Consider the following 288,358-nt stretch of genomic DNA (forward strand, 5'->3'; position numbering starts at 1 on the left):
GGGCATCCCCACATTAGTTCAGATGGAAGCAACTTCCAAGTCTCTATGACCTTCAGAAAAAAAGTTATTCAAGAAAATCTGGATCTCCAATGGGGTTTCATCCCCAACCCTAACCCTAACCCTGGCTGCAACCCTAACCCTAATTGCAACCCTAACCCTAATTTCAGCCCTTACCCTATTCACCTTAGGGTGAATAACTCTGCGCTGCTTGCTCGAAACGGGGTGAAATTTGGCGTGGGTGCGTGGCTGTCTCCCCTTCATCATGTGTGAAATGCCCGACTCTCTACGACTTTCAGAAAAAACGTTATTCAAAAATATCGTGTACCTTTTGGTTGAGATTCGGTGGTTTGACCCCTTCCGGAGGTCGTAGAAGCTCGGGGATGGTACCAATGGATCGGGCATCCCCACATTAGTTCAGATGGAAGCAACTTCCAAGTCTCTATGACCTTCAGAAAAAAAGTTATTCAAGAAAATCTGGATCTCCAATGGGGTTTCATCCCCAACCCTAACCCTAACCCTGGCTGCAACCCTAACCCTAATTGCAACCCTAACCCTAACCCTAACCCTAATTTCAGCCCTTACCCTATTCACCTTAGGGTGAATAACTCTGCGCTGCTTGCTCGAAACGGGGTGAAATTTGGCGTGGGTGCGTGGCTGTCTCCCCTTCATCATGTGTGAAATGCCCGACTCTCTACGACTTTCAGAAAAAACGTTATTCAAAAATATCGTGTACCTTTTGGTTGAGATTCGGTGGTTTGACCCCTTCCGGAGGTCGTAGAAGCTCGGGGATGGTACCAATGGATCGGGCATCCCCACATTAGTTCAGATGGAAGCAACTTCCAAGTCTCTATGACCTTCAGAAAAAAAGTTATTCAAGAAAATCTGGATCTCCAATGGGGTTTCATCCCCAACCCTAACCCTAACCCTGGCTGCAACCCTAACCCTAATTGCAACCCTAACCCTAACCCTAACCCTAATTTCAGCCCTTACCCTATTCACCTTAGGGTGAATAACTCTGCGCTGCTTGCTCGAAACGGGGTGAAATTTGGCGTGGGTGCGTGGCTGTCTCCCCTTCATCATGTGTGAAATGCCCGACTCTCTACGACTTTCAGAAAAAACGTTATTCAAAAATATCGTGTACCTTTTGGTTGAGATTCGGTGGTTTGACCCCTTCTGGAGGTCGTAGAAGCTCGGGGATGGTACCAATGGATCGGGCATCCCCACATTAGTTCAGATGGAAGCAACTTCCAAGTCTCTATGACCTTCAGAAAAAAAGTTATTCAAGAAAATCTGGATCTCCAATGGGGTTTCATCCCCAACCCTAACCCTAACCCTGGCTGCAACCCTAACCCTAATTGCAACCCTAACCCTAATTTCAGCCCTTACCCTATTCACCTTAGGGTGAATAACTCTGCGCTGCTTGCTCGAAACGGGGTGAAATTTGGCGTGGGTGCGTGGCTGTCTCCCCTTCATCATGTGTGAAATGCCCGACTCTCTACGACTTTCAGAAAAAACGTTATTCAAAAATATCGTGTACCTTTTGGTTGAGATTCGGTGGTTTGACCCCTTCCGGAGGTCGTAGAAGCTCGGGGATGGTACCAATGGATCGGGCATCCCCACATTAGTTCAGATGGAAGCAACTTCCAAGTCTCTATGACCTTCAGAAAAAAAGTTATTCAAGAAAATCTGGATCTCCAATGGGGTTTCATCCCCAACCCTAACCCTAACCCTGGCTGCAACCCTAACCCTAATTGCAACCCTAACCCTAACCCTAACCCTAATTTCAGCCCTTACCCTATTCACCTTAGGGTGAATAACTCTGCGCTGCTTGCTCGAAACGGGGTGAAATTTGGCGTGGGTGCGTGGCTGTCTCCCCTTCATCATGTGTGAAATGCCCGACTCTCTACGACTTTCAGAAAAAACGTTATTCAAAAATATCGTGTACCTTTTGGTTGAGATTCGGTGGTTTGACCCCTTCCGGAGGTCGTAGAAGCTCGGGGATGGTACCAATGGATCGGGCATCCCCACATTAGTTCAGATGGAAGCAACTTCCAAGTCTCTATGACCTTCAGAAAAAAAGTTATTCAAGAAAATCTGGATCTCCAATGGGGTTTCATCCCCAACCCTAACCCTAACCCTGGCTGCAACCCTAACCCTAATTGCAACCCTAACCCTAATTTCAGCCCTTACCCTATTCACCTTAGGGTGAATAACTCTGCGCTGCTTGCTCGAAACGGGGTGAAATTTGGCGTGGGTGCGTGGCTGTCTCCCCTTCATCATGTGTGAAATGCCCGACTCTCTACGACTTTCAGAAAAAACGTTATTCAAAAATATCGTGTACCTTTTGGTTGAGATTCGGTGGTTTGACCCCTTCCGGAGGTCGTAGAAGCTCGGGGATGGTACCAATGGATCGGGCATCCCCACATTAGTTCAGATGGAAGCAACTTCCAAGTCTCTATGACCTTCAGAAAAAAAGTTATTCAAGAAAATCTGGATCTCCAATGGGGTTTCATCCCCAACCCTAACCCTAACCCTGGCTGCAACCCTAACCCTAATTGCAACCCTAACCCTAACCCTAACCCTAATTTCAGCCCTTACCCTATTCACCTTAGGGTGAATAACTCTGCGCTGCTTGCTCGAAACGGGGTGAAATTTGGCGTGGGTGCGTGGCTGTCTCCCCTTCATCATGTGTGAAATGCCCGACTCTCTACGACTTTCAGAAAAAACGTTATTCAAAAATATCGTGTACCTTTTGGTTGAGATTCGGTGGTTTGACCCCTTCCGGAGGTCGTAGAAGCTCGGGGATGGTACCAATGGATCGGGCATCCCCACATTAGTTCAGATGGAAGCAACTTCCAAGTCTCTATGACCTTCAGAAAAAAAGTTATTCAAGAAAATCTGGATCTCCAATGGGGTTTCATCCCCAACCCTAACCCTAACCCTGGCTGCAACCCTAACCCTAATTGCAACCCTAACCCTAACCCTAACCCTAATTTCAGCCCTTACCCTATTCACCTTAGGGTGAATAACTCTGCGCTGCTTGCTCGAAACGGGGTGAAATTTGGCGTGGGTGCGTGGCTGTCTCCCCTTCATCATGTGTGAAATGCCCGACTCTCTACGACTTTCAGAAAAAACGTTATTCAAAAATATCGTGTACCTTTTGGTTGAGATTCGGTGGTTTGACCCCTTCCGGAGGTCGTAGAAGCTCGGGGATGGTACCAATGGATCGGGCATCCCCACATTAGTTCAGATGGAAGCAACTTCCAAGTCTCTATGACCTTCAGAAAAAAAGTTATTCAAGAAAATCTGGATCTCCAATGGGGTTTCATCCCCAACCCTAACCCTAACCCTGGCTGCAACCCTAACCCTAATTGCAACCCTAACCCTAACCCTAACCCTAATTTCAGCCCTTACCCTATTCACCTTAGGGTGAATAACTCTGCGCTGCTTGCTCGAAACGGGGTGAAATTTGGCGTGGGTGCGTGGCTGTCTCCCCTTCATCATGTGTGAAATGCCCGACTCTCTACGACTTTCAGAAAAAACGTTATTCAAAAATATCGTGTACCTTTTGGTTGAGATTCGGTGGTTTGACCCCTTCCGGAGGTCGTAGAAGCTCGGGGATGGTACCAATGGATCGGGCATCCCCACATTAGTTCAGATGGAAGCAACTTCCAAGTCTCTATGACCTTCAGAAAAAAAGTTATTCAAGAAAATCTGGATCTCCAATGGGGTTTCATCCCCAACCCTAACCCTAACCCTGGCTGCAACCCTAACCCTAATTGCAACCCTAACCCTAATTTCAGCCCTTACCCTATTCACCTTAGGGTGAATAACTCTGCGCTGCTTGCTCGAAACGGGGTGAAATTTGGCGTGGGTGCGTGGCTGTCTCCCCTTCATCATGTGTGAAATGCCCGACTCTCTACGACTTTCAGAAAAAACGTTATTCAAAAATATCGTGTACCTTTTGGTTGAGATTCGGTGGTTTGACCCCTTCCGGAGGTCGTAGAAGCTCGGGGATGGTACCAATGGATCGGGCATCCCCACATTAGTTCAGATGGAAGCAACTTCCAAGTCTCTATGACCTTCAGAAAAAAAGTTATTCAAGAAAATCTGGATCTCCAATGGGGTTTCATCCCCAACCCTAACCCTAACCCTGGCTGCAACCCTAACCCTAATTGCAACCCTAACCCTAACCCTAACCCTAATTTCAGCCCTTACCCTATTCACCTTAGGGTGAATAACTCTGCGCTGCTTGCTCGAAACGGGGTGAAATTTGGCGTGGGTGCGTGGCTGTCTCCCCTTCATCATGTGTGAAATGCCCGACTCTCTACGACTTTCAGAAAAAACGTTATTCAAAAATATCGTGTACCTTTTGGTTGAGATTCGGTGGTTTGACCCCTTCCGGAGGCCGTAGAAGCTCGGGGATGGTACCAATGGATCGGGCATCCCCACATTAGTTCAGATGGAAGCAACTTCCAAGTCTCTATGACCTTCAGAAAAAAAGTTATTCAAGAAAATCTGGATCTCCAATGGGGTTTCATCCCCAACCCTAACCCTAACCCTGGCTGCAACCCTAACCCTAACCCTAACCCTAACCCTGGCTGCAACCCTAACCCTAACCCTAACCCTAATTTCAGCCCTTACCCTATTCACCTTAGGGTGAATAACTCTGCGCTGCTTGCTCGAAACGGGGTGAAATTTGGCGTGGGTGCGTGGCTGTCTCCCCTTCATCATGTGTGAAATGCCCGACTCTCTACGACTTTCAGAAAAAACGTTATTCAAAAATATCGTGTACCTTTTGGTTGAGATTCGGTGGTTTGACCCCTTCCGGAGGTCGTAGAAGCTCGGGGATGGTACCAATGGATCGGGCATCCCCACATTAGTTCAGATGGAAGCAACTTCCAAGTCTCTATGACCTTCAGAAAAAAAGTTATTCAAGAAAATCTGGATCTCCAATGGGGTTTCATCCCCAACCCTAACCCTAACCCTGGCTGCAACCCTAACCCTAATTGCAACCCTAACCCTAACCCTAACCCTAATTTCAGCCCTTACCCTATTCACCTTAGGGTGAATAACTCTGCGCTGCTTGCTCGAAACGGGGTGAAATTTGGCGTGGGTGCGTGGCTGTCTCCCCTTCATCATGTGTGAAATGCCCGACTCTCTACGACTTTCAGAAAAAACGTTATTCAAAAATATCGTGTACCTTTTGGTTGAGATTCGGTGGTTTGACCCCTTCCGGAGGTCGTAGAAGCTCGGGGATGGTACCAATGGATCGGGCATCCCCACATTAGTTCAGATGGAAGCAACTTCCAAGTCTCTATGACCTTCAGAAAAAAAGTTATTCAAGAAAATCTGGATCTCCAATGGGGTTTCATCCCCAACCCTAACCCTAACCCTGGCTGCAACCCTAACCCTAATTGCAACCCTAACCCTAACCCTAACCCTAATTTCAGCCCTTACCCTATTCACCTTAGGGTGAATAACTCTGCGCTGCTTGCTCGAAACGGGGTGAAATTTGGCGTGGGTGCGTGGCTGTCTCCCCTTCATCATGTGTGAAATGCCCGACTCTCTACGACTTTCAGAAAAAACGTTATTCAAAAATATCGTGTACCTTTTGGTTGAGATTCGGTGGTTTGACCCCTTCCGGAGGTCGTAGAAGCTCGGGGATGGTACCAATGGATCGGGCATCCCCACATTAGTTCAGATGGAAGCAACTTCCAAGTCTCTATGACCTTCAGAAAAAAAGTTATTCAAGAAAATCTGGATCTCCAATGGGGTTTCATCCCCAACCCTAACCCTAACCCTGGCTGCAACCCTAACCCTAATTTCAGCCCTTACCCTATTCACCTTAGGGTGAATAACTCTGCGCTGCTTGCTCGAAACGGGGTGAAATTTGGCGTGGGTGCGTGGCTGTCTCCCCTTCATCATGTGTGAAATGCCCGACTCTCTACGACTTTCAGAAAAAACGTTATTCAAAAATATCGTGTACCTTTTGGTTGAGATTCGGTGGTTTGACCCCTTCCGGAGGTCGTAGAAGCTCGGGGATGGTACCAATGGATCGGGCATCCCCACATTAGTTCAGATGGAAGCAACTTCCAAGTCTCTATGACCTTCAGAAAAAAAGTTATTCAAGAAAATCTGGATCTCCAATGGGGTTTCATCCCCAACCCTAACCCTAACCCTGGCTGCAACCCTAACCCTAATTGCAACCCTAACCCTAACCCTAACCCTAATTTCAGCCCTTACCCTATTCACCTTAGGGTGAATAACTCTGCGCTGCTTGCTCGAAACGGGGTGAAATTTGGCGTGGGTGCGTGGCTGTCTCCCCTTCATCATGTGTGAAATGCCCGACTCTCTACGACTTTCAGAAAAAACGTTATTCAAAAATATCGTGTACCTTTTGGTTGAGATTCGGTGGTTTGACCCCTTCCGGAGGTCGTAGAAGCTCGTGGATGGTACCAATGGATCGGGCATCCCCACATTAGTTCAGATGGAAGCAACTTCCAAGTCTCTATGACCTTCAGAAAAAAAGTTATTCAAGAAAATCTGGATCTCCAATGGGGTTTCATCCCCAACCCTAACCCTAACCCTGGCTGCAACCCTAACCCTAACCCTAACCCTAATTTCAGCCCTTACCCTATTCACCTTAGGGTGAATAACTCTGCGCTGCTTGCTCGAAACGGGGTGAAATTTGGCGTGGGTGCGTGGCTGTCTCCCCTTCATCATGTGTGAAATGCCCGACTCTCTACGACTTTCAGAAAAAACGTTATTCAAAAATATCGTGTACCTTTTGGTTGAGATTCGGTGGTTTGACCCCTTCCGGAGGTCGTAGAAGCTCGGGGATGGTACCAATGGATCGGGCATCCCCACATTAGTTCAGATGGAAGCAACTTCCAAGTCTCTATGACCTTCAGAAAAAAAGTTATTCAAGAAAATCTGGATCTCCAATGGGGTTTCATCCCCAACCCTAACCCTAACCCTGGCTGCAACCCTAACCCTAATTGCAACCCTAACCCTAACCCTAACCCTAATTTCAGCCCTTACCCTATTCACCTTAGGGTGAATAACTCTGCGCTGCTTGCTCGAAACGGGGTGAAATTTGGCGTGGGTGCGTGGCTGTCTCCCCTTCATCATGTGTGAAATGCCCGACTCTCTACGACTTTCAGAAAAAACGTTATTCAAAAATATCGTGTACCTTTTGGTTGAGATTCGGTGGTTTGACCCCTTCCGGAGGTCGTAGAAGCTCGGGGATGGTACCAATGGATCGGGCATCCCCACATTAGTTCAGATGGAAGCAACTTCCAAGTCTCTATGACCTTCAGAAAAAAAGTTATTCAAGAAAATCTGGATCTCCAATGGGGTTTCATCCCCAACCCTAACCCTAACCCTGGCTGCAACCCTAACCCTAATTGCAACCCTAACCCTAACCCTAACCCTAATTTCAGCCCTTACCCTATTCACCTTAGGGTGAATAACTCTGCGCTGCTTGCTCGAAACGGGGTGAAATTTGGCGTGGGTGCGTGGCTGTCTCCCCTTCATCATGTGTGAAATGCCCGACTCTCTACGACTTTCAGAAAAAACGTTATTCAAAAATATCGTGTACCTTTTGGTTGAGATTCGGTGGTTTGACCCCTTCCGGAGGTCGTAGAAGCTCGGGGATGGTACCAATGGATCGGGCATCCCCACATTAGTTCAGATGGAAGCAACTTCCAAGTCTCTATGACCTTCAGAAAAAAAGTTATTCAAGAAAATCTGGATCTCCAATGGGGTTTCATCCCCAACCCTAACCCTAACCCTGGCTGCAACCCTAACCCTAACCCTAACCCTAACCCTGGCTGCAACCCTAACCCTAACCCTAACCCTAATTTCAGCCCTTACCCTATTCACCTTAGGGTGAATAACTCTGCGCTGCTTGCTCGAAACGGGGTGAAATTTGGCGTGGGTGCGTGGCTGTCTCCCCTTCATCATGTGTGAAATGCCCGACTCTCTACGACTTTCAGAAAAAACGTTATTCAAAAATATCGTGTACCTTTTGGTTGAGATTCGGTGGTTTGACCCCTTCCGGAGGTCGTAGAAGCTCGGGGATGGTACCAATGGATCGGGCATCCCCACATTAGTTCAGATGGAAGCAACTTCCAAGTCTCTATGACCTTCAGAAAAAAAGTTATTCAAGAAAATCTGGATCTCCAATGGGGTTTCATCCCCAACCCTAACCCTAACCCTGGCTGCAACCCTAACCCTAATTGCAACCCTAACCCTAACCCTAACCCTAATTTCAGCCCTTACCCTATTCACCTTAGGGTGAATAACTCTGCGCTGCTTGCTCGAAACGGGGTGAAATTTGGCGTGGGTGCGTGGCTGTCTCCCCTTCATCATGTGTGAAATGCCCGACTCTCTACGACTTTCAGAAAAAACGTTATTCAAAAATATCGTGTACCTTTTGGTTGAGATTCGGTGGTTTGACCCCTTCCGGAGGTCGTAGAAGCTCGTGGATGGTACCAATGGATCGGGCATCCCCACATTAGTTCAGATGGAAGCAACTTCCAAGTCTCTATGACCTTCAGAAAAAAAGTTATTCAAGAAAATCTGGATCTCCAATGGGGTTTCATCCCCAACCCTAACCCTAACCCTGGCTGCAACCCTAACCCTAACCCTAACCCTAACCCTGGCTGCAACCCTAACCCTAACCCTAACCCTAATTTCAGCCCTTACCCTATTCACCTTAGGGTGAATAACTCTGCGCTGCTTGCTCGAAACGGGGTGAAATTTGGCGTGGGTGCGTGGCTGTCTCCCCTTCATCATGTGTGAAATGCCCGACTCTCTACGACTTTCAGAAAAAACGTTATTCAAAAATATCGTGTACCTTTTGGTTGAGACTCGGTGGTTTGACCCCTTCCGGAGGTCGTAGAAGCTCGGGGATGGTACCAATGGATCGGGCACCCCCACATTAGTTCAGATGGAAGCAACTTCCAAGTCTCTATGACCTTCAGAAAAAAAGTTATTCAAGAAAATCTGGATCTCCAATGGGGTTTCATCCCCAACCATAACCCTAACCCTGGCTGCTAACCCACTTTTCTGGGTTAAAATCAGGGGAAATTAAACTGAAACAAGTTACTCTCCCGTGTATGAGTCAGCAGATTTGACTTGTAAGGAAATGACATTTTTCTGGAAGCCAGCCACATAGATAAAGTCAATTAATGTGGCAAAATCCAGCCTCCTTACATATTAACTTGTTGATTCTTTCTTGCCTCAGAATAGCACCGTGTGTGAAGCAACCTCACAAAGGACATAACAGATAAAACCAGGCTCCTGTCTTGGCTCTTGCAGGCGATGATGCTATCAGGCCGTCTGCACCCTCTGTATGGGTGAGCCACAGAGATAGGGTGCCCATAGGGAGACGCGGCTCATCAGCACATCACCTGGGACAAAAGGTCAGAGCAGGAGGAAGGGATAACACTGTTGTGTAATCATCAGAGCTAACAGAGATGCCGCCTCGGTCTCGCTCTATCTTCTTTTTATCGGACAGGATTATGGAGATGGTAATGGTTTCAGGGAATGGACGGGGCAGGGATGTTAAAGCCGGCAATCGAGGTTGTCAGCCTCCTCTTTATTTTCACTTTCAGGCTTTTAGGATGTGGAGATTTGAGAAGTGGAGGAACAGAAATAGAAAGGAGGAAAAGTGCCGGAGCTGTGAGAGTGACAGCTTGTGGAAGGATGATTTCTTAAATGATTTCCTTCGTGTTTTAGGAGTTCAGAGTGAAATCACTGAAGGTTACATAACTGTCCAAAATAGTTTGCGATTTTATTTTTGTTGTTATTTTTTTATTTTATTCACTTCTGCCAAGGAGGTTGTTTTCCTCTGCGTTTGTTTGTTGGATTACTCAGAAATTACTCAACTGATTCCCTTGGAATTTTGTGGAGGATTGGAGCATGACCCAGGGAAGAGCCCAACCCATACACCAATAACGCTATTTGTAAATAATGACCATGGAGCAAAATACATACATTTCCCTTGCTTGCTCCTCTCGGCCTCTTGTGGAGAGACTGAGCACTTGAACCTTCGCACGCTGAGTATCGGGAGACCCTTACTTGAATCTGAGACTAGAAACACCGCACTCAACTGAACTCTGAAAAAGACGATAAAGTCTATTGACAGCTGGATTGATTGGTTGATTATTGTTATTGTGCTTCTCGTTATGGTCAATAATCTGTCTGTCAACTCATCTATATGCTTTCTGGGATTGTGTTGTGTCCTAAAGTAAAAATTACATTGACTCGGGGAAACAAAAGCTTTGTCCTCAATGTAATCTTGATTGTTTCTCTCCTGTTCGCTCCGCCGGTCGGGCTCTGAACAAAGCTGTCACTCTGCAATTCAGTCTGAATGCATTCTTTGAATATGCCAACGTGCTCTGAAGCCGCAGTGCGATATTAAAGAAATGATGGATTTAATACGCTGATCGCTGGCAGTTTGACACACTGCTACACACAAGGAGAAAAATGGCATTTTAGGGGAAGGCGTACAATTTGAAGCCAGGTGTGCAGAGGCAGCCATTAAATATCTCATTAAATATCTTAATATGGCCTCGGGCAGAAATCTGCAATGGATCAAGACATTTAGTCCCTTCAGTAACCCTTGAAAATTACAATGTCTTTGCTTTATGGCCCCTACAGTTCAACCCAGAAATAGTCTTTGTGGTATTGTATGGTGAAGCCCATACTATAGATTGAAGCTATTGTTTTGACATTGCTATTTCTGTCTGATTGAACTGAGCCCAGGACCTCTGGCAATTCATAGACCAACATGTGAATATTATCTGCAGCACACGTTATTCTAATAAACGTGTTTAGGTGACATCTCCGAACGGCCGTTGCGGTACAATCTGAAATTTCTCACCATAAAACTATATTTATATTCACTTACATGTCACTGTAGGTATTTATTTCAATAAAATGAATAGAACTGTTTATAAAAGAAACTGTAGTAAAAGCCCTCAGTAGAGCTCTCTATGTACAGCAGCAAAGATCTAATTAATTCACCCTGATAAATTAGATTAAACCGTCATATTAGTCCTTCCACGTTCAGGAGGATTACACAGACCTGCTGTTCTTGGCCGTCCTTCTCTTTATCCACTTCAATGTGACTTTGGCTGATGCTCACTACACTGGCAAGGTTGATGAAACAAGTTTGCTTGAACATACGTCTTTGTTTGGTGTTTTTTTTTTGTTTAATGTACAACTGCGCACTCTCGGAGAGGCTTTTATTTTCTTTCTGTCCAACCTGGAACCAAGGCTTCTTTGCCACATTAGTGTGGGGGTGTTTGTTGTGTTTACGCTCTCGCTGCTGCATGCTGACATGTTTGCTTTTCCTGAGTTACCCTGAAAACACAGCCTCAGGTTGTTATAGCTGCTCTGAGCTGTGTATCCACTTGCATGAATCAATATGTGCGCTTGATTTATCCTCTTGCTTGTAGCCAAATGATTTTATTTTTCACTGTGATTTATTCCTGCTAATTAGCAGAGTCTGGCGTGGAAGTCGTTGCTTTGTTATTGCTGTGTGTTGTGTGCAGCAGCTGTGTGTTGGCTGCTGTTACGAGGACAGACGTTTGAAATAAATATTGTACATTTGCTTCAGTTTTACATTGGATGGCTTCTATAACTAAAAAGTGGAAGCACATTTTAAACTCTGGGTAAAGTGCAGCGGGATCCAATCATAGAATAATTGTATCCATCCTCTTTATGTGCATTGTGCAAATGTTCCCATGATACTGAGGTAAGTGCTGAATAAATACATTAACTATATTCCCCAAGTACCAAATTAAACACATCTTATGCAGTTTAACGATTAACATGATTATATCCTTCTCAAGCCTTCTCACCCCAAAACTGAGACTTTTACAAACAGTGCCGGTTCTTTTAGAGCGACTCTACAACGAAAAAATAGTTCCCAGTGGTGCCATAAACATCGTTAACCACCAGTTACAATTTTTTAATCTTGATGCTGGCTTGTTTTTTTTCCCAGTTTTCACTATGTGCAAACTCTTTGTGTTTTCATGAGACAACCTTACATCCCCCTTGCAGGATTCCCTCCAGGAAATCATTTGGTGTTGGTGGCACGAGCTAACAGATCCTGACATATCTCATTGTTTATGTAGCGACTAAATGACTGTTGAAAAAGACGCCTCGGTCATTGAATATGTTGCCTTAGCAGTGTGTTGTGGCGTCACAGTTTGTTTTCTCTGAAGCGTAATGAGATAAATGTCCCCTGACGTTCGTGTCAGCGGTCTTTATTCCAGACGAGGCGACACCTCTATTAATGCAACAATGGGAAACCCTGCGTCTTAGTGGAGTGAAACATTGTTTTGGATCTGAATCTTAGGAAAGGGAGTCCCTGAAAGTTTAAATGTGACTGTTGTCACTGACACATGCCACCATCTCCCTGCTTTTAGATGTCATTTCACAAAATACCAAACAAACAAGACAAACATCTTCAAATCTTAAAAGCAGACATTTGAAATAGTCCAAAAGTGCAGAACTCCTCTTTCCCACGGTTTAAATAAACCCCCCCCCCCCCAACATCCCTCAAACTCAAACTCTCTGCTGAGCTCGAGCAGTCATTTCAAAAAGTGTTTGTGTTCCTAGATATCAAACCCTACCTCCCGTCCACTCTTGTACATCTGTGCTTCATTACCCCGCATCTCCCCCTAACCTTTAAATGCAGATGTGTTCGCTCCCCTCCTGGCTAGCTGGGTGGTTCTCCTGCTGCCTTAAAGGTTAATAGATTTCCTGCCCCCCTTGTGCAGCGAGGTGCAATACGACGAGAGCCATTCTCATGTTGCATCACATTTGTGTCTGTTTGAGATGGAAAGTGGGTCCTGGATGACGGGGAATTTAATTGTGTCTTTTGAGATTGACCTGTTATTTTTCTGCTTGATCTCTCGTAAACATATTCTACCAACATTTTGACAGCGTTTACACGAAATACTACACTGAAGCAGACACGCTACATTTGCTAAATGTGCAAAATACTGACACATTTGCAGTTGGAAAAAAGTCTTAGAGATTTAAGCCCAGTAGCACCATCCAGCCACTTCAGTCTATTTATCTGTGAGCGCTGCGTTTCATAAATAATAACCTTCAAACTCAGGCCAGCCTGTGTTTTGCTTTGTGGGCAAAATGTTATCTGTGCTAGTTAGTAACCATGAAGAGTCTCCCACTGTTCACACACACGGGCAGGACCACATGAGCGAGAGAGAGAAGAAAGAAGAGAGGTCGAGCTATTGGAAAAGGCACAGCGAGAACCATTGGGCCAAATTGATTTCTCTCAGGGAGACAGCAGTGCTGATGATCATGCATTGAATGTTGTGTTACATAAGCGTCTTGCCACAGCTGAGGGGAATGACAGAAGTAAACAAGGCATAATTGCAAATATAAGCAATTGCTAGTGACAGGGTCGGAGATGTGGGGCCACTGGAAACCAGGGGGGGAAATACTGCGCTGGAACGTCACCAGGAAATCCAATCGTTCTCCACAGTGTGATGGTCTCACATTACTGAGAGCGTGTTAGCCGTGAGATGCAACATGACAAAATCACTTCGTGTCCACAATGCTGGTTCGGCTGCTGACAGTATTTTTTTTATTTAGATGTTAAACATTGTCATGTACAGAATGTGTGGTTTCAGTTTGGACTGGTTTTGGTTCATCTGTTGCTTGAGCTTGAGTTTCTCATCCCATAAATGTGACATTAATCCCTTTTTAAACAAAGATACTGTCAATGGAATGATAAGACAAAAAGAATTAAGTTTGTCGAAATGAAATTAATGAATTAACACAATTTTAAAAAGCTTAAATAATCTGTGTGACCGATTGAAGTTGCCAAAGAGTTTCTTTTCACTATTGTTGCGTCCCACAGCTGTAACAGTGCAACAAACACCGCGTTTCCTCTGTTCATCTTTAATCCAAGTATCAAATGTCTCGTAAGCGTAAATTCAAATTTGCTCTTTTGTATGGAAATTAGATTTTCGCACCATCGTTCTTTGAGCTCGTCGTTCGGCAGAATGAGCACTGCTCTGTGGACGTGTCAACAGCTCTGATGGGAATAATGCATTGCTTATTTAAACGTAGCCAGAATCCCATTCATTAGCACTGGAGCAGCCCTGGTCGTCTCTCTTCGCTGCTTCGCTGATTAGATACTTTCTCAACGTCATGTTCATGAATCTTGAATAACACGTCGAGCTGAGTCTTTTTTGTTGTGTGTTGTCAGGCAGGGAGCATTCAGAGCTCAACGCCTGGCGGCAGACATTGATTTGTAAGAATTACTGGTTTTGTCAGGAGTTCTGTTAAATGCTGTTGTCACTATCTGATGTGCCTTGTCTTGTTTTTGTTGCTATGGTTTTAAAAATGAATAAGTTAATGTCAGGAGAAGTGAACAAGTTGATGCATGTGACAGCACAATGTTAAAGTTTTAATACATTTTACGAACAACCGTGTTTTCATGGTAATATAATTCATAATGGAGCATTGTTTTCATAGCCCATGTTTTTTTGTCCCTAATCCTAAAGCTGCACTCGTCAATATCTTCTATATAAAAATGTAGAATGTGAGCTCCTGCCTGTCCCAACTGTCCACTGAAATCCGTCTTATTCGTTTGGTCAAAGTTCTAAAACTATTGAAGATACATGTTGATTCCAAACTGAATTCCCATTTTCTCTATTACACATTAGTGGAAGCTACAGGTTTCTAGCTACGGGGTTAACACCATGAAGGGACCAGTGGTTCAAAGCTGCAGATGAGCAGGAAAGCCGCAAGTGCTCCTGGATAACAGAAGCCGACTGACTCGTGAGTCAAAATGCAAAACTTTTGAATATGCTTCAGTTTTTTTTCTCACATGTGACTGATTCATTCTTGTGTCGGGAACACTCACATCACTGTTTTCAGACCGTTTGGCTGTGACAAAAGTTGGCAACGGAGACGGGGGGGGGGGGGGGGGGGTGAACCACGTCTCTTCTCTGCTCGTGTTCAAATTGCTCACTGGGCAGACAAGTCCTCACTGTGCCCGTGTGCAGTGTTCTGTGTTTTTGTTTGGTCCTGGAACTGACTGGTTACAACCACAGAACGATTCAATCTAAATCCTTTGCAGACAAGTGTGTTCCGGCACCTCTTCATTTTCATGTCCAGCTTTAAGAAGGTAAAAGTAAAATGTGCCTCCAGGGAATTAAATCAAGTGATCTTCCGGGAAACTAAACTTCATTGTGACTGGTTTTACAGAATCAGAGTGCTGAAGAAACGCACAGTAAACTATCGTTTTCTTGTCCTTATGTGCCTTTCTTTTATTTTTGGAACTGATATTTTGATTTACGCTTCTATTTCCTCGTACGACTGAGTGGGGTCTGGCCTCTGGCTTTATCACTGACCTTTTAAAACCCTTTTGAACATGAGACAGTTTTGGATCTAACATAGTCTGGCCTGAAAACAAAAAACAGTCAGGCCCGTTTCATCAGAGGAAGGGCTGTGCGAGTGCGATGTCCGATTTAATAATTTTCCACTTATATTATCTCTGTTCCTCTTTTCATGTTGGAATAATTCTTATCAGAATCACAAAGCGACAAAAGATTAACTCGGATCCTTTATGATGGTTCGATGTAAGTAAAATAAAAATCAAGCAGGACCTGGAGCATTGGTTGAGTAAAGTCTAAAATCGATCCTTGCAGACTGTGTTCAGAGAGAAGGATCCTGATTTATTCACAAATTCTGAATAACTTGGATAAATGCCTCTATTATTTAGTATAAACATAGATCTTTAATTAAAATGTTCTCCTCACAGCTCCCACAGACTTAAATAATACCAGAGTCACACTGGCTTCATATAATTAGAACTTGACCTTTTTATCGGTTGATAAAAATCGTCCAATATCTTTCACAGACGAATCAGTGTTTGCTGATTAAAAATGCAGAATAAATGTGCATTTGTGTTCATATTTTGTAATAAATCATTTGGTTATTTCTGGTTGTATTTGTGTTTAACTTTTATTCAAAGTTTATGGGTAAACTTGAAAGTTTCAATATCCTTTTATTGCATCTGCCAAAATCCATATCGCTCAGACTCTAATAATAGTACTTGGCTGCGTCCTGTCCCTGGTGAACTCTTTCTGTAGAATCTGAAGTCAGTGTTCGGTGCAATAATCCAATAATAGTTAATGCAATTAGGACTTGAAGGGCAGGACAACGTACCGAAGGACGATCTCTTACTCCACTCATCAAGACTGTCTCAGTTTCAGGTTTCAAACTCTGGGATGTGAAGCGTTTCTCTACCTCCAGGGACGTCTCTGTGGACAAAGTCCTCATGCCCTTTAACCAGATATTACAGAAATATGAAGTATCAAGAAATGACCTTTGTTGCTTCTTTCAGATAAAAGATTTTATCAAGAAAAAATGGTATTTGTCAACCAATTCTATTGTCTCTGGTATTGAAAAGTAAATGTTTTATACTGTGGGAGAAACATCCATCACTGTCTGATATAAAATTATTAGAAATGTGTTCTTTTACTTGTCTGCGGGAGCCGTGACGAACCTCGGAGAGAGAACTCTGTGTTTTTAATACTTCATATACATTAAGAAAGTTTTGTCAAATCTTTCCCGGAGGCTGGGAACTATAAGTGTAATTGTTTATTTTATTATATAATCTTATCAATTATTTTAATGTAAAATCTCAATCTGAAGCTGTTATTTCCCATCAAGTACCATAAAGTTTCAATACTTCTCTAAGCTGGAAGTACTTTAAAACTGTGCCTAAGTGGAGCACTTGAGGCGATGATACTTCCCACCTCTCTCCCTGAGCCAGATGAGGATAAAACTTTATTTCAGTTTTGAGACAAAAGAAAGGTCACGTCCTCCTTTTGTCTCCTGCCAGCTGGACTCTCAGACAAACCACCGCCTGCTGCCAGTACAATTACTGGACGTCCGCTCACTCTCCTTTTTTGTCCTTCCCAAATTCATTACATCCTGCACCTCCCAAACTTTTCATCAGACCTGAGAGCACTTTCTGATTGACACTTGTCGAGCTAATCACGGTGTGTGTGTGCGCGGCTCGCTGCTCTCAGTGCGTCGTTGAAACTGTGGACCCACAGGTAATGCTGCAAACTGCCGTCGCTCACTCTGCCCTTCTACTTCACAAACAGCCACGATATCTCCTCCGTGTATAAATGCTAATGAAGTAGCTTTAGAGATTACTAGTTGCTCTGGAAGTTCAGTTAGCTATTACATTATCGAGGTTAAGGGGGGTAAATGCAAGCGAGCTAAATTATGAGTACATGCGCGGCTTCAGCAGAATCCCGTTAATAGAGGCGGAGCGTACATATCTGTGTTGACACGTCTGAGCTGTATTTGTGTCCTAGAATTTTTCTGCTTGCACACACAAGCAAATTGATTGCAGCAGTGCATGAGCAGTGCACACGAAAAAAAAGAGGAACCTGCAATTAGAGAATCAAAAGAAGATTCACTGATTAAAGGAACAGGAGATAATTCTCGATGTGTGTGTGTGTGTGTGTGTGTGTGTGTGTGTGTGTGTGTCAGACATGAGGAAATGCCGTGCTTGAGCTGAACTTTAAAGGTGTCTGCTGAGCGTCCCTGGAATCAAAGTACAAGGTGTCAAAGTACAGGGAGCTGCTCTTCTTGCAGGATCCAGGGACGAAGGATGTGATGATATTTCCTCGAAAACCCTTGAGAGGAACCGTCCACCTAAACTCATGAGACGCGTACATCACCAACTGCCAGCAAACGTCTCCGAAATTCAAAACTTGACGGCTTAAAAAGTTGTGATGTTCTCACTTCGATGTCATAACACTCTTTATTTCTGACGACTGCAATTGTAAAGCTGTGTCTGATGAAGGTCTGTGGGTGACAGGAGACGGTAAATACAGCTTTCAGCCGTGACAGTTTCTGAAACATCTGGGGAACGAGTCAGAGCCGCTACTGGGGAAAAAAAATCTACAGAAAAATGGTTAAATAAATAAACTAAAAGTTACGGACGGATTATTAATTCTTTCAAAAAACGAACGAGCTGGAACTCTTCAAAGTATCAGAAGATGCTTTTCTTATGAGATGTGTTAGCGGCGCTGACGTATGTGCTGTCTCAATGCTAAGCTGCTATAAAGGGAAAAGCCAAAGGGCGCATCAGCGGCCACCTACAGGCAGCCAACCAACTTACACAGAAAACACGCGGCTGATCCTTTAAAGCATTTCAGAGTGAAAGTGATGCTGACCCTCCGTTCTGCAGCAGAGTTTCCTGCCAAGTCTTGATTCTAGAATTGCTATTTTGTGATGCTGTGGATGGATTCAGGTGAGGGGCGGGGCAGCAGACAGAGGCGGGATGATACATACTCATTCTGACATCTTCTACACGTGTGACGTTGCTTTTTCATCCTGAGATATTGGTTTTCTTTTTGTTATATTCTTTCATTTTCCTGTTCAGATTACCTCATGCTGTCAGTTTGAAAGGAGCATTTCATCACGGCACTGTTGAAAAAGGAGGGCCGGTAACTTTTGAATCTCACAGACCGCCAGAGGATATCAGCGGGAGGCGCGCAGCTTTTCTTTCGACGCAGCAGTCCGGTTTGCTGGAGCAGGGGCGCGCTGTCTAGACAAAGTTTGACCTTTCTGTTGTGACCAGTGTTGTGCTGTATTTCGAGGCCTTTTGCTTGAGTTTGCATAACGTAAACTGACGAGTTACAAAGACGTGACCTTTTTTTTCCCGTTCTCTAACAACATTATACTCAATGATGGCGATACAGCGCAATAATGATCATTTTACGCATCACAAAAAACTGAGTGTGTTCCAAAACCATGCATATTTTAACCTGTTTTCTCAACTTTCAATGAACAGGAGAGTTTGCATGATTAATAATGAATTCCCTCATGATCATTTATGAAGTTGTGCAGAGAGAAGACAAATCTGATGTTATTATCCAGCTGACAACTGATATCCCCCAAAAACAATGATAAAAGCATCATCAGACAGAGCAACCTTTCAAAAACGTTGCCGCTGTGCACGACCCTGTTCGTCAGGTGGGATTTTGGTAAGTTTGTCTGTCTTGCGATGTTAGTGTCAAACGCTTCCAGCGTGGAGTTCGAGAAAGCAGGTTGATCTTTTACGAGCTACAACCCGGCACCACCTGCTGAGTCTCCCTGAGGAGTACACGCTGTTCTTTCGTGCTGATCAACAATACATTTACTGCAGCGTTTCAGTCCCAGGGAGGAAATCACATCGCAGAGGAAAATAACATTGCAAAATTTTAAATACCAGCACGTAAGATTAATTAAAGAGGCTTCGATCATCAGAATTTGTGAACCGCCTCTATATTCTGCAGTAAATCTCTTATCGCTTGTGACTAAACTTCCTGCCTGTTGATTCAGCTCTTCTGTGTTATTGTACTTCTCCAGCCTGTTCCCAGCGGCATGTGATGATTTGACAGGTTTTGACTGATGACCTGCAGCCCGGGCACCGTCGCTTTGGCCTCGTCAAGCTCTGTTGTCTCATGTGGCTTCGAAAACTCTCAAATCAAAGGCCTGATTAGCAGCGGCAGTGTTTGTCGCTCTAATTCAAATCAGAATCTGTTCAGCGTTTTGAGTTTTGATCAAAGATCAGTTTTAATAGTGTTTTAAAATGTGATCTGAGGTAGAAGAAGCAGTGTGTTTCAGTGCTGATCTGGTCTGGTGACTGATTTTCTTTGTACTAAACCTTTTTCTCAGCCCCATCAGTTAATGGTTGGGGAATTTAAGCAAGAAATCTATCCACTTTTGCTATTTTTACAACCTTAGACCTTATATATTTAATATTCTTTGCACAGTTGAGATATAAACCTTTGGTAATGAGTTAAGCAAGATATTTAATGCACCCTTCTTTTTAATAGACACAGAGTACTGTTGATTTTCAGTCCTTTCATATGATGCTCAACCTGGAGGCATTATTTCCCAAGACGTTGAACCATTTCTAAATAATTCATTTTTCTGTAATGGTGTTATTCATTTATTTTGCATTTTCCCTGTTTTTACAGTTAAATGTGCATAAACTCTCCGTGCACTGCACCGCAGACAGCCACACTGTCCCGTGTTTCATGCATTAATGCAGCATTTTCAATTTAAACCACTGGGAGCAATTTCTTTCTTGCATATATGATCGGATAATTTAACCTAACATTCCTGGAATTTATCTTGTTTACTGAGCTGAGAGTCCAAGTGAATATTACATTTACCAAATGATGGTTTATTTATAAACACCAGAGGAAACACAGTGAACGAGGTGATGCAGCATTCTGGTTCTGGAGACATGGTTTTGCAGAGGAGCGTCTGTTTAAGACAAACATATTTTATGCTGTCAAAGCTAATATTAGCTTTATATCCCCGCTAGAAATGATGTAATATTATCACAATGGAAGGCAGGGGTGGTGTTTACTGTACACACGGGCTTATCCCTCAGTCATTCTGAGGGGGCTTATAGCCTGCATGAGATTTATAACAGGGTTACTAAAGCAGGGACACAGGGGGACGCCTACGCTCAACCAGTTGTTTTAATCTGGGGATTTTTTTCAGGAACTAGCATCTGTTTGTTTTCTCACTTACGAGATGAGCAAAACACAAATGCTCCCAAAAGAGCCACAGTCTGAGCGTATATGCATTTACACCGGAGGACGTGTCATGACAGAAGTTATCTCTCCAATACTGTTTAGATGTGTCAGGAGATAAAGCAGTAACCTGTAGATGATTATAAAAACAACTTGAAACCGCTCTGATGATGAATCCACCGTGGTGGATATACTGGAGCATTTAGCAGCCACAGATTTGATAGATACAGATATTGCTGCCCATGTATAACCATCATTTGAAAGAATCAAATAATCTCCACTAACCTGCAAACAGAATGACATCCTTTGTATTTTAAATAGTTTTATATTTATCTATCTGTTAAGGTACAATAATATTAACTTAGTGGTGAATGGGATGAGATGAGCGAAGCCTCAGATTCAACATTGAGATATTGACCAGTGCAGCTTAAAGCTACCACATGTTTTATTTCTCTATTTATTACCGCAGGTACGTTTGTTCTCTTGCTGTTGAGTGTGAGAACTGTTATCAGTTGTTATGGCAGAGGTCAGAGAGAGCGAGTGTTCATCTAGCCCACCTCTTACAGGATGTGCAAATACTTCACTCACCTTCGACTACCTTTTCAAAGTGTAATCAACACACTCACACACCCATGAGGCCGCACACACACACACTCACACTCACACACACTGAAGAGATGAAGTGTCTCTTGTTTGAAGGAGGAGAAATCTTCCAGGACGCAGCAGTAATGTGATCTCCTTCAGTCCCACACACAACGGAGAAGGGTCTCAATATAAACATAATTACATTTATGACAATCACACCACAGCTCATCCGTCAGCAGAGGGGGGGGGGCTGGGTGGTCGTTTTGTTGTCCGTCCACTGAGTGAAGTTGGGATATCACTTCACCCACTTGCAGCGTATTAGGCTCCAGCTAATTGAATGAATTGGACGAGGATTAAAACCACGGCAGGAGTCTACTCTCCGCGCCGCCCACTCACCGGCTCATCTGTAAATGATATCCGTCACACATCTTTCACATTAAAACTTTCATCCTCTTTGATCACACATGAGTGTGTCTCTGCTATTTTTAAATTAGTGCTGTGATTGAGTGAATTTTTCACAGAGCTGTTTTTAGGGCTGACATTAATGTACACCCTACATATCGTTTACAGTCAGGGGCGTTGCAACAGGGTGGGGAGTTTCTGCTGAGAGGGGCACCCCTAAAAAAATGGATTCATTAATTAATTCAGAATTAACATTTGCTTTGTGATCAGGATCTTCAATAACAGCTGATTGGTGCCCTGTGTGTGATTAATGTTCATACTTAACTAAACGGCACCATCACACATCCTTCTGATCCAAATCGATTATTTACACAGCGTGATGTGGGCGGTGCTATGCTGCTGCCGGTGCACTGAACACAAACAAGCAGAAATAGACGAGCATGTGGGAAATAGCAGCCAAAACTGTGTATGTTTGTACCTTTTGAGTTTAGTTCATTACTCAGAGAGACGTGCGGTTTGTTTACCGACCTGTGCTCTCCCTCGAGGTGAGTCTAAAGTTAGAAACATCCATCTTGTTCGCCAAGACACTCTCATTAGACGCCAAATCAAGGACACAAAGTTTCAGTGAAGGCTGCCACTTTTTTGCCTCACAGGAATTTTTGGATTCTGTGTATAATTCATACATTAAATTTCGGGCTCTTCTGCTTCTTTAATTTCAACCGTTACCTTTTCTTCAAGGAGTCCTACAACTTTATTTAAGTGCAACCCTAATTTAAACTTCCATTTCAATGGAAATAGATGATATTCATCACAATGTATCACGGACACATTAAATGGTGACGTGTTACTGGAGCTGAAATCACCATCTGCTCAGTGTTTTTCTGCATAAACATTTTGTTGATATTGTTTTGGATCACAACAGAAAATCAGAGGCTCTTTTAGCCAAAGAGGTCATTTAGTTTGTTTTTTCCACACAGAAAGGTTGCATTACCCATGATCCTTCAAAGCACCTCAATTTGGTCTCTGTCCAGGTTACTGGAGACGCAGCGATAAAAGCTTCAGAGCACAAACGAACGAGGCTTTGAACAGGGCATGTTTGGTTCATGCACAAAATGACGGCGGTTGACAGAGGAATCATTTGTCCGTGTGCTTGTTGATTAAATGCAGTTGGCTTTGCCAGGCTCCGCTAACCCACACGCTGTCAGAGAAAATTGGGTCAATTCAAAAACATCTGCTTTATACTGATATACTAATCTGGGTTGGGGTTTTTTTAAATTGCAGATCAACAGCGTGGAATGATTTCAGGTCAATGCAGCACAGATGAGAGATGCTGGTGATGCTCATGTGCGTTAAGGTGTAGGTGACTGCTGTTCGTCTCTGCCTGCATAATCGGAAAGCGGCGGCAAGCTGTGTCTCTTGCAGCCTGTTGCTAGGTTTCCCCTGCGCTCTACCTGACTGAGGACGGACTCAGCAGATGCTGTTGTTCTCAAAAAACAGACCAAATTAGTTGGTGGCTGTATGAGTTTTGCTCATAAACACGATCTGGTTTCAAAAGAGGGAGAGAGAGAGTGGATAACTCTTCTTAACTGCCTCAGCAACATCACTCAGTTATGAGTGTTCACTGTCAGGAGGCAGCTCATTAAAGGTTCAGTGTGTAGAATTTAGTGGCGAAGAGCTCTCACCTCATCCTCCTCTTCCAAACATGACAGAGAACCTGTGGTAGCTTCAGTCGTCATAAAAACTCAAAAGGGTGTAGTTTGTTCAGTCTGGGCTCATGTAAAAAACATGGCGGCCTCTCTAGAGATAAATATAAGTATAAAGAGCTCATTCAAGGGTGATAAAAAAAATTCTGTGTGTGAAAACATCACTAGGATTATTTTATATTCAATCACTTACATCTTACTGAACCATTCAATCCAGGTTCTGTTTCTACCATAACATTGTTATTTATTCTTCTTTTTGGATTTTGTTGCATATTTATTTATGAGTACATGTTTGCAGCTGCCTCATGTCCCTTCTTACTGTTAAATATTTAATGCTTCAGTTTTTTTCTGACCTAAATATTAAAAAACACAAGCAGGAGTCAGGAAAATGGTTTAAAGGAAATTTGTTGTATAATGTTTGCAGATGCTTGGTGACCTGGCGGTGGGTCGGACCAACCCACAGGACTGGAGACTGGGCTGGACGTTCTGTAGACGACGTAGACGCCTCACCAATGTCGGACGATATTACACCTGCTGTTGTGCCTGTTGCTTCACATCTTCTCTGGTAAGTTATGAAAGTAAAGAGTGAAAGACTCTTTCAGCTGTGGAGGAGAAGCAGAGTCGCCTGCGAGTTTTGCCGACAGTACAGTTGGCGTTTGGTTCTGATGGGGGTTGGCTGATGGTCGATTGGAGGATGGTAAATGTCATCTGCAGACAAACAAACAAACATGTCCTGGATTTACACGGTGAACGAAATGAGAACATCTTTTCCTTGTGTTTTCAGACAGAGCTTATTTCCAAATCTCTTCATCACAGTATTGGATATGTCTCTGACTATATTATGGATTATTGATAAATTTTCATTTACATATTCCCACGTACACCTGTTGTTAGTTGCGTTAAACTTATTTAATTATTTGCTGTTGCAATCCTGGACATGACAACTTAAAAGCTAAACCAAATCCTATTTCACAAGGTCATAATCTATGCCTCCTCCATGTAAGCCGATGGGACATAGACCAAATTTGAAAATAAAAGATGGTTAATGTTATTTTCGGTGGTGCTGATCACATCGATGTTTGTGTTAATGTTCCTGATAATTTGATTGACAGCTGAGACTGACTTTTGCTGTATTTCCAGTGGGAGGAAGTGGAAACGTGTTGTCCTTTAAAAGCAGCTGACAGACGAGAGGAGTGAGTAATCTAATGTTAAATAAAACGGCTCCATGTCTGAATAAAAAAAAAAAAAAGGAACGAAGGGGCAGTGACAAACAGAAAAATCTTGATTGAAAATCACCAAAAGTTTTAAAACATTCCAAACAAAAATCAAATATTCATGTTTCCGATTAGATTCTAATTAATCAGTGTTATAAAAATGGGGTGATTCGTTTTGAATGACGGCTGAGATTGGTTGACTGTGTGTGTTAGTGAGATCATGTCACTACATGATCACCACTGCGTAGACTTGGCTTCATTTCTATACAGTGGTCGCAGCATGTAATGGCTAAAATAAGAAGAAACCAAATGAAAATATTTGATATTCTTTCTTTGACATTTTCAAATAGCACAAAGGTACGTGACTCAAACTGTGGCAGCTGGTATTTAGTGTGCGACAAGGATTTCCTTGAGACTTTTGTGAGTCATGAAGAGACCTGAGCTTTCTGTAAAAGTTGTAGGAGGCTGACGCAAAGCTCCACAAAAGAAATGATGCATAAAATGTCAGGATCAGTGGCAGAGAAAATGGAGGGATAAATTAGGACAGACCTGTTACTCTGTCCCCCTAATAATATAAAAGTGTCAGGGGTCGTGTTTTCGGCTTCTCTGTCAGTTGTAGGAAATAAAAACTAGTTGTTCTGTCTTTGTTCACAATCCGAGGAACCCGCACTGCTTATCACGACGTATCACGCCACCTGAGTGTGCTTTCGAATTTCCTTTTGTTATTTGTCCACCGTGTCTCGGCCCTGCCACGTTGCCACGGATTCACATCACACTGGACTGCAACATTTCAATTGGCTCACCGCAGGGCAGCCGCCACTTTATTATTAGCATCCAAGGAATAATTACGGGGATGTCAGGAGGTTCTCCGTGCCATGATGGACAAAGCTATTTGCAGCGTGTTCCCGTCTTTGTTAGCACAACTTGCACTTAAGAGGCAGAATGGTCGGCGTCTGTGTGACATGCGGGGCTGAATTACTTTTTGCCGCAGCCTAGGAATAGAAATGCGACGCTCCGTGCCTGCAGTCAGTGGTGACGGTTGCTAGTGTCTTGTCACAGTATGTAAATCAGTTGTCACATGAGATTAGCCAAGTAAATCCCACCTGCTCTTTGTGTAACTGCATATAGACTATCTGTAACGCACACTGGGTGAATGCTCCGTGTGCTCAGTCACCAAACAAATCACTCAGTGGTTGAATCTGGAAATCTGATGATAATTATCACAGTGGGATGAGATTGGATGGGTAACGAGAGCACTAAAGATGCTTTGAAGTGAGGTGATGAATACCACTTCAGCGAGCGGGCGTACATTAGGCCATGGATTTGAACCCGTCACTGAGTAGGAGGGTGGTCAGGACCCTCGGGGACCCTGCCACCCAAGCTTTCATCTCATTAATTATCACCCTGTCTGGAGTGTTGCATGAGAAATAAAGAAATTACAAAAGGAACGTGATCTCCTGCATCTCATCAGCAGGAGAGCTGAGTGATGAAATAAAAACCGTCTCGGCGTCTGTTTCCCTCAGCTCTCCCCCTAATGAAGAGAACGCTCGTCCTTTCAACATCGATCTCAGCAAATCCTGCGCGTTTGAGTCTTGTCACCTCGACTGCTCCTCATCCTGCACGGTCACTACGTTTTGTTCTCATGTCCTCAGAACAAATCATCAAAACAGGCTGCGTAGTGCTACTGATCTTTTTATCTAACTTTCAGCAAGAAAGCAAAATATCTGCCTTTATTCATATTATATAAAGCGATTTTAAACTACGTGTTGTCTGCTCGAGGGTTTACGTGTTTGTTCCATTTATCTCGAGGGAGAAGAGGAAAAATAACATCACATAAAACGCTGCAGCAACAGAGAGGAATAAGAGGCGGCTACAAAGAGAGTAAGATGTGGATTTACTGTATGTGTCCCCACGCTTCCTATTCAGGCTCCAGCGTCCACTGAGCCTTTAAGGTTTTATTACACTTTCTACTTGTTCTGACAATAACAGCACAGCGGAGGGTCAAGTGCAGAACGGCCCGCTGCTGCTGTCCTCCAAAGACCTCGTTCCAACAAACCTCATCCAACGACATCGCTCTGGAAATACGACCAAACATTATTTTTATTTTTTTTTTCTGTTGCTCATTGATCGTGAGAGTCTGTAGATGTTTTGTGGTGTGAGATCCCACTGTGAGGTCGTCTACTTGTATAGCTCAACATGTCAGATTTGAATTATGATTTCTATTTGCACAGCTGGATATTCCTCTAACCCACATCCATTTCAGTGCACCGACGGGAGCACTTGACCTCAGCCTGAAGCGTCGCCCTCCAGCTTCTACCAGAACAACTTGACAATACTTCAGCTGTGTCTGTCTAGAGTTGTTTTACACAAAGAAATAAAAAATGACCACAGGGTTTTGTGGGTAATTCCAAGCAGCAAGGTTACCGTGACCACTAAAATTACTTTGCTCAGCGAGTGGATGCTTTGGGTCTTAAAGGGCTAAACACACGGTGTTAATGAGGCTGTTTCAAGTCGAATTTGAATGTCGAGGCAGCATGGAGGCATTTTATGTTGTTCTTCTGTTGACGAAGTGTTCAGTATTTGCTTCAATTGGATTTGGCTGCAACACAAAGTGTTTTGTGGACTCAAACACTTCCCTCACCCCTCCAGAGGCATAACGGTGAGTAGATAATTAGTGAATTTTCATTTTTGGGTGAACTACCCCAAATCTGCAGAGCTTGTGCTTGATTAGCCAAACACTTCACAGAGCCAGAGTGACGGTTGGCTGCACATTTAAACTTCCCTACAAATGATCAGAGGAACACATCAAGCCTCCATCGGTTCTACAGGATTTCATCAACAGTAAGAGCTGCACTCGAAAAATTACAGACGACCGAAAGAGGCTGTAAAAAAACAAAATGAATCACTAATTGCTTTCACTGCTGTGATTGCCATATGATGAGGTGAGCGGGACACGCTCTCCTCAGACTGTGGCTCCGAGGAATACGTCTTGTGAGGGTCATTTGTGAGCTCAGTGTGAGGCCGCCATGTGTTCTGAACACAGATGTATTCACAGAGAGGCAGGGAGGCTGCTGTTAGAGAAGATTAAAGAAGCTGCAGGAAACTCACAACAGATCTATCGTCTGTGTTGAGGAAAGCTGGGAATTCAACAAGAAAATGTCTATAAAAGCCGACAATTTGGAAATACTCTTCATGGTTTTGATCATCTTATATTATTTTAAAATGGAGCCTGAGTGATAAATCTGATATGAGCCTTTCACTGATATATCAATTTATATTTCCGGATATTTGTCATTATAAAACTTTTATTTTACAGAATAAACTATTCATTTATCCTGCACTGCGACTGTGTCTTCTTCAGTCAGGAGGATGAATTCAGGGATGGTGTTATATCATGTCTTCAGCACAGACACTTGTTGCACTTTGAGTTAAAGTCGAGGCTCCTTCATAAGAGACACTGAACTGTTCTCTTAGATCAACAGTACATCTCTAACGCCACCTGCTGGTTCTACTGTCTCAACTATCTCTTCACTATCTCAGAGTCTGAATCTCTCTGACAAACATGTGATTAATAACACACTGGACTGGAAATGAAAAGGATTTGATTTGCTCTCAGTGTGTTGAAATCTAAATACTTTATTATTTGCAAACTACCCTCACTTACGTGTCCCCTCTCAGGTTCCTCTCTTGTTCTTACTGGTGCTCTAAATACTGTGACATGTTGTTTGTACTGTCAGTTCTCAAAGTTGTTTATATCCTCCTGTATTCATCTTGTTCTTCTCTCAGACCCCTGGTGCTGGGTGTGTCTGAAGATTCATTAAAAGTTTGAGACCTGCTATCTAGGTAAAATAGAATGATTTTATAATAATATTATTTACAATTCCAAATTTAAAAAATGTGTAGTATAAAAACTGTAATGTCATATGATATTGCTTATACTACTAAATTACTGGTAGTTTCTGTTAATACTAAATTAAAATAAATAATAGGAAAATCACTGATATTGTGCCATTGTATGAAAGGTGCCATACAAATAACATTTATTATTATTATTATTATTATTATTATCACATTAAACTCAATTATCACTTTTATACATCTCCGGTAAAATAAAGGATGGATTATAAATAATGATGGAGGGGCTGGGTGATGTGGCTAAAAATTATATTGAGGTAAAACTGTTCATATTTAGTATAAGATAATTATAAATTAATGATATATGGAGAAGGGGTGAGGTTTAATTTAGATTAAATCATTAAGTGTTGATATTTTTTTTTTCTCCTCATCACTGTTTGTATAATTTCTCTTTTTCTCTATGTTCAAAAAGATAGATATAAATCTGTGCTCTCTTAAACTAAATGAACAACAAAACAAATCTGAGGCAGATGAGTTATGTGTAAAATATATTATATTTATTGACCTAACTTTACAGGAAGTGGGAGGGGGAAAAAACCTTTTATTTTGAAGCCCACGCGGGACTTCCTGTTGCTTCGCTCTGGCTAACGTTAGCTTGACTTCGCTCGGACGCTTCTGAAGTTTGGATGAAAACTTCGGACTCGGTTTGTTTCAGTGACAAGTTGCTCGTCGACCATGAAGCTGCGTCGGGAACCGCCCGCACCGTCCGCAGCGCAGCTCTCCGGAGGGATCCTCTAACACTTGTGCGAAGAAACAACCCGTGAGTTCCGACGAGTGTCCGTCAAGTCTCCACGGTTAGTTTAACGTTTTGTTCGGCGTCGCTAGCTTAACCGCGCTCCGTTAGCTCCTGATATACAAACTTTATTTGAAGTGTCGCTCACGTGAACGGGTTTTCACAGTTTGCTCGCTGATGTTTAAGTTATTTTATGTTTTATATTTAATTCCCATCGCTGACATCCTCACGTGTTAAAGGTATTTTAATGAAAGGCAAATGAAATGCACTGACTTCGAACCACTCGTTCAAATCAGGTGTAGAGAAAGGATTTCATTTGTCATCGTCCTCAGCTGTTGACGTTTATTATTCTGATTTTAATGCTTAAATTAAAGTTTGTTTAATTAACCAGAGATGTCCCGATATCTTTCTCTCCCTCCCGATATCGATACCCAGCCTCTGCACACTGGCTGATATCGAGTGCCGCATTTAAAAGAAATAACTTGCACAATGTATTTTAACAGATGTTTTCTATTAACTCAGCATGGAAGTGATGAAGACTATGGTTGATGAAAAACTCTAACATACAGAGATTGAACCACAAACAACTTTTTTTTAATTTCATTTTAGAGTCGTGGCTGAAAAAGAGCACAAATCTAATAGACAAGTAAATGGACAATAAGTTTTGCATATAGCTGCATGTTTCTGTTTTACGCGTGGAACTTTCTAGCACGATATCTTGCCTCCACTGCAATTGACTCGTACATTTGCATTTTTTACACAAAGCCCCGCTGTGTACATAAATTTACATACTAGCCGATACCCGACCCTGATATTTTCTGCAGTATCAAAAGTATTTTACTGCTGCAGCGTCATTAAACCAGAGCTGATTTATGTATCATGCGTCCATTAATGTTGAAGCCAAGTAATGAATCATTGTGGTGAACTCCGCTCTGGTTCCCAGCAGCAGTTCCTGCAGAGGAGACAGTAGCAGGCAGCAGTTTGAATCTGCTTCTGGTCCAGAGTCGGCTTCTTTCTTTATCAGTCTCAGACTTGTGCAGCTTTTTGTTTGGAGACTTTCAGGAAAAACCTCCGTCCTGAGGCGCTGCGTGACCTGCTGGGAGCCCTCCACCCTCAGTATGCCTGCTGATGGTGTCTTGACTTCCAGGCACAGCAACAGAAAACAAAGGATTTTATTTCCCTCTCCCGTAATAACCATATTTGTATCCCCCGCCACACTTACACAGCTAATGGTCCGCAGCGCAGGGAATCCATGCTGGTGCACATTTGCTTACACGGCTATATTTAATGTTACAGCGGGAAAATGAGCATAATAAAACACTTAGTAAATAAGTCTAATCTCCTGGTAGTAATCATCTTATTTCCTCAGGCTGCAGGCATGTGTTTGTACCTCAGTCCATTACCAAACTTATCCTGCTGTAATTTCAAAAAGGTTTCTAGCTTTTTAGATTTTATTTTTCCCTTTTCCATCTCGTGCACCTTTTCTTTTTCTTGACATTTAAATTCTTTACATTCTTGGTACAGAACTCCCTTGCTGCTGTATTTTCAGTGAAGGGAGGTGTCACTGTAAAGTCTCATGCTATATCGGGATGTTTACACACTTCTGAATTTAGATTAAAACCGTTTTGTTTGGCAGAAACATAATTAAAGATCACGTTGAGCTATAAATTCCTCCTCAGCTTGAGGAAGGTTGATATCCCAGTGCGCTCTATGATCTGATAAAAGTTAGTGGCTTTTAGAGTTGGATGTTTGGAGCTGTTGGGGTGGACGGTGCTGGGATCACTGGAAAGTGGCAGTTTCGGGCTAAAAGAGGAAGATGTTTTCCCAGAATGTGCCAGGATACGCTTCCTGACAGAGCAAAGCGAAGGTCTTCCTGAGTTTGGGGATTCCTCTGTTTCAAGGCCTGTTTATGCTCTCAGCTCATTCATGTAAAACTCATTTAACTCTACAGTATTTGACTTCTGATGCCTTTTTTTGATTATGACTAAGATTTCATGTGGAAATCTTTATAACAAAAGCAGAAAAGTCTGTTTTTCTTGGCTTCCTCTCGCCCGTTTCCACCAACCTCTTTATTTTCCCCTGCTCCAGTGTGATTTCTCACTGTGATGTAGTCGGAGCCACGTGGAAAAACTGCAATAACTGGGGATCAGTGTGGCAGTGCTGCCATGTGAGTCTGCTGGAGACAAAGACTTGTTTGTGCAGTGTCTCAGTGTGGCCGCTGCTGCTGCTGCTGCTGCAATGATGAAATAAAGCAGCAGTTTAAAGCCAGAGCTGTTGTTTCTGTCAAACAGTCCGACCTCACAGCAGCCCAGACTAAAGGTCCACTCCACCATCTCTCATGGGGATGTGTAAACAAAGGCCGGGTGTTTGACTGGAGGTTGGATTTCACGTGGCACTGACTAGATTCATGTCCATGTTACCTCTAATAAGTGCTTCTGTGAATATCACTTATCACTCATACTAATTGTGTGACTGTGCTACTCTGCTGCTGAATGCTCCTGCTGTTACTACTTTAAGTTCATCTGAAATACACATCTGCATCACAGCTGGATCACGACTGTCTGAGGCACCAGAGAGTGTGTGTGAGTCCGGGTCAAGTAATCCCTCCCTCTTTACTTTTTAAATGCAGTGTCCCTCCCCCTCTGTATCTTTTCCATATCATGTCCTCACCATCTGGTTAAAGTTAAAACAGACTTGCATCATCAGAACAAATGTGTAAATATCACCTCAGATACTTAAGATAAAGGCCATTAATGCCATTTATCACAAGTCTGTTTGAGCGTTCTCCTGTGGGTGAAGTTGTCAGTGAACTTTTCTTCATGTGGTTTTCTATTAGCCTTCAGTGTGTAATTATTAAGATGTTGTTTTGGGGTGAGAAGGTGCTCACTGGTCTTTATTCAACACAGATTTCCATCCATGTCTTTGTAATTCAGAACATTTTCACACGAAAGTAGGCCAAATATTTTCCCAATGTCAAACTTGTTCATGCATCATTTCTCCAAAAAGTAATTTGAAGTTGTACGAGCTTTAGTAAAATGTGCAACTGTTTTAAAGTTAATGGTTAAAGGTCAATCAAGACTAGAAAAGCTCTGTATAAAAACAGACTGTTCATGAATACGTTAGTTCTTATTTCAGGCTTCTGGATGCACAGGGACTTTTTGTTGTTTTCATGTTTGTTTTCTGGGTCAGTGTTGACAATTATTGAAATAGCCTCATGTGTTAGTTTTTGACTGAATGAAGTCCTGGCTGGATTGTGAGTGTGTGAGGGAGGGGGGGGGGTCACAGAGGTCAATGGAGATGTTGGTACCAGGCGTCAGTGTTTGGTTTTTGGGAGAACGAACCTGCTCAGGAATGTGCGTGGCGCTCACTCCTCCACTGTGGCGTCATCAATCATGATTACTCTTCATCACGTGCAGGGAGAGGAGGACCCTCATCTGTGGGCTCCTCTTCTCAGGTTTTACTTTTTAAAGTGATAAGAAGTGCATAATGTCTCTGTCTTACAGTAACTTCACCTGCAGAAAGCCTGCAGGATGGTTGAATGGAGCATAGGATGGTTCACGCTGGTTTTCTTCTCTTCATGCCACTTGTTTTTTTCAGGATTCACACAGAGATAAAAATATTTGGATTCACAACAAAAATAAACAGTTTTGGAGAAGCTGTAGTTTTCTCTCTCTCTGGGTGAAAGCAGCTGAGCAAATACAGCTTTCACCCTGTTGAGAGTGACGGATGGTTTTCCATCATTCTCCGGAAATACCTGCGGAGGAAAACGAATTAGTAGTAAGACGCGCATCCGTGGCTTTCCTCCACCCTCAAACCCATGGGAACTGTAAAATATAATTGGAAAGCGAGTTGTGTTATTGTGATGTTTTCTTGAGCGGAGTCATGTTTTGTCTTGCTTTAAATGACCCGTGTGCACGTGCATGACCGATATTCAGTTCATAATTCATTTGGATATGTTTACAGAGCTTTGCAGGAGCGTGCTTGTTGTTTGGAAAGAAACTTGCTCCTGTTTCTGTGGCATGTGAAGGGGAATTATAGCGATGGAGCACTTAAAGGCCCCTTGTGTTAGCTGCAGACCCCACCCCCCACCATTGGTTTAATTACACTCCTCATGCCCATTTTTTACCCTGCTAGGTGTGACACTGTGACCTCGGGGAGGGAGGAAATTAAGTCTGCAGACCCTGCCCCCCCAGTCTCTGACCATGGGAAGTCTGAACAAGCACAGCCTCTGTTTTTATGTTGTTAGTTCTAGTTTTAGCAGCTCTATCTCCACAAACTCTACACTGTCTTCAACCTCAGCCAATCAGATTCTATTTGAAGCGATAAGTGCTCATTGCAAAGTGAAGGAGAGACATGTGATGAGTGTTTGAAACCAGCGGTCATGTGGAAACCATCCAACTTTGTTGTGGAAGTTTGAGATGCCAATCATGCCGATGCTACGAGCGCCTGAAACCCCTGGGAGAATGGTGCCATTATTCCAGATGGGCGCTCTGCCCACAAGCACCCGTGATTGCTCGGCTGCCGGAAGTTTGGCCTGCTGGGTAAAAAGCCCCGGGGATCACTTTGTTTTTTGTCTCTCAAGCAGCCGGGTTATTGTGACACGAAGTGCAGGGTTAATTTGATGCAGCAGCCGGTGGAAAAAGAAGAATGTGAGCTTGTATCATAACATGATTAGTGATAACACAGTTAAACTTTTTTCACATGGAAATGTGAAAACATACAAGCAGGCTCTGTAGTTTGAAACTAATGCTTGTGTAGGAGCAAATGAATACTGTGAACAATAAAATATAAGAGGGAATAAAGTGACAACTGTTTTCATTAATAACTGATGTCCACATATTCAGTCACGTAAGACAAAGACTCCTCCTTTTCTTTTGCAGATTCATTGAACAGAAGATGATGATGTCTGACGCCAGTGACATGTTGGCAGCTGCCCTGGAGCAGATGGATGGGATCATAGCAGGTAACCACACAGTACACTCTGACTTTAAGACCTGGCCACAGCACTTAAGGTGGGCATGGTATAGACTGTGGGGTCCAGCCACATCTGGAAGTCATTCAGTTGCAAGCTGGGAATTCTGCTTCCAGTGGACAACAACAAAATGTGTCCTTCTCTTTCTCCTTCCTAATGTAATCCTCTTGAATATACACAGAAGTTGAAATAAAGCCGAGATGGTGCTGCTGGATCCGCTCGTCAATGGCTCTTTCGGCTCCAACCATGAGGAAAGAAAGTTTCCATTGTCCCAGCAGTGACGGAAACTAATGATTATTCAAGCTCTGTGAGTTTGGAAGACAAACTCCTGCTTGGGAACTTTTGGCCACATGCTGTATACTTGTGCCGCAGCAGATGAGCAGAGCAGGCTTCAGTTTCAGAGTCCCTACTTTTCCGCCGATGTGTGTAATTATAGCGCTGACCTTTCCAATCGGAGCAAGGCGGCTGATCACATGATCCCCAGTCCCCACTGTTTCCACAGAAACCACAGCCATCATCGAGCCCCACTCCCTCGCTACTGTGTGCAATACCACGATGGTTTGGATATTCATTCACTTAGCTGCTTCTTTGTTACCACTGGACATCTTCGTTACAGCTGATGTTTCAGTCACATGATAAATGGTGCGATTGGAACATTATGCACTCGGGTTCAGTCAACAAGCTACTGCTTCCCAAAATATCAGAAGATGTGTTTTCAGCACATACAGGAGAACATTTAATTGTCTTTATTTAATTATACTGTCATATGATTCCTTATTTGAACATGTGCTCGCCCATTCTGTCTGTGGTTTAGTGCGTCTGTGATAAAGCGGGGGGTGGAGAGAACAAACAAGCACCTAAATATAGTTGTTAGCTGTTATTTTCCTTAAATAGATAAATTCAGCTCAGTGTGTTCAAAGCAAAACATTCAAAGATATTTAGATAGCAAAATGTTGTTGGAGAGTCCAAAGTGCTTCATAAATTAAAATATTTAAGTGGATTAAAAGGAGTAAATATCGAGCAGCTCCAGTGTTCATGGCAGTTTTGTAGAGAGAACCAGGGAGAATATAAACTAGAGTTGAGGTGAGAGAGTAAAACATCATTTTGGTGTTTATATTGTTTTACCGACTCATATTACTATTATTTATTTTGCATTTCTGTGCATCAGTAAATAAAACAAGCTGAGATGTTCATATGTAAACTATTTAGTGTCTGTATCCATGTATAGTTTACTGTGGGAATCAGGCTTGTGCATGTGCATTCAATGAATTTTAAATCAAACCCACATGGACACATGGTTTTATATGTCTGAAAAAATGCATTTGCATATTTCTGACTTAGTTCATACAGTTTCAGTTGTGAACTTTCAGAGTTCCATGTACCTGACCCATGTGTTGAATGACATCCACAGAACATGGAGTAAAGAAAAAAGAAGTAAACGTGCATTTGCACAAATAGTAAAATGTACAGCTTTGTCTCTGTTCCTCCACCACACCCACAGATCAACCAGACCAGCCTTGGTCATAAATTCTTCTTTTAGTCATCGTCTGCCATTTTGTCTGTGAGAACCCAACACATTAGATTTTCATTATGACTTTCATACCACACATGAGACACTTTAATTCCACAACCACGCTTGTTTTAATCACTTTCTTCCATCTCTTCTCTTCACAAGGCTCCAAGGCGATGGATTACTCCAACGGGCTTTTTGACTGCCAGTCGCCCACCTCACCTTTCCTGGGTGGCCTTCGGGTGCTGCATCTTCTTGAGGACCTGCGGGCGGCGCTGGAGCTCATGGACAATGAGGAGCGGGACAACCTGCGATGTCAGATCCCTGATTCCACCGCAGAGGGGTTGGCAGAGTGGCTGCATGGAGGAATGGTAAAAATAAAGGCCTTTTGCTTTCAGTGTTTTTTCTTTGAGCGTGTGGCTGCAGGAAAACTGATACAGCAAAACTACTGTCAAAGAAAATGTCTTTTTTTTTGTTATAGTGTCTCTTTTTCTCTTAAAAAACCCAAAACAAAACCAATACGATTGTAGTTACAGTACTGGATCGATATGAATCTGTAAGAGTAGCACACAGTCCTTGCATACAGATCAATGTTCTCTTGGCCATACACAGATTATTCAAGAATTGATTGGGGATCTGGTCACAAACTGAATGAAGAATATAGTTTACATATACACCCTGTATATGCATTTTTACCTTTACATTTTCAACATCTGGATACTGTGAATCTCATAACGCCTCCTCCGGTTGTGTGAGTCATCAGGTTTCAGTCCACCTCCGCTGTCTCCTGGAAGCTTTTACACTCAAGACTGGATATTTATCAGACCTGGCCAAGACACAAACTGATGCAAAGATTTAAAAATGGTTTCTCTGATTCTTCTTGTCATTTTCCAGGGAGGGAGAAGATCATCATAAATCTTAATAGACAAAGTTGATTTGTGCACAAAGAGTAAAAAAAGGAGAAACTGTTTTATCTGTAGTTCAGCTCTGAGTATAATGATCAGTGACTTCGCACAGTGAAGTTTTTAGACGTCACCTGGTAAAAATTATTCTCTGATCTGCTTTGCATCACTTGGTCTTGTTCCATTGCCCATACAGTGACTCTGTTTATTGTAGGAGTGCTGTTATGACGTGCTGTGTGAGTGATGGAAGTTTCTATAGGAGTCCGGCTGAAAATACTTTCCATCTCCTTAAACTCACGTCGTCTCATAGCAAGGCTCTTGTTTTTCTTCCCTCACGGACTCGTCTCTCCATGTGTGATATTCGAGCGAGCAGTTTGCTTTTGATTCAATTTTCAAATAACTTGCATGTGAGAAAAGTACTGACCCTCACATGCTTTTCTGGAAAAGTCAAATCTGTTGTTTTCTTCGAAACCCTGTGAGTTCATCTTTCACAAAGGTTAGAGGATATAGTTCTACACTATTCTACAAGATCTATGTGGCTCAAGGGTGAAGAGTATTTAGTTTTGGCCTCTTTAGCCAGATTCATATTTCAACATGACAACTAGAGGCTTCTACTCTGCTTTTCTTTCATGAACTCTCTCAAATCAACTTGTACTATTTTCCCATTTCAGGCGAACGGACACGGCTCAGAAACAGTCAACCAAGATCGTCTGTCACGACTGGAGAGTGACAAAGAGTGTCTTATTCTCCAGGTCAACATGTTTGTTCAATAATGACATATATGATAACGTGGACAAAAGATAACACAAATACAGAAATCTCTCATGTGAAAGAAGTAGAATATAAAAAGCTGGTTGATAATCGAACATTCATTGATAAAAGATTTCTCTCACTGTGCAGGTGAGTGTTCTGACAGACCAGGTGGAGGTGCAGGGTGAAAAGATTCGAGACCTTGACTCTTGTCTTGACCATCATCGGGAGAAACTAAATGCTACTGAGGAGCTTCTTCAACAGGTAACGCCTCTACAAAGTCGATATTTCAAATGTGAAATCTAGATGAATGGAAAACTGCAATATCCTAAAGTTTTCCTCTTGCTCTACAGGAGCTGTTGAACCGATCAGCGCTGGAGACCCAGAAGCTGGAGCTGATGACCGAGGTGTCAAGTCTGAAGCTGAAGCTGACGACTGTGGAGCGAGATCACAGGGACCATGAGGTGAAACAGAGCAGAATGGAGAGAAGTTCTCAGTTTGCACCTGCACCTCGAGTCATGTGATGTGTGACTCTGAATCCTGGCGGCCGCCCAGTTATTGTTTTTGAGTCACAAAGGTCCGTCTCACTCGGCTGGAGGACTCGGAGCTGTCATGTGGTGCAGGGTGAACTTCTTCAACGTTTACAAAAGAGGCTTAAACTCCTCGTGTGCCCCGGCAGCTGTTTCCTGCCAGAAATCCCCCCACCCACCCATCCATGCATCTCCCTTCTCCTCCCCCCTCTCTAAAAGGCAGTGGGACTAACAGTTTCCATACATTCTGTCCACCAGCAGGAACATGTATATTTGGAGAATATTATGTGGAATTTCCAGGCAGTAAAAGCTTTAGGGGATTGTTTCTGCAACTGTTTAAGTTTCCATTTAGCCTCCATTATAGAAAGTTTACATTAATCCCATCTAAACTATGCTGATCCATTGTGATTACTGCATTTATTTAAACTTCAGAGCCTAATTGAAAAAAGGAAAACCTAAAAAAATACTACTTCAAAAAAGAACAAGCTGCTGAAACCCATTCACACCCCATAACCATATATCTCTGTGTCCATATGCCATAATTATTACATTCATATACTTTCAGTTAGTCGTGTAAATCAAAAGATATATTGATAATTGTATAATTGACCCAATTTTACAGAAACAGTTTTGACATGTGTGTTTATTTGCATATGGAGCAAGAGAGGGGGGTGTGATCACAAGTGGTCACAGGAGACACACTCAGGACACATTAGTGTGTGAAAAGAGGAATGTCTCTGGACAGATGTTAACACCAGCCTTTGAATTCTCAAAGAAAGAGTGTTTAATGGGTAAAGTACATCTTAATATCAGTACTAATTCCATATAATGTCCAAGTCTTAGAGCTCCCACACTGTAATTGACCATGACACTTCCCATTTAGATTCTTCTCCATGAGCTTCTCAGATTTTCTCCAGTGGGACGTCAGTCTGAAAGAAATGTTTGGGGCCTTTGGCAGGAATTCTCCCCTGTTTAAAAAAAAAAAAAAAAAAAAAAATATTATCACACATCTCCCCCGCACAGTCTCCACAAACCTCCCCGGTGCAGGTTACTCTCCAAGTTAACTGGTTAATGTGAATTCTTTCCTCTTCCTTAGGGCTTGTACCAAGAAGTAACAGACCTGAGGTTCAGGGTGACTGACATGGAGAACGAAAGACTGCTGTGTGAGAAAAAACTCAAAGTTACCAAAGTGAGTGTTTGTAGTTCACAGGTCAGAATTGATTTGTGCCCTTTTTGAAATGCTTCAGTACTTATTTAAAACCTTGTGATTTTTCCCTCCATCGTGACTTTGTTTCTCTGCTCATTTCTCCCTCTTTCCATCCTCCCCCTCTCTCTTCTGTAAATTTAACATCTTCCCGCAACATGCTAACCTGTCAAGCGTCCAAAGTGGAACACTAAGCGGTCCACTGGAGCCGAGGTGAACAAGGTTTAATCTCCTGCTTGTCCTCTTCCTCTCTCTGGCCCTTAAGATCCTCTAAACCTGCTCCTTCCTCCACTGCTGCACTCTGCTTTCCTGACTCTCACCACACACTTGCTGTAAGTGCTTCCACCTGCAGAGGCTCCAGATTTGTACCAGGTTCAAATCTTTTTTTGCGATTAACACCTGTTGAACAATCGGTGTGTTCCTTCAGTTGAGGAGGGAAACTGGTACATCTCCTTGATTCCAGATGAATCTTTTAATCATAAGTTCTATTTGCAGAGACCATTTGTGTTTGTTTTTTGTCTGTCCTGTTTTCCAGTGTGTCCACTGTTCTGCATGCCAACCATTCTCTAGATTAGAAGACTAGAATCTAGATTACAGATGTAGTGAATAGCGTGAGCCTGCACTGAATCTCACCATCACCGAGAGCGCCTGTCGTTTACACTCCTCTGGAGTTGTTGAGCTCCCAAAATGGAGAACTTTGAAAATGCTGCTGACCCAGTTTTAGATGGAAAACTCGGGAGCTGTGTTGTCGTATGAATGGAAAGAACTGAGATGTTTAAAAATGGATGACACAGTCAACCACATTTTAATCAGCCACAACTCAACTACCAAGTGTTGAAGGCAAAACACTTCCTGACACTAACAGAACCATATTGTCTTCGTTCCAAGAAAATAAATAATCTTTCACTTTTTACTATTTCTGTTCTCGTTCATAGTTGTTTCTGTAACTAGGCAACAACTTGCAGAGAAGACAGTCGACTTCCTGTTTTCAGTAACACAAATTGTCACATGATATGTATTTTCAGGTGTGTTAGTACTTTAAAACTAAAATGTGTTTGTGTACATAGCTCACAATTCCCCCATAGTGTATAAACAGAGAACAAGGGGTTAAAATAAATCACTGACCTACTGACTAATTCTCACTAATGTCAGGTCCGAGTGTCATTTCACTGATTATACACATGACATTTACTTCACTACGTCTCTGTCTCTGGAGGAACTTTGAGTTTGAAACGGGTTCAGTGAGTCTGCAGACAGACAGACTCCAGCTCTGCTGGCACAGTGATGCCTGAGCTACGTGCTAACATGCTCACAGTGACAGGACGAACACGCTCATGTTTAGGAGGTTTAATGCTTACCAGGTTCATCAGCTTACTTTAGGGTGTTAGCATGCGATTATGTGCTAATCAGCACGAAACACAAAGTCCAGCTGAGGCTGATGGAAATGGAAGTTTAGCAGAGTCATAAACCAAAATATCAAACATTGAAATGATGGAGATGAAGTTATTGGGGACATGTTTTTCATTATATACTTGGTAATAACTAGGAAATAAAATCTTAAGAAAGAAATAGAGGCCTAATTAAAACTGAAAAACAAGACTTAATTAAGTTTGTCCGTCAGTCAGAGTCTGACTCACAAAGTGTGAGAGTTATATAGCAATGATTTAACATCTGTCGTCTGTCACAGGACGAGCTGCAGCTTCTACAGAAGCAGCTGGAGGAGCGAGAGCTGGAGCTGCGGAGGCTGAGGGACGAGAGCAGACTGAAGGTGGAGGGTCACAGCAGAGCGGAGGGAGGAGACGGAGGTGGGAGTTGTTTTTTATTAATTGTCTGGAAGATTCTTAAACTATTTCATGCAGCTCAACTCTAATATTACACAAGGGTTTATGAGGATTAGAGAAATAGACATTTCACATTCCTAAAACACCAAACCTCCCTCCAGCAGCTTTCCGAAAGCAATAATGGGTTTCTTACGTTCATCCGGAGTCCTCTGTGAATTATTTATTTATTTTACTATCTCGCATCTCACAGATGCTCCAAACTCATTTTTTACCTCAATCCTTGTCAGTGTTTTTGTTTGGAGGCTCCATACAACCACATGACTGTTGTACTTCACCCTCTGCTGACCTTATCTTATCCTCTCTGATGGTGGAGGAATTCCAGTTATTAAAAGCAGAGTCTCGAATCCTGGTCTACGTGTAAACACAAGCTGGACAGTGTGACCTGCTGTCTTTCAGACACACAACGTCAAACATCTAACGTCCTAATAATCTCTTTTCTAGCCGGTGATTAGAAAACTGAGACAGAACAAAATATATAAAATAACAGGCAGGAAAATAAACCTGATACAAGAAGCTGAATAAATAATGAATAATATTAATTGGTGCAGCTTTTAAAGTAAAATCAGAACTTAAAGGTTTAAAAAAAGATGAACTTGATTTGGGTTAAACAAAGTGTTGTGGATGTTTTTAATTGTGCAGCATTTCTCATTAAACGCACAGAATGTCCCTGTTTTTGTTGTGATCATTAAATCAATAGTTTACTGCATTAGTCCAGATAAGAACCTGAGCTTACTTTGAATCCAAACAAACCTTAAACATGTTTTTTTATCATCTTGTGTCCAGATACAGAAATGTTAAAGGTGAGGCGGGTGTTGGAGACGCTCGCGTCAGCCAACGATGAGAAGGTACGGTCATGTAATGTCGTCATAATCACGTGAAGCTGATTTGAGTGAAACGGAACTGACTGTAATGTGTTTATTCACAGGAGAGACGGATCAAAGAGCTGGAGGAGTCGCTTACTAAGTGCAACCAAGTGCAGGAGCTTGAAAAAGGTTAGACTGTGTTAAAATGGGACTCATCATTTAAACATATACTAATTATTACAAGTGCATTTATGTCATTACATCAGTTTTCAACTCCTCTGTTAATTTATCTTTGTGTTCAGATCAAGTGGACAAGTTTTATACAAACAACTTTACTCTTGAGATTTCTGCCCCGAAACAGAAAATAATTTATAATTTAATCGAGGACAAAACTTCAATATTTTGTGATTCCAGCTTTTCTCTTTTTATATTTTCTTGTAAATTGATAATTTGAAAATTTGGCCGTTTATTGGACAAAGCAAGACACTTACAGAAGTTACCTTGGGCTCTGGGAAACTGTTCGCCTCTTTTTGCAGTATTTTAGACGAACGACTTTAATCATTGATTGAAAAAGTAAAGCAGATTATCAGTAACTCTTGTTCGTTGCAGCCTTAGGTTCTCTAGTTATTATGGTACCAACTCACCTCCAAATAAAAACTAACATCAGGAATAAAAACCCTGAGAAAGAACATGTTGTTTTCATGTCCTGCTCGTCTCCAGTAGACGATCTTTGAATCTAATAATGTGAAGAAGATTAATAGTGAGACTAAAACAGTTAGTCGAAGTTTCACTCCACATCCCTGCTGACCGTCCTGTGTGTCCTCTCTCAGAGAAGTTGAAGGAAGATGACTATCACGATATCCCAGATGATCCCTCGGTTCCTGTGTCCATGGAGGTGGATCAGGTCACGCTGGCGTTGGAGGGGGAGGCAGGAAGGAGCTTTGGCGAGGTAAACACAACCTCTGTCAAAACAATTCACACACAGGATGAACCCCAGACTCTCGACTTCCTTTCAGAAAAAAACCAAACAACTCAATCCCAACCTCCCACTCTGAAATTGTTTCTCTGTGGAATCCAGAGCTTCGCTTCAGATTTTTATTTGTTGGGTAAATGTTTTGCTGCCTTGAATATAAAATGTTAAATTAATCTTTTTTTCTGTCGCTGTCTCTCTTCTCAGTCTGTTCCGTGTATCGCGGTGTTGTCTGAGATGAACGAGCTGGACAGAGAACGACAGTTACAGACACCAAGGTAAAACTCACCGGATTTCAAATCTAATAATTGTTACCACATGTTGCTTTATTTGGTCTCATACTAAATAAAATACACTGAAATATCTGCACAAAATGTAAATTGACAGACTTTTCTAAAAGTTTACAGTGGGCCTTGAAAAGTTTTTCACTGAAGAAACAAAACTTTCATTCCTTTTAACTAAACGTTTCAGATTTAATTTATTTATATCTATTTTCTCTTTACTTAAATTTCAGACATCGCACAATACAAATGTTTTACTGGTAGAGAAGATGATCTGTTTTCATCGTGTCAGTTTCTATATAAATATATATTTAGATGAGCTACAGTCTTCATGTGACACAGCCTCGTGTCAGTCTGCTGCGTGTAGGAGACGTCTTAGTTTGTTCTGTCTTTTTCAAATTGAATTCAAAATGTTTATCTGTTGTAAGAATATGCTGGGAAATAAACACAGAAATCAAACTAGAGATCTTCACCACAAGAAGCTTCACATTCTTCAGGTTTCTTAATATTTCATGTCGTCTCTTGATACTTGTAGAGTTTAATGTGATGTTCATTCTCTGGTGATTAAAGATTTCACACGGCAGCAGGTTCAGTGAAGAAAACCTGTGAATCATACAATCTGTGTGAGAGTGGAACAGCTGACGTTCAGCCTCATTCGTTATATTTTGAAGCAGTTGCTGCAGAGTCAGCTACATTTTTTGTAGAAGTTTGTGTTGAATGGTTTCATCAGTTCTTCAGTTTCCAAATCTTTTATTTAATTTAATTTTTTAATTAAACCATGAAGTGGTTTTAATTTGGAGCACCCTTGAACGTGAAGTAAATATTAGTTTTCTTTGGTCTAAGATCCCATCAGCAGAGTGACTGTCTGAAACATAACTGTACTTCTAGTGGGGACGAAAGTTCAGGACTCTTGAATCACGTATTCTCAAAACTTGAAATCTTCTTCTTGTTGTTTCAGCTTGACCGGACCCAGCAGCAGTGACCAGGTAAGACTCCGTCACACGGACATGTTGAGCCTCCAGTCGGAGATCGATCTGATTAAATCAAAGCTCAAACATTCAGACTTATTTTCACTTGACCTTTGAATGTTGAGTGTAATTGATCCACGTGATTCCTGCTGGTTTTACAGACAAATCACAGGAGCAATCACATGTGCTGCACTTAGTCCTGCACTGACACCTAGTGGTTGAATTGAGCAATTAAACTTTTACCTTCCTCTTTTTTTCCTGCTTGAATTTACAAGTTAAATCTTTTGACTTTATCCAACTCGCTTCCCTCCTGTTTTTTTCCTCATAGACGATAAACAAAACAGCAGATGGTTCCCTCTCCCCGAGCAGTGAACAGACATTTGGTTCCAAGAAGAGTCGCTCCTCTTTTGGTCGAGGATTCCTGAAGCTGCGTGGAGGAAAGCAGACGGCCAGCACCTCAAACCTCGGTGAGCTTAAACAAACGGCTCTTTTTAATCCTGCTTTTTTATTATCATCACAGTTTTTTAATTTCAAAATGTTTCATTGTTGATTCTGATGTTTCTTCCATGACTCTGTAACTTGTGAAGATCGCAGCCGGAGTTCCAGTGCCCCCGTGTTAGGTACAGTAGAGCAGAGTGGCCTTGTCGGCCTGCAGCATGGCTGCTCTGGATGATACAGCTGGATGCACCTTACAGACTGACTGACACTGAAATATGATCATTTAAAAGGTCGAATTTCCCAAATTATTATTATTATCCCAAAAAATTAAGTCAATTCCGACACCACGTGAACGCAACACTTTCTGTTCATCAACTCAGGTTCACTCTGTCCTATGATGGATTAAGTAATGTTTCCCAGCCTTTTGTTTTTTCTTGTGAAGAGGTGAAATTATTCCTCATCAAAAGTTGTAAACCACAGCTTTAAAATCATAGTTTTCTAGTTTCTTCTCATCTTAAATCATCCAGTTGTCCCTGATCCATGAAGTTATGAACCATCTGCAATGAAGCCGTTCTGATCGTACCTGTCAGTGAAGTCGTCGACCATCTGTACACGTTGGATCGTAATGACTCGCTGGTTCTTTGCATGTGATGTTCAGGTTCTTAACTCAGTAACTCTGGTTGTAGTGGAGCTCCAGGTGTTGGTGGGAGTCAAATCTTTTACCAGATAAATAAATAATGTTCTAATAATTATTCCTCCAGCTGAGACAGAACGTAAAGGCACAGATCACCTGGACTTGGCCGGCGTTCCTCCACAGAAATCCCACAATGCACCTCCTTCGCCGTCCTCACCAGAAACCAAAAAGAAGTCGAAAGGCTTCATGAAGTTCTTTGGCAGGTAAAACTCGAGTGTTCACAGTAACGTCAGAGGATTATCTTCATATATATCATATTTATACTGCGATACGTATTTTACTCCTGCAGACTGAAGAGGAGTCACTCCACCTCCTTCAACCTCGATGACGCAGCGGAGATGGAGTTCAGGAGGGGAGGAGTCAGAGCCACAGCTGGACCCAGACTCGGGTGGTCACGAGAAGCTAAACACAAGTAGGTGTCGACTAATGATTCATATTAGATTCTCAAAACACTTTGCAGGCGACAACGAGAGTTTATAGTTTAAAGAAACAATGGGATTCTGGGAAACTTTGTAATTTTATTGTTTTTGCCGTCTGGAACAAGATGATTATTAGATCAGGGACTTTTTTAATTTCTGAAAATATAAAGACAGAATTTTTTTTTTCTTTTAAGTTTCTTGATGTTTTGTCACAGTTTGGATCATTAGTTATTCTCATGGATGTTTTCTTTCTTCGTCTCTGTTCAGTGCTGTCGACGTTCCTTTCTCACGCTGGAGTAAAGAGGAAGTTTACGAGTGGCTGCACGAACAAGGACTCGGGTTATATTCTGCTCAGGGTCAGAACTGGATCAAATCAGGACAAACGCTGCTGCAGGCGTCTCAGCACGATGTGGAGAAGGTGAGGAGCCATCGGGGGAGGAGGAGGTGTTTTATTTCGTTTTTGTTCCTATGATTTGGCTCAGAAACGAAATATTATACTGCAATTAGTACAAAGCATATACTGTTTATAAAGATGGACGTCATGACAGGTACAGTTTGTTACAAACATCCTAATTGTAGTTTTACCTTTTCAACCTACCTTTGAAATTTCCAAGCCCAAGTTAAAACCTCCGGAAAGTCCAGTGTTTGAATGTGATGAGGGCAAAGAGAGTCAACACGATGTGTCTGTTCAAAGTTTCCTGTGACTGATGGAGTTTGTCCTCTGATCAGGAGCTGGGCATTAAGCAGCCTCTCCACAGGAAGAAGCTGCAGCTGGCGTTGCAGGCGCTCGGCTCAGATGAGGACGACCTGAAGGGCAAACTGGACCACAACTGGGTGACCAGTCAGTGTCTCATCATCCAGCATCTGTTCTGTCAGCCTCAACTTTGAATTCAGATTCAACACGCTGGTGTTTCTGTGTTTCAGGATGGCTGGATGACATCGGCCTCCCGCAGTACAAGAGTCACTTCGATGAGGCTCGTGTTGATGGACGGATGTTGCACTACATGACAGTGGTGAGCCGACGCCGCCTTTTTAATCCTCGACACGCTGCAAAACGAAAATCATTCAACAGGTCATGTGTCTGCGTGACAACTCTTTGTGTTTGATTGCAGGAGGACTTGTTGTCTCTGAAGGTCGGCAGCGTTCTCCATCACCTCAGCATCAAACGAGCCATTCAGGTCCTCCGCCTCAACTCCTACGAAGCAAACTGCCTCAGGCGACGACCGTGCGATGAGGTGTCACTCACGACAACACGTCACGTTCCCTATTTGAAAATATAATGTAATGTTGTATGTACTTATTTAAAATGGATGTTTTCATTCCCTCGTCTTCGTCCAGAACAACATGACTCCGGCTGAGATCTCCCAGTGGACGAACCACAGAGTGATGGAGTGGCTCCGATCTGTGGATTTGGCCGAGTACGCTCCGAACCTGAGAGGCAGCGGAGTTCACGGAGGACTGATGGTGAGCAGCCCGAGTCACAGCTCCAGATAGTTGAGATAAATTATTTTAATTCATCAAAGTAATTCTGTAAATGGAAAATTGTGGCAACACATTTTAGAAAACAGAACAAAAATAACAGGTAGTTTAAAAAAAAATTAAAAATTTTAAGTTTAACAAAAATTAAAAATCACTTCAAGAGAAAATAGAAAAACTGGGAAAATTTTTTTTTTAAGTTTTTAAAAAATTAAAAAAATCACTTCAGTGACCAAGAGAAAATAGAAAAACTGGGAATTTTTTTTTTTTTTTTTTTTATATTTCTAATATGAAACTTTTCTCAGGGATAATGATTTGTAGATGAGCTTCATCATTGTCCCTGAAGTTTAAACAATTCAACCATCTCAGACGAATCATACGAAACTAACGAGACAGAAAACTTCAGGATTTCGGAAGTCACACTTTACTATGTCGTTTTTTAAGGATTTCGGAACTCATACTGTACTATGTCGTTTTTTCTCGTGATTTTGGAAGTCATACTTTACTATGTTGTTTTTTCAGGCTTTCAAAATCTCAAAAAAACAACATAGTATAGTATGACTTTGAAAATCTCGAAAAGATTTCTGAAATCTCAAAATCTCCAAAAAACGACATAGTTTAGTATGGCTTTCAAAATCTCATAAAAATTACATAGTATAGTATGACTTTCGAAATCTTGAAAAAACGACAGTTTAGTATGGAGTCCGAAATCTCGAAAAAACAACATAGTAAAGTATGAGTTCCGAAATCAGGAAAAAAAAAACGAGATGACTTCCGAAATCCTGAAAAAACGACATAGTTTAGTATGGCTTCCAAAAATATGAAAAAATTACATAGTATAGTATGGAGTCCGAAATCTCAAAAAAACGAAATAGTATAGTATGCAGTCCAAAATCTCATAAAAATTACATAGTATAGTATGACTTTGAAAATCTCGAAAAGATTTCTGAAATCTCGGAATCTCGAGAAAACGACATAGTTTAGTATGTCTTCCAAAATCTCATAAAAACGACATAGTATAGTATGACTTTCGAAATCTTGAAAAAACGACATAGTTTAGTATGGAGTCCGAAATCTCGAAAAAACTACATAGTTTAGTATGGAGTCCGAAATCTCGAAAAAACTACATAGTTTAGTATGGAGTCCAAAATCTCGAAAAAACGACATAGTATAGTATGGCTTTCAAAATCTCATAAAAATTACATAGTATAGTATGGCTTCCAAAATCATGAAAAAACGACATAGTTTAGTATGGAGTCCAAAATCTCGAAAAAACGACATAGTATAGTATGGCTTTCAAAATCTCGAAAAAACGACAGTATAAATCTATTTTGTTGTTTCTGTTTCTAGATTTTATAGTTTCTGGATTGTTGTTTCTAGATTTTGAAGCCCCGATATATATTACTGTCGTTTTTGTTTCTAGATTTTCTGTTTTCTAGATTTTGACATAGTATAGTATGACTTTGAAAATCTCAAAAAAACGACATAGTATAGTATGGCTTTCAAAATCTCATAAAAATTACATAGTATAGTATGACTTCCAAAATCTCGAAAAAACGACATAGTTTAGTATGGAGTCCAAAATCTCGAAAAAACGACATAGTATAGTATGGCTTTCAAAATCTCGAAAAAACGACATAGTTTAGTATGGCTTTCAAAATCTCATAAAAATTACATAGTATAGTATGACTTCCAAAATCTCGAAAAAACGACATAGTATAGTATGACTTCCAAAATCTCTAAAAAACGACATAGTTTAGTATGGAGTCCGAAATCTCAAAAAAACGAAATAGTATAGTATGACTTTCGAAATCTTGAAAAAACGACATAGTGTAGTATGGCTTTCAAAATCTCATAAAAATTACATAGTATAGTATGACTTTCGAAATCTTGAAAAAACGACATAGTTTAGTATGGCTTCCAAAAATATGAAAAAATTACATAGTATAGTATGACTTCCAAAATCTCATAAAAACGACATAGTATAGTATGGAGTCCAAAATCTCATAAAAATTACATAGTATAGTATGGAGTCCGAAATCTCAAAAAAACGAAATAGTATAGTATGACTTTCGAAATCTTGAAAAAACGACATAGTATAGTATGGCTTTCAAAATCTCATAAAAATTACATAGTATAGTATGGAGTCCAAAATCTCGAAAAAACGACATAGTATAGTATGACTTTCGAAATCTTGAAAAAACGACATAGTTTAGTATGGCTTCCAAAAATATGAAAAAATTACATAGTATAGTATGACTTCCAAAATCTCGAAAAAACGGCATAGTATAGTATGACTTCCAAAATCATGAAAAAACGACATAGTTTAGTATGGCTTTCAAAATCTCATAAAAATTACATAGTATAGTATGACTTCCAAAATCTCATAAAAATTACATAGTCTAGTATGGAGTCCGAAATCTCGAAAAAACAACATAGTAAAGTATGAGTTCCGAAATCAGGGGGAAAAAAAACGAGATGACTTCCGAAATCCTGAAAAAACGACAAAGTATGATTTCTGTTTCTAGATTTTGTCGGTTTTTTTTTGTTTCTAGATTTTGTTTCTAGATTTTGAAGCCATGTGGTTTCCGTTTCTAGATTTTGTTGTTTCTGTTTCTAGATTTTATAGTTTCTGGATTGTTGTTTCTAGATTTTGAAGCCCCGATATATATTACTGTCGTTTTTGTTTCTAGATTTTCTGTTTTCTAGATTTTGACATAGTATAGTATGACTTTGAAAATCTCAAAAAAACGACATAGTATAGTATGGCTTTCAAAATCTCATAAAAATTACATAGTATAGTATGACTTCCAAAATCTCGAAAAAACGACATAGTATAGTATGACCTCCAAAATCTCTAAAAAACGACATAGTTTAGTATGGAGTCCGAAATCTCAAAAAAATGAAATAGTATAGTATGACTTTTGAAATCTTGAAAAAACGACATAGTTTGGTATGACTTCCAAAATCTCCAGAAAACGACATAGTATAGTATGGAGTCCAAAATCTCATAAAAATTACATAGTATAGTATGGCTTCCAAAAATATGAAAAAATTACATAGTATAGTATGGAGTCCGAAATCTCAAAAAAACGAAATAGTATAGTATGACTTTCGAAATCTTGAAAAAACGACATAGTTTAGTATGGCTTCCAAAATCTCATAAAAATTACATAGTATAGTATGACTTCCAAAATCTCATAAAAATTACATAGTATAGTATGACTTCCAAAATCTCATAAAAATTACATAGTATAGTATGACTTCCAAAATCTCGAAAAAACGGCATAGTATAGTATGACTTCCAAAATCATGAAAAAACGACATAGTTTAGTATGGCTTTCAAAATCTCATAAAAATTACATAGTATAGTATGACTTTCGAAATCTTGAAAAAACGACATAGTTTAGTATGGCTTCCAAAATCTCCAAAAAACAACATAGTGTAGTATGACTTCCAAAATTTCATAAAAATTACATAGTTTAGTATGGAGTCCGAAATCTCGAAAAAACAACATAGTAAAGTATGAGTTCCGAAATCAGGGAAAAAAAAAACGAGATGACTTCCGAAATCCTGAAAAAACGACAAAGTATGATTTCTGTTTCTAGATTTTGTCGGTTTTTTTTTGTTTCTAGATTTTGTTTCTAGATTTTGAAGCCATGTGGTTTCCGTTTCTAGATTTTGTTGTTTCTGTTTCTAGATTTTATAGTTTCTGGATTGTTGTTTCTAGATTTTGAAGCCCCGATATATATTACTGTCGTTTTTGTTTCTAGATTTTCTGTTTTCTAGATTTTGACATAGTATAGTATGACTTTGAAAATCTCAAAAAAACGACATAGTATAGTATGGCTTTCAAAATCTCATAAAAATTACATAGTATAGTATGACTTCCAAAATCTCGAAAAAACGACATAGTATAGTATGACTTCCAAAATCTCTAAAAAACGACATAGTTTAGTATGGAGTCCGAAATCTCAAAAAAATGAAATAGTATAGTATGACTTTTGAAATCTTGAAAAAACGACATAGTTTAGTATGACTTCCAAAATCTCCAGAAAACGACATAGTATAGTATGGAGTCCAAAATCTCATAAAAATTACATAGTATAGTATGACTTCCAAAATCATGAAAAAACGACATAGTTTAGTATGGAGTCCGAAATCTCGAAAAAACGACATAGTTTAGTATGGCTTCCAAAAATATGAAAAAATTACATAGTATAGTATGACTTCCAAAATCTCATAAAAATTACATAGTATAGTATGACTTCCAAAATCTCATAAAAATTACATAGTATAGTATGACTTCCAAAATCATGAAAAAACGACATAGTTTAGTATGGCTTCCAAAAATATGAAAAAATTACATGGTATAGTATGGCTTTCAAAATCTCATAAAAATTACATAGTATAGTATGGCTTTCAAAATCTCATAAAAATTACATAGTATAGTATGGAGTCCAAAATCTCGAAAAGACAACATAGTAAAGTATGAGTTCCGAAATCAGGAAAAAAAAAACGAGATGACTTCCGAAATCCTGAAAAAACGACAAAGTATGATTTCGGTTTCTAGATTTTGTCGTTTTTTTTTTGTTTCTAGATTTTGTTTCTAGATTTTGAAGCCATGTGGTTTCCGTTTCTAGATTTTGTTGTTTCTGTTTCTAGATTTTATAGTTTCTGGATTGTTGTTTCTAGATTTTGAAGCCCCGATATATATTACTGTCGTTTTTGTTTCTAGATTTTCTGTTTTCTAGATTTTGACATAGTATAGTATGACTTTGAAAATCTCAAAAAAACGACATAGTATAGTATGGCTTTCAAAATCTCATAAAAATTACATAGTATAGTATGACTTCCAAAATCATGAAAAAACGACATAGTTTAGTATGGAGTCCGAAATCTCGAAAAAACGACATAGTTTAGTATGGCTTCCAAAAATATGAAAAAATTACATAGTATAGTATGGAGTCCGAAATCTCAAAAAAACGAAATAGTATAGTATGACTTTTGAAATCTTGAAAAAACGACATAGTTTAGTATGACTTCCAAAATCTCCAGAAAACGACATAGTATAGTATGGAGTCCAAAATCTCATAAAAATTACATAGTATAGTATGACTTTCGAAATCTTGAAAAAACGACATAGTATAGTATGGAGTCCAAAATCTTGAAAAAACGACATAGTTTAGTATGGCTTTCAAAATCTCATAAAAATTACATAGTATAGTATGACTTTCGAAATCTTGAAAAAACGACATAGTTTAGTATGGCTTCCAAAAATATGAAAAAATTACATAGTATAGTATGACTTCCAAAATCTCATAAAAATTACATAGTATAGTATGACTTCCAAAATCTCGAAAAAACGGCATAGTATAGTATGACTTCCAAAATCATGAAAAAACGACATAGTTTAGTATGACTTCCAAAATCTCATAAAAATTACATAGTTTAGTATGGAGTCCGAAATCTCGAAAAAACAACATAGTAAAGTATGAGTTCCGAAATCAGGGAAAAAAAAACGAGATGACTTCCGAAATCCTGAAAAAACGACAAAGTATGATTTCGGTTTCTAGATTTTGTCGTTTTTTTTTTGTTTCTAGATTTTGTTTCTAGATTTTGAAGCCATGTGGTTTCCGTTTCTAGATTTTGTAGTTTCTGTTTCTAGATTTTATAGTTTCTGGATTGTTGTTTCTAGATTTTGAAGCCCCGATATATATTACTGTCGTTTTTGTTTCTAGATTTTCTGTTTTCTAGATTTTGACATAGTATAGTATGACTTTGAAAATCTCGAAAAAACGACATAGTATAGTATGACTTCCAAAATCTCTAAAAAACGACATAGTTTAGTATGGAGTCCGAAATCTCAAAAAAATGAAATAGTATAGTATGACTTTGAAAATCTCGAAAAGATTTCTGAAATCTCGGAATCTCGAGAAAACGACATAGTTTAGTATGGAGTCCAAAATCTCCAGAAAACGACATAGTATAGTATGGAGTCCAAAATCTCATAAAAATGACATAGTATAGTATGACTTTGAAAATCTCGAAAAGATTTCTGAAATCTCGGAATCTCGAGAAAACGACATAGTTTAGTATGGAGTCCAAAATGTCTAAAAAATGACATAGTTTAGTATGGAGTCCAAAATCTCGAAAAAACAACATAGTAAAGTATGAGTTCCGAAATCAGGGGGAAAAAAAACGAGATGACTTCCGAAATCCTGAAAAAACGACAAAGTATGATTTCTGTTTCTAGATTTTGTCGGTTTTTTTTTGTTTCTAGATTTTGTTTCTAGATTTTGAAGCCATGTGGTTTCCGTTTCTAGATTTTGTTGTTTCTGTTTCTAGATTTTATAGTTTCTGGATTGTTGTTTCTAGATTTTGAAGCCCCGATATATATTACTGTCGTTTTTGTTTCTAGATTTTCTGTTTTCTAGATTTTGACATAGTATAGTATGACTTTGAAAACCTCAAAAAAACGACATAGTATAGTATGGCTTTCAAAATCTCATAAAAATTACATAGTATAGTATGACTTCCAAAATCTCTAAAAAACGACATAGTTTAGTATGGAGTCCGAAATCTCAAAAAAATGAAATAGTATAGTATGACTTTTGAAATCTTGAAAAAACGACATAGTTTAGTATGACTTCCAAAATCTCCAGAAAACGACATAGTATAGTATGGAGTCCAAAATCTCATAAAAATTACATAGCATAGTATGACTTCCAAAATCATGAAAAAACGACATAGTTTAGTATGGAGTCCGAAATCTCGAAAAAACGACATAGTTTAGTATGGCTTCCAAAAATATGAAAAAATTACATAGTATAGTATGACTTCCAAAATCTCATAAAAATTACATAGTATAGTATGACTTCCAAAATCTCATAAAAATTACATAGTATAGTATGACTTCCAAAATCATGAAAAAACAACATAGTATAGTATGGCTTTCAAAATCTCATAAAAATTACATAGACTTTCGAAATCTTGAAATCTTGAAAAAACGACATAGTTTAGTATGGCTTCCAAAATCTCGAAAAAACAACATAGTGTAGTATGACTTCCAAAATCTCATAAAAATTACATAGTTTAGTATGGAGTCCGAAATCTCGAAAAAACAACATAGTAAAGTATGAGTTCCGAAATCAGGGAAAAAAAAACGAGATGACTTCCGAAATCCTGAAAAAACGACAAAGTATGATTTCGGTTTCTAGATTTTGTCGTTTTTTTTTTGTTTCTAGATTTTGTTTCTAGATTTTGAAGCCATGTGGTTTCCGTTTCTAGATTTTGTAGTTTCTGTTTCTAGATTTTATAGTTTCTGGATTGTTGTTTCTAGATTTTGAAGCCCCGATATATATTACTGTCGTTTTTGTTTCTAGATTTTCTGTTTTCTAGATTTTGACATAGTATAGTATGACTTTGAAAATCTCGAAAAAACGACATAGTATAGTATGACTTCCAAAATCTCTAAAAAACGACATAGTTTAGTATGGAGTCCGAAATCTCAAAAAAATGAAATAGTATAGTATGACTTTGAAAATCTCGAAAAGATTTCTGAAATCTCGGAATCTCGAGAAAACGACATAGTTTAGTATGGAGTCCAAAATCTCCAGAAAACGACATAGTATAGTATGGAGTCCAAAATCTCATAAAAATGACATAGTATAGTATGACTTTGAAAATCTCGAAAAGATTTCTGAAATCTCGGAATCTCGAGAAAACGACATAGTTTAGTATGGAGTCCAAAATGTCTAAAAAATGACATAGTTTAGTATGGAGTCCAAAATCTCGAAAAAACAACATAGTAAAGTATGAGTTCCGAAATCAGGGGGAAAAAAAACGAGATGACTTCCGAAATCCTGAAAAAACGACAAAGTATGATTTCTGTTTCTAGATTTTGTCGGTTTTTTTTTGTTTCTAGATTTTGTTTCTAGATTTTGAAGCCATGTGGTTTCCGTTTCTAGATTTTGTTGTTTCTGTTTCTAGATTTTATAGTTTCTGGATTGTTGTTTCTAGATTTTGAAGCCCCGATATATATTACTGTCGTTTTTGTTTCTAGATTTTCTGTTTTCTAGATTTTGACATAGTATAGTATGACTTTGAAAACCTCAAAAAAACGACATAGTATAGTATGGCTTTCAAAATCTCATAAAAATTACATAGTATAGTATGACTTCCAAAATCTCTAAAAAACGACATAGTTTAGTATGGAGTCCGAAATCTCAAAAAAATGAAATAGTATAGTATGACTTTTGAAATCTTGAAAAAACGACATAGTTTAGTATGACTTCCAAAATCTCCAGAAAACGACATAGTATAGTATGGAGTCCAAAATCTCATAAAAATTACATAGCATAGTATGACTTCCAAAATCATGAAAAAACGACATAGTTTAGTATGGAGTCCGAAATCTCGAAAAAACGACATAGTTTAGTATGGCTTCCAAAAATATGAAAAAATTACATAGTATAGTATGACTTCCAAAATCTCATAAAAATTACATAGTATAGTATGACTTCCAAAATCTCATAAAAATTACATAGTATAGTATGACTTCCAAAATCATGAAAAAACAACATAGTATAGTATGGCTTTCAAAATCTCATAAAAATTACATAGTATAGTATGGCTTTCAAAATCTCATAAAAATTACATAGTATAGTATGGAGTCCAAAATCTCGAAAAGACAACATAGTAAAGTATGAGTTCCGAAATCAGGAAAAAAAAAACGAGATGACTTCCGAAATCCTGAAAAAACGACAAAGTATGATTTCGGTTTCTAGATTTTGTCGTTTTTTTTTTTGTTTCTAGATTTTGTTTCTAGATTTTGAAGCCATGTGGTTTCCGTTTCTAGATTTTGTTGTTTCTGTTTCTAGATTTTATAGTTTCTGGATTGTTGTTTCTAGATTTTGAAGCCCCGATATATATTACTGTCGTTTTTGTTTCTAGATTTTCTGTTTTCTAGATTTTGACATAGTATAGTATGACTTTGAAAATCTCAAAAAAACGACATAGTATAGTATGGCTTTCAAAATCTCATAAAAATTACATAGTATAGTATGACTTCCAAAATCTCGAAAAAACGACATAGTATAGTATGACTTCCAAAATCTCTAAAAAACGACATAGTATAGTATGGAGTCCGAAATCTCAAAAAAATGAAATAGTATAGTATGGAGTCCAAAATCTCATAAAAATTACATAGTATAGTATGACTTCCAAAATCATGAAAAAACGACATAGTTTAGTATGGAGTCCGAAATCTCGAAAAAACGACATAGTTTAGTATGGCTTCCAAAAATATGAAAAAATTACATAGTATAGTATGGAGTCCGAAATCTCAAAAAAACGAAATAGTATAGTATGACTTTCGAAATCTTGAAAAAACGACATAGTATAGTATGGAGTCCGAAATCTTGAAAAAACGACATAGTTTAGTATGGCTTTCAAAATCTCATAAAAATTACATAGTATAGTATGACTTTCGAAATCTTGAAAAAACGACATAGTTTAGTATGGCTTCCAAAAATATGAAAAAATTACATAGTATAGTATGACTTCCAAAATCTCATAAAAATTACATAGTATAGTATGACTTCCAAAATCATGAAAAAACGACATAGTTTAGTATGGCTTTCAAAATCTCATAAAAATTACATAGACTTTCGAAATCTTGAAATCTTGAAAAAACGACATAGTTTAGTATGGAGTCCGAAATCTCGAAAAAACAACATAGTAAAGTATGAGTTCCGAAATCAGGGGAAAAAAAACGAGATGACTTCCGAAATCCTGAAAAAACGACAAAGTATGATTTCGGTTTCTAGATTTTGTCGTTTTTTTTTTTTGTTTCTAGATTTTGTTTCTAGATTTTGAAGCCATGTGGTTTCCGTTTCTAGATTTTGTAGTTTCTGTTTCTAGATTTTATAGTTTCTGGATTGTTGTTTCTAGATTTTGAAGCCCCGATATATATTACTGTTGTTTTTGTTTCTAGATTTTCTGTTTTCTAGATTTTGACATAGTATAGTATGACTTTGAAAATCTCGAAAAAACGACATAGTATAGTATGACTTCCAAAATCTCTAAAAAACGACATAGTTTAGTATGGAGTCCGAAATCTCAAAAAAATGAAATAGTATAGTATGACTTTTGAAATCTTGAAAAAACGACATAGTTTAGTATGACTTCCAAAATCTCCAGAAAACGACATAGTATAGTATGGAGTCCAAAATCTCATAAAAATTACATAGTATAGTATGACTTCCAAAATCATGAAAAAACGACATAGTTTAGTATGGAGTCCGAAATCTCGAAAAAACGACATAGTTTAGTATGGCTTCCAAAAATATGAAAAAATTACATAGTATAGTATGACTTCCAAAATCTCATAAAAATTACATAGTATAGTATGACTTCCAAAATCTCGAAAAAACGGCATAGTATAGTATGACTTCCAAAATCATGAAAAAACGACATAGTTTAGTATGGCTTCCAAAATCTCCAAAAAACAACATAGTGTAGTATGACTTCCAAAATCTCATAAAAATTACATAGTTTAGTATGGAGTCCAAAATCTCATAAAAATTACATAGTATAGTATGGAGTCCGAAATCTCGAAAAAACAACATAGTAAAGTATGAGTTCCGAAATCAGGAAAAAAAAAACGAGATGACTTCCGAAATCCTGAAAAAACGACAAAGTATGATTTCTGTTTCTAGATTTTGTCGTTTTTTTTTTTTTGTTTCTAGATTTTGTTTCTAGATTTTGAAGCCATGTGGTTTCCGTTTCTAGATTTTGTTGTTTCTGTTTCTAGATTTTATAGTTTCTGGATTGTTGTTTCTAGATTTTGAAGGCCCGATATATATTACTGTCGTTTTTGTTTCTAGATTTTCTGTTTTCTAGATTTTGACATAGTATAGTATGACTTCCAAAATCTCGAAAAAACGGCATAGTTTAGTATGACTTCCAAAATCATGAAAAAACGACATAGTTTAGTATGGCTTTCAAAATCTCATAAAAATTACATAGTATAGTATGACTTTCGAAATCTTGAAAAAACGACAGTTTAGTATGACTTCCAAAATCATGAAAAAACGACATAGTTTAGTATGACTTCCAAAATCATGAAAAAACGACATAGTTTAGTATGGAGTCCAAAATCTCGAAAAAACGACAGTTTAGTATGGAGTCCAAAATCTCGAAAAAACAACATAGTAAAGTATGAGTTCCAAAATCAGGGGAAAAAAAAACGAGATGACTTCCGAAATCCTGAAAAAACGACAAAGTATGATTTCTGTTTCTAGATTTTGTTTCTAGATTTTGAAGCCATGTGGTTTCCGTTTCTAGATTTTGTTGTTTCTAGATTTTATAGTTTCTGGATTGTTGTTTCTAGATTTTGAAGCCCCGATATATATTACTGTCGTGCTTCAAAATCTAGAAACAGAAACTATAAAATCTACAAACAACAATCCAGGAACTACAAAATCTAGAAACAGAAACGACAAAATCTAGAAACAAACATGACACTAATATACTGGGGCTTCAAAATCTAGAAACTAAAATCTAGAAACAGAAACGACAAAATCTAGAAACGGAAATGACAGTAATATAATGGGGCTTCAAAATCTAGAAACAAAATTTAGAAACAAAAAACCCGACAAAATCTAGAAACTAAAATCTAGAAACAGAAACGACAAAATCTAGAAACAGAAACGACAAAATCTAGAAACAAAATCTAGAAACAGAAACGACAAAATCTAGAAACAAAAACGACAGTAATATATATTAGGGCTTCAAAATCTAGAAACAACAATCCGGAAACTATAAAATCTAGAAACAGAAACAACAAAATCTAGAAACGGAAACCACATGGCTTCAAAATCTAGAAACAGAAACTATAAAATCTACAAACAACAATCCAGGAACAAAAACAACAAAATCTAGAAACAAAATCTAGAAACAGAAACGACACTACTATACTAGGGCTTCAAAATCTACAGAATCTACAAAAACAACAAAATCTAGAAACAAAAACGACACTAATATTATGGGGCTTCAAAATCTAGAAACAAAAACAACAAAATCTAGAAACGGAAACGACACTAATATATTGGGGCTTCAAAATCTAGAAACAACAATCCAGAAACTATAAAATCTAGAAACAGAAACGACAAAATCTAGAAACAAAAACGACACTAATATACTGGGGCTTCAAAATCTAGAAACTAAAATCCAGGAACAGAAACAACAAAATCTAGAAACGGAAACCACATGGCTTCAAAATCTAGAAACAGAAACTATAAAATCTACAAACAACAATCCAGGAACAAAAACAACAAAATCTAGAAACAGAAACGACACTAATATATTGGGGCTTCAAAATCTAGAAACAGAAATGGCTTCAAAATCTAGAAACAAAATCTAGAAACAAAAAACCCGACAAAATCTAGAAACTAAAATGTAGAAACAGAAACGACAAAATCTAGAAACAGAAACTATAAAATCTACAAACAACAATCCAGGAACAAAAACAACAAAATCTAGAAACAGAAACGACACTACTATACTAGGGCTTCAAAATCTACAGAATCTACAAAAACAACAAAATCTAGAAACAAAAACGACACTAATATTATGGGGCTTCAAAATCTAGAAACTAAAATCTAGAAACAAAAACAACAAAATCTAGAAACGGAAACGACACTAATATTATGGGGCTTCAAAATCTAGAAACTAAAATCTAGAAACAGAAATGGCTTCAAAATCTAGAAACAGAAACTATAAAATCTACAAACAACAATCCAGGAACAAAAACAACAAAATCTAGAAACAGAAACGACACTAATATATTGGGGCTTCAAAATCTAGAAACAGAAATGGCTTCAAAATCTAGAAACAAAATCTAGAAACAAAAAACCCGACAAAATCTAGAAACTAAAATGTAGAAACAGAAACGACAAAATCTAGAAACAGAAACTATAAAATCTACAAACAACAATCCAGGAACAAAAACAACAAAATCTAGAAACAGAAACGACACTACTATACTAGGGCTTCAAAATCTACAGAATCTACAAAAACAACAAAATCTAGAAACAAAAACGACACTAATATTATGGGGCTTCAAAATCTAGAAACTAAAATCTAGAAACAAAAACAACAAAATCTAGAAACGGAAACGACACTAATATTATGGGGCTTCAAAATCTAGAAACTAAAATCTAGAAACAGAAATGGCTTCAAAATCTAGAAACAGAATCGACAAAATCTAGAAACAAAAACGACACTAATATACTAGGGCTTCAAAATCTACAAACAACAATCCAGGAACAAAAACAACAAAATCTAGAAACTAAAATCTAGAAACAGAAATGGCTTCAAAATCTAGAAACAAAATCTAGAAACTAAAATGTAGAAACAGAAACGACAAAATCTAGAAACAGAAACTATAAAATCTACAAACAACAATCCAGGAACAAAAACAACAAAATCTAGAAACAAAATCTAGAAACAGAAACGACACTACTATACTAGGGCTTCAAAATCTACAGAATCTACAAAAACAACAAAATCTAGAAACAAAAACGACACTAATATTATGGGGCTTCAAAATCTAGAAACAAAAACAACAAAATCTAGAAACGGAAACGACACTAATATTATGGGGCTTCAAAATCTAGAAACTAAAATCTAGAAACAGAAATGGCTTCAAAATCTAGAAACAGAATCGACAAAATCTAGAAACAAAAACGACACTAATATACTAGGGCTTCAAAATCTACAAACAACAATCCAGGAACAAAAACAACAAAATCTAGAAACAGATTAGGGATAATGATTTGTAGATGAGCTTCATCATTGTCCCTGAAGTTTAAACAATTTAACCATCTCAGACGAAACTAACGAGACAGAAAACTTCAGACTGACGATGTTTCCTCTAATGTCTCTGACCTCCAGGTGCTGGAGCCGCGCTTCAACGTGGAAGCTCTCGCTCTCCTGCTCAACATCCCCCCCAACAAAACCCTGCTGAGACGCCACCTGGCCACGCACTTCCACCTGCTCATCGGCTCAGAGGCTCAGCGGCTCAAACAAGACTGTCTGGAAAACCCCGACTACAGCGTCCTCACTGCCACGGCCAAGGTCAAGGTAAAGGCCCAAATCCCCGTCTTTGATCAATAAATGGATTATTGGTTTTTCTGAAACCACACGGACACGTCCCTCTCTCTGTCTGTCTCACTCTCAGCCTCGACGACTGTCATTCGGTGGGTTTGGAACTCTGCGAAGGAAACGTCAGGACGATAACGAGGAGTACGTCTGCCCCATGAACGTCGAAATGCCCAAAAGCAGCAGCTTCCAGACGGGGGTCCGGATCTACGAGGACACCCTCGACCACTTGGAACAGGTAGAGATCAACACTTCTGCTTCTGTCCTCTGTTTGACTTCTCCTTGACACGTCTCTTTGTGCTGTGACAGATGGAAGACTCTGAGGGGACCGTCCGGCAGATCGGAGCGTTTTCTGAGGGAATCAACAATCTGACGGTGAGAGTCTGAGCTGCTGCAGCGTGTTGGCTGAAGACTGATGTACTGACCTGAGGTCTGTGTTTCAGAACATGCTGAAGGGCGACGAGTTCTTCCAGGAAGTGTCCGCCTGTCATCCGGACGTCGACGCAGCAGAGACACTCGACAACATGTGAAGCTTTGGTGGAAAAGAACAATCTGTGCCATCGTCGTCCTCAAACCTCCGAGTTAAAGATCACCTGAGACGTTTCATCTTTACAGTGATGTTCAGTGACAGTCTCTGTGGTCAGTGATATTTATTGAAGCTGTTATAATGCATGAACTTCAAATTCAAGGTTTGCATTAATGTACCTGCATTTATTTGTATTACTCAAGTAGTCGGTGAGATAAACATACTTTCAAATGTTCGTCTCGTTTTTAAGAGATCTCACTCAGTCACAAGTCAAATTCTAATTTTGTGGTACGTTAACTTTTTTAAAGTTAATTCAAAAGGCATCAAACTGTTTAATGTTCAGATTTGTCTTGGCTCTTTTTAAAGAATTTAAGTGTCGGCAGACGCGTTTTAAAATAGTTGTTTCCACCTGTATCATCCATTTAAACAAATCTGAACTCAAACAGTTTGTGGTCGGACTCCACCACAGAAAATGTTTAACGTTGTGAGAAACTTGTGTATTTGCTTTCTCACCAGGAACTAGATTAGAAGATGAAAATCACTCAGCTCTGTGTCTAAAAACAGGAAAAACTGCTGATTCATCACCTAAAGCTCACTTTGAATATTGTTCACTACAAAACGTTCCAGCTCGTGACGTCACTATGATCATTTGTTTTACTTCAGATTGAACAAACAGGATGAATCAATGTTTAGCTTCAGATTTAGCGGATGTGAGTGATATTCATCTTCTAATCAACAAAGATCTTAACATGCGTGATGAAACTGTTCAAAACCAAAGTCTTTGTTTCTGAAATCAACCAAATGTTTTCTTCTGTTTTTCAATTTTTGTTAATAAAAACAAAAAATATATTTTCTGTCTTAACATCATCAATAGAGGAGCTATAATCGGTACTACTTAACATCCCACAATGCATTGTTTTCATCTTTGTTTACAGTCTATGGTACCATGATGCATTGCGGTCGCTCTAAATTAAAGACGTGACCAGAAATATCCTGACGTTTTAGCAAAAACTAAAAAAACTAGTTTGACTCACGTGGGAGAAACATTTGTGTCAGACTTCTGCCTTAAGCCTAGTTAATGCTTCTGCGTCGGTACGCCGTAGCTACGCCGTCGACGCGGACCCCTACGCCGTAGCCTGACGCGCGCCTCCAAAAAATCCTAACTACGCACCACGTTGACGCGGACCTCAAGCGCTGTGATTGGTCCGCTCAGAACTTAAGTTCCGGCAGTTGCGTTTCCGGTCTTTCTTCCTCGTCGTAAAAACCGCCTGCGCTTCAACATTTGCAATATAAGCATTTGTTCTTCAATATTGATGAGCTCCAACAACAAATACAGCTGCTCCACCTCGGTCTCCATTGTTTACTGTTGTTTACTTTACGGAGGAAAAAGCGAGGATTCGGCTAAAACCACACAAACACACAGCTACACCCCCTAGCGGCATGGCGGTGAATTGCAGAGCAACGCGTTCCTTCGACGGCGTAGGTACGGCGTCGACGTGACGCAGATGCATAAACTAGGCTTTAGTCTGCTACATGGAACTCCTCCTACAGCCGCTCAACCTACGAATCACAGTCGAGAGATCGTAATAAAAACATCCAAACATCCATCATTCAAGAGTAACTGGATTTTATGTTGCATATTCAAACACAAGCAGCAAAGACGTCGCATCACTAACATCAACAAGTCGGCCGGAGCCGAATAAACAGCACAAGTAAACAGCAGGAGAAACTCTGCGACGCTGGGAGAACGAACGAATCCGTAGAAATGAAGCACGATTATTTTCAGTGTGCATAAAAAAAGCTTTTGTAAGTTAAGGCACTAAAGCCAGAAAAACCTCCTCTGACACAGAGGCCGCAGCGCGACAGTGGTTCGTTAGCAACAGATTTTAAATCACATCCTCATTTCATCACAAGCTGAAAATATCTCGCTTTGGTTTTCCATCTGAAAATACACGACTCCACATACACATCTTAAATCTGCACTCACATATACATCCTCCCTCTCAGTACACGTCCCCCCCCCCAGGTCTTGGTCCGTGCTGTGATTCTGTTGCATGATATATTTCACGGCATAAATATCGTTTACATAGTGCAAATACCCAACTACACGAGTGCTCAATGCTTTTTGGAGTAGAGATAATTATTTCGAAGTGCCATCGATTTCCAAACCTCGGCGTCTAGAAGGTGAACCTGCGATCTTCGGCGTGGCCGACTTTGTCCAGGTTGGGGTTGCAGGCGAACTGGATCATGGGAGGAGGTCCGCACATGAGAACGAGGGCGTCGTCTCCGGGAGGAGGGAGGTGTTCTCTGACCATGTCCTCGCTGATGAAGCCTTGACTGTACTCCCAGTCTGAAGCAGAGAAAAACACCAGAGCTCAACAGATTCAGAATCAATATTTATCACAATTTACTTTATATCATATTAACGTTAAACTTTCCGTCGATGTCACGTCCAAAATCATTTCAACTCATCGAACAGTGTACACTACTGACACCTACTGGTGAGGAGGGTGATGTACAGTAACCTAACTACTAAAAGTAAGTGATATATAAAATATCTACACCAGACTACACTATGAATTAAATAACATGAAGTAATCAATCACATCACTAGTAATAACTCTGAAAGTGATCCTGCATTAATGTGGCGTTTGATTAACCGGCTGAATAATAAATAATAAAAATAATCTGCTGAGAAATCAATGAAAAAAATAATTAAATTAAACTAATACAACAACTCTTCATTATCAGTAATGATTCAACAGAGAGAGAGAGAGAGAGAGAACAGGTCTTTGTTTCTAAAGTCTCCTGTTCCTCCAGGTTCAGCTATAATTCATGTCCATTAGTACAACATGTGTCGTCAGCACTAATATTAACGATATTAAAAGTGAACTCACTCTCCGGGGCCTTGTCCACAGTGAACCACAGCTTGAATCGATCCGGGTTGTTGACCTGAATCTCCTCCAGCTCCGGCCGCAGCAGGATGTCTTTCTCCGTCTGAGAGGACAGACGAAAAAAAAACCTGGTTTAACTCATCTGCAATCAATAATCAAAACTGCTGCAAACCACCGAAGAAGAACGAAACACTGGACTAAAGGAAGAACTTTACAGTGACGTCCATCAGATGAATTTCCCAATTATTTGATTTATTTAACATTAATAGAAATATCATGACTGTAACATCTGTCCAGAGACTTTAGATCAAATTCTATCCTTTTGTTTTTATTTGAATGTAATAAAATATAGACTCTGGGTTTATTTTATAAATGAACTGTTCGGTATCATGTCGAACAAATTACAGATTTCAAATGATGACCTTATTCTGGATAATGTTTTATTTACACCACGTTGTTTACCTGAGTTATCAGTAAGTTTACACGTCACAGAGCGAAGGTGGATTTTACGTTTAGCAGTAAACTGCTGTGAAAACTCAAACTCATTCGCTGTAGAGACACAGTTTGTAATTTATAATAAATAAGAAATGTAAGAAATGAGAAAACAGCCTCTGACAACATTTGTATCTGAAGCAGGTGGAGACTCATGAAACTCACCTGGTTGGCAAAGAGCAGGTGACACACCGTCTGGTCCTCGGGATCCTTCATCACTGCTGTGATGAGCTGCAGCATCGGAGTGATCCCTGGAAAACAACGGAGGAGAAAAATCAAATAAAGTTCTTTAATGATCACTTAAAGAATAAAATAATGAAAGCCATCATTAGTTGCAGATCTAAAAATAAAAGAGAAAAACTGCCTGTTACTGCTTCTTCTTTTTTACTAAAGTTTCTCTGCAGACATTTTTCAAACTGACAAATTAAAGTTGAATCTTGACGAGTGCTGCTGTTGTTTGGACTCTTGTATAATAAATGATCGTGAGACGTGACGAGTGTTGATGTTGATGATTCAGAACATCAGCTCAACTTCTCCTGGGAGGAGAAACTCTGAAGAGCTCAGACCTCTGACAGTTCCCTTAAAGTCAATGAAGCTGCTCCAGTTTACATAAACCCATAGATATCAGTTCCCCAACTGTGTCTGATCATTTTCATCAAGATCCATTTACTCATTCATTCACTCATTATTCCCTGGGAAATTTATAAAAATGTCAAAAAACTATTTAATGTTTAAAAAAGTGATAAAAACTTAATTGCACCTGCACAATCAAACAAACAACGAGACAGAGTGAAGACGTCTTGTCGGAGCCGGTCAAACTCACCTGTCCCTCCAGCGATCATCCCCACGTGTTTTGCCGTCTTGGTCGCAGCTGGAGACTTTTTATCTGGTTGAATGGCAAAAACTCCTGTAGAGAGAAAAATAAATAAATCACAGCGTCAAAGATTCAAAGTTCAACTTGTATAAAAACATTTTAAAACTGGCCACTCATGATTGATTGATTGATTTGGGCTTCGTGTCGTCACGCTCACCTTTGCCCTTGTAAACAAGCAGCCCGCTCGGTCCCCTGAAGTCGATGGTGTCATTGATCCTGAGGCTCTCCATGTACTGACTCATCTTCCCCCCCTCGGGGAATTTAGGGTGAACATCTTTGAAGTAAATCTGTCGCCGATCAGAGACGATTGTTAAGAAGAGTCAAAGAGCAGCTTTAACTCTAAAGAGAAACAACTCTGATTGAAGATTTACCTTCACCACCAGGTCCACGAAACCTTTGTCGTCATCACTGGACACTGGCGTGTACGGACGGACGACCAGTTTACCGTCAATTTTTGCTGACAGATAAATGTGCTGACCTGGAAAAGATCCCGTCAGAGACTTAATAAAACACAATGACCACGTACATGTTTACATCTAATAAATGACGTGTTTGAATATTTTAAAACTGACAATCGATAAATCATCTAGAGTCTTTGGTTTGATCTCGAATGTGATGACGAGAATATAAATGATAATACGTTCAGATTGATGCTCAGTTACAAACATCACCAGCAACGGCTCTGACAAATTGTGATGTGAATAAAAGATGCTTCTAATTTTTTTTTTTTTTTTTTTTACTTTGTCTTTAAATTTCTCCTATTCTCAGTTCTAATCTAGATTCATAGTTTAGCCTAGAAAAAATTTTTTTTTTAAGAAAGTGAAAACAGCTTTTGTGATTTCTGTTGACATCTTTAAGATCCTGATTTTTAATCAACATTCAGTCTGAAACTCAAACATTTTCAATTTACTGTCATTTAAAACCAAGAACAGAATTCAATCCTTCAATTGAAGAAACAGGAACAAGGAAATGTTTGACAGATGATTAAAGTGGATTCATCTGCTTGTGTCTGACTCATCAGTTTATTTTTACTAAACTGACGGAGCTTCATCTAAACACACACACATCATGTCTGTTTGTATTAAACAGTTAAACATTAAAACCTTTCAGTAATGAATGTGGTTCCTTCTTCTTTCCATGCGTCAAACACAAGTGAAGTAAAATAATAAAACCTTGTTGGACCAACGACGTAAGAATAGAGACAAGTGAAAGGAGTAAATACTAACATACTAATACTAATACTACACTAATCAGATATAAATACATGGAAACGTTACAGCAACAAATGAAAAAGAGAAATAGAAACTCAAAGTAAACAAACACTCTGTAAACAGGATATGAACCATGTGCACATGTAAGAAGCAGAAATAAAAGTATGTTGTATTTGTATTGGTGTGTTTATGTTTGTGTTGTTGTGTTTATGTTTGTGTTGGTGGAGCTCACTGACCGATTGGGAGACCGAGGATGTGCTCAGGTGATGGAAGAGCGAAGCGGAACTTCCTGGTGTCATGGCTGATGATCTGTTCAACACACACACACACACCCACACAGACACACACGTGTTGTCTATCACCATGTAAACACTGTGGACCTCACGTGTGTGTGTGTGGATGTGCAGGATTGTACAGTGTGAGCTCACCTGTTTGTCCAGCAGCCGCAGAGCGTACTTGATGCTCGGGTCCTCCAGGGTGATGGCGGGTTTCCTCTTGGAGAACAGGAGCCTGAAGAGGAGGCTGACGATGCTGTCGATGCCTCCTCGGATCAGCTGGAGGTCAAACAGCGGGGGTCAGACTCAGAGCGGCGGGGCTAACAGGAGCTAACAGCAGCTAGGAGCGGCTAATAACAGCTAACAGTAGATAAGAGCAGCTAACAGCAGATAAGAGCAGCTAACAGCAGCTAACAGTCGATAAGAGCAGCTAACAGCAGCTAACAGTAGCTAACAGTAGCTAACAGTAGCTAACAGTAGCTAGCAGCAGCCACGTGAGGCCTCTGAGGGGCGTAGTCTTACGTCATCAAGTCAACAGAACAAGTGAGTCACGATGATTCTTGACTTCGACACAACTTTCCTCAGCGCTAACTGCAGTTAGCTCCAGTTAGCTCCAGTTAGCTGCAGCTAGCGCGCCACCACACACCGCGTCGCACGAGCCGCGCTTCGAACACTCACCCGGATAATGTAGGAGAACATGTTCGGGCTCTTTGGAAACTCGAGTTCGTTCGAAGACGCGGGAAGAAAAGAAGCTGAAGGTTCGAGTCCCGCGACACACTGCGACTGAGCTGCACGGAAGTGAAGCTAGCTCCGAGAGCCACCAGCGTCCGGTCGGAAGTTTTTTTTTTTTCAAAATAAAACCGTCGGTTGAAAAACACAGTTTAGATTTTCTTTAAAATAACATGTAATATATTTGATACATAATAAAAAGTCTTGATATTTACTGAGTTACTGTTTCACGCATTTCTAAAACAGTTCACCTTTAAGCGAAATAAAAGCAGGTACTTCCGGCATGAAAGCGGCTAACTATAGCTAACTTCCGCAAACACCACGACGCCCTGACGTAGCTTCCTGTGTGGATTCTCAAAATAAAAGCTCCCGGTCAATAAAATAAGAGGATAAATAAAATGAAATACATGAAGATGACTGATGTTTACAGATGTCAGTGATTCTCTGTGCAGGGAAACACGTCACAGACTCGAATTCAGTGGTCACACCGGAGCAGAATCCAAAGAATCCATTGAAATGATTGTTTCATGTTTAAATGCAGATGATTCTCAAAAGCTACAGAACTTCACTGATGATTTATCTAGAGATATTTAATTTGTCACTGATGAGACTGATTTCAAATCTGAATTATTTATTGAGACTATGTAAAGAATAAATACTATCAGACACACACACACACAGTGCGGAGCTGCTGCACGTCCTCTGGGGGGCAGTAGTGACCTTTCTAACACATGATGCTCAGCCAGTTCAAAGTTTAGAGACAAACATCAGTGAAAATGGGATTTGTCATCGAAGTGAAGCATGGAGGCACATTTCTGTTGGATATTAGTGGAGTTAGTTCAGCAGCAGCGACTCACGCCTCTTCTGCAGATCGATACTCCCACTGCAGCGCTGCACGGTGATCAATACACTGTGTTACTATTATTATTATTATAAGACACCATCAGAGACACTGACAGCCTCCTTTTCTGCCTTAATGAAGCTCGGTGCATCGTAAGAATGAAAGTACGACATGATAAGCTTCTGTATCAACAGGAAATAAAACATTTTTATTGATCATTTGTGTATATGAAGTTATATAACAACAGTCAGAAAACTCCACAGAGTGAATCACTACACAAAGTGAAACGAAACTGTAAAACACCTCGTCAAAAATGAAGGTATACACAGCAAATATAACCGTCGGCGGCTCGCAGTCACCGCGAGCGATATGGCAGGAAAAAACACCCCAAACAGTTCTACGAGATCACAGAGAAAAGTTCCACACACAAAATACTCAAGCAGGCAGTTGATATACACGAAGGCAACTAGGATCTTTCTACAGCATCAGATTCTAAGACTTTACACAGCTTTGTTTCTGAAAGGTCAGTGTGGCTTTTTGTCACTGGAGAGAATCTTGAGTTCCTGGTCGCACAGGGAGCTTGATCAGGTTTGTTTTTGGGGGGTTTGATTATGCGTGCGTACTTTGGTAGGAAACCGTAATAAGAGGAGCATTGCGTTGCAGTGCAGTTAATGGCTTTTTGCTTTATGGGGTCTTTTCCCCCGCAGGCCTCCCAATCCGATGGGTTTCTGCGATGCCGCCCATTACTGGATTCCCTGATACATGCAGCCTGTCTGTCACACTCCTGCTGGATTTTCTCTCAGCTCTAATCACATATTTCTGTCAGTATTCCTGCTCACGGTCGTTTTGCCGAGCCTCAAACTTTAATCCATTTCTTTTATTTAGATCTGAAGCTGAACTGGAATTCATGAATCTACGAATGAACACGTGAAATAAAAAGAGTCCCTCGGTGTGTTGGCGAGGGGCTGAGATTAATGCAGCTGTTTTAAAGTAGAGTCGATGGTTCTGGAACACGATCAGACAGGGCGGGGGGGGGGGGGTTATAAAATGAAAATCTAATAGTTGAAAAAATATAAAGAAAATGACTATTTAGTTTTTTTTTTTTACAACAAAAAGTGCAAAGTACATCTAATCTCACGGTTAAAGGAATCTACACCAACACGGTTTGTACTGTACATTCAGATTTTTCATCTCGAATAGAAAAAGTTTGTTTTTTTGAATCAACAAGTAAAACAAAGATCCATGATGGAAAAGGAAACGTTGGCGATGACGTCTGGTGTGTGATCGATAGACATATAGAGATAGAATGAATCTGCGTTTGAATAATCCTATTTATCACTTCATATTGATTCTACATGTTTTCACACGTTTATGTAAATATATATATACACGGCATTTTCGAGGGGATATTTTAAATGTAGCGAGTGGTTTGGTATTAAACTCCCTGAAGCTTCTGATGCTGGAACTGTGTGCAAGAGGAGAAAACAAACCAGCGAGAAAGGGAGGGAACCCTAAACAAGAGGTCGACAGGCGACAAGCTCCGAGCTGTGCGCTGAATCTACGTGTGCTGTGTCCTAACCAAAACATCTCTCTGGACTCCCATCATCCTCTAGGGTTGGAATCTTTCCTTTCCCAGGCAACGCCACCCAAGTTAACACTATGGGATGAACATACAAATATTGCACAGTGCTCAACAAAATGCTGTGTGAAGCGACCCGCTCGGATAAAACATCGTCAAACATCACTCCACCGTGGTTTGTTTTTTGTCTCTCTCTCTCTCTCTCTCTCTCTTTCTGTGTAGAAGGGAAAATGGCATTAAACGCTACGACATCACTACAGAACAAACTGGTTTTTCGCTACCTACTGATAAGTCTACATCTCTAAGCACACACGGCAGTCACAGTGATACACAAAGCAGTCCTCAACAGACTCCTATGGAATGACACGTAGCTTTTTCATAATAGTGCTATCAACTACACAATAACATTGAAAACATTTAGAAAGTCCTCCTGAAGCTATAGCATCGAGTATATGCAAGAGGTTCCTCCGAGATAAGAGACTTCATGGTTTTCATGGAGTAAAACTTATTTCCTTTCCTAATTGGACCCGTAGTAAAGGACATGATGGACTGGTAGCCTACACAGACCATTAACTTGTACGGTTGTTTCTCTTGGTGTAGTCCTGTGCCGACAACAAAACTAGACGGAGGAAACTGCTGCTGGCTGAAACATGATTTGTCATCAGTGCTTTCTTGATTTTTTTTTTTTTTTGACCTCCGCCAAGGTAACGTTTTCTGGAGTTCAGGGACGCTCCCTCAATCGAATCCGGATTCTGTTTGTTGGTCTGTGGTGAAGCTCGTTGCAGATTTTCTTTCTGAAACTGGAAACGTTATTGAGCTGCTGCACAAACAGCTGCTTGTTTATTAGAAGTTTTTTTTAATATTAAACTAAATTGAACCAAATTCAAGTGTGAAACCGATAAGACGAATGTTTCTATGTCACAGACATTTCTGGAACTATAAGACAGATTTCATTTTTCTAGATTCGTGTTAGTTTCTCTAAGAAAGACGGCAGCGATCTTGTTGAAATGAATCAGCCATGTTCAGAGGACTGATATCTGAGTGTGGTTAATTCGGAGCGGCTTGATTGAATTTGAGGAGACTGTTGGACCTTGGCGGAGGTTCAGGCGCTCGACTGAGACTCGTTCAAGTTTAATCGAGCAGGAGGATCTCTGCCCCCCCCGGACACGTGTCCTGAAATAAAACCAGCCGACAATCGCTCCAAAAAAAAAAGGTTTTCTAAAGAAGTCAACAAGCTCGTTCACAGACATCCAGTGCAAAACAGCAGCCACATAAAGGTCAAACTGGCAGTAAAACATGGCTAGCTCTATTGTCACTGTGAGAAGGCAACGCAAAGCAAAGACTGCGATCGAGGGCACCATTGCAGCCGAAGACATTGTTCCCGATAAACCGAAGCTACAACCACCAACAAGTGGGAGTGTGTGCATGAAGGGAGGATCTCCACGCGGGTCACCTCCCTGGAAATGGCAGTGTTTAGAAACTCGCTTCACCTCTGTCAATATTACACTGACCCAAAGTTTAAACGATTTTTTTTTTTCTTCTTCTCCTCTCCTCTGATTGAAGGCAAAGGGGATCGTGTCAGAAGAGCGTCCCCTGGTGTCAGTAGATTTCCCCCCGTCCCAGCCTTTAGTAAAGATTGTAAAAAAAATCATGCAGTTTACTAAAAATAGTCAAGACGCTGAATTGCTCTAAAAAATATTCTTCTTAAAACCGGAGTCACGACTCCCTGTTTGTTTTTGAACTCGGACCCCGGCCTGAATGCAACAAACCTCCAACGACTACAAGGCTGTTTAAAGTAAGCACGTAACAAAATATTGTTAAATTAGCTTAAAGACACGATGGCTACAGCTTGGTGCTTTTTTTTTTTGTTTCTGAAGAAATGAGTCTGGGTTCGGAGGCAGACATTTCAAAAGCCAGTGGAAGTGAACGACGGCCTTGGAAACGAGGACCTACTTCACTTAGAAGGAAACGGGCAAACACGGGGAAACGAAGCGCTAACGGGTTTGTATCGACTCTTGTCTCTGGTAACGGAGCATCAAGCTAAACACAAAGGTCCTCTGATTGAGAAATAAGTAGAAAAAGTCATAAGAAATCATGTGCTTGTATTATTTCCAGCAGCATAATTTGTTTTTCCCACAGAACCATAGCAGTTAATGGCCTTGTATTTTGTGTTTTTATATATTCATCGGTTTCTGTGATGATCCTTCGCTGACGTCGTCCTTTACAACGTGAATATATCCCCACTAGCGTCTTGCAGGTTGGAATTAATTTTTTTTCCTTTTTATATCTGGAATGCAATAAGGTAATAAGGTAGAATTTTTAAATCCTGGGATATATAATATTGGCTTTCCTCTATATCTGCATTTACATAATTTAAAATAGAACATCTTATTAAAAACATCAAGATATACACAGATTAGGAAACGGGTAACAACATACAAACACATAAACTAGAAATCATTTTTGTCTGCATACTTATATATACAACTGTGGTACAATAAATTCTTTCAGTCATGCGCTATCTATACAGATCATATTGCTTAAAAGAAGGGGGCTTTTGGTCAGGGGGCGTTTCAGGGCTCGATGATGGAGAAAAGAAACTGCAGAATGGAACAGAAGAATAGAAACAATAAAATAAAAAAAGAGAAAAGTAGGGACCTGATAGAAAAAGCGGAGGATATGACGTGACAGGAAGTTCCAACAGTTAGGGATCGTTGTGAGATTCAGGGCTGAAAGACAAGGGAGGGGGGGGGGGGGGGGGGGGGGGGGTTACATGGATGGACCCATATATCACTGAGGTATTTACACATACTGGCTAAAGAGTACTACAAGGCAGGTGCTGAAAGGGCCCTGTCTATTTCTTGGTGGAGAGCTGAGCGTCCACCTCCTCCTCGGGCTTCAGCACGTGCCACTGAGCGATGGGTCTCCTGGGGTTGGCCAGCATGTCGGACCAGTGGCGCAGCTCCGTCCCCGAGCTGTTGAGGCCCACGAAGACTTTGCCGATGGCATCGTTCTTGCCGATCTTGTCATAGTCCAGAACGGTTATAACAACTTGGACTTTCTGTGGAGAGAGAGAAGTCCGGGGGATGAACGGAGGGGTTTTTAAAGCAGATGAAAAATGAGCCACTTCACAGGACGAGTACAAATCTGGATTATTAGACATAGAGCAAAGACGTTTCTGTCTTGTGTCTCCTTGCACTTGTTTTTCCGGAGGTCTGCTGTTGCTGAGCTCCTCTAGGTGTTGCTCTTCCTCTCTCTCATGTGCTGCTCACACTCATGACCCAGTTCTCCTGCCGCCTCTCGATAGAACAGAAATGTGAAAACTACATCCTTGATTTCTTTTGTGAGGATTTTTCAACGAAGCGTCTTCTGAGTGCAGAGTCGTTAAATCTGTATTTTTAGAAGCTTAGTAAATAAAACCACTGACTCACAGGTTGTTACAGAGAGTGAAGATGTATGTTTGTGTGTTAAACCATCCGTGATTATCGCTCTACGTAATACACTAATGCTGATTAACAGTACGTGACCCTCCAGACCAGGCCTCCGTTATTTATCAGAGCCGAGTGTGTGTGTGTGTGTGTGTGTGTGTGTGTGTGTGTGTGTGTGTGTGTGTGTGTGTGTGTGTTTGATTACTCGGAGACTGCACGTGTTTATTCAAAGGGACGCAGCGAGGAGGACTGACCTGGGCGTCAGCCTCTCGCTCAGAATATGAATTAGTGCACAAAGAGCCCTGATTAAGTTTCGATCCACCGGCAAACTGAGACGGAGCCACCGCCACCTGCATGAGCACGGAACCACTGTTCTGAGAGCGTGTCTAACACGCCATGTAATGAAATACTGAAGGTTCTCAGACGGCCAGTCGAGGTTAGTTGATTTTTTAAAGGGACAGTTCACCTTCAACTTGCTCTTTGAGAACGAGACTCTTTCATGGGAGATTAACAGAATCTCACTAATCGTCACCGACCAGTCAGAACTGTCCAAACTCTAACCGCTCCCCCGACAATCATCATTACTCCCAATGAATAATTCAAGTTGTCTCGCAGAGGTTCTTCTTTTTCTATGAAGCTAAAACTGTTTTTTAAAGCTTATATAGAACATTTAAATTGCATTTATCTGAAAAATGTGTTAGTAAGATATTTAATGTCCAGAAAAAAAGATCTTCTCATCTCACAAAATACTGAACTATTCTATTTTCTTTTTAATTTTTATATTGAGACCAACACTGGAATAATTTAAAATAAAAAAAATATACTTCAATATAAGATGATAACTGACTTTGGTTCTTTTAAAACAAGGATGTTTGAGTCTCGTGTTATTTTATGTTCTATATCTACGATTATAAAAACACTGTCAGTCGTCTTGGTGAATAAAACATGATATTTAAATAAACAGGTTTTGTCTGGATTGTTTTCTTCATCTGCGAGCGTCAACAACACGGAGAGTCAAGGTTGCATAGTTTGCATGTGGCATTATGGGTAAAAGAAAAAAAAAAGAAAAAACGGTGAGTAAGAGACAGTGGATGAAAACAAATTAATCTAAGTGGTGTCACCGAGTGCTAGCAGCTAATTGTGTGTGCGGAGGAGATTGTGAAATAACAAACCCTCTGTTAGTGTAACGTGATAGACCAATTAAAAGCACTACTTGTAATTCCCACACAATCTCGGAGACAATTAAAATCTTTAGATTAATTACGCAAATAGTCCCAAGGTCAAGTTCAACTTCCGATCCAACGCTCCGCCTCCGCTGATAAAAGCTCTCGTTGAGCGACTGTAAATTTTAGATGAAGAAAGAAAATCTGCAGAGAAATCGATTTACAAACTAAAACTGTATTTATTTTTCTCCTAAACACTCAGAGTGAATGTTGTCAGAGTGTTTTTATTTAAAATCAGATGTAACAGAGCCTCAGTGATGTTAAACAGCTCATTAGCTTCACATTTAAAACCTCCTCAAGTGGCGTCGCTGCAGTTTAACTTGACCTTTAAGTTTTTCTCTTGCATAATAATCTCACTCTCGTGCCTTTCACCCAATCAATGACAAGTTTATGATTCAATCACTGGCTAATAATTATTTAACGATCAACCTGGCTCCCGGTGATGAGATAAGAAATGCAAATTTCCACCAACATGCTGGTGTAAGCTCTAAATAAGAGCTTGATTTGGACGGGGGTTGATTGGGATCAACGCAATTTAAATTGAATCTGAGGCTTGTGGACCCAAACCTGTGATTTGTGAGCTGTGACAGGTTTAATCAATTTGATTTGAATTACTATCCTGCCTGAGGAGATAATGTTGTTCATCACTTCTTCTGTTGTGGCACAGTTTCATTCTTTCTCTAATGTTCTGGAAAAAAAAAAGATTCAAGCTTTACTTCGTCTTTGTCTTGAAACGTCAATACAGGCATCGTATACTTCGCTAAATCATAACGAGCATTGAATTTATTGTAAGACATGCCACAAATAGCCCTGAGCTACATGCTACAGGCAATAACAAGGTGCAGAGAATCACGTCCACCGAGCGATTAGCTTGTCAAACTGTAAAACCCAGGCTGAGTTAAACTGAAGTACCTTTTATTACACTCCTATAATGAAAAGCCTCTAAACTGATTATTTGGTAAATGAGCGCCCGCTCATCGGTTCTTATATGAAGCCGAATGTTGGCAGGATCTGTTCTGATTCTGTTGACGGAGGAAGACGTACCTGGATTTGTTCAAATGGGACCTCAAAGCTAAAGGACTCGTTGTAGTAAGGGTTCAGGGTGTTCTTCTTGATTGTCGTCTTCTTCTTCTTCAGCCTCTTGCCGTTTTGCATCAGGTGGATCTTCACATATGGATCTGCAGAGAACAAACACACAAATCATTCCACACATCTTTCTCTACTTCTTTCACAAAGTTTTACGATTTTCTTAAATCAAAGAGCGGCGGGGTTTAAACAGCGGAGTAATGACGGCCCTGCGTTTTTCAAATCACTCAGTTAACCCCAGCCTCGTTTTCATCTGTCTGAAACCATCTCAAGTACGACCCAAGTGGTCGGCTTCATCCACTCTGTGGCAATCAGGTGGAGTGTGTGTGTGTGTGTGTGTGTCTGAAAACAACAAACCGCCGTCTGTTTCATTTATGACGTGACGCTGCTCCTCATGATTTGTTTACACTCTCAAAATGGTCATCAAAACTAAATTGGACGAGAGGAGAGTTTGGGCTCGGAGAGAACTGACGAGTGGGTCGGCAGTAATCGCCTTTTCAAACTGTGAGAGAAATGTTTTTCAGCTTTGATTGAGCCATTAAAGGGACAAGGTGAGACAGTCAAGTTTCACACAGAGAGAGGTTCTAATGAATCCACAGTACGAGCAGCTGGAGAATGTAAAAAGTTCCAGGGTCATTTTTCAACAGATGAATGGACGGATTCAGTAATTACTGTGATTCAAAGATAAAATGCTCGGCTAATTTATTCCCTTTATTCTCACTAAGTAATATCTACTGCTGCATCATGTTGGTGCTAATTAATTTAGAGAATCTGACAATACATGTCACAGGTGCTCGTTCTCGATTTGTTTGAACACATGGTCAAGTTGTAAATAATATCATAAAGGTCTGATTGATGGAGTGCTGCTACTACATTCTGGACATCCCATGTTATTAATGAATGAATATAAATGGAATAAATAACCAGGGCAAGACCAGAAGGATGAAAAACGTGTGAAGACCCCGTAATGACACAATCCTGAGGAATGGAACGAAAACTAAATGAAAAACACTCTGCGTCGTTCATCATCCAGGACAAAGCAGCGCTTTAGAGACAAATAACCTCAATAATCTCAGAAATGCTAATAAGGTAGGAACTCGCCTGAGGCCGACGATATCCCATCGAAACACTGAGCCTCACAGTTTATCAGAATGAATAATAAGGGTTTTGAATCGGGGCTTCTAATTAGTCGTTGAGACGCCGCTTGCTCTAATAATCTGGATTTATCTCTGGATCCCATACGCATTAAGTGTTTATCATGGTTTTTTAAAAATAAAATAAAAAATCTCAGTCTTAGGTTGGAAGATCGTTGGATTTCGAGCAAAACACTGAACAAGCTTCGCTCCCTAATCTTTCATCGAATTTAGGAGGATGAGGACGTGATTGCAGACCCGTCCAGGGCGTCTGACATGAATATGGAGAGAAAACCACAAAAAACAGAGCGAGATGGAAAAACTGAAGAGTAAGTAAACGGCAGAGACAGAATATAAAAGGTATGGCAGGCTGCTAATGGAGTAGGTGTCCATTATTACTCTCCTGCTGAGAGGAGACGGAGCGCTGGGTTGATAGAAACAGTGAATGAGGACTGTGTGTTGTCACTTAATGAAGAGAATGAATACATCCAATAGTGAACTGAGCTCTTCTTCACCAGCCTTGTGTCAAACAGAAGAGTGAGCCTTTTATTTCCTGTTTCCATCCATCGACTCAGTGTCTCACATTTAAAAAACCGAGAGCTTCAACACTGGGAATGTTGTCGACCGAACTAAAAGTCTCACTCGGAGAAAATCCTCCTGTGTGTCCTGAAGTTCACAGACTAAAGAAAGTCAAACACAGAGATCCTTGAGATTTGTGCACGAACTCTTATAACGACCTCAACATTCTCACATTGTTCGATTTGGCATTTGAAAAACACATTCACAGAAACACTGACAGGTCCTTACTGTTGGAGATGTCTGTTCACACGCAGCCACCGTTCTTATGTCTGTATTATACGTTGCGGCAGATTCACAAATTTATTTTCGAGTGGTTTCTCATTTCTGACTCTGTAATGACAACCGTCCCCGCAGCGTTTCTTGTTCTTTTCATCAGCTTCTTGAAAAAAAAAACATGTCTGCAGTTTAAGTTTTAAACATTTTCTTCTGAAAAGAAAAACTTGTAAAAGAAAACCAGACCAGTATACGTATTTGATTGACACATAAATGACTGGGGGCGGCGGCTGCGTGGCACGAAGTCGATGGTTCGTGTAGGAGACACACAAATAAAGAAGCAGAAATTGTTTGTGTTGCAGTGAAGAGCTAAAATCAGATTTAGTCTGTTCTAACCCAGAGAAGATCCAGGCTCAGCATGAGGATTAACTGGTGCATGAGGAATATGTTGGCTGAGACCACTGGAGTTCAAACTTCCCCCAAAATGAATAAAAACCTGATGCAGTTAATCAAAAATATATAAGTTGTAATATAACTAGTTACAACTGTATCGTACGCTAGTTAAGGTAGCCAGGGAAGTTAAACACACAGATTATTACTTTCCTTTAACATTTACTTTATGGATTTTGGAAGACACAATGCTCCAAACCGTGGTTCCTGTTGTAGTCATGACGACAGAGCAGAGATGGTACAGTCGTTCCTGCCATAATGGAGCTACAGTATGTAAAGTGCAGGTCATGCATCCTCTCATTGGGCCTGAATAAACACGACACATCAGCTGAATGGGAAAACGGGAGATAACTCTTTCTCTGGATAAAAAAGAAAACACCTGTGGCGCCACATCGCTGCAGACGCTCCCTTATCTTCCTGGGCAGCCGATGAGAGTTTGGCGTTATTGAGTTTCGGGCGCTCGACGTACCTCATATCCGGCCCTTCTTTTACCATCTCATCCCAGACGGATGTAATCTCATCCCATGTTACGGATGAATGGCAGCGCTACTGATGGCAGAGCTCTTCCTCACATGTGTGCGCAGCGCAGAGGCTCGTCTTCACTATTCAAAGGGTTAGTCATCCGAGGCCTGGATGGTTTTATGAGGTGATGCACCATCAATCGTCCGTACATTTCTGAGAAGCAGGTTTTTTTTAAGTGTTGTGCTCTGTTATCTGGAGTCAAGCAGAGCTTCTGAGGCAGAATCACTTTACAGTGGTTACTTATAGTTTGCATTTGAACCTGTGGATTAACGCCATCTCTCACTGGGACTAGTTTGGTGAGGACGTCCTGTCACAACTTAAGCTGCAATACTTTTATTACAGAGTCACATTAACACCAAACACAGAGGGAGTGTCTTCCTAAAGTTTCGGTGTGGTGTCTGTGGCAGGGTTAAATATCGCCTGGTTGTCATTTTGGCTTTCCTTGTTTCATTTTGGATTTGTCACGGTGGATGAACCCAGTGGTGACTGTCAGTTCAGTTTTACACACTCAGCTGTGAATCTCACACACACACACACACACACGACTAAGTGTTTACAGTGAAACTCAGACCCACATTAACCGCCTTCACAAAAACACAATGCAAACCATTGTGATTGCGTTGCGCTCTGAGAATCCTAATTATCCGACAGCTTAGAAAATCCCTCTGTTACTCATCCGCTTCTCGTTATCGACATCTTTGGAATTTGCATTTATTAAAGCAAAAAAATTCTGACAAAGTACATTTTGAAATCCTTAATCACTTTCAAATTGCTTTCTTCTCTCAGGCCTGTTCATCATTTCAATGATCCCTCGGGCCTGTTTCTTCACTGCCTGGGAGAAAAAGCCTCCAAGTCCAACCACCCAGAGCAACAAGACAAATAAACCCCGGCGCCGAGAGGGTTGATGGTGAGCTGGAGCACCGGGTCGAGGCAGTGCGGCTTCATTAGCGCCGACGCGGTGCCCGTGTGCTTTGATAACCTCCCCCACTGTGGCCCATTACCTGGGTATGTGCCGCCTCACGGCCCTCTGGGACACCTTGAGCAGTACAAAGAGGGGTGGGACAAAACACTTCTGCCGCCGCCACCGCCTCTATAAACCATTTAGCCTTTCAGACGTTCAGCCTTTGTGTCCGACACACTTTGGAGTCTGACTCACCCTTCACGGGGCAGCGGGCCGAGGATGAAGTAGGAATACTGTAGAATGCACCATTTTAAACAACTATTACACAGAATGAAACGACACATCGAAGAGATTCTCACACAAGGACGAACTCGCCTGCCGCTGCATTTTCAGGCTTTTATAACTTAAACTCTTCTTTCTGCAACAAAGTGGATATTTATTGGAACTTTACATCAGCTATGGAGCCGGCTGAAGAGGAGAGAGGAGCAAGTTGTCTGTAATGAGGCTGGGATTATTTTGAGACGACAGCTAAAGAACATGGTGCATCACCGCGGTTGAACAGCGGCAATTGTGAGACTCACCGAAAGACATTTAAAAAAAAAAAAAAAAATCTTATTTCGATTTCGTCCGTTTTTCTAAGAAGAGCAGTCGGGAGGAAGATTTGGAGGGATGTTTCATGAGGAGCCAATCAAAAGAATTATTTCTGATTATACATTGGTTAATGATAATACCCACATCTTCCTCTGTGAGCCATAATTAGGCACGGTAAACAGGATGACAATAGAGGAGAAGGCTGATCCCAGGCCATCAATTACTTGTCCTCCTCCTTAAGCTCTGGCTGAGCCGCCTTGTGGATGGAGGCTAATTATTGTTATTAGAGACCTGCCCATTATTTCATCCATCTGCTACACGTTTAAGTGTTGCCGCTGTGCTCAGAGCAGAAACGCAGGCGCAACTAACAAACATTTAAATCAAAACTCAAACTGCAATCTAGAGTATATTCTGGTTGTGTGTAATTAGAAAAACATGCACTGTGCTATTACTGTACGCTAATAATTCACCCTGAACCCCACGGATGAACGCACACGGATAAAACATGCTCCAATTAAATGTGACACGGCGCAGGATGTCGAAGTGTCTGACTTCTCCGTACTGTAGCAGAGGAAACTGGCCTTTTTCGGAGGGTTTTTCATTCTGGCTCGTTCGACTGAGAGTCAAAGAAGAAGCAGGAGGGAGGGGGAGGGGGCAGATGATTGTGTGTTTGTCTGTGAGTGTGTCCGATATTTATTTGGGGAGAGTCATTTAATTTCTTTCCTATGAGTGAAAACTGAGAAACTCACTGTGGGTTTGTGTTCGAGTCTATCATGTTTTAAATGAAACATCTCTCCCCCGGTGACTGATGGAGACAGACCGACCCCGTGTTGTGTTGCGTTGCGTTGCGTTGCGTTGTGTGTTCCAGTCGTCAGATTTGTGTCTCTGGGTGTTATATGTACAATACTCTCTTCCTCTTTAACAGGTGGCACGTTCAGTTTCCATGACATCAGACCTTGGAGTGTTGGTGCTACACCAGAACAAGAATAGGTTTCATTCTATTCCTTGTTGGTGCACGCTACAATCATTAATGCATCTCCAACTCAAAACATCAGGCCTGAACGTTTCTTCAGGATCTAAACATCTCACAAATGACCTTTTATCTCGGGTGGATGTAATCGTGCTCTCTGATGTGTTGGGGTTGTTACAGAGCTGTAGGTGAGGAGGCAAAGTACAGTGCATGCATAAAGTGCAGTGCATGTATAATTACAGACAAAGGCCCTGTCAGATTGAAACTCAGTGGGCACGAACACATGCGGAGCCTCATTTCTCCTCACCTGACAAACCTCCCACGTCCATTTTCTTCAGGTTTTTGGCCTCGAGGACGACCACGGTCAGCTTGCCAGCGGTGGGAACGTATCGCAGGGAGAAGCAGATATCGCCCAGCTTCTCTTGCTGTCGGGGAAGCAGAGACGATGCAGAGGTGAGAACAGTTTTTAACAGCACAGATTAAATCCAGTTTTACTGCATCACATATTCCCAGCAGATGCTCACTAAGAGGCTGTAACCTCCCCTCCACAGCACACTGGACACTGCTCAGTCAACCGGATCTGAAGATTTACCTTTTTTTTTTTAGACGTGTTGTTTTTGTGGTTCTGCTCTCGACAAACAGAAAAGACAAAGTGCAGCAGATGAAGTAAAAGGGCACAGTAAGAGGTTTTCTTAAAAAAGGTGAGTCTATAGAAGGTTCTCGAGGATCAAGAGGCGACGCCCCCTGCCCTGATAGGATTTGACAGCTCATTCCACCGTGGAGGAAGCACAAACAAGACCTGTGTGTATTGTTGTTGTTTTGTTTGCAGAGACGGCAACGCAGGATGACGTTCCACGGAGCAAGGAGCAAAAGTTTGAGTGATTGGGTTCCAGAGTACGGGTGCAGAGCCATAAGTCGCTCTGAACGGTCGTGACGTGAATTTGATTCTCGCAGCCGCAGTGGAGGCTGATGAGCAGCGACACATCTGAGTTATTTACTTGTATTAATCTATTTTCATTTATTTGCTTCTTTCATTTCCATATGAATTTTCTTTCTTTGTCACTCATCAGTGGAAAAAGCCGGGAAAGTACTGACTGCAATCACTTCACTGGTTCAGGCAAATCATCATCACAACATTTATTATCACACACATGAGCAGAGAGCTGTTCACATGCTTGTCATATCCAACAGGAGGAGCGGACACACGGTGAGTAACGTCCCCTCAGCTTTGTTGTCTAATATAAATGAATCAATCTTGTTTGAATTCCGGAGGCGTATTGTTCAATATAAATACTTTGTTCTTCAAGTTATCTTGTTTTCAAGTGTCACTTTAGGAGTGCTGTGTGTTTTTTCCGCCACAGCCCCAGTCATTTAATTTCTTCATTTATCATCCCATAGCCCGGCGGGGGGGTTTACGTACAGAACCAGTGACTAAATAGTTTCACTTTGATGACGAGGGCCGGATTTTAATCAAGACAAACACACACTCCCCCGGAGGCCAGAGGGAGTACGCTTAATTATTCCGGTCGAGAGCAGTGAAAAGGTGTTTGGACTGAACTTCCTCTCTCTTTAACAACAGATCTGAGGGGGACGTCACAAAGATATTCACACATTCCTTTAATCCCAGGATTTAAAAAAATTAAATTAAAATAAATCTCATTTGCAAAATCTTCAAACTTGGCTCTTTTCAACTTTTTAAATAGGTGTAATTTTCAGCTAGAGGGTCGGACACTGCTCTGCACACTAATGTAATGTGTTGTCGCCTCTATTCATTCCCATTTACTATTCAACACAGACACACATATATATAGAGCATTTGGATAATAATAATAACACATTTTACATTTTCAGCAGTTACAAAGACGGAAGGAGCATTTCCATGGTCGACCTCGGCACCTTCCCGAGCCCGAGAGAATCGCTCCTTGTGTAAAACCGTCATGTGCGACAGGTGCAACCGAACGTAAAGGAAGTATAGTGATGCCCTTCAGCTGGAACAACACCGCTCAGCGCTGTTATAATTAACCTTTAAATCAAAGCACCATAATGCAAAAAAAAAATACGAGGTTCCCCTGGCAACGTGTGCGATATGCCGTGACATTTACCATGAAAATTGAATCTCCTGAACTGCTGCCTGGAAAGTCACACTCGTGTTAATTGAAGGGGAAGTGTGGACATCTGATTAAGTGACATTTCCAGGAGAGACGGATTACATCAGCCACGGAACCACGTCCGCAGTTCAAGCACAAATGCTTTGCTGAACACGGGGAAACAATCATTGGGATATTCTTCAGACACTAGATTTTAAACCTCCTCATTTCTCCTGTTCGGAGAAGGGATTTTCACGTGTGTGTCCGCCAACTCTTACCTCCTCCTTCTCAGCACTCTGCAGATCCCTCCACTCCTCTGTTATGTGGCTGAAGTCCACCTTATTCATGGGAACCTTGATGTCACCGATGGCATCGTGTTTGGAGAAGCGGTCAAAGTCGTACACCGTCATTATCAAGGTCTTCCCACCGAGCTCCACGTAGGGGACCTGAGGAACATTCCAGAACAGGCGACTTTTAAAGCATTTACAACTTGCGAGTTGATCTGAACCCATTTTTAACAAAGTGTGGAAAAAAAGAATGTGTTGTGTTCCAGAGTCTCACACGTACACGTCAAAGCAGAGTGTCAGCGCCTGTGTTTTTTCTTGACAGGACAAATAAACAAGGTTTCACTTGCTGAATGTTGAAGTGAACAACTGTCGGAAAAGATATACAACAAAAACCAAGAGCTTACAGATGTGCAGACAATGTGTGTGCAATACAAACGAGTGCCTGTAGGTTGCTACTGTCTTCTACAGTGCTTTATGATCTATTTGACTCTAAATGGAACGAGGATTTATTAAATGAACATCATGCTGTTGAAGAAGACTTGAAACTAGAATTTATATATATTATAAATCAATTGAGAAGTAGAATAATCTTCATGACTTCTTTTTGCAACCAGTGGCGTCGCCCTCTGCTGGACACTTCTGCATTAGCTTCACTTTCCCGAACACAGAGTTTATTTTTAAAAAACAGTCTATGGTTTAAACAGCCATAGTTTGTGTTGTTGTTGTACAAGACTACATTTCATCAGGATGTGTTTAAAAAGTTTCCTGACAGTAAAGTATAAATACAGTGGTGTGTATGAAAGTTGTATGAGAGTTGTTAAATTTAAATAATTCGTTAAACAAGAAAAAACGAGAGTGTGGGAGAGATTCAGTGGTTCGTCCCTGACATTATCTCACAAAATCATCTTTTATTCTGGACGGTGTCAGAGCTGCTTAGAATCACCTGTCGCCTGCTGTTTGTCCAAAACGCATCACTCATTTGGAATTAGAACACACACACACACACACACACACACACACACACACACACACACACACACACACACACACACACACACAGAGAGCAGGTATTGAGATGGATATCACATCACATTATATCTAACTTACACCAAACACCTGCAAGCTTCACTGTCAGGTGAAAAACTAAACTTTCCCTGCTGCCGAGCAACAGCCCCGCATCCATTATGGCCGAGGCAAGGCCGGGGTGTAACTGTGCATCTGCCTGTGTTAATCCTGATCACGTTGAGCCTCAGTGTGTGTGTGTGTGTGTGTGTGTGTGTGTGTGTGTGTGTGTAACTGTGAGAGCTATTCTGTCAGGAGCTTGTTAATGTGCCAGCTGGTTGCTGTCTCCACACCTTCCCAACATTCATAGCTGCATGCAAATCAGATTGTCAGTGGAACCAAAAGCTCCTCAGCTGCAGAGAAAAGCGCTTGAAATGCACAAATGTTTCTGAGCATTTAAATGAAATCAAACTTTTGAACATGAGCCGTACCTTGAAGGTGAACTGCTCGTTGAAGACGGGATTGAGCGTCTTCCTGTGGACCTTGGTCTCAAATTTCTTCTTCTTGTCAGGCAGCAGGTAGACCTTCACGTACGGGTCGGACGTGCCACCCATGTCCATCGCAGGCAGCTCTGCCGCCTGGATGATCCCCACCATGAGCTAAGAGAGGACGAGTGAGAGGATGTGATGCGTCAGAATGTCAACGGCTCATCCAGATTATCACAACTTGCACCTTCATCCCACCAACGTCCTCTCAGAGAATCTGAACCTTGGACAAATAAACATTTTTGAATCATTTGAGTTTTACAGTCGCATGTTTTTGTGAGTCATTCTTTCACAAGGAAGAAGCTTCGGGCTCATTTTGGCGCCAATTTTAGAAATGTGTGTCAGCGGAGTCGGTCAGTGGCTGCGGAGTTTGGGCCGGTTCTCTTCACATAAGGCCGATAATTGATAACCACAATGGGGGGCCCGGGAGGCTGATTGACCTGCCAGTCAGAGCCTCTGCTCAAAGACCTCTCCGGAGGCCCCAGCTAGTCACTCAATCAACTTCCTATCAGGTAGCCATCAAGCAGCAATCTGGAGGCTGGCCAGGGCACTGAGCCGTGGAGCCGTACAGCTGTCGGGAGCGGCATCAGTTTACTGTGCGGAGCTTCCAGTGACGCACGAGCGGGAAACAATGACCTCCAGGTGGTAAACAGCATGAGGCAAATAACCACCAATATCAAGCAGGTTAAGATTTATTGTTATGTGTTGAAAGACTCTAAGATACAAGGTGCAGCTGATTTAAAGGGTAAAATAAATAGTTTAATAAGTGGGTAAAGGCTACATCCACTGTTTAGTTTTAAAACATATTTACTTGGTATTACTTTTACCACGTGTGTTCTTTTTATCCACATTCATAAGTAAAGTTTTTTCCTTTGCCATATCTGAGAGGCACGCTGGCTGCAGATTACAGATTTTCACAGGTTGGTGGTGAGATTCCAGTAGAGAAAGGTCTTCATGAGATGATCAAGTGTTACACACGATCAACAGTGAAAGAACCACAGACACACACATGTGCAATCACGAACATATGACAACAGTAAACACACCTCAAGTACATGGAAATTATGGGATGTCGTGGATTTTAGACTTTACTTCTGCCCAGGTTGTGCACAACATTTTCTTACGTTGAAAACACAGAAATATTTTCATCACTTATATAGTTTATCAGGATTAATTCTCCAAAATAGCTTCAGAACTCAGATAATAAAATATGCTCAGTTGTTGTGGCTTTTTTAAATTTAACCTGAACCTAAATGAGACCATGTTTTGCACTGTTTGCGCTGCGAGGCTGGATTTGGATTTGGACTGCGGTAATTCCTCGCTGCATGCTGTCCCTCTGATTTCCAGCCGTCAATCAGCGTGGTCCGAGGCAGACACAGCACGTCAAACCATCTTTACTCACAGACGCACTGATGCTCGAGAACTGATAAAATCAGGATGTGGTTGGAAATGTTGTTTATGAAACCTTTTGCTCCTTCAGCTGACTGAATTTCTCCTGACGCTGTACGTAACTCCACCCGACGGCCACAACACGGAGTAGATTTGTAAAAACTCATTGAAAACAGCTTCCAGCAGATAACACGCCTCAAAGTTAAAGTACATATAAATAACAAACTAGTCTCGCTGTGAGTCTACAGAGCTTTTACTTTATTTTCTCAAATTCAGTGGGAGGAAGTATCTTTATGTACATCTACGTGCTAAACTAAGACGGCACACAAAGTAAACGTTACACCTGCTTAATATCAGCATGTTGACAAACGAATTTAGTAATTTAAGTTCAAATATTTAGTTTTGTCCGTTTCCATTGACGATGATTAAAAATACAGGAGCAGCGATGTTTGAGAAGTTGTTTCCGTCCGTTTGTTTTGGCACCGACAACAAGTACTATTTAAAAACCTGGACAGCTGACTAAACGGCCATCACACCTTTGAGAGCAAAGAACATAAACAGCTGTGGCTGTGTGTTTGCACATCTGTGTGGGTGTTTCTGTTTACTGAAGGACTCGGGCTCTGACACGCTGGTGGGCTGCTGGTTCTAACCCCTTCTCTGTTACTCTTCAGTCCACTGAGCAGCACACTGATCACTGGTGCTTCAGCTCTTTGTCCCAGTGTATCATGGATCTGCTGTGACCACACACACACACACACTTCCAATAATTCTCCTCCAGACTAATATTTACTTTGCGGCTTATTTAAAAAAAAAAAAAGGAACTGTAAGGGGAAAATTCTTAAATAAATAATTAAAAGGAAATATTTTGAAATTCCTCCCCTCATAGTAAGAAAGTTTAAAGTTGACATTCTGACTGGACACAGAGCAACGGTCCTGCCCTTCACCTGCGAACAGAGCAATGAATAGCATACTGAGCAACAGCGCCCTCTGCAGCCAGACCTGGTGACTGAATCTGTTGGAACCCCGTGTCGGAGCGATTGTCAAACATTATCTCTCTAAACCTTTTTGATGCTTTGGCGCTGTGTCCAACAACGGTTGCGAATGTCCAAATCCGACAGTCCCGCTCTCTCTTCAGACAGCTGTTGGACAGGTGTGTGCAGGACGTGTGATAGCAGGTCTGGTTTGAACTTCTCTCGGTCTACATCTGTCATGTTTCTCATGAGACTGAGACCGTCGCCGCCATTTAAACGATTTTCGGCCCTCGCTTTTCATTTTCCACCCAGAAATTCAAGTGCATCCATTTGGAAAAGATATCAACACTTTTGCCTTCACACATGGTCGAACAACACATCAAATGTTGTGCTGTTGTGAATCAGCCCATATTAACACGATCTCGGAGCTAGTGGGCTGGTTCTTGCGGCTGTCCCATTACAGAGGGGACGAGACATCACCATGCGTGAACACTGTCTCACAGCAAGATGTTTGAATCCTGGTTTGGCCTGGATCTCTGCATGTTCTCCCGCACCTCTCGCCCCCCCCCCCCCCAGTGACCCTCTCCTCCATAATCTAAAATTTCAGAACCCAACAGCCCATCGCCAATTAGCCTCCAATATTTATCAGGGCTTCTGCTTTTGATAGTGGATATCCACGCCAAGACTCTGCCGTCCGCTCGTCGTACACTGTTTACAATTCGACTCGTTGTTTTTAAACACTCAAGTTTAATGTTCTACTTTTTATGGCTGTTTTAGATCCGGACGACATTAAGCCTCATCTCTGTTTATTTGTGGGCAAATAAAGTCTGATCATATGTGATTGGCTTCCGGGAGAAAGATAGCGTCCCTCACCAGCTAATAGATTACATGAATCGTGACTGCAAAATGATCCTATAAATAAGACAATAATGGTTTCCATCATGCTCCCTCTCTGAAAGATGCCACTTACTCTGTAATAACATAAAAAGGAAACTACAGCCAAGGCATTAAATCAGTGGCCTGTGCTGGTTTTCTCTCAGCAGCTCTGTGGTCTTCACACTGATTGCACAAACCCCAAAGCCTGAGGATTAAAAAAATATTTCCTGACGGCCACTGCGCCTCTGGACTGTGTGTGTCACCGAGCTGAAAGTGGGTCGGATGAATGACTGCCTCCCCGGGTTTCTACGTCTGCCTGTTGTGAGTTTCTTTAACTGCGGAGTGGCAGCGAGCCGAGCCCAGCGTCTCCGAGGTCACTGTCATAGAGCGTGAAAACTGTCATCCATTCATTACACTTTAGCTCCACTGTGAAGCTTATTACCAGAGTAATCAAGAACCTCATACAGGGACCTGTCACTGCCTCCCAGCACATGACAGATCAACTCTGTGAAATGTAATATTGTCCACATAATATCCATTTCTATTAAACGACTCAATTTCCTTTTCCCCTAAAAGAAATAAGGGTCTAGTTGAACACAAATGGTGTCTGCACCTTTAAATTGTATTTCTATTATTATTGACTGAACCTATATATATATATATATATACACACAAAGTGCTTTGGAAACTGTAAAAGTGACCAGTGGTTGAGCTGCTGCTGATCCATTTCCACTGCAGACAAAAGCCAGATGTTGTGTTAGTGGGTTTTCTGACCAGCAGCTGAGCTCTGATCGCCTGTTTAATCAAATTGTAATGATATTGAACGTGTCATGTGTCTAAATCCAACACTGCACAACACACACGTGAAGCTGATAAGATGGTTCTTGAGATCTGTGAGACACGGACGGAACGATTCCTAGAATTATGATATCGAGTGACCAGGAAAGGAGACGCCTTTTTTGAACTGTGTGTGTGTGTGTGTGTGGAGGGTGTACCTACTGTATGAGTGTGACTCAGTGTTTACAGGAGCATTCAGTTTACTGTCTCAGCTCAGCCTGTCACTTCTGTTTATAATGGTGAGTTAGGTAACCCAGAGAGGGACGGCCTGTGTTCACGCACCGTGTCTATTATCTGTCACACAACATCTGGAGCCAGGAAGCTGATGTTCTTCCTCATTTTGGCTTTTTAACACTCACTCACTGGAAAGAATGAAGCAGATGGATGTCTGCAGGGGCTGTTTTCAATCAGGTTGAAAAGAAAAGACACATATTCAGAGATGGACTGAATCCCCCATAGTGCTCTGAATCTTTAACAAGGCTCAGTGGCCACCGCACAAACTCGACCACCGTGATATCCCTGTGAGATCGCTCTCGAGCTTCAGTGATCACACCGTTCACAGTGGTGGTAATGAAACAAAAGGAGAATGTTGTGCAAAACCTGGGCTGGGTCCTGGTTAATCTCTGGAGGGATGAGAAGTTGGACCACCTCAGAGGTTTCGGGGTGACCATACTTACGGGGAAGGACCTTTCGTCACAACGACACACACTGAGAGAGATTCGGAGAACAGATCCTTACCGTATTCTCCGTGAAATTGTAATCCAGGGAGTATTGTAATTTGCCCAGTTTCTCGTCCTCCTTGGGCGTGGCCTCTTTCTCCGTTTCGGTCAGCCCTGTCTCCGCATCCTCCTCATCCTTCAAGGCCTGAAGGAGACACCCACCAAGAGTCAGTGTCGCCTGTTTGTCGCTGGTGCTAGCACCCAGCCAGCCGTTCCCCGCCCAGGTCCTGCCAGTGGACCTAGTCCTGTAAAAGCTGCCACTTGTTTTATGGTGTGTAAGGGGGGAACGGGGGGGGAAGCAAGCACTAAAACAACATAGCAGTTAACACCAGGACATGCTCTGTGATGCACTAAAGCCCCGGGCCTGGTCCCCTGATGATGCCGTTCTATCAATCTTTGGGTTTTTCTGTCTAAAGGGAGAAAAGATCAAACGATGGCGCCAGAGATGAGAGCAATGGGGCAGGCATTAGAGGAAGAAGAGGGGGAGGAGGAGGAGGGGAGAAAGACAGAGAGGGGGGGGGGGAAGAGAGAGAGAGAGAGATGCTTCTGGAAAAGATCACAGTAAGACAATTCCCTTGATTTTATTTCAGGCAGATCAAGTCTCTGGCAAACTGGGAAGTGTCTGGAGTGGCAGAGAGTGAGAGGTGCGACGTGGCCCTTATCATTAGCCTGGTGCTGAGGTGAGGGTAGCAGGTGTGGGAGGGGGTGGGTGGGGGGGAAGGAGGGGTGGGGGTGGAGGAGTCTGTTAAAGGACCAACATGCGATTGAAGAGGCAAAGACTGGTTCTCAAGGTCAATCATTCAGCTTCAAACGTTGCCTTCCAAGACGTCTCTGTTAGGCATGCAGAGCATTCTCTGTCGTTCAAACCAGTGCTCTCGTGTGATTCCCCATTCCCAAGTCTGGCCACGCCCTCAAACATAACAGTCGCATTGTCATCATAACCCCCGAAAAGCTGTAAGGTTGACCCCCAACGCCGATGGTAGCTAGAAGCATCATGCCAGCGGTGGGTGGGTAGGTGTTGGTAGAGGGGGTTGTAATGTACATCGGGGGCCTGCTCCTATTAGTTTGTCAAGTTGCTCATGTGAAAGCAAAAGGCTGATCAACACTGATTGGTTTTAAAATGTTCCCGCTGAGCCACTTGGTCTCCGCCTTTTGGTTAATTTTGGTTATTAGTTTTTGGTTTTCACGTTTCGGAAAACAGAGAAAAGTGGAGCAAGTGAAATGCTTGCGGTGATTAACGGCCTTGTTTACACTACTGCGGATATTTTCTCCGTTCAAACAACCTTTGTCGTACAAAACGTAAAGAACGGGGGAGATAACGTCTGCGTGAACGATCGGTCAAATACCTGAGAAGATAATCGTGAGCATGCTCAGTGATCTTATTTTTCTTTGGTTGTAGTAACTTCAACACCAAACCAAAATCTTTGCTGATAGTTATTTGTCAACCTTAACCAAAAGCTTTCGTAAGTGCTATGTTTGGTTAAGTTGTGACGAGTGAAATCTGTTTACAGGTCCAAGCGCTGTTGTTTTCAATTGTGGATCTCAGATGTAATTGATTAAATATATACGATGCAAAGTACAGTTTGCATTGCTCGGGTTAGGGTAACGCAATAACTGTTTTAAAAATGTAAATTGATTAATTGAAACGTGAGTCATGTGAGCTCCTGCTCCTGCGAGCGAGGGGCACAAACAAACAGGGAAAAGTCTGTTCAGCAAAATATCCTTGTAGTGTAGACAGGGCAAAATGTATTTATTAAGAGGATTTTATATTTGCTTTATGAAGACGTGCTGCAGGAATCTGTTTCACTGCATGAACTTGTTGAGCCTATTCATCATTCTGCGTTTGTCCACTTGTTTCAAATGTAAAATGAAATATTCAAAAGGCAGGAGACTTCAGCTTGGCACAAAAATCAGTGTGGTTCAACCTTGTCAATGCGCACCCAGTGTTTCTTTCAAACATATATATGTGCATATGCAGGTTGTACACACATATATACAGTAGATATACATGTACTGTGTGCATAGTTACATATATTTGGTTCTACAGGAGTAAGTTGTTGTCAAGAGGCTATAAGAAAACGTCAGAGCAGCAGGCTTAAGAAGATCCAACAGCAATTGGGAACCTACCGCCAGTGACCATCCCGAACAGTCATCAGACACAACACAGATAAGGAGGACATAGAAGGAAGAAACACAAATTAAAACAACCACACACAGGAGTTAACACACCAGAGTCTGGGCACACCAGGAGAAATGACCGCTTTGCCTCGGCAGAGATTAGTGACCGATAAATGAGGTCTTAATTAATTGAAAAACATCTTCTCTGCCGCTGTCTGAATTACCTTGCTGGTTGTTTTCTGTTACGAGAATAAATGAGTTTCAATAAAGTCTCAATTGATGTTTTCTTCTACAACAACTAAGTCAATTAAAATATAAAAACATTGTCAGTGTCTTTTCTTCCGATCCACCTGTGATAACTGAGGTCCTGTGACGTAGTGACGCTCTGCCGCTGACGCATTTGAAGCGTCAGAGTTCGAAACGGTTCAATTAAATTTCCTCCTGTTGGTTTATGGTTTGCTGATGTCATTTCTCTGGGTGGATACCACTTCATTACACGGCAAACGCTCCTCACTCTCTTCAACAAGAGAGCAGGTCCTCATGTGACCCGAAAAGAAAACACTCACAGGAACCAAAAGTAGGAGATAAAAATAAAAAAAAGAAGAGAAACTCTCTCTTCAATCTGAAGCCATTTAAATGACTTCCATTACGTCTCCTGTAATTAGACTTGATTTGTTTTTAATTCAATCAAATATAATAAATCGCACTTTAACTATCTGTTTGGCAGTAATGAATAAATAATATGAACAAAATACATACAGTCAAGAGTCAGCCATCGCACAATAATACATTTCAAAAATCTAATCTGGCACCGTATCACATTAAAATAATTAAAATTATATTAATTCTGAACGGATAAATTAAGATTTTAGCAAAACGTCATGCAAACAGGATTAAACAAAAGAACGTGATTAAATTAGCGAGTACGGGAACGGTTCTTTTTTTCCGTTTTAAGCAACAGTAGTTCAAAGTTGTTACCTCGGTTTTGGCTCCATCCTTCACGTCCATCATGTTGATGGCGTTTTTGCCCTTGTCTTTGCCCTTCTTTTTGTTTTTCTTCTTGAATATCCACTTTTTGCAGATGCAGAAGCAGCACGCTAACACCAGGATGATCGCCACGAAGGCGATGGAGACGATGGCCCATGATGGCACTGGTGACAAAAAAAAAAGGAAAGAGGAAGAAGAGGGATTAGACTTCTGAGAGAAAACCACTGCTGAGAGGAGAAGCAGATTTCAGTGAAATTGGCCAAAGCAGCATTTGAACCAAAGTTGCACAAAAGCAGCGATTATAGAATCTGACAGGTGAGATAAAAGCAGGGAAACGTGCGTGCGGGCAGAGTTGGCATGCCGGACAAGCACCGGAGCCAGAGCCCGGGCCCATCAAGAAGTGGCAGACTTAACGATCGGTGCTGACTGGTGGGACAAGACCCGACTGAACAGCTCCAGCCAATTTAGTGGAAGCAACAGATGTTGGCATTTTCCACTTGCCATTTAAACAAAAGATGCTCAGACAGCTGACACCTTCACGGAAATCATCGGCAGCACGGCGCTCGCCGGGGCCGGGAGCAGCGGTCATTCTGCAGGGCGTGTGTTTGAGAGGTACGACCGTGAAAGTCAAGGATGCAGCGAAAACAAATGGGTTCGGTGAAGTTTGACGTGTTGTGTTCACACGCTCTGAAATTACTGTGTAAAGAAAAAGCTTGGAAATGTTTTCTGTTGAAATTAAAGACTAAAGTTATGGACAAAAACTTTCGTGAAAGGCTGAGCTGCTCAGACTAATCAGAGGTTAAATAAAAACATTTAAAAGTCAGTCAGGAGGACGTTAAAGAGAAGGTACACACAAATAACCATGGAGGAATAAGTGGGTTGTTATCTAACTACATAAGAGACGGCAAAAAGTAATAATAATGAAAAAGACATAATAATCGATCCTTTATTTAACTCAGCAGACGTGAATCTCAGGTTAAACAAACAAACCCATAACATAAAACATAAAAAAATAAAAAAATAAATAAAAAACGCCATCACAAACGGAAAAATATTTCACAGTCCATCTTTGTGGGGTTTTGTTCAGCAGCATTCAGCTGAGGTTCCTTCGCCAGGGTCCAGGGAGGGAGAGAGGAGAAAAATCAATGGTGTGTTGACACGATCAATAAGCACTGTCCTCTGAGGAGAAACCGTGAGTGATGCTCTCAAATAACTTTACGGATCTACAGCTTTGGCCTCGGGGCGGTGCAGCTAATGGAGGTGACTCTGGATGAGCCACGAAAAAACAAGGTGCCAGAGTTGGTGCGGATTTAAACTTTTGACGACATAAAAAGAGACTGAAATCCTCCTGAGGATTTGTAAATCTTAAGATTCTTATTTCTTTTTAAAATACTTTCTTGTGTCTGTATTTAATCATTGATTCATTTAAAATGTCACATTTTCATCCTTTCACAATTTTTTATAACAAATCAGGAAATTCGGGCTAAAGCATAGTGTGACATTGGCCTAATGATCCTTTAGAAACCATGGTGTTAATCTTTTTCCAATGATATGTTTTTCAAGCTGACAAACCACAGCGATAAGCATCACCTCCCTAGAGGATCTGATTTTTTTTTTAATTTCATAAAGAGGCTCAGATGAACAGAAGTCAAAATAAATATACAGTTTAATATAAAGTTTGATTACCTTGAAATGCTTATGTGACTCTACAGTCAATCATCGGAGCTCAGAGCCCCCCGACGGAAAGCGGCTACAGTAGAAATCAATGCATGAACCGGGCCCTTATCTTATTCATCAAGTGCACGTCTTCCAGTGAAAGGCACTCGTGTGTTCCTTAATTAACGGAACCTGAGTCCCAGAAAGCAATAAAAGCCTCCCCTAATTAACTACATTGTGTGAGTGTCTTTTCTCCAGAGAGAAATAGAGCGAGGAAGTGAAAGAAAGAGCGAGAGGGACCCGCACGTCAACTCGCAGCACTTATCACTCGTTCCGCCATGTGACACGGCATGGAAAACGGAATTTCTCTTAATGGGCGGGCTGCGCTTCATGTAATTCACGTGCGCTGCTCCTCAAGGCCCAAATCACTTTTGAGCGCTGTGACAACGAGCAGCCTTCAAAAACTTTACACGATGTAAGAACGACATACCGTGGACTGGTGATACGCCCGTCTTCAATGCTGCAGCTTAATGTTTCACACTGGTCTCTGCAACAGTTTTTTAAAGTTATTTATATAAATAAAACACATTTTTACCCTCCAGTTATTGTCATTAACCCTCTGGACGTGGATAACGGAGCTCAGCGTATTTGAAATCAAAACTTTAATGTTGCTTTGGCCACAGACCCCACAGAATATCATTGCACCACAATGTTTTATATTTTAAAGCTGAACCTGGTGTAAAAGCTTTGTTTGAATCCACTGTGGCTTCAGGTGACGTACAGACGTCCTCTCTAGAGTCACTGTTGTAGAAACATGGAGGCACAACATGGCGTCTGCCTCATTCTTATATATAGAAATAATAACACTACTGAAAACGTAATTATGATTATTATGTTCCATTCCTGCCTCAGATCCTCCTTGATGCTTCACACTGGACCTTTATCTGCACTGACAAACACCATCACAGAGTTTTAAATGACAGATCTTTATTTACTGCAGCGGGCGGAAGAGGAAATTTCATTCTCTGCAAAAGCTGAAATCTGATTTTGGCTCTGATGCACCAGGCTGCCGGGTTTTAGATTCTCAGAAAGGAGCTTATCGGATATCGGTTTTGAGCCGAGGGGGTCAAACAGAAGCAACCTCAGCATATATGGGAAAAAGTCAAAATTCACCGGCTGACGTTTTGTGTCCTTCCAACAAACTCATGACACGTGTGTGAGTCATTCTTACATATGTGTGGTGCTGTCGTCCAGCTCAACACAAATTGTGTCCAACATTTTAAGATGAATTCTAGATTTCATTGCTTTTAAACTGTGATTTATACAGAATGGAGCTCTATGGATGCATTTAAACATGTAGTGTTTTATGTGTGTGTGTGTGTGTGTGTGTGTGCATGTGTGTAATACTGCATCTGGGTTGTATCGACTTCCAGCAGCAGCCCACACTAATCCAATGTGACAGGACTCTGTTGGTCAATTAACCTTGACATTATATCTTGTTATGCCTATGAGAGCAACACTGTGTCTGTGCCCTTTCAGCCCCGTGGCCCATTTAAGCAAACAATATGGTGCAGGGAGCTTCTTCCAACTATGTGTGACAAGGAGTTGTCATAAAGTAATTGAGAGCTAATGACAATGAAAACTTGTGAGTTTCTCTTTTCATGCCAAACAAGCTTTAGTTTAAAATGTCACAGGAACTTTGTTATTTAGTTGGATTGTTAAGAAGCCAGCTTTGCCAGTTTTCTTCTTCCTTCTGTTTCTATCTCTGCGTTTGTGTAAGTGTTTGTTTGTTGGACGAAGCTTCCCGGTCCCATTCATCTGCCACAACAAGATCCTGAGGCTTTACCACCCAAGCAGCACAACCCTGCATTCAACACTTATCACATACGTTTGCTATTTCTAGTCTCTATTCTATAAAATGCAGCTCCATCAAAGCATTTGCAGGAATTCTTTAAGTTTGAAGTGGGGCAACATTAACAGTGCAGGAAATGGATTCGCGACAATTGATGTGGATAAATGCCTGAGACAGAGACACATCGATTGTCCTTTCTGAAGAAAAGTAAAGCAGATAAACTAAAAAACAGACTGAACCTGCTGTCTGTTGAAAAAACAAGAACTGTACCAGTTTTTTTAAGTGTTCTTACTCACAGTTCTTTCCGTTTGAAGAAACTCAAACTTATTACTTTGTGCAAAGACTGATTAAAGAATTTCTTTTGCAGCATTTTAAATGTTAAAGAGTGCATTTGGTTTTTAAATGCGTAAAAAACCTCTGATTAAAAAAAAAGGAAAAAGAAGAGAGCATTATTTATTTCTCTGAAATGTCAACGGCTTGTGTTATTTTGAGTAATGGCTGTCGGAGCCGGCAGTCATGGATCAAACAGCCTCTGTGTTCAGAGGTTAATTGTTATTGGGAAGTAAAGCCTTGGGTGTTTAGAAAACTTACTTAGAAATTCAATGCACTGGTTTCCTTGGAGGCAACCTGCTCAGTGAGAAGTAACAATATGGTTTAGTGCGATTACACCAAATGTGTGTGTGTGTGTGAAAGGCTGAATTATTCACAAATTGATCAGAAGGCTTTGTTTGGTTTCCTGAAGGAATCAAAAACACACTTTGTGCAACAACATTATTACTCGAATCTATCGTTTCTCACTTCCTGCCTCTGGGTTCGGGTATTTTTCTCTACGTCTTTTAACGTTGTTCATATGTTACACAATCTTAGTAAGGAGCTTTTACTGGACTCACTTTGTTTGAGGTGTGTGTTTATGTTAAAATTTAATTTCCAGAGGTCATGAACTGTTCAAAATAAACCTCTCCAAACATATTTTTGAGAGAAACTTCCTTGAAACGTGGTTAGAATACCTAAAATATAAAGGAACACGTTCAATTTGTCGTTTCTCACGCTGGAGAGATTCACCAACAGATGTGGCAGACGCGACAAACCTCCAGATCTTTATGCACAGAAATTCAGAAATAGGTTTGGTTGACGTGACGGCTCCATGCTGACAGCCTGAAACATCAAACTGGGTCATGAGCCTGAAAGAAAAACCTCCTGTAACAGCGGCAGAGTCTGTGACTGTGCAGCTTCTCCTCTATTCCTCTATTTCTTATTACCTGCTACCTGACTTTCTCCAGACGGTATCGATATTCCACAGAGTAAACAAGGCGACGAGCATTCATCATCAGCTTAGCAGCACCAGGGAGTAGACACACGGCTTCTGATTGAAGGGGCCAGGTTGAGAAAACAGTAATTTAAGACTCTGAATAATGGACAGGCTTTTTTTGGGGGATGATCTCACAGAACTTTTCTGCCTGTGAAACACAAAAGAAGACCAATCTAGTCCTCCAGATTACGATGTCATGACTTGGAAGCGATAATGAATCGTCTGCTCTGGCTCTAAAGATTGTGTTGTCAGGCTCTGGGCTGGATGCGGCGGGAATAGCGCTACGTCTCAATGACAGACATTCAGTGTGAAGCCAAAGGGGACGTCAACCTCAGCGTCTCCATACAAACACAATAAAGAAAAGAGTAGATCCTGTTTGTTTATCCACAGCACGCATTCAAGATGGAGATGTATTGCTGTTTTCCATCGAGTCCACATGGATATGAGGCTCACTAGATATCGCCAGAAGCTGTATGAATAAAAAATAGGGCTTTTATTTTAGTAAATATGTTACCTGGTGGAAATAAATCTCCCTCTGTGGAAGACAGAATTTCTCTTCTTACTGCCTTCCTGAGCTATTAGATCTCTGGAAAGCGGGAATATGACGAGTGCTGTCATTTGCTGGAGAAACAGGACTTCTCTCTTCCACAGGAGTCATTTCCTGTTGCAAAAATTACTTCCACATGAGCCTGTGGATATATCTATATTTAGATTTCAGCTGAATGCAAAAAATCTTTGGATCTGCAGGCAGCGCTTTACAGGCACCGCCATATACTAAAATTCTAATGTGGACATGGAAGGATTTGGTGATAAAAAGGCAGAACATGTTGCATTAAACAGAACAGAAGAGACAATTTTGACTAAAAGCATAAGTGAGATAGAAAAACAAGAAATAATAGAAGCTGCCGCACAAATTTTATTCTGCCAAACACTTAAATTATTGTTGCCAGATGTTTGTTTTCCTCGTCGAGTGTTGTTATTACTTCTTTCACAAGATGATTTAGTGAGAAATTTCCATCTGAGTCATTAAATACTTGAATTTGTTTTTACAAGTTTGACTCAGAGGCCACAAAACAAAAGCTGGGATAAGTCATTAGTCTCCTCGATTTTCAGGGACTCTTTGTCAAAATGTCACGTCTGACATACGCAGGTTTTTTGTGCGTCACAGAGTTGAATCATTTCTTTCAGTCACGGTTCCACCAGGATCACGATGAATCCATTGAATGGCTTCTGATGGATTCATTTTCATTGTCCTTCACCAGAAGAAGGATAATTATACAAACCTACTGATAAAAACATTTGTGGTAGTAAACAATGCACTGAAATTAAATTAAAATACTGAATGCACAATTCCCATGGGTGTTTTTTCAAGTGTCTATGTTTTAGGGTTGTTCTTGAAGTTATTCAATTTCAGAGTTTGAAAAATAGAAAAGCTTCAAACATGCTTATCATCTAAAGATGAAATTAGCCTCTGGGGGCGCAGACTGTGGATATCTAGGCCAAGACTTCGTCTCCCGTTCGCCATAAACGGTTCACATTCTGAATAGTTTCTTGGTTTGAGCTTCACAGTTTATTCTTTGAATAAAATGCCAGTGTTGGCAGAAAACACATCATGGATTAAAAGTTTTCTGGGCTTCAAACTAACTGAAACTACTTTCTGTTTCATTATTAATTGTTCTGCCGGTTGAGTCCAGCAAGGTGTCTGACTCTAAGCAGGATTTCTCAAAAACTACTGAACCAAATTTTTTTCTGCAGGGCTACAGCATGACCCAAGGAAGAACCCATTAAATTTTGGTGCAGGTCCAGGCGGAACCAGAAATGTCTTTTCCACTTTCTTTAACGTGGCAAGATAGGACGTTAGCCTTGGCAGAGGTATGCACTCGCCGAGAGCTCTTCTAATTAAGTTTTGGGATTAATTCTCTGCTTTGTCGTCAAAATGTTGGCAAAGTAACGGTGAAACATTTCTGTCACAATTTTCCCAGAACCGAAAATCTTAGTTTTGTCCAACACACAAACCCAAAGATAAAACACCGAACTAGAATAGAAGCTGATGTCTAACTGGCTGAGGAGAAGGTGAAACGCACTTACAGGGGATTTTGTTCAGCTCATTCATGAACTTGTCCTTCAGCTTGGAAAAGGCCTCGTCCTTCTCGCCGGTGTCGGGGCCGGCCATGTTGGTGGTGTTGGAGCCAGCCGTGGAGGAGGAGGCGGTGGTGGCCATGGGCGCCGCCGCCGCCAGCGCTTCCCTTCGACTCTCATTCATCTTGACGATGCTGGGCAGCCAGGCAGATGCTGGACAAGAGGAGAAGAGGGGAAGAGGAGACGGAAGGGGGGGGGGGTGTTAGTTTTTCTGTTTGTTTTTTTTTACTTCCTGTCACAGATGCATGTCAGCGGGCCTCATCATATGACTGAGTTGAGGCAGAGCGTGTGAGCAGCTGCTGGCTCAGCCTGAGTAAACATCAGCTGGGGTCCACAATGAATTGGCCAGTGCACCGAATTCAGAACAAAGCTACTCAGTCATGCTTAAACTCTAGATTAACATCACAGAGCCGAGCTACAATTATTATTCATCACTCCTGTACAACACAGGCAGTAAATCTCTGTGACTGGTTTAATTGAATCTGTGCTTACACAAGTCGACCCAAAGTACAGTAGATAAGAGCAGACAAGATTACAAGTGGACTCTTATCACGCGGAGCTCTTTATATACAGCAGGTGTGTTTACTTTACATACAGGCGCTTTTTGTGAGGGAGGAGAAGGAAACTATCTCTGGTGTTAACCTGGGCTTTGTCTCAATTCACATAATCACACCCTTATGGAAAACGTACAGTGCGCTACGTGCACCCAGTGGATATTCATAAAATGGCCGAAAAGTCAAGTGTAAAATGATTGAACACAAATTGCAGCCACGTTCCGCTGTGTGTACGCGGTCACGTGATCATGACTGTGCAGTGTAATGTACTGTACATCGCAGCAGCAGCCTCAGTCATTTTCATTCACTGTGGGGAGTTGGTTCCACATGAAGGTTCCACTTTATTTCAATGCTGCCTCAGGAGAACAAAAGGAGACACTTACAATATATTACTGTGACACTAACGACTTTATGGATTTATGGTATTATAAGCACCAAGACATAAACTCCATACACATAGCATAAACATGCTCTAAATCACAATTTCAACATATAGGGCTGCAAACTAACGATCGATTTATCACCTGATAAATCATCTCTTAATTCAAAATACTCATCTTAGTTACCAGAAGCTCAAACTGATCAATTCCTTGTATTGAATGACCAACAGCTCAAAACCTTTTTTTTTTTTGAGAAGCAGTAACTGCATTGTGTTTTCATTTATCACTACAGAACTGACAGTTACGTAGACGTTTTACAATCTTGACATATGACAGTCGGGCCACGCCGCAGCGCTCTAACAATTCTGCTGCAGAGAGGAACTATTTATTGTCCACTTTATCCGTGCAGGTTGTAATTTGCTTCTGTCACCATAGCGATACGAGAGGATAATGGCACACTATAGTTGTAGAGCTTTTTTCCACCAGTGCACAGTGAAGGTTGTTGGCCTAATTCTCCTCAATTGTACAACCCAACTCATATTTTCCCATTTATAGTGCTGGTGCTGATACGCTGTTTAAGGTTTGGATGTAATTGAAAAAATCCAAATGCAACCCTGAGAATGGCCTCCGATTATATTCTTAACTGAACCTCAAAGGGATGAGAACTAAATGAGGCGGTGGCTATTCGTTCTAATATAATCTTTAAAAACACAAAAGACCGGAGCTTCAGAGAGCTGAGTTCTGATTCGCGTTTCCTCGAATGCATCGAATTAAGTTTACAAGTGCAGCGAGGCAATGTGTGGAGAAAAGAACCCGTTTCATTCACTCAGGTGATGACGACAATCCGCTTCGCAATCACATCATGGAAGGAAAACGATCGACTGTTAGCAGTTAGCAAGTAGTAACTGCATCCTCTGTACTCTTTGAGATTTCCCCAGCTGATGTGGTAACTCAATCTTCCAGCCACATCACTGTTTCTCTGAAATAGCTTATTGCCACTACCGCTGAGACTCGCGCCACAACCACAATCTGGAATTTCAAAACAAACTTCGTCCAAACAAAACTGATCATCAGAGAGGCTGGTTTCCACTTCAGTGACCTAGATAAGACCTTATCCCAGAGTTTAAGAAACCGAAGTACTCTGTTAGTAACCGGGACACTGGTGCATACATCTGATCACTGATCATCTTTGTCTCGACAGGTTCAACTGTGACACACAGCCGGTAAAATGATGCCCTACTCATACGGCATGGCTCACTACCAATTGGTTCTTTGCAGTGGCAGTACCAGCACGACACCGGCCGAAGTGGACAACTGTACAAACAGCACACGGTCATAAGTATCCCGGATACTTGTATTTATCATGTGAGCTGGGACTGGGTTATGATCATCCCAGATAAGCCTCATGACTGGGATTTCTTTTCTTGTTTATCTAAAGTTTAGTTGGGATTTAAGGTCTAGATTAACTTTGTGTTACAAGAGAAAACAAACTGCTACATTCATACTGAATATACAGTAATTATGGAAATTGTACGTGGAACAAGACAGTATAGTCCACTGTTTTATTTTCTGTGTATTGATCCACATATTCATCAAAGAATTGTTTTTTCTCTGATAGCACATGGGAACTATCTCTGATTCAGCACCACGGACAGCGACCACTTCATCTCTACATCAAACAAACAGTGAATAATAAAAAGTTATAAAACTTATCAGACGTCAAACTTTTAGTGTCACCACCGATAGTATGAACAGAGAACAACATGAGCAACTGGAGTCAGGGCTGCATGTTTCCACACCTAAACATCTTAATACTGTGTCGAACACACATCACACATCAGGATGTGATGTACAACAGAAATCACACGTTCAGACGAGAGGAATAAAGAGCATCAAAGAACCAGAGGCAGTAATATTATTCAAAGTCATTTACAAACACCGACTGGAGAGGAGGCAGGGAGCCACAGATAGAGACGTAATCCCCAAACACATTCAGTGAATCCTCAGTCATGACCGGCAACACAAAAACATGAGCTGAAGTGATTCTACTGAACATTTCCACAACTTTGAAGCACTCACTGTATATATACAGATAAACAGACTCTGCTGTCACTTGGTTTATAGTTTTCTCTCCTGGTTTTCTCTTTTGTGGGAAGCTCACATAATTGAAACTGGTTAAATTACTGCAGGTTCCCAATTATAAGAAAACCGAGGTTTGCAAACAGAAATCACACAGAACGACGAGGAGCGCTTTAATTAGAAAGACGGCAATGACCTTTCTTCCCACCAGTTTAGAGAAGAGTGGCAAAAACAAATTTGATTATCGACATTGAATTTCATTAGAGCATTTTGTTAATTTTATTTTCTATTTCTTTTTCGTAGAGGGGATGTTTAAAACCAAACAATTCTGACGTCAGCAAATGGTGTAAAAATTAAAAAACCTATCCGAACAATGTATGTGGATGTCAGTTCTGCAGGCCAACAGCAGCAGAGCCGCTCGCTGGGACAATTAACAAGAGAGGCCCAACAAATCAGCAGGATGAGCTGATTGGTTGTAAGAAACCAAGCCCCCCCCCCCCCCCCCTCGGTCCAGTGCAGAGGTAGTGACAACATGGAGCTTGAAAGCTTCTCTGTAGTGCCGTGAGCTTTGCCAGGCACTCGTCTGAACACAGCTGGAAGTTCTGAACCGAGAGCCACCCGTCGAGGCTGGACTGGTTGCTTCTCGAATGAAGGGTGAGATGAAGGGGGGGCCTTGTCGAGGGTTCTCGTCAAAAACAGAAAAAGAAGCACCTGGAGACCGGATGTGCGTTTACATCCGTGTCTGTCGAGGCCCTGGACAGGTCACCGTGTATCGTTGGACCAACACACAGAGACAGACAACCATTCAATCTGACACTCACACATACGGTCATACACATCCAATTAACATAAACCCAATCTGCCTTCGGACAGTGGCCAAGGACTCAAGGTGTATGTAAGTACAGACGGACAAACTAAAGTACAGACGGACAACCTGAAAACCAAGGGCCATGGCTCTCGATAGAACTGAGGCATAAAAACAAATACAGCTGTTGCCAGGAGACAGAATCTATCTTTTGACTATATCTGTGTTTGTATGGCCTCTGATGTTATAGATCATTTCCTCTGTTTATGACTTCAGTGTAAGTGCTGCTGCTGATGGTAGCTAGGTTACATAACACCTGTTGATAACAATGGTTCATCGTCTGCACCTTGACAACTGCACTATATTAATAACTGTTCTGTTGTTCTATATGTGATGCCCCGGTTGTGTCCTTGTACTGTTGTGTATGAGCTTTTATATTTTCCGTGGTTTGAAACCCTCGTGTTGACGCTGACCTCAGCAAAGAAAAGAAGCTGTGACTGTTGATTGAATGACTTTAAAACCACTTTATGTTTGTTACCTACTTGCTGTGAAATCACCGCTCTCTCCAGCTGTGGTTTTAACACTTTACTAACACTTCTGTAACAACATCTTCGTCTGACACAAACCTGTCACGTGGCTTTAGCTGCTGCTGCTGAAAAAAAAAAAACTTCTGTAGAGAGAAATAAACTGCACCTTGTGTTAAAAAACTAAAAGTATAATCAAAGCAAGAAAAACATGAGTCATTGAATAATAAAACATCGGGTAAAAAGTGTCAGTGAATCTTCTCCTGCTCTGAACAAAGCAGCTATTGGCTACCTTGGCCCCCTCAACCTCCCCCTTGGTTGCAAAGGACGCCTACGCATGTCCATGTTCGCGCAGCCTCACGTTGGTTTCCCTTTGAGATGCTGCAAGGTTAGTGTGGAGGCTGAGCCATTGAGACGCACGCTTGGCAGTGACAGAGATACTTCAACACAGAAGAGGACTTTTAAGGAGCACAATGATGCTCTGCAGAGTGCATGTGGGAGGCTTCTTCTATAGAAAGAGAATTGATCGTGCGTTCGCTCAATATTTCCAAGTGAGCTTATGTCTGATGTGAGGGACAGAAATGCACACATGATGCTTCACCATGGGCGTGTAAATATATACACAGGAGCGGGATTTGGAAAAGACAGTGGACACAGATTTTTATGTAAATGACACCAATCTGGTGAATCAGAGGTCTTTTAATGTGCAGAATGAGACATGCATCTGGATTCAAAAACGCTCGACGCTTTGATATCAAATAATTTTCCGTCAGTGTGGGTAAAGGCGCTTGCTTCTCAATCTCTGCATAAAATGTCAAATGAAAGACGAGCAAATACGAGCAGAGTGTGTGGAGCACCACCCGTGGAGTCTGTTATGCCTCTCGCATCAGGCCTCACATCACTTGCAAAAATGAAACATTAATTCAGCTCATCTTTGCACCTTAATGAATACTTGCCCATTCAAGCGTACGTTGACGACTTCCATATTATCTCTACTGTCTGCGACGCTTCATGGCACTCAAAGAGCCGGACTCACTCGGATGTGGAGCGTGCTTATTTATGTTTATGGAAAACCCGAGAGCTGTGTTGACCTTTTTTCCCATTACGGAGGCTGTCATCGCCATGTAATCACACTGCGTATCCACTGAGACGCAAAGTTAATATGTGTCCTGTCACCGCTGCGACAGATTTAAAGAATGTTGTTCTTGGACAAAATGGCTGCGATTTCCTTTTACAGCTGCAGCTCGTCCTTTCCCCTCCACTGATGCAGCGTCACATTAAAGCATCTTGTAACCTCTGGGTGATGCGAGTTAAAAGAGCTAAATACAAATGTAGGGGAATAACAATTGATGGAACCTATTCTCAACTTTCTCAGTCATTCCCCACTTCACTCTTTTTTCCACTTTTTCCTCCTTGTTTGCTCCTGCCATCCCTTTGGAGGTGTGCCGCTCAGGTGTAAAACCCCAACCCAATTACAGGGCCGCCAGATGGCCCAGCAGGTCCCCAACCGCAGTGGTTATGCTGGCACACAGCTCCCTCATATCACCTCTATCTTCCTCTAACTGGGTCAGCTCCCTTGCTCTCTACCTCCCTCTGTCCTTCCAGCTATCTCCTCCATCACCCTTTCATGTTTGTTTTTTTCTGAGTTTTCTCCACCAGTGGATTTTTTCCCCAAAGCATCACCGTTTCTTAAGACTGAATAAAGACAGACACGACAGATTTGGGGCTAAAGCTGAGAGAAAGAAGTTCATTCTCCCTTCAGATTTGGACAGTGTGTCTGTATCGTGTGGATTGCTCTGCTCCCCACCAGTTCCAGTTTTGGCCACCCCTCTCTCGCTGTGCGCCTGGTGTCACGTCTCCCGCTGTTTGAGGCGGTGACAAAGCTGCCAAAAATCTGTCCAGCCCCGGAGTAATACTGTCCATTTTGTCAACTAATTCAATACAACCCACAAATCAGAGCAGTGAGGAGCGCAAGACACTCAAACAGCCTTTTGCCAAAATCAACGCCCTCTTGTCATTTCATTGGGTTTCATGACTTCATCATCCAGTGAATCATCAATCAAATCCATTTTATTATCTGCTTATTATCAAAAAATGATTTTGCTGTTGCTACGTCCAAATAGCTCGATACACAGAAGACCCCCCAGTAAAGACAGAGCCTAACCTCTACATGTGCACATCTCTTATCTTGATTAATGCAGTATGTGCATCATGCATAATAGATATGCTTATTATCTTGTAGCCTCAAGCTTATCAAAATTAAGATCACATAAAAACATGTGTTTAAAACCATTTCTTGTAATTACAGCTACTCTTTAATATCCCCATGGGACAAAGATTGTAGATTTTAATGAAGACTTACTAATGGCAATAAAATCAAACAGAAAAGTAGACGGTCACTCAGCAGAGCACATTCCTACGCCAAGGCCCAACAGCCCCCTTTAAATTCAATCAAGCCGCAACGAATTACACAAACACATGGACACAGTTCAAATGCGGTGCCTGCCTAGGTTACTTGTAAATGTCAGAATTCAGCTTCAGTAGAACTGACCCATTCATCCATTGTCCACAACAGGATGGAGCTGGAGTCGATCCCAGCTGACATTGGGGGAGAGACAACTTAAATATGTCATGTTTAATTGTCTAATTGTTTAATAGTCACTATTTAAAGTCTTTCAATTGCTGTGATTTAGAGACGGAGAGAAATTCAAAGGCTACTGTTGAGCTTTTGTCTTTTAAAAACTAGTGGCATAGATGTTAAAGTCAATCAAATGCAGCAGGAGACACACAAACGCTGCCGCAGTGCTGGGATCAATAGTGTGGATCAATGAGGAAGTTCTTTGATTAAACAAGAAAACCCGACGCAGACTCTGATCCAGAGTCTTAAACAAATACACGACACAGAGATACAGTTTTTACAGATTCAGGCTGTAAGTCCCTTTATATAAATGAAATAGTAATGAAGGGATATTATGTAACTGTGACAGTCTTGATCATGTGGTGGTGAGAAGTTGCTCATAGGTTCTTTGCAGGTTTGAATCCCCTAGAAGAAAGTTAGTGATTGCTTCACAGATGTCGAAAACATAATAATCCAACCAAGGACACTTGTTTTGATCTAAAGGGAGCGCTAACAGTCTAATTACAATAAACCAAGCAGAAGAAGAATGAAGTTCATTATAATGAACCAGGGACATATTCACAAGTTTTAAGTGGTTCCATGGTTTATAGAGCATTTCATTATCCAATTATAACGACTCATTTGATTTTTTATTAATTATTTGTACGACGTGGAGAAGAACGACTGCCATTCAGGTCTGGCCTTTGTTTTCAATGCCATCTGGCTAATGGCAGTTTCTCTTTAAGATAATGGTAGCAGGGTTTTTAGCTAATAACACTGGCATGAAATCCTCAATTCTTTTAATACTCTCACAGATATGATGAGAAAGTCATGCCTCAACAGGGTTGTTACCTTCGCCAAGGAGCTGGGTGCTAGTTTAATAAATATTGGAATTGGAATATTCATCATTTTCGCTCCCTTTAGAAACAAACAACAGAAGATAAACAGTTTTTCTCGAGGGCAATTCAACCTGCTTTTAAGACTTTAACCGGAGCATAAGCAAAGAGCTGTCTTACTTTGTGCATATAAATGAAACTAATGAGTCGGATGGGTCATTCTAGTAGAAGAAAACAATTCATGCGTGAAGCCTGAAAGTCCAGATCTGACTGTGCTCCTTCTTTTCTCTCTGTTTCCAGTCTTCAGCCAAACAGCAGCAAACCCATGTCTGTGTCATCGCTGCACGAACAAGAACTCAACGGCAGGAACACGAGTCAAATATCAAACAAATTCAGCCCAATAAATTGAAGCCAACTCCAAAAGCTAAACTGCAAAGCACAGTTGCACTGATGTGTGCAGGTGCAGAGCCCTCGCATCCTGGCTAAACTTCGTTAAAGTGGACGAGTTAGTGAAGTGGCACATTAATTACAGGCTGTCAGTCAAGTATCCGCAGCCATCTGCCACGTACTCATTTGCTGGAGGACAGTATTTCCAGACACTGGTCACACACATCCACACACACGAGGGGGAGGACGTATATATTAAGTCACATAAAAAGGATTGTGAAGCTAGCCTGCAGTGAGCAGAGAAGTGGAGGCCTCGTGGCCACTTCTCCATGTCCAGTGCAGCCTCTTTACTCACCTGAAGCCAATCTCAGGGGGTAATGGAAGTGGAAAAAAAGTTATTAACCCCGCTTTGCAGCAAGGGCAGGACAGCTCCATTAAGCCAGTGCACAAAGATTCCCCCATTTTCAATTACTGCTTGCACAAACTGAGGAAAGTAAGAAAAAGCAGCCTTGTTGTCGGGTAGAGAGATGGACTCAGGGACCCCTGATCCCTGAACTGTCGGTGAATACATTGAGTCTATTTTCATAACAAACATTCTAAGGAGGCAAACCCCCCCCAGGAAAGTGGGGTCGGTCAGGAAGGAGCTAAATGAGAGGGTGGGAGAGAGAGGGAAAAATAAAGTGTTGTGAAACCCAGTGGGGTCTAAGAGAGAGATGCTTGTTGAAAGACCCAAGAAACTTCCTGTCAATTTTATGATTGAGGTAAAAAACAACATAAAACCATGTAAGATATCATCTCAGTGATCCTTAGAGGATCAATCAGTGATGGACAGACGTGGGTGAGAAAACAAAGCCTGCAGCATTGACAGGATTTCTCAAACCGGTTAATATTGGAGCATTTATTTAGTTTGGCCATCAAAGGTCCATTACTCACAAATTACTCACACATGAGCAGCTGGGGGATCTGTAATGGTCCACTGTTTCTCTGCCCCCGCTTCTATTAGACAAACAAAAGATCTCAAACACCAGAGCTGGCCGGCTGACCTTCTCGGTTTTCTTTCACGTTTGACAGATACAGTTTGAAGGAGCTTGAAAAAAAAAAACCACCTCCCACATTTAGCAACCTTTAGCCCGTGGTTGCGTGCTTAGTTGGATGCGAGGCTGCAGGGGACAGCGGGGAGGTGGTTGAGGGCCGAGGCTAATATAGCAGTGCCTGGGGAGTCGTGTCTGTTGGAATCAGTCTGATGTAGGCGGCGAGGCCAGGGGCCAGGGGCCATGGTGCGACTACTGGTAGGTGAGTCATACAGATAAAGGGGGAGGCTATTTGCTCAACCGCCGCCTGCCTCCAGGTTTAGCCGACAGGGACATCTCCCCAACGACCACTGGCTGTGTGACAGGGCTCAGAGAGGGGGGGAGTGACAGGGTTTTAATGGTCAAGGAGTCAGACTGACCCTTGGAGCAGAGCGATAGATTCACTCCGAGGGGTTAAAGACGGGACTGGGTTCACTCTGTTGAAGGGACTGTGCTGATAATCCTCTCTAACAGGACAATCGTTTTAATTTGGTGCAAGTTCTCTAAAGAAGGGGTTCAAAGTTCAGCACCCACATTAAATATGGTAAAACTTCCTGCAGGTTCATTTAGAAAATGAGCAAATAAAACCAATTTGCACGTTCATGCTTTCTTTATTTCGACCTTTTCCTTTTTTTTTTTTTACCACTTTCCATCTATGGTAGGACGGATATAACCACACATGTGTTTTGCCTCAGAGAGCTGCAGCTCAGTGGAGAAGCAGAATAAAACTCATGTCCTGTAGCTTTGATTTTTTTCAGTTTCCATCCTCCAGCTTCTCTTTCTCTTCTTCCCGCCCACTCCTTCATGCCTCCCTCTATAGTACCGGCCTCCCGCAGGGCTCGGCCGCAGATAACGGAACAGACATGGATTATCAAGGCAAATAATCAGCAATATTGCATGCTGGGACTTTGCAAAAGGCTGCTACTTGTTCCAGAATACCAAGAGATGGCTCCAGTAGATGTTTGGATATCTGAGAGCTTGACTTCCATTAACACTTGGGTTTGAAAAAGAGGCTTTAAGGTTGCAGATGACAAAGCAGATGGAGCCACTGCACTTCCTTATACGTCTTTTCTTGCTGTTGGTTTAATCATTCTCTATTTTGCGCCCGCATGTCAAAAAGACACGTCCCCAAAGCTGTTCATGTTGTTCTCGAACAGACGGCGCTTCAAGTGCTCTTTCCAGACACTTGGCGGCTGACCTTTTAATTCTGTGTAGAGTGTGGGGTGTGTGAGGTTTACTGATGATGTTGCCTTGCATTGCCTCAGACAAGGAATAGTTAAGCTACTGACGAAGAGACAAATATCCACCCTGTCATCTGATTTGTGATTCAAATGAGCTAAAAAAAAAAAACTAGTTGCCTTTCAAGTGGTTATTTGCCTCCACTAACCAGTGCAGTTTCAGTCTATTTCAGTTTTTTTTCCAGACCCACTCAAAGTCCAAGTGACAACGTTGATGAATTCACCAAAGGCAGACATGAGATATCTTGAGGGGACACTGTGACCTTCACCTTTGACCAAATTCAATCAGCTAATCTGGGAGTCTATGGGATTTTTGCCAAATTTGATCGGATTCTCTCGAGTTGTTTTAAAGGTAACGTGTTCACGTGGTAAAAATGGTTTTGTGCGTGACAATGATCTTTAAACACCAAAATCAAATCAAAACGTCTTTGAGTCCTTACGACAAAATTTGCACCAAATTCAAGGAAATTCCCTCGTGGCGTTCTTGCGTTATCGTGTTCACAAGATTAGATCATACGGACGAATGGATGAACAGACAACATGAAAACATAATGCCTCCGGCCACTTGCTATCACTCGTACGGAGACATAAGAACTAGATATGTGCTGCCTTATCTGATTTACTACTTGACAATGACGGGTGGACTGTGGGACTTTCAGCCTCTCAGAGACTTTTTGCTAGAGGTGTTGAATTAATTCAGGTGGGGTGTATTTTAGGCCAGAGTGACTCACGGCCTCTCTGAACCACCCCTCTTTCTGTGACACACACACACATACACACACAGCTGACAGGTTTCGATCCCTTTAAAGGTGTCATAATGTGAGAGTGTGATTAGAAGGTGAGGAAACCTCAGAAATAACAGTTCAAGTGTCACCGATCTTTCATTTGAAGCAGACGTGAACAGAACATGGCAGCACAATGAAGGAGAATGAGATGATTAGGATGATTAAGATATGACACTTCAAAAGTTGGCACTGACTTGACTTCTCCTTCCTTCCTGTATCTCCTCATGGTGTCTGCTTCCTCGCACACTATGATGATTTTTTTTTTTGTTCCTTTTGTCCTCGTCCGTCCATTAGAAAGCTTTCCCCCCACTGGGCCTCCTTTCATACGCCCACAGCCGCTCATAACATTTCCACCCACACGCTTGGTTTGAAAAAACATCACGCCCAACTAGCTCAACGAGCGTCTCAAAAGTATAAATGTGATCTTTTTATTCCAAGAGCACAAAGTAAATAATGACACCAAAGGAACCAGCTGAATATCAGGCAAAGACAATTTAACTTTCTTAAGGGAAACTAAGAAGACGTAAAGTAAATGCAGCTATCGTTTCCCATCATATTTGTTATTGAAGTGGAAAGAGCTGTCAGATTGGATCTCACTGGCACTATCATTTAACACAACAGCCTCCCTAAATCATACTCCGCGGTGCCAGGGTGGCTTGAAGAGTGAGACTGAACTCATTGAGTACGGTGGCAGCTTGACAGATAACATTGTGAGGGTGACACTGAAATAAACAGGCATTGTGACCAACAATCTTTCAGCTTATCGTTTGCCATCAGGCGTCTGTGACACCGCATTAGCGTGAGTTTTGATTTCCTCATTTGGGAGAAGCTCCCTCGTTCGCAAGCTCGCCGTTATCGCCGTGACCCCAGGTTGCGAAATGCTCCGGTGTTACCGAGAGACCGAGCTGGAAGAAAGAGAAAAGGGAAGAGACAGATGTGTCTGTCATACATATATTTCTTTCTAATGCTGTGATATATACCTCCTCGAGCTCAGATGAGGCTACAGCACAGGTGTTATTGGATTTTTAGCAACATCTACATACGGTGCACACTTGACAGGCGAACCGGATGCCATCAAATATATTTCTGTTCCTGTGAGCATCAAGTCTGTAGATTAGGATCAGATGCAGCCATATCAAGACAGGCCATGAAATTGGGTTGGAATTGCTCTTGAATAAAACAGTCTGCAGCCATAATAGTGTGATACAGAGATGGAGCCTTGAGATGGATGTTTGACGCCATACAGCGGCTGAAAATGGAGCAATATGCTCGCTGCCTCTTTGCTTACAGATATGCCCCCTGCAGCTGAATTTGACTGTTTCCTCGAAGGAGACAGAAGACGACTTGGAATGATGCCATCCTCTCTTAGATGGAACCAATGATTGTTTACAGAACAGAGCAGGAGCAGATTAAAACCTGTGTCTACTGCACAGACATTTAACACAGGAGTGAATGCTGATCGTCTCCATTCCCACGGCAGACAAGAGCCAGATGTTAGTGGGTGTGTTTACAGGTGGAAAAAAATTGCTTTTAATCCACCTCTTCATCCTTCAGCTCTGCTACAGCCAACATCCTGGTCTTGAGACAGAACCACAACCACGAGGATCACAGTAGTGGCCGCCGAGGCTTCAAACCAAAACATCTGTCGTCGCGGTGCCTTCAGGCGTCGCGGTGCCTTCAGGCGACGACAGACAAGCCCCCTCCACCTCCCACAGCCCACAAGATAATTATCACTGCTGGCTGTGGCCAGGACAGCAGTGCACCATCCCCACCTCCGTGTCCAAGTTACGCCTCTGTGAATTTTGGGTTGTGTGATTAAAATAAATGAGGTCTGTGACGTGTGTGTTATCAGAAATTAAGCAGGCCCATTATTAATTTGGTGAATTTATTTTCATTGTGCAGAAACTGGAGAGGGAGAGTTTTGGCTACACAAACTTGGAGAACTGCTTTAATGACAGAATAATGAGAACCAGACCAATGGGACTTTTGGGGCCGATGCAGATATTGATATTGGGAAGTATGAAATTTCCAAAACCAATATTTTTGGCAGATTATATTGAATATGTATTCGAATAAAATCAATTTTATCAAAGCCAAAAAAATATAATTGAGGCTTGTTATTTCAGAGTTTAACTATAAACCTTCCAAAAGTACTTTCGAGAAAAAAAATAGAAAAAGAAAAAAAAATGTTGGCATCCGGGTTTAGTTTCGCCATCTTGAACAAAGTTGAGAATTTCTGGCTCCGTCAGCTCAGTTACACAACACTTGAGATTATTTCAGCTTTCAGAAAGTGAACTCAAATCTGCATACTTCACTGAGAACTGCATCTGACACACCACCCTGTCACAGCAGATCAGATCCGGTCCCAAACCCCCGCTTGCACATCCAGCTTCACATCACATCTTAATTCCAAGTGGGCTGTGGAAAATCTTCCCCCTATATAAACCTCTCTGTCATGGCTCCTCATGAGTCACTGAGCCTCCTGACTTCTCCCATTTATAGTAGCTGCTCCTTCATCGCTCTCCTTTCTCAACAAGGAACAAGTGTGAATATTCCACATGGATTCAAATCAGACATTTGCTCGTCACATGCAACACAAAAGCATTCGCAGGACGACTGTGACTAAAGCTACGAGATGACGAACAGATGCTGAAAACACTATCAACGGCGCTGTTACTTGATTTTAACAAAAGAGGCAACAAGTATCGGATGTTTTACTGCCACCGGCACAATGTAACGGAGATAAACGGTGCCACAGACCAGAGTGACGAGGCCGCAGGAGCTGGTCTTATTTTAAGGTCACATTACACAGGAGCGACACTGTACGTGTGCCGAGGCTGAAGGGAGGCCCAGGAAATGGCTTGGTCAGTAAAACCTGCCTCTGAGACCAATTAGGAGGCCAATTAATTTCTTCTTATGGAGGAGCGCATGTCAGGGCTTGCCAGCGGAATCCTTTTTTGACATCTGTCCCCAGCAACAACCCGAAATGACGCGTTTCATGTTACGTACTCCTCTTTGAAAGCCGAGCGGCTCAGCTGGACAACATCCCGAAGGAAAAACTCTCTTGAGTCTGTGAATCCACAAGCGTCAGTGCTTGTTTGGTTCCCAACAATATCATGTTCTTAATACGTTTGTTAGAAGCAAATGAAGCGTGAGAAAAAGCAGTCGACTGTCTTAAGCTGTTTACCACACATTCAGCTTCCTCCTGATTTTTCTCGACGTCTTACTAAAAAACGAGATAGTCGGAAATTTTAATTAGCTTTTTGATTAACTAAGCATGAGCGCCATTTGGTAATTGAAATGATGGATTGTGACAGTGAGAGGCAGGATGGGCTGCTGTGACGGTTCTTATTTTTGGTAAACAGCAGGAGGTTTGAGAGGCGGAGCTGGATTGGAGGGATATTCTCCACGTGAGACGTCTCAGCGTAGCGCCAGGTTGGCACGAGCCGAATGCCAGTCAGCCTCCACTCGGGCCCCGTGAAGGATTGTGTCATTCGACTGCGGCCCAATCTGATCAGACAGAGAAGAGGCCGGCGGAGCGGCGTCACGCAGAGCCAAGCTCCTGAGCCCAGCGGAGGTCAAAGCACACAGAAGCAAGCTGTCCAAATCCCCACTGCTGTTCCCCATCTGACGGGACTCGAGGCTGCTGGGAACCGGACTTCTACAAACCTCTCATAAACACAGAGCACGAACGACAAGAACACTTCTTTTATCTTACTCCCTACACACATCAGCAAACACCGTGAATTTAAATTAGTCATTTAATAAAGACAGCAGGATGTTCTTAATAACTACAGTCTATTTCATTATCCCTATAGAGTTTAATGTTATCTAATGTTACCTGATTTTTTATGTTGAACACCCTGAGGTGGGAATAACTGATGAGGCGACTGCAACTGTTTTGAATGTCATTACCTCCGCCAAGGTTTTATGTTCATTCATCTGCAGGATTACACAAAAAAATACTCGCCGGGTTCCCACGAACCATGGTGGATGGAAATACAAGAAACTGCTTAACATTGCAACGTGGGTATTTTCTTATTTCTATTTTCCTTTCTAAGATATTTTCGGAGCATTTCACCTTTTCACGGGGTCGGAACCAAACCTGCGGCTGTTGCAGGATTTAAGCCTCTGTTCTTAATATCCGATTTATTAATTAATTCTTAATTAAATCATTTGTTATTTAGGGGACTCATATCTATGAGTACTGCGCACCATTCTACTTTATCTCATGTTGTATAGGGTCTATATTATTATGTATGGGGAACTGCGTCTGTGCTCCAACCAGAAGGTCACCAGTTCAATCCCAGGCTTCGCCCTCTGCACGCATGGACAAGATACTGAAAACTGCTTTGCCACTGTATGAATGTGTGAAAGGCAATAAACTGTACTGTGAAGCACTTTGAGTGTTCAACACTAGAAAAGCTCAATATAAATACAGACCGTTTACCATGAGTCTGAAGAGAGCAGCGGCTTAAGTAAAGATTAATGAACTGATCCAGTGCACTGCATTACATTACATCAGGGTTTTTAATGCTGCTTCGTAGCAACAAGCAATGAGACCAAGATTTACAGTGATTTTATACGAAGCGCAGTAAAAACTTTGCAGCTGCACTCAAACTTTGCCACAGCGTTATGAAATCTGTGACTGATGAAACAATTACAGGAGCAGAAAGTGCTACGATTCTGTTGAGAAACTAAAACAGTGGAATTGGCTGTGAGATGACACATCAGTGGTTATGAAGAGAGATATTTACAAGCGACTATATCTTTCACATTCCCCCTCCAGGTTCTTCTGATTCATTACACTAGTTTTAGCTGTACTCCTCTAACATTGCCATCAACAACACAGCCTCTGCTCCCACTGCCACGCTCTGAATCCCAGGCTACACTCCTCTTTTGTCCTCCTCTCTGCCTCCTCTCATCGCTCCCACTGTGCAGCTGAGCGGAGCGGTGCTTATTACCTCAGATCACACTGTGATACCCTGCTCCACCAGGGGGACCCAAATACTGTAAGTGCAGGTCGGACCTCTCCGGCTATGAGCCCCTGTGACCTTGGAATGAGCTGCAGCAGCCGGGGAGGGAGTCGGGCATACAAACAGTCTATTACCATCCATAATGTTGGCCCTCTGCTGTGTGCCTATTCAGGAGCCTCATGGCTCTGCCCTCTTCTCTCATTTTATCCTACCAGGGAGGAGGAATCTGTGTCTCTGTGCCGCTGCTATCTGGCCAAAAATGAAGGGACCGGAGTACATGAATAAAAGGGTCTGGTTTGCTCCAGGCAGAGCGGAAATTGATCTATTACTGGGTTCCATTAGAGATCAGTGTGGGAGGGAGTGGCAGGGCCGAGAACTGAGGGTTTTACCCTTTATGTTTTCTGCAGAGGAAGAATATGTTGGAGAAAATATGTGACCGCCGGCGCAATGGAACAAAGGTATGGAGCCAAATCACAGACAATTGTTTGGTGAATCTGAAAACTACATTTTTAATTACAAGTTTAGAGTGTGAACTTAAGTGGAGCAGAAGATTTTTTTCAGTTGGAATTCAACGTGAATAAAAAAGTTTAATTTCATATTTTGATATTTAAGGTTTGAAGATTATTATCTTTACCTTATTATCCATCAACAAATCCAGGAGACGTTTTAGCGTTTGGCTTCATTGGTTTGTTTTATGTGTAACTATAATCTATATAGCCGTGTTATTTCAATGTGTCAGGTACAGAATATTATTTTACAGGATGTAAAATTGGTATCGCACCGAACTCATTATTGGCAGATATCCAATATTAGCAGAGTCAGATCAGACAGACGATGACTCTGAATAAATATGATAATGAGTAAAATACACTGGAATTAAAGTAAGTAAGTAAGTAAGTGAGAGTGTGTGTGTCTGTGTCTGTGTGTGTCAGCACCGTCCTCCGTCAGCCCAACCCTATGACCTTGCCTGATGACATTCTTATAATAGCCTCCTTATTTAGACCTCATAAAGATTCCCACATTTTGTCGTGTCGGACAATGTCCCTTTAATCAGTTTTATCCTTTTACAGCTCAATGGAAACAGCTGGAAAATAAAATGGAGCTTGTACGATTTGCTCAAATTGAATATATGAATTCACTGCTGATGGTACATTCAGCTCTGAGTGGCCGAGATTATAGAGATGAATCACTTCCTATACGGAGAAAGAAACGTGTTGTGCTCTTACAACACAACAATCACAGCTGCAGAATTTCCTCCAGTTTTCGCTTGACTTTTTTTTTTTTTTTTTTTTTTTACACTCTCTCAACCACAACAAAGACATAATTCCTAATCTGAGGCATCAAGCGACCGTTATCTAATTGTGCACATAAGTGGACTGATTTGACTGATTTGTCCTGTTTATCTGCGATATGCGAGCGGTTAAGGTGAAAGCACCAGAATCATTATATGAGAATAAAACTCACTCTTTGAGGTATTCATCTTTGGACAAAAAAAGAGTTTGAGCTGACGTGAAGTAAGCCCGGCCCGACACAAGCTATCTCTCGTAACGCTGAGCACCCTACAATCAGGCAGCATTGTAGTTGGAGTGGGAGCCTCTTCTGTTGATCATTAGTCAAATGGAGATGCAGCGTTGGAGAGAGCGCCGTGTTATTTGCTGTGATTTTCCTTTATTCCACAATCCCGCAGATGACGTGTTATATTATCTTTGCTCCCGTGTTTTTACAATCACGCATCAACAGGTTTGCAACGGACAAAATGTTACTGTTCCTGAGTTATTGTCGTTCCTTCTCTCCAACTCTCTGTCACCTTGAAAAGAAACGAGGAGAGTAAGACTCAACCTCTCAACTTTACATCTGCTAAAATGGCCATTTTCTCCAATGACTGCACGGAGGTAAACAGAATTAATCAAGATCACTGGATTACAGGACGGCTCGAAGCTGGCTCACTGTAGGGAGAGAGAAAGACTGAGAGTCAGCATTAGCTGTGAGCTTAGAGACGCTCAGATAAATGGGTGATTTATAGGAGCCATTAATAATGAGGGGCAGCTCGCATCTCTCATTACACAAGTTGGATTGTTTATCGTGGTAGAGAAGCTGCGGCTCCACTCTTACGTTCGAGGATATTCAATCACAGGAGCCGCTTGATATAAAAGGTCAAACTGATGCAAACAATGAAAATCCAAACAGATCATTTGGAGACAAAATAGAAGCAGCGTTGCATCGTCTCATGTCTCGGTTTAAGACACGCTGCCTCAAAATATCCACCCCCGTGTTTGATCATGTTTATTGTCTGCAGCCATCTGCAGCTGATAACCCTTGACTTGAACAAGCTGTTAGTTATCCCATGAGGCAACGTGGAGAAATATCCGCACTTTCCTGTAAGAATGCAGAGCTGCGGCTGATGCACAGAACAGTTCGGAAAAGATCCACTCAGATGTCAGGACTGATATGTTGATGGCTTTAAATTAGAAGTTAAAGCAGCTTGAGAGGAGATGTCGCTGCTTAAGGCGATGTGACGCTGTGACACAGATTTGGCCACCAGGAAAACCAGCAAACAACAACAGAGAATTCATGACCTTGTGCAAGTGGATCTAACCCTTGAGTCTTTTAGAGGAGGAGGTAAATACGGAAAATCATCAGTTCGAAAAAGGGGAATACCTGACAGGGAAACAGAATCACCAGGTCTGACACTGTTGCTGCCCCCGCTCAGCACCAGCTGGATGTGTTTCTGTGACATTTAAGGGAATTAGGTGGTGTTAGAAAAAAATGACAAGCGCTTTGTCTCTGTTAAAGAGCTTAGCCAAGACACGGAGAACAATTTTATCTAGCCCTCACACAGGCGTTTAAAACACAAAGGAGAATCTTTGCCCGGCTGGTGGCTCTTGAGTGCACCACTTGCTGGGCTGGAAATTTGTGTAAGTCTTGACATGACACTGGAATAAAAAAATAAAAAAGCTAAGAGTAACAAACAGCATGGCCTCGTCTGTTGTTATGACATGAAACTGGGCATCTGCGAAACATCAGAGGTCATGCCCACATTTCTGATTTGATCACATGGCTTTGATATAAGATGATTTTCCATAAATCTCCTTTTAAATGTGCTTGTTTTTTTTCCCCATGTGTGTGTTTGTTCGTGTATGAGGTCACTCTATTCCGACCTTCAGCTGTGGGCGAAGCAAAGAGAAACCAGCTGCCAGACCTACTTTGTCCTCTGTCAGGTGATGACAACCTGCATAAACATCGAGAGAAGAGCGCAGCTCACCTGAGGGGCGAGAGCCAGCGACGATGATCTGACGAGTCACTCAGAGGAGAGCAAGTGAAGCTGGGCGAAATCTGCGATATGACAGGGAAGGGGAAAATATGGGGGAGGTTGTTTTTTTTTTTTTTTAAGAGCTTCATGATGAACTTTTGCTTCCCAAAATGGCAGCCATAGTTGGTGCAAGGGTGAGGAGCTATGGTCAAAACTAAAACCGCTGCAGCTTTTGTAGGCTCTGGTTATCTCCGTCAAGGAGGTTATGTTTTCACCTCGACCTATTTGGAATATTTTTCAGAAGCCTAATCCATTTAATTGTGTGTAGCAGATCTTTTCCCTTCCTCTTCCTCTTCTTGTTCATCACCTTGTGTAGATTTATCTTGCAACCTTCCTGAAAGTCTGTTACTGGATATATGTATTTATACTCCTGACTTTTTTGCTGTAGCGAGTATTTTTCTGGACATAGCAGATTCGAGAAACTGTGCAAAGCAGTGAACTTTATATAAATCAATAGAATCCGCTTCAAAGAGCCAGCCTATTTTTGATGATTGACATAAATAAGATTGGTCTATTAGTCAATCAGTCAAACTATTAAGGTCTGCCATTATGAATCAGGCTTGATGGCTTGTGATTGGACACTAAATGCATATTGGAATCATGACTCCACAGCATCAAGGTCAACGTGAGGCCCACGAGGAGGCTTCACCTGGTATCAATCAGTGTGGACGCTCCGCAGCATCAGACAATCCTGATCACACGGAGCTTCACACATGAATTATTTAACAAGGCAAGTGATAGTGATGTGTAGATTATATAGAGGGACTTCTGATATTCATGTGCATAGCCGAGGACAATGCATCCTGGGTATTCTATCTCGTCGTGTAATTATTTACGTTGATGCTAATTTTCCACAAGGGAGATGATTGTGCAGAGGGCCAATCTCTCCTGCCCCCTTAGAGCTATGACACACACACACACACACACACACACACACACACACACACACACACACACACACATACACCACACACAGACACACACAACAACCCAGAGAGGCAGCGCTGCCCCCTCAGGCATATCTGTGTCAGTACACAGAAAAACTTCATTATAGTGAAACAAATGTGTCCTCAGCAGTAAATGAGCCCCAGTATTAAATTATAAAGAGAGTGACACTGTGACTCCGTCCACCAGAGCTTCTGGATGAGCTTCTTGATGTGCGCTGAAAGCCCACGCAGGCTCTAAAACCTGTTTGGTCTGTAAAATGTGCTTTTGATGGTTTCCCCGAGATACAGCGGGCGGCTCGCGGAGCAGGCCTGGATTTTCTCTGAAGCGTTTTTGCCATGCCTGACATGATCCTGTTTTGAATGGTCCTCCACGGTAATAAGGTCATTTGTCTTGTGCAAAGGAGAGGGGATAGTTGTCATACTCCCCGAGCAGGAGATAAATGTGAAAGGCTGAGACTGTGCCAGTGAAACAAATTTATGCAGTCAAGCCTTTTCTCTCTCAGCTGTAGCCTGAGATAAAAACCTCTGCAATGTCTGGAAATAAAACGGATGCAATTAAAACCTCAGAATTGAATGTGGATATCTATTATTTACTTACTTATTGATCTTCTGGGTAACCATGTACGTTTTGCTGCACAGCTCATGCAAATCGATTATCAAACACAAGTCTGTTTTGTTTATATGTTAGTTTCGATGCTGATTTTTTCACCCGTTGAAGCTGAAATGCTTCTTACTTTGTTTTATACTCGACTTTAGACTCTTTATGGTTTTATTCTCTGTTATTGTGTGTTGTGATACTGTAATCTTGGAGGAAGCTTGCTAAAGAAGCTTTCCTTCAGGATTTATAAAGTCCTATCTTATCTTGTTTTATCTTATATCTTCTAAATCTTCGCGAAACATTTGGGTGCAATAATGAAAACAGTTTTATGTTGAGGTTGTGCCGTAGCCTGCATGTTTACATTGTTAGTTTCCTTGTTTAAAATGGTAAAAAGGTAAATAAATGTCCATCCATCTCAAGGAGATTTGGTTTGGCTTAAAAAGAGAAAACAAAAATGGAAAACAACACAAAGACACAAGTGGCTTCCGGAGCTTCTCCTTCCTCCATCATGCGGTGTGAAAGGCAGGTGAGTCAATTATGCTCTCCTTTTTTTTTTTTTGTCCTCTTAATGCTCTTCCTCCTCTAAAACCAAAGTGCACAGCATGTTTATAAAAAAAAAAAAAAGGATTGTTCACCGCTGCTAATGCCTCCCAAATCATTGTTGTTCTGTAAATGGCTTAGCTCCTCTGCCATGCTGAAGCCTTTGTGGTCTACCTTGCTGCTGCAGTTATGAATAGACTCACCGAGGTCCGACCCTGCAGGCTGGCTCGTCTACAAAGCATTTTCTTCACTCAGCTGTTTATCGTCACGCAGTCAAATTCCTCGCGGCCGCTTCATGTCATAATTTTCTTGGATCACGCAGGAATGAGTGTTTTCGCAGCTATAGTGGGAATCCGATTATCATACAGGGATCACAGTCGTCATGGAAACCGAGGAGGGTGCATGGTGTTAAGCCATCCCTTACACATCCTAGAACATTGGAAATTAGTGTGAAAATTCAGCTCCCTTAAAATAAAGACGTGACAAATTCCGTCTTTCATTACAAGCACGTCCTCGAGCCACAGAGCACATTTGAGTTTTTAGCGTCTGTGTGTGTGGTAGTGACAGAACCTGTGCTTTTTTAGAAATATGACTTTTTTTAAGAGGCTTCTTATTACTGAGGTTCCAATTTAACACAAAGCATAATCACAGGTACACTGACAATGATTCATACGTTCTCTCAGGGTAAACTGAATATATGATTTCCTACAGTTCGAGCGATTGATTAGGACGCTTAATGATATTTATTAACGTAATCTCTAAATCTGTGATTTGTCCTTTATAACGCACCTCCTGTAAACTGTAAACAAATCATGTTGGTATGTTTCTTTATCTCGGTAGTTTTAAATGGAAATGTTACTACTTTACTGAGGGAAGCGCAGCACCCCAGACAATTGGCTTGTTTGTTCTATATAACTGTAAAAATGTTGAAAACATCAACAGAAAGTATAAAATTTGAAAAATATGTTGGTATCATTTAAATTCTCTTGTCTTTCTAGTCGCCTGATGGTTTAAGTAACAGCTCGCCAGACATTTCCTGATCATCTCTTTGTAACAGCTGTTAACACAGACAAGCTGCAGGACAAGTTCCAAACGTCCGGGTACCTTTGGCTCGCTCTCGCCACTAATTTAAACCACATGTTTTATAATGGACAAAATGGGGGGGGGGGGGGGGCTCCAATTGAAGAGATTTTGGCCAAATTAGGAAAAAAATATACACAGCTGCAAACACAGCATGGCAACAATAACGCACACATATGGACACACGCTTTTTTTCTTCCAAAATGAGGCATTTCTGTTTGTTACTCCCTCATCACGGTGATGATCAAGGACGTCGAGGACAGTGACCGAGTGATAAAGACATCTGCAGGGCCGGGTGATTACAGGGATCATTTTGTCTCCTCTGGTACCAAACGCAAAGCAAATTCAAATTGTTTTCAACTGTGAGAAATTGATAAATGTTCCATGATCTAGTTTGAAGTGAACAAAGAAACATTCTGCAGATGAGGTCTGAGGCACTTTGTCATCGTCCTTAATGAAGTCTGGACGCTCTGTGAGGGACGGGTGAGGAGAAGGGGAAACGCAGGTGGAGGGGGGAGTCATCCAGGAAGACGGACACAATGCTGTGTGGAGCAGATAAATGAAGCAGGAGTGTCTTGGCCGCACCAGGAGGGGACGGCCATCTGCGAGTTCATGCTGCACAAAAGCTTATCTTGTTACCTCCCCTCCTGAAGAAGTTACCCACCTCTCCGTCTCTCTCTCTCTCTCTGTTTATCTTCTACCTGTCATGTGTCTTTTTCTTAAATCACATCTCTTTCTCTCTTTCCTTTGCCCTCTGCCTTTCCTCGACAAAACCAGTGTAATAATAATCCTGCGTGGCTGGAAACTTAATTAGAGCCTGTCACAGCTCTAACTCTGGATGGTCGTACTGTTCATTACCTTCTCAAGACATTCCTGCTTCATGAATTGCAATTAAAAGACTTCAGCTTCAGATTTCAAGACTCTGTTGACAGATTTTTTTTTTATTATCACCTGGGTTTGAAAAGAAAATGGACAAAACCATCCATTACTGTTCAGTCGTCCATCAACAGTGAGCAGAACTAGAAACTGGTCGAGGCAATTGACACAGAAGAGCGACTCGTGATGCATTTAGAGGTACAATGACTGTCCAGGTCATTCATCCAGTGCAGTGTGATACTCAGCTTGGGCTCGACCCTGAACCCGCCTGCACAGCGCTGCCTTGAGGCCACAAGCGGCTCCCGACTCAACGACTCACAATGTCCCCGCGCAAACAACAAAAGACATGACTCCGAGCGCTGTCACCACTCATCACGCTGACACAATGGAGGATGCAGCTCAGATGCGGGGTGAGTGGTGGAATACGGTGCTCGCAGATATGATAGTGTGTTTTCTGCTCTGGAACAAACAAACCGGCCTGTGTTGAATGAGATCAATACAGGGATCAATACAGAGGGGCCTGGTGAGGGTTAAGAACCAAGAACCAAATGACCCAACAAAGAGGGTCCTTGACCAGCAGCAGAGACTGACCTGGCCTTGTTTAGGAGATGCTGGTGATAAAGGCAAGTCATAGGAGGACGTAAAGTATCATCTGGTAATTCAACGTAGGCGTGTGATGCTGAGCAGTTCGCTGCCATTTTGAGCAACACGTCTTGTCGAGACAGATGAAGGAATAGCATATGTACATGAGCTGGCGAGCGCCACACTCTGCGCTCTGAGGCTGGATTCCCTACTTAGTGCCAGTCAAGCTTACTAGAGCGTGACGCAGGAGGCTGGATTGATTGATGGACCAAAGGGGAGAAAAGGCAGGTGGGGTAAGACATGCGCAAAACAGAGAAGCCAAGGTTAGACACTGATCTCGTCAGTACGTTCAGGGGGAAGAGAAGTGCCTCAGGGGGGTAATTCACTTCGCTAAAAGCTCTCAAACCTCCAGCAGCCAACACGCCGCTGCTCTCACCCAGATGGAGACAACACGAGAAGAACAATGTGACTGACATCGCGTTTTGTTTCCAATTACAGAACCGATGTTAACGCTCTAATCTCAATCTTTTTTTTCTTGTCAATGTCGACAGTGGATTAATTCATTTCCTGTTACTTCTGACACAAGCATGTTTTCAATTTTAGATTGCACAATACATTTGAATACTGTAACTACATGTAATTCTGGACCCACAAAATAATAATAATAGTACTTGACCTTTTCACCACTGTGCGTATGTCAGCAGAATCATTTTTTCTGACTACTCGATTGTCTAAATTGTTTGAGTTAAATTTTCTGTTAATTTGACAAAACTGTTTCAGGAATAACTGAGGTTGTGAGGGACCGTGAAATAAATTAGCAACACATGGATAAAAGAGGTCATGAGAAAAAGATGCAGTTGAGTGTGGGGATGAACAGAATGGTTGGGTCTTTTAAATGGTACCCTGTGGGATGATGCAAGTAAATGCAAACCTCTGCAGCTGCAAACAGTAACCAACTTATCTAAAGGAGCTTTATCAGGTCATCTCGGGCCCCTGCCCTCGCTCCCTGATGACATCTTCGTCCCGAGGGTAAACCCTGACCACACACTGGTGGTAACAGTAAATTAGCGCAGAGTATTCAGTAAATGTCAGACTTAAGCCACCGTAATCCAGCAGCTCGGTCCCTGAGTGAACTACACTCTCTCTGTGCATCCTGGGTAATTTCTTTCTCCGGGGATTTTTATCATATCAGCAGCCAGAGAGGTTATTTATACTGACAATTATGGGATAGACTGAGACGGAGATCGAGGGCTGGTTTTAGAGCAGAGTGAAGGACTCGATTTATGATTTATATTATTCTAAAAGACTTCATGTTGTTGTAACTTAACTTTTCCATATAAGGAAATAAACCTTAGACGGCTGTTTGGCACCTTATCTCACAAGTCTTCACTTGCAGCTGGGTTTAAGTTTAGAATATTCTTGCACTAACTCAACATTTCTCTCTCCTCAATTCACCCGTCTCTTCACACGCCAAGGCACTGATTGCGTTACACCAGGCTTTTTAAACCTGGCTTTTGTGCGAGTCCTCACCAAACGAATGCAGAGAGAAGTTGCACAGAAGCCTCTCGCATGACCCACTTGCTTCTCTGTTCTCAGCAGGAAATGGAAGGAACTTGAAAAGCTCTGAAATGTATCCGCAATTTTATTTTTTTTTTTGTCCCGATCCCTCGGCCTCACAATCACGAAGACATAAATCACAATTTTGCACATGAATGCGGTGCTGGGTGTGTATTCAAGCCTGTGCGCTGCAACTGTAAGCCCTGCAGGACACATCTGTAATGGGATCCCTTCCTCCCATAGTGGACCTCCTCGATGGGGCAGCTGATAATACACTCCCGAGTGGACATATCCGATCGGTGATTACCCTCCATTTACCGCAGCTCGCTCACCTTCAGAGCATGTCAGAGCATCAGAGGACAGTTTGGAGAAAAAGTCCTGATTTGGAGATAACCTCCTGGCTTCTTTCCTTTCTGTGACAGCCTTTTAACATGATAGAGCCTTTAATTGCAGACCGACTCTGAGGTTACTGGTAGATGGTGACACCCCCCCTCTTTGACCCGGGTAAGGAGAAAAACAGGAAATCTGATCTCACACTTGCAGTATGAAAACATCCTTGCTGCTCCACTGCTCAAATCAACAGTGAGAAATATGGTCCAATATTTTTAACACAATATTTAAACACAAGTTAATTTATCCAATATTAAGTTGTAAAAAATATTCACTCCTTCTGATTTCATTCCTTTTCACACCACCTTATTTTGCTTTCTGTCAAACACAAAACAAGCTTTGTGCTTCAACTACTGAAATCCACTGGGTTGTTGCTATGCAACAATTAAATATGTTTGAGGTGTGCTACTCTGCACTTTCCTTTTACCTTTCAGTAACCTGTGCAGAGAGAAAAGAAACGACCCCCTCGCTCTCTATAAATACAGGTCTCTGGTGGATATGGAGCTTTCTGTGGAGTCAGAGATGCAGTGATAAAAAAGTATTTCTTTACCGTTCAGATCGCAGCATGTATATACGCCGACTCACCCGGCGCAATGACAAGGACGAAGGCAGCGGCGTACTGAGATAGAAAAATATACCCCCCCCCAACATCCCTGTCATCGCCCTCCTCCCTTCATCCCTTTCTTCACAGGAACTCCAACTCACATCACCTCTCTCTTCATGTGCCTCACATCCTGCCGTCAACGCTACTGCCACGAGAAGGAGAGGTGTATTGATGGGGTGTAGAGGAGGAACCGACCACCCTCTGCTGTCGGATCAGAAGGTAAAACCACAGACGTGAACTCTCTCCAGCCTTCGTCTGTTTGACACTAGAAAATTAACTTGAAGTCCATAACCTGCCACATGTGTGTGATCGTCAGCCTTCCTGCCTCTTTCACACTGGGACAGCTCTCAGTTTATTAGTTTCTGGCCTTCACATACACAGCTTACAGAGGAGGACGCCTCAGAGGAGAAAATAAATGACCACACCTTGGGTTTATGGCGTTGGCGAGGAAGAGGAGCAAGGCAGGAGGAAGGGAAGGAAACTGAACGCATGGATGCCTCCCAGTTCACGACAGCGTGGAGGCAAACAAACATCACCGCACACGTGCTCGCCTCCAGAACGGGTTATTAACACACCAGTGGAAAACACTTAACTCATGGCTATTCAATTATGCTAATGCAAACATATACAAATGACCCTGGTTAGTTATTAGCTGTCTTAATTAGGGGACATGTGTATGGTGCTTCAGAGGAGAGAGGGAAAGATTAATGGATGGATAAACAGAAAGAGGGAGGGAAAGAGGAGTGACGGGTGGTTTGCTGTCCAGTGGTGAGATGGACGCCCGAGGGCGAGACTCTGAGCTTTTATTGTTTCTGTCGGAGTACGTGGGCAGGGAGGGGGCTGGAGATCACACTGCACTTGAAGAATATGCTGCGAGGCACAAAATTAATGTCATGCTGAGCCCATGTATGCATATTAGTGTGGACACATGTGTGAGGATAAATGCACGTGCACAAATGGCTTCATCTTTTCTGACTTTTCTCAGTCCAGAGATCAGAGGAGACACAACCAGCGTTCACGTCTGATTTCACACTGCGTTGCCAAACCGATGATTTAAAACACAACTTATTAATTCATGAAACCTGTGAACACGCAGCTCAACATTTTATTGCATCAACAAGTAAATTGAACTTTCAATATAATAAATCTGAATCACATCAGTAAATCCACGAATCAGGATCAATACAACAGATCAACAAAGTGACTCGTATGTCAAAACTATATTTAATTTACTCAACTGAAGACATTTCGTCACTTCACTAAAATGTTATGGAATCTTTCCTGGTTCACGTTCCATCATTCCACCAAAGTACATGGAAATCCATTGAGTAGTTCAACCAACCAGCAAAGAAACATAACCTCCATGACAGAGATGATGAGGTCCAGAACTTTAACATTCTATGCCTGAAAGTGTGAAGTTGACATTAGAGGAATCGTTATCAATCGTTAACAGATCCAGGGACAGGAAGCTATAGGAAGATTTAATGCTCTAGTGAATTGTGAGCACACACTCTTTATAAGCTTTGCCAGTTTTGAAACTGTTGTAATTATTCAGCCAAGCTACCTGGTTAAGCACCAAACACTATTCCCCATGGACTCAACCGACAGTTCATTTGAAAACACAAATAGATTAAGTTGGGTAAACACTGCTGTGCCTCCTGCACCTAGGATGTGAAATCTGTCACTCCCTCCAGCATGAGATCTAATCACCGTATGAGTAATCTTCACAAACAAGGACACGTCCTCCATGTTTCCTCAAAGCTTGAAGCTCGTCTCCGTTTCTGTCAGCCGTCCGTCCACACGAGGTGGTGCTGAAATCTCCCCCCTCCTCTGCACAGGAGCGCTGTCCATGGTTCTGGATCAGCGCCGCATGGCCCGAGCACCACGGCTTCTCTCCCTCCGCAGAGAAAACAAACAACAGGGACTCTGCTGACCGACCGACCGACCGGACGGAGCGGCTTGGACCTCGTCTCAGCCGAGTCTGTCTGGAAGAGTCTCGGTAGGCAGGGGAGCTCCACGCCCTGTTTGCTTCAGAGCTGCCACATGTGACAGCAGCCTCTACAGAGGGATGGGAAGGGGGGGGGGGATTCTGGAAGCCTGGATACATCCTTCAGGTGGATGAAAAACACGGCTGCATGGAATATCGATAATTCTTACTTTTTTCCACATTCTGCTTCGGGTCTGGGTGTTGATTTTTTTGGGGGCGAACACGTTGCGAGTGTGAAAAGAACGGCTGATCCCTGCTCGTGAGAGGTCAGCCCCTCGTCATCCTGTCTTTCTCCCTGGAGTAGAAAAGCCGGCCAATCAGAGTGGACGATGCAATGAGTCACGGAGAGAGTGGACGGCATCCAGTGGACCGAAAGGAGCTGCCTGCTCTGGGCAGCAAAGCTGTAACCTCCATGGATGGAGTGATCCGGCCAGAGCTCGAGTGCACATTAACGAGCAAATAAAAAGCTTTTACAAAAATACAAAAAAGCATTAAACAGATTTGATGATAAAAGTGCATTTCCCCCTCCTCCATTACACTTTCCTGCCCTTCCCTCTCGGTTTTATCAAATTAATGACACAAGTCATTATTCACAAACGTCACCACTCCTTCAGAACTCGCAGAACACCCGCTGTCACACTGCAAGGTTGTGTGAAGGTTAGCATATTGCCTGGATCTGACTCTGGCTGAGCTGTGCTTAAGCTCCATGATGGTGCAGTACAGTACGTGTCAGTCAAAGCGGAGCAGCCGTTAGACAAACAAAAACACGGAGTGAACGGGCCGTGTGAATGAGCGCCAGCGACGTTCATTAACTATTGATGCAGCGGGAGCACTCACAGCTGGATACACACACATGACGGTGCCAGTGGGTGCAGTGTTTCATACAGTGTCCTCAAAGGGAAGGAATAGCTTGAATAAAAGACTCCAGGTTTTACAAGTAAATTCAACGTTGGCTGGAATATGAGCAGCGAGCTCAGATTGTTCAGCTCCAACGTTTGACGTAGAAATCCTGTTTCCGAGAAGAAACCACAAAAGGCAGTGGGTGATGTGAAAAGGGCTTTGGTGGACCTTGTAGGAGAATAAAGGATTTAGAAGGAGAAATGGAATTGAATGGTTTTTTGTGTGACGGCTGTCAAGACCCCTTCAATGTTTGTAAATGAGAGAAAAGAACAGAGAAGCTTTGTTCAGCCTCTGGCCTCACGAGTTCGCCTTTGTTTAGTGGACTGCATGTCACGCATGGAGCGAGGGATGGAACAAGGAAGAGAGATTGACTAGTTCATTTCAGTTGAATCTGGGATAATGAGGACGGAGAGGGAGAGAGGAAGAGATAAGAGATGACAAAGGGGAAATGACAGACAGCAGCGGAGGCAGAGCAGTGATTCGATTAGCGTGTTAACTTCTCATTAAATGACAAACAAAATCGAACTCAGAGTTGCAGGACGCTGCCTTATAGTACACTTGATGCAGCTGCGTGTCTCTGTGCTCGCTCCTGTAGGGGAATCACGACTTCACCGCTGCCACATCGAGCCTGACCCTCGGTGGCAGTGTGCTTATCCCTCCCTGCCTGTCACAGATCCTATCGAGCTGCAAAGACACATCCAGCTACTGGTGAATGCAAACGTGTAAACGTGTCACTCGTATGCTGATTATTGACTTTTGAAAGAAGGAACAAACACGAAGGGAAGAGATAGTTGAGAAAAACTGATCTGTGGTGTGAGTATTAAAACGCCACAGGGCAAAAAGAAACAGTTGTAAAACAAGAAAGTGAGACAGGAAGCTCTTTCCAAATATGAATCTGATCATCTGTATATATTTTTAAGAAATCTCTGTCAGGGTTATTCTGACATCGCCTGACATCTGTCAGCTGCTGTCAAAAGACACGACACATCCTCCTCCTCCTCCTCCTCCTCCTCCTCCTCCTCTTCCTCCATACGAGCTGACTCCTCTCATCAAAAATACAGTACAGTGTCCTTCGAGCCATGTTTGCTGACCACACACACACAGAAACACACACATGTGGACACATCACAAGCAGCATGTTTCCTCCATTTCAACCAGGCGTCAAGTGTATTATTTTCAAAGCAGCAACATAAACGAGAGCTGTCGTGCCATTCCACTAAAACCGTGTTATCACTCGCTCCACGCTGACATCCTCTCAGGGTTTCTCTCTCTCTCTCCCTCTCTCTCTCTCTCTCTTCTTAGGTGTCTTACCTGGTAGCACGCTGGCTTCCCCTGGTCCTCTTCACAATCCCAGGAAAAGCTGGTTTGGACAAGTTGGAGCTTGATGTGACACTTTAAGGAAAGAAAGAAGAACAAAAAAAAACAAAGCTTCAAAAAGCAATGTCCTCCTTTTTTCTTTTTTTCTTTTTACACGACGGCTCAAGAAGCACTCACGATCACACACTCAACAGCTCCGGCAAACTCGCAGCTCGCTGTTCCTTCCCCCCCTTTTCCTCTCTCTCTCTCTCTCTCTCTCTCTCTCTCTCTCTGTCTCTCTCTGTGTCCGTGAAACTCGCCTCCTCTCTTCCCGCCCACCTCCTCCAGCCCCCTCCCCCAACTTATCTCTCCCTCACTTGCTCTTCTTCTGTCAGATGAAACGCACACATCCTCTCCATCTCTCGGCTCACTATATTCTGACATTTCCCCCCCGTCCACTCACACCTTCTGCTCCATGACAACAAACGTCACCCGGAGGTACAGAATCAAACGTGTCTTTCCACACACATCATCAGCCAACGTACTTTTGGTCTACTGTTTATTCATTTCATTTTTAATGAGACAAAGCACCTTGTCAAAGCCTAATAACATAACATGGTGTAAATCCTTGAGTCTCTCCATCTTTCTGTCTCACTCCCACTAACATTGTCCCTCCTCAGGTCCCGCTGGTGCATTTGATGCTCCTCACGTCCCATTCTTCAGCTAGTCAAGGGCATTCCCAGAGTAAATGTATGCTAATGCTCTGCCTGGAGGAGCTGCCTGGCGTCCCCTCGACTCTCAGCGCGACCAGATGTGGCACTCGGCTCTCCCAGGGAGGGGGCAGCAGATGCAAAGGCAAAGGACGACCGGCAGCAAAAATCTGCCGAGCCAATTGAGTCTCGTTTGAGCGCTCGACTGGACACAGTGATGCCCAACAGCCCCTGAGCTGATGGAGGTAAACATGACAGCATAACAAGTCCAACCATCATATGTCAACACATTTTGGTGGTTTAAAAAAAATACTCAGGTAAGAAATCCAACCTTCGGAGAGACTTCGGCTGCTAAGACGAAAACAAAGAGAGAGCTAGAGAAACCCATCGTCCCAAGATCACAGATGGACATTTATTTCACTTGTTATGTCGGTTATTTTCTGGGTGAGTGTTTTTGAAGATGAAAATTATAAAGTATAAATATTTGTGCCGACTCACTAATTCACAGTTTCATTCCAGGATGTTTTTGGTCCATTAGAGTCAATCTCAGGTTAAAAAACAAAGATATAATTAATATTAACTGGAAACTAAAGTAGATTCAATACATGTTATTTATATATGTCCAACTTGTCAGGACGTCTGTATTATGGTGCTGTTCAGTTATTTATCACAGTAAATTATCAAAATCAATACTGCAACAGAGGGGCTTGATAAAGTGCAACTTCTTTTCCATTTCTTTTCATTTTAGTCTGAAAGCTTTTTAGAGTAACTAGTAAATAATATTCTTATTTAAATAAAATCCCTGCTTCTGGCTTTAAGTGTTTTTTTTTTTTTTTAACTTTTAGTCAGTGGCAAAAAAATCATCATTTCAGACATTGACAAAAGAAAAGGCTGCAGCTACATTTTAGAAAGACACAATAAGTGAGTAGAAAGACTCACAAGAACACGTCTGACATGACTCACACCTGCTGGAGGGAATCAAACCTGAGACCAAGTTACAATCCATTCCGTGATGTTGTCTGTAACATTAAAGACTGGTTGTTATTTCAGTCTATAGTGTGTTTGAATCAGAATCTGTGAGTCCATTCTCTGCAGCCCCCCTGCTGAGACGTTTGTCCTCTCTGTTTTTCCAACCACAACCTGCCACACACTGATTTCCTCTTTGGGTCAACTTGCATCCAATCAATCCTTTCCCCAGGAAATCCTTGAATTTACCTTCAAAGTGTTTTCCTTGTTTTGTCGACAGATTAACATTGAGGCGCGCTGGCGTCTCGTACACTCATTTGTGAGCTGCGGGAGAACAGGAAGTCTGCGGCAAACTGTAACCCTGCAGGTAATGCGAATGCGGCCCTGAGCAGATGCTGCATGTGTGCGTCTATGAAGAGATGTGGCGTGTGAATAAAGTGCAGAGGCTGATGAAACACAATGAAACGCGTGGTACTGTTGACAACACACATGTATAAAAGCTAAGAGACGTATACAGACAGGGTGAGTCAAAGCAAACAGGGAGCCTGTGTTAATGATTACCAGCTAACAGCCTGTCTGGACACTGCACAGCTTGCTCCTCTGTACATAAGCTTTGGTTCACTGACTCTGTGTGTTCTGTGTGCATCTTATGTTGTGTGACTGTGTGGGGATCAATGTGATGTGGCCGGTACACATTTGTGCTCCAGCAGTTTCATGGTTCAACCCTAATGAGCGGAGTAAGAAGCGCGGCCGTGCTGTGCGACGCAGGGACGTCCTCTGTGGAGAATATCTGTCGTCTATCCCAACCGAGTCAACTAAACACACACCACAGCACTACAGAGCCAATCTGTTGTCACAGCTAGAGTCTGGAAATGCACACCTCCGACACCTCTGAGCTTATCTTGCTTACAAACGTAAACTGTCTGGAAGATAATAGTTTTTTTGCCAAAACAATTTTTCTGAGAAAGAGAGTAAACACTCCGCTCGTTGGGTTGTTTTGAGATTAATGGTGCTCTGAACAGGAAAAAACGAAGGCAGCTGTGAAATCGCTAATGACTGAACTGGGTCTCTGGGTGCAGATTACTGTCCTCTGTGGACAAGACTGAGCTCTGGCGTCGCAGTGCATATCTTTGTATGTTAAAACTACCAGACTGACATTTAAAGACTGAGGAAAAAAACATTTCAGCTGTGCGACCATCCTATTTTCTGCGGTGGAGAATTCATGTTCTTTTTCTGATAAATGGAAACAGTGATACTGGTGGCAGGTCTTGAATTTGGAATCCATTAAAGCGTCACACTACTGGTACCTCTGCTGTCTTGGAGAATTTCAGAAAAGGGGCCGGCAATTTATTCGCAAATAAAAGGGGAGTGTGGTAGTTTTGCATAGAAACAGCGATGAAGAATGGATCTGAGAAAAAAATAGGAAAAGGGAGTCAAACGTTACCACTAACTAAAAAGATGTCAGTAAATGGTGGAGCTGTTTGATTGACAGGTCACCTCCGAACAGTGCGGTGTTGAAAACCCATAACACTGACAGCCTCACATCAATATGGAGCCAAACTAGAGTAACCACCCTGCAGCCGAATGCCTCCACCGACCAGTGCAGTTTCAAACAACATCATTTTTTAAATTTTTTTGAGATATCGTGTTCACAAGAGTGGGACAGACGGACCACCTGAAAACATGACACTACGGAGGGCACCAATTTAAAACCATAGTTGTGTTAAACAGACTTTTATCTACAAATACACTGTAGCTTGATTAAATAATTAATCAGAGCCATCTCCACCTAAAACTAAAGTTAACCCCTTTTAAATACAGCGTCTACTATAAACAACAAGCACATTAGAGTTTGCCCTTTCTCTTCAACGGCAACTTTCATCATCACTATTTTGAGAAAACGACGGAGGGATATGAACAGGAAAGCTAAAAGAGAAATCCTTTCAAAGCAGGTGTTCTCAGCGGTCAATCTGAGCGGAACAAGAGAGGAAAGAGGAAGCGGAGAGATCACCCGGGTCAAAGAGGAATGAAAAGGACGAAATGGCATTTGGAGGAGAGGTGGAGAAATAAGAAGAGATGGGTGAACAAAAAGGACAATTTCCCAAATGTCAGGAGCATTTGAATGGTCACCCTGTGCACTGCAAACCACGGACGCTTATTCAGAGAGGACGTGAGGCTTTAGAACAGGAAGAGGATTCTCTACCTCATCTATGCAAACTAGTCGTGAATGAGCCGTTCAAGACTCCACTTGAACTGCAGTGCATGTTGATACCACTGCAATGAGAAAGCTTCATCAAATGATCACTTGAAATTCTGCCAAGTTCTGTGTCACATTTTCTGTTGCTTGAAAAATGAGGAAGCAAAGTGTTTATCTTTATCTCGCTGGACTTTGCAAACTGTCAGTAAATAGGAGACGCTGCTTGAAAAAGGCTTTAATTAGCTATAAATATTTCTTTATTTGAGTTTCTTTCACTGGGATTTTTTTCCTCTTTATGTGTTGTTATCTCTTCGATTGTTAACAGCTTCATTACATCACATTTGTTTATGCTTTCGTTCGTCCTGCTGCCAAACAAATTCACCAATATTCGTTATAGATTTGATCGTGTGAGAACCAGGTTTATGATCAATGTTTTCAAAGTTCTTCCTCCACAATATCTGCACAAGGACATCTAAGAGATGGTCAGTATCGAGGATTGAGGGTACACGTTCGGTAAACGACTTTCTGCGTTGTTTCCAGATGTTGATCATGTGATGCAATCATCTAAGATGACCAGGAGACTGGGCCACACCTCTGTCCAAGGCAGAGTACGAGTGCCCTCAAACCTGAGAGCAACAAGAGCTCTAGACGTCCTCGAGAATCCAAACAGCAGCCCTCTTCCGCAAACAACAAAATTCATGAGATGTGAGCAAATGATAGCTGGGATTATTGAAGTGGAGTCTAGAAAAAAAATTGGGTTCTCAGCTTGTGGCTGATAACGTCTGACAACATCGATCCTGTCTTCGTGTGCAGCTCTGATGCAACGTGCACCAGCAGCCACAGAAAAAACACCAACCTCACCAATCTCCACCTACATGGCTGAGCATCGTGCACCGTCATTCACAGAGTCAGCACCTGAGGACATCTGCAACACCCATCTCTCCAGATTAATTACACTCATTTTAAGACATTGGCTAAATCTCACTTTTCGCCCATTAAGGCGTTCAAGTCTATATTGCTCTGACCCGCCCAGAGTGTCCAGAGTTAATTCTCTCGGAGAGAGAGAGCGAGCGAGTACTTCCAAATGGAGGAAAGCAGCCCTAATTACAGCTGATGCTCTCATTTAATCTCTCTCTCTTTCTCTGGTTCTCTCCCACTCGTCTTCTCTCTCTCTCTCTCTCTCTCTCTCCACCGCAGGCAGGAAGCTGCCACGAATCACTAACAGCTTTATCAGCGGATAAGTGGCTGTTCAAATATGGAGCTATTCAGAGAACTCTTTTTCAATACACACAGGTGCTGCTTTCACCACCACCCGGTCCCTCCGCCACTCACATGCGTGCTGCAGATACTGTACTGTACATAAACTCCCACCCACACACGTACACACATGGACGTACAGTACACACACAGTCACACACAGTCACACACAGAACACCTGCTTGGGTCAGACACACTTGCCAATGGCACTGATGTCACACAGATGTTTGGCTGGCGTCTGAGGTCACAGGAGAGGGAGAGGAAAACAGAGGAGCTGCTTGTTTTACCCCAAAATTTAAAATTTAAAACGGCTTACATCTCAGGTTGTTAAGATCTTAAAGGGCCTTATGTTGTGATTCAAAGTGGGAGTTCTTAACAGTCAACTTGAATTAGTTTTATCTTTGTTTTGTTTATCATTATTTTTCTAAGTTCGGTTTTCATGATGCAAATAAGATTTTGTGGAGCGTCGTGGCGGTGCTCTGGTACCGAAGGAGTTCTAATCGACTTGGATCTAATTAGGAGATCTAATCTCAATTGAAATAAGCCAATTTGGAAAAGGACAGTTTACAGTTAGTAATTTCCCCTCAAGTCTTTTTGGAGCATCTCAAAATGAACCAGTAGCATACATCCAAAACAGGTCATCGGATATGTAAAGCACATACAATGTACAGTACATGATACTTAAGTACCACATCGCTGCATGGATGACGTTTATTTATCTGTTCAGTAATTTCATGTAAAGATAAACAGGCCAGCAGAGGGCATGTGGTTGAATCCAGTCGTATTTTGCAGATCCACTGATACAAATTCTCCTTTAACTGCTCTTCTCCTCCTCTCAGTCCAGTCACTGCTGCTCACAGAGGTCACACCCTGTTCATCCCAGCAGTGATAATTACGACTTTCACACGGAGAGATGAGTGGCACCTTTTGACCCCAGAGCAACCTCGGCTCGCACAGATGGGTGAAGCGTACAGAGCAACGTGAGGGGAATCATCGGGGCGGATGACTGGATCCCTTTAGACTTAAAGACAGTATGGAGAGTCCACGCCTCACATTAATCAACCTGTGGAGGAGCATCTTTATGCAGACGGGAGCAGTGTGGGTTTTTGGAAGGGCCCCTGTCTGGGACGGGATTGAGGAGTCAGCACTGTGTTAGAGCGCCCCCCTGCCCGAATCTGTGTACGCGGCTCAGAAGGGGGATTAGTGGGGATTTAGAGGGCAGTAATTACCCTTGCCCATGGAGGGTCTGATAATTAAATTACCTTAGCAACCCCGTCACTGCCCAGCCGCACAAAGCCTCCGAGGTCGGAGAGAGTGACATTTTAGAATACGCGAATTTAGTTTATGTCATCGGAAAACATCTTCTTCTGCAGGTGTTAGCTTCTGAATTTTAAAAAAGGTGTGCACATGCATTATAAATGTCACTTTCAATGTAATAACCTTGTTGTAGAGGGTCACACAGCTTCTTCAGAAAACTTCAACTTCAACTACTGAAGCTGTGAGTTCATGTGTCATAAAATATGATGTGAATTTAACTCGTGATTAGTTATTTATCATCAAATTACTAATGGAAACTACAGTTATCAGAAAAATTATTACATTTGAACATATAACAATGCCTTAAATGACAGAAACCATCTTTGAGAAACATGGAGGAGACAAGGTTTACAACTAACACTGCAGCAGCCACCAGGGGGACAGCCAAATGGCTTGGCTTCACTTTTGGGGGGCTGTCATGTCCATCTTTATAAACGGTCCATGGGTTGAACACACGAGGGAAATGAGCTTCTGTGGACTTTGCACTGAGGAAACTTACTATTTCTATTATGGACAGTTGTGACACAGAGAGTAGATTAGTGGTTCAGTGAGACAAGTGCCGAGTTCAAAGACCAGCAGATTTCGACGGAGAAGAAAAGACAGAGGAGGAAAAAAAAAGTGAAAGAGAGAGATGCGTGGGAGCAGCAGCAGCTCCCACACAGGAAGAAAAGTCCCGATCTACCACTGAACAGCTCTTCAGCTCAAACTGACATACAAACCAACAACAACTCCCATGATGCAATGCAATGTCACTGTCACTGCATGAATATGCTCTGAGTTCCTGTCGGGTAATGTTAACAATAAGAACATGTCCACGACTATTAAGTGTCACCTCCTCTGCTACAAATTCCTCCCAACGCCAGTGACGCTTCGGGTTCGTCAGAATTTTTTATTCTAAATTCAGTAAGGCATTACTCAACTCGCCCGATGTGTCACATTATGCTGCTTCCTTACTCCACGGATCCATAAGCTGCCGCGGCATGATAACATCCCAGAGCCAAACACTGCACAGGCTGCACAAGCAGCCGTGCGAACACAGACGCACACTGACATACATGTGGAGTCCGACACACGTGAGCAGCACAGACACATATTCTACACCAGGAGGGGAAGAAATCACTGAAATAAATCAGTGTGTTATTACCTGCCTGTTAATTTACCACAATTATAGGAGATTAATTGATTTTCTGGATTTAAATGCTGATCACACACACACACATAGACACATACATCATGAAATATTCCTTTAAATCAATCAAGCTTTGTCATGAAGCCGACTCAGCCTTATCTTAACACCCACAGATGTACTGGTGAACCTTATGAACCCTATTTTATATGTTGCGATGTTGTGTGATTAATTGTTTGATTAATTCCTGGTTATATTTCTATTTTAAAATCGAATAAGAAAACACATATATCACATATTTGACTCTGAGAAGCAGGAACGAGCAGGTGCTTGTTGAATTTCTATCAGTCGCTGAATCTACTAAACTCTAGAATAAAGAACGTGCTTTGAAAAATTCCAACTAAATATTCTATCAGTATATTCATGTGGTGGATTTAAACAGGGACATTTTTATGGCTGCTTTGAATAAGGAGAGGACTCGTTTTAATATCTTAGTCCACACTACTTCCTTCAGCTTTATAACGCTTTACCGTAATCTCTCCCTCTCTTGTTCTTTATATTCCGATACTGTAACTGTGTGTCAGTCTGATTCCTGCAGAGTAAAACTGTGTATTTTAAGAAACCTATGAGAAATGAATACAGACAAAGGCTCTTGCGTGGATGCATACTGTGTCCATGTGATTACAGCAGTCATGGGTTAGACTGTACAGTGTGTGGCAGCACAACTGCTCATTAAGAACTGACTCTGTCAAGCAGCAGTGTTTTGGGTTGGTGGGGTGGGGGGGGGGGGCATTCAGCCATGTGTTCCTCAGGTCTGTTGAAGATGATTGATGCCCTTATTGTACGGCAGGCGTAAAAAAATAAAAGAATAAAAAATCCCTAAAACCCAGGGGAGTTTCCTTTTCTTTTTTTGTCTTCCTTCTTTTTTCCCCCTTTTCTTTTCCAATTGCTGCGTTCACTGGAGGGAAACAAAGGGAAGCTGGGAGGAGTGGCAGCTCTCCAGGAGCCAGTCGATCAACAGACATCACATAACCAGGTGCCAATGCCGTCCGCCGCACACCGCAGCCCGCTGGAACATGCAAAGTACATGAGCAGCCGGTGCCACATATCGTCCTCAGCACCTGACGGGTGTGATGCTATCAAATTGGCAGATTAGGCCGCCTCATAGAGCAATAATTACAACCAGAGATCTTAATCTCAACCATGAGAAGGAAAGCAAGAGGAAAGTGGGAGGGCGGGTGTAAATCTCCCAGTCACGTAGGCTCTGTGAAGTCACACCCCACCAACCAGCGATCCCACCCCCCCCCTGTTCCCCACCACCAGAAGTCACCTTGACAGTGCCCTTCACAGCCCTCCATCACCGAGACTGCTTCCATGTGACAGATCAGATCTCACAGTCTCTACACACTCTGCTGCGGTTTGACCCAAACGCACATGCTTCCTCCTTTCAAAACAATCACTGGTCAATAAAACTTGTATAATCAGGGAATTCAAATATATTGTCCTTTCACTTCAATCTAAAAATGGCAAGAACAACAGGAAGCAATCAAGCTACGATTATTGATAATAAATGATTGGATCTCAAAATACGTCCTAATTAAAAAGACACTGGATAATTTGACTCACTACACACATGCTGTACAAACAGAGAAATTCAAGTGTGATTATAATGACAGATGGTTGAAACAGGGCTCGAGCCTGTGTGAGCTACAGGGAAAGATGGGGAGTAAAGATGTAACTGCTTCATTTTAGTTAACGTCAAAGAGTTAGCGGAGTCTAATTCACACTTTATTCTCCGTACCTGTGTTTATCCTCAGGCTAAAAGACAAGCCTGAAGGGGAGTAGGTTGTAGAGAGGCATAACTCTAATGGACACTGGTGAATTGCATTGTTTTAGCACAGAGAACTGAGATCCTGCTCAGGACGACAGAAGTAGGAAGTGGAGAAACACTGTTCCCAGTTCATCTGAGCCTAACGCTCCACACTTAGCCTCCCTCTCTGCCTTCCTCTGTCTTCGTGGATGGCGCTCCGCCACTTTGGATATGTCATGGCCAATAAGGATGAAAAATTGAACTGCTCTCCCCGGGTCCCCAGTTGGCACGACGGCTTCGTCCTCCACCTTCGCACGCCTGGAGGAGGCCCGAGCTCCACGCTCCCAAACAAAATGGGATTTAACAAGGCCAGAATCACTCACAATGCCTCAGTAAATACCCACTGAACCCTGCCTGAACCAGCAGTGGTTGAATATGGACTTCAACATAGGAGTGGGGGAGTGAGAGGATGGCGTCTGCAGGATTGTGGAGGGTTGAATCTGCGATGAAATACAAATGACGAAGCCAGGTTTTGTCAAAACCCATTTGTCAGAGGCCTGAGTAACGTCTCTGCTTTGCCACAGTGGAGAGTTTGATCTAGCTCACTCTTATCTCTCCTAATGCTCCATTTCTAATTTTATTCTCATTTTTTTACGGCAGCTTTCACAGAAATAAACTTAACAGAATGCGTAATGCAGAAATAAAAGCACACAACAACAACAACACAAGCCAGAATTAAACTAAGAAGCACAGGAAACAGATTAAAAAACACCAAGGACATGCAGGAGACAAGAAAAAGATTCTAGAGAAAAAGATTCTCTGCAATTTTCTTTTCTTTTCTTTCCCTGTTGGTCAAAAATGCATTGCTTTTGTTGGCATCTTTTGTGACAACACGAACATTTTTTGTATTTTATCTACATTAATCTTTTACTTATACTTACAAATCTCACATTAATGCAGCCACGTCAACACATTTCCATATAAATATTCATGCGGCTGCGTGTTGACGTGGGAAAACAAAGTCCCTCCTGTATCTTAAGTGTTTAGCATGAGATTCCACATGATTCATTTTGTCTCCCGGTCTGTGCGCTGACAAGTGGACGCACTGCACAGTCGGCTTGTTTTTCTATGAGATATGGTAAAAAATCGATAAGGAACTATTCAGCCGGTGCGTACTTGGACCCATAAGCAATACACTGTCACGGTGTGACAAAAACGCTTCCCAGAAGACAAACCGGTTTTCCATCCACTGCATCTAAACGTCCATAAATTTGCCCTCTGAGCAAAAGTGTCCTCAAGGATTAAAGGAGATATTTTTCTTTGTGAGTTTACAGCCCACTTTAGGTTTGGGTTCCAATAAAATAAGATTTAATTAAATCGCAAGTATGCAAGTATGCAGCTTCAGTAGATCCACACAGAGGAAATACATATTTCCAACATGCTGTTGCATTTTTAGAGAGTAGAAAAGGTCAGGATACGTCATCCTCCTTAATCAAGTCTACCATCAGAAGAAAATATTCTAATTATACATAATCTAATAATCGAGTGCACCCATTTTAATCACTTCGTATTTACCCAGCATGATGTAGGGTGGGAAGAGTCTTTATAGCGAACATGCTCATACTCAAAGGAAAACAATGATATTCCACAGGCACAAATTCATTTTATGGTTCATTAAATTAATGTTCCGTTGAATCTTTGATGAAATATAAAGTGTGAAGGCCAAATAAGCCCTGGTATGAGGAAATCCTGACGTAGAAGCAGTAAAACAGATGTTTGTTGCTCTGTGTCCATCGAGACTCACCTTTTAGTTGACGCCGGCTGCAGTTTCTCTTTAAACGCCACCTCCTCACTCACACTCACTCACTCAGATCTGTGGGAGATGAAAACGTAGAGAAAGACCATGTTTACACAAATGACAGAGAAACAGTTTCCACAGCTCAAACTGGCCATGAGACAAACGAGGGTTTCCTCAGAACCTTCTCAGAATAGAAAACGATGACGCAAAGTGGAAAAGGTAAATAAATGTGTTTTTTTATTTTACACTGAACTGGAGACAAAAACATTTTGCTTGTTATTTGCATTTCATCTTCCTTAATAATATTATATTAGTTGTTAAGTAGATATTAGGAAGTGAAGAGCTCCTCTCTCAATTTTCATGAGAGAGAGAGAGAGAGAGACAGAGAGAGAGAGCAGGCTGTGGTGACAGCGAGCCTCATTACAATCCTCTGCACAAATCAACGACGCGTCATCATTTCAAATGCGCTGCTAAATATGCATGCATAACAAATAGCATGATTGGAACACAGCGAGCATGTCATCGTGATATTAGTCGCTAGCAACTGAGTATTTGCCTTTGTGACTTTCAGCAGCCATCTGCACAAGTTCTTTTGCAAGGCTTCATAGAACACAGCTCCTGTTTCCTGCTGTGTTTTCACATTTGCTCCTCCAATCCTTCTGCTCATCACTTTTTACCACTTCTAACCACAAAGCACTGGGACTCAGGATAACAATGGGTCTTCTGAAATATTGCCCTGTTTGCAGGTATTTGTCCTCCTCTCCTATCATGGTCTTACATCTCCTGCCATGCATTCCACTATTGTTCTCCACAATTCAAAAACCCAAAATGTAGGAAATGACATGCGGCACAGAATATAGCTCAAACACGGTAGATTTCAAAATGAAGGGGTAAATATTTTATTCTTCAAAAAGACAAACAATAGAGGGACAGGCTGGCAGAAAGGACCTTTGTCTGTCACTGAGTGGAACCCCCCCCCCATATCTCAAAGATATTTAGCCTTGTATGAGTCACAGTCTTGGATCATTAAGTTCTCTATCACGTTAAAGGACAATCATGGACAATATAGACCCACTGACCTCGATTCTGCACTGTACCACCATTTATTTCCATGATGTCAAAGGAGACGTATTCTGCTCATATTCAGGTTCATCATTTTAAATTGTGTTATTACTAGAAAAGCTTTGTATCCTTTGTATCTGCTGAACTATTGACGGAGCATTTCAGGAGCTTCAGGAGTTGTATTTTCTGTAGCCTAGCTTTAGGTCATTCCATACAGGAAAGCCAAGCAATAAACTAGTGGGAAGAACGACTCAAAAAGCAAAGTGTGTCTCCTTTAAGCATTTACCTTATTATTACTACGAGTTGTTGTTTACTCTGTTTTTCTCTCTTCATAAAAATAGTATTTGAGATGTACCATCATTCCACCCAGCTTGCTTCTTTCATTTATTCACTGTAAACATTCTAAGAACAGGATCACAGGCTAAGAGGAATGTAAAAAGATCCCTGTTATGGAAACCAAGCAGATGTTGGCCAATTTCTGAGGCTGCAATCATGCAACCACATCCCATTCCCTTCCCCGACCTGGCTCTACACTGACATCACTCGCAGAAATGACATTCATTTCTCTCACGGCAACCGCAGATATGGCAAATGTAACATGCGGCGCAATCTCCATGCTCAACAACCTGTGCAGTAGCTTATGTAACGACGTGTTGAGGAGGCAAGGACACAATCTTCAGATCAGAGAACCAGAGGGGGGGGGGGTTGAAGACACTCGACAGGAGAGATATTACCACAGTAATCTACACTGAGGGGGTGAGCTGTAGAGCACGCTGACCTTGAAGAGTTTAACCTGCCAATCAAAAGAGTGTTTCTCCTCTCTGACAGGCAGCGAGGCAGAAAGCAGAGCCCCAGATATGTCAGCTGGGTCCAGATGTATAAATGATGCGGAGACACAAAGACAATGTGTGCGCCACTTTCCACACCGCAACTCGGCAGTGATCTAGATAGAAAACACACACACCAGAATGTGCTTTGTGTTACGGGTATCTTCACGAGTGATGGCTGAGAATGTATTAGTTCAAAAGAGTAATGTCGTGATCAGAAAAACAGGAAAACTGCAGCTCTCTTATTCATTTCAGTCTGTAGTCTCACTCACCTCTACCCTCAAGGACGATCGTGTATTTGTTGACAGAAAACGTAGAAGACTCAACATTATTGAGGCGTAGTAAACATAGAAAAACATTTTTCCAAAAAGCCTTTGGCAAACCGTGTCTTATTACTACAAAATGCCACTGAATTGCTTAGCAACTGTTTCCCAGCATGCCTCTCAACGGCCATGCTCCACCGTGCGGCACATATACATAAGGAAAATCTCTATGTGCAAAGGTGTCCACCAGGCCGACCATCTGCTCCGAGGAAGACACTTCCCATGGTCAAACAGTGAAGATATTTAAAGCATCATATTCAAAGCGTCCAGAATGTCTCTAGATTCCTTCATTGCTTCACATAACTAACATTTTTCTGCATCTGCATCTTCCGTTATATTTAAATTCTAGAAAAAGCCACTGAACTATTTGAGGTTGAACTTTCAAACTAAAGAGCCGACTGGATTCCGCAGCTGGTGAGATGTTGTGAAATAAGACGTCTGGCACTTCAACGCGCTGCACGCTGTCATTCCATTCCGACTCTTTTTTTTTTTTTTTTTTGATCCCCCTGCTGTCTATTTGCCATATGCAGTCCTTCACCCTTTGTTGTCATCCAGAGGCGTCGATCTGCTGCTGTCCGTAACAACGTTGTATTCAGTATTACACTTGATTCGCTGAAAACATCGAATGACTTCAAACAATAAATGTTAGTGGCGGCGAGACTGACAACAGAAAAGAAAAAGTGTGACACCCAGTGAAGCTGTAGCTGGAGACTTGTGTTTTTATCAATTTTGCAGTTCTGTTTTCTATTCCCACATGACCCCCCCCCCCCTCAATCCACCACCATACTTCATCACACCAAAGAATTTGAATCAAGTCGCGGGTTGAAACATGCTACACCTGAGTAAAACACTGACTCTGCAGCAGCTGTGGAATTGGTGGATGAGTTATTCTGTTTTGACACAACAGAAATACAATGCTCTCTTTCTGCTGCTGACGGCTGCTCACTGTGGGAGTAATTATGAATCCAAGACATCATGTTGAATGGTTAAATAGAGCCTGACTAATATGGATATTTTTGTGGTCAAGGCCAGTACCAATATTTGAGAGTAAAAGCATTAACATAAATAAAACCAAATAAATAGAACTTGAATTAAGACAATAAACACAAATACACATCTTTGCTCCATTCTTAAAAAAAACTCAATTTTTACATTAGCTCATATTGGCAATCATTAACACAGTTACCAATATGTCAATCAATTATAAATACTCAAAAGCATTTAGCAAATTCATAATCATCCTATAAATAGATAACAACCTCATATATAAAGCCCATAGGATAATTGTACATGATACAAATATCATAAATGCAAATCCTCTCTGTTTGAGTTCAGTGCATTCACTTCAGCCTCCCACAGTTTCTTAGATGCAGCTTTGCGAGCCCCCCCCCCCCTTCAGCTTCATGCACATTTGTGTGCACACACGCCAAAGCTGCAGGGCCACTCCTGCCCAGTCTGTTTCTATGAGACATGGAAACAGGGATCACAATATCTCCAGCGTGGGCCTTTATCCCGGTGGCAGTGATGTCCTGCACAGACGCTGCCCTCTGAACAAACAAGATTACCTTGATGAACAGAGGCAGGCTTGTTTACTCCCTGTGTCAAGGTACTTTGGGGGTGACTCACTGTCAGCGAGGGGAGGAAACTTTAGAGATGAGATGCTGTTTGCAGGTATCTGCTGCACTCACAACATGACTCAGATTCTGTAAACCAGCTTCTCAAATAACCACTGCTTCTCAGGTCACAGCAGGGTGACGACCAATTATGACTCCCCGTTTTTCCCCATTTCAGAAAAGTGTATTTAACGTGTACATTGAATTTTTAGTCAGGTCCATGTCCCATCTGCTAACATGGAGGAGACAGCTTAATGACATTCCCAGCAGGCAGCCAGCCACAGATGATTTGCCTTCACTTGTCATGTCGTCCATCTTTACGGACAGTCTGTGATTTGCAGGCGAGTATTTAGCAGCAGGTCGATGAGTGTGAGGTGGATATAAAATAAACTACAGCTCCCATGTTCCTGATAACAAGGAAACATGGCAGAACAACCGTGTTGCTCACTGATGTGATTTTAATAGTATTTAGAAAACGATCAAGTTCTCTTGCACGCAGGAGTAAGCTATGAGGCTGTGGCTACACAGGCAATATGTGTTTACAGCCGAAGGTCACTGATTATCCGTCCTTTTTAATGGAATGTATTTACAGAAGAATAAATATGGAATATACCACACTCATGCGCTGAGGAAAAATAAGTGAGTTTTACCAAGACAACTATGAAGTGTTTAAGTTGTCGACCTTCAACGTGACACAATCAGTGTTTCAGCAGCCAGTACTGCACTGAAAGAAAGGTTTCTTTAAACTCAGAAGCTTGAGTCTGCTGGTGCAACAGTTGTGATGCAATACAAAAACTTTGTTTCTCAAAACCCATGTGGAAGAAACATGCCGCTGTACAAGCCAGTGCTCTGCCAGGCGATGTTTGTTGTGTCACTACAGCTGCGCTACACACTCTATATAAACATTGTTCATGGACTGGACCAGTTTAGGTCACATATGATCATGATGGATGTCGACATATGTCTGGTCTGCTGTGCAATCGCTGGAGGAAGAGAGATAGCTGTGCGCTTGGTTGGCAGACCGCCATTTGAGAGTGGGCTCCATCTTGACTAAGGATGGCTGATCCCTATCTCATTCTCTGTCATTTCCCACACAGGTTTATCCATTTACTGGAGGCCTGTGGTAAAATGACTGTTAGTAATACACGTGCCTGAAGCTTCACACTGAATCCCTGAGGGCATGGAATATATGAGCAGGAAGGCTACATCATAAACAAGAGATTGAACGTGGATATGGTGAACTAAGATTAAAAAAAAAAAGACGAGAACCGCTTCACTCAAGATGTTCAGCCTCTATATATATTCTGCAGGGACACAGAAAAACTCAGCGAGACATGAGGAGATTAAAAACATGCCCCTATAAAACCCACACGAGGACCCACAACAATACAACCACTGCCTTTAGCTCAATGTACAACCCAGAGGTGAAATCATGTCAGTGTGGCTCTTCACATTTAATTTGGATATTACAGTGTACCCAGGTACCAATACAGGTACCTTCTATCTTATATCTTAGTAATATTAGGATTTATTTTATGCTTTTCATCCAAATTGTTCACTTTCTTGTGTACTGTTATTTTTTTCCCTCAATCTAAAGCATTCTTCTTTTTCTACTAACTCCCCGACCTTGATGTTCACCGCGCACGACGTCAGAATAACCTTGTTCTCATACGTTACGATATATGTCAGAATGACTAAGTGATGTCTGACGGATCATGAATTCTCCTGCTCTCAGGTGCGTCGCAGCAGAATGTAAATCATTACGTCTCAGCAGGTGTGTCTGCTCTCTGCGGAGCGCTGCAGTCTATGAACTGTATTCATGTTTATGTGCCGGAGGGCAGGCCAGCTAAACTAGGCCAAAGGGGGGTCGTCTCCATGGTGACAGCAGCCAAAGGACCAGATGCACCTGTGTTCTACCAGCGACATGTTTTTTTCCTGTGGAGGATTACGAGAGAATAAACGGTCAACTCCATTTGCTGATTCATGAAACCTCGCAAAACGTTTTTTAAAAAGATATATTCGGCTGTAATCTTTGAACAGTATTCTGGACAGGGAAAAAAAATACACTTTCCTCAAAGTGTCTGAGTCAGTATTTAAAGTGCCAAATAAAGGTTCATCAATTTGTACTGGAATAGTTGTAATATTCAAAACAAGAATTATGTGTATTACACTGTATATACACGCCCCAGCAGAGTTTTTGAAGTACTTATTGTACAAGAGTTGAAAATAAGAATATCCAGTAGACAGGCTTGAAATTTATGTTTTTCTGAAACACAGCAGAGAACGTAGACGAGATTTTATCATCACAAACTACACTTGTAATCCAAACTCCTCAATTCAATGTCAAATAGTCAGAACTACAATCTTTTCATATCCCGGTGAAGGATTTCTGTAATAAACCCAACAACGTTTTGGTTGAGAAAGTAAAGGTCACACGTGTTTCTGCTCTGTCATGTCTCAAAGCTCATGTTTCATACAGTGGACTGACAAGGAAAGAATATGTTCCAAAAGTTTTTTCTCTTTCTGCTGCCTTTGGATTATTAATGCATTCATCCCGGACGTTCTTTTGAACTTGGGCTACGCACCGCAGCAACAAAATAAGCCTGTGCTGCATTAGCATTATAAGAAAATTGTCTCAGCTGTGATTTTACTGCTCCTCTCCAGCTCGGGCTCTCCAGTAGATGATCAAAGCTGGTCTATGCCTGTAAAAAGCTTGACTCTCAGGGCACAACGGGTTCATTGACTTCAGCTCCTCTCCTCTGCCTTTGAGGGACCAACAGGGCTTTCATTTGCTCCCAGTGCCTCACCGCTATTACCAAGAGTAGATGCCCTGAAAGATGCCTGGAGCTTTTTCATCTTGAAGAGCGAGGGGGGACAGGGTGTGCTTGGATAATGCAAATAATTTCTGTAAATGCTGTTATTTGCAGGATGACTTCGAAAAAGGTATGATTAGCGAGGTTGTGTGAAAATGAAAAACTCAGAGCTCAAAATGCTCGAACCATGTTCCATTTGTGAGGCACGTGTTACTTTGTTCTTCAATTAATTCAGTTTGAGGAGAATTTGTGTCTCGTGACAGGAGCGAAATGTGTTTTTCCATTTTTCATTTTTTGGCTTGGATCTATTTTTTTCTACACTTTTTCATTTTCAAGATAGTTATGGATTAATTAAAGTTCTGCTTCCCCCTGAAGTGCTAATAAATGAGACATGATGATATTTTAGCTTTACTTTGGCAAGAGTCCACAGTTAATCTGTATAACAAAGCAGCTTGTGAGCACAGCATTTATTCTTGGAGGTGTGAAAAACCTGACGTAGTTTTCAGAAATAACAGCACAGTCTTAGGAGGCGTTTTGTTACCTAGCAACCCGACTGCAAACCTACTTTGACGCCGTGCTAATGGTGAGGTAACACATTAACTAAACATAATTTGCAAACGTAGACGCTGCACAAGGGACAGAGGAATATGACAAGAAAAACTTAATCTGCCTCATCCTTTGTAGCAGCGGCTGCGTCGGGTTCAGCTTGTCGCCATCCTTCAAACATGGCAGAGAGGAATTAAAAAATCCTCTGTGAAGTGAGGGGTGGGGGGGGGGGGAAGCGTTGATGAAGCCGGGCAGGCAGAAGGTTCACCGGTGTTTGAACACAACAAACAGACAGCCAGAATTATACTCCCTTGTTCAATTTACAGCCGCGTGTGAGCCAGCGCAGCATTAAACAAGCATCTGGGCGTTTTGGCTCCGGCTGTCGTTAGCTAGGCGGAGATATCCCTTTTCCTTTGCGTGGCTCGGCTCAGAGATGTAACCACATCTGAGACCAGTGTCGCTGTGAAGGAATTTCCCCTGTTGTGATTTAGGACGGCTCAACAACACCATAGAAAGCATTAGCAACTTATTTTACTTAAGTTATCCTTCGTTGTTTGGGTATTATTAGAAATATTAATGCCCTTTAAATCAAAAAGACAATATAGTTTAATATTAGATAATATTGTTTAATGTGCTTTCCAATGCCTCAAATCAGATTCCGCCCTGGATAAGTCAGCGTCACATGACAAGCACAAGTTTTATATAATATTATTTTTGCGTAATATTTTGCTGTTGTGTGCTGACCTACATTTCAAAACGCTAAAGACAAAGCATACACGTTTCAAAATGGTTGTAAATTGGTGATCCATCATTTTGTGACAACAAATCTATGACTCAGACTGACTAATCAATTTTGGTGTTTGTGGCCACAAGCTCTCGAATTCAAAGTCACGAGCTAAACAGGCATCATCAGTGTGACCGAGTTCACCTCTGTGAGATCTAGTTAAATATTTTCCTGCCAGATTAACTTTGTCGAACACACAATTACGCCTCAGTGTGACATTACTGGTTCGGAGGAAGAAGAGACGAGTATGTGCTGCAGCAATGGTGGAAGAACATTAGCAGCCCAGTAGTTGAGGATAAAAACATGTATATAGAGATAAATAAAACTAAAATATCACTTTGACTAATCTCAAAAAGCCCATATCAATATGTCTGTGGTCAGAGATTAAGCTCATTCTCTAATCTGGAATGTCAAACATAAGCTTCTTATTTATTTTGTGTCACCGTTTCCGATTCATTCTCTGCCGCGGCACATTGACGTGATCACAACACAGATTAACAGGTGGAACAAATGCATCCCTGCTGTTTGTTGCTCTGAGAAACAGTCGCGAGTGGGAGAAGTCTGGATAAACTTTCCAAGAAAACTGCAAAAAAAAAACACTTGAGAGCTAAAACTCAGAGGTGTTTCGCTTTGAAGATACGAGAATGTGGCGTGAGTAAAAGTTAATTCAGCTTTACAAATAGTGACATTTCAGCTCAATGCTGTGTTCAGGAAAGGTCCAGTCTCTCTGATGTCCAGTTTTGTACCTCACAGGCAGAAAACATGGAGACCAGACATTTGTAAGTGTCATTTGTGCTCATTCGCTCTGAATGTGCCATCTCTGTTTGTCCTCCAGGCAGCAAGAGCGGCCTTATACTCGTCTTCTAATATTTACCAGGGCATGGCTTAATCCCCAGGAGGGAAAAAACGCACCACCCACACTCCCTGAAGAGGAATTAAACCTATAGGCTGTGTTGGAAATGTATCTCGAGATGTGAAATAAAGACCAGGATTATCTTTAATAGAGCTCTGCAGAGGGTTTCACACTGTATTTATACAGTCAGGTAAACAGGAAACATAAGAGACAACTGTTTCTGAGTAATAGCCTGATAAAACTGCAGCCACCTGTAGTCTGGTTAACACAGGAAGCTGTCTGCTCTTACTTCTGCATGAAAGTAGAGGTTTGCTCCTGCACAGATCAGGGTCAACAAGAGGATCATCATCAAGAAAGGAGATGAACTCTGGGGTCACATGTGCAAAGTGCATTTGATAGTTAAGGTTAAAACAGTAAAAGGTGTCTGTCTAGTTTTGAATCGTCCGTCTGCGCGTACGCCAGACAGTTCCACTTATGCAAGCACAATGTGAGTTATTGTTGAACGCAGCACACGAGCATTGATCAGACGTGGGAAAGAGTTCAAGCAAAGTTCATATGCAAGTTTTCCACTACAAGGCTTCACCTCACACCTTCACACGCCCACATCCTGCCTCTCAGACAGAGTTACGTTTTACCAAACCCCGATGATATTACGCGAAACAAATGTTGCTTAGTATTGACACTGACTCGGTTTGGAAGCGCCTTGGGCTCAGGCATCGTGATGAGTCACCAGAAACTGATCTAAGAGCAGTGTGAGGAAGCTTCCCTGCCCCAGATATTTCACATAGTGGAGGCTCAGATTAAAAAGCAGCCGCCTTGATCCTGTTAATATGATGCCTGCCATCTTTTCTGCCACCTTTGCTGCACAACATGATTCGCCTCTTTCTGCCAGCAATCAGCAGAATGTGCTGGGACTGTGGATGTTTCTATTTTTTTTTTTCTCCTCACCAGCTCTGACACTCAAATCATCAAGTAAGAATGTTAAGATGAAAGTTCAGTGGCTTTGCACACATCGAAAATGCACTGCAGTCACTTCACTTTACGGTGAGCCACAGCAGGAGGGTTTCCCTGATTGCAATTTTGTCATATCACCGTGTTCCTGCTCAAATGGTCACAAAATATCACCTCTAAAATACAGCCACTTGGAGGTAGGAAGGCCCATTTGTGTCTTCAGTGTAGTTTTATTTTGTCCCGGAAGAGCAATTATTTCTTGAAGGACGTATCTCTATAGTAAGGTCGAAATATGATGACAATAATAAAGTCAAACTCTGAGTTTGTAGTCTTATAGTTTGGTTCCTATGAGACATACAGCAGGGATGAAAACACAAATTCAAGGTGAGAGAAATCTTCTTCAATTCAACACACATAAAAGAGCTTCATCTATATGTCCTTCCACACAGCTGCTTTTCCGCTTCTGTCTAGACATGAACAGAAAAATTATTAATTCAGAGGTTAGAGGTCTGCCTGTGAAAAATAAACTTCCACACGTCTGTGCACGTTGGAGGAGGACAGTCTCTGACTGTTCTCCTGCTGGTTATTCTGGGATATAAAATGTTTCCCCAAAGCACACACAGACACACTCCTTCATTCTGACTGGAATGATGAGGGTTAGTGAAAGTCTGACAGTGGATGGCTTCCCCAGGAGGATGATGGGAGGGATAAAAAAAAACATGCTCGGTGACTACTGAGGCCATTTGGTGCCATAAGAAGACATGCAGCTGTGAGAACAAGAAAAAACACGTTGGACTTTTCAAGGTTGGAGCGTTGGTGGAGTCGAAGTAACAACCAGCAGCCAAAAAAACTTTTTAGATTTAAAATATGCATGTTCCCCTTAGGTTCTGTTAAAAGCACATTATAATCTAATTAGTTCCAACTAAAATAGGTTTGAGTTTTAATTATTCTTACAGTGATTTACCCTGCTGATTATCACAGCAGCTAACAGACAACACATTGACTGTCTCCTATTATCAAAGTGAAATGAATAAATACTTGAGATTCGTCCAGTTTCAACAGAGTGCAGTTCTTTTCTCACTTGACATATATGCTAATTTTCTGAAAGATAATTAGTGAATTTGACAGCTCTCCAAAGAAACCAGAACCGTCTTCAACAATATCAATGAGCCTCGTGTTCTTCTCTCCAGAGAGAGGAGCAAACAGGGTCTGTCTTTTGTATATGTCATATCTCCTCCAGCCCACGGTGACCACAATATGTCTCAAACACTTTGGCTCACAAAGGACAGATCGACACCGGGGAGCCAGGGGAATTGGAGCATTGTGGGAAATGACTTCCCTGTGGCCATTTTGAACACGCCAGACCATCTTCCCCCATGTGCTGTCTTCTCTTAAGCTTATCCAGAGGCAACTTTTTTTTTTTCCCTTCCTCTCTCACCACATAAGGATCATAGAGCCGCACTGTTCGAGACAAGCCACCCCAGCTGATGGTTACTAAACACTGCGTGGCAGCCTGGAGCATACGGAGGAGTCACTGAGGAACTGCTCTGCCCATGACATACAGAGCACACGGCTGCATGTGGGGTCTATGGCCCAGTCTATAGTGTAAATATATTAAAGTATACACATGATAATAACTTTATTTGTACAGCATTTATCTAAACAAGGTTCACAGCATTTGACCACAGCAGTGTCTTACCAGGGTGGGGATTTAGTTTCAAACACCACGACCGCCTCTTTGTAACGTACGCAGGGAAATTACAGTTTATTAAGACTGTGGTTTTCTAACTCCAACAACAAATTTCAAACAAATTCTAAGAACTACAATGGCACTCAGTTGAGCAGATACCTCCACCAAAGCCCAACAGTCCGCTCAAATGGTAAATGGTCTGTATTTATATAGCTCTTTTCTAGTCCTGGCGATCATTCACACACCGTCAGCACAGTCATCAGGGGCAATTTAGCGTCACCCCACTCTACCTCTCTGGTAAAGTGCTTCTTACCCCAACAGACATCATAGCAGTGTCACCATGTTGCAAGAGCTTAATTCATTTGGCGTCTGCAGGATTTTCTAATTTTCTATTTATCATTTAACATATTTTACATTTCTCCTTTCTATCATTCCAAAATTAAAGAATATAATTCCAACACCTGTAGAAAAAGTTTGCCTCCTTAACTTGAATTTTGTTATTAAAGCAGTGAAAATGATTTTGGGATGAACATCTGCCGTCAGTGAGCAAGAATAAGCAATAAAACCACAGACTGCCCACACAAGAAGCGAAACCATAGCAACTCAAGTGAGTTCATAATTACAAGGCTAATAATGTTTTCTCTACAAAATGACTTGCGATAATGGTCACGCAGTCTGGATATTGTTAACTGCTTATTTAAAATCAACATTAGATAAATGATTTGTTTTGAAGTTTTGAATCCGATGAAGCAACGTGAAAACGTGTCTGTCTGACGTCAACATCCATGATAGAGTAACAGGCTCAGATATGACAACAAGGAATAAGGAGAAAAGTCTGTCTCTGCTGAAAAGGAAATGTGGTTTAATACCAACCTTGACAGTAAAGGATGCAGCAGGATTTCATTTTATGCTGACAAACTAAAATACAGAATAAAAAAAGAAGTCTTATACAATAAATATTATTTTACTTTCTTTTAAATCCCTCATTTCCGTCTACGTTGCTTGATTTCCATGGTTCACTTTGCTTTGGAATAAACACGTGGGGTTTTGCTGAAGCTCGAAAATGTTTAATAAAGGACTTATCCGTCACCTCTGATTACATCTTTGGGCTTCCTTTAACAAATAAGGTTAAAAACTGAGATTCATCCAGTGATTATCGTAAACTAGATCATCATCTTTACAACTGAGTGGATCAGAGCATCAGTTGAATATAGTGGGTTGTGGCACTTTCCATAATTCATCCAAAAGTAATTAAATGAGATATATGATGCTTTTTCAGTTTTTCTGTGCAGACGGGCTTCAAAGAGACAGGAGATAAAAACCAGGTGTTTCAGACAGAGGCTGAATGGAGGAGCTGCAGCAGTGGACAGTCTGAGCAGAATCTGTCTCGTGTCTGTCCACGTTAGTGTTATTGAGGCGTGTTATTAGAAGTATTAAAGCGATGAAGCGTCTACAGATTCTTAAAGAAAGATCAGGGGATCAACTATCTTACATCCCATATCTCATGTTACCACCCAAAACCTTAAAAACTCACATCAGAGGAGTTTTCAACATCTATGATATTTCTAACCCGTGTGCCTCGAGCAGCAGCCACCGCTTAGCATTTCAGGTAAAGTGCAGTTCAAAACAATTTAGCACACAAACTTTTCTCTGCACACTGAAAACGCCAGGAGGTTACACAGCTATCTGGGTCAAACTCAGTGAAAAACACAAATTAGCAGACACCAACAAAGACTGAGGAGCAAATTACTGAAGGGAACATACCTTTGTTTTTGTTTTTTTTTAGTAAACTCCCACAATGCTGTTTATTAAGGTGAAGGAATAAAGACTCTGCTAAGCTGTGATGCTGGAAGCCCCTGAGGTCTGTCTCTTATCACATGGATAAATTGGTCATAGCATGTCTGGTCTCTGTGTGTGGTTCCTGAACCTGACATGAGTTAAGAGGAAGAATAAAATCTCTTGGCTTTGACTTCCTTGTGACAAAATGTGGAACTGAGATTTGAACCTAGCCTAATGTCATGCGGGAGGATTAACGTCGCTGCTATTGGGAGGAGACAGAGACATTTCTGGACGTGAGATCAGGTAAACAGAAACGAAGGACGGTGAGGGTGGGAAGTGCACAGTGCATCAGTCATCGTTGACAGCTCTGACAGTCACACTGAGCTTAGTAATCAAGAGTGAAGTGGGTTCTTCACTACATCAAATCAGACAGTGACGCTCATTACTCATCTCTGTAAATCTACGACTGCAACCACGAACCAAAGAAAACCTCTCCAACGACACTCAGAGACTAAAACACACACACACACGCACATGCACACACACGCACACGCACACACACACGTGATGCAAGTATTTTTTGGTACTCATTAATCACCATGTGAAATTATAGCTCTTCGAGGTACGCCATGTTTGCAGCTACAATCACGTTATTTCAAATTATAGGTAAACGGAGCAGAATGAAGGTGGATTGATACGAAACCACACCACAGAACAAATTTAATTAATAGATGGAGACAGTTAAACACAGTTAAAACCAAAGTAAAGAAATTCAACCTCTGCAGAATTGTGTGCATTTGCTGAGAAACCTGTGTTTTCCTACCCAGTCGACTAATTTCTGTAAATGAAGAATGAACCTAATTGTTGTGTACTCGTACATCGTGTTTAAAAAAGGCCAGAGCCTCTCGTCATTTGCGTGAATGGCCACTCCAGCCCTTGTGGTCACAGCTGACTTCACTCCATTGAATTAGCACAGAGCCTTCTGGGTTACAGGCTCAGGGGCCATGTCGGAGCCTCAGTGGTGAATATTAGATTGCACGCCTCCAGATCTAATTAAAGGAAGCAACAGGACAATGTCTGCATCTCAAATGAGACCAGGGGCCATCAGGCATCCTGACTCCCAGTCGGCTTTGCTGATTTGATTGATTTTGTGCGTATGTGTCAGAGAATAACAGACGGGAGGGAGATGTCCCTTTCTGTAAATATAATGAGGCCACTTTTATGTGTTACACATTCAAATGGAAATTGGAATTTGCAACTGTATATCATGCTGTAAATGTCCTGTATTATACTCTGCCTTATATGCACCGGTCATATAAAGATTCAAGGAAAAAGTTAACGTCCAGAGACTTACAGTATTTTCTTGCAGTCTTCTCTTCAAACAGCAGCTCACTGAAAAAGAAATAGCATGGTGTAAGTGTCCGTGGTGTAAACAGTAAAACCTTAAAGACATAAGCTTCACAGGAAACATCAGAAAACACACGCAACAGTATATTCCAGATATAGAGCTTGAAATTAAATACAGACAATTAAGACATACCAATCAAGTTTCCTTGAAGATTTAATTACAGGGCGACAGTGGTGTTTTTTTTTAAACACAGATGTCCGGCATTAGCCTCGAACTATTAGCTTAATATGAATAAAAATTACTTGTGCCTGCAGGCAGATTTTTTACAATAGTTAACAAGTGTAGAAGCCACTAATTAATACAGTTCAGTACCAGGAAGATGTTCCAGTGTCCACTATTAGAGGATAAAATGTAGGCTAATACTCCAGGGGTGCGGCATGTTAACTGATAATTTGCCATTTCCTATAATTAAACTCCTTTTCTAATGGACAAACTTTTAATACTTTTAGTTGTGGCCAAAATCTACTGGGACCATCATGTACCTGCTCAAATCTGTTTTTACTCCACATTGATAACAGAAGTATTTTTACACCATATACCAATAATGCATGGGGAAACTTCTGATTTGAACTAGTAAACCCAGAGTCTCTGTTCATTTTTATTTAAATGTGAAAAAGGAACTTGTCTTTCCAAATGACCAAACTGCAGAAGAGAGACAGATTGGACAAACTGTAAATAACCACAAACTTGTGTCTTCTATCAATGTGCTGCATTTAAACCTTTAGTAAATCTGTTCTAAAACATAAACAAAAACCAGACATAGAAGGAGTTCTCAATTAATCATTTGGCCTTCAGTACCTGAGGAGGACAGCTGGTGTGAAATTGGGCAGAAATAATTGGGCGTAAATTCAGTTAGTGTGAGTTTCAACCAGTTTGGTTGTTCTGATGAAAAATTGGTTTCACGCAAACCTCAATCCCCAGTTTTAAAATGTTAATGACTTCTACAACAGTGGATCTTATTTGCAGGAAGCAGATGGCACACCATAAAGCAGTGATGCATTAACAACATATGCTGGGCCACCTTAATGGGTTGAAAGGACAAATATGCTGCACGAATCAGACGGGTTTTAGGAAGGGAAACATCAAGGTCAAGTCCAACTCTCACAGGACCAAAGTGTATACTGGCTTCATGTTGTTTCTTAATTGGCCCTTGCAGAGATACTGCTGTTAAAAGAAATCTGTGAGATTCAGTGGCCCTTCAGAGAGGTGAGGTGCTATCCTTCTAACAGAGCGGCCAACATCACACCGTGGCAGGGGGTGCAACATTTGCAAATCAATAAAACATCAACTCCAAGACCTGAGACGTTAACATCCTTTTCATGAAATTTTTCAAAACAACACACAATATTCCCCCTAAAATGTGGATGAGAGACACCATTACCTATATTTTTCACTTCTGCTCAACACAGAGACACACAGATGGAAAGAAATGGGAGAAAAAGTTTGCTCCATTGATTGCTATAATACTATAATATACCAGATCTGGCCGGCTGTCTTCCAAAACACGATGCTGTGCGAGATACAAACAGCCGCTAATTAGAGGCTGATATTTACCAGTGGACAGCAGGAGGGCTTTGAGAGCCAACGCTGTGCTTTTACTGAAAAGGTGTTTCATGAATGTGTAACAGTCAAGTGGGTTTGGAACAACAAACTCCTCACCGCCTGCCCATCGGGATGCATGGTCCTAAAATAGCCTCTAAACACCCAGAGATACCCAGAGAACCAGTCAGCCTCAGTCATTGACACCATATAAGCCGGGTGAAGAGATGTGTCTCTATCTGAAGCAGAGGGGTCACGAACAGACTCTTTACCCAGAGTGACGGGGTTTAAGGGCTCCGGTGCTGAACTTTGCTGTAGGAGGCCTGAACACAAGAGGTCACGGCACTCAAATCACACGTGGGACTATTTCCTGACATCAGCCGACGCAGTGTTCGTCACGAGACCGTGGGAAGTTCCTGAGTTTTGTTTGTTACCATCAGAAACCAGAGAGGGGGACAATGCAGCTGATTATAAAGCAAAGAATAACATAATGTAGATCATTTGTATAAAATCTTTTGGTCTAAATGTAAAGAGATGATTTGAAGAAGCCTGTCAGCTGTGCTGTTAACATAAATGGAGCCTATCGTGCTTTAATTAGCAGGATAGGCTCCATTATCACAATCCTGAGGACGAAATGTCCAAATATCCTCATCGGTGTCTTTTTACCTGTTTCACCATCACAACCTCCGCAGCTCGTCTTTCATTTTGTCCCATATTCAATAATAACAATAATAGTTACGTGTTTTTTAGCACGTGCCCTTTTCTCCAACGCACCTTTTTGTCCAGTCCTTGCGCGTGCTTGACCTGACAGCTTCCGGTGGCGGTTGTTTTCAAGTTAGCCAAAGTGAATTAGCTTGATTGAAACGCGCCGGTGTCGTCCAGAGATTCCGGGAAGTGTTCAGTGGGCATACAGTCTAAGGTGTCCCCACTTCTAAACCCCCCTGGGGCGCCCCCTCCAGTATCCGCAGACAAATTACCCATGTTTCCTCTAATGCGCTTTCTAAACCCGCTTACTATCGCACGCGCGAGCTACAGCGAGTCGCGCGCGAGAGATACAATCTATAAGTCATTCACGCCCCCAACCTGCTGACAACCGACCAATGGGGACCCGGCCCTCCCATCCCTCCCCTACCATTGGTCCAAACGGCCACGTGCCCACCTGTGACACGTTCAAAGATGTGGGAAAACACAGAGCTTCAGCAACATCGACACTTAAACAGCTGAACACAACACGATCACAGATAACAGAGTATATCACTGATGATGATCAATCATCATATGATATTTATATATAATGAGTTAAGCTAAAATAGTGTTTATTTCTATTTTATGACTTTTGAGTTTATCTGATTGGTTTTGATGTGTGGAAGAGAATGATTGGCTTTTTTTTTATCTAAGGTTAAATATGAACAAGGATGCATTTGAGATTGAGATTTGAGAAGATTTGATAAGTTGTACGTTTTGGAATACCTGAAACCCTTTTCTTGTGGAGTACTTGATGCGGCCCAGCCGCACCCAGACTCTACCTCCAGCGGCCCCCAGGAAAATTGAGTTTGAGACCCCTGATCTAGTGCTTCTCTGATTCAAATATCTGCCAATGCCATAAACAGGACACCATCCCACTGGCCATTTATTTTGCGGCTCTAGACAACACGTTAAATATTCTCTTGTTTATACAAATGCTGCAATTCACTTATACATCAGAGGACCAGTCTCATGAAAAGCTCACAATATTAATCTCAGGCTCATATTGGTGTTAAGATCTCAACATCTATTTAATAAGAAGCAGAGGGGACCAATGTTTAAGCAACAAAAGGGCCTCCAAGGTTTAGCAGCAGGGACACGAAGCCAATATCCGGTATGGAGATATTACCCTGGAGAAGCTCGGGCCTTCATCATTCTCTCAATCTCTCTCCTTAGAGTTTGATGGCTGGATGGAGTTGATTCCATTGTTTTCTTGAAGCTGGTCATTTCCTTCCCACCAGACAGCCAACCTTGACAACAGCCAAATCTGAGGCCTACTTGAATTTGCCTGACAGAATTTGGCACTAGGATTCCACCCAGGCTGTCAACAAACAGCCAAACGATGACTACACCTCGATTCTGCCAAACCTTTTGCACAGGGGCACTTGTATTTTAGTGGGATGTAATGAGGCTGCCATATGACACTGTCTGGCATCCCCCTGTTTTCGAACTGTTTACACACCGTACTGCCGGCGGGTTTTGTGTTGATAGTGACATCTGGAGCTTGCACCTCGTCTCGCTTCTCCTGAAGAAGTGAATATGCAGACAAGCTCTTGTTGTCCTTTCTGGTGATGTGGTTGTTGTGGGATAGAAACATTAAAAAACAAGTGATTACATGAACTAGTTCTGTTGTACATATGTTGGTCTTCCTACTGATTTGTCCGTCATGAACATTATGAGTTTTAAAAAATAATTGAGCCAGGTCTGCTGAGAGATCTATACAGTTTAAGGCTGTGAAGCGTGTTCCCCGTTCCTTATATATTCATTTTGAATAGAGAAATTCAAAGCTAGTACCACTTCTCTTGAGATCCATGTGATGAGTCAGTCCTGCATATTTCATTCCACCTCCTAGACTGTGAACTGAAAGTCAAGAAGTGCATTAAGGAAAACCCTCTTGCAAATGACACAAAGTGCAGTTCATCAAATAAAAGAGGAGCCATAATTTTTTAGAAGTGAGACTCTTATCTTCTTTTTTTTTTTTCATAGAGTCTAGCTGAGTCATGTTTCTAAAAAACTCATCCTTGGACTGGACGACTTAATGAAGGCGTCATCTGTTTTATCAGGAATGGCAAACTTAGAAATTCAGAGAGATTTATCCAAAATGTCGCTCTTTCCTTGAACAAAAACAGATGGGCAACCGAAAACTTTACAATTATAAATAAGCTAAGCACCATCAAGGTCAAGCATGTGGGTTTTTTTATTCTCCAAGCTACAATCTGCCAAAAGCAGGCAGGTTGGGTTTGATGCCTGTACGCTCATGTCCAGGCCAGAACCTCAGAACTAGCCTCAAACAAAAACAGGTATTTTAAAATCAGCTTCGGCTGATAGAGAACCAATCAGCACTGAGGGATGAGACAACATGAGAGTTATTATATAAAATCAGCAGACCCAGAAAGTCTCCTGGCGCTTGTGAACAGAAACACCAGGGGTAACGACTAATGAGACAAGCTCTCAATGAAGCGTTTATGGATTTAAGACAAAAACTGGTATTTTATTTTCTACTGCAAACAAAAAGAGAACCTGGACTATCACAGACACACTGAGTGGCTCCCCTTCTGCAGGAAGGTCATTTGTGCTACTGATGATTTCCTGAATAAACTTTCTACTTTCTTTGGATTTCCATGATAAACAACTCTCTGTCACTATGATATGTGTTCAAGCTCCTTCTCCTCAGAGTATTACCAGTGAAACCGTATAAGAATGGCCCCAGTCAACCTAATTTCCCTACATCAATTCTGCTCTGCCTCTGTTGGAGCTGGAAGAATGATTAAATGTTTTGTCTGCTTTGTTTTTTCCTGTGCAAAGGAGAAAAGATGGGTCTCTGCTGTCAGTTACTGTATGATCTAGTACTCCAGTCTGGCTCGGCCTGTCAGTCAACATTTCTCTCTCTTGACATCAAAACATTTGATAATCACACTGCTACAGATGCTGGAGACGGGAACAGCCCGGTACGCTGCGACTACTAATTGTGCTGCCTGAGATGTCTCTGTCATCAGACTAAATTGCATGACATTTAACAATAAATTGCATTTTTGCCCATTTACTTAGCTGAATTGGCAAAGGCAACAATCAAAATTGAATTGAATACAAATGAAGAAATGACAGGAATATATGAAACAGGCGTCTCCAGTGCAGCTTTGGTTTGAGTGAAAAGAAAAAAGACAACAGAAGCTGATGAAACAGACTTGTCACTGTGACTATGAAGAAGGTTTCCATAGCAAACCTAGATTAACATATGTTTACTCCACAAACCATGGCAGCTAGATTAATAATAAAAGTTTTCATACCAGAAAACAAATGCTGACACTAATGTTTGTGAAAGGCTCGTAGTGGCCAACCCAATGGGCATGGCTCTTATTCAAATGGTGTCTGTCTTCTTTCAGGGTTTAAACTGGTCACAAGGAGCCAGACTGAGGCAGTAAGCATGAAGATTCCCTTAGATGTTTTCCTCCGATGGAGCCAGCGAATGGCGATTACCTTGGAACTGCAGAGAGCCACATCATTAACATTATTACAACTCAGCTGAATGGAGCAAATGTGACCACTCAGCATTAACTAAATGAAGCACATCTATTAAGGCTGGAATAAATAAAGTGAAATGTTTAATGAAATGCTATTTGGGTCTGGTTTAGAGCTACAAAGAACTTCAATAACCGTCTGGGGAGAGCAGAACGTCCTTGAAGCTGGCACTCGAATCAGACAACATAATAACATTCAGATGGTCTCCCTGCATGATGATGACACGGCATTGGCAAGCCCTCGTCTCTCTCGTGCTTTGCCCTTGGATGATAAAGCCTTTGCCCTTTTTTGCATTTACACGGTTCCTAAAACTTCCATCACAGGGTTTTCTGCTCAGTGAAGAAAACAAAAGACAAGACGACGTCACAAGCATTATTCTCGCATCCATTATTGTGTGTCTAAGCACCTGAGACACACAACTCCCTCCTAATGTGGGAGTTGAAAGGTAAGCAGACTTTGCATAACTTGAAGCCTCACATTGTTTATTGGAGGAGACAACCATGACCATGTGCGGCATACTGCCAAGCTCAGTAGTCACCTCCCTGGTCAGGATGACCCACTTTGAGCCAAGCATCGATCAAACACTCTTTAATTTGAAATGGAGCATCTCAAGTCTCCGCCAGCCTTGCTATGCTCTTTAAGGCAATGCTCTGAAGATTAAACTTAGATCTATAACACATGAGAGACAATCTGTCTTTGTGCAGGTGATACACCTCTGGATCTTCTGAGATAAACATGGCAGCTGTTGAGCTATTTTATGCTGCAGGGTTACAGAATATGAGGCAACGTAGAGAGTGGATGAGATACTCTTTGAACTGTCCCTGGCCTCTGCCGAGGACGATCAGGGCTCAATCCTCTCATGTAACATAATCAAACTGAATGACAGCACTCAAGAGTCTGCACTCTGGATAATCATGCAATCAAACTGCATTATTTCGCTTCCGCAGGTGCAAAGCGAACACGGAGCAGTTGCCATTGATGCTAATTTGAGTCTCATTTGCCTCATTTGCCTCGACAGATCTCTGCGGAAATCATCAGTCCATGATGGGAGGGTTTTCTTCATATTTGAATGTTTGGTAATGGGATTGGGATATCACACACTATAATTTTAGTGATAGCAGCTCTATGAGTAGGTCCACGTTATACCATTCATTTACAAACATATGCAACCAACTATCTTATCCAGCTCTCAGGCACAAATCTCCAGGTGAGATTCCCGTCAGTGCAAACAAATACTCAATTTTAATCATGCAGGACATTTTTACATCGTCTGATGATTATTTTTGCAGGGAGGGTGAAACACATAAGGGTATCTGAAATATATATAAATTACCAGCTAGAGTGATTTCTGCCCATTATCCAAATTATTGCATCAAAGCATTAGGGCTTCAAGATGGTGGCTAATTAAGAATGCAATGTAATTATGAGTTGGCAGAACAGGACAACCTTTCTGATGTTAATGTGAAAACGGGCATTGTTACTGGATGCAGATGGCACATGAATAGCAAGCTGACAAGAAATGAAAAAGATCTCGCTGAGCAAGAGTCTTTTTGCCAACGCTGACTTTACCAGCCCTGTTTTAAGGGTTGCTAGGCAACACTCATTAGTGTGCTCCACTGATAGAGTCTGAGAGAGAGACGGGATGTACGAACTTAAAGTTAGACGTCTGCTCTGAGGCAATTAAATCTCTTTAGGGACAGTTTGGGGACGGACACCAGCACCTGACAAACTGCTCCGATGAACATAAATACTTTCTGTGCGGCCAAATGACTGTTTGCATCACAATGTTCAGCACATTCCAGCAAAAACAGTCTCACAGTGATTAAGCACGGTCAGTATGCACAGTATGTCTTCAGTGCTTGTTTACACAAAGACGAAGCATTTTCTTTAATGCTTTAAAAACTGTCATGATTGACAGTTGAACCCAACTCGTGATTGGTCGAGCGTGCGTGTGTCGTTGGGACCTCGATAGCGTGGCTCCACAACATGATCACTACACGGCTTTTAAAAGCACAAGATGGTGACACTCGGAAAATACTATGAAGATAGTTTGCTTTACTTTTCAATAATAACAACTGCTGGTGTTTTGCGATGAAAATGGAGGAACGGAGAAAAATCCACAAGTTTTTGTGTTTGAAATGGACAAATGTGACCTTATAAGCACAAATCCCCAACCAGCACTCAAAATAAATCCACACACACAAACAGGACCTCGTTGTTTTTCGCACACACACAGAGATCACATCCTGTTCGTGAGATTCAGGATGAGTGCTCTGTATTTTTTTTTAAGTGAGGAGAGTAGAGAAAATCAGATTTTCCTGTTATCCAACCCACCAATTCTTTCTTTGGGAATCTTCAAGATGTCTCGTCTAATGAGCCTCCATGAAATATGGTTTCTACAGCAGATGATTTACCTCATTGTGTCCGGACCCAACATTTATTTTTCCTCTCTCCTCCGTGTGGAGTACGTGCGTGTCCTTGAACACACGGACACAATGAGGCAATTTGAAGAAGCTGCCAAGTGGACGTTTTCAATCATTACCTTAAAGTCAGTTGATTTGAGTATTATTCAAAAGCCATTCACTAGAAACATGAGAACCAGACACTCTGAAGGTCAGTTGTACAGAAGCAGACTTATCTATTTAAATACACAGTTATTGGTCAATAATATTATTCAGCTCTAACATATTAGAACTATAAACTTTCATCCATTAACAGCACATGTTTTCCACATTGAAGTGCCCTGACTGCCCGACATGCTTATTTCTGTCCCACTGTCAGCATCTAAATGGTAAAACAAAGGTCCTCTTGTACATCAGGATATCAAGACACAAACACACAAGTACACACACAAACTGCATCATCTTGCAGCCGCATAGATTAGACTGTTTTAATCAGGTTTGTTTGATGAGAGCATGGTTTGACTGGGGCATGCAGCTGGCAGCAAAGGACCCGAAGAATTGAATTAGCCCCGCTGTAGACAATACAGTAAAGCTCAGTGGAGATTTGTTCCTGAGCACGAGCAAAGGCTATTTACCATAAAATAAAGAAAAACCTAAACTAGTTCTTCAAGAGGAGAGAGAGAGAGAGAGAGAGAGGGGGGGGGGGAAAGAAAACTGCCATTTTGATTCTGCACCAGTCTGTCTCAAAATGTAAATTAAAAAAACTTTCAGTATTTCATCTTTACATTACTTGAGCAGTAATGTAAAGATGACCATATTAAATAGAATAGGAGAGCTGTGGCTGTGCTCATTCTCACAGCAGGGAGAATGAAACTGTGAAAAAGGCAATCATTAACTTTGATGTGATTATATTCTGGATATTTTACAGTATTTTTTTTAAGTTCTCCAGTGAGTTCAAGTGACAGGCCTATTCACACCTACATTTTAGAATAGCATGGAGCCAGCAGGGTGACGGAAAGATCTGGCTGGCTTATCACGATGGCATATTCAGTATTTGAACCTTTAATGACCTTTTGCGTTTCATTAAGAAGTCAGAGCAGAGTTTCCAGCACATCAAACTGAAAGAAAAAGACCAAGGTTCCTGACAGGTCCGACCATTATTTGTCAAACATCTACCTCTTTTTGAAACTTGTCTTTGAAAGGAACAGAGAATTGAAATAATGAGGCAGTGGGCAGCAGCAGTTATAGGTTAATGACGTGCAATCAAAGTTAGCGTAGTCTCTAAGAATACGTTTTGAGGTATGAAAGGGCCACTGTCTGACTGAGACTGATTGATGGCACGTCAGCCCTTACAGTCATAAATACAGGTCAGATTGGAGCTCGGTCTGACGAGGAGGACTCTGAGGTAAGTTCAGAGGTGGTATCTGATCCACTGGGGTAATGATGCAAGAACTAAGATGCAGTCAGTCTGATTGATGACCAAAGCGTCATTGTCTCTTTGCGACACAGCTCGCTCTGCCTAATCAGTTGTTGTTGCTCCGGCAGAATGGACTCTAGCTCTCCGGCTCATGTCCATTATCCATAATTAACAGAGCAGAGGGCTGCAGATGAGGCAGAGAGGCTCTGTGTAAAGAGAAGTGTGGGTTGCATTAGTGGAGCTCCTCCATCATCATTTGAGCAGATTCAAATAAGCAAAGGACTAGAATTACCCTTTTGCAGTACGCCTCCGACAAATCAGGTTTCAGTTTAAATCCATCATTTTCCAGACCCTTGTGTATACTTTATACTTTCTGTAGCAATAAGGGGCATTTTTGGTGTAGTGGAAGTCTACTTTGGCTTCCAGTTTTGATTGCATATGATTGACATGATTGCAGTCGATAATTTCACTGCAATCATATAATATGACTTATTTTCATAGAACCCATTGTGTTGAATAATGGTCAGGAAAGTGGTTGAGCAGAATATTATGAGGCAACTATCAAGTGACATCCATTGTGTTGACCTTTTGAATCTGAATGACCCTTTTATCGTACTGGACATTTGTGAAATTTTGGCATAATTCGTCAGGTCACAGTGACGTAGAAGGTGAATCTGGACGGAACATTCACAAGACAACGCATCAAACTGTTGCCTCCAAACAGCTACAACCACAAAAGAGGCATGAAAACTAAAAAAGGCAAAACAAGTTTCTTTAACCTGCGAGTTTTATTCTGTTCCTTTACTTTTCTGTGTTTTTTTTTTTTTAAAGTAAATCACACGTTAATTTGTCCTGTTGAAGTCACACCATTACCACACAGCACCTCCTTCAATACAAGTGTTTTCATAACTTCATCATAAAATGATGATGTATAGTTAATCACACCAGGTGGAATGAGGAAAGGAGTATTCAGCGTAGTTAAATGCAGGCTCTGTCGACATTCTAATCAGCTGCCTTTTCAATGGTGAAAAGAATCGTTAGGCAGCACTTATTATTATCTAGACTCACCAGCACCCTGACGGTGAAAGTCGAGGACCAAGTTAAATCAGCGCTTTCATTTTCTCTTTAAACCTGAATCGCTCACACACATCACACTAAAGAGCGTGGACTCGTAAAAGAAATGGTTTTACATCATGAACCCACGAAAGGTTTCAGCAGTCGATGTGAGTTTGACCTTCATGTGTCAGCAGAGCCACGACGTGTTTGTAAAAGAGGGACGGATAAAAAGCTGTTGTTTATAACCTAGTAATTTTTTTACTGAGAGCGATATGACCATTCATGTCATACCTGTGCATTCAGTATTTCACATTTTTACAAACTGCAGTTTTCCAATTATGACAAATAATATTACAAAAAATATGATATATATGATATTTTACTTTATCAGCACACGATCATCTTTTTAACTTTGAATCTACATTGATGTGACACTCGGTCTCACCGGAATCCAACTGATGGAAATCCTTTATAATTATACAGAGAAATGTAATCCCACTGGACGACTGAAAGCTTCAAAAGCTAATGAAGGTATTATTGTTTTGTTACTTAATCATCTTCTTGCACTAAGACAACAAAAAAGGGGATTATTGCTTTAATTCGATCTTTAGAACTTTTCAAAGATGGTTGCAACATATGATTTACTGTCATAATGTGTTTCATGTGAGGTCATAATGCACTTAAAGCTGCTGTTCCCGGTAGAAAGTGTTTAAAACGGCAGCTGCTTCATAATTCTAGCCTTCGTGTCCCTTTTGAATTTGACCTTTTATATAATAAATCCATTAGAAAAGTAACTGCGTGACCTTGAGCATGAACAGAGTGACTGCTGAGCTCTGGCACTCTTAAGGAAATGCAACATAGCCCACTCTCACATTGTGATGTGGTGTTTAAACATGTGACAGGAATGAATCAGTTGATTTAGCCGAGATAAACCCAGAGCAGATATACATGCAGAAGCATTTACAGATCTTCCTTATGGGATTAGTATGCAAAACCGTTTGATTTTGATTATCACGTCTTGTTTATTTGGAGGCTAATTTGGAAGTTGGATATTTTATTGGTGCAGCTTTGGTATTATATCATGCATATAATCAATCTCAGTCAACCCTTTAATTTCAGGATGCTCAATTTCCCTATTTAATTGGAACTTAATGTCCATAGGAAAAAGCCAGAATGACAAGTGTAATTTCCCAGCGCCATTCTACATTCATCATCAATGTGTGGTAAACAAAAGCCTTTCATTGTCACCACAGTGTCAGCCCTCAACTTCAGAACTCATCTTATTCCATTTGCATCTCAACATTTTATAAAAAGCAATTAACTCTTCTGCAATAGACCCCTCTCCAGGAGAATCATATATAGATTACAAATTAGTGCCTAATGAAGATGCGAACCAAGCCAGTGTTTTGGAAGTTGACTTATCTGATTATGCTTTCTGCATATGTTTATGGACAATCTCATTTTGAAAATGTGATGAGCTCTCCGGGAGTGGGCGGAGGGAGTGCTGTGATTGGCTCGTGTGGTTTTCTGCTCCAGTTCCAGCAGAGATGTGTGTTACATAAGGAGGCCTGCGTCATCGGAGCCCGTCTTTGCAGGACACAATTGCTGCTCCCTGCTGTGGCATGTGTGTACATGTATGTGATGGTAATTGCAGGAATTCACAATTAAGCAAATATTAATAAATTAGGTAGTATTTACACCGACTGTGCAAAATGTACACAGGGATTTCCCTGATGTTGGCGCACGCGATGAAATAAATTATATTTGGGACTTCGATTCAGTGACAGTTTTTGATCTACATAAATTTAATAAAAGAAATCAAAGAGTAATATCAGCAAGTGAATATTGACCTGATATGAGCTTTAGAGATATGAGATATGAGAGCTTTTCTTTTATAGAATAGACGATGCAGAAAAGACGTGCAGTGAATGCAGTAAAGTTCAGAAGCACCACAAACTACAGCCTCCAAAATGGCCGAGCTCAAAGTCAATCGTCCTGAGGACAAACACTAAGTATTTTAAAGACTCGAGAGCGGAGTGCAATCAAAGCCCCATTTCTGACTTGTTATTCCTGCAAAGCAGCTCCAACCGAGCCCCTGTTCCCTCCTCGAATCACATGCAAATGTAATTTTATGTTACCAAGTTGGCTGCATCAGCTGCCCACCCACCTCCCAGGTTATTTGCATGTGAAGATTGCACTGCTACACCAGTGAGAAGGTGGAGGAAGGAGATGTGAGGAGGGGGCTAAAGCTGTGATGGAGCGGTATGTACCCGAAAGAAAATTCATATTCATCAGTTTGTTCTGAAAAGCTTGTGGGACACCACAGATCTCAGAGCACGAGCAGCTGAACAGTCCATCAGCACATGAAAGTTTTTACACCCTTTTACATTATTTTCTATAATTATTCTCTCTTTTTGTTCCCTTATTGAAAAGACATAATAATATAATAATTGAGTCAAAGTGAAACTGGCAAGTGGATGGTAAAAAAACATATAGAAACAGACTACATGCATGGACACTTAGCATATACTTCAATAATCAGGGACATAACTGTATGACATGAAACATGGACCAAGGAACATGGAAGGTAGAGAAATATAAATGATAACTAAAACATAACTGGTGCATCAACAAAAGCACAAAAATGCTAAAACAAAACGTATAAAAACAATAATTAGTCAAATTAGACAGAAAAAGCTGTTTGAGTCTCCAACAGTTATAGAATAGGAGGATTGTATATTTGCTATATTTCTATTAATGTTACAGGTTTGTGCTGCTGAATAAGAAAAGGCAGAAAGTGCTTTTACTTTATTGTATTTTACTTTTTTTTTTGTCTTTTCTATTGTTAGGGGAGGGATGTGTCGCTGAAGGAGCGAGATGGATGACACGACTGAAAATATAAAAAACATCCAAGGTTGAAACAATGACTAATGAGTGGGTGGAGTTAATAAGATTGATTGCAGTGACAACACTGGCAGTCGGGCCAACTGTTTTGACTTAAATGAAGCTTGCATGCACATTCCAGTCACACCAGAAAAATACTGCATCAAGTCCAATGATTTCCATGAGAGAAATTATACTAAAATAATATATTTTCATAGGGTTGGGAAATAGGCTGATGTTTACTCTGTGCAAACATAAACTGCTTTAAGAAATAATTATGTGATTGAACTGCAGTGGATAAAGCTTCTAGGACTGAACAATTCATTTTCAAAAGCTACTTTTACACCAACTTCTGTCTGAGGTGAGTTCAGGACACCCAAAGGGAAAGAGGGAAAAAAGAGAGAGTTGTGGGGAAAGAGCAAAAATAAAAAAAGTGAGAGAGGCAATGGGGCAAAGCAAAGTCTGATCCTTCCTCTGCAGCCGCCAGATGAGCACCCACCTGATCACCACCCCTGGGAGCCGCTGAGCATCACACAACAGCTGGCAGTGCCACGTTTATTAACTATAGATTATTCCCAAGCAAAAGTAACTTTCAGTCCTCAATTGACAGGCGCTCAAACACTGTACGGCTTGGTCGTAGTCAAAAAGGTAAGTTAATGTCCAGAAAGAAGGAAAACAGAAAGCTGCTCCGGTGACGGGAGGAAGACGACCTGTCACAATTGTTAAAGAACCACTAAAGGTATGCCGCCATCTTGAGTCAGTGCAAGTGCCATCACTGTGAGTCATGTTTATATTTAGAATGGGGAGGAAGAGGAGCAACCAGGCGACTAATGCACATCACCTTCCCCGGTGGAAGCATTTGGCTGTGTGTGAGAGAGAAAGAGAATATTTGACTGCGTGTGTGGATGCATGTGATCCACTGTCTGACCTAGAAAAAGCAGTAGCACCAATCAGGAGATTCGTGGCAGTTGGGCAACACACTCCACCGTATAAATAACTCGCCGTGTGCCAGTTGCATGCATAATTACAGAGCAAAGAGGCAGAAGAATGCATCTTAAAAATAATAAGCCACGACGAGTCCCCTCCCTCTCCATCCTGCCCATCTCTACATGGACATACTGGAGCTTGGACATTATATGCTCCTGTGCAGCAGGTGGGACGACAGTACCTTGGTCAACATTCAACACATGCTGGGCTTTTCATGCTGGTAGCTTGAGGGTAGCAGATAATATCCTCCGAAATAGGATTAGGATTGACTGGGGCCAAAAAGGATAATTATTTACAAATTGATTGATGCACTAACTCCAGTCTTCAATAATTTCATTATTAACATGAACACAGGGAGACATCCTACTAATTGGATGATATGTACAGTATACATACTCTATCTCAGCCATCTCATACTGTTTCCTGAGGAACCTTATAACAGCAATTATGCACAGAATGAAGCAAAATATGCCATTTTCAGCACAATGTCTGTTGTTCTAGACCTTTCTCCAACTCATCTACATGTTTTTCTATTTATATTTAATAAAGGGAAATGAAGAATAGGATTCTTTTCATTACTGTAAAAGGCTGATTGCGTCAAATGCTTCATGCTTGTGCAGTGAAAGCCACGTTATCTCTAAATCTGATGATTTGAAATGGAAAATCACTATGGAAACCAAACAAGTGTTCCTATTTCGGTAGATACTACTTTCCAACTAAAACCGATATAAAAGATTCTAAAAGGCCACAGATTTTCAATAACATCATTGTCACAGCCTTGCAGGGGCTTGTTTTACATTGTTGAGGTTCCTGTAAAACCACAGCATCATATTCCTGGAAAATTCAAAGCTGAAGAGTGGAGGAGGCAGGGCTCATAGTATAATGGGAGAACCCTCGTAATTCATCTATTTTCTAAAAGTACATAAATGTAGTTTGAATCTCTTTTTCCAGGAGCACCACCGGGTTCAACGGCGAGGGAGGGAATCTGAATGTGGGTCAACGGGGGATCTTGATGAACAGAAAGGGCAAATAACTCGTCAAGCAGCAGAGGATGCTTTGACCTTTAACTGCTCGTTTTGGAGCCAGAGGAGGGGCAGGGAGGGCTGGGTGGAGGAAGCTCCTGCCGGTGGTGACGTAGGAGCGCCGCAGATCTTTGGCATCTCTGCCCCTTCGTTTGCCAGACCTCCACCAACTCCCAGGAGTCGAGGAGATGTCAGGGAAAGACTGTCAGGGTTATAGCTGCTGACAGCTCTGGGCAGCCATCATGAGAATTACCAGGAACTGCTGAAGAGTTTGACCACTCATGGCATGGGGAGAGTATCGGACAACCTCCTTAGACAGATGAATTTATTCCTCAGAAAATATTCCTTCAACCCTAGAAATCCGATCAGGGACATTTTCCATGATAAACACTTTTTTCCTCAGGGGAGTTTTCATATAACCAAGAAAAACATGACACGACGGTGACAACATCATAATCTAGATTCAATGTATACATTGAATCCTGTGCCCTTTTCAATTATTAATAGCAAGAGTTTGTCAACAGCATGCTATCTGATGAATATTAGATTATGTTATTATGTAATGTGTCAACAGGTCCAGTTATATCACAATGAATAAACCATGAGAGCAGGTTTTTCTGGATACATTGGAAAATGGGTGGAGTTCAATGTCAAATTCCAACAACTTGAGGGTGGGCTCATTTTTCCACACGAACCTTCTTTTTGCGATTTACAGCTTTACATTTTTCCTGGTATCCTGTCTTAGAAAGTACCTGAGGAAACTGAAAAAGGGCCTCGTAAAGGAAAACACGACTCTCTTTGGTGCTCATTAAGAAGAGTGGAACGCTCATCAAACAGACTTGGAAAGTAGAAAAATGTTTTTTTAATCTTTCCTGCTAAAATGTTGAGTTGAGTTAAGAGACTGCACAGCTTTTCTCTATCCTCAGGATTTTAGGTAAATTAGCTTGGTACTGAGAATCGAGCAGCAGCATTTCAATGCAAACTGAGGCGAATATCAAAGCATATTTCTTTCGGGAGCTTTCTACAGGATGAAACTGTGAAGGAAACACATAGGAAAGTTTGATAACGCCCACAGGCCAGACTCTGGGGAGGACGTCATGGAAAATATAACTATGTTCCCCTCATCTGGTGTCAGAACACCTGTTAGTGACAAATACTTGACTGAAACACATGAACAGACTCATGTCTTGCGAGACGTATCCTCCTCTGTACAAATCTATTGCAAACCTGATTTAAAATGTCTGTATATCGGTAACGCGAGCAGCGTTTAATATGTGTCTGGTGCTTTAGGCTTTGTAAACAGTATCAATCCATATCCACTTTAGCAGCATATGAGCCCTTTGGTTTCATGTCCCATAAATCTATGATGAGAGATGAGGTCCACACGGTGACTTTCATCAAGGCCGATTAGCTCAACACTCTGGATGCACCGATTCCCATTTTGGAAATATTTAGCTGTATTAGGTGTGGTTATTTGTCTCTGGCTTCTGTTTGGAAGATGCCTGCTTGTTGCTCAATACAGGGTATTAGCTTTAAGTGAAGGAAATGGATGTTGACAGACTACACATGCACACAGAGTAGAATGTGTCGCTGCCATATTGGTAAATTTGAAAACCCTGGAACCTTGTTCCGTTCTCCTCTGTGATTTTAGCTCTTTAGAGTCGGACCATCAGGCTAACAAATGTACAAATATTTGGGCATCACCAACTGCAGAAGTACCAGCAAACATCTCACTTCCTTCCTGCTGACAAACTTAAAGAAGAAAATTAGTATAACACCTTCCTTTAAGTGATCAGAGGGAGGTGAACTCTCACATTTTGTCTCCAAGTGCTTCCCAGTTGGGTTCAGAAAGTCTTAATCAATCTAAAGATCAGCGACTGTAAAAGCTACCAAATGAAATACTTATTATCTCTTCTTAAAAATGCAAATGTATGTAAATCTTCCCATGTTTAATACATTTTAACAACCACTCTTAATCTAATCAAGTCTATTTATATGATGATGACATGTTTGAATATGTTTTAATATATTGATTAGATGTTATTTATGTACTTTTGGTTGAATCATTTGCATACTTTCTTCAGCACTGATATACAGAGAGCCAAGGATTGAGATTCCAGAGAGTTCGGAACTTCTATCAGAATAATATAAGATTTATTCATTATTAATCAACATCGAGTTTTAAATTCCAAAGAGACTTCTTCGCCAAAGATCTCTTCCTAAGCTTGGAATTCATGTGTGATTATCTTTGAGTTATAAAAAAACCTTAAGGTGTCGCAGGATGTATATTCTCCCTACAGAATACACTGGATGTGTCACACATGTGGAGTCTAACCTGTTTTCAGTCGTCATCTCATTAAACATTTGCTGGATTTATTTTTTTCTCATGGAGACAGTCTGTCTCAAGGTGACCTTGAACCTTAAAGGAAATCTATGGCATAGTTTGAGTGCTTCCTTCCATGGCAGTAAAGATAATGCTTGGACATGGCGAGGCTAAATGCAGACGATCGATATTGTTCTCATGTATCGATTTTGGGATTATTACATCACCAGTGAACATCACAGAGACGCTCCCTTGCCCTCTGCAGGTCACATTTATGGAGTAAAAACGTGATACTCACAGAGAAAAGAGGTATGAAGAGAGACTCTGGCATTTTGTGGTGCAACGGAGTCCTTCAAATAAATCCTAATCCAAGGGCCTTTGCTGCTCATCTTTTTGTGGCACACTGCACTCCAGCCAAGTATGTACCGGCCAAATAAACAACACCATGTCAACTCTCCACAGCCCATCAATCTCTGCTCATCCCCAAGAGTCCCGTGAGCAGATAAAAAGCTAATCAAACCCTGCGCCATGTAATTCATCATTGGCTGCTCATGAACACTCTTATCTTCCATTCCTTCCCTTTGTCCCTTTTGGCAGCACCTCCATTTCTCTGACAAGTGAGGCGTGCTGGTGCTGACAAGCTAACAAATCAAACGTATCTCCAGTCTATACAGTCATTATTGGTCCCATTACAATGCTGATATTTAATAATATTATTAGACATTTATTGAATTTTTTTTTAATCATATGCATGATTGATTGTTATGTTTATGATTTTTAAGTCATGGCTTCATTTTTCATGGAGCGTTGGTTTCTGTGTCACTACTTTGTTGTGAGCACCACCTTTGTGCTAAGATACCGGTTCCACACTTCCTGCTCTAGTCAGGAGAAGGAAGTGCAGAGAGACATAGCAAATTCAGTCGCTCCCTCCTGAGCTGCTGTCGCACGTCACGGAAAAATGCAAGGAAAGAATACAAAGAGGGCCCCCGGTTGGTTAAAGATGGACTTAATGAAGGTGAAGTGGAAACTACACAGCCTGCATACAGTATTTCCAGACTTTGATGAAAGAGAAATCATTACCACTAATGCATGTGCAGGGCATGCTGAGGATAAAAGGGACCCAGTCCATTATTTCAGTTGCAGTTATTGAAGGTTGCCACTACAACAGTGGTGCAATCCCATTATTGTAAGTAAATGAATTACGGATATGCCATGCATTCAAATTGACAGGGCAAAAGGTGCCTGATGCCAGTGAATCGCTCTGATTTTGTATTTATGCCTAATGAATATTTGCGGAACCTTGGCCGCCATCTCAGTGGAGACTCTTTAAAGGGTGGGAGGAAAATCATTTTATGGTGAATTAGGGAAAGACGGGACATTTAATGTTTTGGCCACTGCAGAGCACTTGCCTTATGCGATGGCATTTCATGGCGTGTTGTCTTTGCTCAATTTTCAAATCCTCTGATGCTCTCCAAAGAACTCATCATCAGTCCAGACAAAGCTCCTGGTCCTTTGTCTCTCAGGACCTTCTACTGGATTTCATGACCTTTACTGGCACCAGAATTCATCTTAAGAAACAAAGTCCTGAGCTGATGAGCTCTGTCTTTGGTCTCTTCACTGCATTCGTTTTGGAAATTGAATTAATTTTCAAACAGCAGGGGGACATTTTATTGAAACATGTAATTCATCCTTTGTGGTGAGAGCAAGTCACATTAATCTACAAGAACTGGTTTTCTAAATACCCTCAGAGAGAATGTCCAGAGCAACCATTTATTCATGGTCAAGTGTGAGGAAGCACGTGAATACTGATAACGTGAAAATGCAAGTTCACACACACACACACACAATTTGATTTGCATTTGGGATGATGCAATGGAGAATTAAGCAATCCTTTCATTCGTTACTGTCATGACTGCAGGCAGGAGATATCCAACTGTGGTGTGGCAATCACATATGTACAGTCAGTGTCTCTGATTCACTGGGTTTTCTTCACTCTGCTGATATCTTCACAATGTGGACAAAAAGGAAATGAAAGACAGTGTGAGGACCATCTTTCTCTGGGGGGGGGGGGGGGGTATCTGTCTCTCTCTCTCTCTCTCTTTGTGTGACAACATGGAAATTTTGACATTTCTATGGCTTTAGAATTCAGCATTGGGAAATGGGGCTTTGAGACCAGTCCCATATGAAACAGGCTGGATCTATATTTTTTAGAGGTCACATGATCCAACGACCATCAAGAGTTTCTCCATGTGGATGTAAAGAGGGTTTGATGACAATAAAACATTTATGCAACACACTCAAGCCAATGTTTGATGCTCATTAACTCACAAGGACCGATTTATGTCAAGATAAGCCCCAAAACAGCAGGTTAGAAATGAAGCCTGAGCTGGATACTCATCTCTCAACGTCCATCTTTCTGCTCATCAACCTTTCAGAGAACATGAGTTTTTGTGATCACAACTCCAGGACTGGCAACTGTCAGCAACTGCACCTTGACTACGGCTGCGTGGCCATCCGGTGTGTGCTACTAGTCCGTCATTGTAATATCCTGTCATCAAGTGAAATGCAACCTTACAAACTCACAATGAACGCAGTGTTTAGTTTTGGTTACAACACTTAATTATGATCTTGCAGCATGCCTATAATTTGCTTTTGATGGCACATGAGCTCTGCAAGTCACATCACAAACAAAAATGGATTACTTTGGGTCTCTCTATGATGCTGAAGTTTATTTCAAAGACATTCATCAATTGAAAACCGCTCTGCTCCGCCATTTAAACAACGCCGCCACTTTGATCTTGGTGCAATTTCCCCCCCGGTCTAAAACTTTCTGCTGCTTTCATCTGAGCGGAGGCTAAACGAGGAACGCTGTCTGGAAACAGGTGTTCTGGTTGTTTGATGTTAGCCTGCGGAGGTCCGACAGGTTGGGAAAGATGAAGCAACCGTGACCCCGTTCTGCCGATCCGCGACGCACTCACGCCCATCCTCCTTCCTTTCTGATGAAGCAGCTAGGTGCCAAAAATACACGCAGCTGTGCTGAATAAAACATCTGACACACTGACTCCCTGACTGATGCTAGGACAGGAGGAGCCACCCCTGGGATGGAGGGGTCTGGGACTCGCGGCTTCTATACACTCAACTCGTTACACAAGTTAAGGAGAAAGTTTCTGTGAAGTCGGCTGCAGCTCTGGTTGAGAGTGGGAGCTGTTTTGTAGACTTTGGTCATAAATTCACCAGGTAAGCATGAAAGAAAATCTGTGTCTTGCTTGAGAGCACAAACATCTATTCTTGCATGTGATAATCATTGTTTTTATTTTATGTTTTAACCCAATTTTATGGAAATATAGTTACATTTTCCTGCTGGAGCCACACGATTTAATAGTTTAAATTTAAACTATATTGATGGCTGCTGATTTTTATCAATTAATCTTGATTAACCAACATATCTGTATTGATCAATCCACGGGGTATTGAATATTAATTTGATGAACCGCTCCAATTCAAACCTTCCATACAGCTCATAAAGTGAAAACATGTCCTGGATCTGCTGTTTTGTCCGGAGTCACGCGGAGAATTTAATTTATTCAACCGAGTTTCGTAAAAATCAGCTCAGTAGTTTTTGCATAAACCTGCTGACAACAAACCAATGAACAGGAGCAAAAACATAATCATTTCTACATGAATTACTACACGATCCTGAATCTTTATCATAGTAAAGCCCCATTAATATCATCCCACTATGTCATTAACAAACAACAAAACACATTACACTACACAAGCACACCTCCTCTCAGTGACAGACTGCATCTTCAAGTCTGTGGAGGTCAGATTCAAAGCAAGTGAGAAATTGGTGTACTTCCTTCCTACAAGGCTGGAATAAAACAAAACACAGCCACTACACCAACTGAGCATCAAGTTATTTTTATCATCAGACAAGCAGTGCTTCTGATCCACAGGCTGGCACAACACCAAGACCCCAAGACCCAGCGTATTTAGCTACGCATCGATTCAGCATTTAAAAGACTAGTTCACTGGCTGTGTCAGATTACAGGAGCCACTGCCCCTTCGAACCTCCGAGCAGCAACAACAAATTCTGTCTTAAATAACAGTACAAGAGGGACTGGGTTTAAGTATTTGGTGAAGGTGGAGGATTTGAAACACACAATCTGACCCTGTAGGAATTTGTGCAGCTAGACCAGCAGATGATCCAAAGTCTCTGTAAGAATCCGCCTCGCACACTGAATGAATATTATGTCTGCTTTGTAAACAGGTTAGGAAGTCGTTCCTTACAATGGCTCCTTTGAGACACACCATCAAGCTCACAAACCTGCCAAAGAAAATCAACACAACAGACAACACAGAACACAATTTAGCCTTCATAAGACATGTTAAGAGACATTAAATTATTTGAAATTGGACTCCAGGGAAATGGATGCTGCTCTTGCTTCTTGTCCTACTGTTAAATCATTCATATGGAGCACATCCTGTGAATTCAATGAACCAGACAATGCCCTGTGGCTGTGAGTTTTCCTCCAAATCTGTGTGTATGCATGGTTTACACCCAGAGAGGCTGACGGACAGAGCAAACAGGCGGAGGATAGAGGAGGTGTCAGGGGGTAAACACAGAGCCAGTTAGTATGTGGTGACCCCAAAGCTTGAGATGGAGTCATGAGTCACTGACTGTGTTTACTGTACACAGGAACAGACAGCGAGACAACAATGAGGGACAATATCATTTACTGGCCCACCTCCAAGACACAGGCTCAATCAGAAACTGGTGGTTTGCAGTAAGGATGCCAGAAAAGAGGGTGTTTCACCCAGAGAAGGTTTATTTTCCTGGAAGAACTTCACAATCACATAAACTGCAAATATCAACATAGAGCTGTGGAGAGGGTGAAGTGGTGTGGAGACGATGAAGCCTGACAGAACACGTTTCAGGGATTTTTAAGCTTCCCCAAATAAGAGTCTTTCTAATTATTTTTTCACCGCTTGACTGCTCTGGGCTGAACTGCTGATAAAAAGTACAGTATCTTGATTTTGCCTATATTTTCAAGTTATAAGGCACGTTGCGTTTCCCGAAATTCAAATCCATGTGCACCAACGTGGAACTGAGGCCAATTAAAATGTTTTTAACAGGTCTGCAGAAATTACCATGTCAGGAGTGATGCCATTTTTGACACTCAGCCGCTTCTCGACAAGTTTAAAAGATGTTTAATTAGTGATGATAATCTACATGGCAGCTTCTTTTTTTTATAAGCAAAATTAAAAAACGTCATGTCTGATTCTCCAGAGAGACCAGACTTCAGGCTGCAGCAACATCTAGTGGCTGTGATGCCTCATTGTATGTAACTGCTCCTCAAGTCCACTTTAAAAACTGTCACCTGGTAAATGATGAACTGCAGAATCCTCCCATGACAGAAGATGTTGGGTTGATGTTTTTTTAATCGATTTAAAAACAAGGACACGTGGAAGTAAAGGGTCCACTGCCAGTGCGGAGATATTCAACTGTGCTTGTCTGGTGCTCAGGCCCCACAGGGACTCTTAACAGGGTTGTTCAGTCAGAGTGGAAGGATGGCCTCCGCAGTTATTGACTGAAGCCCCTCATAATTTGTGAGCAGGTCCATCGGTGCTGCAGGGCTGATCGCAGCAAGCATGGTAGTGTGCAACAGTGTGATGCTGTGACATTGAAGTTGCCCTTCCTGCTGCCACTGAATAAGTTCAGCACCCTGACGAGTCCATGTGAGCTGTGCTGCTACCAGAAATGGATTCTCTGCATGAAGAGGATTTGACTATACACGCTTTAAAAAACGTCTACAAAAGCAGAAATGTTCTCTAAAAATCATGGGTATGACTAAAATTGCAGGCAGGAGCACGACAGAACAAAGTAAAAGCCTCTGCACATGCAGAGACACACTTTCTACAACTGACAGAAAACACAATGCCTCATTGATTTTGTACTGCAGAGGGAACAGTCTTGCTGGCTTAATGACTCTAATTGAATTTAATTTAATTGATTGTTTAATTGATTGGGACAATGCAATTCAACATGGTTCCAACACACAGCATGAAACTGATGTGCCACATGGAGATTTTATAGCTAATACTTATTTTAAATGTCCCTAGCTCTCATTACTTCTGCAGCTGGCTCTTGTTTAAATCTCAATACATCTTTTTCTCAGCCCGTCTCAAAACTATTTGGCTCCTTGGACGTTCTCTGCATCTTTATGACCGATCACATGGCTTTGAATTTCAAATATTCCTACAGCTGCATATAGTTCTGCTCCCCTGCGACCTCTGTGTTGTTGTGTACTTGATTCCATTTTTCCTAACCCATTAAATCTTCTCACACCACAACTGGCATTAAGAAGAACCTCACAGAGTTTGTTTTGCAATGAACAATGCACGCATAATCCACATTTGTAAGTGGCTGCCTCTTCATTAGCAGCATTTAAGAAATGAACGTGAGGAAATCCATCATTATCGCAATTCGCAATCACCAAACCCTACAGCGGGTGCAAACTCATAATCTCAGGCAATTTGCATATGCAATTAGTGTAAGCTTCAAGGAAAGACTGTGATTGACAGAACTGAGATGTTTCGCCTCATTGGTCTGATTGAACCCAATTCAAAGAAAGACCACGGCCGACTTTGAGGAGCTTGTACGTTATGTCACCCAGGACATATTTAGATATTACAGGAGGGAAAGGATCAAACCTCTACAGCAGCAAGTATGTCGAGGTTTGCTTTAAAGATTTTGCCAATACACAAAAAAAAATCATGCTGCCTCATGAAGCTCTCATCTTCCCTTCACTCTCATTTTTTCACCACTCCCTCTTCAAGGTTATTCATCTGGCTGTGGAGTCAAAATCAATAGCAAGAACCAGGCTGAGGGCAACAGGCTTCCACCGAGTCCTGTGCCGTGCAAATGGGACACGAAGGGACAGCCATGTTTCATTAGAAATTCAAGGCCAATCTGTTTCCAGGGAGGGAACGCAGAATGTCAAGGTAATGAGTTAATTTGGGAGATAAGGAACAGCAAATGTAATCTCGGAAATTTCTCCAGCAGCAAAATGGCTCCTCAAGCCCACTCAATCGAGCAGAGGGGGGAAAAGTCACTCATTATCATGATAGTCTCAGCTCTGCATTTTCTACAGAGCTGTGAATAAAGGTAATCGTCCTCTAAAATATTGTAAAGTTTACCCTGAGGCTTTATTGTACACCCTCTGGTGTAAATACTACACTGCTTTAAATACTTGAGATTAGGCCGCAGAGGGAAGTAGTCAAACATCTGAAAGAGAGCACAATAATTCCTGCCACTTTCACAAACCCCAGACTACACAGTAGGCCAGCATTATATCAAATTTAAGCAGATGCCTAGTTATTATCCCCAAGTGGGCTGGGTTGGCCCCATGGTGCTGGGGTAATGAGTGTTTTTTCGTCTCACTGGGTGGACATGTTTTGGGAGAAAGGCCTCTGTCTGCCCCCCCAAGAAGCTTGGCTCCGAGAATGAACTCTGCACAGCATGGACCTGTGCCTCCACATTTGCATCATGCTTCACGGGAGTCCAAACACGTCAGAGTGCTCCATTTGTCAGGGATGAGGGGGTTGGTGGACAGTTGACAGTAAACAACAGCAGCTGAAATTGAGGACACTTTGTTTGTGTAGTTGTTATTTGTTGGTTTTCCCACTATTTTAGTTGCTGACTACAGCTGCACTGGTCGGCAGATTTCTCAAGTGAAAGCATTCATGTAGCTGAGGGTGTAATAGTATGCAGGTTTATGAGCAGTGGTTAAAAAGAAAGGCACAGCCAAGCGACGTAATGAGGACAGCTTATTAAGACAAACCAGACGGATCAAATAGAACGATGTACCGCGCTCACACGTGTCAGCTACAGTACGGTGCTAATGGGTGAGGAAGAGCATGGGGGAGGCGGCTGGCATGACAACCTACAGCAGGCAGGAGACTTGGTTGCCATGGCGACAAACAAGGATGTTTGTATTACAGGCGAATCTCAGCTGTCGGCAGCGGAGGGCACACATGCCGCTCGACTGGCGGTGTTGTAGAATCGGCCGGTGCCAGAGATGAGGAAAAGGTGGGGTTTAAAGGGAGGAATGCCTCCTTCGCTCGTCACCTGGCGCTCCCTCGCAATCTCTCTCTCTCTCTCCCACAGCAGGGCTGAGCCACACTGTTGGAGGGGGGGGGGTTCCTGTGTAACTGGTAATCAGGGACTCACTGGTTCAACAGCTAATGAACCTTCTAGCGTTGCTGTATTAGAGAGAAGAATGAAATCATCTTCACAGTGGGGTCACTTGAAATTATTAAGGCTGTAATGCTGATTATGCGCCTCAGTATTTATTCAGTTTAATCCATCCACTGTGAATTTAATGACCCTGACTGATAGCAAAACAATACGGCAATGTGAGTTAGTTGAGCGAGTGGCTCTCTCTCAAAGACTCCACTGACGGTGGAATGGAAAAGAAAAGAGGAGTTGTATCTGTGTGTTCACGCTTCCCAGCACATGTTGAAATGTCTGTGACACATTATAAATCCACCAAGGTCATTTGTGTCGTGGACAGGGCGGTGCGAGGTGACACTGATTTTAATTGCTTTTTGTATCCCATCGTGCTACTGTATCTTGCACTCACTGCTGGGTGTCATGTTGCTTTATGAGTCATTCATCCTCCAAGGGCACCCAGAAGCAGCGAGTGAACTGTGGCAGAGCCGGTAGGCAACTTACTTGGACGTAGTTTGTTCCGCTTCCCCTCGTCATGTTGACGTGTTTGGGGGAACACTGATGGAGGCTCTGCGGAGAATCGTGAGCTTGGACAACACAATTAGCCTTTTCTGCAATAGATAAGACTCAGCGTGATGCTTGAGTTGAATATGTGTCATGTTGTTCAAATTGATGGATTCGCTTTTGTGTGAGCCCACATTTCCTGTGTATGCATTTTCCTAATTTCCCCCAGTGAAAATGCCAGGTGTTCATCTTTTATAAACTCCTGAATAGGAGATCGACTGAATAATGGACACCAGTAATTTTGATTCTAAGCTCATCTCCATGCTAGCACTTACACTGTCATTACAGAGTGGCTAAATCAACAGGGGACCCATAGTGGAGCACTCCAATCTAATCATTGCAGATAAAATAAGAATGGAACAATGTTAGCCAACAAGACAATAACAGAAAGTACTTTGTGACGTACTACTGACATTACCCTGGAGGGGTGGGATGCCCCCATTTGCTCTCAGGGCTGGGTGGATGTGCAAGACTGTTTCAGGTAAGAAAGGATTGCTCTTTTTAACAAATTATTACATTCATGAAACATCGAGAATGTCCTCCAGGGTCTCTTTTTTCCGCCGCGTGCCCTTCAGTAATAATTAATCTACTCTTTCATTGGGCAAAGGAGATGTTTCACCCACTATGTACAGGCAAGGCTTGGGGCTCAGGAGGACAGACATGGAGCACAGGGGCAAGGCTTACGTCCCTCAGCAGTAGCACACAGCCAGATGGTATTAATCTCTAATAACTTCCCAACAAAGCACCTTCAGGCATCAGCAGGAGAACTGCTACGGGTAGATGATGCGTTTTACCAGCTCGAAGAACGATTCAGGATATTAAAAAATTGTAGAAGGGCAAAAGCAATTTCCTCCTGAAGGGGATTTTAAAATTACAGCTCTCAGACTGCAAGTAAGTTTTGCCATGAAATAATTCCGTCATTCTTACCTATAACAGTGAAACAACCCCCCCCCCCCCCCCCCCCCCCCCCCCCACCACCACCCTGCCGCCGCCGTTTTGTACGTGCACACCTCAGATAACTTCTTTAATGAAAATCTCTCTGACAGTCAGTCATGACAAAGGCATGAAGTAAAATCTTCTTAAAGACACTTTCCACACATTATTGTTCATTTATGACAGGCTGTGGTGGGTTTACATGGAGAAATGGATTCTCAAAATGAAATGACATCCTGCGAGATTAGTATTTTGAATAGATTTTCCTCAGAAAGACAAACCTTAATGAAGTCACAGTGACAGTAATTTACTTCCCTCTGAAACCATTCACTTAATGTATTTTGTTAAGCATACGGTAGCTGAATCTGAACACCACAGCAGCTGTATCCAACACAGACACAGTATTTCTTACTGGCTTCATTTCACATTGCTCAGACTGTGGCAGTGATCCTTTTTGACTTGCTACGATCTGACGCCAATTGTTTTGACTGCGGTGCAGCTGATAAATATGAATTTAAATGCAGCCACGTACAGCTGGAAGAATGGGCTTTTGTTGCAAACCACACAATGCTCTGGTTCTTCTGCACAAATGAAAACACCCTTTTAGTTCTGCTCTATTGTGAGCAAAGGTCCTACTAATGCTCTGTTAAATTCAGCAGTGTACGCCATGTGATGTCAAATAAGCGGCTCAGTGGAGTTAGAAATCATCATCTCAGAGATGATCTTTCTCGCATCTTTGTTATCAAATGATTGTTGTGATGTTTGTGCACTGAACGCCTTATGTATCACACAATATGGGTATTTTTTCCAACTTTACTTGAATAAGGTTTGAGGTTTCTGCACATGGCTTCATTCTGTTTGCCTCTTAAGCTATAGTTAATGTGACTGCTGATGCTAATGGTCTTTCTTTAGCAAACAACTGCTTCTTTATATGAAAATTATTCAAATTACGATTGCACGGCTTGTCAAGTGGTATAAAAGCTTTGCCTGCCCACCCTTAGGAGCACACAAAACCTACTTTAAATGGTATTTGAAAAAAATATGAATGTGGTTTTGCTTCGCTCTGTCAGTAGAATTCGTGAGTATGTGTGTGTATGTGTGTGGCCTGATCATGTAATCTGAGTCTTATCTTGGTGGGTCTGCAGAGATCAGGCAGTCCTGAGTTCTACACACCCTGTCAAACACAGAGATTCGAATCAGGAATTAGACCAAGCCTATTAGCCTATCAGCATTAGGCCTTTAAGACAACACTGATACCAGTTAGCTGAGCAATAAATAACTATGAGGACGACCTCCACTTATTTGTGGTCTTTGCAAAAACTCTGTTAGCAAATGGACAATTCTAACTTTTAAGCCATGTCCAACGTGGAACAGAGGTTTCGACAGAATATGAAAAAAAGGTCAATGTCCAATGTAAATGCAATAAAGGCTCGGCTCATTTGCAAAACAATATTGTAGGAAATGATCTCAGTCTGATGCCACGTCTGATAATGGGCAGTACTTGAGTATCTAATTTCCAAGAAGAAAATAAACAGTTAGAGAAAAGAAAACTGACTACATTCATGTTCATCTGGAGAAATCAAATCACTACTACAAAGTGCATTAAGTTAAACTTGCTACTAATGAAATACATTTTGAGGAACAAAGCATATTAACTTTTTATGTCTTCAATTCATGATTTGGAAAAACTTTAATGACAAATTGACCAATTATTGACTCCTTTTCTGCTAATTTTCGCATTAAGGTCAGTTGTACTTCCCACTTCAGCTTAACACTGTAAATCAGTGTCATTACATTTTTTACAGTGTTCAATTAACTGTACTTGACCTACTGTAGTTGCAGCAAAGTAAGAGAGACGGGAGTGAACTGTAATTAATACTCAATCAATAATCAACGGCAAAGGGCCTCGTTAATTCATTAATCAAATTAAAGATGAATCTCCTGAAAATCATGAGCAAACTATAATTTATTGTATTTATCTATATGTGCAATGACTGTGATGATACAAGCAGGACAACTGGTGCTGAAGCTTCCATCTCCACCAGTATGAGCTGGTTTATGTGATGACACTGATCTGTGCACATCCCTTCTCACAGGCGCCCACCACCACCACATGGCCACACAAGGTCAAATCATGAGCGAGCCTATTTATATCCTGTGTTTTGTACGACGAATAAACACCGGCCTCATTATCTTTACTGTCCTGTCTCCACATCCTCTCATGTCCCTCTGTCTTCTAATAAACTGATTAGAAGTGAGAGTCTTCAGACAAAAGGCAAAGTAATCCTGGCAGACGCCCTCAAATCCTGAAGGCCTGTAGCTTTTTGAAAAGTTCACTCAGGATAACTCAGACAAAAGGTTAACGCTGGACATCAAGATCTGGACTTCAGGCCTGTACTTTTTATTAATAGCCCATTAGCAGGTCAGAAAAAACATGATGACATGGCGACAGATGAGTGTTTGCCTCTGTCCCCTCGTGCTCGGTGGAAAACCTCATGAAATGAAAAACCCTTTGGATTTACCAACTTCAATATTCTCCCTTCCAATAACTTGTGAGGATGTGATTGTGTTCTTGTCTCTGTAATGTGGTGAATATATATCTGTATATATTTCTAGATTGTTCATGGTGTTTTTCTTATCTGCTCTGTTTATTATGATGATGAGCTACGATGTCATCTCCTGATATCTCCCAAGCCGACATATTACTTGTTCATTCTTCATTTCTGGTAAGTCACCCTGATGAAGCCCAGTGTCCTGCAAACGCGTAGCTGCATATTTTATCTTGCATTATTGCATTATAGGAGTTTTATCGTGTGCCTAATCATCGTTCAAAAACTCAAAATGGAACAAAGAAGACCTGCTGTGAATCTCTGAAGCACAAGGACATGAAAAATACCCTCTAGGTGTTTCAAAAACCAATAGTCAGCCAACAGTCTGCGCTAAATCCATCAGTGAAGGCGCAGCCTCATCCTGTCTGATTCGGTTAGTGCTTATGAAATGGAGCATCTGCAGAAGCTCCCAGAGAGAATGTAAACATAAGCTCTGCCTTGGGAAAAGAGCTGAGGGGTCATTTAGTATTTGGTGGGGGGGCATGAAGTGCTGCCTCACTGTCTCTGTCACCTGGTAACAGTTTGACACACGGGAGCTTCCTGGCTAATGTATTCCAAAGCACGAGGCTAAACAGCAACACCTGAGCAACCCCGACCTCTCCTCCCCTCCGCTCTCACTTCTTTCTCTCCCGCTGCATTGGCTCATCCTGCCTCCTGAGATATTAGGTAATCCTGGAGCAGGCGAGAGGTGATAGGCCGCCCGTCTTGTAATGACGCCTTATTTGTCAGAGAAGCTGCGCTACAATCACCACGGATATGCTTGACATGTTTCCCGAGAGCCAGGAGCCATTTGTTCCATGTGCACTGTGCAGTAGCCAATCGTTGCTCTATGAACCTGTGGAAGGTGATAAGCCGCCTTTACAGCAAGGGGGGGGGGGGTTCCCACCAATCACAACAGAGATACTAGGTAACATATGGAAGTCAAGTCGCTTCTCAATCATATCTCCTCACTCCTATAAGCCTAAAAGATTGCGACGATGAGCATGAATTCATTATCACTGGTGAGTTTGAATAACTGATTATCAGCAAAAGGTGCAGTCAGGAACAAAAGCATACAAGAGAAAAGTCAAAGAGAGAAAAAGAGAGATGTCTTGTTCCCTTTTCAAATGGCATTACAGTTCATTTCCAGATCAATAGCTTCCCTCTCTCCTCCCTGCCTGAGATAAACCCATCACAACTGAAGGATGGAGGAGTGAAGTAAAAAAAAAAAAAACAGGGCACCACAGCCGGCCCATTTTATCTGATGGAGAGTGGCGAACAGAGGGATTAGCTTCCATGGGATGAAAGCAGCTCCTCGTCTTCTGTCTCCATTCCCCTCCCTTCGTTTCCCTATCCGCCCACACATCCACACCATGGTCTCCCCTCGCAACCATGAGAGGCTTCCTCTATATGTTGCAGACGCTCTATTTATCTATCAGCTACCAGCTGCGCTCCACCCTCTCAGCAATGAATCAAGCACAGAAAACTGTCTGCTGCACATGGCAATGAAAAGCGCGGTAAAAATGGGCGCCAAAAACAGTGTCACAGAGAGGGGCTGGGAGTTGTAGCAAAGTGTAGTTCCCCTGTGGCACCCTCGAAGCACCCACCCTTCCTGATTGTGTCACCTAGACACCGGCACGTCAACACAGATCAAAAACACTCACAAACCCATTTCTCTTTAACTTCTGTGGCCCAAAGAGGAAAATACGCGCTCTTACCTGGCAACAACAGCACACCTTCAGCTTCGAATCTGCTCGTCTTGATGAGGAGGCACGCATGTCAGGAGTAGGAGAAGGGAGTCGTGGGAGCAGAGAGTGTAAGTGTGTGTGTGTTGTGTGTGAGTGTGAGGCTGGCAGAGAGAGAGAGAGAGAAAGTAAGAGGTGGAGCCTGGTTCGGAGTAGAGAGAGGGTGGAGGAGACAAAGAGGGCTGGATGATGACTCTGCCTGCTGTCTGCACAGCCAGTCTTATGGGAGCAGTGTGTATGGCGCTAGATCATCTCCTATTCAAACACATGCAGTGGACGCACCTCATGCAAGGATGGGAGAAAGGAAACCGGGGGCAGAGAACGGGAGGAGGTGCAAGAGACACCCAAAGACATCATCGTCACGCGGCAGTTCCAAGGAATCCCTCCAGTAACAGGGGCACTGCATCACTGAGTCCTTGGCTGTGATTGGCTGGGTAGTGGGGAGATGCCAAGGATGGTGGACAACGCTGTGTAACCTAAGATGACCCTTTCAACACATATTAGTATGCCCCGTCTGCGCTGCTGGGCCCCTCCAGGCTCCAGTCACCTTCAAGGACACTACAAAAAAAAATCCCCTCCCCAAGGAGGATGTGAGTGTGTGTGAGTGTGTGTGTGTGTGTGTGTGTGTGTGTGTGTGTGTGTGTGTGTGTGTAAACATGTGTTTGTCAGTTCGTAGTAAGCCATGGCCTGCCCTTGCACATGAACAAACACAAGTACACACAGGCGCGCAGGCACACAACATCCAGACAGAACTTGCCCATGAGGGGGAGATGATTTCCCCCGAGGAAGGTCGAGCCCGTCAATAGAAAAGTCAAAGAAACATCTGCAAGGATGATCTTTCATTAGAGTGATTGCATATGTTGTCATGCCGACCTAAAACCAATGATAGATCAGATATTGAGTAAAGACAACTTTTAAAAAGTGCAGTGATAATAACTTCTACCTCTCCGCTCTTATTTATGAAATTCAACACTACTAATGTTGTGCCACATCTGGGTTGTTTTATGTAATCCTTGTGCAAATTATAACCTCAAATCTTTCAATCAATTTACTAATTATTATTTTCATTTTAATAAAATTGTGATTAAATCCTCAATCTGATTAAAAGGCTTCAAAGAGGAGGAAATGAAGCAGCTGAGACGTGGCAGTAAAGTGATCATGTGACACAAGCTCCATGAATATGCAAAGTGGCTGATAATGCCATTTTTAGCTGCCTCAGGTAGCTGATGAGGTTTTTCTATTGGCTGCTTGGCACGAACATTAACTGGTGCCCAGCTGCACTCAAGGGTGAAACAGAAACCCAGGCAGACGAACGAAGAGGGATGTGTGTTTGTGCACGGTGCACAGGAACCACAATGCCGTTCGGCAGGGGGTGACATCACCTCATTTAAAGTGAATGAGCAGCGTTTTGGTTAAGTTCTGCTTAACAAATACCTCTGAGACTCAAAATGTTGTCATGTGGTGTCAGAATCATCAGGAGAATCAGTTCCCGACTGGGAAAATTCACATGGATGCCACCTCAAGTCAGAACAATAACTCGGAAAGTCAGAAAAGATTCAGCTGTGACAGCAACCAGTAGATGAACGGATAGACGGACGGGAGTGCTAATTATTTTTCTGAATTTAAAATTCAAAGTGACCCAGATGTCAAGAAACGCTTGGGTTTATTTGATGCAATTATGTTGTCTAATGGTATTTTCAACAGCTAAATATATGGTAATCTATTCACATAAGAATATAAACACATTAGCATAAAAGCATGTACGTGGACTACAATATGTTCTGCAGGGTACACAACACACAGCTGACGTCCAAATGAAGCAATATACAAATTCTACATTTATCTGACTAGGAACAGTGTCAAAGATCATTTCATCATGAGTGTTGTTGATTCACACTTTGATGCAACATACATTGTCAGTAAAAAGCAAAGGTAGAGATAGAAATTTACATTCTGCAGATAATAAATCCAAAGTCCTGGTTTAGAATAACTGTTGGAATAGATAAAGCGCTTAGTTTAAATCTGTATTGCTTTATCGTCATCTTTTACCAGACCAGTCTGACAAAACCTCCTCATAAAGAGTCTGTTTCCACTAGTGAGTCACACACTGAAGCACCCTGTGGTGATCCCTCTTTATCTCACACTTGAAAAGGTCATCCTCCTCTCTAGCATAGCTGTGCTTTTTACTGTAAGAATGAAATGGTTGCAAGATAAAAATGCCCAAATAAATAAAGAAAAAGAAATCAGTGCCATCCTGGAACAATGATTAGATGAAAAGTTTGGGAAGACATTTGAAAGCCACAGGGGCCATTTAGTAGATATTCTTCAGCTTTTCATAATAAGATGACACACTGATGAGATCAGTGAGAAAAATGAAACTCTGAACTATGATAAATTGGACCTTGTGGAACTTTTCTCAACAGATTTTTCAAGGTCGAGAATGAGCCTGACTGATCATCCATCCATCCATCATTTATACCGGTTATTCTTTCAAGGGTCACAGGTATTATGGGAAATTAAAACTTTATATTAATACCAGTGTTAATGTTATTATCAGGTGACTGAGCTGATGCTTCAGGCAAAGTGAGATGGACTGAACTATTTAGGAAAGTAATTTGCTCAACTTTTCCTAGACGGAGCAATGTTTGCTTTTATTTAAAGTCAGACATTAGATCAGTGTCTCCGTCTAAAGTCTGTGAAAATTAAACCTCTTGTCCCCGGACTGTGATTACTGACCTTAATGGTTGTTTGTCTTGATATAGAAGAGCTCATTGGTTCTGGAGGGGCTCCACTGGCACGCACACTGTCAACAGCAGGAGCACCAGCTGCATCCTCCCTGGTCCTATTCAGAAATAGCCTGGCCCCAGTCGTGTCCCTGGCCCTGTCCCAGCCGGTAGCCCCCACCAGGCAGACAGTGGCCTTACACCACTAACCTGGCTCAGAGTTCTCGCATCCTGGAGGACAGAGGTGTCTCTGAGGCCCAGGAACGACGGAGCTGCAAGTATGGCCGACCCCTCGCTGTACGAGCGGTGTCCTCTGTCACAGAGTCCCTCATCTCGTGAGCTGAGAACAAAATCAAAGTGACAATATTAATCATGTGATGGGGAAATAATTAGAGAGGCAATAAAGGACAAAGTGAGTGCCTTTCCCACTCCAGCATACATCAGACAGCACATTACTGCTCGGCTAAACAAGTGATGAAAGCAGGTCGGACTGGTTTTGAATAAAAACATCAGCTCTCTTCTTAAATACTTAATCAGTTACAGCAAGTGTCAATCAATACTATCCATCTCTCTGTCTCACTTCAACATTCATAGTATCTTTGTTGAGTTAATGGCACACACCATAACAAAGTCCCGGTAATGAGTATATTAATGTTAACATTAGTACTTAAAGACACCTTAGGAAACCCTTCCTGATTATTCAGTCCAACAGATCAATGCGATTGCTCTTTCCAAGGTGATGAAGCAGAAAAATGGCTGTTACAGTTTCTCCCAATTGACGAAACCCCATCATTAGAAAATGTCACGAGGTCATTGACTGTTTTCATACGGCCAGTTGCTTATGAGCACGATTCTTCAGATGCATTAGTCGCCCACACCTGGCTGCATGGATTAAAACGTTGCTCGGGTCAGACCGGCTCTCTGCTGGTGTGATTCATGGAGGCAGAGGCTTGCCGTGCTCTGACTCTCTGCTCCACACATGGCGCCCCAGGAAGCCTGGTGTTCCTCTCCCTTGTTTACAGATCGACAGCATCTCTGGGAGAGGACGGGCGACAGCCTGTGACAAGCTGATGGATGATGTGACACTCATGCGCCACTGTGTCATCTCTGCATCAGCGTCCCCCGCTCCTCCCCTCACCCACTCACACTCGCCACCTCAGGGGAGGATGCAGGAGTACAAGTGGTAATGCATGGAGATCAGGCTCAGAGTCGCACCTTTCTTCCAAATCATTTATGTGTACATAGAGAAAAGCCTGATGGCTAAATAGCAGGCGGCTGTCAGGCCGTCTGATGGTTAACGGCCAGATGACAACGCTGGGCCTGCTGCAGATGATTATGCTCAGGAAGGAAGTGCAGATGAGATGCGTGACAAGTGGAGGTGAAAGGACACAAGAGCACCCGAATCAATCTGCATAGAAATGAGCAAACTCACCCAAAAATTACACGTCTCTAGATGTCATTGCATAGCAAAGTGGGAAGTGACGATCAGGGCTGGAGAATACTACCGGTCTGCAAATGGATGGTCTGAGAGAAGACAGACTAAAGTCATGCATAACAAACAGTCATCGACTCATCAGTCGCTGCTGGGAAATAAGTCATATCATCGTTCAGGAGCAAGAAGACTCGCGGGGAAAATGCTCACCTACAAAATGAGGATGAAAACAGAGCCTACAAATATATTTCTTTGCCATGTTACAGGCAATATTTAATTAGAATTGAGCTCTCGAGATTGAGTGACATGACAAAAAGTGGACACGATCAATGGACGTCTTGATAAGGCAGTCCGGGTAATAGGGCTGTTGAAATTCAAATTAAGAGCTTAGACTCTCAGACATGTCCCCCAATTTCCCAGATCTGTAAAGCGAGGAAACAGCTCTAAGTAATGTTTTGTGCGCCATTGGACGGGCTAATCTTCTGAGATTGTCATCTTATAAACCCTCCAACTCCAACCAGACATTCACTGGGAAGACGGCAATTAGGGGAGCGCTGGGCTCAGATTCAACATTGAATTGTAAGAATTTATGTATTTTTAAATCACACCTTTAGTGACTGTCAATCCAGCAGAGATTAGAAACGCTCTATAATGTGGAATCAGCTACTCACATTTAAACTTTTGCATTTGAAATACACTTGTTTCTCTGTTAGGATGCTGGAAGCTGAGCATTTAGTTAGGCCTTTTATTTTGAAAAGCAGCAGCAGTTAATTATTAGAGGGAACGGGAAATCGACAGAGGTGCTCCTTCACTTCCTCTCTTGTGAATGATTACTGTCAGAGGTTATCAATTACTTGCTTCCCGGTAAATTAGGCTCTGGCTTTAGAAAGCAACCAGATGTGGCTTGGCTGTAGCCCCAGAAGAATTCTTCCTCTTTTCTTTCCTGTCACGGTCAAAGTGGTCCTGTAACACAATAGGTAGATGAGTTCTCCAACCCCTGTCTGTTTGTCTATGTTTTACTGTTTGTATCCACTCAGGAGATTTTTTACTGGCAGACAGAAAAGTGAAAATCCCTTAGAAGATTGCCACTCAGTTTATTTCTCAAAGATGTCTTATGTGGTACAGGATGAACAACAGTTTTATCCATTCCAATATATTTTCAGCCGTTTTGCCTTAAGAGATCAGATGACAACATTCACTTGAATAATCTATGAAACCTGAGATGAGATCCTGTAATGTTTTGCCAGCACTAAGCATGCTAAGGGTGTCTATTGTTAAAGTGAAATTGAGTTTAGAAGATTAATTTAAAGCTTAGACATGGAAAGGTAATTCTCTAAACATGAGTGCACTGAAGCTGTGATAATATAGTTATAGTCACGAAAGCAGGTGTCCTCAGAGGAGGTTATATTTTATGAAATGCAGTTATGCATGTGTATTTCTAAAGTTAAACACATTGAGATGATGCGTAAACTGGCGAATTTTAAACACGTTCAATCCTACGAAAATAAATGAATCTTTTGAAATACAATTTGCAGCAACCCTGATCCACTCAGAGGTCATCCAAGTAGAAGGTGAACCACTTCTTCTTATCAGTACAAGCAGACTTTCAACCAGCCTTATCACCCCACCTGCCCTGGAGATGTTTGGGCCAGACACCTCCACACCGACAGATGATAACACCTATGATTGTATGATCATACATCGACCCGACTGTCAGCCCAGTCATTTTTGGGTGTTTGATAAATGGGGTTAGCATGTTTGCCCGAGAGCACATCATCTTCTTACAGGGGCCAAGATGGTGGCATGTGTGCCTTCCAGTCGCAGTGAGGCTAACTCACACATACAGTACAGTTGCTTAAAGGTAATATACAATCTGTCTATTGGGTACACTGATGCATTGCACTGTTCAATAGTCTCTGAAATGACTCTTGAAACGGGAGATCTTTACGTTGATAAGGCAACAGACCACAAACCACACAAGACATAAATGAATGGCCATGGTTTTATCATGCAACATGTTACAGAGGAAAACGGTTTGGCCTTTAAATCCTGCACAGAAGCAGTCTCAGATACAGGTGATGCGTAAAAGAGAATATCTGTCATCTTAGTAAAGCCCGACTATACGGATTTTTGGTGCTGCTGAAAGGAAAGTACAACAACAAACGTTTGTTGATGTAACCGAATGTGCCGAGATTTGATTTCTTATTATTGCCACAGCTTAACCTTAAATAGGAAAACCTCCCATCTCTCCTTTCAACTCCAACATCCAGATGACTAATTCTTAAATCTCCCCTCACTCTTCCAAGTCACTGCACTCCCACACATCCCTCTGTAGCAACGTAGAAATGAATTTGCAGCATCGCTGGTTACAACCGAGGCAGCAAAGAGGCAAACAGCTCTCTACCTCCAGGTCGAGGTCCTGCCCTACACATTTCAGCATCTGTCCAGCATCTTTTAGGTCATTTCTTTTCTCATACCAACTGCTGATGGTCAACATAATCTTGTATTTAGTCTTCCAGACCTATTGATCTCTAAAACAACAGGTGCAGCAGTGATCTTCTTCTTGGACTTATTGTAAGTCCACACATAAAAGCAGATAAAGGCAGCAGTGGGAACAACAAGCCGAGAAACACTGTTCCAGCCGCCTTTGTTTTCTCAGCCCTCCGAGGGTTCAGCAGGATTCATTTCCGACACGTCTCTTCACAAGTCAATTAGCAGAGACGTGTGCAGGTAGGAGCGGATACAGTGTCTCACAGATACCAGGCAAAGGCTGTACCCAGCAAATTATTCTGTCACAAGATTTTCTGATATCGTATTGTTCTACGACCAAATGATTAAATCCTCTGTTGCAGTGCAGCCATTGCTCCGCTGCTGATTTACTATGATGTCGTTTTCCCTCCAGTGGACCTATTCTTAGTGCGGGTATCATCTTCATCATGTGTTGGAGGGAGAGGGTTATTTTTAGTCAGGCCGTCACGTGATGTCAGTGCAAGTGGAGTCTCACAGCTGTTATTGGTACAACATGCTGCACATCCACAGCTTCAAGCCTGGAACTATAAAAATTGATTGATTAACATCACCTTAAAAATTCCGACAGATTTATCTATGTGCACTCTCACTGTAGTCAAGGTTTCATAGCACACGAAAACAAAAACTCCACTTGGATTTTTCCAGCAGACACCTACTTCACTCTGACAGCTTTCAGCGGGGAAAACAACCACGTTTTACAGATGCACTCAAACAAGCGCTCATTCAGTCATATTGTTATCACGGCAGTCTTCTCATGTGTGTAATTGCACAACGTCAAATGCCAAAAAAGCAGCATTTCAGACTTGTAAAGATTAAACTTGATTAACACATGCAGAGCCTGTTATATCTGTGGTGTAGAATATTGAACATGTGGTGTGTGCAAACTGCACCAAATTCAACACTGCACTTCCGTAGGACCCCAGAAATGCATGAATTACTTTTTAGACAGCTGAATTACAAACATACACACACAGACAGACCTTGCATTACAGTTCACCTGGTTAAGCACATGTATCATACCTCAGGTATTTGCTGCAGATGCCTGTGTCCTTTCTTTCCACTGGTAACAAGTGGCCAAAATACATCTTAAAAAGATGAAAGAAACTATTCAATTATTTGAATATATGAATACATATGTATTTAGAAATCATCTCTGTTCACTGACTCTGCTCTGTAATTTATAATGAGAGAGCAAACCACACGTGTGATTGAGAGTCATTCAGAAACAATGACAAAAAAAAAAAAGGTTAATGTAATTACAGATTCTCCGACAGCGGAGGACAATTTCTGGTTCAGAAACATTAGACCTATGAATTATGAAGTAGAACACTTTGTTGCGTAAAAGTGGAACACTTAAAGATGTGTGAATAATTCATTTTCACATTATGCCATTTAAAATGTATACAAAAGCCACAGAGGAGTTGAAGGGCACAATGAAAACTGATTACTTCTTATTTAATTGGATTTATTCCTGTTAGTGTCACTGAAATTACTTTCTTTTACTTTTAATTTATTCAGAAAGTTAAACAACTAAGTAACTATGTAAGTCCAGAGATGATGCTGTAATTATGAAGTTTCACTGTGCAATTATTATTTTGAGACACCATCTGTCTTCTAAACAAACTGGAGTAAAAACAATGAGGTTCTCACAAAGAATAAAGAGCTTTATTGTAAGTAAATCTATCCACACCTGTAGGGATCAGAGCCAGTCCCAAGGCCAGAACAATTAATCACAGGATGGTTTAGCTGAGATGACAGGAGCGACTGACACCCTGTAATTTTCCCAGGCAGTATAATTTAGCTCATTATGTAACACAACAAGACTTCTATCATTACCGAGGTGTACTTATTTAGGTATTTCAGCATTTTCCGAAGATGGGAAAGGTTTTGTCATGCCATTATATTCGATATGGTTGGTGGTTGTGAACTGTAATTTTCATCCCAGATCATCCACAGTATTCAGTCACGGTCAAAGGAGTAACTCTTCCCAACTCCTCCACCACAGAAGAAAACAGTCTGGCTCAATGGTTTCTTAGACGAGGATTAAACAAAAGAAGAGAAAGAGCCATCTCTCTGCCGAAAGGCTGTAATTTAAAACTTTCTGTTCTCAAAGGTTTATGGCAGAATCTAACAGCAGGAATATAGAAAATCAAGACAGCGTCAAAATTCCAAGAATTGTTTATGCTACAAGTTTTTGCACCTCACAATGCTGCAGCCTGAACCTTCAGCCAAGAGCCAAATCATTGTGCATCACTGACGCAAGTATGAACCGAGATATTTCTGATGCAGAGCTAACACACTCGCCTGGATGGAGATAGTTTGAAAACACACTTTATAATGAAAACATAAAATGAAGCCTCCTCTTTTAGATTAGAAAGGACATTAACAGAGTGTTTTTATTTTAAGCGGTATGTAGACTATTAGGAGAATGATGGCTCAGCTCTGATGGTCATTTACTACGGAAATAACAGTCTCATTTCAGCCCACTTTTCAAAAGACATGCCCCTGACCCTTATTTTAAAACATGACAGTGATACAAAAAGAATATCTGAATTTAGGAAGCCACACAGTGAACAGGAATCAGCCAGGAAAAACCTGGATCTCTCCGTTTATGAAACATAACAGTTCAGTGAAGTGGCCTCTGCTGGGTTATGCTATACAACGTTTTAAATACATGGTGTCATGTAATATAAACTCCTGAGCCAGATGACCCTTAAACTGATCTTTGACCATAGTTTATCAATCATCTCAACAGTAAGGACTGATCAGAGGGGGACGCCGGACTGCAGCTCATGAGTCTGTCAGATGAAGTAACAACTGAACAGAACCCATTGTTGATTTATTTCCTTCGCTGCCACATTTTTCTCACTTGACTGTAAATCAAACAGCTGTTGTTTTAGTCTTAAGATCAGTTCAGTAGTGAAAAAGATGAGAGAAGGTGGATTTATCGGTCTCTTTATAGCCTCCATTCACACACAGGAAGAGAGGCCGGGAATGGCTTATCATTTCAAAGAGTCGGGCGAATGCGATGTGTGTGTGTGTGTGTGTGTGTGTGTGTGTGTGTGTGTGTGTGTGCAGACACACTACGACACATCACGTGACCAACTGCTCCAGCTATCCTGCGCCTGCAGCTGAGTGCCATCGTACAATGATATAACAGCCGCATCCTCTTCCCCATACACTCCAAGCCTAGCTTACCCTACAGATTCCACTTCATTCCTCGGATCCTATAGACCTATCTCCCAGCATGCACTGCAATCCTCTGGCTGCTTAATATGATTAAAAGTAATGGAAGTTCCCACGTGAATCTTCAGCCACCTCTTAACAGTTTGAAAGTGAAGCACTCTCGCTCTTTGTCCACTACAGCACTTTGGCTGTGTTTGCGAAATGAACATCCAGCTGCAACCCCTCTACTTGTGATAAAGTGATGCAGGCTGCACAGGCTTAAAAAGATGGAGACAGCAGAGTTCACAAAGGTCAACAACCAAACCTTGAAAGCACCATCAGTAACATAAAATAGCTCTGACATAAAATGATGGGTGTACAATACACAGACACACACACAGACACACACACAAGGTGATAAAAAATGTGTGTGTCCTCAAAGGCCAAGGGTGGTTTTCTAAAGCCTTCTGAAATTAACTGTTCTACATTTCTCACAACTTCCAAATACAATTATCATTATTTTTAGAGCTCCCAGGGCAATTCACTTAGAGCTAGAATATCATTTTCACACCAATTGTTCTACTTGCAAATAAATCACCATTTTAGCATCAAATATCACTCAATAACGGGCGATTTAATTAGAGACAATGTGCTTGGAGAACACACAGATCAACATCTATCCCAATTGTTTGCTTTCTTATTCAGCTGCTTTTCTGACCGGGCCTGAACTGCCCTTACACATAAGTCCTGATACTAACATTTCAAATGATTCTCTGAACAGCAGTGATTTTGAAAATGACAATGCTGGGTTAGCGTGTGAGAAGTGGTCAGTGAGATCTGCGCTGGAGAGAATAATACTTGCATAAGGGCAGAGAGAGAAAATTGAAGAGAAAAAAGAGAAAGCACAAAGACGAGGCAAGGTTATCAGTGTGTGAGCAGGCTGTCTGACGAGTAGTAGCAGGTGTAGCGGTGAGAAAAGGCAGAAGTGTTTGTGAGATGATTTGTATAAGAAGAGCAGAGAAACAGCAGAGAGAAGAGTGAGTCTAACAAACATACAACCAACTTCCATCTCAAAAGTCGACTCAAAAGTCGGGGATGGTACCAATGGATCGGGCATCCCCACATTAGTTCAGATGGAACCAACTTCCAAGTCTCTATGACCTTCAGAAAAAAAGTTATTCAAGAAAATCTGCATCTCCAATGGGGTTTTATCCCCAACCCTAACCCTAACCCTGGCTGCAACCCTAACCCTAATTGCAACCCTAACCCTAACCCTAATTTCAGCCCTTACCCTATTCACCTTAGGGTGAATAACTCTGCGCTGCTTGCTCGAAACGGGCTGAAATTTGGCGTGGGTGCGTGGCTGTCTCCCCTTTATCATGTGTGAAATGCCCGACTCTCTACGACTTTCAGAAAAAAAGTTATTCAAAAATATCGTGTACCTTTTGGTTGAGACTTGGTGGTTTGACCTCTGCCGGAGGTCGTAGAAGCTCGGGGATGGTACCAATGGATCGGGCATCCCCACATTAGTTCAGATGGAACCAACTTCCAAGTCTCTATGACCTTCAGAAAAAAAGTTATTCAAGAAAATCTGCATCTCCAATGGGGTTTTATCCCCAACCCTAACCCTAACCCTGGCTGCAACCCTAACCCTAATTGCAACCCTAACCCTAACCCTAATTTCAGCCCTTACCCTATTCACCTTAGGGTGAATAACTCTGCGCTGCTTGCTCGAAACGGGCTGAAATTTGGCGTGGGTGCGTGGCTGTCTCCCCTTTATCATGTGTGAAATGCCTGACTCTCTACGACTTTCAGAAAAAAAGTTATTCAAAAATATCGTGTACCTTTTGGTTGAGACTCGGTGGTTTGACCTCTGCCGGAGGTCGTAGAAGCTCGGGGATGGTACCAATGGATCGGGCATCCCCACATTAGTTCAGATGGAACCAACTTCCAAGTCTCTATGACCTTCAGAAAAAAGTTATTCAAGAAAATCTGCATCTCCAATGGGGTTTTATCCCCAACCCTAACCCTAACCCTGGCTGCAACCCTAACCCTAATTGCAACCCTAACCCTAACCCTAATTTCAGCCCTTACCCTATTCACCTTAGGGTGAATAACTCTGCGCTGCTTGCTCGAAACGGGCTGAAATTTGGCGTGGGTGCGTGGCTGTCTCCCCTTTATCATGTGTGAAATGCCTGACTCTCTACGACTTTCAGAAAAAAAGTTATTCAAAAATATCGTGTACCTTTTGGTTGAGACTCGGTGGTTTGACCTCTGCCGGAGGTCGTAGAAGCTCGGGGATGGTACCAATGGATCGGGCATCCCCACATTAGTTCAGATGGAACCAACTTCCAAGTCTCTATGACCTTCAGAAAAAAGTTATTCAAGAAAATCTGCATCTCCAATGGGGTTTTATCCCCAACCCTAACCCTAACCCTAATTGCAACCCTAACCCTAACCCTAACCCTAATTTCAGCCCTTACCCTATTCACCTTAGGGTGAATAACTCTGCGCTGCTTGCTCGAAACGGGCTGAAATTTGGCGTGGGTGCGTGGCTGTCTCCCCTTTATCATGTGTGAAATGCCCGACTCTCTACGACTTTCAGAAAAAAAGTTATTCAAAAATATCGTGTACCTTTTGGTTGAGATTCGGTGGTTTGACCTCTGCCGGAGGTCGTAGAAGCTCAAGGATGGTACCAATGGATCGGGCATCCCCACATTAGTTCAGATGGAACCAACTTCCAAGTCTCTATGACCTTCAGAAAAAAAGTTATTCAAGAAAATCTGCATCTCCAATGGGGTTTTATCCCCAACCCTAACCCTAACCCTGGCTGCAACCCTAACCCTAATTGCAACCCTAACCCTAACCCTAATTTCAGCCCTTACCCTATTCACCTTAGGGTGAATAACTCTGCGCTGCTTGCTCGAAACGGGCTGAAATTTGGCGTGGGTGCGTGGCTGTCTCCCCTTTATCATGTGTGAAATGCCCGACTCTCTACGACTTTCAGAAAAAAAGTTATTCAAAAATATCGTGTACCTTTTGGTTGAGACTCGGTGGTTTGACCTCTGCCGGAGGTCGTAGAAGCTCGGGGATGGTACCAATGGATCGGGCATCCCCACATTAGTTCAGATGGAACCAACTTCCAAGTCTCTATGACCTTCAGAAAAAAAGTTATTCAAGAAAATCTGCATCTCCAATGGGGTTTTATCCCCAACCCTAACCCTAACCCTGGCTGCAACCCTAACCCTAATTGCAACCCTAACCCTAACCCTAACCCTAATTTCAGCCCTTACCCTATTCACCTTAGGGTGAATAACTCTGCGCTGCTTGCTCGAAACGGGCTGAAATTTGGCGTGGGTGCGTGGCTGTCTCCCCTTTATCATGTGTGAAATGCCCGACTCTCTACGACTTTCAGAAAAAAAGTTATTCAAAAATATTGTGTACCTTTTGGTTGAGACTCGGTGGTTTGACCCCTTCCGGAGGTCGTAGAAGCTCGGGGATGGTACCAATGGATCGGGCATCCCCACATTAGTTCAGATGGAACCAACTTCCAAGTCTCTATGACCTTCAGAAAAAAAGTTATTCAAGAAAATCTGCATCTCCAATGGGGTTTTATCCCCAACCCTAACCCTAACCCTGGCTGCAACCCTAACCCTAATTGCAACCCTAACCCTAACCCTAACCCTAATTTCAGCCCTTACCCTATTCACCTTAGGGTGAATAACTCTGCGCTGCTTGCTCGAAACGGGCTGAAATTTGGCGTGGGTGCGTGGCTGTCTCCCCTTTATCATGTGTGAAATGCCCGACTCTCTACGACTTTCAGAAAAAAAGTTATTCAAAAATATCGTGTACCTTTTGGTTGAGACTCGGTGGTTTGACCTCTGCCGGAGGTCGTAGAAGCTCGGGGATGGTACCAATGGATCGGGCATCCCCACATTAGTTCAGATGGAACCAACTTCCAAGTCTCTATGACCTTCAGAAAAAAAGTTATTCAAGAAAATCTGCATCTCCAATGGGGTTTTATCCCCAACCCTAACCCTAACCCTGGCTGCAACCCTAACCCTAATTGCAACCCTAACCCTAACCCTAATTTCAGCCCTTACCCTATTCACCTTAGGGTGAATAACTCTGCGCTGCTTGCTCGAAACGGGCTGAAATTTGGCGTGGGTGCGTGGCTGTCTCCCCTTTATCATGTGTGAAATGCCCGACTCTCTACGACTTTCAGAAAAAAAGTTATTCAAAAATATCGTGTACCTTTTGGTTGAGACTCGGTGGTTTGACCTCTGCCGGAGGTCGTAGAAGCTCGGGGATGGTACCAATGGATCGGGCATCCCCACATTAGTTCAGATGGAACCAACTTCCAAGTCTCTATGACCTTCAGAAAAAAGTTATTCAAGAAAATCTGCATCTCCAATGGGGTTTTATCCCCAACCCTAACCCTAACCCTAATTGCAACCCTAACCCTAACCCTAACCCTAATTTCAGCCCTTACCCTATTCACCTTAGGGTGAATAACTCTGCGCTGCTTGCTCGAAACGGGCTGAAATTTGGCGTGGGTGCGTGGCTGTCTCCCCTTTATCATGTGTGAAATGCCCGACTCTCTACGACTTTCAGAAAAAAAGTTATTCAAAAATATCGTGTACCTTTTGGTTGAGATTCGGTGGTTTGACCTCTGCCGGAGGTCGTAGAAGCTCAAGGATGGTACCAATGGATCGGGCATCCCCACATTAGTTCAGATGGAACCAACTTCCAAGTCTCTATGACCTTCAGAAAAAAAGTTATTCAAGAAAATCTGCATCTCCAATGGGGTTTTATCCCCAACCCTAACCCTAACCCTGGCTGCAACCCTAACCCTAATTGCAACCCTAACCCTAACCCTAATTTCAGCCCTTACCCTATTCACCTTAGGGTGAATAACTCTGCGCTGCTTGCTCGAAACGGGCTGAAATTTGGCGTGGGTGCGTGGCTGTCTCCCCTTTATCATGTGTGAAATGCCCGACTCTCTACGACTTTCAGAAAAAAAGTTATTCAAAAATATCGTGTACCTTTTGGTTGAGACTCGGTGGTTTGACCTCTGCCGGAGGTCGTAGAAGCTCGGGGATGGTACCAATGGATCGGGCATCCCCACATTTGTTCAGATGGAACCAACTTCCAAGTCTCTATGACCTTCAGAAAAAAAGTTATTCAAGAAAATCTGCATCTCCAATGGGGTTTTATCCCCAACCCTAACCCTAACCCTGGCTGCAACCCTAACCCTAATTGCAACCCTAACCCTAACCCTAACCCTAATTTCAGCCCTTACCCTATTCACCTTAGGGTGAATAACTCTGCGCTGCTTGCTCGAAACGGGCTGAAATTTTGCGTGGGTGCGTGGCTGTCTCCCCTTTATCATGTGTGAAATGCCCGACTCTCTACGACTTTCAGAAAAAAAGTTATTCAAAAATATCGTGTACCTTTTGGTTGAGACTCGGTGGTTTGACCTCTGCCGGAGGTCGTAGAAGCTCGGGGATGGTACCAATGGATCGGGCATCCCCACATTAGTTCAGATGGAACCAACTTCCAAGTCTCTATGACCTTCAGAAAAAAAGTTATTCAAGAAAATCTGCATCTCCAATGGGGTTTTATCCCCAACCCTAACCCTAACCCTGGCTGCAACCCTAACCCTAATTGCAACCCTAACCCTAACCCTAACCCTAATTTCAGCCCTTACCCTATTCACCTTAGGGTGAATAACTCTGCGCTGCTTGCTCGAAACGGGCTGAAATTTGGCGTGGGTGCGTGGCTGTCTCCCCTTTATCATGTGTGAAATGCCCGACTCTCTACGACTTTCAGAAAAAAAGTTATTCAAAAATATTGTGTACCTTTTGGTTGAGACTCGGTGGTTTGACCCCTTCCGGAGGTCGTAGAAGCTCGGGGATGGTACCAATGGATCGGGCATCCCCACATTAGTTCAGATGGAACCAACTTCCAAGTCTCTATGACCTTCAGAAAAAAAGTTATTCAAGAAAATCTGCATCTCCAATGGGGTTTTATCCCCAACCCTAACCCTAACCCTGGCTGCAACCCTAACCCTAATTGCAACCCTAACCCTAACCCTAACCCTAATTTCAGCCCTTACCCTATTCACCTTAGGGTGAATAACTCTGCGCTGCTTGCTCGAAACGGGCTGAAATTTGGCGTGGGTGCGTGGCTGTCTCCCCTTTATCATGTGTGAAATGCCCGACTCTCTACGACTTTCAGAAAAAAAGTTATTCAAAAATATCGTGTACCTTTTGGTTGAGACTCGGTGGTTTGACCTCTGCCGGAGGTCGTAGAAGCTCGGGGATGGTACCAATGGATCGGGCATCCCCACATTAGTTCAGATGGAACCAACTTCCAAGTCTCTATGACCTTCAGAAAAAAAGTTATTCAAGAAAATCTGCATCTCCAATGGGGTTTTATCCCCAACCCTAACCCTAACCCTGGCTGCAACCCTAACCCTAATTGCAACCCTAACCCTAACCCTAATTTCAGCCCTTACCCTATTCACCTTAGGGTGAATAACTCTGCGCTGCTTGCTCGAAACGGGCTGAAATTTTGCGTGGGTGCGTGGCTGTCTCCCCTTTATCATGTGTGAAATGCCCGACTCTCTACGACTTTCAGAAAAAAAGTTATTCAAAAATATCGTGTACCTTTTGGTTGAGACTCGGTGGTTTGACCTCTGCCGGAGGTCGTAGAAGCTCGGGGATGGTACCAATGGATCGGGCATCCCCACATTAGTTCAGATGGAACCAACTTCCAAGTCTCTATGACCTTCAGAAAAAAAGTTATTCAAGAAAATCTGCATCTCCAATGGGGTTTTATCCCCAACCCTAACCCTAACCCTGGCTGCAACCCTAACCCTAATTGCAACCCTAACCCTAACCCTAACCCTAATTTCAGCCCTTACCCTATTCACCTTAGGGTGAATAACTCTGCGCTGCTTGCTCGAAACGGGCTGAAATTTGGCGTGGGTGCGTGGCTGTCTCCCCTTTATCATGTGTGAAATGCCCGACTCTCTACGACTTTCAGAAAAAAAGTTATTCAAAAATATCGTGTACCTTTTGGTTGAGACTCGGTGGTTTGACCCCTTCCGGAGGTCGTAGAAGCTCGGGGATGGTACCAATGGATCGGGCATCCCCACATTAGTTCAGATGGAACCAACTTCCAAGTCTCTATGACCTTCAGAAAAAAAGTTATTCAAGAAAATCTGCATCTCCAATGGGGTTTTATCCCCAACCCTAACTCTAACCCTGGCTGCAACCCTAACCCTAATTGCAACCCTAACCCTAACCCTAACCCTAATTTCAGCCCTTACCCTATTCACCTTAGGGTGAATAACTCTGCGCTGCTTGCTCGAAACGGGCTGAAATTTGGCGTGGGTGCGTGGCTGTCTCCCCTTTATCATGTGTGAAATGCCCGACTCTCTACGACTTTCAGAAAAAAAGTTATTCAAAAATATCGTGTACCTTTTGGTTGAGATTCGGTGGTTTGACCTCTGCCGGAGGTCGTAGAAGCTCAAGGATGGTACCAATGGATCGGGCATCCCCACATTAGTTCAGATGGAACCAACTTCCAAGTCTCTATGACCTTCAGAAAAAAAGTTATTCAAGAAAATCTGCATCTCCAATGGGGTTTTATCCCCAACCCTAACCCTAACCCTGGCTGCAACCCTAACCCTAATTGCAACCCTAACCCTAACCCTAATTTCAGCCCTTACCCTATTCACCTTAGGGTGAATAACTCTGCGCTGCTTGCTCGAAACGGGGTGAAATTTGGCGTGGGTGCGTGGCTGTCTCCCCTTCATCATGTGTGAAATGCCCGACTCTCTACGACTTTCAGAAAAAAAGTTATTCAAAAATATTGTGTACCTTTTGGTTGAGACTCGGTGGTTTGACCTCTGCCGGAGGTCGTAGAAGCTCGGGGATGGTACCAATGGATCGGGCATCCCCACATTAGTTCAGATGGAACCAACTTCCAAGTCTCTATGACCTTCAGAAAAAAAGTTATTCAAGAAAATCTGCATCTCCAATGGGGTTTTATCCCCAACCCTAACCCTAACCCTGGCTGCAACCCTAACCCTAATTGCAACCCTAACCCTAACCCTAACCCTAATTTCAGCCCTTACCCTATTCACCTTAGGGTGAATAACTCTGCGCTGCTTGCTCGAAACGGGCTGAAATTTGGCGTGGGTGCGTGGCTGTCTCCCCTTTATCATGTGTGAAATGCCCGACTCTCTACGACTTTCAGAAAAAAAGTTATTCAAAAATATCGTGTACCTTTTGGTTGAGACTCGGTGGTTTGACCTCTGCCGGAGGTCGTAGAAGCTCGGGGATGGTACCAATGGATCGGGCATCCCCACATTAGTTCAGATGGAACCAACTTCCAAGTCTCTATGACCTTCAGAAAAAAAGTTATTCAAGAAAATCTGCATCTCCAATGGGGTTTTATCCCCAACCCTAACTCTAACCCTGGCTGCAACCCTAACCCTAATTGCAACCCTAACCCTAACCCTAACCCTAATTTCAGCCCTTACCCTATTCACCTTAGGGTGAATAACTCTGCGCTGCTTGCTCGAAACGGGCTGAAATTTGGCGTGGGTGCGTGGCTGTCTCCCCTTTATCATGTGTGAAATGCCCGACTCTCTACGACTTTCAGAAAAAAAGTTATTCAAAAATATCGTGTACCTTTTGGTTGAGATTCGGTGGTTTGACCTCTGCCGGAGGTCGTAGAAGCTCGGGGATGGTACCAATGGATCGGGCATCCCCACATTAGTTCAGATGGAACCAACTTCCAAGTCTCTATGACCTTCAGAAAAAAAGTTATTCAAGAAAATCTGCATCTCCAATGGGGTTTTATCCCCAACCCTAACTCTAACCCTGGCTGCAACCCTAACCCTAATTGCAACCCTAACCCTAACCCTAATTTCAGCCCTTACCCTATTCACCTTAGGGTGAATAACTCTGCGCTGCTTGCTCGAAACGGGCTGAAATTTGGCGTGGGTGCGTGGCTGTCTCCCCTTTATCATGTGTGAAATGCCCGACTCTCTACGACTTTCAGAAAAAAAGTTATTCAAAAATATCGTGTACCTTTTGGTTGAGACTCGGTGGTTTGACCCCTTCCGGAGGTCGTAGAAGCTCGGGGATGGTACCAATGGATCGGGCATCCCCACATTAGTTCAGATGGAACCAACTTCCAAGTCTCTATGACCTTCAGAAAAAAAGTTATTCAAGAAAATCTGCATCTCCAATGGGGTTTTATCCCCAACCCTAACTCTAACCCTGGCTGCAACCCTAACCCTAATTGCAACCCTAACCCTAACCCTAATTTCAGCCCTTACCCTATTCACCTTAGGGTGAATAACTCTGCGCTGCTTGCTCGAAACGGGCTGAAATTTGGCGTGGGTGCGTGGCTGTCTCCCCTTCATCATGTGTGAAATGCCCGACTCTCTACGACTTTCAGAAAAAAAGTTATTCAAAAATATCGTGTACCTTTTGGTTGAGACTCGGTGGTTTGACCCCTTCCGGAGGTCGTAGAAGCTCGGGGATGGTACCAATGGATCGGGCATCCCCACATTAGTTCAGATGGAACCAACTTCCAAGTCTCTATGACCTTCAGAAAAAAAGTTATTCAAGAAAATCTGCATCTCCAATGGGGTTTTATCCCCAACCCTAACCCTAACCCTGGCTGCAACCCTAACCCTAATTGCAACCCTAACCCTAACCCTAACCCTAATTTCAGCCCTTACCCTATTCACCTTAGGGTGAATAACTCTGCGCTGCTTGCTCGAAACGGGCTGAAATTTGGCGTGGGTGCGTGGCTGTCTCCCCTTTATCATGTGTGAAATGCCCGACTCTCTACGACTTTCAGAAAAAAAGTTATTCAAAAATATCGTGTACCTTTTGGTTGAGACTCGGTGATTTGACCTCTGCCGGAGGTCGTAGAAGCTCGGGGATGGTACCAATGGATCGGGCATCCCCACATTAGTTCAGATGGAACCAACTTCCAAGTCTCTATGACCTTCAGAAAAAAAGTTATTCAAGAAAATCTGCATCTCCAATGGGGTTTTATCCCCAACCCTAACCCTAACCCTGGCTGCAACCCTAACCCTAATTGCAACCCTAACCCTAACCCTAACCCTAATTTCAGCCCTTACCCTATTCACCTTAGGGTGAATAACTCTGCGCTGCTTGCTCGAAACGGGCTGAAATTTGGCGTGGGTGCGTGGCTGTCTCCCCTTTATCATGTGTGAAATGCCCGACTCTCTACGACTTTCAGAAAAAAAGTTATTCAAAAACATCGTGTACCTTTTGGTTGAGACTCGGTGGTTTGACCTCTGCCGGAGGTCGTAGAAGCTCGGGGATGGTACCAATGGATCGGGCATCCCCACATTAGTTCAGATGGAACCAACTTCCAAGTCTCTATGACCTTCAGAAAAAAAGTTATTCAAGAAAATCTGCATCTCCAATGGGGTTTTATCCCCAACCCTAACTCTAACCCTGGCTGCAACCCTAACCCTAATTGCAACCCTAACCCTAATTTCAGCCCTTACCCTATTCACCTTAGGGTGAATAACTCTGCGCTGCTTGCTCGAAACGGGCTGAAATTTGGCGTGGGTGCGTGGCTGTCTCCCCTTTATCATGTGTGAAATGCCCGACTCTCTACGACTTTCAGAAAAAAAGTTATTCAAAAATATCGTGTACCTTTTGGTTGAGACTCGGTGATTTGACCTCTGCCGGAGGTCGTAGAAGCTCGGGGATGGTACCAATGGATCGGGCATCCCCACATTAGTTCAGATGGAACCAACTTCCAAGTCTCTATGACCTTCAGAAAAAAAGTTATTCAAGAAAATCTGCATCTCCAATGGGGTTTTATCCCCAACCCTAACCCTAACCCTGGCTGCAACCCTAACCCTAATTGCAACCCTAACCCTAACCCTAACCCTAATTTCAGCCCTTACCCTATTCACCTTAGGGTGAATAACTCTGCGCTGCTTGCTCGAAACGGGCTGAAATTTGGCGTGGGTGCGTGGCTGTCTCCCCTTTATCATGTGTGAAATGCCCGACTCTCTACGACTTTCAGAAAAAAAGTTATTCAAAAATATCGTGTACCTTTTGGTTGAGACTCGGTGGTTTGACCCCTTCCGGAGGTCGTAGAAGCTCGGGGATGGTACCAATGGATCGGGCATCCCCACATTAGTTCAGATGGAACCAACTTCCAAGTCTCTATGACCTTCAGAAAAAAAGTTATTCAAGAAAATCTGCATCTCCAATGGGGTTTTATCCCCAACCCTAACTCTAACCCTGGCTGCAACCCTAACCCTAATTTCAGCCCTTACCCTATTCACCTTAGGGTGAATAACTCTGCGCTGCTTGCTCGAAACGGGCTGAAATTTGGCGTGGGTGCGTGGCTGTCTCCCCTTTATCATGTGTGAAATGCCCGACTCTCTACGACTTTCAGAAAAAAAGTTATTCAAAAATATCGTGTACCTTTTGGTTGAGACTCGGTGGTTTGACCTCTGCCGGAGGTCGTAGAAGCTCGGGGATGGTACCAATGGATCGGGCATCCCCACATTAGTTCAGATGGAACCAACTTCCAAGTCTCTATGACCTTCAGAAAAAAAGTTATTCAAGAAAATCTGCATCTCCAATGGGGTTTTATCCCCAACCCTAACTCTAACCCTGGCTGCAACCCTAACCCTAATTGCAACCCTAACCCTAACCCTAATTTCAGCCCTTACCCTATTCACCTTAGGGTGAATAACTCTGCGCTGCTTGCTCGAAACGGGGTGAAATTTGGCGTGGGTGCGTGGCTGTCTCCCCTTCATCATGTGTGAAATGCCCGACTCTCTACGACTTTCAGAAAAAAAGTTATTCAAAAATATTGTGTACCTTTTGGTTGAGACTCGGTGGTTTGACCTCTGCCGGAGGTCGTAGAAGCTCGGGGATGGTACCAATGGATCGGGCATCCCCACATTAGTTCAGATGGAACCAACTTCCAAGTCTCTATGACCTTCAGAAAAAAAGTTATTCAAGAAAATCTGCATCTCCAATGGGGTTTTATCCCCAACCCTAACCCTAACCCTGGCTGCAACCCTAACCCTAATTGCAACCCTAACCCTAACCCTAACCCTAATTTCAGCCCTTACCCTATTCACCTTAGGGTGAATAACTCTGCGCTGCTTGCTCGAAACGGGCTGAAATTTGGCGTGGGTGCGTGGCTGTCTCCCCTTTATCATGTGTGAAATGCCCGACTCTCTACGACTTTCAGAAAAAAAGTTATTCAAAAATATCGTGTACCTTTTGGTTGAGACTCGGTGGTTTGACCCCTTCCGGAGGTCGTAGAAGCTCGGGGATGGTACCAATGGATCGGGCATCCCCACATTAGTTCAGATGGAACCAACTTCCAAGTCTCTATGACCTTCAGAAAAAAAGTTATTCAAGAAAATCTGCATCTCCAATGGGGTTTTATCCCCAACCCTAACTCTAACCCTGGCTGCAACCCTAACCCTAATTGCAACCCTAACCCTAACCCTAACCCTAATTTCAGCCCTTACCCTATTCACCTTAGGGTGAATAACTCTGCGCTGCTTGCTCGAAACGGGCTGAAATTTGGCGTGGGTGCGTGGCTGTCTCCCCTTTATCATGTGTGAAATGCCCGACTCTCTACGACTTTCAGAAAAAAAGTTATTCAAAAATATCGTGTACCTTTTGGTTGAGATTCGGTGGTTTGACCTCTGCCGGAGGTCGTAGAAGCTCAAGGATGGTACCAATGGATCGGGCATCCCCACATTAGTTCAGATGGAACCAACTTCCAAGTCTCTATGACCTTCAGAAAAAAAGTTATTCAAGAAAATCTGCATCTCCAATGGGGTTTTATCCCCAACCCTAACCCTAACCCTGGCTGCAACCCTAACCCTAATTGCAACCCTAACCCTAACCCTAATTTCAGCCCTTACCCTATTCACCTTAGGGTGAATAACTCTGCGCTGCTTGCTCGAAACGGGGTGAAATTTGGCGTGGGTGCGTGGCTGTCTCCCCTTCATCATGTGTGAAATGCCCGACTCTCTACGACTTTCAGAAAAAAAGTTATTCAAAAATATTGTGTACCTTTTGGTTGAGACTCGGTGGTTTGACCTCTGCCGGAGGTCGTAGAAGCTCGGGGATGGTACCAATGGATCGGGCATCCCCACATTAGTTCAGATGGAACCAACTTCCAAGTCTCTATGACCTTCAGAAAAAAAGTTATTCAAGAAAATCTGCATCTCCAATGGGGTTTTATCCCCAACCCTAACCCTAACCCTGGCTGCAACCCTAACCCTAATTGCAACCCTAACCCTAACCCTAACCCTAATTTCAGCCCTTACCCTATTCACCTTAGGGTGAATAACTCTGCGCTGCTTGCTCGAAACGGGCTGAAATTTGGCGTGGGTGCGTGGCTGTCTCCCCTTTATCATGTGTGAAATGCCCGACTCTCTACGACTTTCAGAAAAAAAGTTATTCAAAAATATCGTGTACCTTTTGGTTGAGACTCGGTGGTTTGACCTCTGCCGGAGGTCGTAGAAGCTCGGGGATGGTACCAATGGATCGGGCATCCCCACATTAGTTCAGATGGAACCAACTTCCAAGTCTCTATGACCTTCAGAAAAAAAGTTATTCAAGAAAATCTGCATCTCCAATGGGGTTTTATCCCCAACCCTAACTCTAACCCTGGCTGCAACCCTAACCCTAATTGCAACCCTAACCCTAACCCTAACCCTAATTTCAGCCCTTACCCTATTCACCTTAGGGTGAATAACTCTGCGCTGCTTGCTCGAAACGGGCTGAAATTTGGCGTGGGTGCGTGGCTGTCTCCCCTTTATCATGTGTGAAATGCCCGACTCTCTACGACTTTCAGAAAAAAAGTTATTCAAAAATATCGTGTACCTTTTGGTTGAGATTCGGTGGTTTGACCTCTGCCGGAGGTCGTAGAAGCTCGGGGATGGTACCAATGGATCGGGCATCCCCACATTAGTTCAGATGGAACCAACTTCCAAGTCTCTATGACCTTCAGAAAAAAAGTTATTCAAGAAAATCTGCATCTCCAATGGGGTTTTATCCCCAACCCTAACTCTAACCCTGGCTGCAACCCTAACCCTAATTGCAACCCTAACCCTAACCCTAATTTCAGCCCTTACCCTATTCACCTTAGGGTGAATAACTCTGCGCTGCTTGCTCGAAACGGGCTGAAATTTGGCGTGGGTGCGTGGCTGTCTCCCCTTTATCATGTGTGAAATGCCCGACTCTCTACGACTTTCAGAAAAAAAGTTATTCAAAAATATCGTGTACCTTTTGGTTGAGACTCGGTGGTTTGACCCCTTCCGGAGGTCGTAGAAGCTCGGGGATGGTACCAATGGATCGGGCATCCCCACATTAGTTCAGATGGAACCAACTTCCAAGTCTCTATGACCTTCAGAAAAAAAGTTATTCAAGAAAATCTGCATCTCCAATGGGGTTTTATCCCCAACCCTAACTCTAACCCTGGCTGCAACCCTAACCCTAATTGCAACCCTAACCCTAACCCTAATTTCAGCCCTTACCCTATTCACCTTAGGGTGAATAACTCTGCGCTGCTTGCTCGAAACGGGCTGAAATTTGGCGTGGGTGCGTGGCTGTCTCCCCTTTATCATGTGTGAAATGCCCGACTCTCTACGACTTTCAGAAAAAAAGTAATTCAAAAATATCGTGTACCTTTTGGTTGAGACTCGGTGGTTTGACCCCTTCCGGAGGTCGTAGAAGCTCGGGGATGGTACCAATGGATCGGGCATCCCCACATTAGTTCAGATGGAACCAACTTCCAAGTCTCTATGACCTTCAGAAAAAAAGTTATTCAAGAAAATCTGCATCTCCAATGGGGTTTTATCCCCAACCCTAACCCTAACCCTGGCTGCAACCCTAACCCTAATTGCAACCCTAACCCTAACCCTAACCCTAATTTCAGCCCTTACCCTATTCACCTTAGGGTGAATAACTCTGCGCTGCTTGCTCGAAACGGGCTGAAATTTGGCGTGGGTGCGTGGCTGTCTCCCCTTTATCATGTGTGAAATGCCCGACTCTCTACGACTTTCAGAAAAAAAGTTATTCAAAAATATCGTGTACCTTTTGGTTGAGACTCGGTGATTTGACCTCTGCCGGAGGTCGTAGAAGCTCGGGGATGGTACCAATGGATCGGGCATCCCCACATTAGTTCAGATGGAACCAACTTCCAAGTCTCTATGACCTTCAGAAAAAAAGTTATTCAAGAAAATCTGCATCTCCAATGGGGTTTTATCCCCAACCCTAACCCTAACCCTGGCTGCAACCCTAACCCTAATTGCAACCCTAACCCTAACCCTAACCCTAATTTCAGCCCTTACCCTATTCACCTTAGGGTGAATAACTCTGCGCTGCTTGCTCGAAACGGGCTGAAATTTGGCGTGGGTGCGTGGCTGTCTCCCCTTTATCATGTGTGAAATGCCCGACTCTCTACGACTTTCAGAAAAAAAGTTATTCAAAAACATCGTGTACCTTTTGGTTGAGACTCGGTGGTTTGACCTCTGCCGGAGGTCGTAGAAGCTCGGGGATGGTACCAATGGATCGGGCATCCCCACATTAGTTCAGATGGAACCAACTTCCAAGTCTCTATGACCTTCAGAAAAAAAGTTATTCAAGAAAATCTGCATCTCCAATGGGGTTTTATCCCCAACCCTAACTCTAACCCTGGCTGCAACCCTAACCCTAATTGCAACCCTAACCCTAATTTCAGCCCTTACCCTATTCACCTTAGGGTGAATAACTCTGCGCTGCTTGCTCGAAACGGGCTGAAATTTGGCGTGGGTGCGTGGCTGTCTCCCCTTTATCATGTGTGAAATGCCCGACTCTCTACGACTTTCAGAAAAAAAGTTATTCAAAAATATCGTGTACCTTTTGGTTGAGACTCGGTGATTTGACCTCTGCCGGAGGTCGTAGAAGCTCGGGGATGGTACCAATGGATCGGGCATCCCCACATTAGTTCAGATGGAACCAACTTCCAAGTCTCTATGACCTTCAGAAAAAAAGTTATTCAAGAAAATCTGCATCTCCAATGGGGTTTTATCCCCAACCCTAACCCTAACCCTGGCTGCAACCCTAACCCTAATTGCAACCCTAACCCTAACCCTAACCCTAATTTCAGCCCTTACCCTATTCACCTTAGGGTGAATAACTCTGCGCTGCTTGCTCGAAACGGGCTGAAATTTGGCGTGGGTGCGTGGCTGTCTCCCCTTTATCATGTGTGAAATGCCCGACTCTCTACGACTTTCAGAAAAAAAGTTATTCAAAAATATCGTGTACCTTTTGGTTGAGACTCGGTGGTTTGACCCCTTCCGGAGGTCGTAGAAGCTCGGGGATGGTACCAATGGATCGGGCATCCCCACATTAGTTCAGATGGAACCAACTTCCAAGTCTCTATGACCTTCAGAAAAAAAGTTATTCAAGAAAATCTGCATCTCCAATGGGGTTTTATCCCCAACCCTAACTCTAACCCTGGCTGCAACCCTAACCCTAATTTCAGCCCTTACCCTATTCACCTTAGGGTGAATAACTCTGCGCTGCTTGCTCGAAACGGGCTGAAATTTGGCGTGGGTGCGTGGCTGTCTCCCCTTTATCATGTGTGAAATGCCCGACTCTCTACGACTTTCAGAAAAAAAGTTATTCAAAAATATCGTGTACCTTTTGGTTGAGACTCGGTGGTTTGACCTCTGCCGGAGGTCGTAGAAGCTCGGGGATGGTACCAATGGATCGGGCATCCCCACATTAGTTCAGATGGAACCAACTTCCAAGTCTCTATGACCTTCAGAAAAAAAGTTATTCAAGAAAATCTGCATCTCCAATGGGGTTTTATCCCCAACCCTAACTCTAACCCTGGCTGCAACCCTAACCCTAATTGCAACCCTAACCCTAACCCTAATTTCAGCCCTTACCCTATTCACCTTAGGGTGAATAACTCTGCGCTGCTTGCTCGAAACGGGGTGAAATTTGGCGTGGGTGCGTGGCTGTCTCCCCTTCATCATGTGTGAAATGCCCGACTCTCTACGACTTTCAGAAAAAAAGTTATTCAAAAATATTGTGTACCTTTTGGTTGAGACTCGGTGGTTTGACCTCTGCCGGAGGTCGTAGAAGCTCGGGGATGGTACCAATGGATCGGGCATCCCCACATTAGTTCAGATGGAACCAACTTCCAAGTCTCTATGACCTTCAGAAAAAAAGTTATTCAAGAAAATCTGCATCTCCAATGGGGTTTTATCCCCAACCCTAACCCTAACCCTGGCTGCAACCCTAACCCTAATTGCAACCCTAACCCTAACCCTAATTTCAGCCCTTACCCTATTCACCTTAGGGTGAATAACTCTGCGCTGCTTGCTCGAAACGGGCTGAAATTTGGCGTGGGTGCGTGGCTGTCTCCCCTTTATCATGTGTGAAATGCCCGACTCTCTACGACTTTCAGAAAAAAAGTTATTCAAAAATATCGTGTACCTTTTGGTTGAGACTCGGTGGTTTGACCCCTTCCGGAGGTCGTAGAAGCTCGGGGATGGTACCAATGGATCGGGCATCCCCACATTAGTTCAGATGGAACCAACTTCCAAGTCTCTATGACCTTCAGAAAAAAAGTTATTCAAGAAAATCTGCATCTCCAATGGGGTTTTATCCCCAACCCTAACCCTAACCCTGGCTGCAACCCTAACCCTAATTGCAACCCTAACCCTAACCCTAATTTCAGCCCTTACCCTATTCACCTTAGGGTGAATAACTCTGCGCTGCTTGCTCGAAACGGGCTGAAATTTGGCGTGGGTGCGTGGCTGTCTCCCCTTTATCATGTGTGAAATGCCCGACTCTCTACGACTTTCAGAAAAAAAGTTATTCAAAAATATCGTGTACCTTTTGGTTGAGACTCGGTGGTTTGACCTCTGCCGGAGGTCGTAGAAGCTCGGGGATGGTACCAATGGATCGGGCATCCCCACATTAGTTCAGATGGAACCAACTTCCAAGTCTCTATGACCTTCAGAAAAAAAGTTATTCAAGAAAATCTGCATCTCCAATGGGGTTTTATCCCCAACCCTAACCCTAACCCTGGCTGCAACCCTAACCCTAATTGCAACCCTAACCCTAACCCTAACCCTAATTTCAGCCCTTACCCTATTCACCTTAGGGTGAATAACTCTGCGCTGCTTGCTCGAAACGGGCTGAAATTTGGCGTGGGTGCGTGGCTGTCTCCCCTTTATCATGTGTGAAATGCCCGACTCTCTACGACTTTCAGAAAAAAAGTTATTCAAAAATATCGTGTACCTTTTGGTTGAGACTCGGTGGTTTGACCCCTTCCGGAGGTCGTAGAAGCTCGGGGATGGTACCAATGGATCGGGCATCCCCACATTAGTTCAGATGGAACCAACTTCCAAGTCTCTATGACCTTCAGAAAAAAAGTTATTCAAGAAAATCTGCATCTCCAATGGGGTTTTATCCCCAACCCTAACTCTAACCCTGGCTGCAACCCTAACCCTAATTGCAACCCTAACCCTAACCCTAATTTCAGCCCTTACCCTATTCACCTTAGGGTGAATAACTCTGCGCTGCTTGCTCGAAACGGGCTGAAATTTGGCGTGGGTGCGTGGCTGTCTCCCCTTTATCATGTGTGAAATGCCCGACTCGCTACGACTTTCAGAAAAAAAGTTATTCAAAAATATCGTGTACCTTTTGGTTGAGACTCGGTGGTTTGACCTCTGCCGGAGGTCGTAGAAGCTCGGGGATGGTACCAATGGATCGGGCATCCCCACATTAGTTCAGATGGAACCAACTTCCAAGTCTCTATGACCTTCAGAAAAAAAGTTATTCAAGAAAATCTGCATCTCCAATGGGGTTTTATCCCCAACCCTAACCCTAACCCTGGCTGCAACCCTAACCCTAATTGCAACCCTAACCCTAACCCTAACCCTAATTTCAGCCCTTACCCTATTCACCTTAGGGTGAATAACTCTGCGCTGCTTGCTCGAAACGGGCTGAAATTTGGCGTGGGTGCGTGGCTGTCTCCCCTTTATCATGTGTGAAATGCCCGACTCTCTACGACTTTCAGAAAAAAAGTTATTCAAAAATATCGTGTACCTTTTGGTTGAGACTCGGTGGTTTGACCCCTTCCGGAGGTCGTAGAAGCTCGGGGATGGTACCAATGGATCGGGCATCCCCACATTAGTTCAGATGGAACCAACTTCCAAGTCTCTATGACCTTCAGAAAAAAAGTTATTCAAGAAAATCTGCATCTCCAATGGGGTTTTATCCCCAACCCTAACCCTAACCCTGGCTGCAACCCTAACCCTAATTGCAACCCTAACCCTAACCCTAACCCTAATTTCAGCCCTTACCCTATTCACCTTAGGGTGAATAACTCTGCGCTGCTTGCTCGAAACGGGCTGAAATTTGGCGTGGGTGCGTGGCTGTCTCCCCTTTATCATGTGTGAAATGCCCGACTCTCTACGACTTTCAGAAAAAAAGTTATTCAAAAATATCGTGTACCTTTTGGTTGAGACTCGGTGGTTTGACCTCTGCCGGAGGTCGTAGAAGCTCGGGGATGGTACCAATGGATCGGGCATCCCCACATTAGTTCAGATGGAACCAACTTCCAAGTCTCTATGACCTTCAGAAAAAAAGTTATTCAAGAAAATCTGCATCTCCAATGGGGTTTTATCCCCAACCCTAACTCTAACCCTGGCTGCAACCCTAACCCTAATTGCAACCCTAACCCTAACCCTAACCCTAATTTCAGCCCTTACCCTATTCACCTTAGGGTGAATAACTCTGCGCTGCTTGCTCGAAACGGGCTGAAATTTGGCGTGGGTGCGTGGCTGTCTCCCCTTTATCATGTGTGAAATGCCCGACTCTCTACGACTTTCAGAAAAAAAGTTATTCAAAAATATCGTGTACCTTTTGGTTGAGACTCGGTGGTTTGACCCCTTCCGGAGGTCGTAGAAGCTCGGGGATGGTACCAATGGATCGGGCATCCCCACATTAGTTCAGATGGAACCAACTTCCAAGTCTCTATGACCTTCAGAAAAAAAGTTATTCAAGAAAATCTGCATCTCCAATGGGGTTTTATCCCCAACCCTAACTCTAACCCTGGCTGCAACCCTAACCCTAATTGCAACCCTAACCCTAACCCTAATTTCAGCCCTTACCCTATTCACCTTAGGGTGAATAACTCTGCGCTGCTTGCTCGAAACGGGCTGAAATTTGGCGTGGGTGCGTGGCTGTCTCCCCTTTATCATGTGTGAAATGCCCGACTCTCTACGACTTTCAGAAAAAAAGTTATTCAAAAATATCGTGTACCTTTTGGTTGAGACTCGGTGGTTTGACCCCTTCCGGAGGTCGTAGAAGCTCGGGGATGGTACCAATGGATCGGGCATCCCCACATTAGTTCAGATGGAACCAACTTCCAAGTCTCTATGACCTTCAGAAAAAAAGTTATTCAAGAAAATCTGCATCTCCAATGGGGTTTTATCCCCAACCCTAACCCTAACCCTGGCTGCAACCCTAACCCTAATTGCAACCCTAACCCTAACCCTAATTTCAGCCCTTACCCTATTCACCTTAGGGTGAATAACTCTGCGCTGCTTGCTCGAAACGGGCTGAAATTTGGCGTGGGTGCGTGGCTGTCTCCCCTTTATCATGTGTGAAATGCCCGACTCTCTACGACTTTCAGAAAAAAAGTTATTCAAAAACATCGTGTACCTTTTGGTTGAGACTCGGTGGTTTGACCTCTGCCGGAGGTCGTAGAAGCTCGGGGATGGTACCAATGGATCGGGCATCCCCACATTAGTTCAGATGGAACCAACTTCCAAGTCTCTATGACCTTCAGAAAAAAAGTTATTCAAGAAAATCTGCATCTCCAATGGGGTTTTATCCCCAGCCCTAACTCTAACCCTGGCTGCAACCCTAACCCTAATTGCAACCCTAACCCTAACCCTAACCCTAATTTCAGCCCTTACCCTATTCACCTTAGGGTGAATAACTCTGCGCTGCTTGCTCGAAACGGGCTGAAATTTGGCGTGGGTGCGTGGCTGTCTCCCCTTTATCATGTGTGAAATGCCCGACTCTCTACGACTTTCAGAAAAAAAGTTATTCAAAAATATCGTGTACCTTTTGGTTGAGACTCGGTGATTTGACCTCTGCCGGAGGTCGTAGAAGCTCGGGGATGGTACCAATGGATCGGGCATCCCCACATTAGTTCAGATGGAACCAACTTCCAAGTCTCTATGACCTTCAGAAAAAAAGTTATTCAAGAAAATCTGCATCTCCAATGGGGTTTTATCCCCAACCCTAACCCTAACCCTGGCTGCAACCCTAACCCTAATTGCAACCCTAACCCTAACCCTAACCCTAATTTCAGCCCTTACCCTATTCACCTTAGGGTGAATAACTCTGCGCTGCTTGCTCGAAACGGGCTGAAATTTGGCGTGGGTGCGTGGCTGTCTCCCCTTTATCATGTGTGAAATGCCCGACTCTCTACGACTTTCAGAAAAAAAGTTATTCAAAAATATCGTGTACCTTTTGGTTGAGACTCGGTGGTTTGACCCCTTCCGGAGGTCGTAGAAGCTCGGGGATGGTACCAATGGATCGGGCATCCCCACATTAGTTCAGATGGAACCAACTTCCAAGTCTCTATGACCTTCAGAAAAAAAGTTATTCAAGAAAATCTGCATCTCCAATGGGGTTTTATCCCCAACCCTAACTCTAACCCTGGCTGCAACCCTAACCCTAATTGCAACCCTAACCCTAACCCTAACCCTAATTTCAGCCCTTACCCTATTCACCTTAGGGTGAATAACTCTGCGCTGCTTGCTCGAAACGGGCTGAAATTTGGCGTGGGTGCGTGGCTGTCTCCCCTTTATCATGTGTGAAATGCCCGACTCTCTACGACTTTCAGAAAAAAAGTTATTCAAAAATATCGTGTACCTTTTGGTTGAGACTCGGTGGTTTGACCTCTGCCGGAGGTCGTAGAAGCTCGGGGATGGTACCAATGGATCGGGCATCCCCACATTAGTTCAGATGGAACCAACTTCCAAGTCTCTATGACCTTCAGAAAAAAAGTTATTCAAGAAAATCTGCATCTCCAATGGGGTTTTATCCCCAACCCTAACCCTAACCCTGGCTGCAACCCTAACCCTAATTGCAACCCTAACCCTAACCCTAACCCTAATTTCAGCCCTTACCCTATTCACCTTAGGGTGAATAACTCTGCGCTGCTTGCTCGAAACGGGCTGAAATTTGGCGTGGGTGCGTGGCTGTCTCCCCTTTATCATGTGTGAAATGCCCGACTCTCTACGACTTTCAGAAAAAAAGTTATTCAAAAACATCGTGTACCTTTTGGTTGAGACTCGGTGGTTTGACCTCTGCCGGAGGTCGTAGAAGCTCGGGGATGGTACCAATGGATCGGGCATCCCCACATTAGTTCAGATGGAACCAACTTCCAAGTCTCTATGACCTTCAGAAAAAAAGTTATTCAAGAAAATCTGCATCTCCAATGGGGTTTTATCCCCAACCCTAACTCTAACCCTGGCTGCAACCCTAACCCTAATTGCAACCCTAACCCTAATTTCAGCCCTTACCCTATTCACCTTAGGGTGAATAACTCTGCGCTGCTTGCTCGAAACGGGCTGAAATTTGGCGTGGGTGCGTGGCTGTCTCCCCTTTATCATGTGTGAAATGCCCGACTCTCTACGACTTTCAGAAAAAAAGTTATTCAAAAATATCGTGTACCTTTTGGTTGAGACTCGGTGATTTGACCTCTGCCGGAGGTCGTAGAAGCTCGGGGATGGTACCAATGGATCGGGCATCCCCACATTAGTTCAGATGGAACCAACTTCCAAGTCTCTATGACCTTCAGAAAAAAAGTTATTCAAGAAAATCTGCATCTCCAATGGGGTTTTATCCCCAACCCTAACCCTAACCCTGGCTGCAACCCTAACCCTAATTGCAACCCTAACCCTAACCCTAACCCTAATTTCAGCCCTTACCCTATTCACCTTAGGGTGAATAACTCTGCGCTGCTTGCTCGAAACGGGCTGAAATTTGGCGTGGGTGCGTGGCTGTCTCCCCTTTATCATGTGTGAAATGCCCGACTCTCTACGACTTTCAGAAAAAAAGTTATTCAAAAATATCGTGTACCTTTTGGTTGAGACTCGGTGGTTTGACCTCTGCCGGAGGTCGTAGAAGCTCGGGGATGGTACCAATGGATCGGGCATCCCCACATTAGTTCAGATGGAACCAACTTCCAAGTCTCTATGACCTTCAGAAAAAAAGTTATTCAAGAAAATCTGCATCTCCAATGGGGTTTTATCCCCAACCCTAACTCTAACCCTGGCTGCAACCCTAACCCTAATTGCAACCCTAACCCTAACCCTAACCCTAATTTCAGCCCTTACCCTATTCACCTTAGGGTGAATAACTCTGCGCTGCTTGCTCGAAACGGGCTGAAATTTGGCGTGGGTGCGTGGCTGTCTCCCCTTTATCATGTGTGAAATGCCCGACTCTCTACGACTTTCAGAAAAAAAGTTATTCAAAAATATCGTGTACCTTTTGGTTGAGATTCGGTGGTTTGACCTCTGCCGGAGGTCGTAGAAGCTCGGGGATGGTACCAATGGATCGGGCATCCCCACATTAGTTCAGATGGAACCAACTTCCAAGTCTCTATGACCTTCAGAAAAAAAGTTATTCAAGAAAATCTGCATCTCCAATGGGGTTTTATCCCCAACCCTAACTCTAACCCTGGCTGCAACCCTAACCCTAATTGCAACCCTAACCCTAACCCTAATTTCAGCCCTTACCCTATTCACCTTAGGGTGAATAACTCTGCGCTGCTTGCTCGAAACGGGCTGAAATTTGGCGTGGGTGCGTGGCTGTCTCCCCTTTATCATGTGTGAAATGCCCGACTCTCTACGACTTTCAGAAAAAAAGTTATTCAAAAATATCGTGTACCTTTTGGTTGAGACTCGGTGGTTTGACCCCTTCCGGAGGTCGTAGAAGCTCGGGGATGGTACCAATGGATCGGGCATCCCCACATTAGTTCAGATGGAACCAACTTCCAAGTCTCTATGACCTTCAGAAAAAAAGTTATTCAAGAAAATCTGCATCTCCAATGGGGTTTTATCCCCAACCCTAACTCTAACCCTGGCTGCAACCCTAACCCTAATTGCAACCCTAACCCTAACCCTAATTTCAGCCCTTACCCTATTCACCTTAGGGTGAATAACTCTGCGCTGCTTGCTCGAAACGGGCTGAAATTTGGCGTGGGTGCGTGGCTGTCTCCCCTTTATCATGTGTGAAATGCCCGACTCTCTACGACTTTCAGAAAAAAAGTTATTCAAAAATATCGTGTACCTTTTGGTTGAGACTCGGTGGTTTGACCCCTTCCGGAGGTCGTAGAAGCTCGGGGATGGTACCAATGGATCGGGCATCCCCACATTAGTTCAGATGGAACCAACTTCCAAGTCTCTATGACCTTCAGAAAAAAAGTTATTCAAGAAAATCTGCATCTCCAATGGGGTTTTATCCCCAACCCTAACCCTAACCCTGGCTGCAACCCTAACCCTAATTGCAACCCTAACCCTAACCCTAATTTCAGCCCTTACCCTATTCACCTTAGGGTGAATAACTCTGCGCTGCTTGCTCGAAACGGGCTGAAATTTGGCGTGGGTGCGTGGCTGTCTCCCCTTTATCATGTGTGAAATGCCCGACTCTCTACGACTTTCAGAAAAAAAGTTATTCAAAAACATCGTGTACCTTTTGGTTGAGACTCGGTGGTTTGACCTCTGCCGGAGGTCGTAGAAGCTCGGGGATGGTACCAATGGATCGGGCATCCCCACATTAGTTCAGATGGAACCAACTTCCAAGTCTCTATGACCTTCAGAAAAAAAGTTATTCAAGAAAATCTGCATCTCCAATGGGGTTTTATCCCCAGCCCTAACTCTAACCCTGGCTGCAACCCTAACCCTAATTGCAACCCTAACCCTAACCCTAACCCTAATTTCAGCCCTTACCCTATTCACCTTAGGGTGAATAACTCTGCGCTGCTTGCTCGAAACGGGCTGAAATTTGGCGTGGGTGCGTGGCTGTCTCCCCTTTATCATGTGTGAAATGCCCGACTCTCTACGACTTTCAGAAAAAAAGTTATTCAAAAATATCGTGTACCTTTTGGTTGAGACTCGGTGATTTGACCTCTGCCGGAGGTCGTAGAAGCTCGGGGATGGTACCAATGGATCGGGCATCCCCACATTAGTTCAGATGGAACCAACTTCCAAGTCTCTATGACCTTCAGAAAAAAAGTTATTCAAGAAAATCTGCATCTCCAATGGGGTTTTATCCCCAACCCTAACCCTAACCCTGGCTGCAACCCTAACCCTAATTGCAACCCTAACCCTAACCCTAACCCTAATTTCAGCCCTTACCCTATTCACCTTAGGGTGAATAACTCTGCGCTGCTTGCTCGAAACGGGCTGAAATTTGGCGTGGGTGCGTGGCTGTCTCCCCTTTATCATGTGTGAAATGCCCGACTCTCTACGACTTTCAGAAAAAAAGTTATTCAAAAATATCGTGTACCTTTTGGTTGAGACTCGGTGGTTTGACCTCTGCCGGAGGTCGTAGAAGCTCGGGGATGGTACCAATGGATCGGGCATCCCCACATTAGTTCAGATGGAACCAACTTCCAAGTCTCTATGACCTTCAGAAAAAAAGTTATTCAAGAAAATCTGCATCTCCAATGGGGTTTTATCCCCAACCCTAACCCTAACCCTGGCTGCAACCCTAACCCTAATTGCAACCCTAACCCTAACCCTAACCCTAATTTCAGCCCTTACCCTATTCACCTTAGGGTGAATAACTCTGCGCTGCTTGCTCGAAACGGGCTGAAATTTGGCGTGGGTGCGTGGCTGTCTCCCCTTTATCATGTGTGAAATGCCCGACTCTCTACGACTTTCAGAAAAAAAGTTATTCAAAAACATCGTGTACCTTTTGGTTGAGACTCGGTGGTTTGACCTCTGCCGGAGGTCGTAGAAGCTCGGGGATGGTACCAATGGATCGGGCATCCCCACATTAGTTCAGATGGAACCAACTTCCAAGTCTCTATGACCTTCAGAAAAAAAGTTATTCAAGAAAATCTGCATCTCCAATGGGGTTTTATCCCCAACCCTAACTCTAACCCTGGCTGCAACCCTAACCCTAATTGCAACCCTAACCCTAATTTCAGCCCTTACCCTATTCACCTTAGGGTGAATAACTCTGCGCTGCTTGCTCGAAACGGGCTGAAATTTGGCGTGGGTGCGTGGCTGTCTCCCCTTTATCATGTGTGAAATGCCCGACTCTCTACGACTTTCAGAAAAAAAGTTATTCAAAAATATCGTGTACCTTTTGGTTGAGACTCGGTGATTTGACCTCTGCCGGAGGTCGTAGAAGCTCGGGGATGGTACCAATGGATCGGGCATCCCCACATTAGTTCAGATGGAACCAACTTCCAAGTCTCTATGACCTTCAGAAAAAAAGTTATTCAAGAAAATCTGCATCTCCAATGGGGTTTTATCCCCAACCCTAACCCTAACCCTGGCTGCAACCCTAACCCTAATTGCAACCCTAACCCTAACCCTAACCCTAATTTCAGCCCTTACCCTATTCACCTTAGGGTGAATAACTCTGCGCTGCTTGCTCGAAACGGGCTGAAATTTGGCGTGGGTGCGTGGCTGTCTCCCCTTTATCATGTGTGAAATGCCCGACTCTCTACGACTTTCAGAAAAAAAGTTATTCAAAAATATCGTGTACCTTTTGGTTGAGACTCGGTGGTTTGACCTCTGCCGGAGGTCGTAGAAGCTCGGGGATGGTACCAATGGATCGGGCATCCCCACATTAGTTCAGATGGAACCAACTTCCAAGTCTCTATGACCTTCAGAAAAAAAGTTATTCAAGAAAATCTGCATCTCCAATGGGGTTTTATCCCCAACCCTAACCCTAACCCTGGCTGCAACCCTAACCCTAATTGCAACCCTAACCCTAACCCTAACCCTAATTTCAGCCCTTACCCTATTCACCTTAGGGTGAATAACTCTGCGCTGCTTGCTCGAAACGGGCTGAAACTTGGCGTGGGTGCGTGGCTGTCTCCCCTTTATCATGTGTGAAATGCCCGACTCTCTACGACTTTCAGAAAAAAAGTTATTCAAAAATATCGTGTACCTTTTGGTTGAGATTCGGTGGTTTGACCTCTGCCGGAGGTCGTAGAAGCTCAAGGATGGTACCAATGGATCGGGCATCCCCACATTAGTTCAGATGGAACCAACTTCCAAGTCTCTATGACCTTCAGAAAAAAAGTTATTCAAGAAAATCTGCATCTCCAATGGGGTTTTATCCCCAACCCTAACCCTAACCCTGGCTGCAACCCTAACCCTAATTGCAACCCTAACCCTAACCCTAACCCTAATTTCAGCCCTTACCCTATTCACCTTAGGGTGAATAACTCTGCGCTGCTTGCTCGAAACGGGCTGAAATTTGGCGTGGGTGCGTGGCTGTCTCCCCTTTATCATGTGTGAAATGCCCGACTCTCTACGACTTTCAGAAAAAAAGTTATTCAAAAATATTGTGTACCTTTTGGTTGAGACTCGGTGGTTTGACCTCTGCCGGAGGTCGTAGAAGCTCGGGGATGGTACCAATGGATCGGGCATCCCCACATTAGTTCAGATGGAACCAACTTCCAAGTCTCTATGACCTTCAGAAAAAAAGTTATTCAAGAAAATCTGCATCTCCAATGGGGTTTTATCCCCAACCCTAACCCTAACCCTGGCTGCAACCCTAACCCTAATTGCAACCCTAACCCTAACCCTAACCCTAATTTCAGCCCTTACCCTATTCACCTTAGGGTGAATAACTCTGCGCTGCTTGCTCGAAACGGGCTGAAATTTGGCGTGGGTGCGTGGCTGTCTCCCCTTTATCATGTGTGAAATGCCCGACTCTCTACGACTTTCAGAAAAAAAGTTATTCAAAAATATCGTGTACCTTTTGGTTGAGACTCGGTGGTTTGACCTCTGCCGGAGGTCGTAGAAGCTCGGGGATGGTACCAATGGATCGGGCATCCCCACATTAGTTCAGATGGAACCAACTTCCAAGTCTCTATGACCTTCAGAAAAAAAGTTATTCAAGAAAATCTGCATCTCCAATGGGGTTTTATCCCCAACCCTAACCCTAACCCTGGCTGCAACCCTAACCCTAATTGCAACCCTAACCCTAACCCTAACCCTAATTTCAGCCCTTACCCTATTCACCTTAGGGTGAATAACTCTGCGCTGCTTGCTCGAAACGGGCTGAAATTTGGCGTGGGTGCGTGGCTGTCTCCCCTTTATCATGTGTGAAATGCCCGACTCTCTACGACTTTCAGAAAAAAAGTTATTCAAAAATATCGTGTACCTTTTGGTTGAGACTCGGTGGTTTGACCTCTGCCGGAGGTCGTAGAAGCTCGGGGATGGTACCAATGGATCGGGCATCCCCACATTAGTTCAGATGGAACCAACTTCCAAGTCTCTATGACCTTCAGAAAAAAAGTTATTCAAGAAAATCTGCATCTCCAATGGGGTTTTATCCCCAACCCTAACCCTAACCCTGGCTGCAACCCTAACCCTAATTGCAACCCTAACCCTAACCCTAACCCTAATTTCAGCCCTTACCCTATTCACCTTAGGGTGAATAACTCTGCGCTGCTTGCTCGAAACGGGCTGAAATTTGGCGTGGGTGCGTGGCTGTCTCCCCTTTATCATGTGTGAAATGCCCGACTCTCTACGACTTTCAGAAAAAAAGTTATTCAAAAATATCGTGTACCTTTTGGTTGAGACTCGGTGGTTTGACCTCTGCCGGAGGTCGTAGAAGCTCGGGGATGGTACCAATGGATCGGGCATCCCCACATTAGTTCAGATGGAACCAACTTCCAAGTCTCTATGACCTTCAGAAAAAAAGTTATTCAAGAAAATCTGCATCTCCAATGGGGTTTTATCCCCAACCCTAACCCTAACCCTGGCTGCAACCCTAACCCTAATTGCAACCCTAACCCTAACCCTAACCCTAATTTCAGCCCTTACCCTATTCACCTTAGGGTGAATAACTCTGCGCTGCTTGCTCGAAACGGGCTGAAATTTGGCGTGGGTGCGTGGCTGTCTCCCCTTTATCATGTGTGAAATGCCCGACTCTCTACGACTTTCAAAAAAAAAGTTATTCAAAAATATCGTGTACCTTTTGGTTGAGACTCGGTGGTTTGACCCCTTCCGGAGGTCATAGAAGCTCGGGGATGGTACCAATGGATCGGGCATCCCCACATTAGTTCAGATGGAACCAACTTCCAAGTCTCTATGACCTTCAGAAAAAAAGTTATTCAAGAAAATCTGCATCTCCAATGGGGTTTTATCCCCAACCCTAACTCTAACCCTGGCTGCAACCCTAACCCTAATTGCAACCCTAACCCTAACCCTAACCCTAATTTCAGCCCTTACCCTATTCACCTTAGGGTGAATAACTCTGCGCTGCTTGCTCGAAACGGGCTGAAATTTGGCGTGGGTGCGTGGCTGTCTCCCCTTTATCATGTGTGAAATGCCCGACTCTCTACGACTTTCAGAAAAAAAGTTATTCAAAAATATCGTGTACCTTTTGGTTGAGACTCGGTGGTTTGACCCCTTCCGGAGGTCGTAGAAGCTCGGGGATGGTACCAATGGATCGGGCATCCCCACATTAGTTCAGATGGAACCAACTTCCAAGTCTCTATGACCTTCAGAAAAAAAGTTATTCAAGAAAATCTGCATCTCCAATGGGGTTTTATCCCCAACCCTAACTCTAACCCTGGCTGCAACCCTAACCCTAATTGCAACCCTAACCCTAACCCTGATTTCAGCCCTTACCCTATTCACCTTAGGGTGAATAACTCTGCGCTGCTTGCTCGAAACGGGCTGAAATTTGGCGTGGGTGCGTGGCTGTCTCCCCTTTATCATGTGTGAAATGCCCGACTCTCTACGACTTTCAAAAAAAAAGTTATTCAAAAATATCGTGTACCTTTTGGTTGAGACTCGGTGGTTTGACCCCTTCCGGAGGTCATAGAAGCTCGGGGATGGTACCAATGGATCGGGCATCCCCACATTAGTTCAGATGGAACCAACTTCCAAGTCTCTATGACCTTCAGAAAAAAAGTTATTCAAGAAAATCTGCATCTCCAATGGGGTTTTATCCCCAACCCTAACTCTAACCCTGGCTGCAACCCTAACCCTAATTGCAACCCTAACCCTAACCCTAACCCTAATTTCAGCCCTTACCCTATTCACCTTAGGGTGAATAACTCTGCGCTGCTTGCTCGAAACGGGCTGAAATTTGGCGTGGGTGCGTGGCTGTCTCCCCTTTATCATGTGTGAAATGCCCGACTCTCTACGACTTTCAGAAAAAAAGTTATTCAAAAATATCGTGTACCTTTTGGTTGAGACTCGGTGGTTTGACCCCTTCCGGAGGTCGTAGAAGCTCGGGGATGGTACCAATGGATCGGGCATCCCCACATTAGTTCAGATGGAACCAACTTCCAAGTCTCTATGACCTTCAGAAAAAAAGTTATTCAAGAAAATCTGCATCTCCAATGGGGTTTTATCCCCAACCCTAACTCTAACCCTGGCTGCAACCCTAACCCTAATTGCAACCCTAACCCTAACCCTGATTTCAGCCCTTACCCTATTCACCTTAGGGTGAATAACTCTGCGCTGCTTGCTCGAAACGGGCTGAAATTTGGCGTGGGTGCGTGGCTGTCTCCCCTTTATCATGTGTGAAATGCCCGACTCTCTACGACTTTAAGAAAAAAAGTTATTCAAAAATATCGTGTACCTTTTGGTTGAGACTCGGTGGTTTGACCTCTGCCGGAGGTCGTAGAAGCTCGGGGATGGTACCAATGGATCGGGCATCCCCACATTAGTTCAGATGGAACCAACTTCCAAGTCTCTATGACCTTCAGAAAAAAAGTTATTCAAGAAAATCTGCATCTCCAATGGGGTTTTATCCCCAACCCTAACCCTAACCCTGGCTGCAACCCTAACCCTAATTGCAACCCTAACCCTAACCCTAACCCTAATTTCAGCCCTTACCCTATTCACCTTAGGGTGAATAACTCTGCGCTGCTTGCTCGAAACGGGCTGAAATTTGGCGTGGGTGCGTGGCTGTCTCCCCTTTATCATGTGTGAAATGCCCGACTCTCTACGACTTTCAGAAAAAAAGTTATTCAAAAATATCGTGTACCTTTTGGTTGAGACTCGGTGGTTTGACCTCTGCCGGAGGTCGTAGAAGCTCGGGGATGGTACCAATGGATCGGGCATCCCCACATTAGTTCAGATGGAACCAACTTCCAAGTCTCTATGACCTTCAGAAAAAAAGTTATTCAAGAAAATCTGCATCTCCAATGGGGTTTTATCCCCAACCCTAACCCTAACCCTGGCTGCAACCCTAACCCTAATTGCAACCCTAACCCTAACCCTAACCCTAATTTCAGCCCTTACCCTATTCACCTTAGGGTGAATAACTCTGCGCTGCTTGCTCGAAACGGGCTGAAATTTGGCGTGGGTGCGTGGCTGTCTCCCCTTTATCATGTGTGAAATGCCCGACTCTCTACGACTTTCAGAAAAAAAGTTATTCAAAAATATCGTGTACCTTTTGGTTGAGACTCGGTGGTTTGACCTCTGCCGGAGGTCGTAGAAGCTCGGGGATGGTACCAATGGATCGGGCATCCCCACATTAGTTCAGATGGAACCAACTTCCAAGTCTCTATGACCTTCAGAAAAAAAGTTATTCAAGAAAATCTGCATCTCCAATGGGGTTTTATCCCCAACCCTAACCCTAACCCTGGCTGCAACCCTAACCCTAATTGCAACCCTAACCCTAACCCTAACCCTAATTTCAGCCCTTACCCTATTCACCTTAGGGTGAATAACTCTGCGCTGCTTGCTCGAAACGGGCTGAAATTTGGCGTGGGTGCGTGGCTGTCTCCCCTTTATCATGTGTGAAATGCCCGACTCTCTACGACTTTCAGAAAAAAAGTTATTCAAAAATATCGTGTACCTTTTGGTTGAGACTCGGTGGTTTGACCCCTTCCGGAGGTCGTAGAAGCTCGGGGATGGTACCAATGGATCGGGCATCCCCACATTAGTTCAGATGGAACCAACTTCCAAGTCTCTATGACCTTCAGAAAAAAAGTTATTCAAGAAAATCTGCATCTCCAATGGGGTTTTATCCCCAACCCTAACCCTAACCCTGGCTGCAACCCTAACCCTAATTGCAACCCTAACCCTAACCCTAACCCTAATTTCAGCCCTTACCCTATTCACCTTAGGGTGAATAACTCTGCGCTGCTTGCTCGAAACGGGCTGAAATTTGGCGTGGGTGCGTGGCTGTCTCCCCTTTATCATGTGTGAAATGCCCGACTCTCTACGACTTTCAGAAAAAAAGTTATTCAAAAATATCGTGTACCTTTTGGTTGAGACTCGGTGGTTTGACCTCTGCCGGAGGTCGTAGAAGCTCGGGGATGGTACCAATGGATCGGGCATCCCCACATTAGTTCAGATGGAACCAACTTCCAAGTCTCTATGACCTTCAGAAAAAAAGTTATTCAAGAAAATCTGCATCTCCAATGGGGTTTTATCCCCAACCCTAACCCTAACCCTGGCTGCAACCCTAACCCTAATTGCAACCCTAACCCTAACCCTAACCCTAATTTCAGCCCTTACCCTATTCACCTTAGGGTGAATAACTCTGCGCTGCTTGCTCGAAACGGGCTGAAATTTGGCGTGGGTGCGTGGCTGTCTCCCCTTTATCATGTGTGAAATGCCCGACTCTCTACGACTTTCAGAAAAAAAGTTATTCAAAAATATCGTGTACCTTTTGGTTGAGACTCGGTGGTTTGACCTCTGCCGGAGGTCGTAGAAGCTCGGGGATGGTACCAATGGATCGGGCATCCCCACATTAGTTCAGATGGAACCAACTTCCAAGTCTCTATGACCTTCAGAAAAAAAGTTATTCAAGAAAATCTGCATCTCCAATGGGGTTTTATCCCCAACCCTAACCCTAACCCTGGCTGCAACCCTAACCCTAATTGCAACCCTAACCCTAATTTCAGCCCTTACCCTATTCACCTTAGGGTGAATAACTCTGCGCTGCTTGCTCGAAACGGGCTGAAATTTGGCGTGGGTGCGTGGCTGTCTCCCCTTTATCATGTGTGAAATGCCCGACTCTCTACGACTTTCAGAAAAAAAGTTATTCAAAAATATCGTGTACCTTTTGGTTGAGACTCGGTGGTTTGACCCCTTCCGGAGGTCGTAGAAGCTCGGGGATGGTACCAATGGATCGGGCATCCCCACATTAGTTCAGATGGAACCAACTTCCAAGTCTCTATGACCTTCAGAAAAAAAGTTATTCAAGAAAATCTGCATCTCCAATGGGGTTTTATCCCCAACCCTAACCCTAACCCTGGCTGCAACCCTAACCCTAATTGCAACCCTAACCCTAACCCTAACCCTAACCCTAATTTCAGCCCTTACCCTATTCACCTTAGGGTGAATAACTCTGCGCTGCTTGCTCGAAACGGGCTGAAATTTGGCGTGGGTGCGTGGCTGTCTCCCCTTTATCATGTGTGAAATGCCCGACTCTCTACGACTTTCAGAAAAAAAGTTATTCAAAAATATCGTGTACCTTTTGGTTGAGACTCGGTGGTTTGACCTCTGCCGGAGGTCGTAGAAGCTCGGGGATGGTACCAATGGATCGGGCATCCCCACATTAGTTCAGATGGAACCAACTTCCAAGTCTCTATGACCTTCAGAAAAAAAGTTATTCAAGAAAATCTGCATCTCCAATGGGGTTTTATCCCCAACCCTAACCCTAACCCTGGCTGCAACCCTAACCCTAATTGCAACCCTAACCCTAATTTCAGCCCTTACCCTATTCACCTTAGGGTGAATAACTCTGCGCTGCTTGCTCGAAACGGGCTGAAATTTGGCGTGGGTGCGTGGCTGTCTCCCCTTTATCATGTGTGAAATGCCCGACTCTCTACGACTTTCAGAAAAAAAGTTATTCAAAAATATCGTGTACCTTTTGGTTGAGACTCGGTGGTTTGACCTCTGCCGGAGGTCGTAGAAGCTCGGGGATGGTACCAATGGATCGGGCATCCCCACATTAGTTCAGATGGAACCAACTTCCAAGTCTCTATGACCTTCAGAAAAAAAGTTATTCAAGAAAATCTGCATCTCCAATGGGGTTTTATCCCCAACCCTAACCCTAACCCTGGCTGCAACCCTAACCCTAATTGCAACCCTAACCCTAATTTCAGCCCTTACCCTATTCACCTTAGGGTGAATAACTCTGCGCTGCTTGCTCGAAACGGGCTGAAATTTGGCGTGGGTGCGTGGCTGTCTCCCCTTTATCATGTGTGAAATGCCCGACTCTCTACGACTTTCAGAAAAAAAGTTATTCAAAAATATCGTGTACCTTTTGGTTGAGACTCGGTGGTTTGACCCCTTCCGGAGGTCGTAGAAGCTCGGGGATGGTACCAATGGATCGGGCATCCCCACATTAGTTCAGATGGAACCAACTTCCAAGTCTCTATGACCTTCAGAAAAAAAGTTATTCAAGAAAATCTGCATCTCCAATGGGGTTTTATCCCCAACCCTAACCCTAACCCTGGCTGCAACCCTAACCCTAATTGCAACCCTAACCCTAACCCTAACCCTAATTTCAGCCCTTACCCTATTCACCTTAGGGTGAATAACTCTGCGCTGCTTGCTCGAAACGGGCTGAAATTTGGCGTGGGTGCGTGGCTGTCTCCCCTTTATCATGTGTGAAATGCCCGACTCTCTACGACTTTCAGAAAAAAAGTTATTCAAAAATATCGTGTACCTTTTGGTTGAGACTCGGTGGTTTGACCTCTGCCGGAGGTCGTAGAAGCTCGGGGATGGTACCAATGGATCGGGCATCCCCACATTAGTTCAGATGGAACCAACTTCCAAGTCTCTATGACCTTCAGAAAAAAAGTTATTCAAGAAAATCTGCATCTCCAATGGGGTTTTATCCCCAACCCTAACCCTAACCCTGGCTGCAACCCTAACCCTAATTGCAACCCTAACCCTAACCCTAACCCTAATTTCAGCCCTTACCCTATTCACCTTAGGGTGAATAACTCTGCGCTGCTTGCTCGAAACGGGGTGAAATTTGGCGTGGGTGCGTGGCTGTCTCCCCTTTATCATGTGTGAAATGCCCGACTCTCTACGACTTTCAGAAAAAACGTTATTCAAAAATATCGTGTACCTTTTGGTTGAGATTCGGTGGTTTGACCCCTTCCGGAGGTCGTAGAAGCTCGGGGATGGTACCAATGGATCGGGCATCCCCACATTAGTTCAGATGGAACCAACTTCCAAGTCTCTATGACCTTCTGAAAAAAAGTTATTCAAGAAAATCTGGATCTCCAATGGGGTTTCATCCCCAACCCTAACCCTAACCCTGGCTGCAACCCTAACCCTAACCCTAATTTCAGCCCTTACCCTATTCACCTTAGGGTGAATAACTCTGCGCTGCTTGCTCGAAACGGGCTGAAATTTGGCGTGGGTGCGTGGCTGTCTCCCCTTTATCATGTGTGAAATGCCCGACTCTCTACGACTTTCAGAAAAAAAGTTATTCAAAAATATCGTGTACCTTTTGGTTGAGACTCGGTGGTTTGACCTCTGCCGGAGGTCGTAGAAGCTCGGGGATGGTACCAATGGATCGGGCATCCCCACATTAGTTCAGATGGAACCAACTTCCAAGTCTCTATGACCTTCAGAAAAAAAGTTATTCAAGAAAATCTGCATCTCCAATGGGGTTTTATCCCCAACCCTAACCCTAACCCTGGCTGCAACCCTAACCCTAATTGCAACCCTAACCCTAACCCTAACCCTAATTTCAGCCCTTACCCTATTCACCTTAGGGTGAATAACTCTGCGCTGCTTGCTCGAAACGGGCTGAAATTTGGCGTGGGTGCGTGGCTGTCTCCCCTTTATCATGTGTGAAATGCCCGACTCTCTACGACTTTCAGAAAAAAAGTTATTCAAAAATATCGTGTACCTTTTGGTTGAGACTCGGTGGTTTGACCTCTGCCGGAGGTCGTAGAAGCTCGGGGATGGTACCAATGGATCGGGCATCCCCACATTAGTTCAGATGGAACCAACTTCCAAGTCTCTATGACCTTCAGAAAAAAAGTTATTCAAGAAAATCTGCATCTCCAATGGGGTTTTATCCCCAACCCTAACCCTAACCCTGGCTGCAACCCTAACCCTAATTGCAACCCTAACCCTAATTTCAGCCCTTACCCTATTCACCTTAGGGTGAATAACTCTGCGCTGCTTGCTCGAAACGGGCTGAAATTTGGCGTGGGTGCGTGGCTGTCTCCCCTTTATCATGTGTGAAATGCCCGACTCTCTACGACTTTCAGAAAAAAAGTTATTCAAAAATATCGTGTACCTTTTGGTTGAGACTCGGTGGTTTGACCCCTTCCGGAGGTCGTAGAAGCTCGGGGATGGTACCAATGGATCGGGCATCCCCACATTAGTTCAGATGGAACCAACTTCCAAGTCTCTATGACCTTCAGAAAAAAAGTTATTCAAGAAAATCTGCATCTCCAATGGGGTTTTATCCCCAACCCTAACCCTAACCCTGGCTGCAACCCTAACCCTAATTGCAACCCTAACCCTAACCCTAACCCTAACCCTAATTTCAGCCCTTACCCTATTCACCTTAGGGTGAATAACTCTGCGCTGCTTGCTCGAAACGGGCTGAAATTTGGCGTGGGTGCGTGGCTGTCTCCCCTTTATCATGTGTGAAATGCCCGACTCTCTACGACTTTCAGAAAAAAAGTTATTCAAAAATATCGTGTACCTTTTGGTTGAGACTCGGTGGTTTGACCTCTGCCGGAGGTCGTAGAAGCTCGGGGATGGTACCAATGGATCGGGCATCCCCACATTAGTTCAGATGGAACCAACTTCCAAGTCTCTATGACCTTCAGAAAAAAAGTTATTCAAGAAAATCTGCATCTCCAATGGGGTTTTATCCCCAACCCTAACCCTAACCCTGGCTGCAACCCTAACCCTAATTGCAACCCTAACCCTAACCCTAACCCTAATTTCAGCCCTTACCCTATTCACCTTAGGGTGAATAACTCTGCGCTGCTTGCTCGAAACGGGCTGAAATTTGGCGTGGGTGCGTGGCTGTCTCCCCTTTATCATGTGTGAAATGCCCGACTCTCTACGACTTTCAGAAAAAAAGTTATTCAAAAATATCGTGTACCTTTTGGTTGAGACTCGGTGGTTTGACCCCTTCCGGAGGTCGTAGAAGCTCGGGGATGGTACCAATGGATCGGGCATCCCCACATTAGTTCAGATGGAACCAACTTCCAAGTCTCTATGACCTTCAGAAAAAAAGTTATTCAAGAAAATCTGCATCTCCAATGGGGTTTTATCCCCAACCCTAACCCTAACCCTGGCTGCAACCCTAACCCTAATTGCAACCCTAACCCTAACCCTAACCCTAATTTCAGCCCTTACCCTATTCACCTTAGGGTGAATAACTCTGCGCTGCTTGCTCGAAACGGGCTGAAATTTGGCGTGGGTGCGTGGCTGTCTCCCCTTTATCATGTGTGAAATGCCCGACTCTCTACGACTTTCAGAAAAAAAGTTATTCAAAAATATCGTGTACCTTTTGGTTGAGACTCGGTGGTTTGACCTCTGCCGGAGGTCGTAGAAGCTCGGGGATGGTACCAATGGATCGGGCATCCCCACATTAGTTCAGATGGAACCAACTTCCAAGTCTCTATGACCTTCAGAAAAAAAGTTATTCAAGAAAATCTGCATCTCCAATGGGGTTTTATCCCCAACCCTAACCCTAACCCTGGCTGCAACCCTAACCCTAATTGCAACCCTAACCCTAACCCTAACCCTAATTTCAGCCCTTACCCTATTCACCTTAGGGTGAATAACTCTGCGCTGCTTGCTCGAAACGGGGTGAAATTTGGCGTGGGTGCGTGGCTGTCTCCCCTTTATCATGTGTGAAATGCCCGACTCTCTACGACTTTCAGAAAAAACGTTATTCAAAAATATCGTGTACCTTTTGGTTGAGATTCGGTGGTTTGACCCCTTCCGGAGGTCGTAGAAGCTCGGGGATGGTACCAATGGATCGGGCATCCCCACATTAGTTCAGATGGAACCAACTTCCAAGTCTCTATGACCTTCTGAAAAAAAGTTATTCAAGAAAATCTGGATCTCCAATGGGGTTTCATCCCCAACCCTAACCCTAACCCTGGCTGCAACCCTAACCCTAACCCTAATTTCAGCCCTTACCCTATTCACCTTAGGGTGAATAACTCTGCGCTGCTTGCTCGAAACGGGCTGAAATTTGGCGTGGGTGCGTGGCTGTCTCCCCTTTATCATGTGTGAAATGCCCGACTCTCTACGACTTTCAGAAAAAAAGTTATTCAAAAATATCGTGTACCTTTTGGTTGAGACTCGGTGGTTTGACCTCTGCCGGAGGTCGTAGAAGCTCGGGGATGGTACCAATGGATCGGGCATCCCCACATTAGTTCAGATGGAACCAACTTCCAAGTCTCTATGACCTTCAGAAAAAAAGTTATTCAAGAAAATCTGCATCTCCAATGGGGTTTTATCCCCAACCCTAACCCTAACCCTGGCTGCAACCCTAACCCTAATTGCAACCCTAACCCTAACCCTAACCCTAATTTCAGCCCTTACCCTATTCACCTTAGGGTGAATAACTCTGCGCTGCTTGCTCGAAACGGGCTGAAATTTGGCGTGGGTGCGTGGCTGTCTCCCCTTTATCATGTGTGAAATGCCCGACTCTCTACGACTTTCAGAAAAAAAGTTATTCAAAAATATCGTGTACCTTTTGGTTGAGACTCGGTGGTTTGACCTCTGCCGGAGGTCGTAGAAGCTCGGGGATGGTACCAATGGATCGGGCATCCCCACATTAGTTCAGATGGAACCAACTTCCAAGTCTCTATGACCTTCAGAAAAAAAGTTATTCAAGAAAATCTGCATCTCCAATGGGGTTTTATCCCCAACCCTAACCCTAACCCTGGCTGCAACCCTAACCCTAATTGCAACCCTAACCCTAATTTCAGCCCTTACCCTATTCACCTTAGGGTGAATAACTCTGCGCTGCTTGCTCGAAACGGGCTGAAATTTGGCGTGGGTGCGTGGCTGTCTCCCCTTTATCATGTGTGAAATGCCCGACTCTCTACGACTTTCAGAAAAAAAGTTATTCAAAAATATCGTGTACCTTTTGGTTGAGACTCGGTGGTTTGACCCCTTCCGGAGGTCGTAGAAGCTCGGGGATGGTACCAATGGATCGGGCATCCCCACATTAGTTCAGATGGAACCAACTTCCAAGTCTCTATGACCTTCAGAAAAAAAGTTATTCAAGAAAATCTGCATCTCCAATGGGGTTTTATCCCCAACCCTAACCCTAACCCTGGCTGCAACCCTAACCCTAATTGCAACCCTAACCCTAACCCTAACCCTAATTTCAGCCCTTACCCTATTCACCTTAGGGTGAATAACTCTGCGCTGCTTGCTCGAAACGGGCTGAAATTTGGCGTGGGTGCGTGGCTGTCTCCCCTTTATCATGTGTGAAATGCCCGACTCTCTACGACTTTCAGAAAAAAAGTTATTCAAAAATATCGTGTACCTTTTGGTTGAGACTCGGTGGTTTGACCTCTGCCGGAGGTCGTAGAAGCTCGGGGATGGTACCAATGGATCGGGCATCCCCACATTAGTTCAGATGGAACCAACTTCCAAGTCTCTATGACCTTCAGAAAAAAAGTTATTCAAGAAAATCTGCATCTCCAATGGGGTTTTATCCCCAACCCTAACCCTAACCCTGGCTGCAACCCTAACCCTAATTGCAACCCTAACCCTAACCCTAACCCTAATTTCAGCCCTTACCCTATTCACCTTAGGGTGAATAACTCTGCGCTGCTTGCTCGAAACGGGCTGAAATTTGGCGTGGGTGCGTGGCTGTCTCCCCTTTATCATGTGTGAAATGCCCGACTCTCTACGACTTTCAGAAAAAAAGTTATTCAAAAATATCGTGTACCTTTTGGTTGAGACTCGGTGGTTTGACCCCTTCCGGAGGTCGTAGAAGCTCGGGGATGGTACCAATGGATCGGGCATCCCCACATTAGTTCAGATGGAACCAACTTCCAAGTCTCTATGACCTTCAGAAAAAAAGTTATTCAAGAAAATCTGCATCTCCAATGGGGTTTTATCCCCAACCCTAACCCTAACCCTGGCTGCAACCCTAACCCTAATTGCAACCCTAACCCTAACCCTAACCCTAATTTCAGCCCTTACCCTATTCACCTTAGGGTGAATAACTCTGCGCTGCTTGCTCGAAACGGGCTGAAATTTGGCGTGGGTGCGTGGCTGTCTCCCCTTTATCATGTGTGAAATGCCCGACTCTCTACGACTTTCAGAAAAAAAGTTATTCAAAAATATCGTGTACCTTTTGGTTGAGACTCGGTGGTTTGACCTCTGCCGGAGGTCGTAGAAGCTCGGGGATGGTACCAATGGATCGGGCATCCCCACATTAGTTCAGATGGAACCAACTTCCAAGTCTCTATGACCTTCAGAAAAAAAGTTATTCAAGAAAATCTGCATCTCCAATGGGGTTTTATCCCCAACCCTAACCCTAACCCTGGCTGCAACCCTAACCCTAATTGCAACCCTAACCCTAACCCTAACCCTAATTTCAGCCCTTACCCTATTCACCTTAGGGTGAATAACTCTGCGCTGCTTGCTCGAAACGGGGTGAAATTTGGCGTGGGTGCGTGGCTGTCTCCCCTTTATCATGTGTGAAATGCCCGACTCTCTACGACTTTCAGAAAAAACGTTATTCAAAAATATCGTGTACCTTTTGGTTGAGATTCGGTGGTTTGACCCCTTCCGGAGGTCGTAGAAGCTCGGGGATGGTACCAATGGATCGGGCATCCCCACATTAGTTCAGATGGAACCAACTTCCAAGTCTCTATGACCTTCTGAAAAAAAGTTATTCAAGAAAATCTGGATCTCCAATGGGGTTTCATCCCCAACCCTAACCCTAACCCTGGCTGCAACCCTAACCCTAACCCTAATTTCAGCCCTTACCCTATTCACCTTAGGGTGAATAACTCTGCGCTGCTTGCTCGAAACGGGCTGAAATTTGGCGTGGGTGCGTGGCTGTCTCCCCTTTATCATGTGTGAAATGCCCGACTCTCTACGACTTTCAGAAAAAAAGTTATTCAAAAATATCGTGTACCTTTTGGTTGAGACTCGGTGGTTTGACCTCTGCCGGAGGTCGTAGAAGCTCGGGGATGGTACCAATGGATCGGGCATCCCCACATTAGTTCAGATGGAACCAACTTCCAAGTCTCTATGACCTTCAGAAAAAAAGTTATTCAAGAAAATCTGCATCTCCAATGGGGTTTTATCCCCAACCCTAACCCTAACCCTGGCTGCAACCCTAACCCTAATTGCAACCCTAACCCTAACCCTAACCCTAATTTCAGCCCTTACCCTATTCACCTTAGGGTGAATAACTCTGCGCTGCTTGCTCGAAACGGGCTGAAATTTGGCGTGGGTGCGTGGCTGTCTCCCCTTTATCATGTGTGAAATGCCCGACTCTCTACGACTTTCAGAAAAAAAGTTATTCAAAAATATCGTGTACCTTTTGGTTGAGACTCGGTGGTTTGACCTCTGCCGGAGGTCGTAGAAGCTCGGGGATGGTACCAATGGATCGGGCATCCCCACATTAGTTCAGATGGAACCAACTTCCAAGTCTCTATGACCTTCAGAAAAAAAGTTATTCAAGAAAATCTGCATCTCCAATGGGGTTTTATCCCCAACCCTAACCCTAACCCTGGCTGCAACCCTAACCCTAATTGCAACCCTAACCCTAACCCTAACCCTAATTTCAGCCCTTACCCTATTCACCTTAGGGTGAATAACTCTGCGCTGCTTGCTCGAAACGGGCTGAAATTTGGCGTGGGTGCGTGGCTGTCTCCCCTTTATCATGTGTGAAATGCCCGACTCTCTACGACTTTCAGAAAAAAAGTTATTCAAAAATATCGTGTACCTTTTGGTTGAGACTCGGTGGTTTGACCTCTGCCGGAGGTCGTAGAAGCTCGGGGATGGTACCAATGGATCGGGCATCCCCACATTAGTTCAGATGGAACCAACTTCCAAGTCTCTATGACCTTCAGAAAAAAAGTTATTCAAGAAAATCTGCATCTCCAATGGGGTTTTATCCCCAACCCTAACCCTAACCCTGGCTGCAACCCTAACCCTAATTGCAACCCTAACCCTAACCCTAACCCTAATTTCAGCCCTTACCCTATTCACCTTAGGGTGAATAACTCTGCGCTGCTTGCTCGAAACGGGCTGAAATTTGGCGTGGGTGCGTGGCTGTCTCCCCTTTATCATGTGTGAAATGCCCGACTCTCTACGACTTTCAGAAAAAAAGTTATTCAAAAATATCGTGTACCTTTTGGTTGAGACTCGGTGGTTTGACCTCTGCCGGAGGTCGTAGAAGCTCGGGGATGGTACCAATGGATCGGGCATCCCCACATTAGTTCAGATGGAACCAACTTCCAAGTCTCTATGACCTTCAGAAAAAAAGTTATTCAAGAAAATCTGCATCTCCAATGGGGTTTTATCCCCAACCCTAACCCTAACCCTGGCTGCAACCCTAACCCTAATTGCAACCCTAACCCTAACCCTAACCCTAATTTCAGCCCTTACCCTATTCACCTTAGGGTGAATAACTCTGCGCTGCTTGCTCGAAACGGGCTGAAATTTGGCGTGGGTGCGTGGCTGTCTCCCCTTTATCATGTGTGAAATGCCCGACTCTCTACGACTTTCAGAAAAAAAGTTATTCAAAAATATCGTGTACCTTTTGGTTGAGACTCGGTGGTTTGACCCCTTCCGGAGGTCGTAGAAGCTCGGGGATGGTACCAATGGATCGGGCATCCCCACATTAGTTCAGATGGAACCAACTTCCAAGTCTCTATGACCTTCAGAAAAAAAGTTATTCAAGAAAATCTGCATCTCCAATGGGGTTTTATCCCCAACCCTAACCCTAACCCTGGCTGCAACCCTAACCCTAATTGCAACCCTAACCCTAACCCTAACCCTAATTTCAGCCCTTACCCTATTCACCTTAGGGTGAATAACTCTGCGCTGCTTGCTCGAAACGGGCTGAAATTTGGCGTGGGTGCGTGGCTGTCTCCCCTTTATCATGTGTGAAATGCCCGACTCTCTACGACTTTCAGAAAAAAAGTTATTCAAAAATATCGTGTACCTTTTGGTTGAGACTCGGTGGTTTGACCTCTGCCGGAGGTCGTAGAAGCTCGGGGATGGTACCAATGGATCGGGCATCCCCACATTAGTTCAGATGGAACCAACTTCCAAGTCTCTATGACCTTCAGAAAAAAAGTTATTCAAGAAAATCTGCATCTCCAATGGGGTTTTATCCCCAACCCTAACCCTAACCCTGGCTGCAACCCTAACCCTAATTGCAACCCTAACCCTAACCCTAACCCTAATTTCAGCCCTTACCCTATTCACCTTAGGGTGAATAACTCTGCGCTGCTTGCTCGAAACGGGCTGAAATTTGGCGTGGGTGCGTGGCTGTCTCCCCTTTATCATGTGTGAAATGCCCGACTCTCTACGACTTTCAGAAAAAAAGTTATTCAAAAATATCGTGTACCTTTTGGTTGAGACTCGGTGGTTTGACCCCTTCCGGAGGTCGTAGAAGCTCGGGGATGGTACCAATGGATCGGGCATCCCCACATTAGTTCAGATGGAACCAACTTCCAAGTCTCTATGACCTTCAGAAAAAAAGTTATTCAAGAAAATCTGCATCTCCAATGGGGTTTTATCCCCAACCCTAACTCTAACCCTGGCTGCAACCCTAACCCTAATTGCAACCCTAACCCTAATTTCAGCCCTTACCCTATTCACCTTAGGGTGAATAACTCTGCGCTGCTTGCTCGAAACGGGCTGAAATTTGGCGTGGGTGCGTGGCTGTCTCCCCTTTATCATGTGTGAAATGCCCGACTCTCTACGACTTTCAGAAAAAAAGTTATTCAAAAATATCGTGTACCTTTTGGTTGAGACTCGGTGGTTTGACCCCTTCCGGAGGTCGTAGAAGCTCGGGGATGGTACCAATGGATCGGGCATCCCCACATTAGTTCAGATGGAACCAACTTCCAAGTCTCTATGACCTTCAGAAAAAAAGTTATTCAAGAAAATCTGCATCTCCAATGGGGTTTTATCCCCAACCCTAACCCTAACCCTGGCTGCAACCCTAACCCTAATTGCAACCCTAACCCTAACCCTAACCCTAACCCTAATTTCAGCCCTTACCCTATTCACCTTAGGGTGAATAACTCTGCGCTGCTTGCTCGAAACGGGCTGAAATTTGGCGTGGGTGCGTGGCTGTCTCCCCTTTATCATGTGTGAAATGCCCGACTCTCTACGACTTTCAGAAAAAAAGTTATTCAAAAATATCGTGTACCTTTTGGTTGAGACTCGGTGGTTTGACCTCTGCCGGAGGTCGTAGAAGCTCGGGGATGGTACCAATGGATCGGGCATCCCCACATTAGTTCAGATGGAACCAACTTCCAAGTCTCTATGACCTTCAGAAAAAAAGTTATTCAAGAAAATCTGCATCTCCAATGGGGTTTTATCCCCAACCCTAACCCTAACCCTGGCTGCAACCCTAACCCTAATTGCAACCCTAACCCTAACCCTAACCCTAATTTCAGCCCTTACCCTATTCACCTTAGGGTGAATAACTCTGCGCTGCTTGCTCGAAACGGGGTGAAATTTGGCGTGGGTGCGTGGCTGTCTCCCCTTTATCATGTGTGAAATGCCCGACTCTCTACGACTTTCAGAAAAAACGTTATTCAAAAATATCGTGTACCTTTTGGTTGAGATTCGGTGGTTTGACCCCTTCCGGAGGTCGTAGAAGCTCGGGGATGGTACCAATGGATCGGGCATCCCCACATTAGTTCAGATGGAACCAACTTCCAAGTCTCTATGACCTTCTGAAAAAAAGTTATTCAAGAAAATCTGGATCTCCAATGGGGTTTCATCCCCAACCCTAACCCTAACCCTGGCTGCAACCCTAACCCTAACCCTAATTTCAGCCCTTACCCTATTCACCTTAGGGTGAATAACTCTGCGCTGCTTGCTCGAAACGGGCTGAAATTTGGCGTGGGTGCGTGGCTGTCTCCCCTTTATCATGTGTGAAATGCCCGACTCTCTACGACTTTCAGAAAAAAAGTTATTCAAAAATATCGTGTACCTTTTGGTTGAGACTCGGTGGTTTGACCTCTGCCGGAGGTCGTAGAAGCTCGGGGATGGTACCAATGGATCGGGCATCCCCACATTAGTTCAGATGGAACCAACTTCCAAGTCTCTATGACCTTCAGAAAAAAAGTTATTCAAGAAAATCTGCATCTCCAATGGGGTTTTATCCCCAACCCTAACCCTAACCCTGGCTGCAACCCTAACCCTAATTGCAACCCTAACCCTAACCCTAACCCTAATTTCAGCCCTTACCCTATTCACCTTAGGGTGAATAACTCTGCGCTGCTTGCTCGAAACGGGCTGAAATTTGGCGTGGGTGCGTGGCTGTCTCCCCTTTATCATGTGTGAAATGCCCGACTCTCTACGACTTTCAGAAAAAAAGTTATTCAAAAATATCGTGTACCTTTTGGTTGAGACTCGGTGATTTGACCTCTGCCGGAGGTCGTAGAAGCTCGGGGATGGTACCAATGGATCGGGCATCCCCACATTAGTTCAGATGGAACCAACTTCCAAGTCTCTATGACCTTCAGAAAAAAAGTTATTCAAGAAAATCTGCATCTCCAATGGGGTTTTATCCCCAACCCTAACCCTAACCCTGGCTGCAACCCTAACCCTAATTGCAACCCTAACCCTAACCCTAACCCTAATTTCAGCCCTTACCCTATTCACCTTAGGGTGAATAACTCTGCGCTGCTTGCTCGAAACGGGCTGAAATTTGGCGTGGGTGCGTGGCTGTCTCCCCTTTATCATGTGTGAAATGCCCGACTCTCTACGACTTTCAGAAAAAAAGTTATTCAAAAATATCGTGTACCTTTTGGTTGAGACTCGGTGGTTTGACCTCTGCCGGAGGTCGTAGAAGCTCGGGGATGGTACCAATGGATCGGGCATCCCCACATTAGTTCAGATGGAACCAACTTCCAAGTCTCTATGACCTTCAGAAAAAAAGTTATTCAAGAAAATCTGCATCTCCAATGGGGTTTTATCCCCAACCCTAACCCTAACCCTGGCTGCAACCCTAACCCTAATTGCAACCCTAACCCTAACCCTAACCCTAATTTCAGCCCTTACCCTATTCACCTTAGGGTGAATAACTCTGCGCTGCTTGCTCGAAACGGGCTGAAATTTGGCGTGGGTGCGTGGCTGTCTCCCCTTTATCATGTGTGAAATGCCCGACTCTCTACGACTTTCAGAAAAAAAGTTATTCAAAAATATCGTGTACCTTTTGGTTGAGACTCGGTGGTTTGACCCCTTCCGGAGGTCGTAGAAGCTCGGGGATGGTACCAATGGATCGGGCATCCCCACATTAGTTCAGATGGAACCAACTTCCAAGTCTCTATGACCTTCAGAAAAAAAGTTATTCAAGAAAATCTGCATCTCCAATGGGGTTTTATCCCCAACCCTAACTCTAACCCTGGCTGCAACCCTAACCCTAATTGCAACCCTAACCCTAATTTCAGCCCTTACCCTATTCACCTTAGGGTGAATAACTCTGCGCTGCTTGCTCGAAACGGGCTGAAATTTGGCGTGGGTGCGTGGCTGTCTCCCCTTTATCATGTGTGAAATGCCCGACTCTCTACGACTTTCAGAAAAAAAGTTATTCAAAAATATCGTGTACCTTTTGGTTGAGACTCGGTGGTTTGACCCCTTCCGGAGGTCGTAGAAGCTCGGGGATGGTACCAATGGATCGGGCATCCCCACATTAGTTCAGATGGAACCAACTTCCAAGTCTCTATGACCTTCAGAAAAAAAGTTATTCAAGAAAATCTGCATCTCCAATGGGGTTTTATCCCCAACCCTAACCCTAACCCTGGCTGCAACCCTAACCCTAATTGCAACCCTAACCCTAACCCTAACCCTAACCCTAATTTCAGCCCTTACCCTATTCACCTTAGGGTGAATAACTCTGCGCTGCTTGCTCGAAACGGGCTGAAATTTGGCGTGGGTGCGTGGCTGTCTCCCCTTTATCATGTGTGAAATGCCCGACTCTCTACGACTTTCAGAAAAAAAGTTATTCAAAAATATCGTGTACCTTTTGGTTGAGACTCGGTGGTTTGACCTCTGCCGGAGGTCGTAGAAGCTCGGGGATGGTACCAATGGATCGGGCATCCCCACATTAGTTCAGATGGAACCAACTTCCAAGTCTCTATGACCTTCAGAAAAAAAGTTATTCAAGAAAATCTGCATCTCCAATGGGGTTTTATCCCCAACCCTAACCCTAACCCTGGCTGCAACCCTAACCCTAATTGCAACCCTAACCCTAACCCTAACCCTAATTTCAGCCCTTACCCTATTCACCTTAGGGTGAATAACTCTGCGCTGCTTGCTCGAAACGGGGTGAAATTTGGCGTGGGTGCGTGGCTGTCTCCCCTTTATCATGTGTGAAATGCCCGACTCTCTACGACTTTCAGAAAAAACGTTATTCAAAAATATCGTGTACCTTTTGGTTGAGATTCGGTGGTTTGACCCCTTCCGGAGGTCGTAGAAGCTCGGGGATGGTACCAATGGATCGGGCATCCCCACATTAGTTCAGATGGAACCAACTTCCAAGTCTCTATGACCTTCTGAAAAAAAGTTATTCAAGAAAATCTGGATCTCCAATGGGGTTTCATCCCCAACCCTAACCCTAACCCTGGCTGCAACCCTAACCCTAACCCTAATTTCAGCCCTTACCCTATTCACCTTAGGGTGAATAACTCTGCGCTGCTTGCTCGAAACGGGCTGAAATTTGGCGTGGGTGCGTGGCTGTCTCCCCTTTATCATGTGTGAAATGCCCGACTCTCTACGACTTTCAGAAAAAAAGTTATTCAAAAATATCGTGTACCTTTTGGTTGAGACTCGGTGGTTTGACCTCTGCCGGAGGTCGTAGAAGCTCGGGGATGGTACCAATGGATCGGGCATCCCCACATTAGTTCAGATGGAACCAACTTCCAAGTCTCTATGACCTTCAGAAAAAAAGTTATTCAAGAAAATCTGCATCTCCAATGGGGTTTTATCCCCAACCCTAACCCTAACCCTGGCTGCAACCCTAACCCTAATTGCAACCCTAACCCTAACCCTAACCCTAATTTCAGCCCTTACCCTATTCACCTTAGGGTGAATAACTCTGCGCTGCTTGCTCGAAACGGGCTGAAATTTGGCGTGGGTGCGTGGCTGTCTCCCCTTTATCATGTGTGAAATGCCCGACTCTCTACGACTTTCAGAAAAAAAGTTATTCAAAAATATCGTGTACCTTTTGGTTGAGACTCGGTGGTTTGACCTCTGCCGGAGGTCGTAGAAGCTCGGGGATGGTACCAATGGATCGGGCATCCCCACATTAGTTCAGATGGAACCAACTTCCAAGTCTCTATGACCTTCAGAAAAAAAGTTATTCAAGAAAATCTGCATCTCCAATGGGGTTTTATCCCCAACCCTAACCCTAACCCTGGCTGCAACCCTAACCCTAATTGCAACCCTAACCCTAACCCTAACCCTAATTTCAGCCCTTACCCTATTCACCTTAGGGTGAATAACTCTGCGCTGCTTGCTCGAAACGGGCTGAAATTTGGCGTGGGTGCGTGGCTGTCTCCCCTTTATCATGTGTGAAATGCCCGACTCTCTACGACTTTCAGAAAAAAAGTTATTCAAAAATATCGTGTACCTTTTGGTTGAGACTCGGTGGTTTGACCTCTGCCGGAGGTCGTAGAAGCTCGGGGATGGTACCAATGGATCGGGCATCCCCACATTAGTTCAGATGGAACCAACTTCCAAGTCTCTATGACCTTCAGAAAAAAAGTTATTCAAGAAAATCTGCATCTCCAATGGGGTTTTATCCCCAACCCTAACCCTAACCCTGGCTGCAACCCTAACCCTAATTGCAACCCTAACCCTAACCCTAACCCTAATTTCAGCCCTTACCCTATTCACCTTAGGGTGAATAACTCTGCGCTGCTTGCTCGAAACGGGCTGAAATTTGGCGTGGGTGCGTGGCTGTCTCCCCTTTATCATGTGTGAAATGCCCGACTCTCTACGACTTTCAGAAAAAAAGTTATTCAAAAATATCGTGTACCTTTTGGTTGAGACTCGGTGGTTTGACCTCTGCCGGAGGTCGTAGAAGCTCGGGGATGGTACCAATGGATCGGGCATCCCCACATTAGTTCAGATGGAACCAACTTCCAAGTCTCTATGACCTTCAGAAAAAAAGTTATTCAAGAAAATCTGCATCTCCAATGGGGTTTTATCCCCAACCCTAACCCTAACCCTGGCTGCAACCCTAACCCTAATTGCAACCCTAACCCTAACCCTAACCCTAATTTCAGCCCTTACCCTATTCACCTTAGGGTGAATAACTCTGCGCTGCTTGCTCGAAACGGGCTGAAATTTGGCGTGGGTGCGTGGCTGTCTCCCCTTTATCATGTGTGAAATGCCCGACTCTCTACGACTTTCAGAAAAAAAGTTATTCAAAAATATCGTGTACCTTTTGGTTGAGACTCGGTGGTTTGACCTCTGCCGGAGGTCGTAGAAGCTCGGGGATGGTACCAATGGATCGGGCATCCCCACATTAGTTCAGATGGAACCAACTTCCAAGTCTCTATGACCTTCAGAAAAAAAGTTATTCAAGAAAATCTGCATCTCCAATGGGGTTTTATCCCCAACCCTAACCCTAACCCTGGCTGCAACCCTAACCCTAATTGCAACCCTAACCCTAACCCTAACCCTAATTTCAGCCCTTACCCTATTCACCTTAGGGTGAATAACTCTGCGCTGCTTGCTCGAAACGGGCTGAAATTTGGCGTGGGTGCGTGGCTGTCTCCCCTTTATCATGTGTGAAATGCCCGACTCTCTACGACTTTCAGAAAAAAAGTTATTCAAAAATATCGTGTACCTTTTGGTTGAGACTCGGTGGTTTGACCTCTGCCGGAGGTCGTAGAAGCTCGGGGATGGTACCAATGGATCGGGCATCCCCACATTAGTTCAGATGGAACCAACTTCCAAGTCTCTATGACCTTCAGAAAAAAAGTTATTCAAGAAAATCTGCATCTCCAATGGGGTTTTATCCCCAACCCTAACCCTAACCCTGGCTGCAACCCTAACCCTAATTGCAACCCTAACCCTAACCCTAACCCTAATTTCAGCCCTTACCCTATTCACCTTAGGGTGAATAACTCTGCGCTGCTTGCTCGAAACGGGCTGAAATTTGGCGTGGGTGCGTGGCTGTCTCCCCTTTATCATGTGTGAAATGCCCGACTCTCTACGACTTTCAGAAAAAAAGTTATTCAAAAATATCGTGTACCTTTTGGTTGAGACTCGGTGGTTTGACCTCTGCCGGAGGTCGTAGAAGCTCGGGGATGGTACCAATGGATCGGGCATCCCCACATTAGTTCAGATGGAACCAACTTCCAAGTCTCTATGACCTTCAGAAAAAAAGTTATTCAAGAAAATCTGCATCTCCAATGGGGTTTTATCCCCAACCCTAACCCTAACCCTGGCTGCAACCCTAACCCTAATTGCAACCCTAACCCTAACCCTAACCCTAATTTCAGCCCTTACCCTATTCACCTTAGGGTGAATAACTCTGCGCTGCTTGCTCGAAACGGGCTGAAATTTGGCGTGGGTGCGTGGCTGTCTCCCCTTTATCATGTGTGAAATGCCCGACTCTCTACGACTTTCAGAAAAAAAGTTATTCAAAAATATCGTGTACCTTTTGGTTGAGACTCGGTGGTTTGACCTCTGCCGGAGGTCGTAGAAGCTCGGGGATGGTACCAATGGATCGGGCATCCCCACATTAGTTCAGATGGAACCAACTTCCAAGTCTCTATGACCTTCAGAAAAAAAGTTATTCAAGAAAATCTGCATCTCCAATGGGGTTTTATCCCCAACCCTAACCCTAACCCTGGCTGCAACCCTAACCCTAATTGCAACCCTAACCCTAACCCTAACCCTAATTTCAGCCCTTACCCTATTCACCTTAGGGTGAATAACTCTGCGCTGCTTGCTCGAAACGGGCTGAAATTTGGCGTGGGTGCGTGGCTGTCTCCCCTTTATCATGTGTGAAATGCCCGACTCTCTACGACTTTCAGAAAAAAAGTTATTCAAAAATATCGTGTACCTTTTGGTTGAGACTCGGTGGTTTGACCTCTGCCGGAGGTCGTAGAAGCTCGGGGATGGTACCAATGGATCGGGCATCCCCACATTAGTTCAGATGGAACCAACTTCCAAGTCTCTATGACCTTCAGAAAAAAAGTTATTCAAGAAAATCTGCATCTCCAATGGGGTTTTATCCCCAACCCTAACCCTAACCCTGGCTGCAACCCTAACCCTAATTGCAACCCTAACCCTAACCCTAACCCTAATTTCAGCCCTTACCCTATTCACCTTAGGGTGAATAACTCTGCGCTGCTTGCTCGAAACGGGCTGAAATTTGGCGTGGGTGCGTGGCTGTCTCCCCTTTATCATGTGTGAAATGCCCGACTCTCTACGACTTTCAGAAAAAAAGTTATTCAAAAATATCGTGTACCTTTTGGTTGAGACTCGGTGGTTTGACCTCTGCCGGAGGTCGTAGAAGCTCGGGGATGGTACCAATGGATCGGGCATCCCCACATTAGTTCAGATGGAACCAACTTCCAAGTCTCTATGACCTTCAGAAAAAAAGTTATTCAAGAAAATCTGCATCTCCAATGGGGTTTTATCCCCAACCCTAACCCTAACCCTGGCTGCAACCCTAACCCTAATTGCAACCCTAACCCTAACCCTAACCCTAATTTCAGCCCTTACCCTATTCACCTTAGGGTGAATAACTCTGCGCTGCTTGCTCGAAACGGGCTGAAATTTGGCGTGGGTGCGTGGCTGTCTCCCCTTTATCATGTGTGAAATGCCCGACTCTCTACGACTTTCAGAAAAAAAGTTATTCAAAAATATCGTGTACCTTTTGGTTGAGACTCGGTGGTTTGACCTCTGCCGGAGGTCGTAGAAGCTCGGGGATGGTACCAATGGATCGGGCATCCCCACATTAGTTCAGATGGAACCAACTTCCAAGTCTCTATGACCTTCAGAAAAAAAGTTATTCAAGAAAATCTGCATCTCCAATGGGGTTTTATCCCCAACCCTAACCCTAACCCTGGCTGCAACCCTAACCCTAATTGCAACCCTAACCCTAACCCTAACCCTAATTTCAGCCCTTACCCTATTCACCTTAGGGTGAATAACTCTGCGCTGCTTGCTCGAAACGGGCTGAAATTTGGCGTGGGTGCGTGGCTGTCTCCCCTTTATCATGTGTGAAATGCCCGACTCTCTACGACTTTCAGAAAAAAAGTTATTCAAAAATATCGTGTACCTTTTGGTTGAGACTCGGTGGTTTGACCTCTGCCGGAGGTCGTAGAAGCTCGGGGATGGTACCAATGGATCGGGCATCCCCACATTAGTTCAGATGGAACCAACTTCCAAGTCTCTATGACCTTCAGAAAAAAAGTTATTCAAGAAAATCTGCATCTCCAATGGGGTTTTATCCCCAACCCTAACCCTAACCCTGGCTGCAACCCTAACCCTAATTGCAACCCTAACCCTAACCCTAACCCTAATTTCAGCCCTTACCCTATTCACCTTAGGGTGAATAACTCTGCGCTGCTTGCTCGAAACGGGCTGAAATTTGGCGTGGGTGCGTGGCTGTCTCCCCTTTATCATGTGTGAAATGCCCGACTCTCTACGACTTTCAGAAAAAAAGTTATTCAAAAATATCGTGTACCTTTTGGTTGAGACTCGGTGGTTTGACCTCTGCCGGAGGTCGTAGAAGCTCGGGGATGGTACCAATGGATCGGGCATCCCCACATTAGTTCAGATGGAACCAACTTCCAAGTCTCTATGACCTTCAGAAAAAAAGTTATTCAAGAAAATCTGCATCTCCAATGGGGTTTTATCCCCAACCCTAACCCTAACCCTGGCTGCAACCCTAACCCTAATTGCAACCCTAACCCTAACCCTAACCCTAATTTCAGCCCTTACCCTATTCACCTTAGGGTGAATAACTCTGCGCTGCTTGCTCGAAACGGGCTGAAATTTGGCGTGGGTGCGTGGCTGTCTCCCCTTTATCATGTGTGAAATGCCCGACTCTCTACGACTTTCAGAAAAAAAGTTATTCAAAAATATCGTGTACCTTTTGGTTGAGACTCGGTGGTTTGACCCCTTCCGGAGGTCGTAGAAGCTCGGGGATGGTACCAATGGATCGGGCATCCCCACATTAGTTCAGATGGAACCAACTTCCAAGTCTCTATGACCTTCAGAAAAAAAGTTATTCAAGAAAATCTGCATCTCCAATGGGGTTTTATCCCCAACCCTAACCCTAACCCTGGCTGCAACCCTAACCCTAATTGCAACCCTAACCCTAACCCTAACCCTAATTTCAGCCCTTACCCTATTCACCTTAGGGTGAATAACTCTGCGCTGCTTGCTCGAAACGGGCTGAAATTTGGCGTGGGTGCGTGGCTGTCTCCCCTTTATCATGTGTGAAATGCCCGACTCTCTACGACTTTCAGAAAAAAAGTTATTCAAAAATATCGTGTACCTTTTGGTTGAGACTCGGTGGTTTGACCTCTGCCGGAGGTCGTAGAAGCTCGGGGATGGTACCAATGGATCGGGCATCCCCACATTAGTTCAGATGGAACCAACTTCCAAGTCTCTATGACCTTCAGAAAAAAAGTTATTCAAGAAAATCTGCATCTCCAATGGGGTTTTATCCCCAACCCTAACCCTAACCCTGGCTGCAACCCTAACCCTAATTGCAACCCTAACCCTAACCCTAACCCTAATTTCAGCCCTTACCCTATTCACCTTAGGGTGAATAACTCTGCGCTGCTTGCTCGAAACGGGCTGAAATTTGGCGTGGGTGCGTGGCTGTCTCCCCTTTATCATGTGTGAAATGCCCGACTCTCTACGACTTTCAGAAAAAAAGTTATTCAAAAATATCGTGTACCTTTTGGTTGAGACTCGGTGGTTTGACCCCTTCCGGAGGTCGTAGAAGCTCGGGGATGGTACCAATGGATCGGGCATCCCCACATTAGTTCAGATGGAACCAACTTCCAAGTCTCTATGACCTTCAGAAAAAAAGTTATTCAAGAAAATCTGCATCTCCAATGGGGTTTTATCCCCAACCCTAACTCTAACCCTGGCTGCAACCCTAACCCTAATTGCAACCCTAACCCTAACCCTAACCCTAATTTCAGCCCTTACCCTATTCACCTTAGGGTGAATAACTCTGCGCTGCTTGCTCGAAACGGGCTGAAATTTGGCGTGGGTGCGTGGCTGTCTCCCCTTTATCATGTGTGAAATGCCCGACTCTCTACGACTTTAAGAAAAAAAGTTATTCAAAAATATCGTGTACCTTTTGGTTGAGACTCGGTGGTTTGACCTCTGCCGGAGGTCGTAGAAGCTCGGGGATGGTACCAATGGATCGGGCATCCCCACATTAGTTCAGATGGAACCAACTTCCAAGTCTCTATGACCTTCAGAAAAAAAGTTATTCAAGAAAATCTGCATCTCCAATGGGGTTTTATCCCCAACCCTAACCCTAACCCTGGCTGCAACCCTAACCCTAATTGCAACCCTAACCCTAACCCTAACCCTAATTTCAGCCCTTACCCTATTCACCTTAGGGTGAATAACTCTGCGCTGCTTGCTCGAAACGGGCTGAAATTTGGCGTGGGTGCGTGGCTGTCTCCCCTTTATCATGTGTGAAATGCCCGACTCTCTACGACTTTCAGAAAAAAAGTTATTCAAAAATATCGTGTACCTTTTGGTTGAGACTCGGTGATTTGACCTCTGCCGGAGGTCGTAGAAGCTCGGGGATGGTACCAATGGATCGGGCATCCCCACATTAGTTCAGATGGAACCAACTTCCAAGTCTCTATGACCTTCAGAAAAAAAGTTATTCAAGAAAATCTGCATCTCCAATGGGGTTTTATCCCCAACCCTAACCCTAACCCTGGCTGCAACCCTAACCCTAATTGCAACCCTAACCCTAACCCTAACCCTAATTTCAGCCCTTACCCTATTCACCTTAGGGTGAATAACTCTGCACTGCTTGCTCGAAACGGGCTGAAATTTGGCGTGGGTGCGTGGCTGTCTCCCCTTTATCATGTGTGAAATGCCCGACTCTCTACGACTTTCAGAAAAAAAGTTATTCAAAAATATCGTGTACCTTTTGGTTGAGACTCGGTGGTTTGACCTCTGCCGGAGGTCGTAGAAGCTCGGGGATGGTACCAATGGATCGGGCATCCCCACATTAGTTCAGATGGAACCAACTTCCAAGTCTCTATGACCTTCAGAAAAAAAGTTATTCAAGAAAATCTGCATCTCCAATGGGGTTTTATCCCCAACCCTAACCCTAACCCTGGCTGCAACCCTAACCCTAACCCTAACCCTAATTTCAGCCCTTACCCTATTCACCTTAGGGTGAATAACTCTGCGCTGCTTGCTCGAAACGGGCTGAAATTTGGCGTGGGTGCGTGGCTGTCTCCCCTTTATCATGTGTGAAATGCCCGACTCTCTACGACTTTCAGAAAAAAAGTTATTCAAAAATATCGTGTACCTTTTGGTTGAGACTCGGTGGTTTGACCTCTGCCGGAGGTCGTAGAAGCTCGGGGATGGTACCAATGGATCGGGCATCCCCACATTAGTTCAGATGGAACCAACTTCCAAGTCTCTATGACCTTCAGAAAAAAAGTTATTCAAGAAAATCTGCATCTCCAATGGGGTTTTATCCCCAACCCTAACCCTAACCCTGGCTGCAACCCTAACCCTAATTGCAACCCTAACCCTAACCCTAACCCTAATTTCAGCCCTTACCCTATTCACCTTAGGGTGAATAACTCTGCGCTGCTTGCTCGAAACGGGCTGAAATTTGGCGTGGGTGCGTGGCTGTCTCCCCTTTATCATGTGTGAAATGCCCGACTCTCTACGACTTTCAGAAAAAAAGTTATTCAAAAATATCGTGTACCTTTTGGTTGAGACTCGGTGGTTTGACCTCTGCCGGAGGTCGTAGAAGCTCGGGGATGGTACCAATGGATCGGGCATCCCCACATTAGTTCAGATGGAACCAACTTCCAAGTCTCTATGACCTTCAGAAAAAAAGTTATTCAAGAAAATCTGCATCTCCAATGGGGTTTTATCCCCAACCCTAACCCTAACCCTGGCTGCAACCCTAACCCTAATTGCAACCCTAACCCTAACCCTAACCCTAATTTCAGCCCTTACCCTATTCACCTTAGGGTGAATAACTCTGCGCTGCTTGCTCGAAACGGGCTGAAATTTGGCGTGGGTGCGTGGCTGTCTCCCCTTTATCATGTGTGAAATGCCCGACTCTCTACGACTTTCAGAAAAAAAGTTATTCAAAAATATCGTGTACCTTTTGGTTGAGACTCGGTGGTTTGACCTCTGCCGGAGGTCGTAGAAGCTCGGGGATGGTACCAATGGATCGGGCATCCCCACATTAGTTCAGATGGAACCAACTTCCAAGTCTCTATGACCTTCAGAAAAAAAGTTATTCAAGAAAATCTGCATCTCCAATGGGGTTTTATCCCCAACCCTAACCCTAACCCTGGCTGCAACCCTAACCCTAATTGCAACCCTAACCCTAACCCTAACCCTAATTTCAGCCCTTACCCTATTCACCTTAGGGTGAATAACTCTGCGCTGCTTGCTCGAAACGGGCTGAAATTTGGCGTGGGTGCGTGGCTGTCTCCCCTTTATCATGTGTGAAATGCCCGACTCTCTACGACTTTCAGAAAAAAAGTTATTCAAAAATATCGTGTACCTTTTGGTTGAGACTCGGTGGTTTGACCCCTTCCGGAGGTCGTAGAAGCTCGGGGATGGTACCAATGGATCGGGCATCCCCACATTAGTTCAGATGGAACCAACTTCCAAGTCTCTATGACCTTCAGAAAAAAAGTTATTCAAGAAAATCTGCATCTCCAATGGGGTTTTATCCCCAACCCTAACCCTAACCCTGGCTGCAACCCTAACCCTAATTGCAACCCTAACCCTAACCCTAACCCTAATTTCAGCCCTTACCCTATTCACCTTAGGGTGAATAACTCTGCGCTGCTTGCTCGAAACGGGCTGAAATTTGGCGTGGGTGCGTGGCTGTCTCCCCTTTATCATGTGTGAAATGCCCGACTCTCTACGACTTTCAGAAAAAAAGTTATTCAAAAATATCGTGTACCTTTTGGTTGAGACTCGGTGGTTTGACCTCTGCCGGAGGTCGTAGAAGCTCGGGGATGGTACCAATGGATCGGGCATCCCCACATTAGTTCAGATGGAACCAACTTCCAAGTCTCTATGACCTTCAGAAAAAAAGTTATTCAAGAAAATCTGCATCTCCAATGGGGTTTTATCCCCAACCCTAACCCTAACCCTGGCTGCAACCCTAACCCTAATTGCAACCCTAACCCTAACCCTAATTTCAGCCCTTACCCTATTCACCTTAGGGTGAATAACTCTGCGCTGCTTGCTCGAAACGGGCTGAAATTTGGCGTGGGTGCGTGGCTGTCTCCCCTTTATCATGTGTGAAATGCCCGACTCTCTACGACTTTAAGAAAAAAAGTTATTCAAAAATATCGTGTACCTTTTGGTTGAGACTCGGTGGTTTGACCTCTGCCGGAGGTCGTAGAAGCTCGGGGATGGTACCAATGGATCGGGCATCCCCACATTAGTTCAGATGGAACCAACTTCCAAGTCTCTATGACCTTCAGAAAAAAAGTTATTCAAGAAAATCTGCATCTCCAATGGGGTTTTATCCCCAACCCTAACCCTAACCCTGGCTGCAACCCTAACCCTAATTGCAACCCTAACCCTAACCCTAACCCTAATTCCAGCCCTTACCCTATTCACCTTAGGGTGAATAACTCTGCGCTGCTTGCTCGAAACGGGCTGAAATTTGGCGTGGGTGCGTGGCTGTCTCCCCTTTATCATGTGTGAAATGCCCGACTCTCTACGACTTTCAGAAAAAAAGTTATTCAAAAATATCGTGTACCTTTTGGTTGAGACTCGGTGATTTGACCTCTGCCGGAGGTCGTAGAAGCTCGGGGATGGTACCAATGGATCGGGCATCCCCACATTAGTTCAGATGGAACCAACTTCCAAGTCTCTATGACCTTCAGAAAAAAAGTTATTCAAGAAAATCTGCATCTCCAATGGGGTTTTATCCCCAACCCTAACCCTAACCCTGGCTGCAACCCTAACCCTAATTGCAACCCTAACCCTAACCCTAACCCTAATTTCAGCCCTTACCCTATTCACCTTAGGGTGAATAACTCTGCGCTGCTTGCTCGAAACGGGCTGAAATTTGGCGTGGGTGCGTGGCTGTCTCCCCTTTATCATGTGTGAAATGCCCGACTCTCTACGACTTTCAGAAAAAAAGTTATTCAAAAATATCGTGTACCTTTTGGTTGAGACTCGGTGGTTTGACCTCTGCCGGAGGTCGTAGAAGCTCGGGGATGGTACCAATGGATCGGGCATCCCCACATTAGTTCAGATGGAACCAACTTCCAAGTCTCTATGACCTTCAGAAAAAAAGTTATTCAAGAAAATCTGCATCTCCAATGGGGTTTTATCCCCAACCCTAACCCTAACCCTGGCTGCAACCCTAACCCTAACCCTAACCCTAATTTCAGCCCTTACCCTATTCACCTTAGGGTGAATAACTCTGCGCTGCTTGCTCGAAACGGGCTGAAATTTGGCGTGGGTGCGTGGCTGTCTCCCCTTTATCATGTGTGAAATGCCCGACTCTCTACGACTTTCAGAAAAAAAGTTATTCAAAAATATCGTGTACCTTTTGGTTGAGACTCGGTGGTTTGACCTCTGCCGGAGGTCGTAGAAGCTCGGGGATGGTACCAATGGATCGGGCATCCCCACATTAGTTCAGATGGAACCAACTTCCAAGTCTCTATGACCTTCAGAAAAAAAGTTATTCAAGAAAATCTGCATCTCCAATGGGGTTTTATCCCCAACCCTAACCCTAACCCTGGCTGCAACCCTAACCCTAATTGCAACCCTAACCCTAACCCTAACCCTAACCCTAATTTCAGCCCTTACCCTATTCACCTTAGGGTGAATAACTCTGCGCTGCTTGCTCGAAACGGGCTGAAATTTGGCGTGGGTGCGTGGCTGTCTCCCCTTTATCATGTGTGAAATGCCCGACTCTCTACGACTTTCAGAAAAAAAGTTATTCAAAAATATCGTGTACCTTTTGGTTGAGACTCGGTGGTTTGACCTCTGCCGGAGGTCGTAGAAGCTCGGGGATGGTACCAATGGATCGGGCATCCCCACATTAGTTCAGATGGAACCAACTTCCAAGTCTCTATGACCTTCAGAAAAAAAGTTATTCAAGAAAATCTGCATCTCCAATGGGGTTTTATCCCCAACCCTAACCCTAACCCTGGCTGCAACCCTAACCCTAATTGCAACCCTAACCCTAACCCTAACCCTAATTTCAGCCCTTACCCTATTCACCTTAGGGTGAATAACTCTGCGCTGCTTGCTCGAAACGGGCTGAAATTTGGCGTGGGTGCGTGGCTGTCTCCCCTTTATCATGTGTGAAATGCCCGACTCTCTACGACTTTCAGAAAAAAAGTTATTCAAAAATATCGTGTACCTTTTGGTTGAGACTCGGTGGTTTGACCTCTGCCGGAGGTCGTAGAAGCTCGGGGATGGTACCAATGGATCGGGCATCCCCACATTAGTTCAGATGGAACCAACTTCCAAGTCTCTATGACCTTCAGAAAAAAAGTTATTCAAGAAAATCTGCATCTCCAATGGGGTTTTATCCCCAACCCTAACCCTAACCCTGGCTGCAACCCTAACCCTAATTGCAACCCTAACCCTAACCCTAACCCTAATTTCAGCCCTTACCCTATTCACCTTAGGGTGAATAACTCTGCGCTGCTTGCTCGAAACGGGCTGAAATTTGGCGTGGGTGCGTGGCTGTCTCCCCTTTATCATGTGTGAAATGCCCGACTCTCTACGACTTTCAGAAAAAAAGTTATTCAAAAATATCGTGTACCTTTTGGTTGAGACTCGGTGGTTTGACCCCTTCCGGAGGTCGTAGAAGCTCGGGGATGGTACCAATGGATCGGGCATCCCCACATTAGTTCAGATGGAACCAACTTCCAAGTCTCTATGACCTTCAGAAAAAAAGTTATTCAAGAAAATCTGCATCTCCAATGGGGTTTTATCCCCAACCCTAACCCTAACCCTGGCTGCAACCCTAACCCTAATTGCAACCCTAACCCTAACCCTAACCCTAATTTCAGCCCTTACCCTATTCACCTTAGGGTGAATAACTCTGCGCTGCTTGCTCGAAACGGGCTGAAATTTGGCGTGGGTGCGTGGCTGTCTCCCCTTTATCATGTGTGAAATGCCCGACTCTCTACGACTTTCAGAAAAAAAGTTATTCAAAAATATCGTGTACCTTTTGGTTGAGACTCGGTGGTTTGACCTCTGCCGGAGGTCGTAGAAGCTCGGGGATGGTACCAATGGATCGGGCATCCCCACATTAGTTCAGATGGAACCAACTTCCAAGTCTCTATGACCTTCAGAAAAAAAGTTATTCAAGAAAATCTGCATCTCCAATGGGGTTTTATCCCCAACCCTAACCCTAACCCTGGCTGCAACCCTAACCCTAATTGCAACCCTAACCCTAACCCTAATTTCAGCCCTTACCCTATTCACCTTAGGGTGAATAACTCTGCGCTGCTTGCTCGAAACGGGCTGAAATTTGGCGTGGGTGCGTGGCTGTCTCCCCTTTATCATGTGTGAAATGCCCGACTCTCTACGACTTTAAGAAAAAAAGTTATTCAAAAATATCGTGTACCTTTTGGTTGAGACTCGGTGGTTTGACCTCTGCCGGAGGTCGTAGAAGCTCGGGGATGGTACCAATGGATCGGGCATCCCCACATTAGTTCAGATGGAACCAACTTCCAAGTCTCTATGACCTTCAGAAAAAAAGTTATTCAAGAAAATCTGCATCTCCAATGGGGTTTTATCCCCAACCCTAACCCTAACCCTGGCTGCAACCCTAACCCTAATTGCAACCCTAACCCTAACCCTAACCCTAATTCCAGCCCTTACCCTATTCACCTTAGGGTGAATAACTCTGCGCTGCTTGCTCGAAACGGGCTGAAATTTGGCGTGGGTGCGTGGCTGTCTCCCCTTTATCATGTGTGAAATGCCCGACTCTCTACGACTTTCAGAAAAAAAGTTATTCAAAAATATCGTGTACCTTTTGGTTGAGACTCGGTGATTTGACCTCTGCCGGAGGTCGTAGAAGCTCGGGGATGGTACCAATGGATCGGGCATCCCCACATTAGTTCAGATGGAACCAACTTCCAAGTCTCTATGACCTTCAGAAAAAAAGTTATTCAAGAAAATCTGCATCTCCAATGGGGTTTTATCCCCAACCCTAACCCTAACCCTGGCTGCAACCCTAACCCTAATTGCAACCCTAACCCTAACCCTAACCCTAATTTCAGCCCTTACCCTATTCACCTTAGGGTGAATAACTCTGCGCTGCTTGCTCGAAACGGGCTGAAATTTGGCGTGGGTGCGTGGCTGTCTCCCCTTTATCATGTGTGAAATGCCCGACTCTCTACGACTTTCAGAAAAAAAGTTATTCAAAAATATCGTGTACCTTTTGGTTGAGACTCGGTGGTTTGACCTCTGCCGGAGGTCGTAGAAGCTCGGGGATGGTACCAATGGATCGGGCATCCCCACATTAGTTCAGATGGAACCAACTTCCAAGTCTCTATGACCTTCAGAAAAAAAGTTATTCAAGAAAATCTGCATCTCCAATGGGGTTTTATCCCCAACCCTAACCCTAACCCTGGCTGCAACCCTAACCCTAACCCTAACCCTAATTTCAGCCCTTACCCTATTCACCTTAGGGTGAATAACTCTGCGCTGCTTGCTCGAAACGGGCTGAAATTTGGCGTGGGTGCGTGGCTGTCTCCCCTTTATCATGTGTGAAATGCCCGACTCTCTACGACTTTCAGAAAAAAAGTTATTCAAAAATATCGTGTACCTTTTGGTTGAGACTCGGTGGTTTGACCTCTGCCGGAGGTCGTAGAAGCTCGGGGATGGTACCAATGGATCGGGCATCCCCACATTAGTTCAGATGGAACCAACTTCCAAGTCTCTATGACCTTCAGAAAAAAAGTTATTCAAGAAAATCTGCATCTCCAATGGGGTTTTATCCCCAACCCTAACCCTAACCCTGGCTGCAACCCTAACCCTAATTGCAACCCTAACCCTAACCCTAACCCTAATTTCAGCCCTTACCCTATTCACCTTAGGGTGAATAACTCTGCGCTGCTTGCTCGAAACGGGCTGAAATTTGGCGTGGGTGCGTGGCTGTCTCCCCTTTATCATGTGTGAAATGCCCGACTCTCTACGACTTTCAGAAAAAAAGTTATTCAAAAATATCGTGTACCTTTTGGTTGAGACTCGGTGGTTTGACCTCTGCCGGAGGTCGTAGAAGCTCGGGGATGGTACCAATGGATCGGGCATCCCCACATTAGTTCAGATGGAACCAACTTCCAAGTCTCTATGACCTTCAGAAAAAAAGTTATTCAAGAAAATCTGCATCTCCAATGGGGTTTTATCCCCAACCCTAACCCTAACCCTGGCTGCAACCCTAACCCTAATTGCAACCCTAACCCTAACCCTAACCCTAATTTCAGCCCTTACCCTATTCACCTTAGGGTGAATAACTCTGCGCTGCTTGCTCGAAACGGGCTGAAATTTGGCGTGGGTGCGTGGCTGTCTCCCCTTTATCATGTGTGAAATGCCCGACTCTCTACGACTTTCAGAAAAAAAGTTATTCAAAAATATCGTGTACCTTTTGGTTGAGACTCGGTGGTTTGACCTCTGCCGGAGGTCGTAGAAGCTCGGGGATGGTACCAATGGATCGGGCATCCCCACATTAGTTCAGATGGAACCAACTTCCAAGTCTCTATGACCTTCAGAAAAAAAGTTATTCAAGAAAATCTGCATCTCCAATGGGGTTTTATCCCCAACCCTAACCCTAACCCTGGCTGCAACCCTAACCCTAATTGCAACCCTAACCCTAACCCTAACCCTAATTTCAGCCCTTACCCTATTCACCTTAGGGTGAATAACTCTGCGCTGCTTGCTCGAAACGGGCTGAAATTTGGCGTGGGTGCGTGGCTGTCTCCCCTTTATCATGTGTGAAATGCCCGACTCTCTACGACTTTCAGAAAAAAAGTTATTCAAAAATATCGTGTACCTTTTGGTTGAGACTCGGTGGTTTGACCTCTGCCGGAGGTCGTAGAAGCTCGGGGATGGTACCAATGGATCGGGCATCCCCACATTAGTTCAGATGGAACCAACTTCCAAGTCTCTATGACCTTCAGAAAAAAAGTTATTCAAGAAAATCTGCATCTCCAATGGGGTTTTATCCCCAACCCTAACCCTAACCCTGGCTGCAACCCTAACCCTAATTGCAACCCTAACCCTAACCCTAATTTCAGCCCTTACCCTATTCACCTTAGGGTGAATAACTCTGCGCTGCTTGCTCGAAACGGGCTGAAATTTGGCGTGGGTGCGTGGCTGTCTCCCCTTTATCATGTGTGAAATGCCCGACTCTCTACGACTTTAAGAAAAAAAGTTATTCAAAAATATCGTGTACCTTTTGGTTGAGACTCGGTGGTTTGACCTCTGCCGGAGGTCGTAGAAGCTCGGGGATGGTACCAATGGATCGGGCATCCCCACATTAGTTCAGATGGAACCAACTTCCAAGTCTCTATGACCTTCAGAAAAAAAGTTATTCAAGAAAATCTGCATCTCCAATGGGGTTTTATCCCCAACCCTAACCCTAACCCTGGCTGCAACCCTAACCCTAATTGCAACCCTAACCCTAACCCTAACCCTAATTCCAGCCCTTACCCTATTCACCTTAGGGTGAATAACTCTGCGCTGCTTGCTCGAAACGGGCTGAAATTTGGCGTGGGTGCGTGGCTGTCTCCCCTTTATCATGTGTGAAATGCCCGACTCTCTACGACTTTCAGAAAAAAAGTTATTCAAAAATATCGTGTACCTTTTGGTTGAGACTCGGTGGTTTGACCTCTGCCGGAGGTCGTAGAAGCTCGGGGATGGTACCAATGGATCGGGCATCCCCACATTAGTTCAGATGGAACCAACTTCCAAGTCTCTATGACCTTCAGAAAAAAAGTTATTCAAGAAAATCTGCATCTCCAATGGGGTTTTATCCCCAACCCTAACCCTAACCCTGGCTGCAACCCTAACCCTAATTGCAACCCTAACCCTAACCCTAACCCTAATTTCAGCCCTTACCCATTTCACCTTAGGGTGAATAACTCTGCGCTGCTTGCTCGAAACGGGCTGAAATTTGGCGTGGGTGCGTGGCTGTCTCCCCTTTATCATGTGTGAAATGCCCGACTCTCTACGACTTTCAAAAAAAAAGTTATTCAAAAATATCGTGTACCTTTTGGTTGAGACTCGGTGGTTTGACCCCTTCCGGAGGTCGTAGAAGCTCGGGGATGGTACCAATGGATCGGGCATCCCCACATTAGTTCAGATGGAACCAACTTCCAAGTCTCTATGACCTTCAGAAAAAAAGTTATTCAAGAAAATCTGCATCTCCAATGGGGTTTTATCCCCAACCCTAACTCTAACCCTGGCTGCAACCCTAACCCTAATTGCAACCCTAACCCTAACCCTAACCCTAATTTCAGCCCTTACCCTATTCACCTTAGGGTGAATAACTCTGCGCTGCTTGCTCGAAACGGGCTGAAATTTGGCGTGGGTGCGTGGCTGTCTCCCCTTTATCATGTGTGAAATGCCCGACTCTCTACGACTTTCAGAAAAAAAGTTATTCAAAAATATCGTGTACCTTTTGGTTGAGACTCGGTGGTTTGACCCCTTCCGGAGGTCGTAGAAGCTCGGGGATGGTACCAATGGATCGGGCATCCCCACATTAGTTCAGATGGAACCAACTTCCAAGTCTCTATGACCTTCAGAAAAAAAGTTATTCAAGAAAATCTGCATCTCCAATGGGGTTTTATCCCCAACCCTAACCCTAACCCTGGCTGCAACCCTAACCCTAATTGCAACCCTAACCCTAACCCTAACCCTAATTTCAGCCCTTACCCTATTCACCTTAGGGTGAATAACTCTGCGCTGCTTGCTCGAAACGGGCTGAAATTTGGCGTGGGTGCGTGGCTGTCTCCCCTTTATCATGTGTGAAATGCCCGACTCTCTACGACTTTCAGAAAAAAAGTTATTCAAAAATATCGTGTACCTTTTGGTTGAGACTCGGTGGTTTGACCTCTGCCGGAGGTCGTAGAAGCTCGGGGATGGTACCAATGGATCGGGCATCCCCACATTAGTTCAGATGGAACCAACTTCCAAGTCTCTATGACCTTCAGAAAAAAAGTTATTCAAGAAAATCTGCATCTCCAATGGGGTTTTATCCCCAACCCTAACCCTAACCCTGGCTGCAACCCTAACCCTAATTGCAACCCTAACCCTAACCCTAATTTCAGCCCTTACCCTATTCACCTTAGGGTGAATAACTCTGCGCTGCTTGCTCGAAACGGGCTGAAATTTGGCGTGGGTGCGTGGCTGTCTCCCCTTTATCATGTGTGAAATGCCCGACTCTCTACGACTTTCAGAAAAAAAGTTATTCAAAAATATCGTGTACCTTTTGGTTGAGACTCGGTGGTTTGACCCCTTCCGGAGGTCGTAGAAGCTCGGGGATGGTACCAATGGATCGGGCATCCCCACATTAGTTCAGATGGAACCAACTTCCAAGTCTCTATGACCTTCAGAAAAAAAGTTATTCAAGAAAATCTGCATCTCCAATGGGGTTTTATCCCCAACCCTAACCCTAACCCTGGCTGCAACCCTAACCCTAATTGCAACCCTAACCCTAACCCTAACCCTAACCCTAATTTCAGCCCTTACCCTATTCACCTTAGGGTGAATAACTCTGCGCTGCTTGCTCGAAACGGGCTGAAATTTGGCGTGGGTGCGTGGCTGTCTCCCCTTTATCATGTGTGAAATGCCCGACTCTCTACGACTTTCAGAAAAAAAGTTATTCAAAAATATCGTGTACCTTTTGGTTGAGACTCGGTGGTTTGACCTCTGCCGGAGGTCGTAGAAGCTCGGGGATGGTACCAATGGATCGGGCATCCCCACATTAGTTCAGATGGAACCAACTTCCAAGTCTCTATGACCTTCAGAAAAAAAGTTATTCAAGAAAATCTGCATCTCCAATGGGGTTTTATCCCCAACCCTAACCCTAACCCTGGCTGCAACCCTAACCCTAATTGCAACCCTAACCCTAACCCTAACCCTAATTTCAGCCCTTACCCTATTCACCTTAGGGTGAATAACTCTGCGCTGCTTGCTCGAAACGGGCTGAAATTTGGCGTGGGTGCGTGGCTGTCTCCCCTTTATCATGTGTGAAATGCCCGACTCTCTACGACTTTAAGAAAAAAAGTTATTCAAAAATATCGTGTACCTTTTGGTTGAGACTCGGTGGTTTGACCTCTGCCGGAGGTCGTAGAAGCTCGGGGATGGTACCAATGGATCGGGCATCCCCACATTAGTTCAGATGGAACCAACTTCCAAGTCTCTATGACCTTCAGAAAAAAAGTTATTCAAGAAAATCTGCATCTCCAATGGGGTTTTATCCCCAACCCTAACCCTAACCCTGGCTGCAACCCTAACCCTAATTGCAACCCTAACCCTAACCCTAACCCTAATTCCAGCCCTTACCCTATTCACCTTAGGGTGAATAACTCTGCGCTGCTTGCTCGAAACGGGCTGAAATTTGGCGTGGGTGCGTGGCTGTCTCCCCTTTATCATGTGTGAAATGCCCGACTCTCTACGACTTTCAGAAAAAAAGTTATTCAAAAATATCGTGTACCTTTTGGTTGAGACTCGGTGGTTTGACCTCTGCCGGAGGTCGTAGAAGCTCGGGGATGGTACCAATGGATCGGGCATCCCCACATTAGTTCAGATGGAACCAACTTCCAAGTCTCTATGACCTTCAGAAAAAAAGTTATTCAAGAAAATCTGCATCTCCAATGGGGTTTTATCCCCAACCCTAACCCTAACCCTGGCTGCAACCCTAACCCTAATTGCAACCCTAACCCTAACCCTAATCCTAATTTCAGCCCTTACCCTATTCACCTTAGGGTGAATAACTCTGCGCTGCTTGCTCGAAACGGGCTGAAATTTGGCGTGGGTGCGTGGCTGTCTCCCCTTTATCATGTGTGAAATGCCCGACTCTCTACGACTTTCAAAAAAAAAGTTATTCAAAAATATCGTGTACCTTTTGGTTGAGACTCGGTGGTTTGACCCCTTCCGGAGGTCATAGAAGCTCGGGGATGGTACCAATGGATCGGGCATCCCCACATTAGTTCAGATGGAACCAACTTCCAAGTCTCTATGACCTTCAGAAAAAAAGTTATTCAAGAAAATCTGCATCTCCAATGGGGTTTTATCCCCAACCCTAACTCTAACCCTGGCTGCAACCCTAACCCTAATTGCAACCCTAACCCTAACCCTAACCCTAATTTCAGCCCTTACCCTATTCACCTTAGGGTGAATAACTCTGCGCTGCTTGCTCGAAACGGGCTGAAATTTGGCGTGGGTGCGTGGCTGTCTCCCCTTTATCATGTGTGAAATGCCCGACTCTCTACGACTTTCAGAAAAAAAGTTATTCAAAAATATCGTGTACCTTTTGGTTGAGACTCGGTGGTTTGACCCCTTCCGGAGGTCGTAGAAGCTCGGGGATGGTACCAATGGATCGGGCATCCCCACATTAGTTCAGATGGAACCAACTTCCAAGTCTCTATGACCTTCAGAAAAAAAGTTATTCAAGAAAATCTGCATCTCCAATGGGGTTTTATCCCCAACCCTAACTCTAACCCTGGCTGCAACCCTAACCCTAATTGCAACCCTAACCCTAACCCTAACCCTAATTTCAGCCCTTACCCTATTCACCTTAGGGTGAATAACTCTGCGCTGCTTGCTCGAAACGGGCTGAAATTTGGCGTGGGTGCGTGGCTGTCTCCCCTTTATCATGTGTGAAATGCCCGACTCTCTACGACTTTCAGAAAAAAAGTTATTCAAAAATATCGTGTACCTTTTGGTTGAGACTCGGTGGTTTGACCTCTGCCGGAGGTCGTAGAAGCTCGGGGATGGTACCAATGGATCGGGCATCCCCACATTAGTTCAGATGGAACCAACTTCCAAGTCTATGACCTTCAGAAAAAAAGTTATTCAAGAAAATCTGCATCTCCAATGGGGTTTTATCCCCAACCCTAACCCTAACCCTGGCTGCAACCCTAACCCTAATTGCAACCCTAACCCTAACCCTAATTTCAGCCCTTACCCTATTCACCTTAGGGTGAATAACTCTGCGCTGCTTGCTCGAAACGGGCTGAAATTTGGCGTGGGTGCGTGGCTGTCTCCCCTTTATCATGTGTGAAATGCCCGACTCTCTACGACTTTCAGAAAAAAAGTTATTCAAAAATATCGTGTACCTTTTGGTTGAGACTCGGTGGTTTGACCCCTTCCGGAGGTCGTAGAAGCTCGGGGATGGTACCAATGGATCGGGCATCCCCACATTAGTTCAGATGGAACCAACTTCCAAGTCTCTATGACCTTCAGAAAAAAAGTTATTCAAGAAAATCTGCATCTCCAATGGGGTTTTATCCCCAACCCTAACTCTAACCCTGGCTGCAACCCTAACCCTAATTGCAACCCTAACCCTAACCCTAACCCTAATTTCAGCCCTTACCCTATTCACCTTAGGGTGAATAACTCTGCGCTGCTTGCTCGAAACGGGCTGAAATTTGGCGTGGGTGCGTGGCTGTCTCCCCTTTATCATGTGTGAAATGCCCGACTCTCTACGACTTTAAGAAAAAAAGTTATTCAAAAATATCGTGTACCTTTTGGTTGAGACTCGGTGGTTTGACCTCTGCCGGAGGTCGTAGAAGCTCGGGGATGGTACCAATGGATCGGGCATCCCCACATTAGTTCAGATGGAACCAACTTCCAAGTCTCTATGACCTTCAGAAAAAAAGTTATTCAAGAAAATCTGCATCTCCAATGGGGTTTTATCCCCAACCCTAACCCTAACCCTGGCTGCAACCCTAACCCTAATTGCAACCCTAACCCTAACCCTAACCCTAATTTCAGCCCTTACCCTATTCACCTTAGGGTGAATAACTCTGCGCTGCTTGCTCGAAACGGGCTGAAATTTGGCGTGGGTGCGTGGCTGTCTCCCCTTTATCATGTGTGAAATGCCCGACTCTCTACGACTTTCAGAAAAAAAGTTATTCAAAAATATCGTGTACCTTTTGGTTGAGACTCGGTGGTTTGACCTCTGCCGGAGGTCGTAGAAGCTCGGGGATGGTACCAATGGATCGGGCATCCCCACATTAGTTCAGATGGAACCAACTTCCAAGTCTCTATGACCTTCAGAAAAAAAGTTATTCAAGAAAATCTGCATCTCCAATGGGGTTTTATCCCCAACCCTAACCCTAACCCTGGCTGCAACCCTAACCCTAATTGCAACCCTAACCCTAACCCTAATTTCAGCCCTTACCCTATTCACCTTAGGGTGAATAACTCTGCGCTGCTTGCTCGAAACGGGCTGAAATTTGGCGTGGGTGCGTGGCTGTCTCCCCTTTATCATGTGTGAAATGCCCGACTCTCTACGACTTTCAAAAAAAAAGTTATTCAAAAATATCGTGTACCTTTTGGTTGAGACTCGGTGGTTTGACCCCTTCCGGAGGTCATAGAAGCTCGGGGATGGTACCAATGGATCGGGCATCCCCACATTAGTTCAGATGGAACCAACTTCCAAGTCTCTATGACCTTCAGAAAAAAAGTTATTCAAGAAAATCTGCATCTCCAATGGGGTTTTATCCCCAACCCTAACTCTAACCCTGGCTGCAACCCTAACCCTAATTGCAACCCTAACCCTAACCCTAACCCTAATTTCAGCCCTTACCCTATTCACCTTAGGGTGAATAACTCTGCGCTGCTTGCTCGAAACGGGCTGAAATTTGGCGTGGGTGCGTGGCTGTCTCCCCTTTATCATGTGTGAAATGCCCGACTCTCTACGACTTTCAGAAAAAAAGTTATTCAAAAATATCGTGTACCTTTTGGTTGAGACTCGGTGGTTTGACCCCTTCCGGAGGTCGTAGAAGCTCGGGGATGGTACCAATGGATCGGGCATCCCCACATTAGTTCAGATGGAACCAACTTCCAAGTCTCTATGACCTTCAGAAAAAAAGTTATTCAAGAAAATCTGCATCTCCAATGGGGTTTTATCCCCAACCCTAACTCTAACCCTGGCTGCAACCCTAACCCTAATTGCAACCCTAACCCTAACCCTAACCCTAATTTCAGCCCTTACCCTATTCACCTTAGGGTGAATAACTCTGCGCTGCTTGCTCGAAACGGGCTGAAATTTGGCGTGGGTGCGTGGCTGTCTCCCCTTTATCATGTGTGAAATGCCCGACTCTCTACGACTTTAAGAAAAAAAGTTATTCAAAAATATCGTGTACCTTTTGGTTGAGACTCGGTGGTTTGACCTCTGCCGGAGGTCGTAGAAGCTCGGGGATGGTACCAATGGATCGGGCATCCCCACATTAGTTCAGATGGAACCAACTTCCAAGTCTCTATGACCTTCAGAAAAAAAGTTATTCAAGAAAATCTGCATCTCCAATGGGGTTTTATCCCCAACCCTAACCCTAACCCTGGCTGCAACCCTAACCCTAATTGCAACCCTAACCCTAACCCTAACCCTAATTTCAGCCCTTACCCTATTCACCTTAGGGTGAATAACTCTGCGCTGCTTGCTCGAAACGGGCTGAAATTTGGCGTGGGTGCGTGGCTGTCTCCCCTTTATCATGTGTGAAATGCCCGACTCTCTACGACTTTCAGAAAAAAAGTTATTCAAAAATATCGTGTACCTTTTGGTTGAGACTCGGTGATTTGACCTCTGCCGGAGGTCGTAGAAGCTCGGGGATGGTACCAATGGATCGGGCATCCCCACATTAGTTCAGATGGAACCAACTTCCAAGTCTCTATGACCTTCAGAAAAAAAGTTATTCAAGAAAATCTGCATCTCCAATGGGGTTTTATCCCCAACCCTAACCCTAACCCTGGCTGCAACCCTAACCCTAATTGCAACCCTAACCCTAACCCTAACCCTAATTTCAGCCCTTACCCTATTCACCTTAGGGTGAATAACTCTGCGCTGCTTGCTCGAAACGGGCTGAAATTTGGCGTGGGTGCGTGGCTGTCTCCCCTTTATCATGTGTGAAATGCCCGACTCTCTACGACTTTCAGAAAAAAAGTTATTCAAAAATATCGTGTACCTTTTGGTTGAGACTCGGTGGTTTGACCCCTTCCGGAGGTCGTAGAAGCTCGGGGATGGTACCAATGGATCGGGCATCCCCACATTAGTTCAGATGGAACCAACTTCCAAGTCTCTATGACCTTCAGAAAAAAAGTTATTCAAGAAAATCTGCATCTCCAATGGGGTTTTATCCCCAACCCTAACTCTAACCCTGGCTGCAACCCTAACCCTAATTGCAACCCTAACCCTAACCCTAACCCTAATTTCAGCCCTTACCCTATTCACCTTAGGGTGAATAACTCTGCGCTGCTTGCTCGAAACGGGCTGAAATTTGGCGTGGGTGCGTGGCTGTCTCCCCTTTATCATGTGTGAAATGCCCGACTCTCTACGACTTTCAGAAAAAAAGTTATTCAAAAATATCGTGTACCTTTTGGTTGAGACTCGGTGGTTTGACCTCTGCCGGAGGTCGTAGAAGCTCGGGGATGGTACCAATGGATCGGGCATCCCCACATTAGTTCAGATGGAACCAACTTCCAAGTCTCTATGACCTTCAGAAAAAAAGTTATTCAAGAAAATCTGCATCTCCAATGGGGTTTTATCCCCAACCCTAACCCTAACCCTGGCTGCAACCCTAACCCTAATTGCAACCCTAACCCTAATTTCAGCCCTTACCCTATTCACCTTAGGGTGAATAACTCTGCGCTGCTTGCTCGAAACGGGCTGAAATTTGGCGTGGGTGCGTGGCTGTCTCCCCTTTATCATGTGTGAAATGCCCGACTCTCTACGACTTTCAGAAAAAAAGTTATTCAAAAATATCGTGTACCTTTTGGTTGAGACTCGGTGGTTTGACCCCTTCCGGAGGTCGTAGAAGCTCGGGGATGGTACCAATGGATCGGGCATCCCCACATTAGTTCAGATGGAACCAACTTCCAAGTCTCTATGACCTTCAGAAAAAAAGTTATTCAAGAAAATCTGCATCTCCAATGGGGTTTTATCCCCAACCCTAACTCTAACCCTGGCTGCAACCCTAACCCTAATTGCAACCCTAACCCTAACCCTAACCCTAATTTCAGCCCTTACCCTATTCACCTTAGGGTGAATAACTCTGCGCTGCTTGCTCGAAACGGGCTGAAATTTGGCGTGGGTGCGTGGCTGTCTCCCCTTTATCATGTGTGAAATGCCCGACTCTCTACGACTTTAAGAAAAAAAGTTATTCAAAAATATCGTGTACCTTTTGGTTGAGACTCGGTGGTTTGACCTCTGCCGGAGGTCGTAGAAGCTCGGGGATGGTACCAATGGATCGGGCATCCCCACATTAGTTCAGATGGAACCAACTTCCAAGTCTCTATGACCTTCAGAAAAAAAGTTATTCAAGAAAATCTGCATCTCCAATGGGGTTTTATCCCCAACCCTAACCCTAACCCTGGCTGCAACCCTAACCCTAATTGCAACCCTAACCCTAACCCTAACCCTAATTTCAGCCCTTACCCTATTCACCTTAGGGTGAATAACTCTGCGCTGCTTGCTCGAAACGGGCTGAAATTTGGCGTGGGTGCGTGGCTGTCTCCCCTTTATCATGTGTGAAATGCCCGACTCTCTACGACTTTCAGAAAAAAAGTTATTCAAAAATATCGTGTACCTTTTGGTTGAGACTCGGTGGTTTGACCTCTGCCGGAGGTCGTAGAAGCTCGGGGATGGTACCAATGGATCGGGCATCCCCACATTAGTTCAGATGGAACCAACTTCCAAGTCTCTATGACCTTCAGAAAAAAAGTTATTCAAGAAAATCTGCATCTCCAATGGGGTTTTATCCCCAACCCTAACCCTAACCCTGGCTGCAACCCTAACCCTAATTGCAACCCTAACCCTAACCCTAATTTCAGCCCTTACCCTATTCACCTTAGGGTGAATAACTCTGCGCTGCTTGCTCGAAACGGGCTGAAATTTGGCGTGGGTGCGTGGCTGTCTCCCCTTTATCATGTGTGAAATGCCCGACTCTCTACGACTTTCAAAAAAAAAGTTATTCAAAAATATCGTGTACCTTTTGGTTGAGACTCGGTGGTTTGACCCCTTCCGGAGGTCATAGAAGCTCGGGGATGGTACCAATGGATCGGGCATCCCCACATTAGTTCAGATGGAACCAACTTCCAAGTCTCTATGACCTTCAGAAAAAAAGTTATTCAAGAAAATCTGCATCTCCAATGGGGTTTTATCCCCAACCCTAACTCTAACCCTGGCTGCAACCCTAACCCTAATTGCAACCCTAACCCTAACCCTAACCCTAATTTCAGCCCTTACCCTATTCACCTTAGGGTGAATAACTCTGCGCTGCTTGCTCGAAACGGGCTGAAATTTGGCGTGGGTGCGTGGCTGTCTCCCCTTTATCATGTGTGAAATGCCCGACTCTCTACGACTTTCAGAAAAAAAGTTATTCAAAAATATCGTGTACCTTTTGGTTGAGACTCGGTGGTTTGACCTCTGCCGGAGGTCGTAGAAGCTCGGGGATGGTACCAATGGATCGGGCATCCCCACATTAGTTCAGATGGAACCAACTTCCAAGTCTCTATGACCTTCAGAAAAAAAGTTATTCAAGAAAATCTGCATCTCCAATGGGGTTTTATCCCCAACCCTAACCCTAACCCTGGCTGCAACCCTAACCCTAATTGCAACCCTAACCCTAATTTCAGCCCTTACCCTATTCACCTTAGGGTGAATAACTCTGCGCTGCTTGCTCGAAACGGGCTGAAATTTGGCGTGGGTGCGTGGCTGTCTCCCCTTTATCATGTGTGAAATGCCCGACTCTCTACGACTTTCAGAAAAAAAGTTATTCAAAAATATCGTGTACCTTTTGGTTGAGACTCGGTGGTTTGACCCCTTCCGGAGGTCGTAGAAGCTCGGGGATGGTACCAATGGATCGGGCATCCCCACATTAGTTCAGATGGAACCAACTTCCAAGTCTCTATGACCTTCAGAAAAAAAGTTATTCAAGAAAATCTGCATCTCCAATGGGGTTTTATCCCCAACCCTAACTCTAACCCTGGCTGCAACCCTAACCCTAATTGCAACCCTAACCCTAACCCTAACCCTAATTTCAGCCCTTACCCTATTCACCTTAGGGTGAATAACTCTGCGCTGCTTGCTCGAAACGGGCTGAAATTTGGCGTGGGTGCGTGGCTGTCTCCCCTTTATCATGTGTGAAATGCCCGACTCTCTACGACTTTAAGAAAAAAAGTTATTCAAAAATATCGTGTACCTTTTGGTTGAGACTCGGTGGTTTGACCTCTGCCGGAGGTCGTAGAAGCTCGGGGATGGTACCAATGGATCGGGCATCCCCACATTAGTTCAGATGGAACCAACTTCCAAGTCTCTATGACCTTCAGAAAAAAAGTTATTCAAGAAAATCTGCATCTCCAATGGGGTTTTATCCCCAACCCTAACCCTAACCCTGGCTGCAACCCTAACCCTAATTGCAACCCTAACCCTAACCCTAACCCTAATTTCAGCCCTTACCCTATTCACCTTAGGGTGAATAACTCTGCGCTGCTTGCTCGAAACGGGCTGAAATTTGGCGTGGGTGCGTGGCTGTCTCCCCTTTATCATGTGTGAAATGCCCGACTCTCTACGACTTTCAGAAAAAAAGTTATTCAAAAATATCGTGTACCTTTTGGTTGAGACTCGGTGGTTTGACCTCTGCCGGAGGTCGTAGAAGCTCGGGGATGGTACCAATGGATCGGGCATCCCCACATTAGTTCAGATGGAACCAACTTCCAAGTCTCTATGACCTTCAGAAAAAAAGTTATTCAAGAAAATCTGCATCTCCAATGGGGTTTTATCCCCAACCCTAACCCTAACCCTGGCTGCAACCCTAACCCTAATTGCAACCCTAACCCTAATTTCAGCCCTTACCCTATTCACCTTAGGGTGAATAACTCTGCGCTGCTTGCTCGAAACGGGCTGAAATTTGGCGTGGGTGCGTGGCTGTCTCCCCTTTATCATGTGTGAAATGCCCGACTCTCTACGACTTTCAGAAAAAAAGTTATTCAAAAATATCGTGTACCTTTTGGTTGAGACTCGGTGGTTTGACCTCTGCCGGAGGTCGTAGAAGCTCGGGGATGGTACCAATGGATCGGGCATCCCCACATTAGTTCAGATGGAACCAACTTCCAAGTCTCTATGACCTTCAGAAAAAAAGTTGTTCAAGAAAATCTGGATCTCCAATGGGGTTTCATCCCCAACCCTAACCCTAACCCTGGCTGCAACCCTAACCCTAACCCTAACCCTAATTTCAGCCCTTACCCTATTCACCTTAGGGTGAATAACTCTGCGCTGCTTGCTCGAAACGGGCTGAAATTTGGCGTGGGTGCGTGGCTGTCTCCCCTTTATCATGTGTGAAATGCCCGACTCTCTACGACTTTCAGAAAAAAAGTTATTCAAAAATATCGTGTACCTTTTGGTTGAGACTCGGTGGTTTGACCTCTGCCGGAGGTCGTAGAAGCTCAAGGATGGTACCAATGGATCGGGCATCCCCACATTAGTTCAGATGGAACCAACTTCCAAGTCTCTATGACCTTCAGAAAAAAAGTTATTCAAGAAAATCTGCATATCCAATGGGGTTTTATCCCCAACCCTAACCCTAACCCTGGCTGCAACCCTAACCCTAATTGCAACCCTAACCCTAACCCTAATTTCAGCCCTTACCCTATTCACCTTAGGGTGAATAACTCTGCGCTGCTTGCTCGAAACGGGCTGAAATTTGGCGTGGGTGCGTGGCTGTCTCCCCTTTATCATGTGTGAAATGCCCGACTCTCTACGACTTTCAGAAAAAAAGTTATTCAAAAATATCGTGTACCTTTTGGTTGAGACTCGGTGGTTTGACCTCTGCCGGAGGTCGTAGAAGCTCGGGGATGGTACCAATGGATCGGGCATCCCCACATTAGTTCAGATGGAACCAACTTCCAAGTCTCTATGACCTTCAGAAAAAAAGTTATTCAAGAAAATCTGCATCTCCAATGGGGTTTTATCCCCAACCCTAACCCTAACCCTGGCTGCAACCCTAACCCTAATTGCAACCCTAACCCTAACCCTAACCCTAATTTCAGCCCTTACCCTATTCACCTTAGGGTGAATAACTCTGCGCTGCTTGCTCGAAACGGGCTGAAATTTGGCGTGGGTGCGTGGCTGTCTCCCCTTTATCATGTGTGAAATGCCCGACTCTCTACGACTTTCAGAAAAAAAGTTATTCAAAAATATCGTGTACCTTTTGGTTGAGACTCGGTGGTTTGACCTCTGCCGGAGGTCGTAGAAGCTCGGGGATGGTACCAATGGATCGGGCATCCCCACATTAGTTCAGATGGAACCAACTTCCAAGTCTCTATGACCTTCAGAAAAAAAGTTATTCAAGAAAATCTGCATCTCCAATGGGGTTTTATCCCCAACCCTAACTCTAACCCTGGCTGCAACCCTAACCCTAATTGCAACCCTAACCCTAACCCTAACCCTAATTTCAGCCCTTACCCTATTCACCTTAGGGTGAATAACTCTGCGCTGCTTGCTCGAAACGGGCTGAAATTTGGCGTGGGTGCGTGGCTGTCTCCCCTTTATCATGTGTGAAATGCCCGACTCTCTACGACTTTCAGAAAAAAAGTTATTCAAAAATATCGTGTACCTTTTGGTTGAGACTCGGTGGTTTGACCTCTGCCGGAGGTCGTAGAAGCTCGGGGATGGTACCAATGGATCGGGCATCCCCACATTAGTTCAGATGGAACCAACTTCCAAGTCTCTATGACCTTCAGAAAAAAAGTTATTCAAGAAAATCTGCATCTCCAATGGGGTTTTATCCCCAACCCTAACCCTAACCCTGGCTGCAACCCTAACCCTAATTGCAACCCTAACCCTAACCCTAACCCTAATTTCAGCCCTTACCCTATTCACCTTAGGGTGAATAACTCTGCGCTGCTTGCTCGAAACGGGCTGAAATTTGGCGTGGGTGCGTGGCTGTCTCCCCTTTATCATGTGTGAAATGCCCGACTCTCTACGACTTTCAGAAAAAAAGTTATTCAAAAATATCGTGTACCTTTTGGTTGAGACTCGGTGGTTTGACCTCTGCCGGAGGTCGTAGAAGCTCGGGGATGGTACCAATGGATCGGGCATCCCCACATTAGTTCAGATGGAACCAACTTCCAAGTCTCTATGACCTTCAGAAAAAAAGTTATTCAAGAAAATCTGCATCTCCAATGGGGTTTTATCCCCAACCCTAACTCTAACCCTGGCTGCAACCCTAACCCTAATTGCAACCCTAACCCTAACCCTAACCCTAATTTCAGCCCTTACCCTATTCACCTTAGGGTGAATAACTCTGCGCTGCTTGCTCGAAACGGGCTGAAATTTGGCGTGGGTGCGTGGCTGTCTCCCCTTTATCATGTGTGAAATGCCCGACTCTCTACGACTTTCAGAAAAAAAGTTATTCAAAAATATCGTGTACCTTTTGGTTGAGACTCGGTGGTTTGACCTCTGCCGGAGGTCGTAGAAGCTCGGGGATGGTACCAATGGATCGGGCATCCCCACATTAGTTCAGATGGAACCAACTTCCAAGTCTCTATGACCTTCAGAAAAAAAGTTATTCAAGAAAATCTGCATCTCCAATGGGGTTTTATCCCCAACCCTAACCCTAACCCTGGCTGCAACCCTAACCCTAATTGCAACCCTAACCCTAACCCTAATTTCAGCCCTTACCCTATTCACCTTAGGGTGAATAACTCTGCGCTGCTTGCTCGAAACGGGCTGAAATTTGGCGTGGGTGCGTGGCTGTCTCCCCTTTATCATGTGTGAAATGCCCGACTCTCTACGACTTTCAGAAAAAAAGTTATTCAAAAATATCGTGTACCTTTTGGTTGAGACTCGGTGGTTTGACCTCTGCCGGAGGTCGTAGAAGCTCGGGGATGGTACCAATGGATCGGGCATCCCCACATTAGTTCAGATGGAACCAACTTCCAAGTCTCTATGACCTTCAGAAAAAAAGTTATTCAAGAAAATCTGCATCTCCAATGGGGTTTTATCCCCAACCCTAACCCTAACCCTGGCTGCAACCCTAACCCTAATTGCAACCCTAACCCTAACCCTAACCCTAATTTCAGCCCTTACCCTATTCACCTTAGGGTGAATAACTCTGCGCTGCTTGCTCGAAACGGGCTGAAATTTGGCGTGGGTGCGTGGCTGTCTCCCCTTTATCATGTGTGAAATGCCCGACTCTCTACGACTTTCAGAAAAAAAGTTATTCAAAAATATCGTGTACCTTTTGGTTGAGATTCGGTGGTTTGACCTCTGCCGGAGGTCGTAGAAGCTCGGGGATGGTACCAATGGATCGGGCATCCCCACATTAGTTCAGATGGAACCAACTTCCAAGTCTCTATGACCTTCAGAAAAAAAGTTATTCAAGAAAATCTGCATCTCCAATGGGGTTTTATCCCCAACCCTAACCCTAACCCTGGCTGCAACCCTAACCCTAATTGCAACCCTAACCCTAATTTCAGCCCTTACCCTATTCACCTTAGGGTGAATAACTCTGCGCTGCTTGCTCGAAACGGGCTGAAATTTGGCGTGGGTGCGTGGCTGTCTCCCCTTTATCATGTGTGAAATGCCCGACTCTCTACGACTTTCAGAAAAAAAGTTATTCAAAAATATCGTGTACCTTTTGGTTGAGACTCGGTGGTTTGACCTCTGCCGGAGGTCGTAGAAGCTCGGGGATGGTACCAATGGATCGGGCATCCCCACATTAGTTCAGATGGAACCAACTTCCAAGTCTCTATGACCTTCAGAAAAAAAGTTATTCAAGAAAATCTGCATCTCCAATGGGGTTTTATCCCCAACCCTAACCCTAACCCTGGCTGCAACCCTAACCCTAATTGCAACCCTAACCCTAACCCTAACCCTAATTTCAGCCCTTACCCTATTCACCTTAGGGTGAATAACTCTGCGCTGCTTGCTCGAAACGGGCTGAAATTTGGCGTGGGTGCGTGGCTGTCTCCCCTTTATCATGTGTGAAATGCCCGACTCTCTACGACTTTCAGAAAAAAAGTTATTCAAAAATATCGTGTACCTTTTGGTTGAGACTCGGTGGTTTGACCTCTGCCGGAGGTCGTAGAAGCTCGGGGATGGTACCAATGGATCGGGCATCCCCACATTAGTTCAGATGGAACCAACTTCCAAGTCTCTATGACCTTCAGAAAAAAAGTTATTCAAGAAAATCTGCATCTCCAATGGGGTTTTATCCCCAACCCTAACTCTAACCCTGGCTGCAACCCTAACCCTAATTGCAACCCTAACCCTAACCCTAATTTCAGCCCTTACCCTATTCACCTTAGGGTGAATAACTCTGCGCTGCTTGCTCGAAACGGGCTGAAATTTGGCGTGGGTGCGTGGCTGTCTCCCCTTTATCATGTGTGAAATGCCCGACTCTCTACGACTTTCAGAAAAAAAGTTATTCAAAAATATCGTGTACCTTTTGGTTGAGACTCGGTGGTTTGACCTCTGCCGGAGGTCGTAGAAGCTCGGGGATGGTACCAATGGATCGGGCATCCCCACATTAGTTCAGATGGAACCAACTTCCAAGTCTCTATGACCTTCAGAAAAAAAGTTATTCAAGAAAATCTGCATCTCCAATGGGGTTTTATCCCCAACCCTAACCCTAACCCTGGCTGCAACCCTAACCCTAATTGCAACCCTAACCCTAACCCTAACCCTAATTTCAGCCCTTACCCTATTCACCTTAGGGTGAATAACTCTGCGCTGCTTGCTCGAAACGGGCTGAAATTTGGCGTGGGTGCGTGGCTGTCTCCCCTTTATCATGTGTGAAATGCCCGACTCTCTACGACTTTCAGAAAAAAAGTTATTCAAAAATATCGTGTACCTTTTGGTTGAGATTCGGTGGTTTGACCTCTGCCGGAGGTCGTAGAAGCTCGGGGATGGTACCAATGGATCGGGCATCCCCACATTAGTTCAGATGGAACCAACTTCCAAGTCTCTATGACCTTCAGAAAAAAAGTTATTCAAGAAAATCTGCATCTCCAATGGGGTTTTATCCCCAACCCTAACCCTAACCCTGGCTGCAACCCTAACCCTAATTGCAACCCTAACCCTAACCCTAATTTCAGCCCTTACCCTATTCACCTTAGGGTGAATAACTCTGCGCTGCTTGCTCGAAACGGGCTGAAATTTGGCGTGGGTGCGTGGCTGTCTCCCCTTTATCATGTGTGAAATGCCCGACTCTCTACGACTTTCAGAAAAAAAGTTATTCAAAAATATCGTGTACCTTTTGGTTGAGACTCGGTGGTTTGACCTCTGCCGGAGGTCGTAGAAGCTCGGGGATGGTACCAATGGATCGGGCATCCCCACATTAGTTCAGATGGAACCAACTTCCAAGTCTCTATGACCTTCAGAAAAAAAGTTATTCAAGAAAATCTGCATCTCCAATGGGGTTTTATCCCCAACCCTAACCCTAACCCTGGCTGCAACCCTAACCCTAATTGCAACCCTAACCCTAACCCTAACCCTAATTTCAGCCCTTACCCTATTCACCTTAGGGTGAATAACTCTGCGCTGCTTGCTCGAAACGGGCTGAAATTTGGCGTGGGTGCGTGGCTGTCTCCCCTTTATCATGTGTGAAATGCCCGACTCTCTACGACTTTCAGAAAAAAAGTTATTCAAAAATATCGTGTACCTTTTGGTTGAGATTCGGTGGTTTGACCTCTGCCGGAGGTCGTAGAAGCTCGGGGATGGTACCAATGGATCGGGCATCCCCACATTAGTTCAGATGGAACCAACTTCCAAGTCTCTATGACCTTCAGAAAAAAAGTTATTCAAGAAAATCTGCATCTCCAATGGGGTTTTATCCCCAACCCTAACCCTAACCCTGGCTGCAACCCTAACCCTAATTGCAACCCTAACCCTAACCCTAATTTCAGCCCTTACCCTATTCACCTTAGGGTGAATAACTCTGCGCTGCTTGCTCGAAACGGGCTGAAATTTGGCGTGGGTGCGTGGCTGTCTCCCCTTTATCATGTGTGAAATGCCCGACTTTCTACGACTTTCAGAAAAAAAGTTATTCAAAAATATCGTGTACCTTTTGGTTGAGACTCGGTGGTTTGACCTCTGCCGGAGGTCGTAGAAGCTCAAGGATGGTACCAATGGATCGGGCATCCCCACATTAGTTCAGATGGAACCAACTTCCAAGTCTCTATGACCTTCAGAAAAAAAGTTATTCAAGAAAATCTGCATCTCCAATGGGGTTTTATCCCCAACCCTAACCCTAACCCTGGCTGCAACCCTAACCCTAATTGCAACCCTAACCCTAACCCTAATTTCAGCCCTTACCCTATTCACCTTAGGGTGAATAACTCTGCGCTGCTTGCTCGAAACGGGCTGAAATTTGGCGTGGGTGCGTGGCTGTCTCCCCTTTATCATGTGTGAAATGCCCGACTCTCTACGACTTTCAGAAAAAAAGTTATTCAAAAATATCGTGTACCTTTTGGTTGAGACTCGGTGGTTTGACCTCTGCCGGAGGTCGTAGAAGCTCGGGGATGGTACCAATGGATCGGGCATCCCCACATTAGTTCAGATGGAACCAACTTCCAAGTCTCTATGACCTTCAGAAAAAAAGTTATTCAAGAAAATCTGCATCTCCAATGGGGTTTTATCCCCAACCCTAACTCTAACCCTGGCTGCAACCCTAACCCTAATTGCAACCCTAACCCTAACCCTAACCCTAATTTCAGCCCTTACCCTATTCACCTTAGGGTGAATAACTCTGCGCTGCTTGCTCGAAACGGGCTGAAATTTGGCGTGGGTGCGTGGCTGTCTCCCCTTTATCATGTGTGAAATGCCCGACTCTCTACGACTTTCAGAAAAAAAGTTATTCAAAAATATCGTGTACCTTTTGGTTGAGACTCGGTGGTTTGACCCCTTCCGGAGGTCGTAGAAGCTCGGGGATGGTACCAATGGATCGGGCATCCCCACATTAGTTCAGATGGAACCAACTTCCAAGTCTCTATGACCTTCAGAAAAAAAGTTATTCAAGAAAATCTGCATCTCCAATGGGGTTTTATCCCCAACCCTAACCCTAACCCTGGCTGCAACCCTAACCCTAATTGCAACCCTAACCCTAACCCTAACCCTAATTTCAGCCCTTACCCTATTCACCTTAGGGTGAATAACTCTGCGCTGCTTGCTCGAAACGGGCTGAAATTTGGCGTGGGTGCGTGGCTGTCTCCCCTTTATCATGTGTGAAATGCCCGACTCTCTACGACTTTCAGAAAAAAAGTTATTCAAAAATATCGTGTACCTTTTGGTTGAGACTCGGTGGTTTGACCTCTGCCGGAGGTCGTAGAAGCTCGGGGATGGTACCAATGGATCGGGCATCCCCACATTAGTTCAGATGGAACCAACTTCCAAGTCTCTATGACCTTCAGAAAAAAAGTTATTCAAGAAAATCTGCATCTCCAATGGGGTTTTATCCCCAACCCTAACTCTAACCCTGGCTGCAACCCTAACCCTAATTGCAACCCTAACCCTAACCCTAATTTCAGCCCTTACCCTATTCACCTTAGGGTGAATAACTCTGCGCTGCTTGCTCGAAACGGGCTGAAATTTGGCGTGGGTGCGTGGCTGTCTCCCCTTTATCATGTGTGAAATGCCCGACTCTCTACGACTTTCAGAAAAAAAGTTATTCAAAAATATCGTGTACCTTTTGGTTGAGACTCGGTGGTTTGACCCCTTCCGGAGGTCGTAGAAGCTCGGGGATGGTACCAATGGATCGGGCATCCCCACATTAGTTCAGATGGAACCAACTTCCAAGTCTCTATGACCTTCAGAAAAAAAGTTATTCAAGAAAATCTGCATCTCCAATGGGGTTTTATCCCCAACCCTAACCCTAACCCTGGCTGCAACCCTAACCCTAATTGCAACCCTAACCCTAACCCTAATTTCAGCCCTTACCCTATTCACCTTAGGGTGAATAACTCTGCGCTGCTTGCTCGAAACGGGCTGAAATTTGGCGTGGGTGCGTGGCTGTCTCCCCTTTATCATGTGTGAAATGCCCGACTCTCTACGACTTTCAGAAAAAAAGTTATTCAAAAATATCGTGTACCTTTTGGTTGAGACTCGGTGGTTTGACCTCTGCCGGAGGTCGTAGAAGCTCGGGGATGGTACCAATGGATCGGGCATCCCCACATTAGTTCAGATGGAACCAACTTCCAAGTCTCTATGACCTTCAGAAAAAAAGTTATTCAAGAAAATCTGCATCTCCAATGGGGTTTTATCCCCAACCCTAACTCTAACCCTGGCTGCAACCCTAACCCTAATTGCAACCCTAACCCTAACCCTAATTTCAGCCCTTACCCTATTCACCTTAGGGTGAATAACTCTGCGCTGCTTGCTCGAAACGGGCTGAAATTTGGCGTGGGTGCGTGGCTGTCTCCCCTTTATCATGTGTGAAATGCCCGACTCTCTACGACTTTCAGAAAAAAAGTTATTCAAAAATATCGTGTACCTTTTGGTTGAGACTCTGTGGTTTGACCTCTGCCGGAGGTCGTAGAAGCTCGGGGATGGTACCAATGGATCGGGCATCCCCACATTAGCTCAGATGGAACCAACTTCCAAGTCTCTATGACCTTCAGAAAAAAAGTTATTCAAGAAAATCTGCATCTCCAATGGGGTTTTATCCCCAACCCTAACTCTAACCCTGGCTGCAACCCTAACCATAATTGCAACCCTAACCCTAACCCTAACCCTAATTTCAGCCCTTACCCTATTCACCTTAGGGTGAATAACTCTGCGCTGCTTGCTCGAAACGGGCTGAAATTTGGCGTGGGTGCGTGGCTGTCTCCCCTTTATCATGTGTGAAATGCCCGACTCTCTACGACTTTCAGAAAAAAAGTTATTCAAAAATATCGTGTACCTTTTGGTTGAGACTCGGTGGTTTGACCCCTTCCGGAGGTCGTAGAAGCTCGGGGATGGTACCAATGGATCGGGCATCCCCACATTAGTTCAGATGGAACCAACTTCCAAGTCTCTATGACCTTCAGAAAAAAAGTTATTCAAGAAAATCTGCATCTCCAATGGGGTTTTATCCCCAACCCTAACCCTAACCCTGGCTGCAACCCTAACCCTAATTGCAACCCTAACCCTAACCCTAATTTCAGCCCTTACCCTATTCACCTTAGGGTGAATAACTCTGCGCTGCTTGCTCGAAACGGGCTGAAATTTGGCGTGGGTGCGTGGCTGTCTCCCCTTTATCATGTGTGAAATGCCCGACTCTCTACGACTTTCAGAAAAAAAGTTATTCAAAAATATCGTGTACCTTTTGGTTGAGACTCTGTGGTTTGACCTCTGCCGGAGGTCGTAGAAGCTCGGGGATGGTACCAATGGATCGGGCATCCCCACATTAGCTCAGATGGAACCAACTTCCAAGTCTCTATGACCTTCAGAAAAAAAGTTATTCAAGAAAATCTGCATCTCCAATGGGGTTTTATCCCCAACCCTAACTCTAACCCTGGCTGCAACCCTAACCCTAATTGCAACCCTAACCCTAACCCTAACCCTAATTTCAGCCCTTACCCTATTCACCTTAGGGTGAATAACTCTGCGCTGCTTGCTCGAAACGGGCTGAAATTTGGCGTGGGTGCGTGGCTGTCTCCCCTTTATCATGTGTGAAATGCCCGACTCTCTACGACTTTCAGAAAAAAAGTTATTCAAAAATATCGTGTACCTTTTGGTTGAGACTCGGTGGTTTGACCCCTTCCGGAGGTCGTAGAAGCTCGGGGATGGTACCAATGGATCGGGCATCCCCACATTAGCTCAGATGGAACCAACTTCCAAGTCTCTATGACCTTCAGAAAAAAAGTTATTCAAGAAAATCTGCATCTCCAATGGGGTTTTATCCCCAACCCTAACCCTAACCCTGGCTGCAACCCTAACCCTAATTGCAACCCTAACCCTAACCCTAACCCTAATTTCAGCCCTTACCCTATTCACCTTAGGGTGAATAACTCTGCGCTGCTTGCTCGAAACGGGCTGAAATTTGGCGTGGGTGCGTGGCTGTCTCCCCTTTATCATGTGTGAAATGCCCGACTCTCTACGACTTTCAGAAAAAAAGTTATTCAAAAATATCGTGTACCTTTTGGTTGAGACTCGGTGGTTTGACCTCTGCCGGAGGTCGTAGAAGCTCGGGGATGGTACCAATGGATCGGGCATCCCCACATTAGTTCAGATGGAACCAACTTCCAAGTCTCTATGACCTTCAGAAAAAAAGTTATTCAAGAAAATCTGCATCTCCAATGGGGTTTTATCCCCAACCCTAACCCTAACCCTGGCTGCAACCCTAACCCTAATTGCAACCCTAACCCTAACCCTAATTTCAGCCCTTACCCTATTCACCTTAGGGTGAATAACTCTGCGCTGCTTGCTCGAAACGGGCTGAAATTTGGCGTGGGTGCGTGGCTGTCTCCCCTTTATCATGTGTGAAATGCCCGACTCTCTACGACTTTCAGAAAAAAAGTTATTCAAAAATATCGTGTACCTTTTGGTTGAGACTCGGTGGTTTGACCTCTGCCGGAGGTCGTAGAAGCTCGGGGATGGTACCAATGGATCGGGCATCCCCACATTAGTTCAGATGGAACCAACTTCCAAGTCTCTATGACCTTCAGAAAAAAAGTTATTCAAGAAAATCTGCATCTCCAATGGGGTTTTATCCCCAACCCTAACCCTAACCCTGGCTGCAACCCTAACCCTAATTGCAACCCTAACCCTAACCCTAATTTCAGCCCTTACCCTATTCACCTTAGGGTGAATAACTCTGCGCTGCTTGCTCGAAACGGGCTGAAATTTGGCGTGGGTGCGTGGCTGTCTCCCCTTTATCATGTGTGAAATGCCCGACTCTCTACGACTTTCAGAAAAAAAGTTATTCAAAAATATCGTGTACCTTTTGGTTGAGACTCGGTGGTTTGACCTCTGCCGGAGGTCGTAGAAGCTCGGGGATGGTACCAATGGATCGGGCATCCCCACATTAGTTCAGATGGAACCAACTTCCAAGTCTCTATGACCTTCAGAAAAAAAGTTATTCAAGAAAATCTGCATCTCCAATGGGGTTTTATCCCCAACCCTAACCCTAACCCTGGCTGCAACCCTAACCCTAATTGCAACCCTAACCCTAACCCTAATTTCAGCCCTTACCCTATTCACCTTAGGGTGAATAACTCTGCGCTGCTTGCTCGAAACGGGCTGAAATTTGGCGTGGGTGCGTGGCTGTCTCCCCTTTATCATGTGTGAAATGCCCGACTCTCTACGACTTTCAGAAAAAAAGTTATTCAAAAATATCGTGTACCTTTTGGTTGAGACTCGGTGGTTTGACCTCTGCCGGAGGTCGTAGAAGCTCGGGGATGGTACCAATGGATCGGGCATCCCCACATTAGTTCAGATGGAACCAACTTCCAAGTCTCTATGACCTTCAGAAAAAAAGTTATTCAAGAAAATCTGCATCTCCAATGGGGTTTTATCCCCAACCCTAACCCTAACCCTGGCTGCAACCCTAACCCTAATTGCAACCCTAACCCTAACCCTAATTTCAGCCCTTACCCTATTCACCTTAGGGTGAATAACTCTGCGCTGCTTGCTCGAAACGGGCTGAAATTTGGCGTGGGTGCGTGGCTGTCTCCCCTTTATCATGTGTGAAATGCCCGACTCTCTACGACTTTCAGAAAAAAAGTTATTCAAAAATATCGTGTACCTTTTGGTTGAGACTCGGTGGTTTGACCTCTGCCGGAGGTCGTAGAAGCTCGGGGATGGTACCAATGGATCGGGCATCCCCACATTAGTTCAGATGGAACCAACTTCCAAGTCTCTATGACCTTCAGAAAAAAAGTTATTCAAGAAAGTCTGCATCTCCAATGGGGTTTTATCCCCAACCCTAACCCTAACCCTGGCTGCAACCCTAACCCTAATTGCAACCCTAACCCTAACCCTAACCCTAATTTCAGCCCTTACCCTATTCACCTTAGGGTGAATAACTCTGCGCTGCTTGCTCGAAACGGGCTGAAATTTGGCGTGGGTGCGTGGCTGTCTCCCCTTTATCATGTGTGAAATGCCCGACTCTCTACGACTTTCAGAAAAAAAGTTATTCAAAAATATCGTGTACCTTTTGGTTGAGACTCGGTGGTTTGACCTCTGCCGGAGGTCGTAGAAGCTCGGGGATGGTACCAATGGATCGGGCATCCCCACATTAGTTCAGATGGAACCAACTTCCAAGTCTCTATGACCTTCAGAAAAAAAGTTATTCAAGAAAATCTGCATCTCCAATGGGGTTTTATCCCCAACCCTAACTCTAACCCTGGCTGCAACCCTAACCCTAATTGCAACCCTAACCCTAACCCTAATTTCAGCCCTTACCCTATTCACCTTAGGGTGAATAACTCTGCGCTGCTTGCTCGAAACGGGCTGAAATTTGGCGTGGGTGCGTGGCTGTCTCCCCTTTATCATGTGTGAAATGCCCGACTCTCTACGACTTTCAGAAAAAAAGTTATTCAAAAATATCGTGTACCTTTTGGTTGAGACTCGGTGGTTTGACCCCTTCCGGAGGTCGTAGAAGCTCGGGGATGGTACCAATGGATCGGGCATCCCCACATTAGTTCAGATGGAACCAACTTCCAAGTCTCTATGACCTTCAGAAAAAAAGTTATTCAAGAAAATCTGCATCTCCAATGGGGTTTTATCCCCAACCCTAACCCTAACCCTGGCTGCAACCCTAACCCTAATTGCAACCCTAACCCTAACCCTAATTTCAGCCCTTACCCTATTCACCTTAGGGTGAATAACTCTGCGCTGCTTGCTCGAAACGGGCTGAAATTTGGCGTGGGTGCGTGGCTGTCTCCCCTTTATCATGTGTGAAATGCCCGACTCTCTACGACTTTCAGAAAAAAAGTTATTCAAAAATATCGTGTACCTTTTGGTTGAGACTCGGTGGTTTGACCTCTGCCGGAGGTCGTAGAAGCTCGGGGATGGTACCAATGGATCGGGCATCCCCACATTAGTTCAGATGGAACCAACTTCCAAGTCTCTATGACCTTCAGAAAAAAAGTTATTCAAGAAAATCTGCATCTCCAATGGGGTTTTATCCCCAACCCTAACTCTAACCCTGGCTGCAACCCTAACCCTAATTGCAACCCTAACCCTAACCCTAATTTCAGCCCTTACCCTATTCACCTTAGGGTGAATAACTCTGCGCTGCTTGCTCGAAACGGGCTGAAATTTGGCGTGGGTGCGTGGCTGTCTCCCCTTTATCATGTGTGAAATGCCCGACTCTCTACGACTTTCAGAAAAAAAGTTATTCAAAAATATCGTGTACCTTTTGGTTGAGACTCGGTGGTTTGACCCCTTCCGGAGGTCGTAGAAGCTCGGGGATGGTACCAATGGATCGGGCATCCCCACATTAGTTCAGATGGAACCAACTTCCAAGTCTCTATGACCTTCAGAAAAAAAGTTATTCAAGAAAATCTGCATCTCCAATGGGGTTTTA

At 43.3% G+C, this 288,358-nt stretch overlaps 3 protein-coding genes and 1 long non-coding RNA gene across 18 annotated transcripts; 1 reads left to right on the forward strand and 3 right to left on the reverse strand.

The window, feature by feature from the left end:
• The first annotated feature begins 27,227 nt into the window (after positions 1–27,227).
• On the forward strand, positions 27,228–62,466 carry ppfibp1a (PPFIA binding protein 1a). Of its 5 annotated transcripts, none has more exons than XM_069520189.1 (26): positions 27,228–27,360; positions 34,048–34,130; positions 35,815–36,020; positions 37,223–37,303; positions 37,452–37,565; positions 37,655–37,765; positions 38,928–39,020; positions 40,723–40,840; positions 41,660–41,721; positions 41,802–41,868; positions 42,510–42,628; positions 42,857–42,927; positions 43,889–43,916; positions 44,227–44,365; positions 44,486–44,518; positions 45,098–45,233; positions 45,320–45,442; positions 45,717–45,867; positions 46,179–46,290; positions 46,374–46,462; positions 46,562–46,684; positions 46,788–46,913; positions 60,885–61,073; positions 61,171–61,329; positions 61,401–61,466; positions 61,535–62,466. In XM_069520189.1, exons 1-26 carry the CDS (start codon positions 27,308–27,310, stop codon positions 61,619–61,621), a joined length of 2,739 nt encoding a protein of 912 aa, XP_069376290.1. In that variant the 5' UTR covers positions 27,228–27,307; the 3' UTR covers positions 61,622–62,466. The 5 variants fall into 5 exon arrangements, with proteins under 5 accessions (XP_069376290.1, XP_069376288.1, XP_069376289.1 ...); XM_069520187.1 differs by lacking the exon at positions 27,228–27,360 and adding an exon at positions 29,013–29,194; XM_069520190.1 differs by lacking the exon at positions 27,228–27,360 and adding an exon at positions 29,051–29,228.
• Positions 45,529–46,183, reverse strand: LOC138406813 (uncharacterized). Its single transcript, XR_011240210.1, has 2 exons — positions 46,048–46,183; positions 45,529–45,926 (listed from the first exon to the last, which is right to left on the reverse strand). It is a non-coding gene; the product is annotated as an uncharacterized lncRNA (long non-coding RNA).
• A 761-nt stretch (positions 62,467–63,227) lies between the features above and the next one.
• Positions 63,228–68,382, reverse strand: cyb5r3 (cytochrome b5 reductase 3). The gene is made up of 9 exons (XM_069520215.1): positions 68,042–68,382; positions 67,517–67,642; positions 67,325–67,397; positions 66,249–66,355; positions 66,035–66,164; positions 65,827–65,910; positions 65,169–65,254; positions 64,515–64,614; positions 63,228–63,967 (listed from the first exon to the last, which is right to left on the reverse strand). The coding sequence occupies exons 1-9, from the start codon at positions 68,060–68,062 to the stop codon at positions 63,795–63,797; spliced, it is 900 nt and encodes a 299-aa protein (XP_069376316.1). The 5' UTR covers positions 68,063–68,382; the 3' UTR covers positions 63,228–63,794.
• Positions 68,383–70,707: 2,325 nt separating this feature from the next.
• On the reverse strand, positions 70,708–189,314 carry syt1a (synaptotagmin Ia). 11 transcript variants are annotated; one of them, XM_069520203.1, is made up of 12 exons: positions 189,059–189,313; positions 157,077–157,114; positions 142,488–142,556; positions 131,316–131,396; positions 100,332–100,535; positions 93,418–93,590; positions 90,341–90,466; positions 85,476–85,643; positions 83,974–84,141; positions 81,916–82,033; positions 76,208–76,341; positions 70,708–73,573 (listed from the first exon to the last, which is right to left on the reverse strand). In XM_069520203.1, exons 5-12 carry the CDS (start codon positions 100,504–100,506, stop codon positions 73,367–73,369), a joined length of 1,269 nt encoding a protein of 422 aa, XP_069376304.1. In that variant the 5' UTR covers positions 100,507–100,535; positions 131,316–131,396; positions 142,488–142,556; positions 157,077–157,114; positions 189,059–189,313; the 3' UTR covers positions 70,708–73,366. The 11 variants fall into 11 exon arrangements, with proteins under 11 accessions (XP_069376304.1, XP_069376312.1, XP_069376305.1 ...); XM_069520211.1 differs by having other exon boundaries at positions 90,341–90,457; positions 189,059–189,312; XM_069520204.1 differs by lacking the exon at positions 189,059–189,313 and adding an exon at positions 159,444–159,603.
• Positions 189,315–288,358: the final 99,044 nt, after the last annotated feature.

The sequence above is a fragment of the Paralichthys olivaceus genome, chromosome 23 (assembly GCF_024713975.1).
Source record: "Paralichthys olivaceus isolate ysfri-2021 chromosome 23, ASM2471397v2, whole genome shotgun sequence".
Lineage (NCBI taxonomy): Eukaryota > Metazoa > Chordata > Actinopteri > Pleuronectiformes > Paralichthyidae > Paralichthys > Paralichthys olivaceus.

What these genes read in the sequence shown, in the direction of transcription:
- ppfibp1a (XM_069520187.1), top strand. Translation starts at nt 29,061, where the DNA reads ATGAAAACTTCGGACTCGGTTTGTTTCAGTGACAAGTTGCTCGTCGAC. An exon ending in GAGTTCACGGAGGACTGATG is followed by an intron (nt 46,914 to 60,884) that starts GTGAGCAGCCCG and finishes TCTGACCTCCAG; the next exon opens with GTGCTGGAGCCGCGCTTCAA. An exon ending in CTGCCACGGCCAAGGTCAAG is followed by an intron (nt 61,074 to 61,170) that starts GTAAAGGCCCAA and finishes TCTCACTCTCAG; the next exon opens with CCTCGACGACTGTCATTCGG.
- cyb5r3 (XM_069520215.1), bottom strand. Translation starts at nt 68,062, where the DNA reads ATGTTCTCCTACATTATCCGG. An exon ending in TGTTCTCCTACATTATCCGG is followed by an intron (nt 67,643 to 68,041) that starts GTGAGTGTTCGA and finishes TTTGACCTCCAG; the next exon opens with CTGATCCGAGGAGGCATCGA. An exon ending in GCTTGTTTACAAGGGCAAAG is followed by an intron (nt 65,911 to 66,034) that starts GTGAGCGTGACG and finishes TTCTCTCTACAG; the next exon opens with GAGTTTTTGCCATTCAACCA.
- syt1a (XM_069520206.1), bottom strand. Translation starts at nt 100,506, where the DNA reads ATGAATGAGAGTCGAAGGGAAGCGCTGGCGGCGGCGGCGCCCATGGCC. An exon ending in ACGAGCAGTTCACCTTCAAG is followed by an intron (nt 84,142 to 85,475) that starts GTACGGCTCATG and finishes AATGTTCCTCAG; the next exon opens with GTCCCCTACGTGGAGCTCGG. An exon ending in TCCCATTTGAACAAATCCAG is followed by an intron (nt 73,574 to 76,207) that starts GTACGTCTTCCT and finishes CTCTCTCCACAG; the next exon opens with AAAGTCCAAGTTGTTATAAC.